Genomic DNA, 272313 nt, shown 5'->3' with positions numbered 1-272313 from the left:
ACCACTCGCGAGGGTCTCATGTGGCACTACATAGAAAGAGCAAGGCGATCAGATTGTTGACATGACCCATGACACACCAGGAGAGTGGGTGAGTTAAGCATCGGCCTACACCACGGATGAAGCTCATCAGTGATAGGAGCTGAATTAGGCCATTCGGCCCATCAAGTCTACTCCGCCATTCAATCATGGCTGATCGATCTCTCTCTCTCTCCTAACCCCATTCTCCTGCCTTCTCCCCATAACCCCTGACACCCGTACCAGTCAAGAATCTATCTATCTCTGCCTTAAAAATATCCTTTGACTTGGCCTCCACAGACGTCTGTGGCAATGAATTCCACAGATTCACCACCCTCGGACTAAAGAAATTCCTCCTCGTCTCCTTCCGAAAGGAACGCCCTTTAATTCTGAGGCTGTGACCTCTGGTCCTAGACTCTCCCACTAGTGGAAACATCCTCTCCACATCCACTCTATCCAGGCCGCTCACTATTTTATTAATGAGGTTCCCCCTCAAGTGATTGTAAACGTGCCAAAGGGTGATCTTAATCTCATACTCTTGGAGATTTTCAAAAGATCGTTGTTTTGGTGTGTGTAGCCCAGGATGTGAGGATATGGTTGGCTGGAAAGCACCATTTTCATAGCTATTTTAGATGTGAGGCCCAACAGTGGTTTGGTGTCTGTGGTTGAGTGGGTAGGAGCTCTGGGAGGCAGCTCTAGAAGACTGGAGCGGCTAGGCTTGTATACACTGGAATTTAGAAGGATGAGAGGGGATCTTATCGAAACGTATAAGATCATTAAGGGGTTGGACACGTTAGAGGCAGGAAACATGTTCCCAATGTTGGGGGAGTCCAGAACCAGGGGCCACAGTTTAAGAATAAGGGGTAGGCCATTTAGAACGGAGATGCGGAAAAACCTTTTTCAGTCAGAAAGTTGTGAATCTGTGGAATTCTCTGCCTCAGAAGGCAGTGGAGGCCAATTCTCTAAATGCATTCAAGAGAGAGCTAGATAGAGCTGTTAAGGATAGCGGAGTCAGTGGGTATGGGGAGAGGGTACTGATTGAGAATGATCAGCCATGATCACATTGAATGGTGGTGCTGGCTCAAAGGGCCGAATGGCCTCCTCCTGCACCTATTGTCTATTGTGGTCAATGCTAATTGAAGCAAAGGCTTTGAGAGCTTCTGTTAGGCTTGCCGTAATCAGTGGGACTATTGAGTGTTGCAGCTTTATGGGACTTTGGTCAGGTCAAATTCGGAGGATTGTGGTCAAAGATACTAGAGGAGCAAGATAGACCACTCGACCTTGAAAGCCGTAGTGCGTCACGACGGGCATTTTAGTAGGCAGAAACTTGCAGAAACATTTAGAAAGAAAAATAACAAAAATCTGGGAATTTGATAGATGAGATATATTCTGTATTTTAATGGTACTGTTCCCCCAAAACGCTGATTACACTGCGAGAGGCAGAGCGAACGGCGGGTTTTGCTGACTAAAATGGCTCCTTTGCGTACTACACTTCAGTATGGGCGATTTCAATGGAGTGGTCCATCTTGCTCCTCTAGTATCTTTGGTTGTGGTCAACTCATTGCAGGGAGGATGTGGAGCGGGTGAAAACCGGTTTATCCCTCGGTGCGGTGGTGCTGGCTCGAAGGGCCGAATGGCCTCCTCCTGCACCTATTTTCCATTTTCTATCATGAGGGGTGTAGATGGGGCAGACAGTCACGGCCTTTTCTTCCCCAGTGTGGAAATGTTGGAGATTTTAGTGAGGGAGAAGTGTGTGTCGCAATGTGGAGGAAGTTTACATGTTCCGAGATTCCCGTGAGTAATCTTACCTGAGGCATCAACGTAATGATCCTGACTCATTACAGCAGCGCTGGAGAAACAGCAAGGAAACGGGCATTGAATTTGCTCCAACCATTTGCCGAGCGATAACACTAATCTCACTGTACATCAAATGCCTTTTCTACCCTCTGTGCGTTTTCTTATCTGCACGTTCTCTGAAACTGTAATGGTATACCTCTGCAACACTATATCCTGAACTCTGGTTCCCTTTGCACGACCTGTTGTAATAGTTTATGGTCTCATTGTGCCCGAGCTGGTGTAATTTGACAGCAGAGCACGCAATAACCATATAACCATATATAATAATAATAATAATAATAAGCATTTATTTTATATAGCGCCTAATCGGGAGCTCAAAGCGCTTTACAAGAACAATCATAACATAAAAACAAACAGACAAACTATCCTAACGGAGAAGCAGCGAATAAACAGCGCCAGCGTCCTCTCACGTCAGGGTCCGGCAGTAGACAACAAAAAGCACAGGACACACAGATACAATTTTTACACAAATTGTAAAAACTACATATAACTAAATATAACAACTACAGCACGGAAACAGGCCCGTTCGGCCCTACCAGTCCACGCCGACCACTCTCTCTGACCTAGTCTCATCTACCTGCTCTCAGACCATAACCCTCTAGTCAAGTCAAGTCAAGTCAAATTTATTTGTCACATACACATACACGATGTGCAGTGAAATGAAAGTGGCAATTCCTGCGGGTTGTGCACAAAAAGAATTACAGTTACAGCATATAAATAAAGTTAATAAGTTACTATTAGTGTCGACAAAAATTTAGTCTCTGGGGTTATAAAAGTTGACAGTCCTGATGGCCTGTGGGAAGAAGCTCCGTCTCATCCTCTCCGTTTTCACAGCATGACAGCGGAGGCGTTTGCCTGATCGTAGCATCTGGAACAGTCCGTTACTGGGGTGGTAGGGGTCCCTCATGATCTTGCTTGCTCTGGATCTGCACCTCCTGATGTATAGGTCCTGCAGGGGGGCGAGTGTAGTTCCCATGGTGCGTTCTGCCGAACACACTACTCTCTGCAGGGCCATCCTGTCCTGGGCAGAGCTGTTCCCAAACCAGACTGTAATGTTGCCGGACAGGATGCTCTCTACAGCCCCAGAGTAGAAGCAATGAAGGATCCTCAGAGACACTGAATTTCCTCAGTTGTCTAAGGTGGTAAAGGCGCTGCTTAGCCTTACCCACCAGTGCGGCAATGTGCGTTGCCCACGTCAGATCCTCTGCGATGCGGACTCCCAAGTATTTAAAACTGCTCACCCTATCCACAATAGACCCATTTATCTCCAGTGGCCCTTCTGAAGTCCACAATCAGCTCCTTTGTTTTAGTGACATTCAAGAGGAGGCTATTGTCCTGACACCAGAGTGCCACTCCAATCCCCTCTTATCCATATACCTATCCAATTTACTCTTAAATAATAAAATCGAGCCAGCCTCCACCACTTCCACCGGAAGCCCATTCCATACAGCCACCACCCTCTGAGTAAAGAAGTTACCCCTCATGTTACCCCTAAACTTTTGTCCCTCAATTCTGAAGCTATGTCCCCTTGTTGGAATCTTCCCCACTCTCAAAGGGAAAAGCCTACCCACGTCAACTCTGTCCGTCCCTCTTAAAATTTTAAAAACCTCTATCAAGTCCCCCCTCAACCTTCTACGCTCCAAAGAATAAAGACCCAACCTGTTCAACCTCTCTCTGTAGCTTAAGTGCTGAAACCCAGGCAACATTCTAGTAAATCTCCTCTGTACCTTCTCCATTTTGTCGACATCCTTCCTATAATTTGGCGACCAGAACTGCACACCATACTCCAGATTCGGCCTCACCAATGCCCTGTACAATTTTAACATTACATCCCAACTTCTATATTCGATGCTCTGATTTATAAAGGCAAGCATACCAAACGCCTTCTTCACCACCCTATCCACATGAGATTCCACCTTCAGGGAACAATGCACAGTTATTCCCAGATCCCTCTGTTCCACTGCATTCCTCAATTCCCTACCATTTACCCTGTACGTCCTATTTTGATTTGTCCTACCAAAATGCAGCACCTCACACTTATCAGCATTAAACTACATCTGCCATCTTTCAGCCCACCCTTCCAAAAGGCCCAAATCTCTCTGTAGACTTTGAAAATCTACCTCACTATCAACTACTCCACCTATCTTAGTATCATCTGCATATTTACTAATCCAATTTGCCACACCATCATCCAGATCATTAATGTAAATGACAAACAACAGTGGACCCAACACAGATCCTTGGGGTACTCGACTAGACACTGGCCTCCAAACTGACATACAATTGTCAACCATTACCCTCTGGTATCTCCCATTCAGCCATTGTTGAATCCATCTTGCAACCTCACTATTAATACCCAACGATTTAACCTTCTTAATCAACCTTCCATGTGGAACCTTGTCAAATGCCTTACAACGTCCATATAGGCAATGTTTTTCCAGTGTATCTCATATCATATATCATATATACAGCCGGAAACAGGCCTTTTCGGCCCTCCAAGTCCGTGCCGCCCAGCGATCCCCGTACATTAACACTATCCTACACCCACTAGGGACAATATATATTTTTTTTTTACATTTACCCAGCCAATTAACCTACATACCTGTACGTCTTTGGAGTGTGGGAGGAAACCGAAGATCTCGGAGAAAACCCACGCAGGTCACGGGGAGAACGTACAATCTCGGTCCAAGCGGCACAATAATACCAATGCTTTCCTGTCAATGTCTTTTCAATGCGGCACGGTGGCGCAGCTGGTAAACATAGAAACATAGAAAATAGGTGCAGGAGTAGGCCATTCGGCCCTTCCAGCCTGCACCGCCATTCAATATGATCATGGCTGATCACCCAACTCAGTATCTCGTACCTGCCTTCTCTCCATACCCCCTGATCCCTTTAGCCATAAGGGCCACATCTAACTCCCTCTTAAATATAGCCAATGAACTGGCCTCAACTACCTTCTGTGGCAGAGAATTCCACAGATTCACCACTCTCTGTGTGAAAAAAAACTTTCTCATCTCGGTCCTAAAAGACTTCCCCCTTATCCTTAAACTGTGACCCCTTGTTCTGGACTTCCCCAACATCGGGAACAATCTTCCTGCATCTAGCCTGTCCAACCCCTTAAGAATTTTGTAAGTTTCTATAAGATCCCCCCTCAGTCTTCTAAATTCCAGCGAGTACAAGCCGAGTCTATCCAGTCTTTCTTAGACAATAAACAATAGACAATAGGTGCAGGGGTAGGCCATTCGGCCCTTCGAGCCAGCACCGCCATTCAATGTGATCATGGCTGATCATTCTCAATCAGTACCCCGTTCCTGCTTTCTCCCCATACCCCCTGACTCCGCTATCCTTAAGAGCTCTATCTAGCTCTTTCTCTTCATATGAAAGTCCTGCCATCCCAGGAATCAATCTGGTGAACCTTCTCTGTACTCCCTCTATGGCAAGAATGTCCTTCCTCAGATTAGGAGACCAAAAGTGGTAGTGCCGCTGCCTCACAGCACCAGAGAACTGGGCCTGACCGTGTGGAGTTTGCACGTTCTACCTGGGACCGCGTGGGTTTCCTCCGGGTGCTCTGGTTTCCCCCCCCCCCCCCTCGTCCCAAAGACGCGCGGGTTTGTAGGGTGAATTGGCCCCGGTAAATTACCTTCAATGTGTCGGCCGTGGTTGAGAAAGTTGGACAGCGTAGAACTGGTGTGAACGGGTGATCAATGGAAGGCATGGATCTCCATGTTTCCAAGCTCCATGTTTCTCCAAACTAAACCCAACACCCCCTTGGATCCTAACACTAATCGACACACTACGGAGCAGTTCAGAGGCCAATTAACCTACTGACTCGTTCGTCTTTGGGATGTGGGAGGAAACCAGAGCACCTGGGGGAAACCCACGTGGTCACAGGAAGAACGTGCAAACTCCATACAGGAGTTTCAATGAGGTCCCCCCTCGGCCTTCTAAACTCCAGCGAGTACAGGCCCAGTGCTGTTGAACCTGGGCCTCTGTAATAGACAATAGACAATAGGTGCAGGAGGAGGCCATTCGGCCCTTCGAGCCAGCACCGCATTCAATGTGATCATGGCTGATCATTCTCAATCAGTACCCCGTTCCTGCCTTCTCCCCATACCCCCTGACTCCGCTACCCTTAAGAGCTCTCTCTTGAATGCTCTCTCTTGAATGCATTCAGAGAATTGGCCTCCACTGCCTTCCACAGATTCACAACTCTCTGACTGAAAAAGTTTTTCCTCGTCTCCGTTCTAAATGGTCTACCCCTTATTCTTAAACTGTGGCCCCTGGTTCTGGACTCCCCCAACATTGGGAACATGTTTCCTGCCTCTAACATGTCCAACCCCTTAATAATCTTATACGTTTCGATAAGATCTCGACAGCTCTGTGCCGCCCTTCAATGTGATCATGGCTGATCATTCTCAATCAGTACCCCGTTCCTGCCTTCTCCCCATACACCCTGACTCCGCTGTCCTTAAGAGCTCTAACTAGCTCTCTCTTGAATGTATTCAGAGAATTGGCCTCCACTGCCCTCGTAAGGAAGGCGTGTAGAAACGTAGAAAATAGGTGCAGGAGGAGGCCATTTGGCCCGTGGTTCATTCATTGTGATCATGGCTGAACGTCCACAATCAGTAACCCGTGCCTGCCTCCTCCCCATACCCTTTGATTCCGCTAGCCCACTAGAGCTCTATCTAACTCTCTTTTAAATTCATCCTGTGAATTGGCCTCCACTGCCCTCTGTGGCAGAGAATTCCACAAATTCACAACTCTCTGGGTGGAAAAGTTTTTTCTCGCCTCAGTTTTAAATGGCCTCCCCTTTTGGCATGTGGTACAAGACCAGGCCTTTCAACCCACAATGCCTGTGCCGAAAATGATGCCAAGACCAACTCTTATCTGTCTGCACACAATCCATATCCATGTGCTTCTAGAAAAGTCTCTTGAATGCCATTCTTGTATCTGACTCCACCATCACCCTTTTAGTTTAGTTTAGTGTAAAGTGCGGAAACAGGGCCTTTGGCCCACTGAGTCCACACCGACCAGCAATCCTGGCACATTAACATTATATACACACACACACACTAGGGACAATTTTACAATTATACCAAGCCAGTTAACCTACAAACCTGTGCGTCCTTGGAGTGTGGGAGGAAACCAGAGGCCCTGGAGAAAACCCACGCGGGTCACGGGGAGAACGTACAAACTCCGTACAGACAAGCACCATTAGTCAGGAACCTTAGTCTCTGGTGCAGCAAGGCAGCAACTTTACCACTGCACCACCATGCCGACCTTGATGTCAGGCATTGAGCGTAAAGCCCCTGTCCCACTCAGGCGATGTTTTAGGCGACTACAGGCGACTAGGCCGTCGCCACACGGTTGCCGGGGTGTCGCCTGTACGGCCGTGAGTCGTCTCCAAAGAGTTGTAGCGTCTTTCTGGTCGCCGCTGGATTTTGAAATGTTTAAACATTTTCGGCGACTGTGGGTTTGACGCCAATGACCGTAGCTTGACGTCTCCTGAAGGGGGCGCTGTCGTAGGTTGTCGCCAGGTGACGTAGGTTGTCCCCGGTGCTGACTTCGGTGAATTCCATTGGCGACGACTCACGTCAACCGGCGACAGGCACCGGCGCCAAAACCGGAGGCCAAAATGACGTGAATTGTCTTCAGTTGTCGCCGACACGGTAGTAGCTTGTCGCGGGTGGACGTGGGTTGACCTCAGTTGTCGTAGGTTGCTGCCTGCGTGGTCGTAGGTTGTCATAGGTGCGGTCGTAGGTGGACGTCCTAAGTCGCGATGACAGGGTCGCCGGTTGTCGGTGGCTTGCCGTAGCTTGACATCGACTAGGTGGTAGGTTGTTGTAGCTTGTCGTAGACATTGTCGTATGGGGGGGTCCAGTCGCCGGTTTTTCGGTGACCTGCCACGTCCATGACAGTCGCCGGCAGTTGCCTAAAAGATCGCCTACGTGGGAAAGGTCAGGAAGTCGTGTTGCAACTTTCTAAGACTTTGGTTGGTCTGCATTTGGAGTATTGCGTGCTGTTTAGATTTAGATTTAGAGATACAGCGTGGAAACAGGCCCTTCTGCCCACCGAGTCCGCGCCGCCCAGCGATCTCCACACACTAACACTATCCTGCACACACTAGGGACAATTTTTACATATTACCCAGTCAATTAACCTACATACCTGCACGTCTTTGGAGTGTGGGAGGAAACCGAAGATCTCAGAGAAAACCCACGCAGGTCACGGGGAGAACGTACAAACTCCGTAATGACGGCGCCCGTAGTCAGGATCGAACCCGAGTCTCCGGCGCTGCATTCGCTGTAAGGCGGCAACTCTACCGCTGCGCCACCGTGCCGCCCCTGTTCTAGTTGCCCCATTGTGGGATGGATGTGCAGGCTTTGGTTGGTGTATTATTGTCAGGTGTACTGAGGTACAGTGAAAAGCTTTTTGTTACATGCCGTCCAGCCAAGGAAAAGACCTTACGTGATTACAATCGAGCCGTCCACAGTGTGCAGATACAGGAGAAAGGGAATATTATTTAGTGCTAGATAAAGTACGATTCTAGAGAGTTGAAAGATCTCCAATGAGGTAGATGGGAGGTCAGGACTGCACCAGCTGGTGAGTGGACCATTCAGTTTGCCTGATCACAGTCTGGAAGACACTGTTCCTGAATTTGGTGATGGTGCAGTAGAGGTTTACCAGGTTGCTGCCTGGATTAGACAAGATGCTGGAGTTACTCAGCGGGACAGGCAGCATCTCTGGAGAGAAGGAATGGGTGACGTTTCAGGTCTTGACCCGAAGTGGTCGAAGGGTCTTGACCCGAAGCGTCACCCATTCCTTCTGTCCAGAGATGTTGCCTGTCCCCGCTGAGCTACTCCAGTATCTTGTGTGAAAAGGAATAGCGTGGACACCCTTCTGCAGACTGGAGAGTCAGGGGAAATGGAAATGAGGGATATAGATGGTGATGTAGGGAGATATAGACCTAATGACTGAATGTAAAGCAATAGCTGCTAGGTGAGAACGAGTTACAGATAATGAGACTCAAACAAGACGAGTTGTTGCCTCAGAAGGCAGTGGAGGCCAATTCTCTGGATGCTTTCAAGAGAGAGTTAGATAGAGCTCTTAATGACAGCGGAGTCAGGGGGTATGGGGAGAAGGCAGGAATGGGGTACTGATTGTGGATGATCAGCCATGATCACATTGAATGACGGTGCTGGCTCGAAGGGCCGAATGGCCTCCTCCTGCACCTATTGTCTATTGGCTTGGAAGCTGGTACGACTTGGAGGGGGGGATGGAGAGAGAGGGAATAGGGGTTACTTGGAGTTAGAGAAATCAATATACATATAGTATTTAGATGGGTACATGAATATTCAAGGAATAGAGGGCAATGGATCGCGTGCAGACAAAGGAATTAGTTTATATAAGAAAATAACTGCAGATGCTGGTACAAATCGAAGGTATTTATTTCACAAAATGCTGGAGTAACTCAGCAGGTCAGGCAGCATCTCAGGAGAGAAGGAATGGGTGACGTTTCGGGTCGAGACCCTTCTTCAGACTGATGTCAGGGGGGGAGGGACAAGGGAAGGATATAGGTGGAGACAGGAAGATAGAGGGAGAACTGGGAAGGGGGAGGGGAAGAGAGGGACAGAGGAACTATCTAAAGTTGGAGAAGTCAATGTTCATACCACTGGGCTGCAAGCTGCCCAAGAGAAATATGAGGTGTTGTTCCTCCAATTTCCGGTGGGCCTCACTATGGCACTGGAGGAGGCCCATGACAGAAAGGTCAGACTGGGAGCGGGAGGGGGAGTTGAAGTGCTCAGCCACCGGGAGATCAGGTTGGTTGAGGCGGACTGAGCGAAGGTGTTGAGCGAAACGATCGCCGAGCCTGCGTTTGGTTTCGCCGATGTAAATAAGTTGACATCTAGAGCAGCGGATGCAATAGCAGATTCAAAATAATTAGTTTAAATCAGCATCATGTTCTGCATGGTTATTTTAGGCCTTACTGTTCTATGTAATAATAAGTGTTATTTCTAAATAACTTTGGGGGTTACGGTTATTGGATTGAAAATGTATTCTGCTGTGTAGTTGGATAGTCCTGGGTCAGGGTAAGATCTGCAATAAGTTCGCTATGTTCAAAGAGCATTTTTGAGAAGCAATTCACAGTAAATGTCAGAACATGGAATGGTTACCATAGAGATGTTAAATTTAGCTCTCGGGGCTTGTAGTCGAGGGAAGTAAAGAAATTATTACATTCGCGCGTGGTTATTGTCCATTGATTCACAATATTGTCTATTGTTATATTTTAAAAACTGTCTCCGTAAGTTTATATTGCTCATTTGTGTCAGCAGTTAAATACTTGCAAACATGCATAGATGGTGAGACTCAAAGTGCTGGAGTAACTCAGCGGGTCAGGCAGCATCTCTGGAGAACATGGATAGGTGAAGTTTCACAGAGTGCTGGAGTAACTCAGCGGGTCAGGCAGCATCTCTGGAGAACATGGATAGGTGAAGTTTCACAGAGTGCTGGAGTAAATCAGCGGGTCAGGCAGCATCTCTGGAGAACATGGATCGGTAACATTTCGGGTCGAGACCCCGTCTTCAGAGATAGATGAGGATTTGTAGACAGGAGGAATAGCAGATGCTGGTTTACGAAAACAAAATGGTGATTTGCCTTGAGTTTGACGCTGAGGGCGAAGTGAATAATGTGTACCAGGGAGGAACTGCAGATGCTGACTTACCCCGAAGATAGACACAAAATGCTGGAGTAACTCAGCGGGGACAGGCAGCATCTCTGGAGAGAAGGAATGGGTGACGTTTCGGGTCGAGAGCCTTCTTCAGACTTCCAACAGAAGGGTCTCGACCCAAAAAAGTCACCCATTCCTTTGATCCAGAGGTGTCTGCCTGTCCCGCTGAGTTACTCCAGCATTTTGTGTCTATCAATAATGTGTACCACACTTTTGATACATGGTGGTACCAGCCAGCTCATATGACTTTCATATGAAGAAAGACTGGATAGACTCGGCTTGTACTCGCTGGAATTTAGAAGATTGAGGGGGGATCTTATAGAAACTTACAAAATTCTTAAGGGGTTGGACAGGCTAGATGCAGGAAGATTGTTCCCAATGTTGGGGAAGTCCAGAACAAGGGGTCACAGTTTAAGGATAAGGGGGAAGTCTTTTAGGACCGAGATGAGAACGTTTTTTTTCACACAGAGAGTGGTGAATCTGTGGAATTCTCTGCCACAGAAGGTAGTTGAGGCCAGTTCATTGGCTATATTCAAGATTCAAGATTCAAGATAGCTTTATTTGTCAACAATAAAACATTAAATTAGGCAGATTACACATTTAAGAGGGAGTTAGATGTGGCCCTTGTGGCTAAAGGGATCAGGGGGTATGGAGAGAAGGCAGGTACAGGATACTGAGCTGGATGATCAGGCATGATCATATTGAATGGCGGTGCAGGCTCGAAGGGCCGAATGGCCTACTCCTGCACCTATTTTCTATGTTTCTATGTATTACATACCCTCCAATAAAGCATGTGTCGTTTGCCAGCTCTACCCTTGATGTGTAAAGGGCAACAACGCGTGGCCTCCACACTAGATGCGCTGTTGCGTTTTGTTTAGAGTTACAGCATGGAAACAGGCCCTTCGGCCCATCGAGTCGGCGCCAACTAGCGATCACCCTTGCACAAGTTCTGGCCTACACACGGGGGGACAATTTTACAGAAGCCAATTAACCTACAAAACCTGAAAATAGACACAAAAAGCAGGAGTAACTCAGACGGTCAGACAGCATCCCTGGAGAAAAGGAATAGGTGACATTTTGACAATAGACAATAGGTGCAGGAGGAGGCCGTTCGGCCCTTCGAGCCAGCACCGCCATTCACCCTGATCATGGCTGATCATTCTCAATCAGTACCCCGTTCCTGCCTTGTCCCCATACCCCCTGACTCCGCTATCATTAAGAGCTCTATCTAACTCTCTTTGGGTCGAGACCCTTCTTCAGAGTGAGAGTCGGGGGGGGGGGGGGAAGGAAACGAGAGATATAGACGGACAGTGATATAGAGAGATGTGGAAGAAATTAGTGAAAGATGTACAGAAAAAAGTAACGATGGTAAAGGGAACGTGGCCATTGTTAGCCGTGGGCTAGGTGAAAACGAGTTACAGAGAATGTGACTCAACAAGACGACTATGAAGCTGGTACGACTAGGGTGGGGGTGGGACTGAGAGAGAGGGGATGCAAGGGCCACTTGAAGTTAGAGAAATCAATGTTCATACCGCAGGGTTTTGGAGTGTGGGAAAAACCGAAGCAAAAAACCCACGCAGTCACGGGGAGAACGTGCAAACTCCGTACAGACAGTACCCGTGGTCAGGTCAGGTCAGGTCGTACTCTTCATCATTCCAGGGATGTGACTCCAGGAACTCCAGGGTTCGACCCGGGTCTCTGTCGCCGTGAGGCAGCAATTCTACCACCTTCAAGTCACCACAGCGCTTTTAGTTTCGACAGCTTGCGTTTGCAAATTACTCGTGGTTTTGGTTGACACGCACGCAGAATGAAAAATCTATCGTCCTACTCCGAAACCAGGCTGGAAAGTCAAGCAAATCACTTCAGATTAACAGACAATAGACAATAGGTGCAGGAGGAGCCATTCGGCCTTTAAGCCAGCACCGCCATTCAATGTGATCGTGGCTGGTCATTCTCAATCAGTACCCCGTTCCTGCCCTCTCCCCATATCCCCTGACTCCGCTATCATTAAGAGCTCTATCTAACTCTCTCTTGAAAGCATCCAGGGAATTGGCCTCCACTGCCTTCTGAGGCAGAGAGTTCCACAGATTCACAACTCTCTGAGTGATAAAGTTTTTCCTCCTCATCTCCGTTTGAAATGGCCGACCCCTTATTCTTAAACTGCGGCCCCTGGTTCGGGACTCCCCCAACATCGGGAACATGTTTCCTGCCTCTTTCGTGTCCAACCCCTTAATAATCATATGTTTCAACACGATCCCCTCTCATCCTTCTACATTCCAGTCGCTCCAGTCTTTCAACATACGACAGTCCCGCCATTCCGGGAATTAACCTCGTTAAGCCTGGGGGGCCAAGCTGGAAATTAGTGAGGGTGGGAACTGGAATTGGCACGCCCAAAAGTTGGAATGGTGGGAGTTGGCCGGTACTCTGCCTCTCGACGCTAAATCTCTATTTGCCAATACCAGCTCCCCGTTCACTTTGCAGGCAAACTTTGACACCACCTACTAGCTGATGGAACTTGCTACTGGCTCAAACTGGCAGTAAACAGCCTACAATTAGAGTCATTAATCTTCCCTGGATACTTTAAAATCAACAATAATACTGACGGGTAACTTTTTCCACACAAAGGGTGGTGGGTGTGTGGAACGAGCTGCCAGAGGAGGTAGTTGAGGCAGGGACTATCGCAACGTTTAAGAAGCAGTTAGACAGGTACATGGATAAATGTAAAATTGTCCAGATTGTGTGTTAATAGTGTGCGGGGGATTGCTGGTCGGTCTGGACTCAGTGGGTCGAAGGGCCCGTTTCCACACTGTATCTCCAAACTAAACTAAGACACGTGACAATAAAACACTCTCGACCCTGTGCCCAACTGGGGTTCTCCTGTTAGATTTTGCTTTTTGCCGTGACTTTCATTCTCATTTCCTCTTTCGGGGCAGCGTTGGGGCAGAAAAGCATTTGACTTTTAGTTCACCTTTAAAAAAAAAAAAATTTTTTATTACCATTTACACCGTTCTCATTGCTGTGTATATATAAATGTATAAGAAAGCAACGAGGAATACATTTGTATGCTTACCAAGCCACCGAAAGTCATTGGAGCAGGTAGATGAATTGGACAGGTTTAGAGGAATATATGGGCCAAATGCGGGCAAATAGGACTAGTTTCGATGGGGCGCCTTGGTTGAGTTGGGCCCTGTTTCTCTGCTGCAAGACCCTAAAGATTATAGAGGGCGAACAAAATCAAGGGATATGGGGAGAAAGCAGGAACGGGGTACTGATTTTGGATGATCAGTCATGACCGTCATAGGTGCAGGCTCGCAGGGCCGAATGGCCTACTATTGCACCCATTTTCTATGTTTCTAGGATGCTGATTCCTTTAGGATTGAAGGGCGTTCCTTGAGAAAGACGAGGAGGAATTTCTTGAGTCAGAGGGTGGTGAATCTGTGGAATTCTCTGCCACAGTGTGCTGTGGGGGCCGTCAGTGGGCATTTTTAAGGCAGAGATGGATAGATTCTTAATTAGTATGGGTGTCAGGGGTTATGGGTAGAAGGCAAGAGAATGGGGTTAAGAGGGAGCGATAGATCGGCCAGAGGTGTTAATCTTGAGAACTAATGAGAAGCTGTCAATAGACAATAGGTGCAGGAGGAGGCCATTCGGCCCTTCGAGCCAGCACCGCCATTCAATGTGATCATGGCTGATCATTCTCAATCAGTACACCGTTCCTGCCTTCTACCCATACCCCCTGACTTCGCTATCCTTAAGAGCTCTATCCAGCTCTCTCTTGAATGCATTCAGAGAATTGGCCTCCACTGCCTTCTGAGGCAGAGAATTCCACAGATTCACAACTCTCTGACTGAAAAGGTTTTTCCTCATCTCAGTTCTACATGGCCTACCCCTTATTCTTAAACTGTGGCCCCTTGTTCTGGACTCCCCCAACATTGGGAACAAGTTTCCTGCCTCTAACGTGTCCAACCCCTTAATAATCTTATACGTTTCGATAAGATCTCCTCTCATCCTTCTAAATTCCAGTGTATACAAGCCTAGTCGCTCCAGTCTTTCAACATATGATGGTCCCGCCATTCCGGGAATTAACCTAGTGAACCTACGCTGCACGCCCTCAATAGCAGCACGTTGGCGGCACGGTGGCGCAGCGGTGAAGTTGCTGCCTTGCAGCGCCAGAGACCCGGGTTCGATCCCGACTACAGGTTCTGCCTGTACAGAGTTTGTACGTTCTCCCCATGACCTGCGTGAGTTTTCTCTGAGATCTTCGGTTTCCTCCCACACTCCAAAGACGTGCAGGTTTGTAAGTTAAGTGCTTGTTTAAAGTGTAAATTGTCCCTGGTGTGTGTACGATAGTGTTAATGTGCGGGGATCGCTGGTCGGCGCGGACCTGGTGGGCTGAAAGGCCTGTTTCCACACTATATCTCTAAACTAAACTAATGGTCAATGCGGACTCGGTGAACCAAAGGGCCTGTTTTCACACTGTACCGTATCTCTAAACTAAACTGAACTCTAAACGATACAAAACTCATTTTGTTCGAGGCAGCATTGATCCCTCATTCTCCTCTGTGCATTTGACACCAGAATTAGTTAAGTTTAGTTTAGAGATACAGCGCGGAAACAGGCCCTTTCGGCCCACCGGGTCCGCGCCGCCCAGCGATCCCCGCACACTAACACTATCCTACACCCACTAGGGACAATTTTTACATTTACCAAGCCAATTAACCTACAGACCTGCACGTCTTTGGAGTGTGGGAGGAAACCGAAGATCTCGGAGAAAACCCACGCAGGTCACACAGGGGAGAACGTACAAACTCCGTACAGGCAGCGCCCGTAGTCGGGATCTTACCCGGGTCTCCGGCGCTGCAAGCGTTGAAAGGCAGCGACTCTACCGCTGCGCCACCGTGCCTTTACTGCGGGCACCTCCAGGCATTTGAAGGACATTGCCAGCACGGTGACCTAATGCCAAGCCTCCTCTCCCAGACCAAATTCCACAGTGCTGAGGCTTTAACGACACATAGCTATGTGGAGCAGACCACATTGTTTGCATGCCTGACCCAGGACAGTTGAAGGCTAGACACAAACAGCTGGAGTAACTCAATAGACAATAGGTGCAGGAGGAGGCCATTCGGCCCTTCGAGCCAGCACCACCATTCAATGTGATCATAGCTGATAATTCTCAATCAGTACCCCGTTCCTGCCTTCTCCCCATACCCCCTGACTCCGCTATCCTTAAGAGCTCTATCTAGCTCTCTCTTGAATGCATTCAGAGAATTGGCCTCCACTGCCTTCTGAGGCAGAGAATTCCACAGATTCACAACTCTCTGACTGAAAGAGTTTTTCCTCATCTCAGTTCTAAATGGCCCACCCCTTATTCTTAAACTGTGTGGCCCCTGGTTCTGGACTCCCCCAACATTGGGAACATGTCTCCTGCCTGTGTCTCAGCGGGCCAGACATCATCTCTGGAGAAAAGGAATAGGTGACGTTTCGGGTCGAGACCCTTCTTCAGCCTGAGAGTCGAGGGACAGGGAAATGAGAGATATAGGCGGCGATGTGGAGAGATTTTGAACACATGATTGAAAGATGTGCAAAAAAGTGACGATGATAAAGGAAACAGGCCATTGGTAGCTGCGGCCTAGGTGAAAACTAGTATAGCTAATGAAACTCAACAAGACAACAGCTGGAGGAACTCGAAGGTAGACACAAAATGCCGGAGTACCTCAGCGGGTCAGGCAGCATCTCGGGAGAGAAGGAACGGGTCGAGACCCTTGAGAACCTTCCCCCCTCCCCCCCCACCCCCCCCCCCTCCAGGGTGGAAATGTCCCACACTGGAGGGCGTAGCTGGAAGGTGAGAGTGGGAAAGTTTCATGGGTGATGTCCTGAGCAAGTCTTTTCTTTTTACAGAGAGAGTGGTTGGGGCCTGGACGTAACCAGGAGTGGTGCTGGACGTAGAGACAACTGTGGTGTGTAAGAGACCTTTGGATAGGAACATGGACTGGAGGGATAGGGAATCACATACAATCATTTTAATTTAGTTTATGGGCCTGTGTTTGGCCCATATCCCTCTAAACCTATCCTATCCACGTGCCTGTCTAAGGTGCTGTTACTACGATTGCTGCTACTATTTATTGACTGTGAACCAAGTCCCACCCCCGACATCAGTCTGAAGAAGGGTCTCGACCCGAAACGTCATCCATTCCTTCTCTCCCGAGATGCTGCCTGACCCGCTGAGTTACTCCAGCAATTTGGGTCTACCTTCGATTTAAACCAGCACCTGCAGTTTTTATCCCAGCTGGAGGAACGCTACAGGCTCAGCAGCATCTGTGGAGAGAAATAGACTTCCCTGTCCACGGACGCTGACTGTCCTGCTGGGTTACTAACACTGCAGTTTGTTTGGTGCGCAGATTTCCAGTATCTGCAGCCTCTTGTGTCTTCTAGAAACATAGAAACATAGAAAATAGGTGCAGGAGTAGGCCATTCGACCCTTCGAGCCTGCACGCACCGCCATTCAATATGATCATGGCTGATCATCCAACTCAGTATCCCGTACCTGCCTTCTCTCCATACCCCCTGATCCCTTTAGCCACAATGGCCACATCTAACTCCCTCTTAAATATAGCCAATAAACTGGCCTCAACTACCTTCTGTGGCAGAGAATTCCGCAGATTCACCACTCTGAAATAGACCAACCGACTGATTGAAAACCACAGCGTGGACACAGGCCTCGGTAGAGTGGATGTGGAGAGGATGTTTCCCCATGGTGGGAGAGTCTAGGACAAGAGGGCACAGCCTCAGAATAAAAGGACGTAGCTTTTAGAACGGCGATGACGAGGAATTTCTTTAGACCAGAGGGTGGTGAATCTGTGGAATTCATTTCCACAGAAGGAGGTGGTGGCCAAGTCAGTCGGTATTTTTGAAGTGGGGATTAATCACTGAAAGTGATTACCTTTCAGTCACTGAAAGGAAGCATGCAGCTGCTGCAGGCAGTGAGGAAAGCTAATGGCATGTTGGCCTTCATGACAAGAGGAGGAGTATAGAAGCAAAGAGGTCCTTCTGCAGTTGTACAGGGCCCTGGTGAGACCGCACCTGGAGCACTGTGTGCAGTTTTGGTCTCTAAAATTTGAGGAAGGACATTTTTTGCTATTGAGGGCGTGCAGCATAGGTTCACAAGGTTAATTCCCGGAATGGCGGGACTGTCGTATGTTGAAGGACTGGAGCGACTAGGCTTGTATACTCAATGTAGAAGGATGAGAGGGGATCTTATTGAAACATATCAGATTATTAAGGGGTTGGACACGTTAGAGGCAGGAAACATGTTCCCAATGTTGGGGGAGTCCAGAACCAGGGGCCACAGTTTAAGAATAAGGGGTAGACCATTTAGAACGGATATGAGGAAAAACTTTTTCAGTCAGAGAGTTGTGAATCTGTGGAATTCTCTGCCTCAGAAGGCAGTGGGGGCCAATTCTCTGAATGCATTCAAGAGAGAGCTAGATAGAGCTCTTAAGGATAGCGGAGTCAGGGGGTATGGGGAGAAGGCAGGAACGGGGTACTGATTGTGGATGATCAGCCATGATCACAGTGAATGGCGGTGCTGGCTCGAAGGGCCAAATGGCCTCCTCCTGCGCCAATTGTCTATGATACTATTAAAATGCAGAATATATCTCATCTATCAATTCACAGATTTTTGTTATGTTTCTTTTTAAATGTTTCTGCAAGTTTCTGCCTGTGGCAATGAATTCTTTAGTCAGATTCGCCCCCCTCTGACTAAAGAAATTCTTCCTCATCTTCTTTCTGAAGGTACGTCCTTTTATTCTGAGGCTGTGCCCTCTGGTCCCAGACTCTCCCACTGGTGGAAACATCCTCTCCACATCCATTCCATCCAGGCCTTTCGCGTGTCAATGCTTTTAAGCCATATTTTTTTAAATAAATTAATTCAAACTATTCCGGATGGTAACGTGAAAATTGCTGGAGAACCTCTTGTGTAATCTCAGTCAAGTCATAGTCCACATATGGGGAAAGACTTTTTCGTCGAGTTGTGAATCTGTGGAATTCTCTGCCACAGAGGGAAGTGGAGGCCAATTCACTGGATGTATTCCAGAGAGAGAGAGAGAGAGTGATGTAGCTCTTAGGGCTAACGGAATCAAGGGATGTGGGGAGAAAACAGGAACAGGGTACTTCATCTTCGTGCGTTTGAGGCAGCAAAAGTTGTGAAGCTGCTTCTGCTTCTGCTGTCTCTGTTTGCCGTCGTTCGCCTGACTGAGGTCAGTTGACTGGGCTCACCACGGGGAGGTCGACAACGTGAGCCCCAACGGGGTACTGATTTTGGATGATCAGCCATGATCGTATTGAATGGCGGTGCTGGCTCGAAGGGCCGAGTGGCCTACTCGTGCGCCGACTTTCTATGTTTCTATGTTTCACAGAGTCATACAGCAAGAAAGCAGGCCCTTTGTCCACCGCGTCCAAGATGCCCCAGCTACCTACCTACCAAGATGCCACATCTACGCTAGTCCCATTTGCCCATGTTTGACCCTAAACCCTATGTACGCATCCAGTTTTGTGATTAATCTGTAAATTGTAAAAAATTACAATTTTAGTTTAGTTTAGTTTAGTTTAGAGGTACAGCGCGGAAAAAGGCCCACTGACCCACCGAGTCCATGGCGACCGACGATCACCCATCCACTCGGCCTACCCTGCACACGGTAGACAATTTACGGAGCGCCAAATGAAACTGCAAGCCCGCACGTCTTTGGAGCGTGGGAGGGAACAGGAGCTTCCCAGAGAAAATCCACGCGGTCACAGGGAGTCAGTGCAAACTCCACACAGACAGCACCCTTGGTCAAGATCGAACCCGGGTCTCTGGCGCTGTGAGGCAGCAACTCTACCGCTGCGCCAACGTGCCAATTAAATAGAACTAACGGGGAAGCTTTCCTGTCGTAAGGAATAGGAGTAGATTTAGGCCATTTGGCCCATCAATGGTGGCTGATATGTCTCTCCCTCCTTACCCCATTCTCCTGCCTTCTCCCCATAACCCCTGACACCCGTACCCAATCATGAATCCATCGATCTTTGCCTTAAATATATCCTCTGACTTGGCCCCCACAGCCTTCTGTGGCAAAGAATTCCACAGATTCACCACCCTCTCTGACTGAAGAGATTTCTCCTCATCTCCCTCCTGAAAGAACGTCCTTGAATTCTGAGGCTGTGACTTCTGGTCCGGGACTCTCCCACTTCTGGGAACGTCATTGTCGGCGACCAGCTTTGTTTTTCCATCGGTGTCCAGTGCTTTTTGACACTTTAGTGGATGTGATCGCAGGTGAAGTGTTGAGTCGCGGTTGTTGCTCTTTGCTCATTGGGATGACTGCTTGCTCCACCACAGGATGGCAGAGAGCGAGCGGAGACCACAGAGGCGGCACACCCGCAAGGAGCTGAAGACCGAGACCAAGCTGGTCATGGAGGCCTTCCTGAGGAGGGTGCAGGATGAGGGGGGCTCTGTCGGCCATGTTGGCCGTTGCTACCACGACGCAAGGAAGTTCAAAGCCAAGTAAGCCTCTTGCTCTCTTTTTTAGTTTTGTTTTAGTTTAGAGATACAGCGTGGAAACAAGGCCCTTTCGGCCCACCGGGTCCGCGCCGCCCAGCCATTAGGGACAATTTTGATATTTACCCAGCCAATTAACCTACAATCCTGCACGTCTGAGCATTTGGATAGCAGTAACGGGACCATTCCGAGTCAGCATGGATTTACGAAGGGGAAATCATGCTTGACAAATCTACTGGAATTTTTTGAGGATGTAACTAGGAAAATTGACAGGGGAGAGTCAGTGGATGTGGTGTACCTCGACTTTCAGAAAGCCTTCGACAAGGTCCCACATAGGAGATTAGTGGGCAAAATTAGGGCACATGGTATTGGGGGTAGGGTACTGACATGGATAGAAAATTGGTTAACAGACAGAAAGCAAAGAGTGGGGATAAATGGGTCCCTTTCGGAATGGCAGGCAGTGACCAGTGGGGTACCGCAAGGTTCGGTGCTGGGACCCCAGCTATTTACAATATACATTAATGACTTAGACGAAGGGATTAAAAGTACCATTAGCAAATTTGCAGATGATACTAAGTTGGGGGGTAGTGTGAATTGTGAGGAAGATGCAATAAGGCTGCAGGGTGACCTGGACAGGTTGTGTGAGTGGGCGGATACATGGCAGATGCAGTTTAATGTAGATAAGTGTGAGGTTATTCACTTTGGAAGTAAGAATAGAAAGGCAGATTATTATCTGAATGGTGTCAAGTTAGGAGGAGGGGGAGTTCAACGAGATCTGGGTGTCCTAGTGCATCAGTCAATGAAAGGAAGCATGCAGGTTCAGCAGGCAGTGAAGAAAGCCAATGGAATGTTGGCCTTCGTAACAAGAGGAGTTGAGTATAGGAGCAAAGAGGTCCTTCTACAGTTGTACCGGGCCCTGGTGAGACCGCACCTGGAGTACTGTGTGCAGTTTTGGTCTCCAAATTTGAGGAAGGATATTCTTGCTATGGAGGGCGTGCAGCGTAGGTTCACTAGATTATTTCCCGGAATGGCGGGACTGTCGTATGTTGAAAGGCTGGAGCGATTGGGCTTGTATACCCTGGAATTTAGAAGGATGAGGGGGGATCTTATTGAAACATATAAGATAATTAGGGGATTGGACACATTAGAGGCAGATAACATGTTCCCAATGTTGGGGGAGTCCAGAACAAGGGGCTACAGTTTGAGAATAAGGGGTAGGCCATTTAGAACGGAGATGAGGAAGAACTTTTTCAGTCAGAGGGTGGTGAAGGTGTGGAATTCTCTGCCTCAGAAGGCAGTGGAGGCCAGTTCGTTGGATGCTTTCAAGAGAGAGCTGGATAGAGCTCTTAAGGATAGCGGAGTGAGGGGGTATGGGGAGAAGGCAGGAACGGGGTACTGATTGATAGTGATCAGCCATGATCGCATTGAATGGCGGTGCTGGCTCGAAGGGCTGAATGGCCTACTCCTGCACCTATTGTCTATTGTCTATTGTCTATTGTCTTTGGAGTGTGGGAGGAAACCGAAGATCTCGGAGAAAACTCACGCAGGTCACGGGGAGAACGTGCAAACTCCGTACAGACAGCTCCTGTAGTCGGGATCGAACCCGGGTCTCCGGCGCTGCATTCGCTGTAAGGCGGCAACTCTACCGCTGCGCCACCGTGACCGCCCCTGGTTTTACATTTTAGTTTTAGTTTAGTTTAGAGATACAGGGTAGAAACAGGAGGTCATGGGTATAGAGGTTGGGAGGTCATGGGTATAGAGGTTGGGAGGTCATGGGTATAGAGGTTGGGAGGTCGTGAGTGCAGAAGTTGGGAGGTCATGGGTATAGAGGTTGGGAGGTCATGAGTGCACAAGTTGGGAGGTCACGTGACCCTTCTGCCGATATCTCCATCCCCTCTCGCCCTCCCCCCCCCCCCCCCCCCACCACACCACAATCAGTCATGACACGCATCCATGTTCTCCACAGATGCTGCCTGATCCCTTGAGATACTCCAGCACTTTGTAACCTTTTTTTTGTAAACCAGCATCCTTGTGTAGTAGTCACCTAACAAAGTCATACAGTGTGGAAACAGGCCCTTCGGCCCAACTTGCCCACACATGTCTCATCTTCACTGGTCCCACCTGCCTGCATTTGGCCCAGATCCCTCTAAACCGGTCCGATCCATGTACCTGTCTAAACCAGATTGCATCTTAAACATTGCAATAGTCCCTGCCTTAACTACCTCCTCTGGCAGTTTGTTCCTTTCACCCACCACCTTTTGTGTGAAAAAGTTACCCCTCAGACTCCTATAAAATCTTTCCCCTTTCACCTTTAACCTATGCCCTCTGGTTCTCACTTCCCCCACTCTGGGCAAGAGACTCTGTGCATCCGCCTGATCTATTCCTCTCATCATTTTACGCACCTCTATATGATCACCCCTCATCCTCTTGCACTGCAGGGAACAGAGCTCCAGCCTGCTCGACCTCCCCTATTGCTCAGACCCCTGAGTCCTGGCAACATCCTTGTAAATCCTCTCTGCACCCTTTCCAACTTAACAACATCTTCCTGATAACATGGTGCCCAGAACTGAGCACAATACTAAACACGGCCTCACCATCGTCTTGTATAACTGCAACATGACCTCCCGACTTTATATTCATGACTTCCCAACTTCTAGTCCCATGACCTCCCAACCTCCATATCCATGACCTCCTGACTTCTATACCCATGACCTCCCAACCTCTATACCCATGACCTCCAAACCTCTATACCCATGACCTCCCAACCTCTATACCCATGACCTCCCAACCTCTATACCCATGACCTCCCAACCTCTATACCTATGACCTCCCAATCTCTATACCCATGACCTCCCAACCTCTATACCCATGACCTCCCAATCTCTATACCCATGACCTCCCAATCTCTATACCCATGACCTCCCAACCTCTATACCCATGACCTCCCAATCTCTACACCCATGACCTCCCAACCTCTATACCCATGACCTCCCAACCTCTACACATGACCTCCCAACTTCTATAACCATGACGTCCTGACTTCTAGACCCATGACCTCCCAACCTCTAAACCATGGCCTCCTGACTTCTATACCCATGACCTCCTGACCTCTATACACATGACCTCAAAAACTTCTATACCCATGACCTCCTGACTTCTAGACCCATGACCTCCCAACCTCTATAACTCATGACCTCCTGACTTATATACCCATGACCTCCCGACTTCTACACATGACCTCCCAACTTCTAGACCCATGACCTCCCAACTTTTATACTCATGACCTCCCAACTTCTACACCCATGACCTCCCAATCTCTATACCCATGACCTCCCAACTTCTACACCCATGACCTCCCAACCTCTATACCCATGACCTCCCAACCTCTATACCCATGACCTCCCAACCTCTATACCCATGACCTCCTGACTTCTACACATGACATCCCAACCTCTATACCCATGACCTCCGGACTTCTAGACCCATGACCTCCCAACTTCTACACTCATGACCTCCCAACCTCTATACCCATGACCTCCCAGCTTCCACACTCTCGACCACCCGACTTCTATACTCTTTATTTCCAATGTTTCTCCAATGTTTTTTCTTTTGGATCAAAAGGACTCCCGACGGCCAGGAAGGCAACATCATAAAACCGAGCAGGCAGATGAAGGGGCCCCACAAAGGGAGCTTGGAGCGAGAAGACGAGAAGAAGCGGAGGAGCTTGAAGCACCCGCAAGGATCCGAGGAGGATGCTGGGTGGGACACGTCGGACGAGGAGATCTGCCAGGCGGAGGAGAAGAAGCATGGCTTCAAAACGGTCATCAAGAAGCTAATTAAGCGGCAGAAAAAGAAGAAGGAAAGCGAAAAGTCCAAGGTTTCTCAGGAGTTCCTTGACAGCGACAAGACTTTGGAAAGAGGCAGCAAATCTATTTCCAAGGCCAATTCTTTGAGGAGACGGAAAAGCACCAAACCCTTCGTCGACTGTATCGTGGGGCCGACGGAGGTGCCCCGCGGTGGCACGGAGGATGTCGGCAAACAGAAGAAGAGCGGACTCCAGAAGATTCGGGATGTTTTTCGGAAAGGGACGAAGAAAGGTGACAACGCTCACTCGGAGATGCCTGCAAGCCCACGGCCCACGACGCTAGCCCTAAATGTACCCCCTCCAGGTCAGCCATGGTTTTCTTTCATTTTATTTGCCGTCAGTGACGGGTCATCCAAAATGGTGGCCCGGAGTGATATCGGCCCGCACGGGCGAAAGGTGGAGCGTTTCTGTCCCTAGAGAGTGTTACAATGCCTAGAACTCTACTCTGCACTCTGCATCTTCCCCTTTGCTCCATCTATTCTGCTTGAGTGTGAAACGATTCTATCAATGTATAGGCCGAGTGGACCTGTTGGGCCCAAACCTCTCCTGCATTGGTGCAGCATCCTCTCCTCTCCCCCCCCCCCCCCCCCCCCCCACCTCCCCTATCCCCCTCCCCCACTCCTCCCCTCCCCCCTACCCTCCTCCCTTCCCCCCTCCCCCCTACCCTCCCTCCCCTCCCCTCCTGCCCCTCCCCCCCCACTCCATTCCCCTCAACCCCCTTTATCCTCTCTCCTCCCCCCTCCCTCCCTCCCTCCCTCCCTCCGAGAGAGATTTAAACTTTAAAATGTGAATAACTTTAAAAAATATAACACCGATTTCAATAAAAATACTTGCATTACCATTAAAGAAACGACGGTGAGTAAGATGGGCCTAACATTGTCGCGCTACCGTGTGCCGATTTGGCTATAGTTTGATCACAAACAAACAAACAAGAGTTTTAGTATATAGATGGTACAAGGTGATAGGCGCAGAATTAGGCCATTCGGCCCATCAAGTCTACTTTGCCATACAGTCATGGCTGATCCATCGCCCCCTCCTAACCCTATTTGGTTTAGTTTAGAGATGCAGCGCGCAAACAGGCCCTTCGGCCCACCGGGTCCACGTCGACCAGCGATCCCCGCACACAAATCCCCTGCACACACTGGGGCCAATTTACACATGCAGCAAGCCAATTAACCTACAAAAATTGTAGGTCTTTGGAGTGTGGGAGGAAACCGAAGATCTCGGAGAAAACCCACGCAGGTCACGGGGAGAACGTACAAACTCCGTACAGTCGGCGCCCGTAGTCGGGATCGAGCCCGAATCTCCGGCGCTGCAAGCTCTGTAAGGCGGCAACTCTACCGCTGCGCCACCGTGACCGCCCCTGCCTTCCTTGGCACTGGAAGGCTCAATGGCTCAGAAGGCTCCTGCCTTCTCCCCATAACCCCTGACACCCGTACGAATCAAGTCGAGTCAAAACCTGTTGTGTATATCGACAACAGAACAAAGACGTTCTCACTTGCTATCTTAACAAGCCCATTAATGCAATAGTGCACAGGTAAGTATATAATAGCTAATCAGCCTGAAGAAGGGTCTCGACCCGAAACGTCACCCATTCCTTCTCTCCAAAGATGCTGTCTGTCCCGCTGAGTTACTCCAGCTTTTTGTGTCTATCATCGGTTTAATATATTCCTTTATTCGTCCCACACCAGTTTAAACCAGCATCTGCAGTTCCTTCCCACACATATAATAGCTAATAATACATGGTTATTAGCAGTAGTGCTTGGTAGCCATAATAGTGCCAAACTGAAATCTGCAGTGCAACCTGAAGAACTGTCCATAGAAGCTCATAGACACTGGAATTTAGAAGGATGAGAGGGGATCTTATCGAAATGTATAAGATTATTAAGGGGTTGGACACGTTAGAGGCAGGAAACATGTTCCCAATGTTGGGGGAGTCCAGAACAAGGGGCCACAGTTTAAGAATAAGGGGTAGGCCATTTAGAACGGAGATGAGGAAAAACTTTTTCAGTCAGAAAGTTGTGAATCTGTGGAATTCTCTGCCTCAGAAGGCAGTGGAGGCCAATTCTCTGAATGCATTCAAGAGAGAGCTAGATAGAGCTCTTAAGGATAGCGGAGTCAGGGAGTATGGGGAGAAGGCAGGAACGGGCTTCTGATTGAGAATGATCAGCCATGATCACATTGAATGGCGGTGCTGGCTCGAAGGGCCGAATGGCCTCCTCCTGCACCTATGGTCTATTGTCTAAATGGTGGAGTAACTCAGGCAGCATCTCTGGAGAGAGGGAATGGGTGACGTTTCTTCATAACAGCTGAGGTCATGGTTGGTGCTGTGCAGTGTTCAGGAGCCTGATGGTTGCTGGGAAGAAGCTGTTCTCGAGCATGGTGGTTATGGTTTTTCAGATTCCGGTGCCACCACGCTGAGAGCGTGGCCTGGGCGGTGTGGGTCTTCACTGAAGCTGAGTAAGGTTTGTGGAAGTAAGGGACCCATTTGACCCCTCACTGGTCTTTTTCCCCTTGTACATCCGTAGAGGTTCTGACCGTTTATTTCCGTTTCGTGCACAGATGCTCCCCGTCGTACGATGCTGCGACTTTGCCACGTGATCGCGTGTATTAAATAAACGCATTTCGACTTACGATATTTTCGGTTTCCAATGGGTTTCTCGGAAACGTAACTCCATCAAAAGTTGAGGAGCGCCTTTAGTTTCATATCCCATTTTGCCCCCCCCCCCCACTCATAATCAATTTGTAATGTTCATATTAGTCATAGGAGCAGAATTAGGCCATTCGGCCCATCGAATCTACTCCGCCATTCAATCATGGCTGATCGGTACGGTACGGTACTGCGGCACGGTAGCGCAGCGGTAGAGTTGCTGCTTTACAGCGAATGCAGCACCGGAGACTCAGGTTCGATCCTGACTACGGGTGCTGCACTGTAAGGAGTTTGTACGTTCTCCCCGTGACCTGCGTGGGTTTTCTCCGAGATCTTCGGTTTCCTCCCACACTCCAAAGACGTACAGGTATGTAGGTTAATTGGCTGGGTAAATGTAAAAATTGTCCCTAGTGGGTGTAGGATAGTGTTAATGTACGGGGATCGCTGGGCGGCACGGACTTGGTGGGCCGAAAAGGCCTGTTTCCGGCTGTATATATATGATATGATATGATCTTTCCCTCTCGACCCCATTCTCCTGCTTTTTGCCCACAACCTTCCCCTCACCCGTACTAATCAAGAACCTGCCAATCTCCACTTTCAAAATACTCAACAAATTGGCTTCCACAGATTCACCACCCTCTGACTAAAGAAATTCCTGCACTTCTCCATTCTATAAGGTACATCCTTTTATTCTGAGGCTGTATCCTCTGGTCTTATTTCCTTTCTAAAGCTACATCCTTTTATTCTGAGGCTGTGCCCTCTTTGTCCGAGACGATGAGAGGGGATCTTATCGAAACGTATAAGTTTATTAAGGGGTTGGACATGTTAGAGGCAGGAAACATGTTCCCAATGTTGGGGGAGTCCAGAACCAGGGGCCACAGTTTAAGAATAAGGGGTAGGCCATTTAGAACAGAGATGAGGAAAAACTTTTGTGGTCAGAGAGTTGTGAATCTGTGGAATTCTCTGCCGCAGAAGGCAGTGGAGGCCAATTCTCTGAATACATTCAAGAGAGAGCTAGATAGAGCTCTTAAGGATAGCGGAGTCAGGGGGTATGGGGAGAAGGCAGGAACGGGGTACTGATTGAGAATGATCAGCCATGATCACATTGAATGGCGGTGCTGGCTCGAAGGGCCGAATGGCCTACTCCTGCACCTATTGTCTATTGTCTATTGACGTCCTCTTCACAGTTTAGTCTTTTTTTGCCATATTCTAAAACACTCCCAAGCCTTGGGCTGGCTGACTTTTCTGCTAACTTGATGAGCTGTTTCCCTCGATTTAATGTGTGGGAAGGAACCGAAGATAGACCAAAAAAAGCTGGACTAACTCAGCGTGGACAGGCAGCATCTCTGGAGGGAAGGAGTGGGTGACGTTTCGGGTCGAGACCCTTCTTCAGACTGGAGAAGGGTCTGAAGAAGGGTCTTGACCAGAAACGTCACCCATTCCTTCCCTCCAGAGATGCTGCCTGTCCACGCTGAGTTAGTCCAGCTTTTTGTGTCTGCCTCCTTAAATTTAATAGTTTCTTTAATTTCTCCTGTGGTCGAGTCTTGATCTACTCATCCTTTTGTGCCTGTGCCTTAAAGGAACGTACATTTGGTGCAAGGCATACATTATTTTTTTAAGTGCAATTCGCTGCCTGTCCGTTGCCTAAACTCGTCCTTCTGATGAAGTTGCTCCCACAACGCTGTGACGCAGTTTGTTTCACAACCGAGACCCAGTGATGATGTAGAAATGACGCCATTTACCACTCAAACCCTACTCCTCCACTGTACCCACCTATCACTCACCAGGCTTGGTCCCACCATCACCTCTTTCCCAGTCTTCTCCTCTCCCCCCCATTACGATCTACGTTTAGGTTTATTGTCACGTGTACAGTGAAAAGCTTTGTTTTGCATGCTATCCAAAGAAATCAGATACCACAATCAATCTGCCAATCAATCAATAGCTATGTTTTATTAGATCGAAAACCCTGATGTCAATTGAGCTCTTTATTACTTCAAATTCTACCGTATCATGGTCGCTCATTCCTCTAGACCGCTTTACAACATGTTCATTAATTAATCCTCTGGCAGATTATTAATTGACTTTATTATTGCCTAGCACTTGAACCAAAGTAGCTTGTTCTTTAGTTGGGAGACATATTGATTTAGAAACCCATACTGATTTTAAATTTCACAGGCACTCCAGGAATTCCATTGGGTCCACTCTCTGTCCATGGTGACCATCAGCCACCCATTCATGCTCATCCTTTATTCTCTTTACCACCACCCAGATTCACCTGCACCTCCTCCAACCTCATCTATTGTATCCGCTGTTCCAGATGTCAACTTCTCCACATCGGCGAGACCAAACGCAGGCTCAGCGATCGTTTCACTCAACACCTTCGCTCAGTCCGCCTTAACCAACCTGATCTCCCGGTGGCTCAGCACTTCAACTCCCCCTCCCACTCCCAGTCTGACCTTTCTGTTCTGGGCCTCCTCCAGTGCCATAGTGAGGCCCAGCGCAAATTGGAGGAACAGCACCTCATATTTCGCTTGGGCAGCTTGCACCCCAGTGGTATGAACATTGACTTCTCTAACTTTAGATAGTTCCTCTGTCCCTCTCTTCCCCTCCCCCTTCCCAGTTCTCCCACTGTCTTCCTGTCCCCAACTACATCCTTTCTTTGTCCCACCCCTTCCCCTGACATCAGTCTGAAGAAGGGTCTCGACCCGAAACGTCACCCATTCCTTCTCTCCTGAGATGCTGCCCGACCCGCTGAGTTACTCCAGCTTTTTGTGATACCCCTGCAGACTGTCACCAATACTCCTGGGACAATTGAAAGTGGCTGATTAACCTACCAACCAGCACATCAGTGGTAAATCTGTGTAAGAATTCCACAGACTTGCCACCTTCTGACTAAAGAAATTCCTCCTCGACTCCTTCTCAAAAGAACGTCCTTTAATGCTGAGGCGACGACCTCTCTATTCTTAGACTCTCCCACTAATGGAAAGATGCTCTCCACATCCATTCTGCGGTTTCTATAATCTGTGTGCGACTAGCACGGTCTGAGCCCACATGCCTGTGTGCTACTGCGAGCTAGATTTCTATTATCTCACATAATTGCGTGCAAGCCGATACACTCAACTTGACTTTCCTGTTCAGATCCCCTCAAACAGGTTCCATCTCGTTGGCACGCTCGGCCAAGTTAAGGTTATTCTGACAACTGTACTGACCAACGATAGCTTTTATTAAAATTCCGCCCTACCTTCATAAATTTCTAGTTTAGTTCCGTTTATTATTGTCACGTGCAGCGTGGTACAGTGCAAAGCTTTTTGTCGCGTGCTCTCCAGTTAGTGAAAAGACTGCGCATGATTACAATCAAGTGGTCCACAGTGTACAGATACGGAATAAAGGGAATAACGTTTAGTGCAAGATATACACTGGGATTTAGAAGGATGAGAGGGATGAGAATTTAGAAGGATCTTATCGAAACGTGTAAGATTATTGAGGGGTTGGACACGTTAGAGGCAGGAAACATGTTCCCAATGTTAGAAGGACGAGAATTTAGAAGGATCTTATCGAAACGTATAAGATTATTGAGGGGTTGGACACGTTAGAGGCGGGAAACATGTTCCCAATGTTGGGGGAGTCCAGAACCAGGGGCCACAGTTTAAGAAGAAGGGGTGGGCCATTTAGAACGGAGATGAGGAAAAACTTTTTCAGTCAGAGAGTTGTGAATCTGTGGAATTTTCTGCCTCAGAAGGCAGTGGAGGCCAATTCTCTGAATACTTTCTAGAGAGAGCTGGATAGAGCTCTTAAGGATAGCGGAGTCAGGGGGTATGGGGAGAAGGCAGGAACGGGGTACTGATTGAGAATGATCAGCCATGATCACATTGAATGGCGGTGCTGGCTCGAAGGGCCGAATGGCCTACTCCTGCGTCTATTGTCTAAAGTCCGATTAAAGATAGTTCGAAGGTCTCCAATGAGGTAGATGGGAGATCAGGGCCGCTCTCTAGTTGGCGAAAGGACGGTTCAGTTGCCTGATAACAGCTGGGAAGAAACTGTCCCTGAATCTGGTGGTGTACATTATCAAACTTCTGAATCTTTTTGCATGAGGGGAGAAAGGGGAGTGTCCAGGGTGAGACTGGTCCCTGATTATGCTGCTGGCCTTGCAGAGGCAGCGTGAAGTGTAGATGGAGTCAACGGAAGGGAGGTTGGTTAGCCTGATGGTCTGGTCTACACCCACAACTCTGCAATTTCTTGCTGTCTTGCGTGGAGCTGTTCCCAAACCAGGCCGGGATGCACCCCGACAAAATGCTTTCTACGCCGCTTCTGTAAAAGTTGGTGAGGATTGTTGAGAACATGCCAAACCTTTTTAGTTTAGTTTAGAGATACAGCGCGGAAACAGGCCCTTTGGCCCACTGAGGGGGCGTACAACGAGATCTGGGTGTCCTAGTGCATCAGTCACTGAAAGGAAGCATGCAGGTACAGCAGGCAGTGAAGAAAGCCAATGGAATGTTGGCCTTCATAACAAGAGGAGTTGAGTATAGGAGCAAAGAGGTCCTTCTGCAGTTGTACAGGGCCCTAGTGAGACCACACCTGGAGTACTGTGTGCAGTTTTGGTCTCCAAATTTGAGGAAGGATATTCTTTCTATTGAGGGCGTGCAGCGTAGGTTTACTAGGTTCATTCCCCGAATGGTGGGACTGTCATATGTTGAAAGACTGGAGCGACTAGGCTTGTATACACTGGAATTTAGAAGGATGAGAGGAGATCTTATCGAAACGTATAAGATTATTAAGGGGTTGGAGACGTCAGAGGCAGGAAACATGTTCCCAATGTTGGGGGAGTCCAGAACAAGGGGCCACAGTTTAAAAATAAGGGGTAGGCCATTTAGAACTGAGATGAGGAAAAACTTTTTCAGTCAGAGAGTTGTGAGGCCCCGACCACTGGAGGAAAAAAAAAGGGAAGAGATTAAACTTTTTTTCGCCTTCCATCGCAGTATGAAATGCGGAGGATTCACTGTGATGTTAAAATATATTTTGCGTGTTCTGTTGCTTTTTATTGTTATGACTGTATGGCAAATGAAGGTCCTCGTATGTTGCAAAACATGCTTGGCTAATAAAGAATGAATGAATAAGTTTATTGGCCAAGTATGTGCACATACAAGGAATGTGCCTTGATGCTCCGCTCGCAAGTAACAACACCAACATACAGTTAACAATTAAGAATAAAGCATAATACATTAAAAATACGACATCACGGTCTAAACACGTGGGTGAAAATAAACCAGAGCAAAAAGGGACTGCAGACTTTGGTTATTGAGTAGAACTACAACTCGTGGGGGAAAAAAGTTGTTTTTATGTCCGGCTGTGGCTGCTTTGGCAGTCCGGAGTCGCCTTCCAGAGGGAAGTGCTTCAAAGAGTTTGTGGCCAGGGTGAGAGGGGTCAGAGATGATCTTGCCCGCTCGCTTCCTGGCCCTTGCAGTGTACAGTTCGTCGATGTGGGGAAGGTTGCAGCCAACAACCTTCTCAGCTGTGCGAACGATCCGTTGCAGCCTCCGGATGTCGTGCTGGGTGGCTGAGCCAAACCAGACCGTGATGGAGAAGGTGAGGGCGGACTCTACGATGGCAGTGTAGAATTGTAAAGTGTAAAGTATGATTATGATGATTATGAAACCCATGATATACTGAGTCAGTACCAACACTCTGTATACCCTCCATAGCCGCAGTCGCCCGTCTAACCCCTCGTACCTTTCCCACGTTGTTTAACTTGAGCCTTAATCTTGCTTTCTCTCTGTTGAATTCAGACATTCAACCTTTAGGATTCTACTCTGAAGTGGCGAAGAAGTTGGACGAGTTGGCACTGGTGTACTGTGCCCACACCGGGAACGATCAGCAGACTCCAGTCATTCCGCAAGCACCGATCCAAGGTAATGATGAGTAAGGTAAGAAAATAACTGCAGATGCTGGTACAAATCGAAGGTATTTATTTCACAAAATGTTGGAGTAACTCAGCGGGTCAGGCAGCATCTCAGGAGAGAAGGAATGGGTGACGTTTCGGGTCGAGACCCTTCTTCAGACTGATGTCAGGGGGGCGGGACAAAGGAAGGATATAGGTGGAGACAGGAAGATAGAGGGAGATCTGGGAAGGGGGAGGGGAAGAGAGGGACAGAGGAACTATCTAAAGTCGGAGAAGTCAATGTTCATACCGCTGGGCTGCAAGCAGCCCAAAGCGAAATATGAGGTGCTGTTCCTCCAATTTCCGGTGGGCCTCACTATGGCACTGGAGGAGGCCCATGACAGAAAGGTCAGACTGGGAGTGGGAGGGGGAGTTGAAGTGCTCAGCCACCGGGAGATCAGGTTGGTTGAGGCGGACTGAGCGCAGGTGTTGAGCGAAACGATCGCCGAGCCTGCGTTTGGTTTCGCCGATGATGATGTGGTACCTGGTGGGAGAAGGTGTGAGCCGGTGGTGCAGGTGGGGAGAGTCAGCGTTGGATGGATGGGAGGAGGGAGGGTGAAGCGTGTAGAGGAGGTGGGAATGGCCAGCAGTCAGAGTGCAGACGTACCCTGAAAGAAAATGAGTGTCTGGAACAGGGAGTGAGATTGTTTAGTTTAGTTTAGAGATACAGCGCGGAAACGGGCCCTTTCGGCCCACCGGGTCCGCGCCGACCAGCGATCCCCGCACATTAACACTATCCTACACCCACTAGGGACAATTTTTACATTTACCAAGCCAATTAACCTACAAACCTGCACGTCTTTGGAGTGTGGGAGGAAACCGAAGATCTCGGTCGAAACCCACGCAGGTCACGGGGAGAACGTACAAACTCCGTACAGACGGCGCCCGTAGTCGGGATCGAAACCGGGTCTCCGGCGCTGCAATCGCTGCTCTACCACTGCGCCACCGCGCCCTGATAGCCAAGAGGATCAGACGGCTGTGGAGGCTGTCATTGGGAATAGACCCAAAATGCTGGAGTAACTCAGTGGGACAGGCAGCATTTCTCGAGGGAAGGAAGCTGCCCAGGCGAAATATGAGGTGCTGTTCCTCCAATTTCCGGTGGGCCTCACTATGGCACTGGAGGAGGCCCATGACAGAAAGGGGCCGTTTGGGGTAGAGACCCTTCTTAGATGGGGCATCTTGGGTCGGCACGGGACGAGTGGGGCCAAAGGGCCTGTTTCCGTGCTGTGTGACTTTATGGTTCACTGCTGGAAGGACTGAAAAGATGGTCTTTGGGGAATTGGGGTTAATTCCAAACGCAAAATCCATCCGGCATTGGAAACACTCGCAAACCGGGAAGCATCTGCGGGCAGTGCAACAGATTTGATGTTTTCGGTTTAGTTTAGAGATACAGCGCAGAAACAGGCCCTGCAGCCCACCGGGTCCGCGCCGCCCAGCGATCCCCGCACACTAACACTATCCTACACACACTGGGGACAATTTTTACATTTGCCCCGCCAATTAACCTACAAACCTGCACGTCTTTGGAGTGTGGGAGGAAACCGAAGGTCTCGGAGAAAACCCACGCAGGTCACGGGGAGAACGTACAAACTCCGTACAGACGGAGTCACATATGCACAGGGTTCCATCCCCAAAGTACATTAGTGTGTCACATGAGCTTCTGGCATTACCGGTGTTAGGAAAGAAACCACTAAATTGCTCTTAAAATTAACTTTACCAAAATAATTCCCCAATGCAGATGCTGGACTCTTGAGCAAAACACAAAGTGCTGGAGTAACTCAGCAGGTCAGGCAGCATCTGTGGATAGATTGGATATGCAATTGGATAGGATGGACAACCTAACAGCAGTCAGGACCCTTCTTCAGACTGTTGTTAGGATTGGTCAACGGTTGATCACCCACTGATCCAAGGCAGGGCCCGTTAAAGGGCACGGTGGCGCAGCGGTAGAGTTGCTGCCTTACAGCGAATGCAGCGCCGGAGACTCAGGTTCGATCCTGACTACGGGCGCCGTCTGTACGGAGTTTGTACGTTCTCCCCGTGACCGAGATCTTCGGTTTCCTCCCACACTCCAAAGACGTGCAGGTTAATTGACTGGGTAAATGTAAAAATTGTCCCTAGTGTGTGTAGGATAGTGTTAATGTGCGGGGATCGCTGGGCGGCGCGGACCCGGTGGGCCGAAGTGCCTGTTTCTGCGCTGTATCTCTAAATCTAAAAATCTAAATTTTTCCTCCGCTGTTTGTTGGATTTCTTTAGGGATCAGCGACCCGCAGTCTATCCGGGAGAAGGAGATTGAGAGGATCGTCATGATGCTGCAGGACCAAGGAGACGAGATCAACGAAAAGGTGAGAGAGGCTGCCGTGAGGATTAAGGTCAACTATGGAGAAGGCCTTGAAGGTTCTAATGCCTTGGTACCTCATCCATAGTCACGAGGCCGATTCAATGATCAGATGTCCATGAAACTCGGCGGTTTACAAAACACAACCCATATAACCTCTGTCTGAAGAAACGGTTCCAACCCTAAACGTCACAATAGGCAATAGGTGCAGGAGGTGGCCATTCGGCCCTTCGAGCCAGCACCGCCATTCAATGTGATCATGGCTGATCATTCTCAATCAGTACCCCGTTCCTGCCTTCTCCCCATACCCCCTGGGGGTATTCTTTTCCTATTCTTTCGCTCCAGAGATGCTGCTCGGCTCCCTGAGTCACTCCAGCATTTTGACTCTTATCTTCCACATGACCTCTCCTCCCGGTATCGGCTCTTTCAGAGAGGAGGGAGACAAGACGGAATGAACCGTAGATGCTGGAATCTTGAGTAAAACACAAAATATCGCAGGGAACTCGGCAGATCGGGCGTGGTGTTTTTTTTTGTGTGGAGGGAATGGATGGATGGGGGACATTTGGAGTAGGGACCCTTCTTCAGAGGCGGTGATGTTTTGGGTCAGGACCCATCAGACTCTTCAGTCCGAAGAAGGATCCCAACCCAAAACATTGCCTATCCGTTCCCTCCACAGGCGCTGCCTGGCCGGCCGAGGAACTCCAGCACCTTGTGCTTTATTCTTTGAAGGAAGAATCCTTCTGCAGTTGTACAGGGCCCTGGTGAGACCGCACCTGGAGTACTGTGTGCAGTTGTACAGGGCCCTGGTGAGACCGCACCTGGAGTACTGTGTGCAGTTGTACAGGGCCCTGGTGAGACCGCACCTGGAGTACTGTGTGCAGTTGTACAGGGCCCTGGTGAGACCGCACCTGGAGTACTGTGTGCAGTTGTACAGGGCCCTGGTGAGGCCGCACCTGGAGTACTGTGTGCAGTTGTACAGGGCCCTTGTGAGACTGCACCTGGAGTACTGTGTGCAGTTTTGCTCTCCAAATTTGAGGAAGGATATTCTTGCTATTGAGGGCGTGCAGCGTAGGTTTACTAGGAATGGCGGGACTGTCGTACGTTGAAAGACTGGAGCGACTAGGCTTGTATACACTGGAATTTAGAAGGATGAGAGGGGATCTTCTCGAAACGTATAAGATTATTAAGGGGTTGGACACGTGAGAGGCAGGAAACATGTTCCCAATGTTGGGGGAGTCCAGATCGAGGGGCCACAGTTTAAGAATAAGCGGTAGGCCATTTAGAACGGAGACGAGGAAAAACTTTTTCAGTCAGAGAGTTGTGAATCTGTGGAATTCTCTGCCTCAGAAGGCAGTGGAGGCCAATTCTCTGAATGCATTCAAGAGAGAGCTAGATAGAGCTCTTAAGGAGAGCGGAGTCAGGGGGTATGGGGAGAAGGCAGGAACGGGGTACTGATTGAGAATGATCAGCCATGATCACATTGAATGGCGGTGCTGGCTCGAAGGGCCAAATGGCCTCCTCCTGCACCTATTGTCTATTGTCTATTGTGCTTTAATTTCTCCCAATTTCCCTTCACCCCTCCCAACATCAAGCTTTCTGTCCGTAGGACCTTCCAGTCCGATTCTAATTGGATTGTCATTGTTAAAGTAATTAATGCTACTCTTTATTTAAATACATGTTAAAGCTGATTGAATTTAACTAGGAAGCACATGAGGTGTATAGGATGTGGTGGTTCTATTGCTGGATAATCACCCAGAGTTCCAGAATACTGAGGAAACTAAAAGAAGTGCAGATGCTGGTTTCTGCAAAAGGCACAAAGTGCTGGAGTAACTCAGAAGGTCAGGCAGCATCTCCGGGGCAATATGGATCGGCAATGTTTCGGTTCATCACCTATCAATGTTCTCCACGAGCCATTCGGTCTGAAGAATGGCTCCAACCCGAAACGTCACCTATTCTTTTTCTCCAGAGATGCTGTCTGGCCCGCTGAGTTACTCTATCATTATGTGTCTCCCTTCATTAATGAAGGATTGGGATATACAATGGTTTGTATTTGTAAAGGGGGAAAAAAAAACTTTTTATAGCGGAGTAAACATAGAAAATAGGTGCAGGAGGAGACCATTCGGTCCTTCGAGCCAGCACCTTGGCCGTATTACCAAATAAAAACATTCTGCAAGCCACTTGTGGAAATACTGGGAAGATAGGACCAAGTCCAGGGTGTGGTGATAACCCATTGTTTTAATTACCAGGCTCATGATTCCCGCATCTGACCTAACAATTTAGAGTTCAAATCCCACCATGGCAATGTGGAATTTTTAAAGAACAAGTAATCCTTAGCAATAATTACTGGATTGTTGGTTATGTATGAGGAGGGAGTTTGTCCTCGGCCGATGTGTGACTCAAGCACACTTCCCAACCTTCCCAAATGTGGCAGAAAGTTTCTGCTTTATTATTTCATTTCCTCCATTCCGATTTTGCCTCTCATTTTTTCCGCAAAACAGTCGGTAATTGCAATTTGTCAATTCGGCCGCTAGAGGTCGCCAGGGGTTCCGCGAGAATCATAGGGAACTTATTCACAAAATGCTGGAGTAACTCAGCAGGTCAGGCAGCATCTCAGGACAGGTGGAATGGGTGACGTTTCGGGCCGAGACCCTTCTTCAGACTGATGTCAGGGGGGCGGGACAAAGGAACGATATAGGTGGAGACAGGAAGATAGAGGGAGAACTGGGAGGGGGGAGTGGAAGAGAGGGACAGAGGAACTATCTAAAGTTGGAGAAGTCAATGTTCATACCGCTGGGGTGCAAGCTCCCCAAGCGAAATATGAGGGGCTGTTCCTCCAATTTCCAGTGGGCCTCACTATGGCACTGGAGGAGGCCCATGACAGAAAGGTCAGACTGGGAGTGGGAGGAGGAGTTGAAGTGCTCAGCCACCGGGAGATCAGGTTGGTTAAGGCGGACTGAGCGAAGGTGTTGAGCGAAACGATCGCCAAACCTGCGATTGATCTCGCCGATGTAGAGAAGTTGACATCTAGAGCAGCGGATGCAATAGATGAGGTTGGAGGAGGTGCAGATGAACCTCTGTCTCACCTGGAAAGACTGTTTGGGTCCTTGGATGGAGTTGAGGAGGGAGGTAAAGGGACATGTGTGCATCTCCTGCGGTTACAGGGGAAAGTGCCCGGGGATGGGGTGGTTTGGGTAGGAAGGGACGAGTGGACCAGGGATTACGGAGGGAATGGTCTCTGCGGAACGCAGAAAGGGGAGGGGATGGGAAGATGTGGCCAGTGGTGGGGTCCCATTGTAGGTGACGGAAATGTTGGCGGATGATTTGTTGGATACGCTGGCTGATGGGGTGGAAGGTGAGAACGAGGGGGATTCTGTCCTTGTTATGAATGGGGGGAGGGGGAGCAAGATGTTTTGCCTGATCGGTGTATCGTCCATTCTTCTAATTATACTTTCTGCGTAGGCTAGCCAGTGGATGGTTCAGTTTAGTTTAAAGAATCAGCGCAGAAACAGGCCCTTCGGCCCATCAAGTCCACACCGAGCAGCGATCCCCACACATTAACACTATCCTACACACACTAGGGACACATACACCAAGCCAATTAACCTGCATACCTGCACGTGTTAGGAGTGTGGGAGGAAAACGAAGATCTCGGAGAAAACCCAGGCAGGTCATGGGGAGAACGTACAAACTCCGTGCAGACAGCACCCGTAGTGGGGATCGAACCAGGGTCTCTGGCGCTGCAAGCGCTGTAAGGCAGCAACTCTGCCGCTGCGCCACCATGGCCGCCCAATGGATGGAGTTGATCAATGAGCCTCCTGTGTGCGATTAAGAAAATAACTGCAGATGCTGGTACAAATCGAAAGTATTCATTCAAAAAATGCTGAAGTAACTCAGCAGGTCAGGCAGCATCTCGGGAGAGAAGGAATGGGTGACATTTCGGGTCGAGACCCTTCTTCAGACTTCCTGTGGCGATTGATAAATGGGGCTTGGTCATATTGAATGGCGGGACACATTAGAGGGGCCGGGCGGCCTCCAGCCCCAATGTTTTTGTGTGTTCTGCTTGCACGATGTGACCTGGATTACGAACGGTGGAGTTTAAGATGGTAGACGGCAAAGTAATGGTGACCGCGGTAAAGAGAGCGATTTTTAAGAGACACTTAGACAGGCGCAAGAGGTGGGGGCGGATGGGAGCGGTAAATGCCATTGCATAGATGGGTAGGAAAGAACTGCAGATGCTGGTTTAAATCGAAGGTAGACACAAAATGCTGGAGTAACTCGGCAGGAGAGGCAGCATCTCAGGAGAGTAGGAATGGGTGACGTTTCGGGTTGAGACCCTTCTTCAGACTCGATTGCATAGATGGGACTAGTTTCAATGGGCACCGTGGACAGCACGGACATCTGGGGCCGAAGGGCCTGTTCCTGTGCTGTGCAGTTCCATATAAGAATACTTCACTGGGTATTTTTAAAGCAGTGGTAGACTGGTTCTTGATTAGTCAGGGTGTCAATGGTTACAGGGAGAAGGCAGGGGGTTGAGATGGGAAAGATAGATCAGCCATGATTGAATAGTGGGGTAGACGGGCTGAATGGCCTAATTCTGCTCCTATGACTTATGAACATGAATACTGGAATGGTTCAGGAACTGAGTCGTTTTCAGCACGGAATTCGTCAAGTCGGGCTGGCCTGCAGCAGAGATGGAATTCAGTGGCCTTTGTTTAGTTTAGATTAGAGATACAGTGCGGAAACAGGCCCCCTTCGGCCCACCGGGTCCGCACCGACCAGCGATCCCCGCACACTAACACTAGGGACAATTTTTACATTTACCAAGCCAATTAACCTACGTAACCTGCACATCTTTGGAGTGTGGGAGGAAACCGAAGATCTCGGAGGAAACCCACGCAGGTCACGGGGAGAACGTACAAACTCCGTACAGGCGGCACCCGTAGTCCGGATCGAACCTGAGTCTCCGGCGCTGCATTCGCTGTAAGGCGGCAACTTTACCGCTGCGCCACCGCGCCATTGCCGCCCCCTTTGTGAATCTGATGTGCGTGTTGATTATCCCAACACAATGTTAGATAGAGCTCTTAAGGATAGCGGAGGTCAGGGGGTACGGGGAGAGGGCAGGAACGGGGTACTGATTGGGAATGATCGGCCGTGATCACATTGAATGGCGGTGAAATAAATACCTTCGACTTGTACCAGCGTCTGCAGTTATTTTCTTACACACTGAATGGCGGTGCTGGCTGGAAGGGCCGAATGGCCTCCTCCTGTCCTACTATTGTCTGTAACGTACTGGAAACTCACTGACGATTCTGTGTTGCAGATGAAGGACGATCCTCTGCTGCAGCGCCACATGTCCTATGATAGCTTCACGCGGCTGGTTGAGGTCTTCACGGCCAACGTGGAAGGACAGATCGCTGACCCCGCCGGCAGCCCCGAGCTGACGAAGATCGTACTGACCATGGAGTTGACCCGCAGGGTGGCCGGCATCTGCAGCCACCCCGTGCAGCAGCTGATGGGCTACAGCATGGACTACATGGACATGTTTGTCCCCTGGCTGCAGAGGCAAGGAGGATGGGTGAGTGCACACGGGAAGCGTCCCGCCTCTAGGGGGATGTTCACAGTCTGGCTTAGTCTCACGTGCACCTCGGCAGTGAAAAGCTTTTGTTGCGTGCTATCCAGCCAGCGGAAAGACAACATGCTTCCAATCAAGACATTCACAGTTGTACAGATATATACATAGAAAATAGGTGCAGGAGTAGGCCATTCGGCCCTTCGAGCCTGTACGCACCGCCATTCAATATGATCATGGCTGATCATCCAACTCAGTATCCTGTACCTGCCTTCTCTCCATACCCCCTGATCCCTTTAGCCACAAGGGCCACATCTAACTCCCTCTTAAATATAGCCAATGAACTGGCCTCAACTACCTTCTGTGACAGAGAATTCCACCGATTCACCACTCTCTGTGTGAAAAAAAACGTTCTCATCTCGGTCCTAAAAGACTTTCCCCTTATCCTTAAACTGTGACCCCTTGTTCGGGAACATCGGGAACAATCTTCCTGCATCTAGCCTGTCCAATCCCTTAAGAATTTTGTAAGTTTCTATAAGATCCCCCCTTAATCTTCTAAATTCCAGCGAGTACAAGCCGGGTCTATCCAGTCTTTCTTCATATGAAAGTCCTGCCATCCCAGGAATCAATCTGGTGAACCTTCTCTGTACTCCCTCTGTACTCCATGATAAGGGAGTAAGGTTTAGTGGGAGGTAAAGCCAGCAAAGTCCAATCAAGGATAGTACGAGGGTCACCAATGAATAAATGAATGAATGAATACGTTTATTGGCCAAGAATGTGCGTATACAAGGAATGTGCCTTGGTGCTCCGCTCACAAATGACAACACAAACATAAAACAGTTAACAATTAGGAATAAAGCGTAACCACATCAAAACAATAAAGGTGCAACAACATTACGGTCTAAACATGTGGGTGAAAATAAACCAGAGCATAAAAGAGACTACAGACTTTGGTTAATGAAGTGGATCGTAGTTCAGGACAACTCTCTGGTTGTGGTGGGATGGTGCAGTTGCCTGATAACTGTTTAATGGCAGATGCAGTTTAATGCGGATGCATGGCAGATGCAGTTTAATGTGGATAAGTGTGAGGTTATCCACTTTGGTGGTAAGAATAGGAAGGCAGATTAGTACCTGAATGGTGTCAAGTTAGGAAAAGGGGACGTACAACGAGATATGGGTGTCCTAGTTCATCAGTCACTGAAAGGAAGCATGCAGGTACAGCAGGCAGTGAAGAAAGCCAATGGAATGTTGGCCTTCATAACAAGAGGAGTTGAGTATAGGAGCAAAGAGGTCCTTCTGCAGTTGTACAGGGCCCTAGTACACCGCACCTGGAGTACTGTGTGCAGTTTTGGTCTCCAAATTTGAGGAAGGATATTCCTGCTATTGAGGACGTGCAGCGTAGGTTTACTAGGTTAATTCCCGGAATGGCGGGACTGTCATATGTTGAAAGACTGGAGCGACTAGGCTCGTATACACTGGAATTTAGAAGGATGAGAGGGGATCTTATCGAAACGTATAAGATTATTAAGGAGTTGGACGCGTTAGAGGCAGGAAACATGTTCCCAATGTTGGGGGAGACCGGAACCAGGGGCCACAGTTTAAGAATAAGGGGTAGGCCATTTAGAATGGAGATGTGAAAAAACCTTTTCAGTCAGAGATTTGTAAATCTGTGGAATTCTCTGCCTCAGAAGGCAGTGGAGGCCAATTCTCTGAATGCATTCAAGAGAGAGCTGGATAGAGCTCTTAAGGATAGCGGAGTCAGGGGGTATGGGGAGAAGGCAGGAACGGGGTACTGATTGAGAATGATCAGCCATGATCACAGAATGGCGGTGCTGGCTCGAAGGGCCAAATGGCCTACTCCTGCACCTATTGTCTATTGTCTATTGACTTAGGAGCCTGAGCTGCAAGGAGAGGTTGGGCAGTCTAGGACTTTACTTTAAACTTTAGAGATACAACATGAAAACAGGGCCTGTGGCCCATTGAGTCCGGGCTGACCAGCGATGCCCACACACCAGCACTATGCTACACACTCGGGACAATTTCTAATTTCCAGAAGCCAATTAAACTACATGTTAACCGCACGTCTTTGGAATGTGGGAGTAAACCAGAGCACCTGGAGAAAACCCAAACATTCACGGGGAGAACGTACAAACTCCACACAGACAGCAGCCGTAGTCAGGATCGAACCTGGGTCTCTGGCGCTGCGAGGCAGCAACTCTACCGCTGCGCCACCGTGCCGCCCTTTATTCCTTGTAGCACAGGAGGATGACGGGTGTTCTTATAGAGGTGTCTAAAATCACGAGGGGAATAGGCAGGGTAGATGCACAAAGTATTTCACCCAGAGTAGGGTAATCTAGAATCAGAAGACATGAGGTCAAGCAGAAGAACCATAAGGAGAAAGATTTAATAGGAACCCGAGGGGTTACTTTTGCACGCAGAGGGTGGTGGGTGTATGGAATGAGCTGTCAGAGAAGATGGTGGAGGCAGGTCCTATAACAACATTTAGAAGACATTCGGATAGGAACACGACTGGAAAGGTTTAATGGACACTAGACCAAGTGGACCCGTTGGGCCCAAACCTCTCCTGCATTAGTGCAGCACCCTGTACTCCCCCAGTCCCCACTCTCGCTGGAGCGATTGGGCTTGTATACACTGGAATTTAGAAGGATGAGGGGGGATCTTATTGAAACATATAAGATAATTAGGGGATTGGACACATTAGAGGCAGGAAACATGTTCCCAATGTTGGGGGAGTCCAGAACAAGGGGCCACAGTTGAAGAATAAGGGGTAGGCCATTTAGAACGGAGATGAGGAAGAACTTTTTCAGTCAGAGAGTGGTGAAGGTGTGGAATTCTCTACCTCAGAAGGCAGTGGAGGCCAGTTCGTTGGATGCTTTCAAGAGAGAGCTGGATAGAGCTCTTAAGGATAACGGAGTGAGGGGGTATGGGGAGAAGGCAGGAACGGGGTACTGATTGAGAGTGATCAGCCATGACGCATTGAATGGCTCGAAGGGCTGAATGGCCTACTCCTGCACCTATTGTCTATTGTCTCCTCAACCCCCCCTCCCCTCTCCCTTCTCCCCCACTCCCTCCTCCCCTCCCCCTCCCCTCCTTTTAAACATTAAAATGTGAATAACTTTAAAAATATAAGACCGCTTTCAATAAAACTACTTGCATTATCACTAAAGTGACGATGGTGAGTAAGGTGGGCCTAAAATTGTCGCGCTATCGTGTACCATTTTGGCTGAAGTTCAGTCACAAACAAGATAACAAACGAGAGTTTTAGTATATAGATGGGCCAAACGCGAGTAGATGCGACTAATGTGGATGGGGCAACTTGGGCAGGATGGGCCGAATGGTCTGTTTCCTTACTGAATGACTCGATGACTGTTTAGATGAGTTTAGAGACACAACATGGAAACAAGACCCTTCGGTCCACAGAATCCACGCTGACCATCGATCACCTGTTCACACTAGTTCGATGTTATCCCACTTTTGCATCCACTCCCTACACACCAGCGGCAATTTACAGAGGCCAAATCAGAAGCAGAACCAGTGATGCTCTGCACAAGACAAGAGCAAAAAATGTTTTGTTTATTGTCACGTGTACCGAGGTGCAGTGAAAGAAAATAACTGCAGATGTTGGTTCAAATCGAAGGTATCACAAAATGCTGGAGTAACTCAGCGGGTCAGGCAGCATCTCAGGAGAGAAGGAATGGGTGACGTTTCGGGTCGAGGCCCTCCTTCAGACTGATGTCAGGGGAGGGGGCGGGACAAAGATAGGATGTAGTGGGAGAGAGGAAGACTAGTGGGAGAACTGGGAAGGGGGAGGGGAAAGGGAGGGACAGAGGAACTATCTGAAATTAGAGAAATCAATGTTCATACCTCTGGGGTGTAAACTGCCCAAGCGAAATATGAGATGCTGTTCCTCTAATTTGCTTTAGGCCTCACTATGGCACTGGAGGAGGCCCATGACAGAAAGGTCAGACTGGGAGTGGGAGGGGGAGTTGAAGTGCTGAGCCACCGGGAGATCAGCTTGGTTAAGGCGGACCGAGCGAAGGTGTGGAGCGAAACGATCACCGAGCCTGTGTTTGGTCTCGCCGATGTAGAGAAGTTGACATCTGGAGCAGCGGATACAATAGATGAGGTTGGAGGAGGTGCAGGTGAACCTCTGCCTCACCTGGAAGGACTGTTTGGGTCCTTGGATGGAGTCGAGGGGGGAGGTAAAGGGACAGGTGTTGCATCTCCTGCGGTTGCAGGGGAAAGTACCTGGGGAAAAGCCTTTGTCGTGTGCTAATCAGTCAGCGGGAAGACAATACATGATTAAAATCTCGACATCCACGGTGTGCATGATAAAGGGAATAACATGAATAATGTTTCTCTGGAGTTGAAGTACGGACAAATCTGAAAGGATATTAAGAAGCAGAATTAAAGTTAGAAAAGCTGCTGTTGAGGTAGAGGCTTAAAAGAGTAGAGCAATTGTAACGCGTGATTGCCGATCCACTTCTGTGACCAGCACACAAAGACTCGCCTGGCTTGAGCGCCATCTTGGATTGTCTTGAGTTTCGTTTTTTTAGTTTAGAGATACAGCGCGGAAACATGCCCTTTGGCCCACCGGGTCCGCGCCGCCCAGCGATCCCCGCACATTAACACTATCCCACACACACTAGGGACAATTTACCTAGCCAATTTACCTACATACCTGTACGTCTTTGGAGTGTGGGAGGAAACCGAAGATCTCGGAGAAAACCCACGCAGGTCACGGGGAGAACGTACAAACTCCGTACAGACGGCGCCCGTAGTCGGGATCGAACCCGGGTCTCCGGAGCTGCATTCGCTGTAAGGCAGCAACTCTACCGCTGCGCCACCGTGCCACGCTGTGTGTGTACATGGGTGTTTGTGTGCAAGTGAGCGTGTGTCTGTGCGTACGTGACAATAGACAATAGGTGCAGGAGGAGGCCATTCGGCCCTTCGAGCCAGCACCACCATTCAATGGGATCATGGCTGATCATTCTCAATCAGTACCTCGTTCCTGCCCTCTCCCCATACCCCCTGACTCCGCTATCCTTAAGAGCTCTATCTAGCTCTCTCTTGAATGCATTCAGAAAACTGGCCTCCACTGCCTTCTGAGGTAGAGAATTCCACAGATTCACAACTCTCTGACTGAAAAGGTTTTTCCTCATCTCTGTTCTAAATGGCCTACCCCTTATTCTTAAACTGTGGCCCCTGGTTCTGGACTCCCCCAACATTGGGAACATGTTTCCTGCCTCTAACGTGTCCAACTCCTTAATGATCTTATATGTTCTGATAAGACATAAGACATTTAACTTTGCCTCTATTTCCCCTAACAGGAGACAGTGCTGCACTCCGACGATATCCAAGAACACCAAATAGACTGACTTCTGTGAAACCCAGGGAATGACGATGAAACTCAGGCGACCGTTTAGGAAGAGGATTATGTCCCCTCTCAGCTATTTGAAAAAAGAACACCAACTACCTTTTTAAAGCTATAAAATGTCGAAGAAACTCAACGAGGTTTCGGCCACCAAACATGCGAACAGGTTAAGGCGACATGAAGGGTAGGTGACACCCTCGTCAAATAAGGCAGGGGCTTCGACCCCGTGTGCGGGTGTCCGCAGATTATCCTGACGACACCTGCATTCAGTGACGCCACTGTGGCGATGGTGAGGTTGCCCTCGTAAGCTGTGGCAATCTATGCTGAAGAGAAAATGTCTCAACCCGAAACGTCACCCATTCCTTCTCTCCGGAGATGCTGCCTGACCCGCTGAGTTACTCCAGCATTTTGTGTCTATAATCCAGAAGATCTGTCAGTCGACACCACCAAAGACGAAGGGTACCTGACTTAAAGGATCTTACTGTCTCACCTAATTTCTGAATGTAAAAACCATGCGGAATGAAAATGTTGCCCGAAAGACTGTTGTACTAATATAGATCAGGTTTGCAATAGGAAAGATGGAGGAGACAAAGGGAAAAATATACCTGATGAACCTTACTCAGAAATCAACCTCGGTCTCAGCTACAGGATAAATACGGGTGTGTTAATGGTTGAAATGAAAAGGGATCTGCAATTTTTAGTTTTCAGTCTTTGATATGACCAAACTGTCTGTTTGTGTGTGTGTGTCTGTCTGTGTGCGTGTGTCTGTCTGGCTGTGTGTGTGTGTCTGTCTGTGTGTCTCTGTGCGTCTGTCTGTGTGTGTCTGGCTGTGTGTCTCTGTGCGTCTGTCTGTGTGTGCGTCTGTCTGTGTGTGCGTCTGTCTCTGTGTGTCTGACTGTGTGTGTGTGTGTCTGTCATTTGTGTGTGTGTGTGTGTCTGTCTGGCTGTGTGTGTGTCTGGCTGAGTGTGTCTGTCTGTGTGGCTGTGTATGTCTGTGTGTGCGTCTGTCTGTGTGTCTGACTGTGTGTGTGTGTGCGTCTGTCGCTGTGTGTGTGGCTGTGTATGTGTGTGTGTGCGTCTGTCTGTATGCGTGTCTGTGTGTGTGTGTATGTGTGTGTGTGTGCGCGTCTGTCTGTGTGTGCGTCTGTCTGTGTGTGCGTCTGGTTCTGTGTGTGTGGCTGTGTATGTGTGTGTGTGTGCGCGCGTCTGTCTGCGTCTGTCTCTGTGTGTCTGGCTGTGTGTGTGTGTGTGTGTAGCTGTACATAAATATGGCTCGTAACTTGAATGAACGTCAAAGGGTAAATCAAGCTGATGAAGTTCAGGAACATGCAGCTGGCATTAACATTTTGTTGTAAAGGGTGTCAGATAAGATTTATTTTAACACATTTTTATAGGCAAATGTCAAGTCACCCAAGGTGCTACCTGGTAGTATAAGAAAATAACTGCAGATGCTGGTACAAATTGATTTATTCACAAAATGCTGGAGTAACTCAGCAGGTCAGGCAGCATCTCGGGAGAGAAGGAATGGGTGACGTTTCGGGTCGAGACCCTTCTTCAGACTGATGTCGGGGGTGGGACTTGGTTCACAGTCAATAAATAGTAGCAGCAATCGTAGTAACAGCACCTTAGACAGGCACGTGGATAGGATAGGTTTAGAGGGATATGGGCCAAACACAGGCCCATAAACTAAATTAAAATGATTGTATGTGATTCCCTATCCCTCCAGTCCATGTTCCTATCCAAAAGTCTCTTAAACACCACAGTTGTCTCGACGTCCAGCACCACTCCTGGTTACGTCCAGGCCCCAACCACTCTCTCTGTAAAAAGAAAAGACTTGCTCAGGACATCACCCATGAATCTTTCCCACTCTCACCTTCCAGCTACGCCCTCCAGTGTGGGACATTTCCACCCTGGAGGGGGGGGGGGGGGGAGGGGGGAAGGTTCTGACTGTCTACCCTATCTACGCCCGTCAAAATTTGATATGCTTTGATCAAGTCTCCCCACAACCTCTGACGTTCCGGAGAAGAACAATCCAAGTCTGCCCAACCTCTCCCTGTAGCGGAAACCTTAAATGTAACGACATTGGGTGAGGAGAGAATTGAGCCATGCACCAATATCATTCGGCTGTCTATTGAGACTTGGGCTAAGGACAGTGTACGTTCTTGGAGCGTGTATCCGTGCGGACTGTATCAATTGATGCACATTGACATTTGGAGATTTTTAAAACTGTCAAAAGATAAAGATGGCCCTGTATAGACTGCTTGACTATTGACCACCACTATAGTGGTCCATTTGTACAATTTGTACACTACCATTTGCACAATTTTCTCTATTTATAAAGCTCCAAATCGGAAAAATACTGTGTGTGGTTTCACCGCAGTGAGCTCTGTGGGGTAATGAATTCTGTATATTTTAGCAGGAAATTGAAATGTTATTTTAATGTATTTTTGTAAAATGTGAAATTCAAGTTTTTTAAAAGGTTTTGTAATGTTATTAAGCATTGGGCATTAAGCTGTGAGGCTTTGGCTGATCTATGTTTCTCCCCTGAAAGGGGGCACCCAATGTTTGCGTGCTTTTCTATTTCAGAACGTTTACAGGAGTGTGTTCTTGGATCATCGGCGTGTTGTATTTTATTGTGTGGACAACTCAATTTGCTTTGCCTCAGTTCGACTTGAAGTCTGTCTGCTTAATTCTTTTTAATTTAAACATTCTAGTTACTCTAGGTCCTTGGCCTAAACATTATCACGTTGGCCTTAAACTACACACTAATCTGGGGCAATGTGTGTGTGTGTGTTTGGGGGGGGGGGGGGGATCCTGGTTCATAAGGTTGCAGCTGGATTCGAAACGTAGAAAATAGGTGCAGGAGTAGACCATTCGGCCCTTCGAGCCAGCATCGCCATTCAATATGATCATGGCTGATCATCCAAATTCAGTACCCCTTTCCGGCTTTCTCCCCACATCCCTTGATTCCGTTAGCCCTAAGAGCTATATCTAACTCTCTCCTGAAAACATCCAGTGAATTGGCCTCCACTGCCTTCTGCGGCAGAGAATTCCAGCAATAATTGCAGCAATAATTGTCCTTGAGGGGGTTAAACTGCAGTGCAAACCTGGGCAAGGCATGTTGTGAAGTCTGACACTGTGATTGTGTAATTCTCTGACTGTGCTAACCTGGAACTAGAGTGTCAATCAATCACTGAAGCATACAAATAATTTTCTACATTTTTCTGGGGAGGGGGGGTGGGGAGGGGAGAGGGATTTTGTATGAATTGTTTGATGTTTTAACTGGTGAGACTTGCGGATGTTTATATGAATGCTCAAGAAATAAAAATCTGTGTTCCTAATAACACATGATGAGATATGTGATTCTTTTTTAACTGGGAAGAATAATATCTGTCAGGGTGCCACGCTGATCTTTCTGTCCTGGGCCTCCTCCATTGTCAGAGTGAGGCCCAGCGCAAATTGGAGGAGCAGCACCTCATATTTCGCTTGAGCGGCTTACACCCCAGTGGCATGAACATTGACTTCTCTAACTTCAAGTAAGCCTTGCATTCCCTCTCTCTCCATCCCTCCCCCTTCTTAATTCTCTGACCAGTCTGACTGTCTCCCGGATTACATTTATCTCTTCTTTGTTGACACCTTCTCCTAGCTAACAATGATCTCTTTTTACATTTTCCTTGAACTACATCTCTTTTGATGTCTCGTTTTCGCACCTTGCCCTTCCTTATCTCTGTGTCTCCGTCTCCCCTGACTTTCAGTCTGAAGAAGGGCCTCGACCCGAAACGTCACCCATTCCTTCTCTCCAGACCCGCTGAGTTACTCCAGCATATTGTTCGCCTGGTAACAGCCGGGAAGAAACCGTCCCTGAATCTGGAGGTGTGCGTTTTCACACTTCTGTACCTCTTGCGTGATGGGAGAGGGGGGGAAGAGGGAATGACCAGGGTGAGACTGGTCCTCAATTATGCTGGTGGCCATGCTGTTTCCTGAACCCATAACCACTGAACCACCGATGGTAATGGTGACAGCAGATAACCCTGTTATCCTAAGCACTGCTAATGGAATCATAGAAATGCAGCAGGGAAACGGGCCTTTCGTTCTGAAGATCATGGGTCCCGACACGAAACGTCACTTCTCCATGTTCTCCAGAGATGCTGCCCGACCCGCTGAGTTACTCCAGCACTTTATGTCTTCGGCCTTTCAACAGGCCAAAGTTAGTTTAACCTGGCATCATGGTTGGCATGGACAGTGTTGGCTGAAGGACCTGTTACTGTGCTGTACTTTCTTTGTTCTAGCCCATTGAGTCTGAGCTGACCATCAACCACCCATTTACACTAATCCCATATTAATCCCTTTTGTTTTATTCTCATTCCCATCCCCATTAACTCCTCTGCATCTACACACTAAGGGGTAATCTCAAGTGGGCCATTGAATTTGCTGCCGTACATCGCCAGAGAACCAGGTTCAATCCGGACTACGGGAGCTGTCTACGGAGTTTGTACGTTCTCCCCGTGAGCACCAGGTTTGCTCCGGTTCCCTCCCACGTTGTGCAGATGTGCAGGTATGTAGGTTAATTGTCCCTAGTGAGTAGGATAGAACTAGTGTACAGGTGATTGCTTGTCGGCGTGGACTCGGAAGAGCCGAAGTGAACTAAACCTGCTAACCCGCACGTCTTTGGAATGTGGGAAGGAATCCAGGTTGCGGAACACACAAGTTCCATCGAAGGTAGACACAAAATGCTGGAGTAACTCAGCGGGTCAGGCAGCATTTCAGGAGAGAAGGAATGGGAAAGGTCACCCAATCCTTCTCTCCCGAGATGCCGTCTGACCTGCTGAGTTACTCCAGGATTTTGTGTCTACCTTTGATTTAAACCAGCATCTGCAGTTTTTTTCCTACACTAATTCCATTGCCCGAGGTGTGGGTTGAACCTAGGTATCTGGCACTGGGGGACATTGAGTCTGCAGGCTGTGCCACTGTGCGGCCCTGCTGTTAGGAATGAAAACATTCAGATCAGGTAGCATGTGGAAACGGGAAATTAATATTTCAGATCTTCCAGCATCCTCCCTCCATCTGCCTTAATATTTTTCCTTCTCTGTTTCCATCTATCACTTACCAATCTGTCTCCAAGACTCTCCATCCACCCATAAGCCCCCATCAGGTTCCACCTCCAAACCCTTCACACTTCATATCATATCATATCATATCATATATATACAGCCGGAAACAGGCCTTTTCGGCCCTCCAAGTCCGTGCCGCCCAGCGATCCCCGTACATTAACACTATCCTACACCCACTAGGGACAATTTTTATATTTACCCCGCCAATTAACCTACATACCTGTACGTCTTTGGAGTGTGGGAGGAAACCGAAGATCTCGGAGAAACCCCACGCAGGTCACGGGGAGAACGTACAAACTCCTTACAGTGCAGCACCCGTAGTCAGGATCGAACCTGAGTCTCCGGCGCTGCATTCGCTGTAAAGCAGCAACTCTACCGCTGCGCTACCGTGCCGCCATATGTCTTCCCTCAAAACACCGATGACAAGCAGGATCACAACCACAACCGTCGCTTCCAAGGATGCTGCTTGACCCACCAAGTTCCTCCAGCAATTTACTTCTTGTTCCATCATCTACAGTTTGATTTTTATATTCCAGTTGAAATACATATCGGTAAGGAAACAAGGAGAAGACTATACACTGCGAAGATCATTGAGGAAAACCGCGAGCTTTTCCATAGGGCTGGGGAGGCTAAAAAGACATGAGTACAACATAGCGCTCCAAGCGAACGTGCAACCTCAGCAAAGCCCACCCCGCACTATCCCCCATAAGATCAGGGATACGGTCAAGGACGAATTAGTGCGCATGGAAAACTTGGGAGTCATAACGCTCGTGCGCGAACCGACAGATTGGGTGACCTTCTAGACGTTTCCTGGTGAAGGATCAGTAATAAAATCTACTTACAAGATGTCGGGCGTATATTCATTGTGCTAGCCACAACAGGGTCTTGCAGAGGAGAGTCTGCTACTGGATAATTTAGTTTAATTTCGTTTATTATCACGTGTACTGAGGTATAGTGAAAAGCTTTTTTGTTGCTTGGTATCCAGTCAGCTGAAAGGCCATACACGATCACAATCGAGTCGTCCAGTGTACAGATACGGGATAAAGGGAATAAAGTTTAGTACAAGGTTAAGTCCGATTAACGGTAGTCCAAACGACGCCAGTGAGGTAGATAGTAGCTCAAGACTGTTCTCAATTGTTTCTCTCTAGGATGTTATCTATCCTCCAAAAAAGCGCAGATGAAATCTCAGATTCAATTAAAAGTCAGCAGCAAGAACCAGACTTGAGCTAACGTCTGTGATGGTGAACTATGGAACTGGGACTTAAAGCAATGACTAATGTAGGAATCCGAGTCTGGGATGCAACACAGCGAATCATAGCAGAAATGATAAAGCCAAGAGATGGGGATCGATACTTGAATGACTGGCTCGAAGGTATCACAAAATGCTGGAGTAACTCAGCAGATCAGGCAGCATCTAGGAGAGAAGGAATGGGTGATGTTTCGGGTCGAGACCCTTCTTCAGACTGACAACTTGAATGACTGGCAGTCGATCAAGTAGTACACAAGGTGTCGAGTTCGACTTCGCATTCGCGGTCAGTTGGATGACAATAATCAAGATCTGCAAAGTCCTTTAAGAGCTCAGCCTGCAGGTAGCATCTGTGGAAGGAAATGAACTTGATGTTTCAGATATTCCGCAAACCATCACACAAACCAACCTCCCTTCCATCGACTCCATCTACACTTCACACTGCCTCAGCAAGGTAACCGGCATAATCACAGACCAGTCTCACCCCGGTCACCCCCTCTTCTCCCCTCTCCCATCAGGCAAGAGGTACATGCACACTTCCAGATACAGGAAGTTTCTTCCCAGCTTTTATCTGGCAACTGAACCATCCTATCAACAACCAGAGAGCAGTTGTGAGCTACTATCTACCTCATTGGAGATCAGTTAATTTTAATTAAAATCATTGAAAACGTTAGCGACGCAGTGGTGCTGGTTTCCGACCAGCATGGTGACGGACACACCACACATCTCTGTCTTCCATCAATGTCTTCAGCATCGTCGTGTTTGGTCGTCCCATGTTCTTCCATGGTTGGGTTCCCACAGCACAACCTCTCAAGACTATATTTAATCGAACGTTACTGGACTTTATCTTGCACTAAACGATATTCCCTTTATCCTGTATCTGCACGCTGTATACGACTCAATTGTAATCATGTATAGTCTCTCTGCTGACTGGATAGCAGGCAAAAAAAAGCTTTTCACTGTACCTCGGTACACGTGACAATAAACTAAACTATTCTACCCATCCGAAGAAGGATCGCGACCCGTAACATTGCCTATCCATGTCCTCCTGAGATACTGCCTGACCCGCTGAGCTACTCCAGCACTTTGTGTCTTCTACTCTATCCATAGAGCTGGATAGAGTTCTTAAGGATAGTGGAGTGAGGGGGTATGGGGAGAAGGCAGGAACGGGGTACTGATTGAGAATGATCAGCCATGATCACATTGAATGGCGGTGCTGGCTCGAAGGGCCGAATGGCCTCCTCCTGCACCTATTGTCTATTGTCTATTTCCCCTCCCCCCTCAGGTGCTGCCCAGCCTGCTGAGTTCTTCCAGCACTTCCAGTTTTCAGTCAAGGTGAGTGTTATGAATCAAATGAGAATGACACATTTTGAAACCCATCTTTGTCGATATCCATTTCTGACGAGTGCAGTGTATGGGGGTTTTATGCATTGCATCCAGTAGTGAAGACAGGACGATTGAGGTGAAGCTGTCTCCAGCCCCACCCCCCACCCTTCCACGTGCAGAGGTACAGGATCCTCCGACCGACCCCACGTGTGGACGCGAACTGCTTCCTGCCGGCCGCCACCGGCCAATCACATCGCGCCTGGGGAGCGGAGCCCCACTACGTCCTCGCCTCCCTTTGGTTGATAGACAGCGCAAACGTCCAATCAACGTCTCCCGCACAGAGAGAAATGCCCCCACCGTTGGCCGAACCAATGGACGGAGATTGACGTGCGGATAAACCAATCGTTGCTCTCGACGCCGCGGCGGACGGGGGTGGTGCTCGGGACGTACGCCTGACGGGCACCTAGTTTGTCCAATGACATCGGAGCCGACTGGACGGGTGACCAATCGGGAATGAGTAGGGGGCGGAACCACGTGGCCCTCCGGGTATAAAAGGCGGGGCGAACATGACGGCACTTCTTTCACAAGATGGCCGAGTGCATGGAGGTGGGTGCTGAAGGGGAGGAGAGTCGCATGAGGGGCACCGGAGGTGGAAATGGCGCCGCTGTTTCTTCACCGAATAAAAGTGCGGCGCCGGGGCCTACTTTGGTGAAGGTGCGGGCGGGAAGGGAGGCAGGAGGGCGGGCGGTGGGAGGGGAGGGGCGGCGGCCGCGGCCGCTCAATGGGTCGTTCGAGGCGGGACGGCGCGGCGGCAAAATGGCGGCTGCGTGCGGCCCGGCCCCTGGTTACCGCGCTCGGGGGAGGCGGCAGCGGGCTCGGTCCGCGACCCGGGAAGGTGCAGGGAGCTCAATGAAAGAACCTTTCTTATTTATTTTCCAATTTATTTAGCCTGGAAGGCTCTCGCACCCCTCCCGCGGGGCTTTGAGGGCTGGGAGGACCAGAGAGCGAACCAGGGGGCTTTGAGGGCTGGGAGGACCAGGGGGCTTTGAGGGCTGGGAGGACCAGGGGGCTTTGAGGGCTGGGAGGACCAGGGGGTTTTGAGTGCTGGGAGGACCAGGGTGCGAGGGCTGGGAGGACCAGGGGGTTTTGATGGCTGGGAGGACCAAGGGGCTTTGAGGGCTGGGAGAACCAAGGGGCGAGGGCTGGGAGGACCAGGGGGGCTTTGAGGGCTGGGAGGACCAGGGGGGCGAGGCCTGGGAGGACCAGAGGGGCGAGGCCTGGGAGGACCTGAGGCGCTCCCGGTCCCCTCCCACATTGTGTCCCCCTTCCCACTCCACCTTTAATGGATCAGCAACCATCACCATCCCTTCCCAATCTACCGAACTAGCACCCCTTCTCCACTTTTTTTTTCCAGTGAAGGTCGCCTCAGTCTCTCTCCCCTCCACATAATTCCTTTCCCTCAATCAACGCCCCCCCCCCCTCTCTCCATCTTGCTCCTTTCTCCATGCCCAGCCCACGACGCTTGAGCAAGCTGAGCCAGCCCACCTGCCCTCAAGCTGATGTTCAGACCCTCTTCCCATGCACAGACAAATGCTCCAGCCCTCTGGAACACAACCCATTCACAGTTTAATCTTCTGAATTGCAAAAGTTTTATTTTATGTAATCTTTTTATACTCAAGTATAATTCCAGTTGATATATACTCCGTTCTTTCGCTCCCACTCAGATCTGATATGATGCCTGGGAATGTGTAGATTACATCTGTATAGTCCTTTGTGATATGATGCCTGGGAATGTGTAGATTACATTTGTTGTCTAAAAATGCATCCTTTTAGTTTGGCTGCAATGTAGCTACTATCCCATTGCACTTTGTTTCTCTATATGAAGGTCATCATTCTGTTTGCCATATTGACTATTTCTGTACCTGTTAATGACACTTCTGTTCTATGTGCTTGCACTCCCAAGTCTCTTTGTGCCTCTATTTATAGCTTTTTTATCATTTAGAAAGTGTGTTGTGATTGTTTCTTGGTCCAATTTGGATGCCAGTATTGAAAGACATTTGCCAGCTTTGCCTACCCATTAATATAATAGTATCTCATGTTTTCATCTATATTAAAGCTTTGTTTCACAGTTATGTAGTGTTATAAAAGGACCTTCGGCCTAAAGTCTACGCCAACCATCAACCAACCATTTGCATTAGATAGACAAAATGCTGGAGTAACTGGAGAGAAGGAATGGGTCATGTTTCGGGTCATGCCCAAAACATCACCCATTCCTTCTCTCCAGAGATGCTGCCTGTCCCGCTGAGTTACTCCAGTATTTTGTGTCTATCTTTGGTTTAAACCATCGTCTGCAGTTCTTTCCTAACCATTTGCATTAATCCTTCATTAACACATTTTATTTTCCTCGCATTCCGAATAGTTCTGCTCAAACTCTACTCACCTAAGCATTATGGGCAGTTTACATTATCCATTTAGCCTGACAATCCACAAGTCTTGGGCTGCGGGACACCCACGTCCCCATGAGTGCGCACAAATGTCTAACAGAAGAACTGGTTAGAAACAAATCCTTGTCACTTGATCTGTGAGGAAGCAGCATTCCTAACTGCCACTGTGCTGCTTCAAGTTGTTATCAGCAAATACATCATCTGAATTGTTAATAGATATGTTTCTATATAAATAATTTCAAACACAATATTTGCAGCTTACACCCCAATGGTATGAATATTGACTTCTATAATTTTAAGTAACCCTTGTTTTCCCTTTCTCCATCCCTCCCCTTCCCATTTCTCCAACCAGCCTGACTGTCTCCGATTACATTTTATGTTTGCTTTGTTGTTTATTACTTTCTCCCAGCTAACAATGATTTATTCTATCTTTTTACTTGATCTCCATCCCCTTTGTCTCGTTTTCACACCTTACACTTCATTATCTCTATCCAGAGATGCTGCCTGTCCCGCTGAGTTACTCCAGCATTTTGTGTCGATCATTGATTCCTGCAAGATGCCACTGGTCAAATCTAGCCAACTCAGTACTTTCTCATCCCTTTTGTGTTGCTGAGTGAATTTTACAGCCAGGTCTTTGAGCTCTTCTGAGTTTTAAGTTTAGCTAAATTATTTTTGAGGAACCTTAAGTGCCTTCTGATAGTGTGCATAAATAGCATCCTTTAGAATTTTTTTGCGTATTACCTGCTCTTTACAAACCCCATACTGCCCCCTGATCAGATGAAGGTTTTGAATAGATTGGGTAATATGTCCCAAATTAACAATCTAATTAGAACATAATCCCCACAAGAAATTTAGGCTAAATGTCGTAACATTCTCTACTTTATCTCATTTCCTTTAAACAATAGGCAGAATTGAATAATATTTCAGTCTAGGAGCAGTACAAATCAAGAGAACATCCAAAAATTATGGCAGGGTTATCTACAAAATGTTCCCACTTGCCCTCTTTAAAACCACAAGTAAGTAAATAGCTGGTACTGGATATTTTGCTCATTATTGCTTTTTTTCTTTCATTATTACTTTACTCAGTTTTGTTGAGTCCTTTTCCCAGATCCAGAATTACCTGGTGATGTACATAGCAATTATTACTCCTCTAATACAAAGGCTAACACAAGTAACACTTCAGTGACATGGCTATGTATCTCATGTTATTCCCAGTTACTTTCTTTAATTTTATTAAAACCGCCTTATTAAATTTGGATTTTATTTTGAGGCATTTAATTTTTTTTGCTGTTCTAGATGTTTATGTTGTCCTTGTATCAGAATTGAATTTTAACAGCTTGAATTTGTTTATGTCACTGTGTATTTCTGTTTGCATCCTGGCAGTTAAAACAAAAATGAAACACTGACCATGTAATCGTTCTTACTGGAGCTTAAATAAAGAAAGTTTGGAAAGTATCTGAGTTAGTACATTTGGCAGTTGAAGTGTCGGCTGTTGGGATTGGAGCAATTTTGGAGTCAACTTAGTAGGCTTGCATAGAGTCATACAACATGGAAACAGGCCCAGCTCATCCATGCTGACCAAGATCCCCCATCTAAATTAGTCCCCTTTGCCTGTGCTTGACCTACATCTCTATACTTTTCCTATCCAGGTACTGACATAACATTGGCAAAAGTGTAAAAAATTGGACTGCTGTAGATCCTGAATGGAGAGGTACTTGTAATGGAATGTAATGAGGGGTATGGAGAGAAGACCCCTTGAAGGGATTTGAAGATGAGGAAGATATTAAAGTCAAGTCATGTTCTTTTCTGTTGTCATTTGGAAATGTGAAGATTTTTCATGGGAAATATAAGATTATGGTTAATCCTTTCTCAACATGCCCAATATCAATGCAACAATTTGCCTTCAGGTTACCTCACTCCCTAGTGCCCCAGATGGAAGTACACCAGTCAAGGCTGAGGCCGAGGACATGACCTCCAAGGATTATTACTTCGATTCCTATGCGCACTTTGGAATTCATGAGGTGAGTAGCAAAACTTGGTTAGAGTTGCTATTCCATTTAAATAACCAACCCAATAGTAATGTCAACTGCATGTCTTTACCTAACATTCTTCACTGCTCAAAATGTTGTGGGTTCTTTGCTTATAGAAACCCATGCTGATTCTGCTGCTTAGTACTGAAGGCCTGCTACACTTTGGGGTATTTTGCTGATGAGGTGTTCAGCAGGGACCTATCTATTTTAGAAGGTTCCCAGAGGGGTTGGGTTATTTGATGTACTGGCTAGTATGAGCAATGGGAGCTTGCTTTGTGCACATTGACTCCTGTGTTTGTCTCTAAAAAGTTCTTCATTGTTTGAAAAGTTGTTCATTGACCTTAAAGTACTTTGGGGATATTATAGTAGTCTGAAAGTATTGATACAAGTGTGTCTTTGTGAAATAATTACTTTGCTAGTCTTGATGTTTGCTAGAATACCTTTTTGTAGCAGACAACCATTGTGGACCAGAAATCTTGAAAGGTGGTTTTCTGAAAGGAGAAAAATCAAACAGACTGGGCTTGTGCCTTCCAGTGTTCAGAAGCAATGAAGTGGTGTCATTGAAATGTACAATATTTGTATTAGGATCTATAGGAGATGTGGGGATTATGTTTTACCTGCTTAGAGTATCCAGAGTAGCAAGGGTCAGAATATAGAAACATAGACATAGAAAATAGGTGCAGGAGTAGGCCATTTGGCCCTTCGAGCCTGCACCGCCAAGCCTGCACCGCCATTCAATATGATCATGGCTGATCATTCAGCTAAGTAACCTGTACCTGCCTTCTCTCCATACCCTCTGATCCCTTTAGCCACAAGGGCCACATCTAACTCCCTCTTAAATATAGCCAATGAACTGGCCTCAACTACCTTCTGTGGCAGAGAATTCCACAGACTCACCACTCTCTGTGAAGAAATGTTTTCTCATCTCGGTCCTAAAAGACTTCCCCCTTATCCTTAAGCTGTGACCCCTGGTTCTGGACTCCCCCAACATCGGGAACAATCTTCCCTCATCTAGCGCCTCCAACCCCTTAAGAAATGTCAAAATGAAGTTGGCCATTCAGAAGAGACAAACATAAATTTCTTCACCCATTGAGTAGTGTGTCTTTGGAATGTCCTTCCCAAGACGGCTGTGGATGCTCAGTGCTGATTAAATTTGATAAGATCTATTGATTATTGAATATCCAGTGAAGGAGGGAAGTGGTGCTGGGGTAAAACATCAGCTCTGGTCCCATTGAATGACCTATTTATTTCTTGCATTCTTAGTGTACGCTAGAGGGTAAATTTAGAGTCCATCTCATTAATTTTGGCATTTGCAGCTGGCAGCGACAAAGAAGCCTGCATTCATTTTGAGAAAGGGCCTAAACCCAGTCCCTGGCACGGTAAGCCTTTGACTCTTTCAATGGTTATCTCCTTACAGGAAATGCTGAAGGATGAGGTTCGCACTTTGACCTACAGAAACTCCATGTACCACAACAAGCACCTCTTCAAAGATAAGATAGTCCTGGATGTGGGAAGTGGAACGGGCATCCTGTGCATGTTTGCGGCAAAGGCTGGTGCTAAGAAGGTTATTGGGGTAAGGATCACACCTAATCTATAAATGGAGCTAGTCTCATTTGAAAGCAGTCCTGGCTGTCTTTTACATGTGACATTAAACTAAGGGTGTGTGCATTCAAAGTCCTGCAGGAGTTTTAATTGTCTGTTTCAAAAATTATTGTACCTCAATTGTTTTGAACCTTTTTAAATAGATGGCATGCAAATGTTGTATTTTTATCTGGTAAACTTTGAAGCAGGGGTGGCTGTGTGCCAACTGCCATGTGAACCCTATTTATACTGTAGCTTATCATAGTTGGTAGTTCTCAAGCAGCAACAATGCCTCCCAGGGTTTGTAGGAACAGGTCACCTCCTTGACAGACCAAAAATGGTGATGCAAAAATTATCTAGTCTTAATGCCTCAATATTTTGGTTAGCTTTGTCTATCTATTTTCCACTGTTCTTTGAAGGGTTAGACTTCATGGTGCGTGCCATGATGGCAGTGCTTCTGAATAATCTTCATCATGATGAATAGGTATTTGAGACGCATTTTTGAATTCTTGCATTTGAACATCTTTTCATTCTAGACTTCATTTTAATTGATGTTAGCTGTCTGTTTGATAAAAGTAAACTCGTATGATTATTCTTCCTGTAAAATGTTTTTTTTAAATGGCAGATTGAGTGCTCCAATATCTCGGAATATGCTGAGAAGATCATCAAAGCAAACAACCTGAACCATGGTAAGGGTCCACAATACAGGGACTTCCCGGGTTATGGGTGACCCGCCATCTGGAAATCCAACTTTACTCAAATTCTCCCATATATTTTAAAGCACTTTTCAAGATAGTAATAAAATGTTTTGTGTTCATAACGATACAGTATATATTCCCTCAGTATTATTATGGCTGGTGTTAGTTTTAGGTTTGATGAAATAAATGTAAGAGTTGTGTCAAATGTGTCTGGAACAATGCGATATGGGTAGCTACAGTGATTTGTGGAGAAATCAGTTTATGGACAGTTCTCGGGAATGAAGCCCTTTCTGTTACCTGGAGACTTGCCTGTATTATGTTTTGTGTGCATTTTTAAAAATGTAGACAAAATAAATTATTTGCATAATTTGTAATTGCCAATTTGCTTGCATTCAGTTTGCAACAGCTTGGTGTCTGGCCAAGACCTGGCTTGCTGATTGTGGCTGTGGGTTTATAGCCTGGTTTGTCGGTTCTCAAATTGTGCTATGGGTGGGATCATTAATAATTGATTGGAGCAGGGCAGGTTTCCCTCCCAGCTGCTGCTGCCCCGCTGAACTAACTCGACTTCATACAAAAAACACTTTAGGTGTGCTGCTGCTGTTCATATTGTTCATAGTGCTTTATAAAGTGAATGGGGCATTTCCAAGCAGAAAATGGAGGGGTGAGGAGCTGGTGGAGGGGGGGGAAGGAAATATGTTTTCAGGGGACGTTTAATTGTACTGGTAAGCATAATGTATAAATTTGGATGAGTTTTGAAAGATCAAAATCTGGTGCTTTGTAATATTAGGAGGGTAGATGTCAAGAGAAGATGTTTGAGTAGAGGAAAATCTATTTTAATTGTTTCAAATGTACAATTTTGTGCTTAGGATCTTTGGGTGATCAGTACTGAGACAGTGGAGAATGTGGACTAAATGGGTCTTGTGGTCTGCGTTACAAAAACGCCAAGTAAAACTTCTAACCTGCAAGTCCTTGGCTTTCTTGTGTGTGTCCAGGTTTGGAAGGGTCAGGTTTGTCCTATTTCCTTGAGCAGTTTCTCAAGATTCACCTGTTGAGATGAGTATTCAGATACATGTGGAGTTCAGTGTGGTTCGGTTAAGTCTATTTAAAGGGGAAAGTTAACAGAGCCTGAGGTTGCAGCATCCTTCCCAAATAAGAAACAGCCAGTGAGCTGAGGGTAGCTGCATTCAAATCAAGAGCCTCCAATCCATAGCCTGAGTTTGGTCTCTAGGCTTAACTGGAATGGAATTACCCAGCCATTTTCATTTCTAGGTGGCTATAGTAACAGGGATGTGTGATTGTCCCAACACTGTTCACCATCTTCATTGCAACAATCCACATCATCAAGGACGACCTATCCCAGGGATCGAAATCGTCCACGGAACAGATGGCAGACTTTTCAATCTTGCCCGTCTCAAGTCCAAAATGAAGACATCTACGAGCTCCCTCATCGAGTTCCAAAACGCAGATGACAACTGTGTTGCAGCTCTCTCAGAAAATCATCTGCAGCAGATCCTGACTGCCTTCAACAGTGCATACACGAAACTTGGACTTACCATCAACTCCATGAAGACTCGGGTTATCTACCAATCGTCATCAACTGAGACAAATCGGAAAGAACCGTCAATTCAACTTGGTGAAACGACCCTGGAAAATGTGGATCACTTTCTGTACCTGGGAAGTCACCTCTCTTCCAATGTCGACCTTGATGATGAGATCCAACATCATCTTAAGTGTGCTGGAACAGCTTTTGGACGTCTTCAAACGAGAGTCTTTCATAATCGTGACATCCGAACAGACACCAAAATGTTAGTGTACAAAGCAGTGGTGGTTCCAACACTCCTGTGTGCATCAGAAACCTGGACAACATTGATGCCATCTGAAAACACATGAAAAGTTCCATCAACGATGTCTTCGAAGCATCTTAAATATCAGCTGGGAAGACAAAAGAACCAATGTCAGCGTGCTGAATGAAGCGAAAACATCAAGCATCGAAGCCTTCGTCATCCAGAACCAACTAAGATGGAGCGGTCATGTTGTTCGGGTGGAAGACGAGCGTCTACCAAAGCAAACCTACTTCCAGCTTAAAGAAGGCAAACGTAAAAGAGGCGGACAAAAGAAGAGATTCGAAGACGCCTTAAAAGCCAGCGTGAAGAAATGTGAAATCCACATCGAAAATTGGGAAACCAATGTCAAGGACAGGAAACTCTGACGAACCATCATCCAAAAAGGACAGCGACCTTCAAAGCCAACACTTGTGCAGAATTAGAAGAAAAGAGAAGTAAACAGAAAGAGAGGCAGCAACAGCCAAAGCCCGCGATCTGACATCTGGAATTACCTGCCCCGAATGCCAAAGAACTTTCAAAGCCAGGATTGGACTCAAGCCACCTGAGAGTTCAAGAAAATAACAGAACGTAGTCCTTCATCCTCGACCTCGAGGGATAGCCACGACGAGTATTGTCATGAAACGCAGCCTTCTGCCAAAAATGTGGTGTAATAGTAGAAGCATCACGTCCATACTAGATCTGAGCTGACTTTTTGTTGTTTTTTATTCTCCACCTGTCATAGTATAGCTGTCTGTCCTTTGTACACGTTGTTCTGCTACAATGTGTTTCCATACCACAAATTAGATTTAACACGAGTGATAGATTGTGGAGCACTATTTGGATCAGGCGGGCCACCTTGGGTATAATGCATTTCAATTGTGATCTGGAGAGCTACTTAAGTTATTTTGGAAATTACAAGCAGAAAAAAAAGCTGTCTATTAATGGGTGCTTTCACGGGTTGAGTTCCCCTCGGTTTTTTGTCATGCTATGTGCAATCTTTCTGTTTCATGTTTTTGGAGGATACACAGGCTCCTCGGCTTCTGTCCGATGGGGTTCCATTCCGAGAAACCCATCGGAAGCTAAAAGTATTGTAAGTCGAGATGTATTGTAACACACGCGATGGTGTGGCCGGAAGCGAGCGGCGGCTCGCAAAGCCGAACAGCCGCAGGTCGAAACATCGTAAGCCTGGGAGCACCTGTAATTTAGGGGGGAGACCTTGCAGCATGTGAATGTCTTTGTTGCTCTTTCCTGTTTCAGTTATCACAATAATCAAGGGCAAGGTAGAGGAAGTGGACTTGCCTGTGGAGAAGGTGGACATCATTATCAGCGAGTGGATGGGCTACTGCCTCTTTTACGAGTCAATGCTGAACACTGTTATCTACGCACGGGACAAGTGGCTGGTACGTATTGAGGCAATTGGAAAGAGTTTTGTGATAATTAAATCTGGGTGCTGGGAGTCCACTCGCCTCTTTAACATGGAAGCAGCCAATGTGAAGTGCATGTGTCAATCATAACTAGATTTTGCCCAATTTCCCTCATCCTCTGTTTTAGAGATGACGATCTGTTCCCTTCCACTTTCATAAATCAGAGAATGGTGCAGCACAGGACAGGGCGTTTTGATATTCAAATCCTAGATTGTCCCCGGAAATATCAGCTCCGTCATTCCATTCCCTGGTTTCCCCATGGTACTAATACTTTTGTCTCAAGTATTGTTAGGATTGCCTTGGATAGTGAAAGCCATGGTTGCATCTGCCTTTACCCCTCTTGTGTTGAAGTTGTTGGTCATTTGCATTTTAACCAACAAGGTCTCTGATGATGCTATATGAGCCACGGTTTTAGTTTGGACTTGCACCTGAATGTCCAACATGTACTGTCTCCATCCCAGATATGGTGCATGTGAGGCTGGATTTTTGCTACATTTATTTTTCACTGATTGAAATCTTTTTTTTTTTTTTTTTTTTAGCGACCAGATGGGCTGATTTTCCCTGACCGAGCTGCTTTGTACGTCACAGCCATTGAGGACCGACAATACAAGGATTATAAAATCCATTGTAAGTTTGCAAAGTGGCGGGTAGTTTGTGTTGTCAGAGTTGTGCCAGTGAAGTATTGTTGGTGTGCATCTGCTGTTGTAATATAAGGCACAGCTAATTTGTGCTTCGCTAACTCCTGCAAACAGCAGTGAGGAATTGGGGTTTTGGTTAACTTGTGCACGCATGATTCACGTACTTTATTCAAAATCCTATTTCACCCATTTTCCTGTCCTGGGCTCTGGTGGATGTCACCATCACTGATGGTGCCCAAGTAAAACCCAGCTGTTGTCGGGGTTGTTTGACAGGCAGAAACCTTTCCAATTCATAAATTCAAGGCATTTAATTTTAGCGTGATAAATTATGGGGGGGAAAAGTGCTGGAGTGGTGCTGCTTATTTCAAGTACTTGAACCCACTCCTTGTGACAGTCATACAACGTGGAAACATGCCCTTCGGCCCAACTTGCCCACGCCGACCAACATGCTCCATCTATACTGGTTCCACCTGCCTGCTTTTGGCCCACATTGCTCTACACCTACCCATATCTGTGTACCTGTCTAAATGTTTCTTCAACATTGCGATACTGACTCCACCACCTCTTCCAGCACTCGTTGCATTTATACACTGCCCTTTGTGTAAAAAAAAAAGGGGGGGGAAGCCCTCTGGTTCCTATCAAATCTTTTCCCCTCACCTTAAATCTATGTCCTTTATTCCCCAACTCTGGGCAAGAGACTTTGTGCATTTACCAGATCTATTCCCCTCGTTATTTTGTACACCTCATCCACCTGCACTCCAAGCAATAGTCCTAGCCTCGTCAACCTCTCCCTTATACCTCCGGCCTTAGTCCTGGCCACATCCTCATCAATCTTCTCCGTGCCCTTTCCAGCTTTTGTTAAGGGCAAGGCAAATTTGGAAGGGTATAATCTGCTAGTTTTGGTGTAACCTGCCTGCTCGTGTCCTCCCTGCAGGGTGGGAGAATGTCTACGGTTTTGATATGTCCTGCATCAAGGATGTGGCCATCAAGGAACCACTGGTGGATGTGGTGGATCCCAAGCAGCTGGTGACCAATGCCTGTCTCATCAAGGTCAGTGCGTGTGTTTTGTTCCATTTGGAAACGGTCCTGGGGAAGGGGAAGGGGAATTTCAATGGATTAACGTGTCGTGTGAAAGGCTTGACAGGAATGGTTGTGCTACTGTTGTATGGCAATCTGCCAGCAATCAGACAGCTCTCACCCTGGTGCGAATGATTGCTGAAATGATACATAATATAAATAGGCCCTTCGGACCACCAAGTCCTCACCCGTTCACACTAGTTATCCCACTTTCTCATCCATTCCCATCACACTACGGCTGATTTACAGAGGGGGTTAACCTACAAATCTGCACGTCTTTGTGATGTGGGAGGAAAATGGAGCATTCGGGTGAAGCCCACGCAGTCGCAGGGAGAATGCAGACTCCACACAGACAGCACCTGAGGTGAGGATTTAACCCGGGTCTCGTGCTGTGAAACAGTAGCTGTGCCCTGGGTTATACGAGTCGGTGGGGAGAGGAGTGGTTGCTGGGCGTGTTGAAGAGTTCATTTCTACTGAATTCTCTTTCCATTCAGGAGGTGGATATTTACACGGTGAAAGTCGACGACCTATCCTTCACGTCGCCCTTCTGCCTCCAAGTCACACGCAATGACTACATCCACGCATTAGTGGCATACTTCAACATAGAGTTCACCCGCTGCCACAAGAGGACCGGGTTCTCTACAGGTACTGACTGAAGGGGACTTGGGCATTTCAGGATGGGTGACATTACCCTCCTGTTCGGAGGTTTATAAACTGTTTCCCTGCAGTGCGTTAGTGCAGAATATTTGTGCCGATGGTATAAATGGTGTGTTTAATTGCAGCCCCTGATGCCCCTTACACTCACTGGAAGCAGACAGTTTTCTACATGGAAGACTATTTGACAGTCAAGCGAGGCGAGGAGATCTTTGGGACCGTTGGCATGAAACCCAACGCCAAGAACAATGTAAGTATGAAGTCACAAACAGGCTCCGTGTCCTGTAGTCGGAGTGTAAAGGATGTTGTATGGTCTGGAACTGGGTCTGCATTGAGGAGTGATGTTGTCCAGGGACCACTACCATTAATGCAAGTGAGCACTGGGTACAAGCAAGCCAATGTGTTATTTGTAGAGAGCGCTGGGCAGGTTTCTCAACCTGACAAAAAATTTAGTAACAGGGAGCTGCAGATGCTGGTTTATATCAAAGAAAGGCACATTGCTGTAGAAACTCGGGGTCAGGCAGCATCCCTGGAAAACGTGGATAGTCAACATATCAACGCATAGATGGGTTTTGGCATGAAACATCGCCTGTCCGTGTTGTTCAGAGATGCTGCCTGACCCGCTGAGTTACTCTGGCACTTGTAGGAGTACGTGTTAGTCGACCCTCTGCCCACTTGCCACACGTTCCCTGGTGTAGTTTAGAGAGACATCATTGAAACGGGCCCTTTGGCTCGATGTGTCTGTGCCGACCATCGGTTACCCAATTTCACATCCTACACGCGAGAGACAATTTGCAGAATCCTATTAACATACGTCTTTGGAATGTGGGAAGAAACCGGAGCACCCAGAGAAAACCCACGAGGTCACTGAGAAGGTGCGAACTCTGTACAGACAGCACCCGCAGTCGAAATCAAACCCGCTGCACCTCTGTACCAAGTGGTACTTGATTCCCTATGTATCTGAAAAGTGTTGGGAAGAAACCTAAAGTTGAACAGTCTTCTGAATGAAGACATTACTAAATGGCTCCCTTTCCCAGAGACTGGCTGTTGGTACACTCCATTTGGAGATTTAGTACAACTGTCTCTGCTCAGTCAAGCTGTTAAATGACCCGAAACATCACCTACCCATGTACTCCAGATATGCTGCCTGATCCGTTGAGTTACTCAGCACTTTTCCTCTTTTTTTGCTTTTAAGCAATTTAATTTCAACAAGGTGGGGGAAATTACTAAAACGTGCAACAATTTTCCCAACAGAGAGATCTCGACTTCACCGTGGATATTGAATTCAAGGGGCAGCTGTGTGACATGTCCAGTTCCATCGACTACAAGATGCGTTAGATTGGCCTCCGCCCACCACTCCTGACATACGCACTGTCCACATCGCACCATTTGCAGGCTGGATTGCGACTACTGTAGTGTCCGATATGTAGATAATCTTGTTTTCAAAGGAAGCTGTCATTTGGTTGTGCGACTGAATGTTTTTCTCTGAGTCAGTTGACATCCATCAGCATGGTAACTGTGCTGTGGGGTGGTGGGAGAGAGAGGGCGCCTAGAATTATAGTTGCCACTTGAGTTACTATGGAACCATTCTTACGCTGCTTTACTGTTTTTGTTTGCTTTTCAAACAGAAACATTTTAATGCAAATTCCTGATTCTGATTTTGGGGGGGGGGGGGGCAGTGGTTAAGATTAGGTCTAGGTTATCCCATGGTCTCAGCTGTGATTTGTTTTTTGTTGGGGTGGGGGGGATTAAATGGTATTTTAGATTGCTGCAAATTCTCCAATTTGACAAATCGTCAGTCAAATTGATTTTGACGTGTCTTTGCAAGTGGATCTAAATTCCCATATACTCTTTTAGTAACTTGTTTGGGACCTTGTTACCGTTTGAGGAATGTTTGTCATCTCTGGCGGAGTGCATCTTAAAATGCAGTCATGTTAAAATGGATGTTACTGCAGAAGCTGTCTAGAGAGACAGGAAGGCAAGGCAGAGTCGAGGTGTAAACTGAGATTTCAAACCTTATTTGGGCAAATGCAGTTGGCTTGAAAAACCTGTTCTTGGTGTTTGCTAGTCATTTTCTAAATGTGTTTCCAGTGTTGGAAACCAGAGGCAGAGCTACAAATTCTGTTGTGCCTTTTCTCTCTAGTTTTTGTAAGAGTGGTAACATCTTGTGTTTGAAAAAAATTGACTTGCTACGAGGGTTGCACTTGGTCATTAACATGGGCATCATGTCCTGAGATTTATGATTGAGCAGCTGCTGATTTCCTAGTCCGTCTGATTAGTTGCCTCCGTCCCCATTGAAAAGTAGCTCAGCGTAACTAAATTTATTTTTAAAGTCTTGAAATAGAATGAATTTTTCCAATGACTCTCCCATCCATTTAACATTCTGAAGGTCCTCCACCTTTTTATGACCAAAACTTTAGATTTTGGTGTTTCCCAAGGAATTGCCTCGACCGTACGTACAGCAGCAGTTTGGTGACTCGAGTCTATTGCGACTTGTCCATGCACCTACTGCTCATTTATCCTCTGCACAAAGCTTTGTGTAAATTCCTTCCTTGCACATCAGCCCTCCAGGTCTGAATGTGCGGTGTAGGTTGACGACAGACTCGGTGTCTTGCAAATCGCAAGAGTTAAGTGTTACTGTGAAACATGCCACAGCCAAGCTAAAAGGCTTCATCTTCATAACGACTGTAGCAACTTGCTTTAATTGGGGTTTGTGGTTATAGTAAATTGGGTCACCTGTTCTGAGGCTTGGGAAGAGGGAAGAATATTTTGAAGCTGCTTTGAGTTAGGATGTTACGTTTTAAATATTTCCTGTTAGTGGTGACCTTGGCTACTTGTAAAAAAAAATCCACTAGCAGTAAACATGTTTAAAAACCAGAATGGAAATGGTTATACTTCCCTCCTTCCTCCCAGCACCCCAGAGAAGAAAAAAAATCGGCTCACTTTATCCCCACAGCTAAAGCTTACATGTGTTCGGCAGGTAACGGTTGTAGCAGGTGGGAGTTTAATTAAAAAGTAAACATTGACATGACTCCAGCACACATTGACAATTGTAACCTGCGTAATTAAAAAATATATATTTCATTAAAACATTATGCCCCAATGATTCCTTCTGAAACCAGGATCTCACTGCTATAGATTGGCAGCAGGGTTGTAGGAGAAGGCATTTGAGTCGGGGGGGGGGGGTTGTGCACAGAGGTCTCAATATGGTTTGTTCTCTCTCACCGGTAGAAGGAATGTGCCGTTCTCCACACCCTTGGCTTTAAAGAAAATAACGTTTCACCATAAATAGTCGATGCGGCATTTGGGTAGAGAACTGGGTTTTGTTATTTTGGCACTTGAGACAAGTATTTAGCTAAAAACACTAATGTTTCTCTCCAGCCCTGCCCCCCCCCCCCCCCCCCCCACCTTTCCAATTGGCCTCTACTGTTTCAACAGCCAGTCTTGAATGTGGTTGTCAACCATGATGGATCACTCCTTGCCCAACCCTCCACTTAATGCATGCACACTAAAATCCTTTACCTTTCCAGCAGGTGCTTTGAGAGTGTGGCCAATGTTGACAAACACTCCAACTTGTGGTGACAAGTATCCAGTTTTGCTTACCTGCATCTCCTGTCCAGCAGAGGCAACTCTCAACCAGAGCCCTGCTGATTTATACCGTTCACCCTGTTACGTCAAGTGGCTCAAGTTAAATGATCATCCATCCCCCTCCCACACTGATGGTCATCCATCCCCCTCCCACACTGATGGTCATCCATCCCCCTCCCACACTGATGATCATCCATCCCCCTCCCACACTGCTTTCTTTCACTGATGAGAAGATGCCTGTGACCAATTGTGCAGGAGAGGATGGGATTGGGGGGGGGGGGGCTGAGGTGATGATATTAATTGACACTGGATGACCACATTTTTCAGTGCAAGCCTGACCCGTTAAGCCTGCTCAGCAGGTCTGAATGTGAAACCAGACTCAGAATCTTGAGTGCTGCCTTGCTGTAGGTTTTCTTGATGTGTGGATATTGTGTTTTGGATTTGGACAACATGATATCCAAAGGCTGTGACCAAGCTTTGAATTGCCTGCCAGAAATGCTGCTCAGACACAGTGCTAACCAACCAAGGCATTGTTCATGGAGTTAATCTGCAGTGGGATGCTGGCAGCTTTAGTGACCAGTGTTAACTGAGCCAAGACCAGAGTTGTTTGTGGGGTACTGTGATAACTCTATGAATTGCCTGTGATTCCTTCTGAGAATAGGATTAACAGGATAGATTGGAATTGGGGTTGTAGTATCAGGTGGTATACGAGTTTGGCCTGGGACCAGAGCAATGGGTTGTGCACTGAATACAATATGGTTAGGGTTCCTTTTTAACTGGGAAAAGGAATGTTGTTCTCAACTCCCTTAGCTTTAAAGGGGCAGTTGCATTTCCAAAGCTATGTTGCAGTCATGACATGTACCTGAAATCTTTTTAAGTATTAGTGCATTGGGACTGTCATGTTGGTCTTTTAAAACCCCCAAAGTACTGACTGGCAAACATTGTGGCTGTGTAGTAAATTATGTTTTTGTTTTTTTTATATATGGTGACATTCATTGAGAATAAAAATTTGACTTTACCTCCTCTGAGTCTTTCTTCCTTTGTTATCATGAGACAAGTGGTGAAGCTGCTCCCTGGGTTGCGAGCCCTGTCTATGCCTTAGAGATACAGCTTGGAAACAGGCCATTCGGCCCACTGAGTCCATGTTGACCATCGGTTGCTTGTTCGTACTACAGCTGCTCCTCGACTTACGATGGGGTTACGTTCTGAGAAACCCATCGCAAACTGAAAATATCGTACGCCGAAATGGGTTTAATACACCTGATCACGAGCCGGAAGCGAGTTGCGGCTCATTGCAGTTGCCCAACGTTGGCACTATCGTAAAGTCAAAATATAAGCCGAACCATCGTAAGTCGGGGAGTACCTGTAATTATAGACAATAGGTACAGGACCACGCTGCCATTTTCCTGCTGCCGGAGTACAAACAACGGATAGTACGGGAAGCGACAGTGATGAGGGAAATAAAGCGGTGGGCTGACCATTCAGAGGCCATGCTGCAAGATGCACTGAGCGAAGTCAACTGGAACATGTTCCAAGCAAGTTCCAGAGACGTAAATGAGTTTGCGGAAGCGGTTACGGACTTCATTGCCACAATAGCCGATACCATCATCCCCACGGTAAGGGTCAGTATCTTCCCTAACCAAAAACCCTGGGTGGACAGATCTATTCGCGTGGCCTTGAATGCTCGCACCGCTGCTTACAACTCCGGCCTGGCATCCGGCAACATGGACCACTACAAGTGAGAGTCCTACCAACTGCGAAGGGCAGTGAAGGATGCAAAAAGGAGGTACCGGGACAAGATGGAGTCACAGATGGAGCAGCAGGACACCAGGCGCCTTTGGCAGGGGCTACGGACTATAACTAGCTACAGGTCCAGCATCCCCTCAACCGGAAGTGCCGGCTCCTCCTTAGCTGATGACCTGAACTCTATGCACGGTTTGAGACGGGTAACACCACCAGCTCGCCGTCTAAAAACAGCACCGAAGGGGCGCTGGCTAGTGAGGCTGGAGGGGGATCCACCCCCGGGGATGTGCACACATTCTCGGTGTCCGAGCATGAGGTGAGGTGGGCTCTGACGCGTGTGAACACGAGGAAAGCTGGAGGCCCAGATGGTATATCTGGGCAAGTACTAAAGTCTTGTGCTACTCAGCTTGCTCCAGTGCTCACCACAATATTCAACCTCTCCTTGGCAAAGTCTGTGGTCCCTGCATGCTTCAAAAGATCCATCATTGTACCGGTGCCAAAGAATGCCTCTCCAGCGTGTTTAAATGACTACCGACCGGTGGCCCTCACCTCGGTTGTCATGAAATGCTTTGAGAGGCTAGTCAAGAAGCACATCTGCGCCCTCCTTCCTCGCAACATGGACCCACTACAGTTCGCATACCGTCCGAACAGGTCCACGGATGATGCGGTCTCCCAGGTTCTACACACCGCTCTCTCTCATCTGGACAGCCAGGGGGGCTATGTGAGGATGCTGTTCATTGACTTTAGTTCAGCATTCAACACAATAGTCCCCAGCAGACTGGTTGAGAAGCTGATGGAACTGGGGCTTAGCACCCCTCTGTGTGCCTGGGTCCTGGACTTTCTCACTGCCAGGCCCCAAGTGGTCAGGATGGGGGAACACACATCTAGCTCCCTCACCCTGAACATAGGATCCCCCCAGGGCTGCGTCCTTAGCCCCCTACTGTACTCCCTGTACACACATGACTGTGGGGCCAGGTTCAGCTCAAACTCCATCATCAAGTTTGCTGATGACACTGGTGGTGGGCCGGATCTCTAACAACGATGAGAAGGCCTACCGGGAGGAGGTGGCTGATCTGGCACTCTGGTGTCAGGACAATAGCCTCCTCTTGAATGTCACTAAAACAAAGGAGCTGATTGTGGACTTCAGAAGGGCTAAACATCCAAGGACATACACGCCACTGGAGATAAATGGGTCTATTGTGGATAGGGTGAGCAGTTTTAAATACTTGGGAGTCCGCATCACAGAGGATCTGACGTGGGCAACGCACATTGCCGCACTGGTGGGTAAGGCTAAGCAGCGCCTTTACCACCTTAGACAATTGAGGAAATTCAGAGTGTCTCTGAGGATCCTTCAGTGCTTCTACTCTGGGGCTGTAGAGAGCATCCTGTCCGGTAACATTACAGTCTGGTTTGGGAACAGCTCTGCCCAGGACAGGATGGCCCTGCAGAGAGTAGTGCGTTCGGCAGAACACACCATGGGAACTACATTCGCCCCCCTGCAGGACCTATACATCAGGAGGTGCAGATCCAGAGCAAGCAAGATCATGAGGGACCCCTGCCACCCCAGTAACGGACTGTTCCAGCTGCTACGATCAGGCAAAGGCCTCCGCTGTCATGCTGTGAAAACGGAGAGGATGAGACGGAGCTTCTTCCCACAGGCCATCAGGACTGTCAACTTTTATAACCCCAGACTAAATTTTTGTCGACACTAATAGTAACTTATTAACTTTATTTATATGCTGTAACTAATTCTTTTTGTGCACAACCCGCAGGCATTGCCACTTTCATTTCACTGCACATTGTGTATGTGTATGTGACAAATAAATTTGACTTGACTTGACTTGACTTGAGGAGTACCTGGTCATGGCTCAATCAGTACCCCGTTCCTGCCTTCTCCCCATACCCCCTGACTCCGCTATCCTTAAGAGCTCTATCTAGCTCGCTCTTGAATGCATTCAGATAATTGGCCTCCACTGCCTTCTGAGGCAGTGAATTCCACAGATTTACAACTCTGACTGAAAAAGGTTTTCCTCATCTCCGTTCTAAATGGCCTACCCCTTGCTCTTAAACTGTGGCCCCTGGCTCTGGACTTCCCCCAACATTGGGAACATGTTTCCTGCCTCTAACGTGTCCAACCCTTTAATAATCTTATGTTTCGGTAAGATCCCCTTTCATCCAGTTCTGCTTTATCCCATTTTCTCATCCATTTCCTACATACTCGGGGCAATTTACAGAGGCCAATGAACCTGCCAGCCCATGTGTCTTGGATGTGGGAGGAAACCCATGTGATCAAGGGCAATGTGCAAACTCCCCATGGGCCTGAAGCTGGGTCTCGGGCATTGAGGCAGCAGCTCTACAAGCTGCACCACTGCTGCCCAAACATCTGTCTTGGATACGTCGAAACATAACAAGTGTTTGGGAGGCTGGTGAGATGGCAGGGAGAAGATTTGCCTGCAGATAAATAAAGAATAAATAAATACCATAATCCCCTTTTTGTACTGGCAAACCGATCCACAGCAACAACTGGCATGAAATGGACAGGGAACTGTCTCAAGAAGCTGATCTATTTACTCACTGTCAGTGGTTGTTAACTAGACTCAATTCTATACATTGAGGGTAAGACACAGGAGTAAACCCTGTATAAAGAGCGCTGATGAACATAGAAAATAGGTGCAGGAGTAGGCCATTCGGCCCTTCGAGCCTGCACCGCCATTCAATATGATCATGGCTGATCATCCAACTCAGTATCCTGTACCTGCCTTCTCTCCATACCCCCTGATCCCTTTAGCCACAAGGGCCACATCTAACTCCCTCTTAAATATAGCCAATGAACTGGCCTCAACTACCTTCTGTGGCAGAGAATTCCACAGATTCACCACTCTGTGGAAAGAAAACTTTCTCATCTCGGTCCTAAAAGACTTCCCTCTTATCCTTAAACTGTGACCCCTTGTTCTGGACTTCCCCAACATCGGGAACAATCTTCCTGCATATAGCCTGTCCAACCCCTTAAGAATTTTGTACGTTTCTATAAGATCCCCCCTCAATCTTCTAAATTCCAGCGAGTACAAGCCGAGTCTATCCAGTCTTTCTTCATATGAAAGTCCAGCCATCCCAGGAATCAATCTGGTGAACCTTCTCTGTACTCCCTCTATGGCAAGAATGTCTCCTCAGATTAGGAGACTAAAACTGTACGCAATACTCCAGGTGTGGTCTCACCAATGCCCTGTACAACTGCAGCAGAACCTCCCTGCTCCTATACTCAAATCCCCTCGCTATGAATGCCAACATACCATTCACTTTCTTCACTGCCTGCTGCACCTGCATGCCTACTTTCAATAACTGGTGTACCACGACACCCAGGTCTCGTTGCATCTCCCCTTCTCCTAATCGGCCACCATTCAGGTAATAGTCTGCTTTCCTGTTCTTGCCACCAAAGTGGATAACCTCACATTTATCCACGTTATACTGCATCTGCCATGCATTTGCCCACTCACCTAACCTATCCAAGTGCAGTCTCCTAGCATCCTCCTCACAGCTAACACTGCCCCCCAGCTTCGTGTCATCCGCAAACATGGAGATGTTGCATTCAATTCCCTCGTCCAAATCATTAATATATATTGTAAATAGCTGGGGTCCCAGCACTGAGCCTTGCGGTACCCCACTAGTCACTGCCTGCCATTCTGAAAAGGACCCGTTTATTCCTACTCTTTGCTTCCTGTCTGCCAGCCAGTTCTCTATCCACATCAATACTGAACCCACAATACCGTGTGCTTTAAGTTTGCATACTAATCTCTTATGTGGGACCTTGTCGAAAGCCTTCTGGAAGTCCAGATATAACACATCCACTGATTCTCCCTTATCCACTCTACTAGTTACATCCTCGAAAAATTCTATAAGATTCGTCAGACATGAATTACCTTTCATAAATCCATGCTGACTTTGTCCAATGATTTCACCACTTTCCAAATGTGCTGCTATCCCATCTTTAATAACTGACTCTAGCATTTTCCCCACTACCGATGTTAGACTAACTGGTCTGTAATTCCCTGTTTTCTCTCTCCCTCCCTTTTTGAAAAGTGGGGTTACATTAGCTACCCTCTAATCCTCAGGAACTACTCCAGAATCTAAAGAGTTTTGAAAAATTATCACTAATGCATCCACTATTTCTGGGGCTACCTCCTTAAGCACTCTGGGATGCAGCCTGGGGATTTATCGGCCTTTAATCCATTCAATTTACCTAACACCACTTCCCGACTAACCTGGATTTCACTCAGTTCCTCCATCTCATTTGACCCTCGGTCCCCTGCTATTTCCGGCAGATTATTTATGTCTTCCTTAGTGAAGACAGAACCAAAGTAGTTATTCAATTGGTCTGCCATGTCCTTGATCCCCATGATCAATTCACCTGTTTCTGACTGCAAGGGACCTACATTTGTTTTAACTAATCTTTTTCTCTTCACATATCTATAAAAGCTTTTGCAGTCAGTTTTTATGTTCCCTGCCAGTTTTCTTTCATAATGTATTTTCCCTTTCCTAATTAAGCCCTTTGTCCTCCTCTGCTGGACTCTGAATTTCTCCCAGTCCTCTGGTAGGCTGCTTTTTCTTGCTAATTTGTACGCTTCATCTTTTGTTTTGATACTATCCCTAATCTCCCTTGTTAGCCACGGATGCACTACCTTCCCTGATTTATTCTTTTGCCAAACTGGGATGAACAATTGTTGTAGTTCATCCATGCGGTCTTTAAACGCCTTCCATTGCATATCCACCGTCAACCCTTTAAGAATTAATTGCCAGTCTATCTTGGCCAATTCACGTCTCATGCCCTCAAAGTTACCTTTCTTTAAGTTCAGAACCGTTGTTTCTGAATTAACTAAGTCACTCTCCATCCTAATGAAGAACTCAACCATATTATGGTCACTCTTGCCCAAGGGGCCACGCACATCAAGACTGCTAACTAACCCTTCCTCGTTACTCAATACCCAGTCTAGAATAGCCTGCTCTCTCGTTGGTTCCTCTACATGTTGGTTTAGAAAACTCGTATACATTCCAAGAAATCCTCTTCCTCAGCACCTCTGCCAATTTGATTCACCCAATCTATATGTAGATTGAAGTCACCCATTATAACTGTTTTACCTTTGTTGCACGCATTTCTAATTTCCTGTTTGATGCCATCCCCAACTCTACTACTACTGTTAGGTGGCCTGTACACAACTCCCACTAGCGTTTTCTGCCCCTTAGTGTTTCTCGCAGCTCTACCCGTATCGATTCCACATCCTCCAAGCTAATGTCCTTCCTTTCTATTGTGTTAATCTCCTCTCTAACCAGAACTGGCCTCTTCACACAGAGAGTGGTGAGTCTGTGGAATTCTCTGCCACAGAAGGTAGTTGAGGCCAGTTCATTGGCTATATTTAAGAGGGAGTTAGATGTGGCCCTTTTTGCTAAAAGGATCAGGGGGTATGGAGAGAAGGCAGGTACAGGCTACTGAGCTGGATGATCAGCCATGATCATATTGAATGGCGGTGCAGGCTCGAAGGGCCGAATGGCCTACTCCTGCACCTATTTTCTATGTTTCTAACGCTACCCCACCTCCTTTTCCTTTCTGTCTATCCCTCCTGAATATTGAATATCCCTGGATGTTCAGCTCCCAGTCTTGGTCACCCCGGAGCCATGTCTCCGTAATCCCAACAATATCATATTCATTAATAACTATCTCCACATTTAATTCATCCACCTTATTCCAAATGCTCCTTGCATTGAGACACAAAGCCTTCAGGCTTGTTTTTACAACACTCTTACCCCTTATACAATTATGTTGAAAAGCGGCCCTTTTTGATTTTTGCCCTGGATTTGTCTGCCTGACACTTTTACTTTTCACCTTGCTACCTATTGCTTCCACCCTCATTTTGCACCCCTCTGTCTCTCTGCTCATGCTCCCATCCCCCTGCCACATTAGTTTAAATCCTCCCTGACAGCACTAGCAAACACTCCCCCTAGGACATTGGTTGATGACAGATCTTCCTGTGCATACTTGCTCTCCCATCACGGCAGTTTCTGTGATCCCCACCCACACTATTTTTGTTCATTTCTTACTTACAAACAGTTTGGGTTATGAACATTTCTCAGGAACAGAAGCCAGTCGTAACCTGGGGACTGACTCCCTGTAAAGTTAACTCTCCACAGATTCACCCGAATATTCCCAGCACTTCATTCCTGATGAACCTGTCATAGCAATGGTCTACACCAATCATCTGATCACAGTTCTCCCCACTCAAATAGGAAATTGGAGTCAGTGGACTGCTTTTGTATCATGTTTACGATGTTTTATTGGCAAATGTAGATGGTGGAAAATTAAAATAGCCACAGAACATAAAAAGTGGCATAGCATAGCTAGTAGAACCACTACCTTAACTGCTTCAAAAACCTAGGTTCAATCCTGTTCATTGGTGTTGACTGTAGGGGTTTCCTCTGGATGCCATGGTTTCCTCCTGTGTCTTGCCTTCAATGCAGATACAGCAGGCAGTTAAGAAAGCTAATGGCAGGTTGGCCTTCATAATAAGAGGATTTGAGTATAGGTTTAAAGAGGTCCTTCTGCAGCTGTACATGGCCATGGTGAGACCACATCTGGAGTATTGTGTGCAGTTTTGGTCTCCTAATTTGAGGAAGGATGTCCTTGTTATTGAGGCAGTGCAGCGTAGGTTCACGAGGTTAATCCCTTGGATGGCGGGACTGTCATATGAGGAAAGATTGGAAAGACTGGGCTTGTATTCACTGGAATTTAGAAGGATGAGAGGGGATCTTATAGAAACGTATAAAATTATAAAAAGGACTGGACAAGCTAGATGCAGGAAAAATGTTCCCAATGTTGGAGTCCAGAACCAGGGGCCACAGTCTAAGAAGAAAGGGGAGGCCATTTAAAACTGAGATGAGAAAAAACCTTTTCACCCAGAGGGTTGTGAATTTATGGAATTCTCTGCCACAGAAGGCATTGGAGGTCGATTCACTGGATGAATTTAAAAGAGTTAGATGGAGCTCTAGAGGCTAGTGGAATCAAGGTTTATGGGGAGAAGGCAGGCAGGGGTTACTGATCGTGGATGATCAGCCATGATCACAATAAATGGCGGTGCTGGCTCGAAGGGCCAAAAGGCCTGCACCTATTTTCTGTTTCTATGTAATGTATAGAATTGAGTATAGTTGACAACCACTTACACTGAACAAATAGATAAACAACTTTCTTGAAGATAGGCAAAAAGCTGGACAGGCAGCATCTCTGGCGAGAAGGAATGGGTGACGTTTTGGGTCGAGACCCTTCTTCAGAGTAGTTGGGGATAAGGGAAACGAGAGATATAGACGATGATGTAGAGACCCAAAACGTCGCCCATTCCTCGCCAGAGATGCTGCCTGTCCCGCTGAATTATTCCAGCTTTTTGTGTCTACGGTTTAAACCAGCATCTGCAGTTCCTTCCCACACATAATAACTTTCTTGAGACATGTCCTGTCCCATTTCATGCCAGTTGCTTTGGATCAGTTTGCTAATATGTTTATTGCGGTGCATAAAAAGGGATTTGTCAGTGGCTGAGCATTTATTCTTTTTGGCTGAAGATAACTTGATACACAAGGGATGGTCCTGTAGCTCAGCATCACTGCCTTTGTGTTTTTGATATTTTTAAGGTGGAGATTGACAGATTCTTGATTAGGTGTTTGGGTGTCAGGGGTTGTGGGGAGAAGGCATGAGGATGGGGTTGAGAGGGAGAGATGGATCAGCCATGATTGAATGGTTGAGTAGACTTGATGGGCCGAATTCTGTTCCTATGAACTTCGGAGAGGAAAGGTATGAATTAAAGTGCCTTGAGTGTAAAATTTGGACCAACATTCCACTACTGGAGTTGCCAAGGAACACATGGCCCCTCTCCTGGCTCAGTCTGTGCCTAGTTGGTGCTTGTCTGTGTGCTGGACTTGAAAGGACTGCTGGATCTGGTTTCTGTCTCCTGAATATTAGCCTGTTCAACTGTGATTAAATCGTGACCTTGTCTAAAAGAACTTTTAAACATTCCAGCTACAATTCCAATCGACTGTGGAGGAATTAGCACCCAAATTCATCCCAGAGAAATGATTATTCATCGTTTGGTGGTGGCTGGTATCTGAACTTACCAGGAATTATCAGGCTTTTGTAATTTTTTCTTGTGATTAAAATTTAAGGGAGGGAACCGATATTCCTGAAACTAGGTAGTAATGTTATATTACTCTGAATAATGCGTGGAATAGTAACACATTCTTCAGCGTATAATCGGGCGGCACGGTAGCGCAGCGGTAGAGTTGCTGCTTTACAGCGAATGCAGCGCCGGAGACTCAGGTTCGATCCTGACTACGGGTGCTGCACTGTAAGGAGTTTGTGCGTTCTCCCCGTGACCTGCGTGGGTTTTCTCCGAGATCTTCGGTTTCCTCCCACACTCCAAAGACGTACAGGTATGTAGGTTGACTGGGTAAATTTAAAAATTGTCCCTAGTGTGTGTAGGATAGTGTTAATGTGCGGGGATCACTGGGCGGTGCGGACTTGGTGGGCCGAAAAGGCCTGTTTCCGCGCTGTATCTGAAATATGAAAAATATATAAAATATGAAATATGAAATAGCATTACTTAGTTTCAGGAATAGCAGGGTTACCAACCCTAAATTTTAGGTAGCAACTAGACGGGCGTGGACCCCTTGGGTCCAAATCCCTCCTGCGGGCCCGGCAAACCTCTCCTGCGGGCCCGGCAACCCTCCCCAACCGACGATCCATGGACCCCCTCTGCCACGGGAGGAAGGTCAGACGTGCGCCGGTCCTCCCGGCGAAGGGGGGAGCGCATCCATTAAAGTTTCAGCTCGTCGGCTCAGCAGCTCCCCCCCCCCCTCATTGGCCGCCACTCTCGTGGGTCCTGCCCTCGGCGGCCATCATGCCCCCCCCATCCCATTGGCTGCCACTCCCGTCACTCGGGCGGGTCCCATTGTGACGTCGAATGCTGCTGATGGTCAGTGGAAATGGAAAACTGATTTTTTTTACTTAAAAGGGTGATTTTTAAAGTTTAAAAAGAGAAAAACTTAAAAAATATAACAAACATTTGAACCTCAAGACAATGGTGAGTAAGTTGGGCCTAAAATTGTCACGCTATCGTATACCATTTTGGCTGCATTTCCAGAACAAATATATTCACAAACACGCAAACCCACATACAAGATGAGTTTTAGTAATATATACTAGACCAAGTGCATTGGTCTCAAACCACTCCTGCATTGGTCTCTCTTCCCCTTCCCTTCACCCCTCCCTCCCTCCCCCCCCCCCCCCCCCCACACCTTCACCCATTCCTCCCCCTAAACCACACGACTCCCTCCCCGACCCCTTCACCCCATTCCCACCCTCTCCCCCCACCCCTCTCCCTCCCTCCCTACCCCCCTCCTCCACTCCCCTCTCGGCCCAACCATGGACCTGTTGCTGGGAAGGGAGTGCCCCTGGGGATGAGAGCTTTAGTAATAGAAAGATGTTATTTTTACTCTGAATAATGACCGGAACAGTGACACATTGTTCAGAGTATAATAACATTACTACCTAGTTTCAGGAAGAGCAGGGTTACCAACCCTAAATTTTAGGTAGCAACTAGACGGGCGTGGACCCCTTGGGTCCAAATCCCTCCTGCGGGCCCGGCAAAATTTACTCTTCAATTTTAAATTACAAATCAAAATTAGTGGAGTAAAAAACTGCAGTGAGGACATTTACACGTCAAATGAAATGTATACATAGTGAAATATCAAATCTCATTTCTAGACATCAAAGAGTGGAGAGAAAGTTACCATGTCAGGTTGGTACTGAAGCACTATTTACCCATATTATTCACATTCCTCGAATGCTGCTGAACCCAGGTATTTACAGCACTTTGTTTTGGTGTAATTGAAAGCGGCAACCTCTTCATTAGCAAAGTCCTACACAGTAATTAACTTTGACACAAAACTGGCTTTGCCACTAAGGCAAAGAAAGGCTGCTGTGCAGGATAATGCCCAGGCACTCATGCTGTGAAGGTACAGGACAGGGCATGCACTGGCTTTAGATATTTAGATTTAGAGATACAGCGCAGAAACAGGCCCTTCGGCCCACCGGGTCCGCGCCGCCCAGCGATCCCCGCACATTAACACTATCCTACACCCACTAGGGACAATTTTTTTTTTTTTAACATTTGCCCAGCCAATTAACCTACAAACCTGTACGTCTTTGGAGTGTGGGAGGAAACCGAAGATCTCGGAGAAAACCCACGCAGGTCACGGGGAGAACGCACAAACTCCGTACAGTACAGCACCCGTACGAACCTGAGTCTCCGGCGCTGCATTCGCTGTAAGGCAGCAACTCTACCGCTGCGCCACCGACCAAGGAGGCTTGGTCCTCCTTGTCATTTCTTCAGTGTCGGCTCAAAGTCACCTTCAGAGCAGATAAACTACAGAATTGAGAATGGTCACAGACCTCTCCTATCACTGGATGTATTCTGATGTAACACTTAGTAACTGGAGTGAGAATTACTTCAAAAGTGCAGGTGGGTGGGATCCTGAACGGCTGACATTTATGGTTCAGTACACCAAATAAGATTATGACAAAATGATTACTTTCCAGTCCACTAATCACCGTAAGGGAATAAAGATCTCTTTAAAAAGAAAAGGGATCGCCTTTTACCAGCAAAGTAGTCAAATATGAAAAGTTGAAAACAATGAAAAGATTTTCTATATCAATCAGTGGAGTAAAGCTATGGAACAGAATGAATGCGGAATTAAAACAATGTTCAAACATCATCCAGTTTAAAAACAAATATAAACACATGATTTTTTCTAGGTAGTGAGGAGGGGGATTAAGTCACCAGGGGTCTACATATAATAACACATCATTATTTAAATAAGTATATCTATATGAACATATAAGGGTGTAGGAGTATTTTTATATTAATATCTGACTTATTATACGGGTGGGTGACTATATTTGTATTTATATTTTGTATATAAATGGTCGGGTATATATATGTATATATATGATTGGCCTAATGTATGTATATATATCAGATGTAGTTAATATAGACATTATTGTGTAAATAGGTATATTCATATGATTGTAGGGGTGAGTGAGTATATATGTAGTTATATATGTATTTTAGGTATTAGTTATAGTTAATACTTGATAAATATTGATTAGGGAATGGGGGTAGGATTAAATAAGTTCACACTTCTTCCTACTCCTTTTCACACATGTAAAGACGTTAAGTAATGGATGAAATTCTTTGTATTTCTTCTGTTTTTTGTTTATTTTGTTTTTTAATTGATGTCTTTTAACATGTACGAAATGAAATGAATGAATGAAAATAAACTTCTCATTCATATGCACTGATAATATAAAATCCCCATTTTTATTTAAGATACAGCAATGCAAATTGTCTTCTTCCAGATCATGTTCTTCAGATCTTTGTGTAGAGTTCTGCTGTCACACCAGCGAGGTTAGACCAATACTTTGCCATTATCATGATCCAAAAGTCAAGGATCGATCATTTCTCCAGGGGAGCGTAGTTCAGGAGTTTCTCAATCAGGTCCACGTGGGAGAGGAGCATCCGACGACAGCAATACCTCTTCAGGCCCAGCGCGTCCAGTGCATCACTAGAAACATGTAACCCACCGTGAATCACAGGGCGATTCAATCTCATTATGGAACAAATCAAGACCCATGAGAGACACGGGTCACTCTCCCTCAACTGCAGAAAGGTTGGAGCAATTCAACCTTCCACCCACGGGGCAGTCTAAAGTTGTGCAGGAAGGAACGGCAGATGCTGGTTTAAACCGGATAACTAAACGCTGGAGCAACTCAGCGGCTCAGGCAGCATCTCTGGAGATAAGGAACAGGTGATGTTTCAGGTCTCGACCCGAAACGTCGCCTAATCCTTTTCTCCAGAGATGCGAATGGTATTCATAGCGAGGGGATTTGAGTATAGGAGCAGGGAGGTTCTGCTGCAGTTGTACAGGGCATTGGTGAGACCACACCTGGAGTATTGCGTACAGATTTGGTCTCCTAATCTGAGGAAAGACATTCTTGTCATAGAGGGAGTACAGAGACCAGATTGATTCCTGGGATGGCAGGACTTTCATATGAAGAAAGACTGGATAGACTCGGCTTGTACTTGCTGAAATTTAGAAGATTGAGGGGGATCTTATAGAAACTTACAAAATTCTTAAGGGGTTGGACAGGCTAGATGCGGGAAGATTATGGGGGCTAGATGCGGGAAAATTCTTCAGGGGTTGGACAGGCTAGATGCGGGAAGATTGTTCCCGATGTTGGGGAAGTCCAGAACAAGGGGTCACAGTTTAAGGATAAGGGGGAAGTCTTTTAAGACAGAGATGAGAAAGTTTTTTTTCACACAGAGAGTGGTGAATCTGTGGAATTCTCTGCCACAGAAAGTAGTTGAGGCCAGTTCATTGGCTATATTTAAGAGGGAGTTAGATGTGGCCCTTGTGGCTAAAGGGATCAGGGGGTATGGAGAGAAGGCAGGTACAGGATACTGAGTTGGATGATCAGCCATGATCATATTGAATGGCGGTGCAGGCTCGAAGGGCCGAATGGCCTACTCCTGCACCTATTTTCTATGTTTCTATGCTGTCTCACTCGCTGAATTACTCCACCCTCGGGCAGTCTTAAAGTATTGCTTTTCTCGACCCAGTGATCTTGATTTTAAACCCAGGGTGCTGCATGTGGAGTACTTTGTTCAAAGAGGGCCTGCTAGTTCCTCAAGCTTGTTAACTAAAAATGCAGGTGGGAGTTTGTGTGTGTGTGTTGGAGGGGCGGGGGTTATAGGGCACGAGGAAGGAGGAGAAAGATGCAGCCAAGGGAAGTATAGAAGTGGGAACAGGCAGACAAGTGACAGTTAAAAAAGAGAGAAGTTGTACTAGAAGTGATGGTGTGGAAGGTGGTATTATCAGAATAAATTTAACAGAGAAACGTACATTAGAATAATATCTTAATCAGCATCAGAGCATACAAAACCCTAAAGGGTAGGCTTCTGTGTAGACCCTAACACTTAGGTACTGTTAATCTAAACTCCCTTCCTGCCCATTCTCCATCATTTAGTAAGGACATTTATCTCCATCTTCAATATGAAGGATTCATATTCAGGGTAGCACAGCGGTTGAGTTGCTGCCTTACAGCACCAGATACCCTGGTTCGGTCCTGACTACAGGTGCTGCTTGTAGAGTTTGTACATTCTCCCTGTGAACTTGTGGGGATTCTCCAGGTGCTCCAGTTTCCTTCCATATTCCAAAGATGTGCAGGATTGTAGGTTAAAATTGGTTTCTGTAAATTATTCCTCATGTGCAGGATAGAATAGTGATCGACGTGGACTCAGTGGGCCGAAGGGCCTGTTTATGCGCTGTAGCTAAACTAAACTAACGTACGGCTAAACTAGTGTGATCGTTGGTCGACGCAGACCTGGTAGGCCGAAGGGCATTTCCACTCTGCATGTCCAAACTAGACTCAAATCACAGATTATTGAGCTGTTCGTGATTAAGAAATTCTTTACCTACGTGGAAACAGAATATTGCAGCATAGGGACAGGCCCTTCAGCCCACATCTGTGCTAACCATTGTGGCAACTTAAACTGCACATGGTTCCTATCCCTCTAAAGGCAACAGGATAGAAATGGACGGCAAAGTCAGTTCAGCTCAACCATTGACACAGGCACTGTCTGAAGGGCTTTGGTGGCGCAGCCAGCGGTGGAGTCGGGATCGATCCCGACCACGGGCGCTGTCTGTACGGAGTTTGTACGTTCTCACTGTGACCGCGTGGGTGGGTTTTCTCCGGGTGCTCCGGTTTCCCCCCACACTCCACAGACGCGCAGGTTTGCAGGTTAACTGGCTTCTAGTGTGTGTAAACTGTCCCGAGTGTGTGTCGGGTGGTGTTAGTGAGTGTGCGGGGATCGCTGGGCGGCCGGACGAAGGGCCTGGCTGTGTCCGCGCTGTATCTCTAAACTACAATGGGCCGCAGGCAGGCGGGTGGGACTCGTGTAGGTGGGTCAGCATGGGCGGGGTGGGCCGAAGGGCCTGTGTCCGCGCTGTATCTCTAAACTACAATGGGCCGCAGGCAGGCGGGTGGGACTCGTGTAGGTGGGTCAGCATGGGCGGGGTGGGCCGAAGGGCCTGTGTCCGCGCTGTATCTCTAAACTACAATGGGCCGCAGGCAGGCGGGTGGGACTCGTGTAGGTGGGTCAGCATGGGCGGGGTGGGCCGAAGGGCCTGTGTCCGCGCTGTATCTCTAAACTACAATGGGCCGCAGGCAGGCGGGTGGGACTCGTGTAGGTGGGTCAGCATGGGCAGGGTGGGGCAGCATGGGCGGGGTGGGTCAGCAGGGGAAGGGTGGGCCGAAAGGCCTGTGTCCGCGCTGTAAACTGAAGTGCCGCAGGCGGGCGGGACTCGTGTAGGTGGGTCAGCATGGGCCAGGTGGGTCAGCATGGGCAGAGTGGGCCGAAGGGCCTGTGCTGTGTGACTCTCTGACCCCCGCGGAGTGCGGGCCCTTCCCAACCGCCCAGCGGCGCGGAGACCCGGGCCCGGCGCACTCACCCCTCGGTGTACTCGGCCTGCAGCAGGCCCAGGTAGGCCTCCCACTTGTTGCCGACCACTTTGCCGCAGGTGAAGCAGCGCACGGGGATGATCATCCTGCGCCGCTGCGATGGCCGCCCGTCCACCGCAACCACTGCGCCTGCGCTGCCGGGACCGGAAAGCCTGCAGATCGACAGCGCGCATGCGCCGCATGACTGCTACTGCGCAGGCGCTGAGGGGACGCTCCGTGCGCCGCACTGCGCATTTGCAGTCGGCAGTAGCTGCGTTGTTGCTAATGCGCATGCGTCGTGTGCGTGTGTGTTTGTGCTGCGCATGTGCAATAGGCAGCAGCTGCGTTGTTGCTAATGCGCATGCGTCAAGTGTGCTTGTGTGTGTGTGTGTGTGTGTGTGTGCAGCACTACGCATGTGCCGTGATGGACCCCAGCTCCGTGTGCCGCACTGCGCATGCGCCATGATGGACCAGCTCCGTGTGCCGCACTGCGCATGTGCCCCAGCTCTGTGTGCCACACTGCGCATGTGCTACTTCGACTCCCGGTGCAGTGACGCAGCGGTAGCACCAGAGGGCGCCTCTGCGCCACTAAACATTGTCCATCAGAGGTGGACACTGCAGATGCTGGTTGACAAAGTGCTGACTGAACGTGCTGAAGGGTTCAGATGCTCTCCACAAGGCATTTTACCATGGGGTGCATCACAGCATGGTTTGGGTACACCTCCATCCAAGACCACAAGAAATTGTCGCAGCCCAAACCTTCCAAGGCACCAAGGCAAATTCCTTGTATGTACACATACTTGGCTAATAAAATTTATTTAATTCAATTCAATTCATTGAGCATGAAAGAACTGCAGATGCTGGTTTAAACTGAAGATAGACACAAAATGCTGGAGTAACTCAGCAGGGCAGGCAGCATTTCTGGAGAGAAATCAATATTTATGGAGGGACACGATCTCATATTTCGCTTGGGCAGCTTACAACCTAGGGGTATGATTATTGATTTCTCTAACTTCAAGTAACCCCAGCATCCCCTCTCTCTCCATCCTTCCCACACCCAAGTCACACCAGCTTCTCGTTCTCACCTAGCAAACAGCTAACAATGGCCTGTTTCCTTTATCATTGTACTTTTTTGCATATCTTTCATTCATTTGTTCTATACCTCTCCGCATCACCCTCTATATCTCCCGTTTCCCTTTCCCCTGACTCTCAGGCTGAAAAAGGGTCTCGACCTGAAATGTCACCCATTCCTTCTCTCCAGAAATGCTGCCTGTCCCGCTGAGTTCCTCCAGCATTTTGTGTCTGTCTCCCTTCCATTTACTCCATCCACACTTCACACTGCCTCAGCATAATCAAGGACAAGGCCAGCAGCATAATCAAGGACGAGTCGCACCCTGGGCACTCCCTCTTCTCTCCCTCTCCCATCGGGCAAGAGGTACAGAAGCTTGAAAATGCACACCTCCAGATTCAGGGACAGTTTCTTCACAGCTGTTATCAGGCAACTGAACAGTCCTCTCATCAGCTGGAGTGTGGGCCTAACTTCCTATCTACCTCATTGGAGACCTTTGAACTACCTTTAATCGGAATTTATCTTGCACTAAATGTTGTAACCAACTAGGGGGTTACCAACTTTCTCACTCCCAAATAAGGGACAAAAGGTGACGTCACTGCCCCGTGCCCCACGTGACCTCACCCAGCCAGCGGCCACGTGCTCCCACTCCACCCATGGCGGCCGCCCGGGCCGGGAGGCGGGTTGTTACCCAACCTCCGTTAGGTGGCGCCCGAGCCTCCGGGTCTGCACTGTCCGAGGCTACAGTGTCCAGGCCTACAGCGCCCCCCCGGGCCTAATACGGGACAAGGGCGCTCCCGAAGGGGACAAACCAATTTAGCCCAATATACGGGATGTCCCGGCTAATACGGGACAGTTGGCAACCCTATACCCAAACCACTCATTCCTGGAATAATTCTTGTAAACCTCCCCTGGACCCTCTCCAGAGCCAGCACATCCTTCCTCAGATATGGAGCCCAAATTTGCTCACAGTACTTCAAATGCGGCCTGAGCAGCGCCTTATAGAGCCTCAGCATTACATTTCTGTTTTTATATTCCAGTCCTCTTGATATAAATGCTAGCATTGAATTTGCCTTCTTTACTACCGATTCGACTTGCAAATTAAAATTTTGGGAGTCCTGCACCAGCACTCCCAAGACCCTCCGATTTCTGGATTCTCTCTCGATTTAGAAAATAATCTACGTCTTTATTCTTATTACCAAAATGACTCCGCACTTTGCTAGACTGAATTTCATTTGCCACTTTTCTGCCCACTCTCCTCACCTGTCCAAGTCCTCCTGCAGAGTCCTTGCTTCCTTTACACTGCCTGCCCCTCCACCTATCTTAGCATCATCTGCAAACTGGGCCACAAAGCCTTCAATTCCCTAATCCAAATCATTAATATACAACATGAAGGGAAGCGGCCTCAGCACTGACCCCTGCGGAACTCGACTGGTCACTGGCCACCCGAAAAAGCACCTTTTATTGCAACTCTTTGTCTTCTGCCATTCAGCCAACCCGTTATCCATGCTAGTATCTTCCCTTCAATACCATGGGCTCTCATCTTCCCTAGCAGCCAGACGTGCAACACCTTATTGAAGGCCTTCTGAAAATCTAGGTCTTCTTCTTCTGTCGTATGTCTTTTAGACCTGCAGCTCCGTTGAGGCGAGCCAGGCCAACGTGTCATCGTCCAGGTCAATCAGACCTCGTTCACCATTCGGTGGCCGGTATTTGGGGCAACTCCTCCCCCACGGAAGGAAGAATAAATTAATATGGGGAATGGAATGAGGAATGAGCATGGGAGGGGAACTAGGGAATTGAAGATAGATTGGGGAATTTGGAAAAGGAAGAAAAGGATTTCGCGAGGAAGGGGTAATTGGCAGGAAATTAGAGAATGGGGAAGGAATAGAGTTAAATAAATTGGTGTCGATAACGACAGATGGAGAGGAGGGGATATGGAAATGGTCGGGGGCGCTCTGATTAACGTTGTGTTGGATCAGCGGGGGTGGAAGAGTCTGAAACCATGAATCCACGGATTGAAAAATGAGCCAAAGGAAAGGGGGGGTTGGAATGGATAAGCTCAATGATGGTCACTGCACCATCTCCCTGGACCAGTGCCTCCCCCTGCCGGCCACAAGGTGCTACTGCACCATCTCCCTGGACCAGTGCCTCCCCCTGCCGGCCACAAGGTGCTGCTGCACCAACTCCCTGGACCAGTGCCTCCCCCTGCCGGCCACAAGGTGCTACTGCACCATCTCCCTGGACCAGTACCTCCCCCTGCCGGCCACAAGATGCTACTGCACCATCATTCGCGGACCAATACCTCCCTCTGTCGGCCGTAGGCTGTCATTGCATTCTCTCCCTGGACTAGTGGCTCCCCTGCCGGCTACAAGTTGCCACTGCACCCTCACAAGGTGCTACTGCACCCTCTCCTTGGACCAGTACCTCCCCCTGCAGGGTGTCACAAGTCCCACTGATGTTGGTCCTCAAATCCCTCCAAGTCCTTGTCCTCCTCCATTCTTCATCCCTGCGGCTCTCTTTGCTTCTCTCATTCTGCCATCTTACTTATTTGCCATTAACCTTGGCCCGTCACTGACAGCCTTGGAACAAATCATGAAACATTTTATATGGAACCACTTTCGTTGAACTATGTTAACAGAATCAAGTGCCATAGAGTGAGAGTGGATGAACCCAGTGTTGGAATAGTTCAGAGTTAATATTCGATGAATGGCAGAGCAGATTAAGGGCCAGATAATCCACCGCTGCTCCCGATCCTTTATGAATCCCATGGTAAATGTCTGCACATTTGCTTTTTGATTCTGCATTAAAAATCTATTTTATTATTTCATAGTTATGCTAACATCTGTATTTAATCTGAATAATTCCTGATGTTTGAAAGAAGGAATTACAAATGGTGGTTTACAAAATGAGGCAAAATGCTGAAGTAACTCATGTTTGTGGTCAGGACCCATCTTCAGGTGAGGACCCATCTTCAGGTAAGATGTAAGAGAGATGGGGCAGGACAAAGCCCAGCAGGGAATAGGTTGAAGATAGACACAAAAAGCCGGAGTAAATCAGCGGATCAGACAGCAACTCTAGAGAAAAGGAATAGGTGTATACCTTTTCTGCAGAGATGCTGTTTGACCCACTGAGTTACTCCAGCTTTTTGTGCCTATCTTTGGTTTAAACCAGCATCTGCAGTTCCACTCGTCCCTTCCTACCCAAACCACCCCAACCCCGGGCACTTTCCCCTGTAACCGCACGAGATGCAACACCTGTCCCTTTACCTCCCCCCTCAACTCCATCCAAGGACCCAAACAGTCTTTCCAGGTGAGACAAAGGTTCACCTGCACCTCCTCCAACCTCATCTATTGCATCCGCTGCTCTAGATGCCAACTTATTTACATCGGCGATCGCTTCGCTGAACACCTGCGCTCGGTCCGCATTAACAAAACTGATCTCCCGGTGGCCGAGCACTTTAACTCCCCCTCCCATTCCCAGTCTGACCATTCTGTCATGGGCCTCCTCCAGTGCCATAGTGAGGCCCACCGGAAATTGGAGGAACATCACCTCATATTTCGCCTGGGCAGTTTGCAGTCTGGTGGTATGAACGTCGACTTCTCCAACTTTAGATAGCTCCTCTGTCCCTCCCTTCACCTCCTCCTTCCCAGATCTCCCTCTATCTTCCTGTCTCCACCTATATCCTTCCTTTGTCCCGCACCCCTGACATCAGTCTGAAAAAGGGTCTCGACCCGAAACGTCACCCATTCCTTCTCTCCCGAGATGCTGCCTGACATGCTAAGTTACTCCAGCATTTTGTGAATAAATCGATCTGCAGTTCCTTCCTACACAGAGAATAGGTCGATAGAGGTGAGGCGGTTATCTTGATAGGTAGATGGTTGGACAAAAGCCAGAGATGAAAAGACAATGTGAGACAAAAGGATTGAAGAGTTGCAAAAGAGTTGTAATTGAATTGAATAAATTTTATTAGCCAAGTATGTGTACATACCTGGAATTCCCTTGGTGCAAATGCTGCCTGACTCGCTGTTACTCCAGCTCTGTGTCTTTTTTCATGTACGTCAGTATCAGTACTTCTTAGTTTTTAGATGTTTTAGAGAGAAGTTTTACGTTCATATTTGTCAAATCACTTGGTCAATCAGTTCAGTTTAGTTTGTCATGTGTACCGAGGTACAGTGAAAAGCTTCCGTTACGTGCACCACTGCGAAAGGATTCCAGTGACCCATGCCATACTTTACGGCATGGAAACAGGCCCTTCAGCCCGCTGAGCCTATGCTGAACGTCGATCACTTGTTCACACTAATTCTATGTTATCCCTTTTTCACTATCTACTCCATACACGCTGGGGGCAATTTACAGAAGCCTATCTACAGCCCTGTGCAACTTTGCTTTGTGATGTGGGAGGAAATTGGTGTACCCAGAGGAAACTATTCAGTTATATTGCTATTGAGGGAGTGCAGCGTAGGTTCACCAGGTTAATTCCCGGGATGGCGGGACTGACATATGATGAAAGAATGGGTCGACTGGGCTTGTATTCACTGGAATTTAGAAGGATGAGAGGGGATCCTATAGAAACATATAAAATTCTTAAAGAATTGGACAGGTTAGATGCAGGAAAAATGTTCCCGATGTTAGGGGAGTCCAGAACGTGGGGTCAGTTTAAGAATAAGGGGTTGGCCATTTAGGACTGAGATGAGGAAAAACTTCTTCACCCAGAGAGTTGTGAATCTGTGGAATTCTCTGCCACAGAAGGCAACGGAAGCCAATTCGATTGGATGTTTTCAAGAGAGAGTTAGATTTAGCTCTTAGGGCTAAAGGAAATAAGGGATATGGGGAAAAATCAGGATGGGGGAACTGATTTTAGATGATCAGCCATGATCATATTGAATGGCAGTGCTGGCTCGAAAGGCCGAATGGCCTACTCCTGCACCTATTTTTCTATGTTTTCTAAACGCAAGCAGTCACAGGGAGAACGTGCAAACACCACACGCACAGCACCCAAGATTGGGATTGAATCTGGGTGTTCCACTGCGCGGACCCATGGATGTTGCACTAAATTCCAATGATTTCCCAGTTTAATTCACTCTTACATTTTTTTTAGTTTAGTCTAGAGAAACAGCACGGAAACAGGCCCATCGGCCCACCGGATCCGCGCTGACCAGTGATTCCCGCACACTAACACTATCCTACACCCACTAGGGACAATTTTTACATTTACAACAAGCCAATTAACTCACATACCTGTACGTCTTTGGAGTGTGGGAGGAAACCCAAGATCTCTGAGAAACCCACTTAGGTCACGGGGAGAACGTACAAACAGCACCCGTAGACGTGTTACTAGTGTAGGGCAGTGGACAGTGGTGGTGGAGATAGATCAATAATCGTTTTACTCTGCAATGGCAACAAATCCCAATCTACTTCAGTGTGCAATCAACCGTGTCTCTGTGGCAAAAACCCAAAGGTCAAGATGACCTTTGGTTTCTCTTTCCACAGATGCTACCCAATATGCTGAGTGCTTCCAGCATTTTCCGTTTCTGGTAAAAATTACAAGCCACACCATGGTAAAGCTGTAATGCCAAAAGGAATAAATTGAATTGCAGACATTTACCAGAAGAACGACAAATTGGGGAAAAAAGCTATACAGGTTCATCAGCTCTCAGGCACAGAATTGTCCACTGGCAAACTATTCACATTCCAGTGTGTAGAAAGGAACTGCAGATGCTTGTTAATACCAAAGATAGACACAAAGTGCTGGAGTAAGTCAACGGGTCAGGCAGCATCTCTGGAGACAAAGGATGGGTGACGTTTCTTCAGACTGAAAGTAAAGGGGAGGTAGGAAAAGGCCACAATAAATCAGGGCCAGCAGCAGATGGCAAAGTAAGGGTGGAGCCCTAAAGGCCCATTGTTGGCTGGGGAAGAGGGGGTAATAAAGGGATGCCAAACATTTTAACTCCCCTTCTCAGTGACCTTTCTGTCCTGGACCTCCTCCACTGTCAGAGTGAGGCCACACTAGGATTGCCAACTGTCCCGGAAAAAGCCGAGACATCCCATATTTTGGGCTAAATTGGTTTGTCCCGTACGGGACTGCCCTTGTCCCATATTAGGCCCGTGGGGCGCTGTAGGCCTGGACACTGCAGGTCTGGACACTGTAGGTCCGGAGGCCCGGGCGCCGCCTAACAGAGGTTGCATAGCAACCCACCTCCCAGCCGAGGCGGCCGCCATTGGTGGAGCGGGAGCACGTGGCCACTGGCTGGGTGAGGTCATGGGTGCCCGGGGTGGTGACGTCACCTTGTCCCTTATTTGGGAGTGAGATAGTTGGCAACCCTCATATTTCACACGCAAACCTCATATTTCACTTGTGCAGACACCCCATCAGTAAGCACGTAGATTTCCCTAATTTAAAGTAACCCCTGCATTCCCCTGGTTGTCCTATTAGTTCCACTGTTCACAACCTTGTAAGCTTTGGAAAGCCAAATTATTTATTTGATCAGAAGGATCGAGGCTGACACACCCAACTCCTGAAAACAGCTGACCTCCAGTTGTTTGTATCTTCCAGCTGTGAGAATGAAGTTTATGGTGACTGTAGACATTCATGTTTCTAATGTAAGCAAACACTGAGCCGAGATGAAATCTCCAGCACCATAATACTTGACATGACAATAAGCTCCCGTCTTAGCAAAGGGAATGAGCTTGTGCCCTGTTGTGGATTTTTAGCAGACACTCCGTTTTCAGACCACACACGATTGTTAGCTTGTGTTGCTGGTCCTGGCTGCTGTCCAATACTGCTCCTAATTCCAATTACCGTACAGTAGAGAGCACAATGACTGCTTGCATCACGGCCTGGTTCGGCAACTTGAATGCCCAGGAGCGAAGAAGACTGCAAAGAGTTGTGAACACTGCCCAGTCCATCACTGGTTCCGACCACCCCACCATCGAAAGGATCTACGGGAGTCACTGCCTCAAAAAGGCAGCCAGCATCATCGGAGACCCACACCACCCCTGCCATCAGGAAGAAGGTACAGCAGCCTGAAAAGTGTTACGTCTAGGGTCAGGTTCAGGTATGTAGGTTAATTGGCTGGGTAAATGTAAAAATTGTCCCTAGTGGGTGTAGGATAATGTTAATGTACGGGGATCACTGGGCGGCACGGACTTGGAGGGCCGAAAAGGCCTGTTTCCGGCTGTAGATATATGATATGATATGATATGATATGAACAGCTTCTTCCGCACATCCATTAGGCTATTAAACATTACAACCGGGTGGTGCCGTACGACGGCAGCCTCGCCAAGTCTGTCGCGTCGTTTTCTTCATTTGTTGTTTTTAGTCTGTTGTTAAATGTATGTTTTAGTGTATCTTTAGTTTTGTATTATGTGGTGGAAACTTTTTTTAAAATCTTTCCTCGATGGAGATGCTACTTTTCCCGTATCTTATCTCCGTCCGCACTGTGGCCTAACATCGTGGAGCTAGCGATCCCTTTGTCAGGGATCGACTTCGGGAGCTCCAACTGCAGGAGCTTCGACCGCCCCGATCGTGGGAGCTTCGATCGCCCTGACTGCGGATGGTTCGACTGCCCCGACCGTGGGAGAAAAGGACGGAAGATACTGACTTTATTTCCGTCCATCACAGTGTGCTGTGGCGGATGCTTATGTTAATTTTTATGTAGTTGTGTGTTTTGTTGTTTTTTTGGTATGACTGTATGGCAAATCAAATTCTTTGTGTTTTTACATACTTGGCTAATAAATTAATTACAATTACAAACCTCAAATAAGCTAATATTTGCACTATTTGTTTGTTTTGTGTACATGTATATATCTGCATATATATACACAACTTTTTGTTCGTTTATATTGTTTAGTGTACTATGTTTATGAAAGCCTATGCTATCCCTCTCTCTCTCCATCCCTTCCCCCTTTACAGTTCTCCTACCAGTCTTACTGTCACCGACACTATTTTATCTCTGTCCAACCCCACTACTGACATCAGTCTGAAGGGTCTCAACCCGAAACGTCACCCATTCCTTCTCTCCAGAGATGCTGCCTGTCCCGCAAAGCTGAGTTACTCCAGCTTTTTGTCTATCTTCGATTTCAACCAGCATCTGTGGTACTTTCCTACACATCATGTTTACATATTCTGTTGTGCTGCTGCAAGTAAGAATTTCATTGTTCTATCATGAACATATATATATATATATATATGACAATAAAACTCTCTTGAATTGTTTGATGATGCACCATGAATCAAGCTTAGGTATTTAATTCTTGGCAGTGATTCAATGATTGTCAAAAGGAGAATTTATCTGCTTGAAAGAGTAACTATTCCTCAGTGCATCTCGCTCAAGTCCCTGAAGAATACAACAGATACTTTTATCAACTGAAGATAGAAGTCTTTGGAAGAATTAGCATGCCAGCCTGCTGTTGTGTGGGTAAACCAAAGGCACAAAGTCTCTTATTTAGGCAACCACCTCATTATAGATGTACAGACAGATGCTACATCCAGCATTTTAGGCAGACAGACCATTGATGCTATTGAAATGCCAAAAGTGAGTACCTTGACTTGATCTTCTCCCACTAAACACAGGCAGATTGAACTAGTGTAGAAGGGGCATGTTGGTCAGCTGAAGGGACTGTTGGGCTGAAGGGCCCGTTCCCATGCTGTACGATTCTAAAAAAGACACATCCACTCAAGGAGAGGCCTAGGTAGGGTAGACAGTCAGAACCTTTTTCCTCCCAGGATGGAAATAACTACAACATGGTAGGCGGAAAGTTTAATGTAGATGTGCGGGGCAAGTTTTTTTTAAAAACTACGTAGAGACTGGTGGGGGCCAGGCTGGGGGTGGTGGCAGATACAATAGTGGTGTTTAAGAGGGTTTTAGATATGCACATGGAAGTGCAGGGGATAGAGATATGGATCAGGTGCAGGCAGATTAGATCAGTTTAACTAGGTATCATGAAGGGCCTGTTCCTGTACTGTTCTAAGTTCCATATTCTAAGTCTCTGATGACCTTGCTCCTCTCAGTCATCACCAATGCAACATGCAAGCTTTCACTAGCACAGGGCACGGACTGGAAGTGAGAGAATTCAACTTTGTTCCAGTAGAGAACGTCTGAGCAAGTTATTTAATATCTCAAAAACCACAGTATGAAGTTGGCACTTAAAATGGGAGGGATCGATGAGATGAAAGTGGGAAACAAGTCCAATGACAGCACCTGCCAATTTGTTTGCAGGCGAGCTACTTGAACGCTGCAGGCAAGGCGAGTTCTGTGGAAAACCAGAGGTCAGCTGAAGGCAAAAGTGAAGATGGTTGCAAGGGGTATGAGCACAAAAGCCTGGTGCCCAGACCATGGATGCTATGGAATCACCAGGCCTCCTCATTACACTCATTCAAGGTTGTTCAGTGCTATGTCCCACATGGGTAAGGCACACTGCAACAGGGTGCAATGCCTGAAACAAGTTACTGCTTACAAGGACAGTAGTTAGTTTACCTTGGATATAGGGGACCAAGGGCATAGAACTGTAAAATCAGATGAGATGGTGAAATGGTATCAAGGAGGATGATGAGGACTGTATATTTAAGGTCACCCTGCGGGAATTAACTCAAGCATGCATTTTGATTGTGCAATCTGTCATTGGCCTTGAAAATCCAAGATACCCCATCACTTTCTGTTGAGATGGAGCTCAATGGTGTTGGGGATATCTAGAGGGGAGGTACTCTACGTTTTGGGGAAGGTGAGCTGCTGGTTTGCAAGTGCAGAGAATTGTCCAGTTCTCCATCAGTGTTGGCAGCAATTATGGATACTGGATTGAGGAACCTTGTTTTTGAAAGAATAATGGCACTGAACAGCAAAGAAATCCAGAAGACACAAAATGCTAGAGTAACTCAGCAGGTCAGGCAGCATTTCTGGATAGAAGGAATGGGTGACTTTTTGGGTCTAGACCCTTCTTCAGACTAAGAGTCTGGGGAAAGGGAGGCAGAGATATAGAAGTGTAAAGTGTGAAAACGAGACATCAAAGGGGACGCTGATCAAGGAAAATGTAGAATAGACCATTGTTAGCTCGGGGAAAGTGACAACGAAGCATTCAAAGATAAAATTTAATCAGGAGGACAGTCAGACTGGTCGGAGAACTAGGATGGGGAGGGATGGAGAGAGAGGGAAAGCAAGGGAGCCAGTTACGTTTCAGAGTGCCTTGGCCCCATCCAAGCCTCTATTTCCAGTTGGAATTCAGTCCTCGGAGCACAATATACCAGCACACTCCATGCGCACATGAACTCATTATCCAAGGAGCCAAAATATAAAACCCAAGAAAGCTGGCAGAGAAAGGTCAAGCTGCACAAAGCTGTAATCACGCCTGTACAAAGTGCACAAAACGGCAACAAACATCCAAAAATCCGCAAAAAAAAATTTCATAAAGTTTATTTGTAACACGTTTATGGTAACATTTGCAAACGACTGTTACAATTCCATTTAGCGGCACTGGTGCGAAACATGCTTAAGGCACTTTTATAAAAATATATGTGTATGTGTTGTAAATCCAAATAGTTTCTATAGCAAGAAATATGGAGCAGATTCTCATGTGAAACATAAAATGTTGCAGCAGATAGGATGGCAAAACACTTTTCGTCTCTCTCTCTTTCTCTCAACCCAGTGTGTTAGGAATGTACAAAGTCAAAAACAAATCTCAAACTAAGGTCCCAAAGTGAATGAAGGAGCATTTGAAGGATCCCCTAAAACACGCAGTGCACGAGGCACCCCTCACCAGATAGAATGAATTTAAAACTGTGCAGTTTAAGCATCAGCCTCTTCCAGTTTTTCCAAAATGCATTTTCTTTTTAAATTGGAGCCGGGAGCTCAATAAAAGATCATGATTGGTCAGAGTGATTGGCTAAATTTATATATATATATAAAATGAGAATCCATTAATGATTTTTTTTTCTTGATTATATTTTCCTGTTTAAATATATATTTGGTCCGTAAATGAATCACAGGAATGAAGTCATTTTACAATTCCAGTATAACTACTATCAAAAACTGTTCCCAATAGTTATGAAGCAATATTCATAAGATTTTAAAAAATGAATATATATATCCATGCATTTCCTTTCAAGTCTTCTTGGATGTCACTGCACAAGCAAAACAGTATTGGAACTAGCCAGGCTTAGCTTGCATCATTTGCAGTGCTCGATGCGGCTGCTAGCAATACTAGTGCTGAACACACATGCCTCCCAAGGGATCTGAACGGAAGTGGCTGTACCAGGCAAAGACACTTCTCAAATAAGTGGTGTAGGCGGGAGCTGCTGGGCAGAGAAGTGTGCCAGCAGCACCACGGTCGGTGGCAGCAGCGCACTTGTACAGCAGTGGGAATTCCCATGAAGGAAATGAGCAGGTCTCCAAAGCCAGGTCACAGCCTACTACTTAAAAACAATCATCGACAACAACGAGAGGAAAAAACAAAAAAATGGAGCATTGCCTCGACCCCTCCAATAAAAACAAAACAGACCGTTTCCCGAAGAGAGATTCCCAAAAAAAAAAAATTTAAAAATTGTCACAAGTTTTATTGGAGATGGAAAAATGCACACTGACTTAGCTTCAGAGAGTATGAATAAAGACAGACTGAATAGACAGACTTCCAGTTAGAAGTTACATTTTCTGTTGATTCCTGAGGCATTTTATATTGTTATGAAAAATGAAACCTTCACATTTCTGTCCTTGAATCCACTGAAATCTCTCAGGCAGTGATCAGATGTCTTGCTGCTACTTGGGGTGACTCCAGATTCCAGGCAGCAAGACTTCAAGTATAAAATGAAGCATTTCCATTTTATTGTGTAAAGGACTGCCATTAACATAGCCAAGTTATGGCTTCATCAAGAATCATGTTTACAATATCCATTGATATATGTTGGCTAGTGAATCACCTAACATTGTGTGAGAGTAACCATATGGTTTAATAGGATTGTCAGAGTTTTGTTGCTATGCCTAGACTCTAGCTTTTGTCTAACAAAATGTTACATTCCTGAACCAGAACACTAAATAGGTAACCCAAAGTAAGCCAAATTAAACCAAAAAACAATGAAAGCTAATGGAAAAGATTGCTCCACCAGTTCAACTCCAGGCCAGCTCAGCTCAACAGCTGAGAAATGCAGAAAAAATTATCTACACATGGGTTAAATCAGAACCTCTCTTCTCTGGGTTGCACTGCGGAATATATAAGCCTTGTTCTTCTAGGTATGCAGGTCTATACTATGAGCTCAAAATTATTCAGAAAGAATTTACACAAAGCTGAGGGGAAAGGAGAGAGTGTGCCCTGATGTTCTCAGCTGCATCATTAAATACACAGTTATGCATTTTGGAAGATAATTGGCCCGATCACAGCTCTTATGCTGCACACACAGCTTGCTTTTGGCAAATTACTCTGCAGCTTTGGTATCTCCAGCATCACCCCGACTTTCAGCGTCGTCATCCGAGATTTCATCCAGCTTTCGGCCTGTGCGGCGCACAATGAACGGCGCGTCCCCACGCCTACAACACACAGATTAAACATTTCTCAACACGTCATTCCGAGCTTTTCCAGAGTGGGCGGGTGAGAGATGGATCTTTCATCAAACAATTGGTTATTCCCTCTCTAGAAGGTGGAGTGAAGAGCATCCAACAAGCATCCCCACAGATTACAAATGGCATTTCATGGCTGCTCATGGCATTTATAAATGGGAAAAGAAGCTTAGGATAATTAAAACTAGAAGTATTTATCTCACACCGTGGACTAGTCAAAAGTTAATTCCAAAAGGCAATATTTGAATTAACTAACTTCAGTCTTCAATTAATTCTAATTTACATTTCTTGCAGGTTATTAATTATGGGACTAAAAACTTGAAGATTTGGTTAATGTCAAGTTAGACGTAATCCCTTAGTCTCTAAATTCATATCATAGGAGCAGAATGAGGCCATTCGACCTCTCCAGTCCACTCTGCCATTCAATCATGGCCGATCTATCTTTCCCTCTCAACTCCATTCTCCTGCCTACTCCCCAATTGTCCAATTAGATCACAAGTGATTTGTACCCAAACCTCATTTATTCACTTTTGCTCCTCATTCTTTGATACCCAAATCTCACCAGATTTGAAAAGATCCAGCATTGCCTTTGAGGTAATTTTGAATTCTTGCTTGCTGATTTTATTTCTGCATGGTCCAACTCTAATTTAAGACTACCCTTTATTTTGGATTCTCTCTTTTCCCCAATCTCTTCATTTTAACCATGTTGATCAGATCAGCCCCTACCGAGGGCTCATAAACCAAATTTATGGAAACAGCACACAAAATACGGGAATAATTCAGTCCATTCAAACTGTAAATCTTGCTGGTTTTACGATAGACATCTTCAAATCCAATCTTCCACATTTAGGAATGCTTCAATTTATCAAATATCTCGACAGCTAATGAAATTTAAAAACCTTTTACTCTGAAAACCATGACACTCAATTCTCCTCTTAATAACCGTGTTGAATGAACACTTGAAAGATGGTTTAAAAGTGAATCATGTCACTATAATGAAGATTTTATCTCTCCCACTGTGAAACATGGTGCAGATGCTGCACTTTCCCCAATGTTGGTCACAAATAACCCCTCACTGAATGAAAAATTGAAAACTGAAGTTCGTTTTAAGAGACTGTAATTGAAGGTAAACAAATCTCCAGGGCCTGATCATATATATCTGAGGACATTGTGGGAAACCAGAGAGGAAATTGCGGGAGCCCTGGTTGAAATTTACGAGTCGTCTTTAAATACAGGAGAGACTGGAGGGTGGCAAATGTCGTGCCTTTATTCAAGAAGGCTGCAGGGAAAATGCTGGGAACAATATGCCAGTGAGTTTAACATCTGTAGTTGGAAACCTACTAGAGGGTATTCTGAGTGATAAGATATACCAGCATTTAGACAGACAAGGGCTGATTAGGGATAGTCAGCATGGTTTTGTACGTGGGAGGTCGTGTCTCACAAATCTGATTGAGTTTTTTGACATGACCAAAAAGGCCGTTGAGGGTAGAGCTATAGATGTTGCATATATGGACATCAGTGAAGCATTCAACAAGGGTGATGGTGGATTGTTGCTTCTTGGACTGGAGCCCTGAGACTAGTGGTGTGTCTCAGGGCTTGGTGCTGGGCCCGTTGCCGTTTGTCATCTATATCAATGATTTGGATGAGAACATACATGGCAAGATTAGCAAGTTTGCAGATGATTCAAAAGTGGGTGGTTTTGCAGAAAGCGAAGATGCTTGTGCAAAATTGCAGCAGGATCTTGATCAATTGGCCAAGTGGGCTGAGGAATGGTTGATGGAATTTAATGCAGAAAATATGAGGTGTTGCATTTTGGGAAGTCTAACATGGGTAGAACCTACACAGTGAATGGTAGGGCTCTGGGGAGTGTTGTGGAGCAGAGGGGTCTATGAGTGCAGGTGCATAGCTCCCTGAAGGTGGAGTCACAGGTGGTCAAAAAGGCTTTTGGCACATTGGCCTTCATTAGCCTGAGTATAGAAGTTGGGAGGTCATGTTGCAGTTGTGTAAGACACTGCTGAGGCCACATTTAGAGTATTGTGTTCAGTTCTGGGCACCGTGTTATAGGAAAGATGTTGTCAAGCTGGAAATGGTACAGAGAAGATTTACGAGGTTGTTGCCAGGACTAGAGGGTCTGAGCTATAGGCTGGGACTCTATTCCTTGGAGCGCAGGAGGATGAGGGGTGATCTTATAGAGGTATCTAAGATCATGAGAGGAATAGATCGGGTAGATGCACACTCTCTTGCCCAGAGTAGATGAATCGAGGACCAGAGGACATATGTTCAAGGTGAAGGGAAAAGACTTAATAGGAATCTGTGGGGTAACTTTTTCACACAAAGGGTGATGGATGTATGGAATAAGCTGCCCGAGGTGGTAGTTGAGGCAGGGACTATCCCAACATTTAAGAAGCAGTTAGACAGGTACATGGATAGCACTGGTTGGAGGGATAGGGACCAAATGCTGCCAGGTGGGTCTAGTGTAACTGGGACATGTTGTCCGATGTGGGCAAGTTGGGCCGAAGGATTTGTTTCCACATCCTATGACTCTGACTCTAAATGAATGACTTAGAAGCTAAATCAATTTCAAGTGTATTCATGCTTTTCCTTTTCAGTCGAGAGTTCACAGTCCAGTGGGACATGTTCCCATTTGTGCTTCATGTAATGTTGTTTCATAAATCTAGCAGCTTTTAACATTTCACCCATTCCCCCGTGTCTCTTGATTCAAGGCATCTCGTTGCATTTTGTTTAAAGTTTAGTTTAGAAATACAGCATGGAAACAGCCCCTTCGGCCCACCGATTTCATGCCAACCATCGATCACCCGTCCACTAGTTCTGCGTTATCTCACTTTTGCATCCTGTACACGAGGGACAATTTACAGGAGCCAATTAACCTAAAAACCTGCACGTCTTTGGAATGTGGGAAGAAACCAGGACACCCGGAGAAAACCTATGTGGTCACAGGGAGAATGTACAAACTCCGCACAGGCAGCACCCTTAGTCAGGATCACACCCAGGGTCTCTGGCGCTGAGACAGCGCGGTGGCGCAGCAGTAGAGTTGTTGCCTTACAGCGCTGGAGACCCGGGTTCGATCCTGACTATGGGTGCTGTCTGTACGGAGTTTGTACGTTCTCCTCGTGACCTGCGTGGGTTTACTCCAAGATCTTTGGTTTCCTCCCACACTCCAAAGACGTACAGGTTTTGCAGGTTAATTGGTTTGGCATATGTGGAAAATTGTCCCTCGTGTGTATAGGATAGTGCGGGGATCGCTGGTCGGTGTGGACTCGGTGTGCCGACGAGCCTGTTTCACGCTGTATCTCAAAATTAAACTAAGCTCTACCGCTGCGGCACTATTTGTTTGAGAACTGCTTAAGTTAAATACACTTTTACTTTTGTTGCTTTCTAAATGAACATTTTGTATTGGGTTTTACTGCTTGGGTAGAAGATCCAATATACACACCATGCCTCTCTTTTCCCTTCTACATGTTAAGGTAACGATGTATGAGAGATGCTATAAATGTTAGGAGAACAAACAAACATACCCTAATGTTCTATGGGCTCAACAATAGGTTGTTCCAGGACTAGTGCTCTTACCTCAGCTTGTTCTTGAGCGTGCTAACCTCGCGGGTCATTGCATCTGCAGTTTCAGTAGTATCTTCCAGCTCCCTCTGCAGCTTTCTGCGTGACGCATTGGCACGCTGGGCTTCCTCTTCAGCTTCCTCCAGTTGTCGCTTCAATTGCTTCACACGGGAATTGGCTTTCTCAACCTAGAAGATAAAGGTGAGCAAATAACTTGCAATGTCCATACTCAACTAGCAGCAGCATTCACTTGGCCCGCTTTGTTTGAGAAACAACTAAAACACACTTTGAGGAGGCAAAGTCATGCTTTTACAATTCCCGTTATCGTTTCCAGAGAGGTGGTCACCAATGTCCCCATCTTCAACCTGCATTCAAGTGGCTTCTTCCTTCTGTTTTACTCATGCCGACTCAACCAAGCTGCGCATGACAGAAACCTACGGCCCCAATGACCTTTTGACAATACAGACAGTCCAAAGCCCTTGCCCCCCATTTTTAAACTCCTCTTGACGATCAGACAAAGGTAGAAGCAATTGGGAAAAACAGAATCATGGTAAAATACGTGACCCCCGCCCGCGTTACTTTGAGGTTGTTTAGATCTATTATTGTGGCATGTACCGAGGAACAATGGGAAGCTCTGTTTTGCTTGTTATGCAAACAGATCAAATATACCGCACAGATAATTATTTCAAACTCAAGCACAATAGATAAAGCAAAGGGAAGATACAGAGTGCAGAATATAGTTCTCAGCATTGTAATGCATCAGTTCATCAGACAAAGCCCAATGTCCTCAGTGGGATAGAGGTGAATCAACAGTATCATGCTTATGGAAGGGACCCTTCAGAAACCTGACAACGGAGCTGCATTCATGGAAAATGGCCCTCATCGCGAACCTTTATAACATGAAGCCGTGTCATCTGTTCATGCGTCAAAAAGTGCGATTGAAAAAACATTGAGCTCTGGTGCAATCAGACTGAGGCAGGCAGGCTAGGAACACAATGATGCAGCAAACCAGCAGTTCTCTAGAGAACCGTGACTAGCTGCCAAAGCAATCCATTCCATCTCATTTGTCTATGCCACACACCTAACCATATTCCCCGCTAACAACTGCCAGGAACAGAGCTAGTCTGTTTGCAACCTTAACGTGGTCAGTCCGTAATGGGCACATAAACAGTTTCCTCACTTGGTATACTTCTCCAATTTGCCTACACCTCGGTTCATCTGCTGCGGAAACCCATATCCAGGCTGTTACCACTAGACTTGGGAAGTGGTATGGCCCCATAGCAGAAGCGTCCACGTCGAGGGGCTGGAAACTGGAAGTGTCCTGAGCTAATTCTTCTACCACCATCATCTATTGCAACAAGTGATGGCTCCCACTGATTGTCGCTGGAAGCTTGCGCCCTTTTCAGGACGGACGATGACAGTGATGTCAACATTTGAAACATGGACGATGGACACGAAAGAAGAAGAAGAAGGGAAGTGGTACAATCACTAACAATTTAAAGTTAGTTTTGGAATCACAATCTTGGAGGGAGGAGGTTGGGCAGAACTGGGTGCTGGTCATCTTAGACAGAGGTTTTAAAGGTGAACAAAACATATGAGCGAATGAGGAAGAATAAAACAAATTAAATTAATAGATGTTTAATAGATAATAAAATCTTCAACTGACCTGGTCTTTGAATTGATCAGCATTGCGCCTCTCATCCTCTATTTGCAGCAATCCCTCCTTCAGCTTCTTTTCTGAACGACGCACCAGTTTACTGGCAGCTTGCCGATCCCTGGTTAGACAAAACATTCAAAGTTAGTTTACAAGTTTGTGCTCATTTCCCCCTCCCCCCCCCAACCAAGATGCTCACCCTTACTCAAAAATAACAGGTGCCCACAACTCTTGCATTCACCCACACGATTATTCATGCAAACCCTGATCTGAAGGGTCTCGACCTGAAAAGTCACCTGTTCCTTTGTCTCCTCCAAAGATGCTGTCTGACCCGCCGAGTTACTCCAGCTTTTTGTGTCTATCTTCGGTTTAACCCAGCATCTGCAGCGCCTTCCTACACACTGGTAATGTGAATAGTCAATTGACTTTTGGAGCGTAACAGGCAAACCTAATCCATTTCTACCCAGGTAGGGATCTTGCTCAAATTCCCCAGGAGTTACTGAAGAACATTAGACTGCAGGACCCATTCCTCTAAACCCGTGCCTTCTACAACAGGATAACCTGGGATGTAACTGGCCTGAGGCTCCATGGCTGATATGGTCGTCACCACTTCCCCGTAAGAATTTCTTGGATTCCAAAATTTTGTCTCAGTCTTGTTCTATGCTACTGAATATATTCAATGACTCCCAACAATCAAGGGTGCATTGCTAGTTGATATTCTCCTTCTCAATCTCAGTAGAAATGGCCTAATTCCAACATATGTTAACTAATAGGTAATAAATGAATGATATTAAATGAGACAAGGCATTTTTGTCAGTGATTTCTGCCTCCACCATCTTTTCAGGGAGAGCCTCAAACCCCTACTATTTTCCTCAGTGAAAATATTTTCTCATCTCCAATCTAATTTAGGCACCTCCATTTTTTTTGCATTTTAAGCCTCACCTTGGCCTCAGAAACCAGAATAGCCTATCTGGTCTTTTCTCATGAAAACTATTTTCCAATCCTGCCAACTTCCTTTGTATACTTCAGTCCAATCACATTCTCCCCGTGACCCTAACTGTACACAGCAATCAAGCTGTGCCCAATATTGTATACAGCCCTAGCATTATAGAAACACAGAAAAATAGGTGCAGGAGTAGGCCATTCAACCCTTTGAGCCAGCACTGCCATTCAATATGATCATGGCTGATCATCTAAAATCAGTACCCCGTTCCTGTTTTTTCCCCATATCCCTTGATTCCTGTAACCCTAAGAACTAAATCTAACTCTTTCCCAGCCTTTACATTCTACCCCTTGAACAATAAAGAAAAGCAAATGAAATGCATTTCTAGTTCCCTATAGGCCTGTCTTTTAATGGATTTGGGGAGCATTATAGACTTTGACGTTTCTTTTACCCCCACGCCATTCAATATCTTGTCTGTTATTCGTTTATTCCCGTACCTTAATGCACCTAATAAACGTATTACCTCACACTTCTCTGGATTCAATTTTATTTGCCACTTTTTTTGCTTAACTGACCACATCTTAAAGCTTTCCACTCTACTCTCGACTACACGACCAATTTTTGTATGATCTGTAAGTGTAATCTTTCCTACATTTGTCTAAATTAATAAATTACAAAACAGCAAGGGACCATGGGACCCCATTGATTACGAGCCTCCAAGTTACTAAAGTACCTATCACTCATTAACCTTTGCTTTCTGCCACTACGTCAAGTTTAACATTTCCCTTTGATTTTACGGGCTGTTTTTCTGATCAGCATATGTAGGACCTTGTCAAAAGGCCTTTTAAGATCCTCATAGATCCCCCATGGCCCTCCCTTGCTGGCTCCCCCCAAAAATTAAATCACTGGTAAGATATGTTCCCCATAATAAGTCTGCCTAACTATCCCCGATTAATCCATGCCTTTATAAATGAAGGTAGAATGATTTCAATTATTATATTTCCATCGTCGTTAAACCTAGTAACTACAAACTGGTAGTTTGTCACAAGTTGATCTTTTTCTTCCCTTTGAACAGAAGTACAACATTAGTTGTACAGATTAAACAGCACTTCTGTAGAGCATATGAAATAGTGGCCAGTCCCTACAATTCCCTTCTTTACTTCCTTTGACAACCTGGGATTCAGTTTATCCAGGCGGGGTGATTTATCCACTTTCAAAAATACTTAATCATTTATTAATTTATCCCACTCAATATTTCCAACGTCGTCATCTTCCTCTTTATTGTGAAGACAGCTGTACAGTTTTCATTAGGAATTTTAGCTCTCACTTAGATTCCTTTGGTGATCCCTAATAGCTCTACCCTTCCCACAGTTATATTCTTGCTCATTATGGATTATCAAACATCTCTGAATTTTCAGAGAGACGGAATGGGTGACGTTTCGGGTCGAGACCCTTCTTCAGACTGAGAGTCAGGGGAGAGGGAAACGAATTATGAAAGAGTACAAAGAACCTGTCTTTGAATTTTTCAAAGAACATCTTTGAATTTTCTATTAATTGATCACAATTTTGCATACCATCCGTCTCCTTATCCTCCTAATTTCCCATCCCAAATGTTCTGTCCACATCTAGCCTTTCTGTAAATGCCTCGTTTTATTTTGTCTTTTCTTACTCTAATGCACAACATCATAGAGGATCTGGGTTGGCTAGACGTGCTTCCTTTTATCTTGAACCACAGAATCTCCTTTCTAAAAATCATTTTCATTGCACGAATACATATACCTTCAAGTTGTGGTTTGCAGGCGATTTTTGTTCAAAAGTGGGCAGGCTCAAAATGCTTTACCATGAGAACCTTCGCCCATTTTCATAACTCTGCTAATTAAACACTGCTATATTAAAATGCAACATTTCCTCAACACGCCTTGTAGACTGAAGGAGCCCCCCATCTAGAGTTGGGACAGATTATCGGTTTATTTGCTTTGAATATTTAGATTAAGTTTTTAAAATATATTGATCTGGCACTTGCTTCCTAAAACACGCTTTAGTTCAATTTTGTTTGTACCGTGTTTCTGCATCAAGTTGCTCCTCTAGCTGAGCCACCTTTGCTTCCAGTGCTGCAAGGCTGGCTTTGTACTTGGATCTGACAACATTTTCCATCTCCTGCAACTTGGTTTTCAGCTCCTTGTTCTGACGATCAAATTGTTGGCGAGCATTTTCTGCCTTCTGAGCATTGCTGCGTTCAGCAGAAAGATCTGCATTTATTTGATCAACCTGTTTAACAAAATCAATAGAAGAGCTAAATATCTTCAGCACAGAGTCCAACTCCAGGTTTTTTTTCAAGCTTACGCAGCAAAATTCCATTGGCTAACATTACCTACACAATTCTCACAAACCATTATTTGTACAAATATATATCCATTTAAGTTCTACGGTACCAGAGCTTAGGTTTAGGAAAGCACTTCAGCTAATTCTCTACAGATATTCTATAGTATTTAAAAATGGCAAACACATGGATTGCAGTAGTTTTAAAAGCAGAGTTTTGCAATGTCTGTAGAAACTGTGCAATCCATGCACATCCACAAGTCAAGCTCTACTCATGATTATTTTTTTAGATTAGTCAAAAATAACATTGAAGTTCAGGCATTCTAGGAACTAGCTGGGAAGTTAAGAAATGCGCACTGTAAAATGGGTTTAATGCCACAAGGTCAATTTGAGAAGAAAGTTTGGAGAGGCACAGTGCCATAGCCAATACCATTGTTGCCTAACAGGTCCAATGATACAGGTTCAATCTTGGCTTCTAGCGCTGTTGTGTGTAGTTTGTCCCCCCTGTAAGGGCACAGTTTCATCCAGTTTCCTCCCATACCTCAGACACATGGGTTGATGCATTTACTGGCCACAACAGGTTACCCTTAGAGTGTAGTTTGAGTGTAGAATCGGACGAGCTGGGGACTATGAGAATATGGGAAATGTAGGATTACTATCGGATAATGTAAATGGGTGCTTGACAGATGATGAGTACTTGGTGGACTGGAGAGCCGTATGAATCGACAACCTGGGCTCTATTATTAAAAACATAACGTGCTGATATTTAGTCATCCTATACTTAAATAAATATGTATACTAAAATGATGCCAAACATTCCTTCACCCATTCCCATAGTCTACAGTTGAACAAACCAAAATGACTAATTTGCTCTGGGAAGCAAATGAAATGTACTGTAATCTTCCACTGTATGCCTAGTGAAACCACACACAATGTAATTCGCATCACCAGAATAATGAGGGATGTACCTGTAGATTGGCTTTCTTGAGTCTATCATTGGCCATTTCGGCATTTGTTTGCTCCTCTTCGACTTCTTCTTCCAGCTGAGCAATCCTGCCCTCAAGGCGCCTCTTCTCATCAAGAGCCAAAGACCTATGTAAAAAAAATAAAGACATCGGCTTAAAATAAGTCCAAAAGCAACAGTTACCATGTTCTACCAAGTGCAACCACTGCAACAAATGCCACGGCCTGTTCAGAAAATGTCTACTGACCCTATCCCAAGCTGATAACCTCTCTCACAAATTGGCCCCCGCAAGTGCATGTGACAGCATTGCTCTTCCATCATCCACAATACCAATCCTAGCTACCTGTGTATCTCTTTTTAATGAATATCTCTTTCCCACTGCTGGAAGCTTCACATTCAACATTTTGTAGAGTGCAGCTCTAAAAAGTTTTAAGCAACTCTTAAGAGACTCAACAATATCCAGGTCAAAGCAGCCATGTGACAAGTGATGTAGCATGACTGAAGCTCTTATTGATGTAAAGGACCCTTTTAGTTTAGTTTAGAGGTACTGCTTGGAAATAGGCCCTTCGGCCCACCAAGTCCGCACCGACCAGTGATCCCCGCACTTACACTGTCCTACACACAGTAGGAACAATGTTACATTTATACCAAGCCTATTAACCTACAAACCTGTACGTCTTGAGTGTGGGAGGAAACTGAAGATCTCAGAGTAATTGCACGCAGATGATGGGAAGAACGTACAAACTCTGTACAGACAGATTGAGAATGATCAACCATGATCACATTGAATGGCGGTGCTGGCTCGAAGGGCCGAATGGCCTCCTCCTGCATCTATTGTCTATTGACAGCACCCTTAGGCAGGATCAAACCCGGGTTTCTGGCGCTGTAAGACAGTAGCTACACCACCGTACCGCCCTACCAAAACACCTACCAAATTCAGACCTCAACCGCCAAGGATAGAGGCAACAAGTGCATGGGAATACTACCACCTCAAGTACTTCTCCAAGTCACAGACCATCTTAATGTGTAAATATGATTGACAACCCATGAAAATTATTAAGCTAGTTGCGCAACAGCACTGAGCAGGTGCCTTGTAGCAATTTATTAATATTTTTAATTAGGGACACGAATAAAGGCTGGCTTTGCCAATGATACCCATGGAAGAATAATGCTGAAAGAACAAAGCTCCACTTAAGAGAAGCACGTACTTTCCAGAACAGTTGGTTGCAATCTCTTCAGCTAGTTCATCTCTTTCCTGCTGCATTTGCCGTTTTGCACGCTCGGCTGCAGCAAATTCCTAGATGAATAAAATGAAAAATTATTCTTCCGATATTAGATAATGTTACGTAACTGTTCATGTTACTTGCAATTAATGTGTTGAAATAAAACGGCATCCAAATAAAGCTGAAACCTGTACGTTAAAGGTATATCTCTACATGCTTCACTGTGGAACATGTTTTTCCGGTTCTTCAATTCCAGAGAGCACTGTACGTTTTCATTTAAGTTAAGGTATGCTTGGACTGTGCCCAGTTAATATATACACCAGAAAAGACTTTTACAAAGGGAAGGCGCAAATTATTTGCATGAATAAATGATTCATGCAGAACGCAAAGTTACACAATCATCTGTTTATGTGAACAATCAAGTTACGTGTTCAAAAGGTTTTATGCATATTTAAATGTTTTTGCTAAAACTCCACGAAGCAGCATTTTAATTTTTAAACTATGACCTTCACTATATCTTGTATAAATATGACCTTGGTCCTACATTGTACCTGGGTAGGCTTAGACCTTCATCACTCGAATCACTGATTTTAATCTGTTAGATGTCTGACCTGCCCTATTTCAGCCTACCTGTGGCAAAACAACCATCCATATCGTTATCTCTAGATTCAATGTATACATTAGCAGCCTTTCTTATTCAACAATCTGTTAATGTACAGTTAGCCAACCCCATAGTTGGCTTCAACACATCACCCATGCTTGCTAATCAAGATTAACTTTTGATATTATAATTTTTTTTAAACCTATTGCCGTTTAGAAAGATGATGAGGGGGACCTCATTGAATATCAAAAGGCCTGGATAGAGTGGATGTGGAGAGGATGTTTCCAAAGTGATAGAGTCTAGGACTAGAGGTCATAGCCTTAGAGTTACAGGACGTTCCTTTAGGAAGGAGATGAGGAGGAATTTCTTTAGTCAGAGGGTGGTGAATCTGTGGAATTCTTTGCCACAGAAGCTATGGAGGCCAAGTCAATGGATATTTTTTAAGGCAGAGAATGATAGATTCTTGATTAGTACGGACGTTAGGGGTTATGGGGAGAAGGCAGGAGAATGGGGTTAGGAGAGTGATGGATCAGCCATGATTGAATCGCGGAGTAAACTTGATGGGCCGAATTACCTAATTCTGCTCCTATCACTTTTGAGCAGTTTTGCAGCCCCTTGTCCACCTGCTTGCAAACCTCATCTGTACTCTCCCAAATTTAGCCTCCTTTGCGTCCCTGAATTTAACCATACCATTGGTAGCCTTGCATTCAGCTACTGGAGTCCCAATGCTCAGGATTTTTCCCCAAATCCATCCACCCTCTTTAAGATGCTCCTTAAATTGTGTTTGAGCACCGGAAGTGGCAGCGCCTAACGGCTGCGGCTCGCTAGCAGTCTGTTCGTATTTTTTCCTTTTTTTTTTGTTGTGTGTCGGTGTTGGGATGGTTTTTGTATTTTTTTTGGTTGTGTATGTGTGGGGGGTGGTGGTGTGGGTGGGGGGTGGTGGTGTGGGTGGGTGGGGAAACTTTTCTCTTCCTAACATCGCCCGGTGCGGCTCGGCCGCTGGACTTTACATCGCCCGGTGCGGCTTGGCCGCTGGACTTTACATCGCCCGGTGCGGCTTGGCCGCTGGACTTAACAGTGCCCGGTGCGGCTCGGCCGCGGGACTTTTCATCGCCCGGTGCAGCTCGGCCGCCGGACTTTTCATCGCTGGTGCGGCTCGGCCGCGGGACTTAACATCGCCCGGTGCGGCTCGGCCACGGGACTTAGCTGCGCAAGGCTTGGTCGCGGGGCCTTTCATCGCCCGGCTCGGCCGCGGGGCCTTTCATCGCCCGGCTCGGCCGCGAGACGTTTCAGCACCCGGTGCGATTCGGCCACGGGGACTTCCACCCCCTTGCGGGGACTGTGCGGGTCGGTCGGGGACGAGCCGTCTGTCCGTGGGCGTGGGGAAGAGAGTGGAAGTTTTGTTGCCTCCATCACAGTGAGGGGGTGTTTGGCGTCACTGTGATGGACGTTTGTGTTGGGGTTATGTGTCTTGTGTTCTTTTTTTGTATGACTGCTATGTAGTTTCGTTCGGTACCTCGGTACCGAATGACAAATAAAGCTCTGTTATACTGTTATAATGTATGTTAATCCATTTTAATGTTTCAACATTAAACTGAGTTGAGTTTCAGGAGATAATACTGATGTGAAACAGCTTGGGATTTTTGCTACACAAATGTTGCTTTACAAATATAAAATCGCTGTAAACTTCCAAATTAGAAACTACACTTTCACATCATTCTACCCAAGGGTAGAGAAAATACCAACATGCCTCCAAAATACCAGAATAAACTTTGTTTAGCACAGCGGCCATTGAGCAATTATCCTGGTGTAGTTACTTAGACAAATTTACCTAGGTGCTACTCAAATATTGTTTTTGCATGTGCTTAAACAAGTTGGTGCTCACACAAACCTTATTATGCATACCAAAATGAAGTCATTGCATTTCTGCACAAGCTAGGAGATCTTTCTTGCATTTGGTGTGGAAAGGACATCAACTAGAATATACAAGTTTAATTGATGGCAAATGGCAGTTAATTATTATATACCACAACAGGTGGAAATTGGCTTGTAAACAGGAATGTACAGCTAAGTGTACGGTCATGCACTTTGGTAGAAGGAATAAAGCCGTAGACCATTTTCTAAAAGGGGAGAGGATTCAGGAATCGCGAGGTGTAACGGGACTTGGAAATGCTGGTACAGATTGCCAATAGGTTAATTTGCAGATTAGGTAGGTAGTAAGGAAGGCAAATGCAATGTCAGCTTTCATTTCAAGAGCACTAGAATATAAAAACAAGGCTTGAAAAGGCACTGGTCAGACCACATTTGGAACATTGTGAGGAGTCCTGAGCCCAATATCTGAGGAAGGATCTGCTGGCATGGAATGGGTCCAGAGGAGGGTTACTAGAATGACCCTGGGGATGATTGGATTAACGTTTGATGGCTCTGGGCCTATACTCACTGGAGTTTTGAAGGATGAAGGGTGATCTCATTGAAACTTGCCAAATAATGAAAGGCCTAGATAGATAGAATGGATGTGGAGAGTATGTTTCCAAAAGTGGAGACAATAGACAATAGACAATAGACAATAGGTGCAGGAGTAGGCCATTCAGCCCTTCGAGCCAGCACCGCCATTCAATGCGATCATGGCTGATCACTCTCAATCAGTACCCCGTTCCTGCCTTCTCCCCATACCCCCTCACTCCGCTATCCTTAAGAGCTCTATCCAGCTCTCTCTTGAAAGCATCCAACGAACTGGCCTCCACTGCCTTCTGAGGCAGAGAATTCCACACCTTCACCACCCTCTGACTGAAAAAGTTCTTCCTCATCTCCGTTCTAAATGGCCTACCCCTTATTCTCAAACTGTGGCCCCTTGTTCTGGACTCCCCCAACATTGGGAACATGTTATCTGCCTCTAATGTGTCCAATCCCCTAATTATCTTATATTTTTCAATAAGATCCCCCCTCATCCTTCTAAATTCCAGTGTATACAAGCCCAATCGTTCCAGCCTTTCAACATACGACAGTCCCGCCATTCCGGGAATTAACCTAGTGAACCTACTCTGCACGCCCTCCATAGCAAGAATATCCTTCCTCAAATTTGGAGACCAAAACTGCACACAGTACTCCAGGTGCGGTCTCACCAGGGCCCGGTACAACTGTAGAAGGACCTCTTTGCTCCTATACTCAACTCCTCTTGTTACGAAGGCCAACATTCCATTGGCTTTCTTCACTGCCTGCTGAACCTGCATGCTTCTTTTCATTGACTGATGCACTAGGACACCCAGATCTCGTTGAACTCCCCCTCCTCCTAACTTGACACCATTCAGATAATAATCTGCCTTTCTATTCTTACTTCCAAAGTGAATAACCTCACACTTATCTACATTAAACTGCATCTGCCATGTATCCGCCCACTCACACAACCTGTCCAAGTCACCCTGCAGCCTTATTGCATCTTCCTCACAATTCACACTACCCCCCAACTTAGTATCATCTGCAAATTTGCTAATGGTACTTTTAATCCCTTCGTCTAAGTCATTAATGTATATCGTAAATAGCTGGGGTCCCAGCACCGAACCTTGCGGTACCCCACTGGTCACTGCCTGCCATTCCGAAAGGGACCCATTTATCCCCACTCTTTGCTTTCTGTCTGTCAACCAATTTTCTATCCATGTCAGTACCCTACCCCCAATACCATGTGCCCTAATTTTGCCCACTAATCTCCTATGTGGGACCTTGTCGAAGGCTTTCTGAAAGTCGAGGTACACCACATCCACTGACTCTCCCTTGTCAATTTTCCTAGTTACATCCTCAAAAAATTCCAGTAGATTTGTCAAGCATGATTTCCCCTTCGTAAATCCATGCTGACTCGGAATGATCCCGTTACTGCTATCCAAATGCTCAGCAATTTCGTCTTTTATAATTGACTCCAGCATCTTCCCCACCACTGATGTCAGACTAACTGGTCTATAATTACCCGTTTTCTCTCTCCCTCCTTTCTTAAAAAGTGGGATAACATTTGCTATTCTCCAATCCACAGGAACTGATCCTGAATCTATAGAACATTGAAAAATGATCTCCAATGCTTCCACTATTTCTAGAGCCACCTCCTTAAGTACTCTGGGATGCAGACCATCAGGCCCTGGGGATTTATCAGCCTTCAGTCCCATCAGTCTACCCAAAACCATTTCCTGCCTAATGTGGATTTCCTTCAGTTCCTCCATCACCCTAGGTTCTCCGGCCCCTAGAACATTTGGGAGATTGTGTGTATCTTCCTCAGTGAAGACAGATCCAAAGTAACGGTTTAACTCGTCTGCCATTTCTTTGTTCCCCATAATAAATTCCCCTGCTTCTGTCTTCAAGGGACCCACATTTGCCTTGACTATTTTTTTCCTCTTCACGTACCTAAAAAAACTTTTGCTATCCTCCTTTATATTATTGGCTAGTTTACCCTCGTACCTCATCTTTTCTCCCCGTATTGCCTTTTTAGTTAACTTTTGTTGCTCTTTAAAAGAGTCCCAATCCTCTGTCTTCCCACTCTTCTTTGCTATGTTATACTTCCTCTCCTTAATTTTTATGCTGTCCCTGACTTCCCTTGTCAGCCACAGGTGTCTCTTACTCCCCTTAGAGTCTTTCCACCTCTTTGGAATAAATTGATCCTGCAACCTCTGCATTATTCCCAGGAATACCTGCCATTGCTGTTCTACCGTCTTCCCTGCTATGGCCTCCTTCCAATCAATTTTGGCCAGCTCCTGCCTCATGCCTCTGTAATCCCCTTTGCTATACCGTAATGCCGACACTTCCGATTTTCCCTTCTGCCTTTCCATTTGCAGAGTAAAACTTATCATGTTGTGATCACTGCCTCCTAATGGCTCTTTTACCTCTAGTCCCCTTATCAGATCAGGATCATTACACAACACTAAATCCAGAATTGCCTTCTCCCTGGTAGGCTCCAGTACAAGCTGTTCTAAGAATCCATCTCGAAGGCACTCGACAAACTCTCTTTCCTGGGGTCCATTTCCAACCTGATTTTCCCAGTCTACCTGCATGTTGAAATCTCCCATAACCACCGTAGCATTACATTTTTGACACGCCAATTTTATCTCCTGATTCAACTTGCACCCTATGTCGAGGCTACTGTTTGGGGGCCTATAGATAACTCCCATTAGGGTCTTTTTACCCTTACAATTTCTCATTTCTATCCATATTGATTCAACATCTCCTGATTCTATGTCACCCCTTGCAAGGGAATGAATATCATTCCTTACCATCAGAGCAACCCCACCCCCTCTGCCCACCTGTCTGTCTTTTCTATACGTTGTGTATCCCTGAATATTCAGTTCCCAGCCCTGGTCCTCTTGTAGCCATGTCTCAGTGATCCCTACAACATCATACTTGCCCATGACTAACTGAGCCTCAAGCTCATCCACTTTATTTTTTATACTACGCGCATTTAAGTACAACACTTTAACTTCTGTATTTACCTCCCCTCTCACATCGTTCACAATTGGCCCTGCCCTTAATTTCTTTTCCGCTCTAGAACTTCTGTTCCCATTCTTCCGAGTCTTTTGCAATATCTCCTGTATTCCCTTTTACCTCATCTTCATATTCACAATTTGTTAACCCCTCCGCCCCCACTACTTAGTTTAAAGCCACAGGTGTCGCACTAGGGCACAGCTTCAGAATAAAGGTATGTACCTTTAGAATGGAAATGAGGATGACTTTCAGCCAGAGTGTGGTGAATCTGTGCTATTCATTGCCACAGAAGAGTGCGGAGGCCCAGTCATTAGGTATTTTAAAAGGGGAGATTGATAAGTTCTTGATTAATGGGGACGTCAAAGGATACAGGGAGAAGGCAGGAGAATTCCAGCAATCAGCAGTAGCAGCAATCAGCAGTAGCAGCAGCAGCAATCAGCAGTAGCAGCAGCAATCAGAAGTAGCAGCAGCAGCAATCAACAGTAGCAGCAGCAGCAGCAGCAGCAGCAAGCAGCAGTAGCAAGCAGCACCTAGCTGTGTTGCTTGGGAAGTAGTGTGTGGGGATTGTGTGGGGATTGTGTGGGGATAGTAAGGAGTAAGACCTGTGTGATCTCCCGGACTAGTTTCGATCGCCTAGCTTGGGGTCGGAGAGGAATTTCCCGGATTTTTCCCCAAATTGGCCTGGGTTTTTTATCCGGTTTTTCGCCTCTCCCAGGAGATCACTCAGTTCTTTTGGGTGGGCGGTTGGAGCGGTTGGAGTAGCGGCCGGGCGGTAGGTTTAGTAACCGAGCGCGGGGCTTTGTTTGGAGAGTATGACTGCCAGGGCAGTTTTTTGTTCTGGGTGTCAGATGTGGGGAATCTGGGAGTCTGATAGTCTTCCAGACATCCACATCTGCGCCAGGTGTGACGAGATGGGGCTCCTAAGGGACCGTATTAGGAACCTGGAGCGGCAGATTGATGACCTCCGTCTGATCAGGGAGAGTGAGGAGGTTATAGATAGGAGTTACAGGGAGGTGGTCACTCCTAGACCACGGGAGGTAGACAAGTGGGTCACTGTTAGGGGGGGCAAGGAACAGAGGCAGGGACTAGGGAGTACCCCGGTGGCTGTACCCCTTGGAAATAAGTACTCCTGTTTAAGTACTGTTGGGGGGGGGACAGCCTACCTGGGGGCAACGACGGTGCCCGGGCCTCTGGCAAGGAGTCCGGCCCTGTTGCTCAGAAGGGTAGGGAAAGGAAGAGGAGAGCAATAGTAATAGGGGACTCTATAGTGAGGGGGTCAGATAGGCGTTTCTGTGGACGCAGTCGGGAGACCCGGATGGTGGTTTGCCTCCCTGGTGCCGGTGTCCGGGATGTGTCTGAGCGTGTCCAGGATATCCTGAAAGGGGAGGGAGAGGAGCCAGAGGTCGTGGTACATATAGGTACCAACAATATAGGTAGGATAAGGGAAGAGGTCCTGAAAGGAGAATTCAGGGGGCTAGGAAGAGAGTTTTAAAAAAAAGGACTTCCAAAGTAATAATCTCAGGCTTACTGCCTGTGCCACACGATAGTGAGAATAGGAATGGAGTGAGGTGGAGGATAAATACGTGGCTGAGGAACTGGTGCAGGGAGCAGGGTTTCAAGTTTCTGGATCATTGGGACCTCTTCTGGGGGAAGTATGACCTGTACAAAAAGGACGGGTTGCATCTGAACCCGAGGGGAACCAATATCCTGGCGGGGAGATTTGCTAAAATAACTGCGGAGACTTTAAACTAGTACGGTTGGGGGGAGGGACTCAAACACAGATAGCTAATAGGCAGTGTGTGAGGCAGGAGGCAGAAAAGGGAAACACTCAGACCCAATATGTAGGAGAGAAAGAAGGGAAAAGAAATAAACTGAGAATAAGAAATGATGGGTCCCTTAAATGTGTATATTTTAATGCTAGGAGCATTGTAAGAAAGGTGGATGAGCTTAGAGCCTGGATTGACATCTGGAAGTATGATGTTGTGGCGATCAGTGAAACATGGTTGCAGGAGGGTTGCGATTGGCAATTAAATATTCCAGGATTTCATTGTTTCAGATGTGATAGAATCGGAGGGGCAAGAGGTGGGGGTGTTGCATTGCTTGTCAGGGAGGATATCACAGCAGTGCTTTGGCAGGACAGACTAGAAGGCTCGATTAAGGAGGCTGTTTGGGTGGAACTCAGAAATGAGAAAGGTTTAGCAACACTTATAGTGGTGTATTATAGACCGCCAAATAGGGAACGAGAATTGGAAGAGCAAATATGTAAGGAGATAGCAGATATTAGTAGTAAGCACAGAGTGGTGATTGTGGGTGATTTCAATTTTCCGTATATAGACTGGGAATCACATTCTGTTAAAGGGCTGGATGGTTTGGAGTTTGTAAAATGTGTGCAGGATAGTTTTTTGCAGCAATACGTAGAGGTGCCTACCAGAGAAGGGGCAGTGTTGGACCTCCTGTTAGGAAATGAGATGGGTCAGGTGACGGAGGTATGTGTTGAGGAGCACTTTGGGTCTAGTGATCATAATGCCATTAGTTTCAATATCATTATGGAGAAGGTCAAATCTGGACCAAGGGTTGAGATTTTGGATTGGAGAAAGGCTAATTTTGAGGAGATGAGAAAGGATTTAAAAGGAGTGAAATGGAAATTGTTGTTTTATGAAAAGGATATAATAGAGAAATGGAGGATATTTAAAGGTGAAATTTTGAGAGTACAGAGTCTTTATGTCCCTGTTCGGTGGAAAGGAAAGAATAATAATTTGAAAGAGCCATGGTTTTCCAGGGAAATTGGACACTTGGTTCGGAAAAAGAGGGAGATATACAATAAATATAAGCGGCAGGGAGTAAATGAGGTTCTTGAGGAATATAAAGAATGTAAAAGGAATCTTAAAAAGGAAATTAGAAAAGCGAAAAAAAGATATGAGGCTGCTTTGGCAAGTAATGTAAAAGTAAACCCCAAGGGGTTCTACAGATATGTCAATAGCAAAAGGATAGTGAGGGATAAAATTGGTCCATTAGAGAGTCAGAGTGGACAGCTATGTGCTGAGCCGGAAGAAATGGGGGAGATATTAAACAATTTCTTTTCTTCGGTATTTACCGAGGAGAAGGATATTGAATTATGTGAGGTAAGCGAAACAAGTAGAGTAGTGATGGAAATTAGGAGGATTAAAGAAGAGGAGGTACGGACACTTTTGAAGAATATAAAAGTGGATAAGTCTCCAGGTCCTGATAGGATATTCCCTAGGACATTGAGGGAAGTTAGTGCAGAAATAGCAGGGGCTATGACGGAAATATTTCAAACGTCATTAGAAACAGGGATGGTGCCGGAAGATTGGCGCATTGCGCATGTTGTGCCTTTGTTTAAAAAAGGTTCTAAAAGTAAACCTAGCAATTATAGACCTATTAGTTTGACGTCTGTGGTGGGAAAATTAATGGAAAAGATACTTAGGGACAATATATATAATTATTTGGATAATCAAGGCCTGATTAGAAACAGTCAACATGGATTTGTGCCTGGAAGGTCATGTTTGACTAATCTTCTTGAATTTTTTGAAGAGGTTACCAGGGAAATTGATACGGGCAAGGCTGTGGATGTTGTCTATATGGACTTCAGTAAGGCATTTGACAAGGTTCCACATGGAAGGTTGATTAAGAAGGTTAAATCGTTGGGTATTAATAGTGAGGTTGCAAGATGGATTCAACAATGGCTGAATGGGAGATACCAGAGGGTAACGGTTGACAATTGTATGTCAGGTTGGAGGCCAGTGTCTAGTGGAGTGCCCCAAGGATCTGTGTTGGGTCCACTGTTGTTTGTCATTTACATTAATGATCTGGATGATGGTGTGGCAAATTGGATTAGTAAATATGCAGATGATACTAAGATAGGTGGAGTAGTTGATAGTGAGGTAGATTTTCAAAGTCTACAGAGAGACTTGGGCCTTTTGGAAGGGTGGGCTGAAAGATGGCAGATGGAGTTTAATGCTGATAAGTGTGAGGTGCTGCATTTTGGTAGGACAAATCAAAATAGGACGTACAGGGTAAATGGTAGGGAATTGAGGAATGCAGTGGAACAGAGGGATCTGTGAATAACTGTGCATTGTTCCCTGAAGGTGGAATCTCATGTGGATAGGGTGGTGAAGAAGGCGTTTGGTATGCTTGCCTTTATAAATCAGAGCATCGAGTATAGAAGTTGGGATGTAATGTTAAAATTGTACAGGGCATTGGTGAGGCCAAATCTGGAGTATGGTGTGCAGTTCTGGTCGCCAAATTATAGGAAGGATGTCGACAAAATGGAGAGGGTACAGAGGAGATTTACTAGAATGTTGCCTGGGTTTCAGCACTTAGGCTACAGAGAGAGGTTGAACAGGTTGGGTCTTTATTCTTTGGAGCGTAGAAGGTTGAGGGGGGACTTGATAGAGGTTTTTAAAATTTTGAGAGGGACGGACAGAGTTGACGTGGGTAGACTTTTCCCTTTGAGAGTGGGGAAGATTCCAACAAGGGGACATAGCTTCAGAATTGAGGGACAAAGGTTTAGGGGTAACATGAGGAGGAACTTCTTTACTCAGAGGGTTGTGGCTGTATGGAATGGGCTTCCGGTGGAAGTGGTGGAGGCTGGCTCGATTTTATTATTTAAGAGTAAATTGGATAGGTATATGGATAGGAGGGGATTGGAGGGTTATGGTCTGAGTGCAGGTAGATGAGACTAGGTCAGGGAGAATGGTCGGCGTGGACTGGTAGGGCCGGACAGGCCTGTTTCCATGCTGTAGTTGTTATATGTTATATGTTAATGGGGTCGAGGGGGAAAAATTAATCAGGCCTGATCAAATGGCAGAGTAGACTTGATCGGCTGAATGGTTTAATTCTGCTCCTATGTCTTATAATTTAAATCACCCAGTTGCTCGCATGTTTGAGATCAACATCAGTGAGGAACAAAGTTGGTTAAGAACAGTCTTCTGTTCCAATATCTGCTCATGGAATTCCTCAGTTATTCATTCCCCCGCTTATTTGGTGCCATACCTCCTGAAAATTAATCATTTCAGCCTCGAATTGCTTCAGTCTTTTCTCAGTTTCTTTGGACTGGGTCAGGATTTCCTCTCGAGAGCTACGAGCTTCGTCCAATTCACGCTGGTAGTCTTTCAGCTGAGCCTGTACATGGCAAAGACAATAAAAAGAAATGTTAAAGATTTCACGTGCGAGACAGGCACCTAACGCCGCACTGGATGTGACAGGTTAGATTGAGTGATACTGTATTTAACCCCAGCATTCACATCGTACAATGCTCTATGTAATTTAGTTGACAACTGAGCAACATCTTTTGACAAACAAGTCATCTGTCATCTGGGCACCACAAAAAGAAGGAAGAAAAATCTAAATATCCAGTCTTTCATCTGAGCAGGTCTAACGCACGATGAACAGCAGTGGAGTTGTTGCCTTAAAGCGCCAGAGACCCAGTTTAGATCCTGACTATGGGTGCTGTCTGTATGGAGTTTGCATGTTCTCCCCATGATCACATGGGTTTTCCCCAGGTGCTCCGGTTTTCTCCCACACTTCAAAGACATGCAGGTTTGAAGGTCAACTTGGCTTCAGTAAAACTTGTAAATTGTCCCTAGTGTTCAGGACAGTGCTAGTGTACAGGGTGATCGCTGGTCAGCACAGACTCAGTGGGCTAAACCTAAATGAAGCTCTTGCAGTCGCAAGTGTTTCTAAAAGCAGAAATAAATAGAATATATCCATTTCAGAGTAGTTACATTTCCCAGCTGTTACAATAAATGAACTGAAGGAATGGGCTAACTTTCTGTAGTGATTGGGACATCTAAAACATTCTAGATAGATTAAACATACGCCTTAAAATAATCATTGTTACCTTTGGAGCTCACCAGCACTAATAAATGGCAGGGTGTCAAGAGCAACAATAATTTGCCAATAAAAGGATTCCAAATTAGAGCTTTCTAGGCATCATTATCTTTAAATATAGGCCCCCATATTTTAATTAGTAGTTCAATTAACAAACATTACCAAGACATTAATTTCTTTCCATTAAGCAGAAACACAGCTGGGTTTTGCTTGGTTGAAGTAAAACTTGATGAGTGGCACAATATATAATCACTGCAGACTATGTCCAAGTGTTTAAAAGGCATTCAGTACCAGGTTTGTGTACAGTCATTTTTAATAAAAGTAGCTGGATTTTGAACTGAAGCCGATTCAAGTATCATATGCTTGGTCACTGAATCAGGGATATCAGTTTCCAATTTAATACTGTAGCATGTAATTATTCATTCTAAACTTACAAATACATTTTAAATGTGATTTATTCAGCTAGCAAAAAGATGATTGTCAGGCATAGTTATATTTTAATCTATTTACTAAAACTCTTGTTTGTTTGTTTGTTTGTTCCTGAACTACAGCCAAAATGGTACACGATAGCGCGACAACTTTAGGCCCACCTTACTAACCAGCGCCCCTTTGGTGCGAATGGAAGTTTCATTGAAGTCGGTGTTATATTTTTTAAGTTATTCACATTTTAAAGTTTAAATCTATCTCCTAGGCAAGGAGGGGGGAGGAAGGAGGGAGGCTAAGGGGGGGGTTGAGGGGGATGGAGTGGGGGGGAAGGGAAGGGGGGAGCGGAGGGGGGGGGAGGATAAGGGGGGGTTGAGGGGGATGGAGTGGAGGGGAAGGGGGGGTCGAGGAGGATGGTGTGGGGGGGGGGATGGAGTGGGGGGGATGGAGTGGGGGGCAGGGGGGTGCTGTACCAATGCAGGAGAGGTTTGGGCCAAACGGGTCCACTTGGTCTAGTAGCACCTAACAATGATGTTTCATATATGTCTGCACATCTATGTGATTTTTACACTTATTATTAGAAAATTGTGTAAAACTGGGTGTGGTTCCATCTTAAATGGGAAACTGATATTCATTGTTATATCTGTTAGGCAGATGAACTTTCTTCAAGTGATCCATAAACATCAGTGATCTGGCTTCAGGGACTTGCTTTGAGGGTTTTATCCTTTCCCCATAATGGTTGTTAGTGCTTACCTGCAGTTTGCGAAGCTGCTTTATGGCTTCATCACGGCCCTTGTTTGAAGCTTCAATTTGTCCCTCCAAATCCTTGAAATCCATCTCCAACTTTTTCTTGGCAGTAAAAGCCATTGACCGCTGCTTCCGCTCATCTTCCAGCTCTGCCTCCATTTCACGCACCTGGAACGTGGGAGCAGAAGATTACAAAAGTTACTATTTGGATTGGATAAAATGTCACCACCAAACCCAAATGAGTTTTTTCAACCCACTAAAGGTTTCTCAAAATGGGGAAAAGGCCAGTTAGCCTAAAATGCGGGTCCCTTTTCCATAAACCTCAACTATTCAACACAACTCAGTCACTTTTCTTTGCAGAAGATCAAATTGTGTTGCTGTTTCAAATGCCTTCCTCATAAACATAAACGATACCTAATTTTTCTTCAACCATCCCGATTTTTAGTGGGAGTTCTATATTTTGATTATTCATTATAGTATAGCCTGGACAGCTTTATGGATGTTCATAAACTTGTAAACCAAATCTCCTCTGCCCATTCCTTCCACCATAGCAAAACAATTCAACATCTCCATCCTTTGCCGATAACGTGGCGACATAGTGACGTAGTGGTCGAGTTTATGCCTTACAGCGCCAGAGGCACGGGTTCGATCCAGACTATGGGTACTGTCTGTACATTTTCCCTGTTACCGCGTGGGTTTTCTCCGGGTGCTCTGGTTTCCTCCCACACTCCAAAGATGTATAGGTTTGTTGGTTAATTGGCTTCGGTAAACAGATTGCAAATTGTCCCCAGTGTAGGATAGTGCAAGTGTATGGGGGTGATCACTGGTCGGCGCAGATTTGGTAGGCCGAAGGGCGTGTTTCCCCGCTGTATCTCTAAAGCCTAAGCTTATATTCACAATCAAATTCATTGCCACTTGAAATCAGCACACCCTTATAAACTTGTAAAGCCATACTTGCCTGTTTAATTAGTTGTCTCCTCTTTTCTTCACTCAAGTCATCCTTGCCCAGCAGGTCCCTATCAAATTGAGCTTTCATGGCTTGCAGATTCACTTCCAGACGCAGCTTAGCATCTTCAGTGGCCTGGAGCTCATCCTCCAGCTCTTCCAGCTGAGTCTTCATCTCTTCCACCTGCTGCTCCAAAGCACGTTTACCCTTCTCCAACTCATGTACCTGCAGGCAAATAAATAGAATATAAACTAGAGCCAATCTGTAACACTGGCATCTTTCAAGCATATTGAAAAATCTTTTGCACTGCAGAGAACAATACCTATTGAACGAGCTGCCGGGGGAAGTAGTGGATGCAGGTATTGCCCAGAGTAGAGGAAATCGAGAACCAAAGGACATAGGTTTAAGGTGAGGGGAGAAAGATTTAATCGGAACCAGAAAGGCAACTTTTTTTTTTACACAAGGGGTAACGGGTATATGGAATGAGCTGTCTGCGGAGGTAGTTGAGGCACGTATTATCACAACGTTTAAGAAACATTTGGACAGGTACATGGATAAGATAGGTTTAGAGGGACATGGGCCAAACGCAGGCAGGTGGGTCGGCGTGGGCAAGATGGGCCCACGGTCCTGTTCCCACGCTGTATGTCTATGAATCTAAGACCCGAAAAAAGCTAATTTGTGATCAATATCCCAGCAAAGATTGAAGAAAACTACAATTTTCCAAAAAATTATCTAGCAGAAAATTTAAACACATTTTTGTACAAAATAATCACTATATTCAAAATATTGACAAGAACACTGTAGGTTGGCAAGTGAAGTAGCACAAATTCACATGGAAACGAGCAGTTGGAATTAATTTTTGCACTAAAACAAATGGATCCTGATTGCAGAATCAGAAGGGTTGGTGACTGGCTGGCAATGCACAGTCTTGGGAGGATGATCAAGCTTTGACAAAATGAACAGCCTAAATGAATGACACGTTGATCTGCAGCCACAAAAACAGTAGAGAAGTGAAAAGGACAGTTGCAACCCACAGCAGGGGCGGTCTACTTACACTCTTTCCCACGTCGTCCTTGGAGCTGACAAGGTCTTCCATCTCTGCACGCAACAGCTTACTCATTTTATCCATCTCGACCTTCTGATCCATCGCCTCCTCCAGGGAACGGGTGAGCGACAGTGTCTTGGTCTCCTTCTCGCGTGCCTCAGCCTGTGCACGATCCCGATCCTCAGAGTTCTTTAAGGAGACGTTCTTTTCCTCAGCCAACAGCTGAAATTTAAATAAATGACCTATTTAACACAGGTTTCGCTGAAGCTCTTTCACAGAATAATTGCAGTGCTCAGACTATTCAGATAACACCTTAGTGAATATTCTTGGGTTAACCCAAATATGACACATTTCACATTGCCAGGCAAACAATTTACCAGTTCTCAGCCATTTATACACCGAAGACTGCCAGACACTGTTATGCTGCTTTCAATTTCTATGTTCCATCTTCTTTTCTGACCAATTCATATGGCAAATCCTCCATTCAATGTTATGTTTTTGTTGTATAACACAAAAGGGCACAATGCAAGATCAGATCTGCATGTTTTGGTATGTTATAAATAATGTAAAAAATTGGCTTGGATTTCCAAGGTTGCAAAACCAAAAATATTCCTATTTATTCAATTGAAACTGAACCATTCTATCAACAACCAGAGAGCGATCCTGATCTATTTATTTACCTCACTAGTGACCCTCGGACTATCTTTAATCAAACTTTATTGGACTATCTTGCACTGAACCTTATTTCCTTTATCATGTATCTGTACACTGTGGATGGCTCGATTGTAATCATGTGTGGTCTTTCCACTGACTGGTTAACACGCAACAAAACGTTTTTCACTGTACCTTGCAATAAACTAAACTAATATTGGACTGAATCACTCCCAATGTTTGGAATGATCTTAATATATGAGCTTATTATTTTTGAAATCTCCATTTTCTTTTTCATCACTTTATGTTTGTTTTTACAAAGAGCAAACAGAAGCTGGATGGTTTAAAAATTAATTGATGTGCTTGGAGTCTCTCACTCACCTGATCAAATTTCTTCTGTTTCTTTTCAAGATTGGAAACAATCTGCCTTTGGTGATCCAGGCCCACAATCACATCATCCAGCTCCTGCTGCAAACGGTTCTTGGTCTTTTCCAATTTATCATAGGCTGATGTTTTCTCCTCGTAGCGTTGAGTTAGAAGCTCCACGTCTTTCTGTACCTTCTTCTTGCCCTCCTCTACAATCTCCAGTGACGCACAGCCATCATCCTGCCGCTTCTTTGATTCCGCCAACTGGAAATGCATCATTCAAAAGTCAATGAAAAGTCGCCTTCAATTACATAGTCTGCATCACGGATTGCATTATTTGACACCAATTTAACAATAGTTTAGTGTATTGATAATTATAAACACATTGAATGATAAATGCATGCAGTTACATTGAGTGAGTTCAGAAAACACTTTTTGTGAAAGGGTAAAAATCTTAAATGCAGAATTAGATATAGCTCTTTCTGCCCAAATCCTTGCAGCCCGTTAATAAGCACATGTAAAATTGCCTGCCCCGTGTGCGTGTGCATTCGTGTGCGTGTGGCGTGGCGATTTAGTTAATTGCTTGAACTGAGACTTAAGAGGGTAGATCTTTGACTTTACTTCTATCCATGGAGCGTGATTTTGCCAAACGACAGAATTATCAATTGAGCACAATGTGGTCTTTGCTGGTAAGGCCAGCATTATTGCCCGTCTCTAAACACCCACATGAATGTTGTGGTGAGCCACCTTCTTGAACCACTCCAGCTCTTCTCATGAAGAAACTCCCTCAGTCCTGTTGTGTCAATAATCAGGAAGGAATGGCAATATATCAATATATTTCCAAGACAAGGTGGTGTGCTATTTGGAGGGGACACCAAGATGGGGTGCCAGCCAAGTGTGCTGCTTCTTCCTGGACGGTGTTATCACTGAGGTCTCACACATCAGCATCCTGTGTTACATGTGAACCTCTGTCTCACCTGGAAGAACTGCGGGGGTCTCTAGATAGATGTAACCAAGGAGTTGTGGAGGGACTGAAGATGTAATATTCGTCCCTGTACCTCCTCCCTCAAATTTATCCAGGACCTCCGCAGTCCTTCCAGGTGAGACAAACACTTACATACACCTCTTCTAAGCTCTCTACTGCATTCAGTGCTCCCAACATGGCCTCCTTTACATCGGCAAGACCAAACGCAGACTAGGCACGTTTCGATGATCATTTGCACTCGGTCTGCCATGGCCTGCTGGATCGCCTGGTAGCTAACCATTATAACTCCCCTTCCTATTCTGACCTCTCAGTCTCAGGCCATTGCTAGAGTTGAGGCCACACGCAAACATGAGGAACAACATCTCATATTCTGATGCGTAGCTTACCACCCAACGACGAGAACATTGAATTCTCGAATTTTAGATAAATAATTCACAATGCTTTTTAATCCCCTTGTGCCGCACCTGGATTTGCACTAATTTCTCCCTTTCCAACCCCCCACCCCACCCTTCAACATACATTCCTACCTGCCACATTTCATGCCTCTTCTATCCTTATCTTATACTTTGTCTTGTCTTTGTCCAAACATCTGCCAATGAAACCTCCCTCTCACCTGTATCTGCCTAACACTTGCCAGGCTTTGTCCCGCCCCCTCCTCTCTTCCAGCTTTCTCCCACCATACTACAATCAGTCTGAAGAAGTGTCCAAACTGAAGATTGAAATGAAGGAACCGTACAATGTTCACAATTGCAATGATGATTTGTGGAATTTAAACTTGTAGAAAAGTTGGTATATGGGCAACAACCTTAAGGCAGCCGATACAGCAGGGGAGTTGAGGAGCTGTCATTGTAAGATTTTCATAATAAAAGAGCACCAGGAAATTGTTTTACCTGTGTCTGGAGGACAGATAATTGTTTCTCTAAATTCCTCTTTGCTTCCTCCTCCTCTTCCAATTGTTCATGAATCCGATTATACTCATTTTCAGTGTGTCTCAGTTTGGTACCAAATGATAACTTCTGGCGAGTCTCTTCTTGGAGGAGTTCCTGTACAAGGGTTAAGAAGATAGAAGTACAACATAAGTGATGTGGGACAAAATTAATTTGTGTTCCTGGGTATACTGGTTTCTGAAACACTCCAGTATTCAAACCATAAAATCAAACATCAATTGGGTTTTACGATGTGCCATTACAAACCTGTCGTCTTCTTGCTTTGAGGCAGCAGAAGTTGTGAAGCTGCTTCTGCTGTCTCTGTTTGTTGTCGTTCGCCTGACTGAGGTCAGTTGACGGGGCTCACCACGGGGAGGTCGACAACGTGAGCCTGTAAATCAGGCTATCCGAATACTAGTTTTTTTTTACAATAAATTTTCAGCTTGACTTCGTTTTGCTATTTGAGCCACCATTATACTTTCCCTCTTCAAATGAATCGCATTCCAAATGATTTTCCCCATCCTGCACCACTGTATTTCTGTCAACTTCAAATAGCATTAATCTCTTGCCCCTCACATTCACATCTAACATTTAACTGACTAAACAGGAGGAATTAAACTGTTTAGGTTAGCAAGCTGTTACTCAAAGGGTGCCATGCAGATCAATAGACAATAGGTGCAGGACTAGGCCATTCGGCCCTTCGAGCCAGCACTGCCATTCACCGTCATCATGGCTGATCATCCACAATCAGTGCCCCGTTCCTGCCTTCTCCCCATATCCCTTGACTCCACTATCATTCAGAGCTCTATGTAACTCTTTTTTGAAAGCATCCAGGGAATTGGCCTCCACTGCCTTCTGAGGCAGAGAGTTCCACACCTTCACAACTCTGAGTGAAAACGTTGTTCCTCATCTCCGTTCTAAATGGCCTACCCCATATTCTTAAACCGTTGCCCCTGGTTCGGGACTCCCCCAACATCGGGAACATGTTTCCTGCCTCTAGAGTGTCCAATCCCTTAATAATCTTATGTTTCAATAAGATCCCCTCTCATCCGTCTAAATTCCAGAGTTTCAATTGAACTATGATTTGAGCCTTGTTAAAACTAGATTAAAGATATGGATGATAGGGTGAAGTGCAGCATCCAATTTTGAAGCCTAGTGTTGTACTAAATGGGAAAGTGAGCTGTGAAGATTGTGCAGAGGGACCTAGGCAAGTGAACTGCAAGAACATTGTTAACAATAAAAAATAAAACAAGTCTTGTTGATGAAGAATTATAAAAACATTGGCCAAAGATTCTGAATAGAATATGAAATTTAGAAAATTGACATAAGTGAAAGCAAACAGGATTGCAAACTGAATGCTGATCTTTAATGCTAACACTTCTAATAATTTTAGTGAAACAGATCAGAGGGCAAATCCGGTTCCTTTGATCGCCTGCAATTCGTACTAACTATACCAATCTAAGTAATTTTCTGATATTCCTTAATTCCCTTAATATTCTTCGGATAGAGGAAAGTGAGGGATATAGGGTTAGCACAGAAGAGGTACTGAGTAATAGAATAGCCATAACCTTACTGAGTGGCCAGCTACTGGTTCTATTTAACACATCCTTTAGATATTTTATGACGTATCAGAGGTGCCTTTCCGATAATTAAAAATCAGCTTAGAAACAGTGTAAAAAATCATTCAACAAGATTTTTATTAGCATCTTATTACTTAGAAAATAATTTAAAAATAACTTCAAGTTTCATATTGCTGAAAAGATTGTCAAAAAAAGTAAGTGGCTGGGTTGAGAACGTCACCGAGACTGACATTCATTGTTCATAGGAGCAGAATTAGGCCATTCAGCCTAAGAAGTTTATTCCACCATTCAATCATGGCTGATCTATCTTTCCCTCAACCTCATTCTACTGCTTTCTTCCCATACCCTTTGGCACCCTTACTAATCAAGATTCTGTTCATCTCAGTTTTAAAAATACCCGCTGTCGATTCCTAACCAGCCCTTGAAATGACTGGCTTGATCAGCCTTCTTCGAGGGTGGTTAAATGTCAACCATATTAGTGGATCTGAAGTCACTGACAAGCAACGACCGCAAACCTGGTGTGTGTTCGTGATAATCCAGTTGTTTTTAAATCACTTTGCAAAAAGTGTCTGACAATTACGGGGGATTTGAAAATTGTCAGCATCGCTAAAAAGTACTCCAGTAACAACCATCAAGCAAATACACATCTAAATGACTGCAACAGGGACAAATGAATAATAATAGCCATAATAATAAATAATAGTAGCTACAATGCTAAGCAAACATATGCATTCCAATTGATCATTGATCAAGTAGCTTAAGTAATGGAACCACTAGTTTAAAATTAGATATGTCAAGATTCCTAATTTTGGGAAAAGGGACTTTACAAAACCAGATCCATTCTTTCTTTTGCATACCTGAGTGTCCTGTAGGTGAGATTCCACTGTACTGTAGTCTTTGGTCAGTTTAATGACCTTGCTCTCCGCTTGGTTCATGAGGGTAGTAACGTTGTCCAATTCACCCTACAAAAAAAAACACATTTCAGTTACCAGGCTTGAAGTGCTCCACGGCAGGAAGTGCAAGTTATGAATGGGCAGCATATGCCACCCCACCAAATAAATACTTTTTGCTGACTTCCAGACAAGCAATGTCTTCCAAACTCAAATGTCTTCATTTCTCTAAGTACAAGAGCATCATTGACAACTTGCTGCAATTGAGGCTGAAAGCATCATCCAATTTTGAAACCTAGTGACTATCTTAAAATTTTTGAGAGTCCTTTAAAATTATGGCACTCAGTACTAGTAAACCAAGTTCAATTTACTTAACAAGGATTAACCACAATACTTGAACAATAAACTAGCAACTACTCTGTTACAGCGCCCTGACCACCGAGTTGAATCTGCACACTTGGCTACAATAATTCTATACATCTCAATAATTAAGAGCAACGTCTAGTTTGTGTTTTTACCTGAAGCTTGCCAGCTTTCTCAAAAAGCTCGGTTCGAGATCGATCTCCATCTGTATTTTTAACCTGCATCTCCTGCAAAATGGACTCCAGCTTTTTGCGTTTGTGCTCAGAATCGGCCTTGGTCTGCATCAGACTCTTCATCTCAACACTCAGTTCATTGCGTTCACCCTCCAGGACTTGTTTGGTCTTCTCTAATCCAGATTTGAACTGTGGGAAGAAAAGTAGGTTTGTTAGAACCCAGTCCGTGGCAATACAAAATGAAATCCATTTCCTCCATGATTGCACAAGTGTTAATAGACTCAGTGTTCAAGTGTTCAGCAATGAGATTATCTACAAGTCAATCGAATAGCAAAGGAAATTTAATGCTCTGCATGGCAAACCCTTTATCATTTTACTGTTCATCTATCCGATAGCTCAAAGGAATACTGTGTAGTTGTGGTCGCCATACAAAATGGAAATATAAACCTCTTAATATTTCTCCAGTTCTGCTAAGGATGTTGTCATAACTTGAATTTACATTCACAGGGAAATATGCAAGTCTTGAACTTGGGGGAAAAAAGACAATAGACCATGAGATACCTTTCACAATTATGAATATGTTAAAAATGGTAGATGCGGTGGGAATGCTTCCACTTCAAGTACAAAAGTAGTTGTCATGAAAAAGATAGTCTATAAAGGAGGAATTTTCTTAGCAGTTAGAAAGTGGAATTATTTGTCTGAGAAAGTAGCCCAGGTATTTCAAGAAATATGGGAAAGGGAGAAAAAAAAGATATGCTGACTGACAGGATAAATAGTATGCAAGGAAATTTAATTACTCCAGCACATTCAAGCCATTAAAATAGTCCCAAATATATTGGTGTTTCCTGTTATTAGTGGATATTTAATGTTTGACTACTTACAAGGTAATAAGTGTACAATGCTTGGTAACTGGAAAAGGAGTGGGTACTGTTGGCGGAATATTTTTTAAATCACAGCTCGAATAAAACTCCGTGCCACATGCAAAAATACGTATTTCCCCACAAAACACCGTCAAATTTTGATTCAAGACGGTGTCAGCATGGAGGTAACGGAAGCAATGTGCAGTTGTATTTGTTTTCGTAAATCGTTCTATCACTGCATGTGCATTAGCTTCACTCGATGCCAACAGAAACCAACGTACCCGCTTTGTCTGCTCGAGTTGCTCAGACAGATCCTCCACTATCTGGGAGTGTTTCAGTCTAATTTCTTGGATTTGCACTTCATGGGTTTTCCCTTCATCTTCCAGAACTCTCTTCATCTGGCTCACCTCGTGCTCACGCTTTGCTCTTTAGAGATTTTAAAAGAGTGAGGGCAGAACAGAAGGTTAACATTCTAACTCACAGAAGTAGTCACAAACTAATATTTATCTAGATGATGGTACTAATTAAATTTAGTGTATTTTCAGTACTCAAAACATCAAAAAGGTTACTATTTATAACGATTTTTAGCCTGGATGTCTATTACGTCAGAAGATCATTAAGCCTAACTGTTGAACTTTGGCACATCACCAAGGCTGACAATTTAGTGTAATGCCACGGAAGAACCACATTGTTGGTGGTGCCACCTTTCAAATAACAGGCTCAGACCACCTGTCGAACAAAACAAAAAAGATCCCTAGGTACCATTCGAAGGGAAGGCGAGCTCACCAGATATTTTGATCAGTGTTTTGCCCTCAACTGACTTGAGATAAATTAATGTATATGATGGAAAATTAGTTGCTGGGTTCTTCACCTATTACACTAATTTCATTCAAAATGGTCAGCTGGGAAAGACAAATATCCTAAGGATTCAAAAAGCAATGCAAAAATGCTAGTTCTCTTTCTTTTAATTAATTTTAATGACAGTCAACAGAATTAAGCAGTCCAAAAAAATCCAAGTTATAAGCTTTGCATTGCCTGTTTACAATCCGTAGCGCCGAAAAAATAGCACCTGACAGCTATCTTCCTGAAATCATTGCTCGCTAAGTTTGATGTGGAATACCCAAGGATATTAATGCAATTGTCACCAACCATGCAGTGTTCATTACTCTTCCTTTCCCCCCCCCCCCCAATTTTTTTTTTATCATTACAACGATCTGAAACACAACCGGACAATAGGGACAGAGGCACCATTGGACCTCTACGTTGTATCATGCAGTAAATGGTCTATCCTTTATCCTTGAATTGAATCTTTTATCTCTGCGCTGTGGAATCCTTGATTTTATTCATGTATAGTCTTTTACTTGACTGGATAGCACGCAAACAAAAAGCTTTTCACTGTGCTGCGGTACATGTGACATTAATAAACTAAACTAAAATTTCCAGAGGGAATCCAAGTAACAATATCAGCAGATGCTACAAGTTCAATGTGCATGATCTGATCTGCAACAAGCCAAGCAAATATAGTCATTTCCTTTCCAGAATTACCTGAGTTCCTGCTGGGCAGCTGTGGAATCAAGGGTATCTTCCAGTTCTGTTTTCAAAGCTTCCAGCTCCTCACCCAGGTCTCTCTTCTGTTTATCAGCCTTGATCCTGGATGTCTTCTCAGATTCAAGATCCTCTTGCAGCTCACCAATATGAGATTCCAGCTCACGGATTTTCTTTATGGCTACATTCTTGTATGAAGCTTCCTCTTCCATTCTATAGGACACAAAGAACCAGTTCAAAATAAGGAGGTTTGGGGGCAGGGGAGGAGAATCACTTTAGTTGCTTGTTGGGCTGATTGGCACCAATGACAAATTATTTTGCCTTGGCTCAATAATTATCCAGGAAGGAGAGTTGAAACAAAAAATAATTATCAGATCGAGAACCAGAGGACAGTTTTAAGGTGAAGGAGGAAAGATTTAATAGGAATCCAAACAGTAACATTTTCACACAAAGGGTGGTGGGGGTATGAAACGAGCTGCCAGAGGAGTTAGTTGGAGCAGGGACAATTGCAGCGTTTAAGAAACAATTGGGCAGGTACATGGATAGGACAGGTTTTGAGGGATATGTGCCAAATGCAGGCAGGTGGGACTAATGTAGATAGGACATGTTGGTCAGTGTGGGCAGGTTAGGCCGAAGGGGCACACTGTATGTCTATGATGCTATCTTAAATCTAAAACAGTGTCTCCAGTGGATAAAAGGCCAATGCAAGATAGTAAAGGAATAAAGGTTAATTTCTGTTACATGCTTACTACAATTTTTACCTGGCCAGTGCAGCTTGAAGTTCCTCCTCTTTCTTGGCCAACTGTGCTTTTAGCTCTGCAATCTGTTGTTGGAGCTCAGCAATTTGGTCATGTAAATCAGATGAATCTCCCTCCAATTTACGACGGTTCTTCTCCAGTTCCTGCCTCTGTTTCTCCTCCCTCCTCAGTCGGTCTGTCAGGAAACAAGTAGTACTGTAATGCAGAAAAGTTGATATGCCCAGAAAACCCGCTGGAGCCCGAAATCATGTTCGGGATAGAAAAGGTAAGAAAATAACTGCAGATGCTGGTACAAATCGAAGGTATTTATTTCACAAAATGCTGGAGTAACTCAGCAGGTCAGGCAGCATCTCAGGAGAGAAGGAATGGGTGACATTTCAGGTCGAGACCCTTCTTCAGACTGATGTCAGGGAGGGCGGGACAAAGGAAGGATATAGGTGGAGACCGGAAGATAGAGGGAGAACTGGGAAGGGGAGGGGAAGAGAGAGACGGAGGAACTATCTAAAGTTGGAGAAGTCAATGTTCATACCGCTGGGCTGCAAGCTGCCCAAGCAAAATATGAGGGGCTGTTCCTCCAATTTCCGGTGGGCCTCACTATGGCACTGGAGGAGGCCCATGACAGAAAGGTCAGACTGGGAGCGGGAGGGAGAGTTGAAGTGCTCAGCCACCGGGAGATCAGGTTGGTTAAGGCAGACTGAGCGAAGGTGTTGAGCAAAACGATCACCGAGCCTGCGTTTGGTTTCGCCGATGTAAAGAAGTTGACATCTAGAGCAGCAGATACAATAGATGAGATTGGAGGAAGTGCAGGTGAACCTCTGTCTCACCTGGAAAGACTGTTTGGGTCCTTGGTGGAGTTGAGGGGGGAGGTAAAGGGACAGGTGTTGCATCTCCTGCGGTTGCAGGGGAAAGTGCCCGGGGATGGGGTGGTTTGGGTAGGAAGGGACGAATGGACCAGGGAATTACGGAGGGAACGGTCTCTGCGGAACGCAGAAAGGGGAGGGGATGGGAAGATGTGGCCAGTAGTGGGGTCCCGTTGTAGGTGACGGGATAGAAAAGGTCATTGGATACAAGCAATTTAAATGTTTTTCCAATGGACCAAAGAACCACCGGAAGGAAAAAAAACAATAATCTCGTCAACAATAGTTTTTTAAAAAATCTTCAACCTTTCCCTTTCAAAAAATGGAGAACATTTTTTATAGACGGTTCTATTTTCAGAATGCAAATATACACGTTTCTCCATATTGAAGAAACAACTGAAATTACTGCAACTATGGGACTTCAACGCTCAGATTTTATGCTTATAAGCTCGAAATTGGTTACAAAACCAGGCAGTTAACTCCAGTCCAGGATAATTTGGTTAACTGTATCCTACCTTAGTCTGGTTCCAAAACAAACATCTGCCAGCACAGAACCAAATTTGTCACTGCTCCTATTCTTTGGCTTTTATGGCCAAGTATATATTCATTAACAATAATCAAAATGCTGCCTCGACCCAAAATGTGGACAATTCCTCCCCCGAACTGCATTACAAGATGCTGCTAGACCTGCTCATTTCCTTGAGCATTGTTTTTTGCTTCAAACTCTAGCATTTGCAGTCTCTTAGAGTCTGAGTCATACATCACAGAAAGAGAGCCTTTGACCCAGCTTTCCCATGTTGACCGAGATGCCGCATATACACTAGTCCTACCGCCCATATTTAGCTCTTGTGCCTCTAAACCTTTAATATCCATGTACTTGTCCAAATGCCTTTTACATGTTGACCAAACTGAACATTCTTTAAGAAGCATCTCAGAAATAAAATTGTAGTTGTGACTTAATGTTCAAGCACTGAAATCAATTTATGGGCACTCATGGGAACGACGATCTGTAATTCATGCTTCACTATAGTTAGAAACTGCATGAGTAGAGGAACCCTGGATATAACTTTCAAATTGGTAAGCCAAGTTGAGAGAGGCGATGGTAAAGTTTACGAAATTCATTAACATGAGAATACAAAAGCAGGGGTTTAGCAGGATTAGTCCATCCAATTTTGGTCACCTTACTCTAGGATGGATATTAGGGTGAGTCAAGTATGTTAAAAAAAATATTTATGGGAGCAACTCTAGGGTTGAAGAATTTGAACTGTGAACAAGGAAGATTGTTCTCCATCCAGCGAAGATTGAGAGGAGATTTTGCATTTTGTGTACAATTTTGTCGTTTGGGTGCAAAAATATTCTTCCCGTCAACCGATAGCTCAAGGATTGGGGAATAAAGGAAAAAATTAAAGGGGTGGGCGTAAGAAACCTGATTTTTTTTTAAAATGCAGACAGTAGTGTTGGTGTGGAATGTACTGCTCCATGGTATTGGAAATAATGAATCAGGATTTCAAAAAAGAAAAGCATTTGAGTAAAATAAAATATTTTGCAGGGTTTTAGGAAATAAAACAGGGACAGGCGACCAAATAGATCGGTCAACAAACCAGCATGAACCTACTGCCCCCTGTTCCTTATCATGGCAATTTGTTTGATTCAAGGGAAGTGTGCATATTCTAGATTGGGGAAGGACACATTTCAATCTCACAGTGGAGGTTTAAGAATTTGTATTCCATTCTTTAAAAAACCCAGTTAAGGAGATTAAGACCATTAGATTGTCATAAAACACATTAATGTTTTATTGAGAAGAAACTTTAGTCCTTATTTAGTATGGTGTAAAAGTGATTTGATAGACCTTCCAAAATGGTAAAGCAAATCATTATAGTCACAAACATTTAAATCAAGTTCACCTTCAAGATCTGAAATCATTGTTTCATGTTTCGCCTTGAGTTTGGCCAGGCTTTTTGACTTCTCTTCTTCTTCAGCAAGATTCGTAGTGAACTCTCCTATCCTCTCTTCCATAAGTTTCTTTTCCTGCATTTTGTCATATGATACAAACACAGTGAGATAAAGAAATGTATTACTCTAGTGTGTGAAAGATTTCTTTTAAAATTAAGCTATTCTGTATGACAAAATAAAACGGTGTACAGGGCTATGTTAACCTTTGATAGTTTAGTGTTCTGATCATCCATCACCAAGATACCATCATCCATTTTCTTCAGCTTTGCTTCAGCAGTCACTTTTTCCAGTTGGAGTTTTTGTCTAGCTGCTTCTTCCTCTTCCAGTTGTTCCTCCAGCTCCTAGAAGTGCCATAGAATCAACATGATCATTACTGTCTCATTCTTTAACTGTACAAATTATCGTTCCCCTATCCTGAACTTGTGGATATTCAAGTAGTTCATCCACACATGATCAAAGACAATAAAACTAATTGCTGGACAAGTTGGATGACCATACAACCCATTCAGTGGTTTATCCTTTCAAAAGTATCAATGCAAAAATATCCGAATAGCTTTCACATCCAGGAAAACAAAGGCACAATTTCTACTTCCCAAATGCTTTGTGGGAATATGTGACCCTTGAATTTTGATGTTTAAAATGTGAACATTTCAACTAACAGTTTCTATTAACTTTTAAGCAGGGTACGAAGTGATAAAGCTACCAGAATATTCAGAACAGGGCTATCCTAAATGCCACATTTAAAATGCCTGTTTAAGAAATCTACTTGCATAAAGATTTTGAGAATTGACATTAGGACACTTGATAAATTATTCTTGAACTTTATGGGTCAAGTCATTTTTCTCAATACAGAATAAAGTACAGCACAATACAATACAGAAATCTTTCCTATCAACCTTGCCACCCTCATGTTTGAGACTTGGAGTTCAACTATTTTCTTTGTACCTAATGTTATGCAGTACCCCTTCAGTTCAATAATCACAACCAATTCCTGGAATAGCTTTGTCAAGACCTTCCAGAAACCAGGAGCCACAGTCTAAGAATAAAGGGGAGGTCATTTAAAACTGAGGTGGGAAAAAACCTTTTTCACCCAGAGTTGTAAATTTGTGGAATTCTCTGCCACAGAAGGCAGTGGAGACAAATTCACTGGATGAATTTAAAAGAGAGTTAAATAGAGCTCTAGGGGCTAGTGGAATCAAGGGATATGGGGAGAAGGCAGGCACAGGTTACTGATTGTGGATGATCAGCCATGTTCAGAATTAATGGCGGTGCTGGCTCGAAGGGCCAAACGGCCTCCTCCTATTTTTCTATGTTTCTATGTTTGGTCTCTCTCAAGAGGTAACATGGCTTCTAGGTTTGGTGTATGGAAGGGAGCAAATATCACATCCATTAAAGAAAGGCGGGATAGAATATCAGATCTTACCCCATCAGGTTTTTGTGTCAATTGATGCTTCTGACTGAATTAGGTGTCATCTTGTATAACTAGCCTCTGGTTTGGGGGTAATTGAATGCACTACAACAAGTGTGCATGATGCTTGAAGAGCTTGCTTTAACCAAATAATGCAATTCAGTTTCCATTGAAAGCAAAAAGTTATCCCCAGTTTTGTTAGATATAGGCAGAGCAAGATAGCATTTCTCACACCAAGGTTAAACTGATCTTACACAGATGACCTAAGTTTTCTTCAACTCAACTGCCACTTTTTGGAGATCAAAAGATCTCAACATTTCATCGCAAAATCTTTCAGTATGCGAGGTACTTTGCATTTGATATACTGTTGTTGTAACCCATAGCACGCAACTTTAAATGCACTTTACCTGGATATTTTGATGCATTTTTTTCTTATCTGCAAGCAGATGTTGGCAGCGCTCTTCCTCCTCCTCTACCCGTGCCTCGAGGTCATGTAGGATCTCCTCTAGCTCCTGCTTCTTAGCTGAAAGTCGTGACCGCATCTCCTCTGCCTCCGCACAGAGTTCAGTCTCAGCCTGCAGCTGCTCCTGCAGAGCAGACTTCTCAACCACTAACTGCAAGGCAATAAGGTTTGTCAGCATTAACAGGAAAATTAAAACAAACTCAAACCATCACCTCCATTTAGAGGAAGCCCATTCTTCAATCAAACTAATCCCAGGAACCTACTCTTCAAGTACTACTGGTATGCATCCGGCTACACATGGGACATTGACACTCTTGCCCAATGCTGCACCACCAAGTATGCCCATCACTCGTCCTCATTTCAGCCAATCTGATCGCCTGTCGGTGCTATCCCTGCCGCCTTACAGACAGATTAAAGTGCGAGGTGCCAATGAAAAGATCAATACAGCTAAAGTCCGAGGAAGCTAGGTGTCTACTTCAGGACTACCTCGAGTCGGTGGATGGAACATATTCAAGATCACTTCATCCAGCCTGAATGAGTGCACCTCGGTCATCACCAACAAAATGCATTGGTGACTGCGTTCCGAGAAAGACAGTTAGGGTCTATCCTAACCAGATAGCTTGGATGAACAGGGTTATTCATTTGTCTGCTAAAGTCCAGATCCAAGGCTTTCAAGAGAACAATCCCACATTTATAAGGACAATCACGAACTCCGCAGGGATACTAGGGATGCCGAGAGAGAATCCCACAATTCTTACCTGGGTTTGTTGCTCCTCCAGTTCAGTTAGCCTCTGCTCTGTTTGTAATTGCCTCTCCTTGGTTTTGTGCAACTCATCCTCTTTGGCAACCATTTCCTCTTCCTGTCGACTCACCTGTAGCAAAGGTTTCACCTGTGGACATAAATAGTGCCGTTAGATAAAACACTGCTCAGCAATATGCAAAGAATATCAAAGAAGGGTCCCAACCCGAAACGTTGCCCATCGCTTTTCGTCAGAGATGCTGCCTGACTCACTCCAGCACCCAGTGTTTATCTTTGGTATAAAACAGCATCTGCAGTTCCTTGTTTCTGCAAAGAATATTATATCTCCATGCATGAAGCCATGGAAGTTTGATTTGAGGGTTTTGTGGGGGATGGAAGTCAGAGCATTAAGCCATCGAGTTCAGTTGTAGCAGTGTAGCGATTTTCAAAGATCCTTACAACATATTTGGTCAAATAATATTTTCTAGATAGAACTTTTTTTAGATTAAAGAACGAATGAAGTGGTAGAAAATGTTATCTAAAAACTAAGGGATAAAATTATAATAAGGTCAATTCTACTCATACTTTTCTGTGAAAATAGAAACATGAAACTTCATCAAAGTTGGAAGTACAAGACAGGCAATATACTTACTCCTACTGTAGATTTAGGTGAATTCCTAGGTAATAATCATAAAAGCAGCACACATAGCCACAAGGGCTTTCTGAAAGAGACATTTAATCCCTTCCCCTTCCCCTCCCCCCCCCCCGGCAAATTCAATTAAATTCAGATCATAATCTTGTATATTCCTCATCCTCAAGCACCTGTGCAAAAGTTATTTCCACTGCCTTTTCAGATAGAACAATTCTGAACCCAACAACTCTGAATATATTTTTCATGACCCTGCTAGATTATTTGTCAAATATGTCAGATGAGCACTCGTAATTAACTACAACTCAGAAGTTTTCTCCACGTGCTGTATAAAATTGTTCATTTTCAGAACCTCAATTATTGCTTTACATTATTTATTTCAAAGATAACACTCCTAAATATTTCAACAATAGAGTCATCAGAATGGAAAGAGGCCTTTCGGCCCAACGTCCATGCCGACCAGGATGCCACACCTAATTGTGTAGGAAGGAACTGCAGATGCTGGTTTAAACCGAAGATAGATACAAAAAACTCAGCAGGACTGGCAGCATCGCTGGAGAGAAAGAATGGGTGACGTTTCGGGTCGAGACCCTTCTTCTGAGCAGTCTGAACAAGGGTCTCAACTCCAAACATCACCCATTCCTTCTCTCCAGAGATGCTGCCTGTCCAGCTGAGTTACTCCAGCTTTTTGTGTCACATCTAGTCAAGTCAAGTCAAGTCAATTTTATTTGTCACATACACATACACGATGTGCAGTGAAATGAAAGTGGCAATGCCTGCGGGTTGTGCACAAAAAAGAATTACAGTTACAGCATATAAATAAAGTTAATAAGTTACTATTAGTGTCGACAAAAATTTAGTCTCTGGGGTTATAAAAGTTGACAGTCCTGATGGCCTGTGGGAAGAAGCTCCGTCTCATCCTCTCCGTTTTCGCAGCGTGACTGCGGAGGCGTTTGCCTGATCGTAGCATCTGGAACAGTCCGTTACTGGGGTGGCAGGGGTCCCTCATGATCTTGCTTGCTCTGGATCTGCACCTCCTGATGTATAGGTCCTGCAGGGGGACGAGTGTATTTCCCATGGTGCGTTCTGCCGAACGCACTACTCTCTGCAGGGCCATCCTGTCCTGGGCAGAGCTGTTCCCAAACCAGACTGTAATGTTGCCGGACAGGATGCTCTCTACAGCCCCAGAGTAGAAGCAATGAAGGATCCTCAGAGACACTCTGAATTTCCTCAGTTGTCTAAGGTGGTAAAGGCGCTGCTTAGCCTTACCCACCAGTGCGGCAATGTGCGTTGCCCACGTCAGATCCTCTGTGATGCGGACTCCCAAGTATTTAAAACTGCTCACCCTATCCACAATAGACCCATTTATCTCCAGTGGCGTGTACGTCCTTGGATGTTTAGCCCTTCTGAAGTCCACAATCAGCTCCTTTGTTTTAGTGACATTCAAGAGGAGGCTATTGTCCTGACACCAGAGTGCCAGATCAGTCACCTCCTCCCGGTAGGCCTTCTCATCGTTGTTGGAGATCCGGCCCACCACCACAGTGTCATCAGCAAACTTGATGATGGAGTTTGAGCTGAACCTGGCCCCACAGTCATGTGTGTACAGGGAGTACAGTAGGGGGCTAAGGACGCAGCCCTGGGGGGATCCTATGTTCAGGGTGAGGGAGCTAGATGTGTGTTCCCCCATCCTGACCACTTGGGGCCTGGCAGTGAGAAAGTCCAGGACCCAGGCACACAGAGGGGTGCTAAGCCCCAGTTCCAGCAGCTTCTCAACCAGTCTGCTGGGGACTATTGTGTTGAATGCTGAACTAAAGTCAATGAACAGCATCCTCACATAGCCCCCCTGGCTGTCCAGATGAGAGAGAGCGGTGTGTAGAACCTGGGAGACCGCATCATCTAATTGATTAATTCCCAGGTCAAGGGTTAGCTATGGAGTAGAATCAATGCCAAATTTCTCATAATCAAGTCCAACATCCATAAAAATATCCACATCCTCCTTAAAGCATGATCTCTAGAAAAAGTCATATCTCTAGCTGAAATACAATCATCAATTTATACTATTGATATACCCAATTAACTAACATTTCATTAACAAAAATACATTCAGCATGCCTTTTTTATGACTTGTAGATAGGAATGCCAGTATCTCAGTACCCAACCTCATTTATCAACATCATGCCATTTTTAAATGGCCTTTTCAAAATCAGACCTTCCCAAATACATCTCTTTACATTGTCTTGCAATAAACCCAATCTGTCCATTGTATATTATTCAGAGCAGTGGCAACTGGTCACTGGCATGAGTGGAGCTTTTGGGATTTGAGAGGGTTCTGATTTAGGGATCTTAGCATGAAGGTTGTGTGGAGACAAGGGAGAATCCCATCGCCCTCCCACCACCAATGTTTCCAGAGGTTGAATTTAGGAATAGAAGAGCTAATACATTTGTGTTAATACATTTGCATGGTAGAAGGCCACTGTTTTTTTTGTCATCCGTGGAAAACTGATGACACTATCTGTCTGGGTTTAAAACAATTGGTTGATTTTTATTTGGAAATAAGAGTACCCAAATATAGAAATTTTATAAATTACCCTTCACTTTGATATCACTAAAGTAAAACAAATTGCAACTTCTCGTATGGGGCATCATACTTGCCTTTGTAAACAGTCTCCACCACTGCCAATTGCGTAGTTTCAGGTAAGCAGCACAGTTCCTTTGAATTACCTTCATGGCATTCAGCTGCTGTTGACGTCTGGCAAAGGCCCTGTAATTAGTAGCACAACAACAGTTCCATTAGAAGTGGCTCCACACAAGCTTGTACTTTTTAAAATTAGCTGCATGTATCACACAAATACCAAAGTGCAGAATAGGAATGGATTTTAAGTTACAATTTAAGATTGCAAACAAAATATCAGGTCAAATATTTGGCACAAGTCGAACTTGGTTTGACAAAGGATCACATTTCTTGGACAATCCTACAAGCATGAATGTAGAAAAGGAATCAGTTGTCAGAAGTTCCGGAATGCTATTTTGCTAACTCATGTTAACAGCATGCTCTACTCTACACTAAGCTTCAATTGCCAATTGAAGTGAAAACACAAAGTGCTGGAGTAGCTCAGTGGGTCAGGCAGCATCTCTGGAGAACATGGATCGGTAATGTTTCGGGTTGGGACCCTTCTTCAGACTCACAAAATGCTGGAGTAAATCAGCGGCACAACGCTGACGTTACTCCAGCACTGTCTTTTTGTAATCCAGCACCTGCAGTTCCTTGCAACACCGATTAATTTCACCAATTTATTGATAACCAATGTAAACAGAAGGACAAATTAAATTGTCAATGCTTATAACTCTAGAAGCACTTGGCAAATGATTGCCTGGCACCCTTTTGGTTTGTACAGGGAATCCAAACCAGAATAGAACCATAGTTTGTAACAGCAGTATTTCAGGTATTAAAGTAAATGTGAAGCTTGAATGTGGATGTTACATCAAATTCAAATAGATTTAGTACTAAGGGGGTGTATATATGATTTTACAACAATTTTCCATTAGATAACTTGCAATGCAAAAAATCATTGAATTTCTTTTTTCCTTGAGGATGTAAAAAGAATAAGGCTAGATTAAATGACTATGTCAATTGGAATTGTGGAAAAACTATTGGATCTCGATGGATCAACATGGGATTAATAGAGCGGACCATTGCTTGGGCAATCTGCACCAGTACAAGCCTCCAGCAAGACTGCAAAGTAACCATAATGGAGTTCCAAGAACACTTCACTTTCAAATTAGCAGACATTGATAAAAAGGTGGCTAATTTTCTTGCATTACAAAAGTCAAATTTACTCTGGTCATGCAAAGTGGCTAGATTTCAAATTTTCTTTAAAATGTAACATGCTTTTAATGAGGTTTGGAGAGGAATAGCCGAGCTCCCTTGCCTACCGTAATTAAATTAAGGAAACATTCAAAAATTAGGTTCTTACTTTCTTGCCAGATAACCTCTGCATAAGGCTTGGAATTCAATGATAACATCGGTGATCTTCAAGTCTCTCTCTTCCTCGAGGTGAGCCAACACACCAGCACGGAAGAACACCTTACTTTGTCCAATTCTGTACAAGTTAGAATCCAATTCTAAAGCTTTGATCTGCAGAAAAAAGTTTCAGGAAACAGTTATTAAAGAAGATTAGTCTCGCCTGATGTATATATAAAGTGATAGGGTTATCAGATCTAGGCACAATGAGAGTTACCATCTAATATAGAAAGCTACAAAGTATTATTCTACTTTTGCTGGTTTGCTGGTTCTTGCCTCTGGCAGCCTGCCAGTGATGCCCAAGGCAATGTGAATGTCAGGAGGATGAAAAGGCAGTTAGTCAGTTGGGCAATGTCATGTAATTTTGTTGGGGAACCCAATTGGAAAATTTGAAACAATACTGTTAATGTATTGCAGTCTTAATAAAAAATAAATTTGTAAGGCTATTGCAGCAGAGAGGGTGCTATTCTTGACAAGGGAACTGGTTTGTCATTATCTCGATAATTTTCTCATCTATGCACTCCTAGCACAACCTACACCTCCTCCCACCAAAGCAAGAAGCAAATGGCAATTGCCCTTCAAGCTTTCATCAGTCCGGTTACACTATTCTCAGCGGCTTTGTACATAGGCCAAATGACCAATCACTAAACTTGTTACATCAAGAATTAGTTCACATATTTCCATTTCTTACCAAGTAAGTATCATGCATTTGATCAAACAAAACATTTACAATCTAAGCTAGAAATGGTTGCTAAATCTAGAAACAGCTTTAAAACTACATACCATGAGTACACAAGCCTGCTTTCCATCCATGAAGCCTTTGGGAATGGAATTGGGAGTAAGGATTTCATATCTGTAATAGAATTATATGAAACAAAATTGACATGCAATTAATAAAGAGCAGTCAATAAAGAGCAGGCAACTGAAGGAAGTTGGTTAAATGAGAAAGGTTTTTGAAATATTGTGGAAGACATTTCTAGATTAGCACATATAATTAAACTAGGTTTATAGCTCTAATTATGCAACTCACAACCTTGCTGGCAAATTTCAACTGGGAGTCTACTTGCTTTAATTACGCATCTTCACATCCAACACCAAATGCAGTCTAGTTCGGGTATTATATTTCAAATAAAGAAGCATAAAAATGGTTTGCACTGAATAGAATCATTCAAGATAGTTGATGCAATGTGGGCAACAGTTACAATGCAGCACTTACTGCCCATCATTCGTTACCATAAATGACAGATTGGTGCTACATGCTGCCCAGATGAAGTACAGTAATGACGGAAGTCAATAGAACCAGTTAGGCCTTAAATGTTAAACCATAATTTTCAAAGCTTTTATTAATGTTACAAATTAAAGTCAGTTTACTCGCTGCAAATGTTTAGCTTGACATGCTGGGCGATCAGCATGTACTTCAGGGAAGTGAACGCCACATTCCTGTGCAAAGGATTAACAAATTCACTACTGAAGAAATCAATAACGTTACCTTTGGCGGAATTCCTGGAAAACAATTCTGTTGGGAAATCCCTGTCTGCAAATACGAATGCCCTCGAGGACACCATTACATCGCAGCTGCTCCAAAACAAGGTGAGCTTCCAGTTTTCCAGACTGTCAAATAAGGGAATTATTCATTTATTGTACTCCTGACAAAATCTTAAAAAGCAGGTTTTGTAGAATCGTGATAATGGACATTGGCCTCTCAATACCGATAAAAGGTTATTGTGCACATTGCAATATCCAGAAATAACCTTCCCCAGGGTTAGCCGTTTACCATCAGAACCATTGAACATATCCAATAGTTGCTGAATGGACAAGAACTTCAAGATCTGAGGTGGAGATATCACCAACAAATTGTCTTGGACCAAACACATTGACACTACGGCCAAGAAAGCTCACCAAAGCCTCTACTTCCTCAGAAAACCTAGCAAGTTCAGCACATCAACAACTCTCACCAACCTCTAAGGATGCATCACATGAAGCATTTCACAGAGGTGTATCACAGCTTGGTTTGACAACAGCTCTGCCGAAGACAGAAGGAAATTTCAGAGGGTGGTGGATGTAGCCCAGTTCATCACACTGAGCAGTCTTCCCTCCATCAACATTTTACACTACCATGGAAAAGCAGCCAACATAAAGACCATATTTTTTCAGGTCATTCTCTCTTTTCTATCCCATCTGGCAGAAGATAAGCCTGAAAAGCATTAAAAAAGCTTCCAAATTCAGGAATAGCCTCTTCCTTATCAGACTGCGGATGGTTCTGCCATATGCTAGGGTAAAGTCCCAATCTTCCAAACTACCTCATTGCAGACCTTGCATTTTTTCTTCAAAATCTGTATTTTCTCCATAACTATAATGCTGTAACACTATATTCTGCACTCTCGTATTTTTACTTTGCATACCTGTTGTACTTGTGTATGGCTTGATTCTATTCATGTATCGTGTGTTTTGACTGGATAGTATACAAACACAGCTCTTCACTGTATATTATATATATGACAATAAACCAATACGTACTGGCAAAGGAGTATAGCACTCACCTTCTTCTCATGGTTAGGAATGATGCAGCGAACAAAATTAGGGTTGGTATTCCTTAGTGTGGCCATCAGTTTGGAAAGCTGCTCCTTGTAAAGTTGGCTGACTGTACGGAACATGCCCCTTTTGGTCTTGAATGCACCAGGTAATGTTGCATGGGACAGGTCTACAACTTGATCCAATCCAACAATGCGGTCCACTACAAAAGGAATTGATGCAAGGTGGTTAACTACGATACAGGTACGAAAAAAACTAAAGAGTGTCAGTAAGTCGATTAAAGTAGTTGAGACTCCGCAAAGAATTTCAGCAAGCAGCATTAAAATACAAAAGACACCAGGATTTTGATTAACCTACACAGGTGATATTTCAAAGCCTTTGGATTTTTTTTGAATAAAATTAAATGAAGACAGAAACAAACTCAAAAGTATATCAAGGTGTTTTACAGCCAATTAAGTACATTTGAACTGTAGTTACTGTGGTAATATAGGAGATGCACCAGCCAACTTACACAAAACTCAAATGAACAGTACTGTGATAATGATCAATTATATTTTGCTAATTAAAAAGTAATAAAGTTGATTGAGGAATGAATTTCCAAAGTAGATTAAGACACTCCCTTTCTTCAAAATAATTCATGAAAACACATCTAAGGCAGCAGACAGGGTCTTGATTGAATAATTTACCTAAAGGAAGTATGAAACAATTGAGTACATATTTTTAAAATATATCCAAATCAGCAATCTTTACATTTTTTTTCCTATGGGGACTTTCTCCCTACTCCATGAGGTAGTAAAAGTACCATTTAATTAAAAGTAGCAACAGGAACTCATGATGGATATTTTGGCACAGAAATTTATATCCCAAAAAAGAAAGGACAACTTCAGATATTTATCTTGGTATTATGATGAATAGTTATGCAGGATCGGACACATACATTCTGTTTAGAGTTTTGGGGCAGTTTATTATATTATTCATAAAAACAGATTTTATTGATTAAAGAGCGAAAGGTAAATTTTAAAATGGGCAAATACGGCAATGCACATCAGCGAATAAATTGTTCACTACAAATGTTAAAATAGAAAATATACAGTGCCATATTACCACTGAAGATTAAAATGTTACTTTATTTCAGTTCATCAATTTCATGTACGAACATTAATCAGCAGGTGCAATTTTTAATGAAAAATAAATTTTGGAATGGAATGTGTTAAGTCAAATTGAATCATTAATGGCAATACAAATTAGGAATGTAAACAGTTCATTAATCAAATGTGTTATTTAACTTATCTTAGAATAGAGGGGGACAAAAAAAAAATCAGCAGTGAAGAATTACTTGGAAAAAGATGGCCACTAATGGATAGATAATTTGTCTTCAACTAAAGCCAAATTAATGTTCGTACATGAAATAATAAACCTTTAGGCCAGACTGGAAATTAGAGTTTTTACTTTAGCTCTGTACAAAATGACTGGAGAGTCTCAACTTTGATCCCAATGACCAAGCTCCAAGCACAATCCTGGTCATATCATTTTCCTGTTGTATTACATGTTTAATGGAATTTTGTAATGCAATTATGTTTGGATAGTTATGCTGCAGCTGGTTATGCTGCAGACTGCATGTTCGATGCAGTAAGCAATACCCAAAATATGCCCATTCATAAACACTCATATCCATCCAAAATACGTCCATATTTTGGCCAAATATTCATCATGCAAACTGTGAGACAAACAAGGCAGAAATCCTATCCATGCATTTTGTTACAATCATCTGTTGCAATCAAATTTGTGTGGCAGATCAAATACAGATCTTACTTTAAGCTGACTGAAGTCTGTGTTTCTTTGCAAGCAAGACCAAGTGAGGCAGTTTACTCTGCAAATATATCATGCACATTTACAGAGTACTACTAACTGCTCAGAACAAGGTAAGATGAAATGAGAGTAGACACAAAATGCTGGAGTAACTCAGCAGGACAGGCAGCATCTCTAGAGAGAAGGAATGTCTGAAGGGTCTCGACACAAAACGTCACCCATTTCTTCTCTCTAGAGATGCTCTGTCCCACTGAGTCACTCCAGCATTTTGTGTCTACCTTCGATTTAAACCAGCATCTGCAGTTCTTTCCTACAAGATGAAATGAGAGTTTACTTTAAATAGAAGACAGCACCAATTTCAAATAGTGAGCATTAAACCATCAAATGGCTAACTGAGTAAATGAAAATTCTTTGCAACAGGCAAAAGCATTTCTACTGATAATGCTGCTACTACATCCATGAAAAAGGTGCAATTAAAATCATTAGTTTTATCGCCCTGAAGGATAAACAAATGACACTTCAGCTTCAAACTACAGCTGTAATTTCTATGCAGTGCTGGATAAACTCTAGACTGAACATGAACATTAAACAATTTAACTTTGTAATCGCAGATTCGTTTGATAAACAAACTATGGTCCACCCAAGGAATCCTATCAGTGCAGCTACTGTAATGGCAAAAATAAACATTACTGCATGAAATTACAAAGGATAAAAGAGATATGCAATTGTTCCTTTTATCTCACAGCTATTCTTTAAATTGATTTTTGCTACTAACAGACATAGCTGCACTAAAAGCAAATCTCACCCACTATAATCAAACTAATCTGCTCTCCTGAGATGCTGCCTGACCGGCTGAGTTACTCCAGCATTTTGTGATACCTAATCTGCTCTGTAATATGTATCATAATTTTTTTTAAATCCTTGTTACTCTCGTTAACTGCAGTTTCATCAGTTATCTGCGTCTTATTTACTAATTTTCTTTTATATTTTCTACGTAAATTATATTGTTTAATCTTTAAGCGGTTTTAACTGTATAACATTCATAACCGCTCACAATAATGTTTATTTACCCTTTAAAAATTTTTATTTGAAAAAACATTAGATGTCCTCAATCTCCTCTCTTAGAAAATGTCCATTCCATGCCCACCTCCCACAAAGTCCGCTTCCTGCACAAACCTTTCATCCATTAGACTTTCCTTGCTTATAGATTCTTATGTGCAGAGGCCTTTGGCCTATCATGCGTGTACTTGATTATTGACACTGGGCCTTTGAAACGTTATCTCCTAAAGATGGCTGGAACGTCAGAGTCCAATAGATCAGTAAAAGAAATGTCCTTGCCTCCCTTTAAAATCATTGACAAAAAGTTAGGATTTCTGGTTACTTAACTACTTCATTTAAAACTTTGGGACATATTTTTCTGTAAACCAAAACCTAAACTAAAATCTACTACAGGTAGCAGCCTGGTAAGCAACCTCTTTACTCTTTATATTGTTCACCAGGTGTGATAGCCAGATTTATTCATTATTTTCCAATAACATCCTAATCAATTAAAGTTTTAGTACAATGTCTACTTTTAAGTTTTATTCTTATGATTATAAATCTAAATAAGTCATATGTATACTTTTAACTTACCTTTTCAATATGGCATGCTGTTTTGAGGATATTTATAAGGACACCAAAGTCTTACTGCTCATTAATGCTTTGAAGTATAATTTATCATTATTGCAATCAAGGGAATGGATAACATTTAGTTTACAAAAAGTGGTCCAAGGCGAAAAAAAGATAGAAGAGGAGATCTAAACCACAAGACAATAAACTTCTGAGAGGAACTGATAACACTACTACTTCTCAGCTATACAAATAATAATTAACCACCAAGAACCTTTGCCGATCATGTCATCATTACAATACACCAACAACCATTATCTAGGTTATGGGAACTTTCATTACAAAGTTCAATTGGTTTGTTGCCTACAAAAATCTGAAGAAATAATAGAAGAGAACAGCTCAGTAACAGATCCCCTCGGCCCATGATATCTGTGCCCAACATCAAGCCAATTTGGAGTAATACCCAAGATGGACACAAAAAGCTGGAGTAACTCAACGGGTCAGGCAGCATCTCTGTAGAAAAGGAATAGGTGTAATAATACCTTCTGCCTGCATGTGATCCATCTCTCTATTCCCTGCACATGTTCTATTAGATCATAGTCTCCTGACAAAGCTTGGAATGTTGGATTTCTGCTCAACTTTAAATCAATAGCATTCACAGAATATCAGTTTAATCTTTTGTGGTTTGAGATGGGTGACTTAAAAGAAAACATTTCTTAAGTTTCTAAATGTTTTCTATTTTCCACACATAGCATTTGTCTGCATTGCAGCTGCCAAACCTAGTCAGTTTAACTTAATGACAAAATACTTCAGCTGTAATTTTTATGATTCAAATAAGATTTGTTTTCATCCTCTCCCTTGTTACTGCCTGATAGACATTTTAAACATTCGGCCCTTCGAGCCAGCACCGCCATTCTTTGTGATCATGGCTGATCGTCCCCAATCAATACCCCGTGCCTGCCTTCTCCCCATATCATCATCATCATCATCATCAAATCTATACAGTCGGAAACAGGCCTTTTCGGCCCTCCAAGTCCGTGCCGCCCAGTGATCCCCGTACATTAACACTATCCTACACCCACTAGGGACAATTTTTACATTTACCCAGCCAATTAACCTACATACCTGTACGTCTTTGGAGTGTGGGAGGAAACCGAAGATCTCGGAGAAAACCCACGCAGGTCACGGGGAGAACGTACAAACTCCTTACAGTGCAGCACCCGTAGTCAGGATCGAACCTGAGTCTCCGGCGCTGCATTCGCTGTAAAGCAACAACTCTACCGCTGCGCTACCGTGCCGCCCTTGATTCCACTAGCCCCTAGAGCTCTATCTAACTCTCTCTTAAATCCATCCAGTGATTTGGCTTCCACTGCCCTCTGTGTGAAACTCTCTGGGTGAAAAAGTTTTTTCTCACTTCAGTTTTAAATGGCCTCCCCTTTATTCTAAGACGGTGGCCCCTGGTTCTGGACTCGCCCAACATTGGGAACATTTTTCCTGCATCAAGCTTGACCAGTCCTTTTATAATTTTATATGTTTCTATAAGATCCCCTCTCATCCTTCAGAAGTATTGCAGGTAAAAAAGATAGTTTTAAAATGTTAGTATTAATTATATGAATCAGAAACATGGCATGCTCTTGGAAACCCAGTTCATGCATCGATCTCCAAGAGGAAACATAACTGACAAGTAAATTCTACATTCTTAATGATCAATTGAAATCTTCATTTCATAAAAATAACTGTGGAAGACACTAGAGTGTGTTTAAGGTGATCTGTCAATGAAGGGAAAGCGTTTAATGCAGGAAAGTTGTACCAAGGTCAACCATGATCCCACTGAATGCCAAAAGAGGAAGGAGGGGACAAATGCCTGTTCCTGATATTTCACTGCTTTAGTTCACAATCAAGGGTGCAAGTATAGCAGAAAGATAGAAAGCTCCATTTTTTTTAAACAAGCAGGGTCTAGAAATTTCAGAAGCAGATGACTGGTGCTTTTCTTGGACTGTTTGCATGATCTGCCAGTCCATTCTAGACAAGCCACTTAATGCCATTCCTCCGCCCTTCTTAGCATAGGAGCGGCACATCGCATGATAATGTGGAGAGGAGTAAAACTAAAGACAAATGTGGAAAGCCAGAATATAAACTATAATCATAGCCCTTAATTGCCTTGGAGAATCTGCCAGGACAAGGAACACTGCAGTGTGCATATCTTAATTTAGGTCCAACAAAAATTCAATAGTTATATTTATGAAATAATTTCATTATTGAATGCAGAAAAAAAAATCCTCGTACTAGATTAGATCAATATTGAAAATTAATTTAATTTCTACTTTTTCCACACAAGTGCATTTTGCTTACGTTGGTGGAACAGATTTCACCACTGCAACACAAGATGAGGCACTGTTGAAATAGATGTTGCATTAACCTATAGCAAAAGGGAAAATAGAAAGAAAAAAAAAAGCAGGAATGGAGAATGATGCACAGTCAAAGCAGGCACAAGAAGCAACCAGATCATAGTCTTCTCTCATGTCACCTGGATCTATATGTAGAACAGGAAAGCTTGCATAGAAATAGGCTCGCTGAAAGCTTTTTATCTCTGCAACAAACCGAGACATCAAGTTAAAAATAAAAATTCAGCCCTCAAAGAAATTAATAACCAATGAGAACTGCAAGATACACATCTAGTCTCTTTACTAGATACTTGTAAATCCTTCCTGAACCAATGCCAGAATTGTCAACAAAACTTGTACCTTATCCACAAAGGTCTAAAACAAAACTCAAGTTAACTGGGCATGTAAAATTTGGAAAAATGAGAATAAAAAGGCAACGTTTCAATATAAATCAAGGTTAAATCAGTTCCGATCTTCAGTGAATTAGATTATAGATTATAATAAAGCAATAGATTAACAAAAATCATACTGATCCAAATTCCCGGGTGTGAACATCTCAGATTACCTGCACTGAGCACAGCACATAGGTGAAACAATGAAGTTGATGTGACAGCTCCTCTTATTTATTAACGAGAATCTGTCTGTAACCGAATATTCTAAGCAACTTCTACAGGTGACTTGAACTGTTTTGACTGGTTGTACCACAGCATGTTGCAGCAATTCCAACACACAGGAATGCAAAAAGTTGAAAAGTGGTCGTCTCAGCCGAGTCCATCGTGAGCACAACCCTTTCCTTCATTGGAACAAGACGATGCCTCAAGAAGATGGCATCTATCGTAGAGGAAGCCTGCCAGCCAGGCTCTGCCCTGCTCTCATTGCTAGGTCATTGCTAGGTTCAAAAGCCTGAAATCCCACACCAACAGGTTCTACAACATCAGGTTCTTGAATTGACCTGGACAACCCTAAACCTACCTCAAAAACAGAATACTGAATTACCTCTTGCACAATCATAGACTTGTTTTAGACAATAGACAATAGGTGCAGGAGTAGGCCATTCAGCCCTTCGAGCCAGCACCGCCATTCAATGCGATCATGGCTGATCACTCTCAATCAGTACCCCGTTCCTGCCTAATTGTGTTGTGCACTAGATTTTTTTTGCAGACTTTTTCTTTTCACTGTCTGGTAGAATTTTTAGTATAATCTATATATAATTTATGTATAATTTGCTTTTGTGTGTTGGCTGAGTATGTGCGGCAATCCAGCTGCAAGCAAAATTTTATTGTTCCTGTACCTCACAGTACTTGTACATTTGACAATAAACATGTAGTTAACATTAAATGATTGATTTACTAATTACAACATTGGTTGCATCTTCAGGCGTAATGCTCAGCAGACCAAGGATTTCCTGAGAGGGAAGTGAGATATCAAAAAATATTTTCTTTTTTAAAAAACACTCAAGAAATAGTATAATCCAGGGCTGTGAACAGATTATAGTTCTTTGTTTCTCAGAAGATAATCAGTGAGCTGGCAGTATAAATCTAACAATTGTCGTGGAAAACAATAATAGACCTTGAAATACCATCTTGCCAGGAGTTATGTTTTTCTATTAGTATTAATTTGAATTAAAATTAGAGGATAATTTTCAAAATATATCACTTAAAAACTAGCAAACCAGAGAAACCAAGTTAGAGAGAGACTATATAGCCTGCATTATGATGCTCCGCAATGACCCATCTTGCATTCTGATATCCTACCCTACGTAGCTGAACGTTTTCCCCTACCTTCTAAGATTATCTGGAATATTTGATGCAGATTGCTTACCAAACACTCCCCAGGAATAGATTGCCTAAAGTAATTTTCATTTTCCTCATCTGTGCAAGTGAAACCCATGCTAGGCAGAGGACAGAATTAGTTTGCTCATTGGAATGAGAACACAAGTTAACGTCTTCAAGCTCTAGTATGATACTTCTGCATTCAGGAGCTTACCCCCCTGCTAGCACCCTGCAAACCTAGTTATCTTCAGTATACTAAGAGAATTTCAAAATCTTGTGAATAGAAACACTGAAATACACAAGTGCTTGATAGTGCCATCAAGCTGAGCCTATGAAACGTGAGAAGCAGCTGTGTGCCTTGGAAAACAAATTACTGAAGTTACAAAGAGATCAAAAGCCTTGATTTAATTTTTTTAACGTACCATCTCTCCAAAGATCAGCTATAAATTTATCGGAAGACTGGTGCAACAATGTAGCAATGTTATCATTTAGTGGATCCATATTCTTCATTAGCCATTCATTTGCTTTGTAATCCACCTGCATTGCAAACAGAAGATACCTGGTCTAAATATACATTTGTAATATTGAGACAGACTGACTGTTAACTAATACTAGACAAAGTGGACCCGTTGGGCCCAAACCTCTCCTGCATTGGTGCAGCACCCTGTCCTCCCCCCCTCCCCTCTCCCTTCTCCCCCACTCACCCCCCTTCCTTCTCTTAAACTTTAAAATGTGAATAACTTTAAAAATATAACACCGATTTTAATAAAACTACTTGCATTATCTCTAAAGTGACAATGGTGAGTAAGGTGGGCCTAAAATTGTCACACTATTGTGTACCGTTTTGGCTGAAGTTCAGTCACAAACAAGATAACGAACGAGAGTTTTAGTATATAGATTTGTTATTTAAAACTACAGAGTCCTAATCACATGTCTGGTGTTCAGATTGCAAGTTCATTCATTTTATACAAGAGCACAATAAGCACAGCCAATTAGTTCCGCAAAATTGTGACTGAATGACAGGATTTCCTTACGCAATCGTAACACCGATAGATTAACCTAATTTGGTATCTTTGCTCAATTTACCTTTCCAGCATAATGCATAATGCAGAAATCAGCCTTGTCTTTTAGCTGTTTTGGTTTCTGGAACTTGGGGTGGGTTCCCTGCTCCTGCACTACTTTCTCCACAAACGTTTTATCAGTGGCTTTGGGGAACCAGCACTCTTCGTCAAGCAGAGCGAGGATGCCAGGAGGACTAGCCTGTAAAATAAAATTGGAGGAAAAGTAAAACCAATGCATTTCAATCAATACTTCAGGAAAGCGCGCAAGGCAAAGTATAAAGGAAAGGATGACTCACAGATTTTTCAATGAGGTCAATGCAAGGCTGCAAGTCAAGGCCAAAATCAATGAAGTTCCATTCAATTCCTTCTCGCTGGTACTCCTCTTGCTCCAGGATGAACATTGTGTGATTAAAGAGCTGTTGCAGCTTTTCATTTGTGTAGTTGATGCACAATTGTTCAAAAGAGTTCAACTGCAAAAAAGTGCAAAAGAACATTACTAAGAAGGGAGAAAGACAAAGATGGCACTACACACCAACCAATAGAAATGTTCACCTTAAGTAAATGATCACTTTTAATGCAGCCAAGATCAGCGAAATATTGTCATTAACAAAACTAGGTCTTGCTGGGTATGTATTTCTGGCTGGAGTTTCAACTCCAACCAGAACTGCTGGTTTCAGCCATTGAGACGACATCTTCATACAGAAGTATGGAACTTACCAAGACAGATTGTTTTACAATCTGCCACTACATTGTGCCACTGGACTCCATGGGGAGTCCATCAGCAGAGCTTATATTTGCTGGGATTTCCCATTGGAAGAAACTGTCATAGGCAGTGAATTATAGTGTGAACAATGAAAGTAGTACACACATAAAAATCACCTTGTTCTGCAATAAAATAGACAATAGACAATAGGTGCAGGAGTCGGCCATTCAGCCCTTCGAGCCAGCACCGCAATTCAATGCGATCATGGCTGATCACTCTCAATCAGTACCCCGTTCCTGCCTTCTCCCCATACCCCCTCACTCCGCTATCCTTAAGAGCTCTATCCAGCTCTCTCTTGAAAGCATCCAACGAACTGGCCTCCACTGCCTTCTGAGGCAGAGAATTCCACACCTTCACCACTCTCTGACTGAAAATGTTACTTCACCACAGTTGGGAGAGGATTTATCTCTTCGTTTATTGAGTATTATTTGGAGAAAATGCCATAGGCTTGCTCTAAGTTCCAGAGCTTTCCAATTAAGCATTTTGAAAGCTTAATTTGAAATCCAATATCAAATGTTACGGTACTAACAAAATGAAGCACATCCCAAAACTGTAAATAACCCAACTTTACCGTTTTAACGGGCTTCAGTGAAGATTTTTTTAAATCTATGTTACCGTAACCAATTGGGTCATCTTAGAACTGTGCCCAAGAAACTCTAGTGAGCTTGACATTTATGCAGCTCGTTTGTGTATATTTGTTCACCGCTTTCCCACCCCAGACACAGAAAGACTAAGATAGGAGGTCACACAATTTATATTGAAGGGAAAATGTCTTATTTCAGTTGCAAGGGACTGAACATTACAAAATACCCAAGTAGCATTCGGCAAGATGTAGATACAAGACTGCTGCATAGAGATATTACATCACTGAGTCTTTATGAGCAAATTTATAACTTGGGCCAAATGGTTTAGTCCTGCGCTGTATTGCTCTAATGCACTCCTAACCATGAAATTTCCTGAATTTGCCAAGATTTAAATGTGGAAAGCCAAAATACCTCAAAGATCTCAAAGCCAGCAATATCCAAAATGCCCACAAAGGAAGCACCCTGTCTCTTGGTCCTGTCCAGGGCCTTGTTGATACGCATAACAAGCCAGCGGAAGAGACGTTCATAAGTGGCTTTGGCTAAAGCCTCAACAGCAAAATCAGCCTGCACACAGAAAAAGAAATCCAGTCAGTTACTTATGTTTAAACACAACGGAACCAATAGTTATTAGGTTAGTGCAGGAATGTGACACCGAGGTAAATCAACCTTTTCTTTGTCATCTTCTCCTGGTAAACAATGATCTAATCTTAATTTTCCTTGATCAGCATCCCCTTTGATGTCTCGTTCTCACACCTTACTCTTCCTTTTCTCTGTCTCCCTCTCAATCTGAAGAAGGGTCTCGATCTGAAACGTCACCCATTCCTTCTATCCAGAGATGCTGCCTGAGTTACTCCAGCATTTTGTGTCTATCTTCGGTGTAAACCAGCATCTTCAGATCCTTCCTATACTTTTCTTACCGGGTGGTATAGCAGAGACAATAAACTAAATGCCTTTTCCTACATTATTCCATATTATCTTATGCTTTTAGTCAGAGCATATGCTCTTTTACGCTCATTCTTGTAAAATAAATTGTTTTACTGGCAAAATCTACAGGGCAGCACAGTGGCATAGCGGTAGATCTGCTGCCTCATAGCTCGAGAGACCCGGGTTCGATCCTGACTGCAGACTGTGCGGAGTTTGTATGTTTTCCTTGTGACTGCATAGGTATTCTCCAGGTGCTCTGGTTTCCTCCCACATTCCAAAGACACACTGGTTTGTGGGTTAACTGGCGAAAGTAGGGTAACATAGGACTAGTGTAGGGATGATGAATGGTCGGTGTGGACTCGGTGGGCTGAAGATCCTGTGTTTGCGCTGTGTTGAAAGCGCCTTACAACTTATCTAGCTTCTACTACTCATTCCCTCCGAAAAATCTATCAGTGAAGATGTGAAAATTCCATCATGTTATTTTCACCAGGTGAATTTTTGATGCTTCATTGGCGTTTGTGCTGAGTTTCTGCTATCAAAATTCTACATAAGAGTTATATTTATGTTGCTCCAGAAGCACAGCTATTCCAACTGCATTCATTCTATTCAGGCAAAACATAAGGCTATGAACAATGATAATCACGGTACAATAACTTAACTGGATGTGTAATCAGAGCATAGTGAATAAAATTGTTTAAACAGCTTTGAAACAATCTATTTTTAGCAGTCTTCACCTTCACTCTGATCTAGCTTTGAAAAATATACTCACAGGGAAAAATGTAAATACTCACTTGCTCTTTGGTCTGAGCTTTCTGCACATAATCCCTCCCAACTTTGATGCGGGGCGTGAGGATTGCCCTGCTGAAGTCAGTCACATTGATTCCCAGAAGATGGCAGACTTTCTGGGCAGCTGTGAAGGAAACATATCCAATTTAAACACCACTTTGCCAAGAATCAAATAATGCTTATTGGGACTAGAAATTAAGTTTCAGTTCTAATATGTGGTGCTATCAAGATCACCTGTGTAATACAGCCCAACTTCATCACATCCAAGATCACTACCAGGTAGGATTATTCCAAGACATTCCTGAATAACTTTTTTCCTAATCTCCATAAATTGAAGGTTATCCGATCATTAATGTCCACATTCTAACTTGGACGAAGTCCCATTTCTCCCATTGATCTTATTGTTTGGCGATCTATTTAGGCTCTTGGTTAAACAATTCACCCATTCCATTTTCATCAGGTCTGTGTCTTCCTACAATTCTGGTCACTTGCACATCACAAATTTCACCACTCCAACATTGCTAGTTGTATCTTGATGCACTAACACGCTGTGCTTCAAATTTCTCTAAAACTTCTATCTCATAACTTCTCCTGTTCCTCCTTCAAGACTTAGTTTCATTGTCTAAGCTTGTGTTCATCGAATCCGATATCTCTATGCCTTGGCAATCTTTTATTTGATTACATTCGTAACATCTTGGGCAGCAAGCACAGGGTTGCTGGAACTAGTCAGGGCAAGGACAGTTTAGGATGAGATGAAGCCGATGCATAGACGTTGAGGCAAGACAAAATCAAGAATTTATGGTACAATGAGGAGCTACTTGGTCCCTCACAGCTATGGTGGATTTACTCTAGACTCTAAACTTTGTGTACCTCAATTAGATATTCCCTCCTATATTCCAAAGAAAACAAACTTGTTTTGCTAATCTTTCTTGAAAAAGTCTGCCAATGATTTAATCATCTTTGCACCTATTTTTTTGCCATCAAAATTTAAAAGGGTGAAAAGTAGAGAGCTAACATAGCTACCAAACATTGCTACGATTATATATTGAAATAGGAAAATGCATTTGGTTTATTGGTTTGGCTTCTGGCCAATTGAAAATCTAAATTCTTTAAGTGGTAGAGACTATACGGCTTACAAGAGTACATATTTCAAGCCAGCAAATACTTTCAAAATTGAAATACAGTCCTTGCTACTAGAACATCGTGATCAAGTTGGTCATAGAATTATATAGCACAGAAACCGGCTCTTTGGCCCAAATCATCCATGAGCTCATCCCATTCACCTGCATTTGCCCCATAATCTTTTCTATATTTGTATCTGTCCAAATGTCTTTTCAACATTTTAATTGAAACAGTGAAGAAGAATTCGGTATCAACAAGTTTCTTTATTATGGAATCTACTTTGTTTGTTTAGTCCGCACAAGATTCACTGCATTGCTGATCTACTCACCTGTGTTATCAGGCATGGAAGCTTGATCAGTATTGCGTTCCTTTTTGAACATTATGTTCCCAAATTGAAGTACCGCAGAAACTACCTTTAGCATAGCTGAGAAACAAATGAAAAAGGAAAATCATTAAACCGTGGCATTTATTAATTGAGGGAATTATCTTTATTTAGATATCATCTAGTGATCACTGGATTAGAGAAAAACATGGCCTCATGTTGTTCTCATGAGAGTCAGGCCTTTCTGCAATTTGTAGGCCATAGTATTCTCACACTGTAAGAAAATAACTGCAGATGCTGGTACAAACCGAAGGTATTTATTCACAAAATGCTGGAGTAACTCAGCAGGTCAGGCAGCATCGCAGGAGAGAAGGAATGGGTGACGTTTCGGGTCGAGACCCTTCTTCAGACTGATGTCGGGGGACGGGACAAAGGAAGGACATACGTCACGTAATCAGCGTCATCAGAGCAATTAAAGATCGGCAAAAATTTTGATTGTTACCAGAGATGCGCATATTGGCCAGAATTCGCTCCAGAAACCTTTTTTTTCCACTAACCACAAACCCAATGGAAAGAATGTCTTTGGTTACTCAATGCAAGGCGTGCATTAAAATTTCATCATTATGAATCAAGTCAATACACTTTATAGTACATCATTTAATGCACTTTATAGTACATAATTTCTTCCTACTTATTAATGCATACCTAACAGTTCATCACCAGATATTCCCATAATTTTAAATGCCTCCATCGTCTCCTGGAACAATTCTCTATCTTGCTGTCCAGGAATGGTAATGTGACCACTAGACATAAATTTGTAGTTATTGTAACCCTCCAATAACAGATCAGCTGCAACCAAAAAGATGTCACACATTAGTCTTAAAAATTAAAATCTTAATTATACAGCACTTTCACAATCAAGATTACTCATGATCCTTCACAGTCAGTACAGATGAAGATTCTCGGTCTGACATTTCAGACAGAGCATGAGAATTGCTTCACTCAGAGGGTGGTGAACCTGCATAATTCAAGTGGCCAAGTCACATATATTAGAGGTAGAAATTTTCTACACAAAGATGTCACGGCATATGGGTGGAAGATGGAATATGATGTGATGGAGTATCAGCCTGGAACATATTAAATGGTGGAACAGGCACAAAGGACCTAATAGTCCAATCCACCCTCTATTTTCTATGCTTCAATGATGTATAATCACTGTTGTAATGCTGTGAAATCAACCTACTATACGGTTAGGTTGAAATATCAATGCAAACCAGTCAAATTCATAGCTAACACCATGTAAAGGAGGAAGCAGTTCATCCAGCCTGGGATGAGTGTTCCCAACACTCATTAGATCCTTAAAAACAGACCAAATAAATTACTATGCCAGCATAAATATTTACCAAAGAATAGTAATCAACAAAGCAAATTGAGTATAGGCCCTCCACCAATTTACTGGCACCCTTTCTGGATTATCTCTTTTTCTGAGAGGAGTCAAACAGAACCCGAACTGTCCGCCTAAGTGCCGAGATATTGGCCCGCAAAGACAGAACAGATCTGCTGGCTCCAGCTGGGCCACAGATCTAGAGCCACAGCCGCAAGGAGCAATTTTGATCCGCCATTCGGCCACGGGAGTCCCGATGAGGTTGAAATTAGCCGCCTCACCTGGCCTGGGTGAACACTTTTTCCAGGGGGGAGGGGGGTATCTACACTATACAGTTAATAGCAATAGTAAACAGTTAATTAGTAACATACTTCAGAAAGAGTCACGCTTAAAATACACGTTGCTCTGGTGGAATTACAACACCAAAAATCTTATAATTACTTTGAAAAGGAAACAATTGAGAAAAGATTATGGCATACACATGCAGCAACAAGCCACATACGAAAAGATCTGGAACACTACTTCAAATCTACTACCCCAGTAGACTACGGATGCAAATTTTAAATAGTACAAGAAATTCAAATTGGATACCAGGTAACTACCTTTTCGCACAATTATCAATACTTGGAATGTTCAAGGTACTGGAGGCAAAAAAGGCATGACATTATGGCTCATGCCATGATGCAATTTCTACTTGTTTGCTTGAGGATCACGATACAACTTTCTCATCAGTAAAACTGTTTAGTATACAAACTTACTCTTCAAGTGTTCTCCAGCCCCGGAAAGAAGATAGTAAAAAATATGGAAGGTACGTTCATCTTTGGCTTGACGTATGGCACGAGATTTTTCCAAAAGATCTGAAAGTTGGTAGTTAAAGGAACTGCACCATGAAATTTAAAGGTCTATACAATAACATCACAATTTGGTTGCTCACTGAAAATACCTATTGGGTTAACCTGAAAACCACAACAGGATGGTTTCATTGGAATAGACATTCAGATTTAATTACTTAACTTGCACAAATAGTACTGCTCCCCAGAGTAATCAAGTTTCAAAACAAGGTAAGCAGTTTACTCTCCTTGAACTGGAGTTATACAACAGTGCCCTCCAGGGTGCTACTCTATAAATATTGTTCCGATATACCTTAATAACTCAGACTGGAGATAAAGGCAACAATTTTTGAAATTTGCAGATGGCACTACACTTGTACGTGTAACAAATGGTGCAGATAATAGATTCCAAGAGGAAGGCAGTGGCAGAGGTTACATTTAAGAAAAGGAGGCACACATTTTCATAGAAGTAAGACAATTGAGTATTAAATGATACAATCTGAGGGAGTGCAAGAATAGGGTGCATCCATGCACAATTCCTTAAAGGTGACAAGGGAAGGCTGGCAAATTTGTTAATAGGGCATGTGGGATGATGAATGTTATAAATAGAGACACAGTACAACATCTAGAAAGTTAACCTAACTGTATACGATGCTCTATTCATTGCTAGTAAGCTTGTTTCAAAATCTCAACACCACAACATAGACAGGGATAAGGTATTCACTGGTTCACAAGTTATAGGAGTAGCATTAGGCCATTCGACCCATCGACTCTACTCCATCATTCAATCATGGTTGATCTCTGCCTCCTAATCCAATTTTCCTGCCTTTTCGCCATAACCCGTGACATCCGTTCTAATCAAGAATTTTTCTTATCTCTGCCATAAAAATATCCACTGATTTGGCCTCCACAGCCCTCTGTGGCAATGTGTTCTACAGATTAACTGCCCTCTGACTAAAGAAGTTGCACCTCACCTCCTTTCTAAAAGAGCGCCCTTTAATTCTGAGGCTATGACCTCTAATCCCAAACTCCCCCACCAGTGGAAACATCCTTTCCATATCCACTCTATCTATGCCTTTCATTCTTCTGTAAGTTTCAATGAGGTCCCCCCCTAAACCTTCTGAACTCCAGCGTGTAGAGGCCCAGTGCTGTCAAACGCTCATCATATGCTAACCCATTCATTCCTGGAATAATTCTTGTAAATCTCCTCTGGACCCTCTCCAGAGCCAGCACATCTTCCTCAGACATGGGGCCCAGGTTTCTCACAGTACTCCAAATGCAGCCTGACCAGCACCTTATAGACCCTCCGCATTACATCTCCGTTTTTTGTATTCCAGTCCTCTTGATATAAGTGCTAGCAATGAATTTGCCTTCCTTACTGCCGATTCGACTTGCAAATTAACTTTTTGGGAGTCCTGCACAACCACTCCCAAGTCACTTTGCCCCTCTGATTTCTGGATTATCTCACCATTTCGAAAATAATTTATGCCTTATTACAAAATTGAATTTATGTAGTGGGTACAGAAGGGAATCACTGGAATGGTTTCAAAATTACAATTACAAAAGGCAGTGAGGCTGGGGCCATTCCTTTCTATCAGATCTCCTCTTGATCTTTACTGATATAAGATTTCAGTAGAATAAATAAAGGAATTATTTCAAAATGTAGAAGGGTAGATAATCAGAAAGTGCAAATTTAAATTGTAAATATAAGGAATGGGTAGTTAGGATTTTGACAGCACCACCTCATGGGGCAATAAATACAGGTTTAATAGCAAATTCTAAACAAACTGGTTAAATATTTACAGAAAAGACTAGTGATAAAGGGAATTTCTTAGAATTGTGATTAACTGAATCTTCAAAGTTGGTTGAACTCCAAATGGGGCAAAGAGCCACTTGTGTTTTGTTATTTATCATTCCATGAATGTGTATATTATTTCATAGCGATTCGCAAACCAAAACTAAAAGCAGGCTCTAACTCTCAGTATTTGAGGGCCCAATGGGGCCTGGCTTTTTCGCCGATTTTAATGGCTTCAAAATATTCTTTATTTGCTACATCCCACATACCAATGTAACATTGATAATAATACACTGCAAAATAAAAACATGATTCATGACTCAAATTTTCCATTTGGCTACTCAACACTGAAAAATTAAAATCTGTAATTATTTGATTTCCAGATACACAAAAATCAATTTCCTCCTTTCGCTCTGAAGTATGTTGGAATTCCTAATTACAATCCTTCCTTTGTATTTATTTCCATTCAATATAATTAAAATTCTTCCATCAGTTTCACAGTCACAGTTTCTCTGATCAGAGATGTCAGCTTTCCTCCCAAATTCTTCCTTCTGCTTCTCCAAAATTCATTTTCTCCAGAGATCACTGAATACATTCCAGAATGATTCTATTTTTTTTGAGTCAGATAATTTCTTGCAAATTATTTCCCCAAGAAAATATAATCAGATAAAAATCTGCTTTAACTTTCAAAGTAACGGTTCCTCCCCTTTCATTCTGTGTTATTAAAGTGTAATAAATTTAAACCCCAAGGCACAGATTCCGCATAAACATTTCAAAGTCCAAGGGCCCCAAAACAGAACTTGTTGCGTAAAAATGGCGGCGCGACCAGACACAGCGGTTTTGTGCTCTCCATATCGATACTACTCATGCAGGGCGGATCGCTCATGGAACCGCACGGAACTACTCAACATCGGTCACAGCTGTGAACAACGGGTTTTTAAAAACCATCAGCAACATCCCGACAGAGCTGGTCAGAGCACCAGCAGCTCCTGGGATCACCACACCGGCAGGAAGGAGATGGAGGCAGCACCGGGAGAGAAAGCAAAAAAGTGGACGGCGCGCGGAGGTACAGGCCAGGCTACGAAGGGCTCCATAAAGACCATCCTTATCGAGCATTTTCCTCGCAAATGTCCGGTCACTCACCAACAAATTGGACGAGGTAAGGCTATGGCTGAACACAAAAAGACCACTGAAAGACTGCTGCGCGCTGAGCTTCACGGAGACGTGGCTCAACATGCTGGTTCCCGACGGGGATGTGGAGCTAACGAACCCGGTCACTACATCGTGCAGACAGAACAAAGGACGCCGGTAAGAGCAGGGGCGGGGTTCTCTGTGTCTTCATCAATAATGACTGGTGCACCAACCACACTGCAATAGAGAGGTACTGTTCCACAGATCTGGAACACCTACTGCTTAAATGTCGGCCGTTTTATCTGCCTCGGGAATTCTCCGTCGTTATCATAATAGCTGTATACATTCCACCACAAGCTAATGCTGATCTAGCGTTAGCACAGCTGCACTCAGTAAACAGCAGGATGCTCACCCCAACGGCCCCCTCATTGTTGCAAGGCACTTTAACCAGGTCGACCTACAAGCTGTGCTCCACAAATTCCACCAGCATGTGCAGTGCCCCACCAGGGGCTCTAACACGCTGGACAAAGTATACACTAACGTCAAGGACTCATACAAAGCTCTGCCCTGGAACAATCTGACCACCTTTCACTGTTCCTGATTCCAGCATACACACCTCTCATCCACAAGACCAAACCTACAATAAAGACAGTCAAAATATGGCCTGAGGAAACCACCTTACAATTTCAGGACTTTGAATGCACCCACTGCAACGGTCCATCTCTGGCAACGGTCCTGAAGTGCCTGAAGTCAGCCACCATAGTGCCGGTACCGAAAAAAGCAAACATCAGCAATCAGAACGACTACCGCCCGGTTGCCCTCACACCGATAGTTATGAAGTGCTTTGAAAGGTTGGTCCTTTCCCACATCAAAGCCTCACTAGACCCACATCAGTTCGCATACGGAGCAAATAGATCCACAGAGGACGCCATCTCTCTGGCTCTTCATACCGTCCTGACTCACCTGGAGAGACAGGGCACATACGTGAGGATGCTATTTATAGACTATAGTTCTGCCTTCAATACTGTCATCCCCACCAAGCTCACCTCCAAACTCCACCAGCTAGGCGTCAGCTCGTTAATATGCAACTGGATCCTGAATTTCCTGACGGAACGCCCTCAGGCAGTGAAAATGGGCCTCCACCTGTCCTCCACTACCACTCTGAGTACTGGAACACCACAGGGTTGTGTATTGAGCCCCATCCTCTACTCCCTCTTCACCAATGACTGTGTTCCTGCATTCGCCAACTCCATCGTCAAATTTGCGGATGACACAACGGTGATCGGGCTGATCTCCAACGGCAATGAATCAGCCTAGAGTGGAGGTGCAGAACCTGGCGAGCTGGTGCTCAGAGAACAACCTGTCCCTAAACACAACTAAGACCAAGGAGCTAACTAACCAACTTTAGAAGATCACAGAATGTGGAATACGCTCCAGTCTTCATCAACGGGGACAGAGTAGTGAGAGTGTCCAGCTCCAGGTTTCTGGGCACACACATTTCAGAGGACCTCACATGGTCCACTAACGCTGCTGCGCTAGTCAAGAAAGCACAGCAACGGCTGTTTTTCTTGAGAATGCTGAAAAAGGTCGGTCTGCCCCAACAGTTACTGATGACCTTATACCACTGCACCACAGAGAGCATACTGACATACGGCATCGATGTGTGGTATCTCAGCTGCACGGCAGCAGACATGAGAGCTCTTCAGCGGGCCGTCTGCAGAGCGCAGAGGATCATTGGGATACAGCTAACAGCCCTAGAGGACATCTACAACGCACACTGCCTCAGGAAAGCCACCTGCATCTACAAGGACTCCAAACACCCAAGCCACAGTCTGTTTGAACTACTTCCATCTGGCAGACGTTACAAGGCCTTCTACGCCCGCATCAAAAGGGGCGTGGCTGTGTTCTGCAGCTGCGGCTCACCGGCAGTCTCTCTGTCTTTTTTTTTTTTTTTTTGTCTGTCATCGTTTAATTGTACGTTTTGTTCTATTTTTAACTCTGTATATGTGGGGGGGTGGTGGGGGGGGTTGGGGGAAATCTTTTTTCAAATCTCCTCCTCAACGGAGATGCGACCTTTACCGTGTCGTATCTCCGTTCGCGCTACGGCCTAACATCGTGGAGTCGGCGGCCTCCAGCTGGGATCGACCTTGAAGACTCCGGTCGCAGGGCCTGGACTTACCATCTCGGAGGCTTCGGCCGTGGGCCCTGCAGACCGCAACATCTGGAGTTCGCAGGTCCCTGGCTGGCGACCGGCTTTCGGGAGCTCCAGCCGTAGCAGCTTCAACCGCCCCGAAGTGCGAGGTTTGATCAACCCGCTCGCAGGCCCTTCATCGCCCTGCGTGGCTCGGCCGCAGCACTTTCCATCGCCCGGTGGGGGCTCAAGACTTTCATCGGCCTGCTTGGCTCGGCCCTGGACTTTCCATCGCCCGGTGGGGGCTCAGGACCTTCATCGGCCTGCTCGGCTCGGCCCTGGGACTTACCATCGCCCGGTGGGGGCTCAGGACCTTCATCGGCCTGCTCGGCTCGGCCCTGGGACTTTCCATCACCCAGTGGGGGCTTCAAAAAGTTGGGAGCCTCGATCACCTCGTGGCACCACGGGAGAAGAAATCAGGAGGAGATAAGACTTTGCCTTCCATCACAGTGAGGGTGTGCCTAGAGCAATCACTGTGATGGCTGTTTGTGTAAAAAATTGTGTAAAAATTGTATCTGTGTGTCCTGTGCTTTTTGTTCTCTACTGCCGGACCCTGACGTGAGAGGACGCTGGCGTTGTTTATTCGCCGCTTCTCCGTTAGGATAGTTTGTCTGTTTGTTTTTATGTTTGATTGTTTATGTAAAGCGCTTTGAGCACCTGATAAGGCGCTATATAAAATAAATGCTTATTATTATTATTATTATCTCCCGACTAAGAAACAGCTTTATTCCTAGAGGTATAGCTGCTCTGAATCGGACCTGCTGAGAGCCCATGATCTGTCTCTGCCCCCAGGGTCATCTGGCACAACTGACTCTGCATTAAACTTTTTTTTTTTGCACTTTACCTTATTTCCCCCCCCCCCCCCCCCACCCCATCCCCCCACCCCCACCCACCCCTTCGTTGTTTCTGGTTTTGCTGTGATTTATTTATTTATTTTATAGCATCGATGTGGAAGTGGCATTCTTAATCTCATTGTACTTGCACAACGACAATAAAGATATTGTATTGTATTGGAGCTACACTAGGTAACACATTAAATGGCTGCATTCCAATATTGCAGTAATTCTGCATTTCAGCTTTTCATAGATGTAAAGGATACAAGTTTCAATATTGGCTCCAACAATGTAGCCATTTACATCAAAGTTGATTCGAATAAATTTACCCTGTAAAATGAAGAGTACATGTTAAATACTTGAAAGTACACTGCAGAGGAATACAGACCTTACGATTTAAAGGTTGGTTGCTTTGGCTACTTTTTCCATTATATTTTGTTTATCAAACATATTTGTAGCCAAAGGTACTTTAGCAAAAGCCACAGATCTAAGAAACTAGTAACAAAAAAAAGTATCTTAGAAACTTTTGAGTCTATGCCCGTGCTGTTGTTTACTAGCCTTGGGCGTGATAATAATTATTACTCACAAATCGAGAAGAGTTGTCGTTTTTCACAGTTTTTGCATTACCAAAGGCTTCGAGGATAGGGTTCGCTTGGAGTAGTTGCTTCTCAAGCTCTCCCTGTAATAACAGCATTACATAGATTAGTTTGGAAACATCTGCTTTCCAAATAGAACCAGAGAATTGCAGACTGAAGCATCGCTTACAGATATGCAACAACTTTGATGCAACATGAAAGACTTTAGAAGCAACAGTTGACTGCTATGAGGGTACAAAAATGCACTTGTGGTCACTGAAAGGGCATGCAAACATTTAACTGGAACAAGCAGACACAGGATCTAAGAAAATTTTGAATTTTGGCCATTAATAATCAGACTTGAAGTTAGGTTTCAAAACTAGGCAGACCTAGTGCTGTGGCAGTGTCATTGGAACTTGTTTTTGCAGGGGGCGAGGAGAGGGAGGGTTAGAAGGGCTGACACGAGAGATGCAATTCCAAATAAGCACTGAATAACTTCCTGACTAGCAGTCATAAAAGGATTCCCTCTCTGAGCAGCATTGAATCACTTTTTGTAAATCTCCGTGAAATTCAATGTTGAGGCAGGAAGGTGCTACCTTGAAGCACTTGACAGGCATGTATACCAAGATTTAATCTAGGCTAACAATGTGATTTCTACTTTCATTATATATGCAGTTGACTGGTTTAGAAACTCATGACAAATCAACACCATTATTTCTAGTAGGCCATTAGTAACATCAAGGTCCAAAGTTCTCTGCAATTTGTTGAAAGAGTGGTAAGATTTTCATCTCACCACTATCCCTTCAGCAAGTCATGCACAAATATGGCGTACATCTTTTTGTGTCTATTCCCTCTTAATACAACACTTAAATTTACACACAAATCAGAGCTTCTTTAAGCACACAATTTAGTAGCTGTTCATAGACCAACATTGAAAATAGGTGCAGGAGGAGGCCATTCGGCCCTTCGAGCCAGCACCGCCATTCATTGTGATCATGGCTGATCATCCCCAATCAATACCCCGTGCCTGCCTTCGCCCCATATCCCTTGATTCCACTAGCCCCTAGAGCTCTATCTAACTCTCTCTTAAATCCATCCAGTGATTTGGCTTCCACTGCCCTCTGTGGCAGAGAATTCCACAAATTCACAACTCTCTGGGTGAAAAAGTGTTTTCTCACCTCATTTTTACCTGCTCAAAAGGAGTTTACATTTTTAAAAGTACTTTAAAAAAAAGTACTTAAAAACATGATTGATAACAACATTAATTTGGGGAGTTTTTCAACTCATGTCCACACAAATTTCATTTGGGTCAAGAATGCTGATCTTAAATTACCTGGAAGATACACTTCAGAGCATCCAGGTTTGTGGCTGATGACACCAACTACACAAATGGTCTGACATGCCCAAAATGCAAACTTGGAAAAACAACTCTAGTGAAGATTTATCACCTGCCCACAGATAATGAAGGTTGTTTTATAAACATTCACTTGTCTTTGATCCAAGGAGAGAAATCATTTCAGTGAGAGTCTTTGCAAAAATCACAACACAGCCCAAGATTCAGATATTTGGCTTCACTCAATTTCTATAAAATGTCCATTGAAGGAATTAGGATCAATTTCGTAGAATGGATGTGAAAAAGAATGCAGTATACAGGATGTGGAAAAAGTATCACAGGAAGAAACAAATTCAGCCCCCTAATTTGAGGCATGCCACACATATTTTTAAAATGTAATGGACAACAAACTGAGACACCAATTATTAATTCCACCATTTATAACATTGTTAGAATATGTCAGTAGCTTTCTTTAGCATTAGTGCTACATTAGGCAGGTAAGAAGCAAGACATGGAAACTGTTCAATCTAGTAGAGCGGTAAAGCAATCCAATAAAATCACTTTAATTTATTTTAGAATGAACCAAATTTGGACAATGGAAAATTTGACTTTTTGTAATAATAATGCCTTATTGTCAATTTGAAGTTGTGTTGCATTTACTTAATGGATTTCGAAATGAAATAATTTATTCCACAAACAATGGTGCTTTATCAATTGATGGTTAGTACACTATTGCAGCTCTACAATGCAATGGTGAGACTTTAATTTTACACAGAATTACGTACATAATTATTACAGCACAATTAACAACATCACAAAGTTGCATTCTGAACAGTCATTTCACATCTGTGCCTCAAGATTAGTGTTCACTATATGGACTCATCCTGATAAATGGCAATCAAGATTATATATTCTGGACAAATTACTTTTTAGAGGTAAAGCTAAAATCCTATTAGAGGATTTAAAAATATTTCCTGTGACATGTTAGAGGGGGTGGAATCCAGTGAAGCACATAATAGAAGCTTATAAATGCAGGCGTAGGTTTTGTGCTACATATTGTTGTCGATTAAATGGAACACTGACAAGAGGCTAACTGCGAATAAAAAGTTTGATTAAGGGAACAACTGAAAGGTAGCTAGTCAAAATCAAAATAAATTTGACCTTAAGTTTGAGTTTTATAACAGTTTGACTGAATTCATAGATTTTTAACTGCCCATTTAATAACAAACTTGTGATGTGAAGAATTTGCACTTGAAGGGACATTTTTACTTTAAAAAATGTGTAACATCTCTTTCCTGGTCAGAGGAACAAACTAGACAGCGGTTGCAAAGACTAAGACAATATAGTGGAGGGGAAGCAACTTTTGCCGTAAAAATATTCTCCAATAAACTTATTTTTAAGCAGATAATAAAACCACACAAATAAAAATAGCTAAAGTCGCATTAGATGGGGAAGAAGTGATTTCCTACATGAACACTTTGATTTTCTCTCTTTTTAATATTTTTTTCATGTTGAGGTGTGTAAAAGTAAGGTTTCGAAAAACCTTCACTATTAACATTTCATTTTGTACCACAGAGCCCCCAATCACTTCCCGGAATGAATGACACAAGATTCCTTCAGGATGGGAAACATCCCAATTGAGTTATTAAACATTGTTCTATGCAAACACCTCCAATTTTAACAGAACCTTCAAGAAACACTTACACCACCTTTACACCCAAAGCATGCAACATAAATAATATACAGATCTGAGCTGTAATTTGCTTCCAAATCCATCCAAAGTAGACAACAGTCCAGGAAAAATGACCAGAATTTCTGAAATTTGGTGTTTATCATTGTGGTGACTGCCAGGACAATCATGTTCCTGATATTAAGTAGGACCAATATTTGAAATTAGACTATGCAAATCATAAATGGTATTTTCTGGTCTGGATGCGATCAAATTATTGCATATCGATTCCAGCCACAATTTTGCTGCAATGAATGTTTACAGATATGACCACTGCATTTGCTTAGTTCCATTTCTTTAGTGGAAAGTACTATTAAGCAAACACTAAACTACATCTGTATCATATCTCCAAGTCCAGGAGTTTGTTCAATCAGGGGGAAGTTGCAAATCAAGAGTTTTTATTGCCCAAAAGTCAATTTCCTAAATCAATTGAGCAACTTCCCCAAACAGCCAACAGATCTGTATATAAATGCATAAAAAGTGCAGAATATGCAAATCAAATTATAATAACCCACTCACGTATGCTAACACCGTAGACTGCTGCAAATGTTGAAGGGGGAAAGTGTTATCAACTGCATGCAAAAATATGCAAGAAACTTTCAAGAATTTACTTTGTTAAAGGGATTTAACAACCTAATATGCGGTTATGAAATGTTAAACTATAATTTGATCAGTCATAATTTCAATGATAAAATTTTACAGGAACAGATTGATCACAATGTTTGGTATTGTATATTTTGAAATCAATTTCATATAGATTAATAAAACTATTACAATGACCAAATTAAAAATGACTAAGCATTCACCTGCATACATTAAAAGACACTTACTTGTTCCTTTCTAGACTTGTGTGAAGAGGCAACATGGGCCAAATACTGAATCACTTTCTTGGTATTCTCCGTCTTACCGGCACCAGATTCTCCTCTGAAAATAAAACCATTTATTTAAACAATTCCAGGTTTCATGCACAGGTTAAAAGCCGTGGAACAGAATTAAAGGACTTTTAGCAATAACATAAACAATTACCTTCAATTAAAATCATTTTGGGGAACTGCCTTTTACCTTTGAGAAATGTACAAATGTTGTACAAAGAATAATTGATTGATCTTAAAACATAATTATAGAGCATTTAGATTACCTCAACCCCAGCGTCATAACCACGTCCGCTTGAAAATAAATTTAAATTGTACCATGCATGGAGAATATCTGGTCAAGATACCAACGGGCAGCAAAGTGGCGCTGTATGTCGTGCAGCTACCTCACATCTCCAGAAACAGAGGTTTGATTCCGATATTGGGTGCTGCGTGGAGTTTGCCAATTCACCTTGTAATTGCACAAGTTAACTCCCCTACTGAAATCTTCCATCGCATCCTGAAGAGCGCATGTTAGTTGGCTACCTAAAATTACCCCTTGTAATTACCCCTTTCGGGATTTTCTCTGCCCGGCAGGGGCTTCAATGACGGGAACCCTAATGACGGGAACCCCGACCGCCCCGACGTGCAGCGGCAGCGTCTTCGCCTGCCCCGAATCGCGGGGCTTGGGTCGGCCCGCTGTGGACCTTTCACCATCCGGCACGGCCTGGAACGTGGCAACTTCAACAGCCTGACCGCGGGAGAAGACGGCAGGGGAAGAGAAAAGACATTCTGGCCTTCCATCACAGTGAGGAGGTAACTGGAGGAGACTCACTGTGATGGATGTTTCTTTTTTTGTTTTGTGTTGGTTTGTTGCTGTGTGTAATTGCTTATTTTATTGCTCTTATTGTTGGACTGTGGGTGACGAAATCTCGTCCAAAAGACTTGTTTTTTTTGGATGACAATAAAGGTGATTCTGATTCTGATGAGGACGATAGAAGAATCAGGGTGGGGTGGATGTGTTTGCATGATAGAATAGGTTAATGAGAAATAAGTGGGGGGAAGGGAACACTATCACAGACAGCTTAGAAAGTAGCCATTCAGACCATTGTCTACGTCTAATTACAACCATGTCACAAGTATATGACGGGAACCCCGGGCGGCACGGTAGCGCAGCGGTAGAGTTGCTGCTTTACAGCGAATGCAGCGCCGGAGACTCAGGTTCGATCCTGACTACGGGTGCTGCACTGTAAGGAGTTTGTACGTTCTCCCCGTGACCTGCGTGGGTTTTCTCCGAGATCTTCGGTTTCCTCCCACACTCCAAAGACGTACAGGTATGTAGGTTAATTGGCTGGGTAAATGTAAAAATTGTCCCTAGTGGGTGTAGGATAGTGTTAATGTACGTGGATCGCTGGGCGGCACGGACTTGGAGGGCCGAAAAGGCCTGTTTCCGGCTGTGTATATATATGATATGATATATCGGAAACAAATTCACATTTTATTAGAAAAATAGAACACCTGATTATTTCTAGGCTTAAAGTAACTACAGTGAGGCTCTCCTTTACTCACAAAATTGACTTATCATGAAAGAATCATTGTTGGGGTGTTGGCATCAGATGTGATCCGTCAGAAAACAATAGCTCCCATAAAGGTAGAAGATCCAAATCAAACAAGACAAACATTGCCTACTTGTGTGAGGTGGATGGAACTAACTTGTGGCAATTCTTGTTCTAGGAGTGTCAGTCGGAGAGGTGACTAGTATTTCCAACAGCTCTAACTTTCCTGTCAAAAGAACATATTCAACACATTCTCTGCAAGAATATTTTATCTTGTAGCAATCATAACCGCATCTTAAAACTCAATGATTTATTTGGTTGCAAAGATAACCGGGTGTGATGGTATGACATAAAATATCCATAACATATATGAGCCACCTTTTAAAAGTTACCTGCTGTTTAAGAAAGCACAAAGGTAATGTAGTTACTTTGAAATATGGCTTTCAGATAATGAATTATTGGAGATGTACATATTGTACATGTATATTGCCTTTATTTTCAAAGGAAATTGAAGCTCAATTTAATTTCCTACAACATGAAAATTAAACAAAACAAGCTAATTAAACCACTATTTTTTTTAATTCAGGAAAATGGCACTCACGTGCATAGGATTGACTGGTCCTCACGATCTGAAATGAAGCAAATTAAATATTAATTATTGATACAATCAGCTTCCATTCTTTACCTGGTGCTCTCAATGTGTCCCAACTCATGGTTAGTATTATTAAATTCACCCTGCAATCTTAAAAATAATTATCCAAAGTTGGTGCACTTAGCTGCGAACACTCATCTCAAATATGTTGCAGATGAAGTTCAAAAATAATTTTGTTTTTCATTTTTAAAGAAAATCAACCTCTATTCAACATAATCATTTTGAAATATGCAAATCGAGACAAATAAAATTAAAAGAATCTAAAACTCGATTTGCGCCAATGGTAGCAGGATAAGTAAACGTACCAATTTTTTTAACAAGCTTACGTTACATCACAAGAATGCATGAGGATATCAAAATGCAAACAACCTTTGTCACCTCAGATGACTAAATACATGATTCACTTCCCTGAAATAATTCCAGGTACACAAGTTAAAACACCCTTTTTGGTGATACAGATATGAAGCAATGCATCGATGGGTTGCATACGTCATTCGCAACACGTACAGGTCAAAGTACAAATAATGTGGCCAATGGAGGTAGCAGCAGGGGGGAAGGCAAGGCAAGGTGTTATTTTTATTCTGTACACTACTATATGCAACCTTGGACTGTATGGTGCATGAAACGGACTTAGCGGATCAAAAATAAAAGATACCTCATCCCCAATTCTATGTTCTCTTCTTATGATACTGTTCTGAAAAAGTAATAAATCTTTCTTGAGAGAATATTGTAACTTGCACTGAATCAACTATTGTCTCAGAAGATCCATCACCAAGTTGCCTGCTATTTTGTTGATTATTTATTGGTGGGTGGCATTAATTTTGTCTGCTAAACCTGGGGATGAACATAGTCACGTCAGAATCAAAGATATAAACATATCCTTTCATCCCCACATATCTTAAATTCAAAAGGCGTAACAGAACTGTTTAATCCGATTGAGACGTTTCGTGAAACTATAGGGCTGCCACAACTAGCTTCAGGAAATTAATATTTAATTTTACTGTTTTAGAGACTCAAAGTCCACTTCTTTGTTTAACTTAAATGGGAGAAACAGCAATGATGTCACTCCTATACTCAGCTGCAGAGTTACCTGAAGAAATACGGATAGCGAATCAGGGACACATGACTCATTCAGATCCAAGTACATTGCCTATTTGAACACCAAATGGTCACTGGAATTACAGTTTTCATTTAGAAGCTACACTCAAGAGTAAAATGTTAATGATTCAGAAATTTCCTTTTACTCGTCACCAAAATAAATACAAACTACAACAAACCTTGAGTTTATACTGCCACAGACAACCAGAATCATTTCTGAGGGTATCTCAAGTGAATACGGAAGTCCAGAATGGAGACACTGTTATTGTGCCCATTCTCCAACAGTAAACACCCCACTGAGCCCATTAAACATTAATTTTGCTCATCTACAGTAACAAGATGTGGAGAAAGTGATTAAAGCCACACACAGTTGAGAGGTGAGGTGAGAAAATATTTATTCGTCTAAAGGGCAGTTCTTCGGAGATTTTTACTGAACAGGGCTGTGGAGGTTCAGTCACAGAGTATGTTTGGGGAAAGAGATCAATGGATATTAAAGGAATAAAGAATTATAAAAATACAGGATAGTGGTGCTACAGTAAAAGATTATCTTATTAAATGGCAGAATAGGCTCGAGGAGCTGAAAAGCTTTTTCCTGCTACTGTGTCCTTATCACTTGACTATCAGAAGCAAACGCATGTAGGCAAAGCAAGATGAACATATGGCTGAAATAATTTGGGAGAAAGAGGTTCTATTTCATGATATACAAGTACCACGACAAGACAGTACTACATTGAGACAGACTGTTCAACTAGAACAAGACTGTTCGACTAGAAATGAAGTCTAAACAAGGACATCAGCAAACACAAGATAAATTATCTAGTAAATGGGAGGAAGGGGCGAGGATAAGAGGGTGCTGGTAATAGTACTAAAATATTCAAAAGTATGAATTTGAGAGATAAAAATATGCTCATGCTTTGGTTGTTGTAGATGAAGGGACAATCAAAAGATATTAAACAATTGAATTAGGAGAGAAAATAAGAAATATTTGAATTAAAATATTTGAATAAATTCAAAGATATGGGTTAAGATACAAGGCCAAAATATGCATTACTGCTGCAAATATCTGAAAAAAACCTGAGACATAAAAATCAAGATAAATGAACCGCATGACCATTTCTGAGACATCTGCAACAGTCAGATGTTAGATCGGAATGTAATAGATTACAAGGTCCGTGGGATAGATTTGGCAAATGATACTGGGGAGGGGGGAGAGCATTGATTAAGGATATAAAAGGAGGTGAGATGTAGGCAATGCCATGGTAGATATAGGCAGAAGTTTCCATCAAAGGAACAAATTTCAGTCTATTGCAAGTCATGCAAGAGCCTCTTGTTCACAGCTGTAAAATGGCACAGCTGAACAAATGGAAAAAGCAATGATTTTAAGATATTAACTTTCATACTAAATGGTACTTTATTGTCACATGTACAGAGGTACAGTGAAATCCATTTTTGTATACAGTTCAGTACAAGAATCACTGCACATTAGCACTTAGATACCTCTTAGATAAGCATCTCAGATACAGTACAAGTGTATAGTATTGCGCACAACAGAAAATAAATAGTTCTTTTAGTTGCACTCACAAAAGTTTTAAACAAATACACAAGCTAGAATCAACAAGCTAGGCAGACCAATATTGAATTCAGCCCACAATCCTTCTATTCCTTTCCAATCCAAGTACCCATCAGGGGGCCCTTTGAACATTGTAATTGTATCTGCCTCCACCACCATCACTAACAGCTCATTCCAGATATTCGCCACCCTCAGAAAAATGTACCCTTCTAAGATCTCCTTTAAAATTTGCCCTCTCACTGCAAACCTGTGTCCCCTAGCTCTGGACTCTTCTGCTTTGGGAAAAAAGATTCTGATTCTCTACCCTATTAAGGCCCGTCATAATTTTGCCAATCTCTCGAAGTTTCCCCTCAGCTAAAAGATCGTGAGAACAAACCCAAGTGACCCAAACTCCCCTAATAACTACAGCCATCCATCCCTGACTATACATTGCTGAATCTCTTATGCATTCTCTATTGCTAGTAGATCCTTTCTGCAATGTGGCAATCAGAGCTGCATACAATATTCCAAGTGCAGTCTAACCAATATATTTTTTACAACTGCAGCACGAGAAAGGTATAGGAGACTATAGGGAAAAGCATGGGGTGGTACACGGTGCAGCTGGGAGAGCTGCTGCCTCACAGCATCAGAGATCTGGATTGAATCCTGACCTCAGATGCTGTCTGTATGGAGTATCAACATTCTCACTCGAGACCACGTGGGCATCCTCTGGGTGTTCTGGTTTTCTCCTACATCCCAGAGCTGCTGTTTTGTAGGTTAATTGACCTGTACATTCTCCTCCGTGCATAGGGAGAAAGAGATAACATTGAACTAATGTGAAGAGGCAATTAATGGGTGGCATGTATTTGTGTGAGCCGAAGGATCCGTTCCCATGCTGTATCTCTAAACTAAACTACTTCCTAATTAATTAAAGGTGGCCAATCAACAAAACAGAACACTAACATCTCAAAATAAAGAAATGCCACAAGGTTTTCAGCTGTTACTTGTAAACACTTCGGAACACAAGATCATTGTAAACAGTTCATAAAGAATGAGGCAAAATGGGTGAAATAATTCAATGTGTAATTAATTGTCTGAACAGTGGTGGAAGGCAACTTTTGATGGGGAATTTGATTTGTCTTTGAAGGGGAAAGCTACAGGATATGGTGGAAAGACTGGAAGGAGTACTTGTTCTATCATAGAGCTGACTCATTATGCAATCACTGCTCAGCATATTTTTTGCTTAAAGATCAGTTCAATTAGTTTGCACATTGTAGGAATAGCAGCTTTTGTTAAAACTTCATGCAAACATCGCGACAACCTACCAGTTAATAAATTTCAGTTATGCTTGTGCTATTAGTAAAACAGATTATGAAAACCGGGTCACAGTTTGAGCCCATCACTGTTTCCTATGAATGAATAGATTATAGTGCAAAAAAGAAAAAAAACAATTCAATTTATTGCCAAGTGTAATTATGTGTGCCTGGATATTAAATAAGAATGAAAGGAATTAAAGACACACAAGAATACACAAACAAAAACAGAAGCAGGAATAGGCAATTAGAAACAAGGAACTGCAGATGCTCGTTTATATTTTTTTTAAAGACAAAAGTGCAATAGAAGAGTCCCAACCCAAAACGTCACCTATTCATATTATCCAGAGATGTGAGTTACTCCAGTATTTTATGTCTGCTATTCAAGTTTTTCATCAATCCAAGCATTATTCCATGCATTAACCCTTTCTGTGCCAGTACCACATAGCCCGCAATTGCCCAATCTTGCAAAGATTTATCTATCACCTCCAGTAATCTAGCCAACAAAGCCTCCAAAGACAGCAAATTACAGTTCACAAACCTCTAAGAAATTCCTATGCATGTCAGCTTTAGGGAACTGCCCCCTTGTAAGTATGCTTCACCATTCAAGACTCTAATGGAAACGTCTTAATATTTATCACCCCAGTGATAGAGAAGAATCAAGTTACATCGAAATATAGGATAGTCCAGAATTTATCCCGATATTCCAGTCCCTTTGGATCTTGTCGTTCAATAAGATTTTTTAAATTATGTATTATATTATAAATTATAGCACATTATTATTCTTTGAAATTTCAATAAATGCAGGTCAAAAACGTTTACGATGGATACAGAATGCTCTCAGGAAGCAGCCTGGTAAATCTTTGCTGGACTGCAGGCAATACCCTTGACCATTAAATTCTGGACTATCGTGTATTTCAATGAAACTTCATTTGTCTGATTGATGGTGAATTCGATAATGTGTAATGTCAATAAATTTGACCAAGTAAATCATCCTGTTATAAAAAGCCTCTATCTATTTGGATTAGAATATCAAACCAGTATAAATGTTCCCACTTATTTAAACAGTCCTGTGTTTGGTGTTGTAACCAACACTAAACACAGGCAAAGATCTCTTTACTGGTTATTCAAGGCTCACAATTAAGCTGGGATGTACAAATCCAAGCACTCAAACTTTTTCACAAAAGGTCGAGAATCATTGGACCTGCATTCTGTGGACCTGTAACCCCCCGGTTCTGACACGTTTTGAATCTGCAATATACACCAGTACTAATTAACTATTTCTAATTGAAATCTAACAAAGATCTATAATAAGCTAATACCTAGAGTAATCTGTAGCTCATTAACCTTACCAGAGCAACTTTTATGATCTCAGCTTGCATTTCTGACTTACTGAAACTTTGGGTCACTGCACCCTCCAACTTCCTTTTCCCACAAATGTTCCACCAAACTTGAAAACAATTCTCCGGCTCTGAGGAATTTAATCATGGGGGAATTTCTATGCTCCAGTATTTTACATTCTCCGGCACTGGTTTCAACTCAAGTATTCTGCACTTGAAATTCTCAACCTGTAGCAGCTTTGCCCAGTTTTAGCTTTTAATAGTGACAAATCTGCCCGTCAGAAGTCAAACTAAATATAATCAGCTAAATAAAAGTAGCTGCGTGTTCAAACAGCTTGAACCAATTATGCAATATGTGCACCAAAATAAGCCTGGCACAGGATCTTAAATGTTTGTGAAAAATGACTAGAGATAAAGAGAGACCCACCTAATTTAGTCCAGTCTTCTTCATCTAAGTCATTTAAAAGAAAATTCAAACTATTTTTAATATAAACTAAACAACGTTAATATAATTGCAAGAAAGTACATTCTTGGAATTGTCTGCGTATAAAAATGTACAAATAATCAGTATTTTTGCCAGAGGTTTGGTTAGTCATTTTAAGATTATACTTTAACTTAAATTCCCAAATGTTTTCCACTGTGATGTATCAGAAGTTGAAGATAATTCTCATAAAAACAGACAATCTAGACTGTAAGATTTGGAGAAAAAAAAATCAATTTGAAAGCATGGGAGTTCTAATTAACATCCATGATTAAACACCAATGTCCAATGGACTTTTTGCCTACAAATACACCATTGAACAATCTTTTTCTCCAAGTTTCTTCTGTCATTAAATGGTTATTTTGCCGCACTATTAATGTTATTAATTTTCTTGACACACAAAGGTGCAGAAGAAAATCAGACCGTATGGTCCATGGATTCATTAGGCTATTCCTGTGATGAGGTCTGCCCTGTTATGCGTGGCTAAAATATGAGATCTGGCTTCCCATCTTCGTATTTTCTTGTTAAGCAAGTGATTTGAGATGGTAATGAAGATGGCACATGGTAAACATTTTACATACTTTTCAACTGAAGTATCAAAGAGGTTCGAAAATTTTGGGGAAATATTCTCCTCCTATCTTTTTGTTGTTCCCACCAGCTTCACTCTCATCTCAATCACAGCCTCCATATTCTAATTTATTTCCAACAGTGAGGAATAAATCTGTGGTAACTTTGTTTTCTCTACAATGAAGTGATTGGTGGTCTTTTGGTCATAATGGCATAAAGGTCATTATTGTAATGGAACTGGGCTTGGGGATAACTGATCAGCCACGACCTTATTGAAAAGTGGAATAAGCTCAAGGAGCCAAAATGCAGATTATCTAGTTTCACTACCTTTAGGCCGTTATGACCAAAAGACCACCAATCACTTCCTTGTAGAGAAAACAATGTTACCCCAGGTTTATTCCTCACTGTTGGAAATAAATTAGAATATGGAGGCTGTGATTAGGATGAGATTGAAGATGGTGGGAACAACAAAAATATAGAATATTCCCCCAACACTTTCAAACATCCTTAATACTTCCGTTGAAAAATATGTAAAATGTTTACAATAGACAATAGACAATAGACAATAGGTGCAGGAGTAGGCCATTCAGCCCTTCGAGCCAGCACCGCCATTCAATGCGATCATGGCTGATCACTATCAATCAGTACCCCGTTCCTGCCTTCTCCCCATACCCCCTCACTCCGCTATCCTTAAGAGCTCTATCCAGCTCTCTCTTGAAAGCATCCAACGAACTGGCCTCCACTGCCTTCTGAGGCAGAGAATTCCACACCTTCACCACCCTCTGACTGAAAAAGTTCTTCCTCATCTCCGTTCTAAATGGCCTACCCCTTATTCTCAAACTGTGGCCCCTTGTTCTGGACTCCCCCAACATTGGGAACATGTTATCTGCCTCTAATGTGCCATCTTCATTCCCATCTCAAATCACTTGCTTAACAAGAAAACAAGAAGATGGGAAGCCAGACCTCATATTTTTAGCCATGCATAACAGGGCAGACCTCATCACAGGAATAGCCTAATGAATAGCCTAGTACCAAGTGATTGTATTGCCTATTCAACATGGAACAAGTAATCAGTGCACATATATTGAATGTAATTGAAAAGAAGACCATCTTATTTTCATGCTATCATCTGCAGGCTTAGTTGCCTCATCCAGGGGAAGAGGACCACAAAAACAAACACCACACCCAATTCAAAACTAAGATCTATTTTTGTTGGGTTTTTATTTTAGTAATGGAACTGGTAACTGTCCTTTAGACTTGTCACAACACAGGCTGTACAGGAACCATGTACCAAGAGCTAAGAGCTTTGTCAAAAGAACATTCAAGTTTTTGGTATAATCTTTCACTTGACAGTTTTACAACACATTTCATAATTTCCCTTTCACTGATCTGTCCATGTCATTCCTTCCTCATATATCAACTTGGAACTTACAAAACAAAGTACTTTATTCTTGCATCAAACCAACAATGTTTTGCAATAACATTTGTCAAACTGCTAATTCCTCATTTATTTGCTGAACAGCAATTGGCGGAAAGCAAATATCTCAATATAACAAAGGACAAAAAGGAGTGGATTTTAGGAATTCTATTATATACATTTACTAATCTTTAAAATTTAGCAAAAAAAAAAACAAAGGACATTTAAATAACATCTTTCATAGTTACAGGATGTCCCAAAGAAACACAATTATATTTTTGCAGAGTCTATTGGAACATGAAAGAAGCTCCATTTAACACACAAAAGCACCAGAAACACCAATATAGCCAAAGACCCGTTTATAATTTTGAAGTTCGGAATAAATATTGTCCTGGACAATATTTCTTATCATTTCTTCAAATACATGACATCTTTTAAGCACACCTTTCAAGGCAGGTTGTACCTTTATACAACGTTAACCTAAAAGTTGACATCTCATCTGTACCTTACCAAAGTTTCAGTCTTGATTATATGCCTTTATCTTCCAACTTAGAAGCCAGTACATCAACACTGAACCGTGATTGCCATTCATAAATTAATTAAAAAGTCTCTGAAATATTCATGCAAACTTTCCAAAGTTCATTCAGCAGAAATTATTTAACTGATATTGCTGCAAAAGGGCACTTGCTCAATCTCTTGTTTCTGCAGAAGTGAAATTACAGTATTCAACATCAGGTAATTTTACAATAAACGGGATGCAGGTTAATTCTGTGCTCGACTGTGAATTGGAGAGTCAGTTATTCAGAACTTTATAGCCAGTATTTCACAATCAATTCCCCCTCCCCAACAAAATAAAATATACTCTACGTTGAATCTGTACTAGTTCAATAAACCAGGTAATTTGACATTTATGTTGAGCACGACAAGTGGAAAGCAACCGGCCCCGATGGAGTCACCAGCTGCATCCTCAGGACCTGCGTAGAGCAACCATACTTGACAAAGCATGGCAAGGGGGTCCAAGACAACAGATTGTCTTGGAACCGCTTGCTTGTGGATCAGCTACATTCGTTGCATTCTTGATGCGTCGGTCAGGTTTTTCCTTATATGGCAAAACTTGTCAGTGTGCTCATACGTCCTGGATAATACCTTGTTAAAAACCTAGCTTGTCTGAACAAGCTGCGACATTACTTCCACTGCAACATGAAACTGCTGGAATGTTAAAACCACCAAATTCAGCATAAATGATTAACTTGTGCTTCTGCAAGCCCAGCACAAGCTGCAATATCCTACATGCCTCCAATAAAATTCAATCATTCATCTAAAAATAATTCTTTGGCTTTGCCCCCTCTTCCATGGTCTTCACCATTTTTCATGTCAATGCACAGGCAACTTTCACCAATATCACTCCCTCCCAAATCCAACTGAAATTTGTGTCAGAAATAGAGCACAACATTGATGAAAAATGTCTCAACAATCTTATGAATAAAGTAATTGTTCAAAAGATCACTTGAAAGTAAATGTTACATGCTTCTATAGAAGACAGAAAAGTTTTTCTTAATACTGCCAAGAATCTACAATTATTTCTTCAGATCTTTCTGCCCCACAAGTTATATAAATACTAGATCTATGTTAAATTCACTGGACCAGTAATTATCCATTACTTCTAAATGCGTTTCAATCATAAGGCTGTTGCTCGAAATACCTGCCTTATTGTCCATCGCTAATCAACCAAAAAGTTGTTGCAAGTTCACCTTGAACACCGAAAACAATGTAACGAAAATGCCACACATGGCCATTAGATAGGAAATTCCAGACTTTTACGCCTGCAAAGAAGCAATAGTTGGAAGATCTAGTTTGAAGGCAATATGGTCTATAACTTGGGATGGGAATTTGAAGATGGTGGTATTTCCCAAGCCTGCTATCTTTGTCCAGTTAGATGGCTTAGAGGTTAGAGATTTGTCCAGGATTGTTTCTTAAGGCAGGACCAATTTCTGCATCCATTCCATTTCATTCACATTCTTAATGCAACTTGTAAGCAATAGAAAGACTTGAGCCATTTGCCCAGCTTCTAATCCATACTTGAAGTCTTACATGATTGATCAGGCTAATGGTCAATTGTGTCCCTAAATGTATTAATGACAATTTGATTATGGTTTTGCCAACGGATGCTAAAGAGAGAAAGTTAGACTCTCAAATGTTGGAGATGGCCATTGCCTGCCACATCATGACAAATTCTATATTCGATATTGTTCGAATCCTGCAGCATTCTGTCATAGACTTCATTATCTAAGAGAGAAAAAAAAACAGTGCAACCTGCAAACATTATCTTTTGCTTTTTCCCCTGCCAATACCTCTCAAAACTCCCATCCAAACTTCAACCCCACCATATGCATCCCATGATTGTAACAAAGTAAACTATTCCACCTCATCTCAACTATATTCACAAAACTCCTTCTTTAACTGTTCAGTCAAACACAAATAATCACATGTAATGGAAATGATCTACTTCTACATTATTAATCCTCGGGAATACCAATGATCCCATTTCTTATCCATGTGCTGCCTCTCAGCAATTTATTTCCAGCAACAGTCATTTGTGCTGACAATTCCCAGCTCTACCTCGCCTCTGGATTAGCAAGGATTTCCTCCACTATTGAACAGATTGACTGATGCTCACCACTTTATTCTCTTAATCACAGACTCAATTTTCTAGTCCAACTCCCGAGCAAATGCCCAAGGCTATACCAGAATTTGCACCTGCCTGGTACAATTTCCAACCTGGACCACACTCTGTGCCCACCATCTAATCATCCCTCTGCATCCTTTGTAGTCACATTTCATAAAATATGTTTAGACAATTGTTTCTTCTCTGAAATAAATTCCATTGGAAATGGCAAACATCAACTCCATCACCCACCAAACTGGTATGGTTAGGTACATTTCTGATAAAGTCAAATGGAGAATCATTCAGGAACAAAGTACAAGGAATTTCAGGATTGTGACCCCATGACAGAGAAGAAAAAAAGTGCCTTTGAATGGTAGGAATTCAAAGGGGATGTAGAAGTAACTGCATTCCCCTGGGTATTATGGTTTTATCCTTATGGCTCAGAGGCTGTAGGTTTGGGGGGTTGCTATTTAAACCCTTGGATACCTGTGCATCATTAGCACAAGAGCTAGAATTCTGTTGAAACCCTAAGCCCATGCAGTATCAAATACTTTCAGCAGTTTCTTGATATCACATGGACTGAATCAAAGTGACTGAAGATTAGAATGCAAGATTAGATCCTTGGGGAACCAAGGACTAATAAATCATACATTCTATACTTTGGCAGAAGAAAGCTGTGAACTCTTCAGCCTTAACTTTGAGTAATCATATCAGCCTTCTTCACCACACAATGCAAGTATTCTTGAAGACACATCCTCTCACAAATGGTTAAATTGTCCAAAACCTTCATGGTGATAACAGGTGTGAAAAACTCTGCTTTGAGGTGCTGGTAGGTCTAAAGCATGCTGCTTTAGAACGTGGCAACTACAACAGCCTGACCGCGGGAGAAGACGGCAGGGGAAGAGAAAAGACATTCTGGCCTTCCATCATAGTGAGGAGGGGACTGGAGGAGACTCACTGTGATGGATGTTTCTTTTTTTGTGTTTTGTGTTGGTTGGGGTTGTGTAATTTGCTTATTTTATTGTTCTTATTGTTGGACTGTCGGTGACGAAGTCTTGTCCAAAAGACTTGTTTTTTGGATGACAAATAAAGGTAATTCTGATTCTGAATTCTGATTCTGCAGTAAGCAGAGGAAAAGATTTAAGAATGTTCTCAAAGTCTACTAAAAAAAACGCCCAACACTCCATTGAGTATCGCCTGTGGAACATCATTAAAGACTAGACCGAGTGGGCCCGTTGGGCCCGTCCTCGTAGGGTTTCCATTGTAACCGGGAGGGGAGGAAAGGGGGAGGGTTAGGGGAGGGAAGGGGGAGGGAGGAGGGGAGGGAGGGGAGGGGGGAGGGGGGAAGGGGGGAGGGAGAGGGGAGGGAGGGGGGTAGGGGGGAGGGAGGGGGGAGAGGGGGGGATGGGAGGGGGGAGGGGGGAAGGGAGGAGGGAAGGGGGGAGGGAGAGGGGAGGGAGGTGGGTAGGGGGGAGGGAGGGAGGGGGACCTCCCCTTTTCCCAGTACCCCTCTTTCCCCGTTGGGCCCGTCCTCGTAGGGTTTCCATTGTAACCGGGAGGACGGGAGGGCGGGAAGGGGGAGGGAGGGAGGAGGGAGGTGTGGAGGGAGGAGGGGAGGGGAGGGAGGGGGGAGGGGAGGGAGGGGGGTAGGGGGGAGGGGGAGGGAGAGGGGAGGGGGGAGGGGAGCGGGAAGGGGGGAGGGAGGGGGACCTCCCCTTTTCCCAGTACTCCTCTTTCCCCGTTGGGCCCGTCCTCGTAGGGTTTCCATTGTAACCGGGAGGGGGGAGGGAGGGAGGAGGGAGGTGTGGAGGGAGGAGGGGAGGGTGAGGGAGGGGAGGGGGAGGGGGGAAGAGGGGTAGGGGGGAGGGGAGGGAGGAGGGGAGGGAGGGGGAACTCCCCTTTTCCCAGTACCCCTCTTTCACCGTTGGGCCCGTCCCCGTAGGGTTTCCATTGTAACCGGGAGGGGGGGAGGGAGGGTGGAAGGAGGGGGAGAGGGGTGGAAGGGTGGAGGGAGGGGGGGAGGGAGTGGGGGAGGGTCGGATGGAGGGAAGGAGGGAGGGGTGAGTTAGGGGCTGAGTGGTGATGGAGGTTGGGATTGAGGGGGGAGAGAGTCGGGATGGAGGTGGGAAGGAGGGGGGAGGAAGAGGTTGAGGGGGAAGTGGGACCTCCCCTTTTCCCAGTACCCCTCTTTCCCCCACCACCAAGCCCCCACCGCAACGACCCCTGTTGTCCCCCTACCCAGTCCCCATTCTCAGACCCCCCCCCCATTCTCTTGGAATAAAAAAAAATACTTTTTTTAAAAAAGTGCTTTTTAATTGCTTGTTTTGAAACATTCGCGGTTAAGTGCTTTTTAAAAAAACATTCGCGGTTAAGTGCTGGTTTTGAAACATTCGCGGCTACTTAGTGCTTCTGTCAGTTGCTTTTCGAGGGAGGGAGTAGGGAGGTGTGGAGGGGGGAGGGGAGGGGGAGGGGAGGGGGAGGGGAGGGGGGAAGGGAGGAGGGAGAGGGGAGGGAAGGGGGTAGGGGGGAGGGGTAGGGAGGGGGGAGGGGGGAAGGGGAGGGAGGGGGGAAGGGGAGGGGGAGGGAGGGGGGGAGGGAGAAGGGAGGGAGGGGGGAGGGAGGGGAACCTCCCATTTTCCCAGTACCCCTCTTTCACCATTGGGCCCGTCCTCGTAGGGTTTCCATTGTAACCGGGAGGAGGGGAGGGAGGGAAGGGGGAGGGAGGGAGGGAGGAGGGAGGTGTGGAGGGAGGAGGGGAGGGGGAGGGGAGGGGGGGAGGGGGGAAGGGGGGAGGAGGGAGGGAGAGGGGAGGGAGGGGGGGAGGTAAGGGGGAGAGGGGGGAAGGGGGAGGGAGGGGGATCTCCCCTTTTCCCAGTACCCCTCTTTCCCCGTTGGGCCCGTCCTCGTAGGGTTTCCATTGTAACCGTGAGGAGGGGAGGGAGGGAAGGGGGAGGGAGGGAGGAGGGAGGGGTGGAGGGAGGAGGGGAGGGGAGGGAGGGGGAGGGGAGGGAGGGGGGAGGGGGAGGGAGGGGAAGGGGGGAGGGGAGGGGGAAGGGGGTAGTGAGGGGGACCTCCCCTTTTCCCAGTACCCCTCTTTCCCCGTTGGGCCCGTCCTCGTAGGGTTTCAATTGTAACCGGGAGGGGGGAGAGAGGGTGGAAGGAGGGGGGAGGGGGAGAGGGATGGAAGGGTGGAGGGAGGGGGAGGGATTGGGGGAGGGAGGGATGGAGGGAAGGAGGGAGGGGGGAGTTAGGGGGGAGGGAGTTGGGGAGGAGGGGGGGAGGGAGTGGGGATGGAGGTGGGAAGGAGGGGGGATGAAGGGGTTGAGGGGGGAAGGGGGACCTCCCCTTTTCCCAGTACCCCTCTTTCCCCGTTGGGCCCGTCCCCGTAGGGTTTCCATTGTAACCGGGAGGGGGGAGGGAGGGTGGAAGGAGGGGGGAGGGGGAGAGGGATGGAATGGTGGAGGGAGGGGGGAGGGAGTGGGGGAGGGTGGGATGGAGGGAAGGAGGGAGCGGGGGAGTTAGGGGCTGAGTGGTGATGGAGGTTGGGATTGAGGGGGGAGGGAGGGGGGAGGGAGTGGGGATTGAGGTGGGAAGGAGGGGGGAGGAAGGGGTTGAGGGGGGAAGTGGGACCTCCCCTTTTCCCAGTACCCCTCTTTCCCCGTTGGGCCCGTCCCCGTATAGTTTCCATTGTAACCGGGAGGGGGGGAGGGAGGGTGGAAGGAGGGGGGAGGGGGAGAGGGATGGAATGGTGGAGGGAGGGGGGAGGGAGTGGGGGAGGGTGGGATGGAGGGAAGGAGGGAGGGGGGGAGTTAGGGGCTGAGTGGTGATGGAGGTTGGGATTGAGGGGGGAGGGAGGGGGGGAGGGAGTGGGGATGGAGGTGGGAAGGAGTGGGGAGGAAGGGGTTGAGGGGAGAAGGGGGGGGGAGGGAGGGAATAGGGGCCCCATGCTGATCTGTGTATGTTAAGTGACTTGCACAACTTTAAAAAACTGGCAGTTGCCTTTCGCAACAATGTTGCAACAATCTCACACAAGCATTGTGACGTCACAAGCTGAAGATGTAAATTTAAAACCGAGCTGATCTCTGATTGGTGCACGGGTGCCATTGTGACATCACGCGCTGAAGCCCCTTCAAGAAAAGGGTTAGAAATGAAAATTTAAACTTTAATATCTCTCTAGCTTTAAAAAGGTAACTTCAATTTGAACGAAAGTACTTACAATAGTTGCCCACGTTAATGGTGAATATGGCGGTACAAAAATCGTAGCGCTTTGGTGTACCTTCAGGGAGGAGTAGGGTTTGTAAGTTATGGACAGAAATTCTTCGGAATCTTCCGTACATACACATATACATACATACATACGGAATGTTGGACCGCAGAGTTTTAGTAGTATATAGACTAGAAAAGAGGGCCCGTTGGGCCCGTCCCCACACCCCCCATTCTCTCCTCCCCCAGCCCCACTCTTACTCTCCAAGTGTGCCCGTTGGGGAGGGCCCGTTGGGCCCGTCCCCACACCCCCCATTCTCTCCTTCCCCAGCCCCACTCTTACTCTCCAAGTGTGCCCGTTTTTTTTTTTTTCCTAATCAGATGTTTTTGTTTTTTTTCCTAATCAGATGTGCAGTACTTTGGTCAACGTGGGTTGTTTTTAAATGTGCTATACAAATAAAATTGACTTGACTTGACTTGCAATAACAAAAAAGACTTCTTGGAAGCTTTTCGAAACAATGTAGCCGTCACAAGCTGAAAACTAAATCCTTGCTGAAAACTAAATCCTTTTCTGGAAACTTTTGGAAACAAATGTAGCCCCTTGAAGAAAAGGGTTAGAAATGAAAAATTTAAACTTTAATATCTCTCTAGCTTTAAAAAGGTAGCTTCAATTTGAACGAAAGTACTTACAATAGTTGCCCAGGTTAATGGTGAATACGGCGGTACAAAAATCGTAGCGCTTTGGTGTACCGTCTAGGAGGAGTAGGGTTTGTAAGTAATCTTCCGTACATACACATATACATACATACATACGGAATGTTGGACCGCAGAGTTTTAGTATTATACTAGAAAAGAGGGCCCGTTGGGCCCGTCCCCACACCCCCCATTCTCACTCCCCCAGCCCCACTCTTACTCTCCAAGTGTGCCCGTTGGGCCCGGAAAAGAGGGCCCGTTGGGCCCGTCCCCACACCCCCCATTCTCTCCTCCCCCAGCCCCACTCTTACTCTCCAAGTGTGCCCGTTGGGCCCGTCCTCCTGATCTGTGTATGTCAAGTGACCTCCCTAATCAGATGTTTGTTTGTTTTTTCCTAATCAGATGTGCAGTACTTTGGTCAACGTGGGTTGTTTTTAAATGTGCTATACAAATAAAACTGACTTGACTTGACTTGACTTGCAATAACAAAAAAGACTTCTTGGAAGCTTTTCGAAACAATGTAGCCGTCACAAGCTGAAAACTAAATCCTTGCTGAAAACTAAATCCTTTTCTGGAAACTTTTGGAAACAAATGTAGCCCCTTGAAGAAAAGGGTTAGAAATGAAAAATTTAAACTTTAATATCTCTCTAGCTTTAAAAAGGTAGCTTCAATTTGAACGAAAGTACTTACAATAGTTGCCCAGGTTAATGGTGAATACGGCGGTACAAAAATCGTAGCGCTTTGGTGTACCGTCTAGGAGGAGTAGGGTTTGTAAGTAATCTTCCGTACATACACATATACATACATACATACGGAATGTTGGACCGCAGAGTTTTAGTATTATACTAGAAAAGAGGGCCCGTTGGGCCCGTCCCCACACCCCCCATTCTCACTCCCCCAGCCCCACTCTTACTCTCCAAGTGTGCCCGTTGGGCCCGGAAAAGAGGGCCCGTTGGGCCCGTCCCCACACCCCCCATTCTCTCCTCCCCCAGCCCCACTCTTACTCTCCAAGTGTGCCCGTTGGGGAGGGCCCGTTGGGCCCGTCCCCACACCCCCCATTCTCTCCTCCCCCAGCCCCACTCTTACTCTGTCCTCCTGATCTGTGTATGTCAAGTGACCACTATAGCCTTCTTTTTTTTTTTTTTTTTCCTAATCAGATGTTTTGGGTTTTTTTCCTAATCAGATGTGCAGTACTTTGGTCAACGTGGGTTGTTTTTAAATGTGCTATACAAATAAAAGTGACTTGACTTGACTTGACTTGACTTGCAATAACAAAAAAGACTTCTTGGAAGCTTTTCGAAACAATGTAGCCGCCGTCACAAGCTGAAAACTAAATCCTTGCTGAAAACTAAATCCTTTTCTGTAAACTTTTGGAAACAAATGTAGCCCCTTGAAGAAAAGGGTTAGAAATGAAAATTTAAACTTTAATATCTCTCTAGCTTTAAAAAGGTAGCTTCAATTTGAACGAAAGTACTTACAATAGTTGCCCAGGTTAATGGTGAATACGGCGGTACAAAAATCGTAGCGCTTTGGTGTACCGTCTAGGAGGAGTAGGGTTTGTAAGTAATCTTCCGTACATACACATATACATACATACATACGGAATGTTGGACCGCAGAGTTTTAGTATTATACTAGAAAAGAGGGCCCGTTGGGCCCGTCCCCACACCCCCCATTCTCTCCTCCCCCAGCCCCACCCTTACTCTCCAAGTGTGCCCGTTGGGGAGGGCCCGTTGGGCCCGTCCCCACACCCCCCATTCTCTCCTCCCCCAGCCCCACTCTTACTCTCCAAGATGTTTTGGTTTTTTTTCCTAATCAGATGTGCAGTACTTTGGTCAACGTGGGTTGTTTTTAAATGTGCTATACAAATAAAAGTGACTTGACTTGACTTGACTTGACTTGCAATAACAAAAAAGACTTCTTGGAAGCTTTTCGAAACAATGTAGCCGTCACAAGCTGAAAACTAAATCCTTGCTGAAAACTAAATGCTTTTCTGTAAACTTTTTGAAACAAATGTAGCCCCTTGAAGAAAAGGGTTAGAAATGAAAATTTAAACTAATCCTTGCTGAAAACTAAATCCTTTTCTGTAAACTTTTGGAAACAAATGTAGCCCCTTGAAGAAAAGGGTTAGAAATGAAAATTTAAACTTTAATATCTCTCTAGCTTTAAAAAGGTAGCTTCAATTTGAACGAAAGTACTTACAATAGTTGCCCAGGTTAATGGTGAATACGGCGGTACAAAAATCGTAGCGCTTTGGTGTACCGTCTAGGAGGAGTAGGGTTTGTAAGTAATCTTCCGTACATACACATATACATACATACATACGGAATGTTGGACCGCAGAGTTTTAGTATTATACTAGACCGAGTGGGCCCGTTGGGCCCGTCCTCGTAGGGTTTCCATTGTAACCGGGAGGGGAGGAAAGGGGGAGGGTTGGGGGAGGGAAGGGGGAGGGAGGAGGGGAGGGGAGGGGGGGAGGGGAGGGGGGAGGGAGAGGGGAGGGAGGGGGTAGGGGGGAGGGAGGGGGAGAGGGGGGGATGGGAGGGGGAGGGGAGGGGGGAAGGGAGGAGGGAAAGGGGGGAGGGAGAGGGGAGGGAGGTGGGTAGGGGGGAGGGAGGGGGACCTCCCCTTTTCCCAGTACCCCTCTTTCCCCGTTGGGCCCGTCCTCGTAGGGTTTCCATTGTAACCGGGAGGAGGGGAGGGCGGGAAGGGGGAGGGAGGGAGGAGGGAGGTGTGGAGGGAGGAGGGGAGGGGAGGGAGGGGGGAGGGGAGGGAGGGGGGTAGGGGGGAGGGGAAGGGGGGAGGGAGGGGGACCTCCCCTTTTCCCAGTACTCCTCTTTCCCCGTTGGGCCGGTCCTCGTAGGGTTTCAATTGTAACCGGGAGGGGGGGAGGGAGGGTGGAAGGAGGGGGGAGAGGGATGGAAGGGTGGAGGGAGGGGGGGAGGGATTGGGGAGGGAGGGAAGGAGGGAGGGGGGAGTTAGGGGGGAGGGGGGAGGGAGTTGGGGAGGGAGGGGGAGGAGGGGGGGAGGGAGTGGGGATGGAGGTGGGAAGGAGGGGGGATGAAGGGGTTGAGGGGGGAAGGGGGACCTCCCCTTTTCCCAGTACCCCTCTTTCCCCGTTGGGCCCGTCCTCATAGGGTTTCCATTGTAACCGGGAGGGGGGAGGGAGGGAGGTGTGGAGGGAGGAGGGGAGGGGGAGGGAGGGGGGAGGGGAGGGGGGAAGGGGAGGGGGGAAGGGGGGAGGGAGTAGGGGGGAGGGGAGGGAGGGGGATCTCCCCTTTTCCCAGTACCCCTCTTTCCCCGTTGGGCCCGTCCCCGTAGGGTTTCCATTGTAACCGGGAAACACTTGCCCCGGTGGCCCACGAGCATAGGGGCCCAATGCTGATCTGTGTATGTTAAGTGACTTGCAATTAAAAAAAATACTTTAAAAAAAGATAAGTGCTTTTTAAGTGCTTGTTTTGAAACATTCGCGGTCACATAGTGCTTCTCACTGCGATCTGTTAGTGGTGCTTTTCGAAACAATGTAGCACCCATCTCAAACAAGCATTGGGAGGATGGGAGGGAGGGAAGGGGAGGGAGGGAGGAGAGAGGTGTGGAGGGATGGGGGAAGGGGAGGGGGGAACGGGGGGAAGGGGGAGGGAGAGGAGAGGGAGGGGGGATGGGATGGGGGAAGGGGGGAGGGAGGGGGACCTCCCCTTTTCCCAGTACCCCTCTTTCCCCGTTGGGCCCGTCCTCGTAGGGTTTCCATTGTAACCGGGAGGAGGGGAGGGAGGGAGGAGGGAGGTGTGGAGGGAGGAGGGGAGGGGGAAGGGGGAGGGAGAGGGTTAGGGGGGAGGGGGAGGGGAGGGGAGGGAGGGGGACCTCCCCTTTTCCCAGTACCCCTCTTTCCCCGTTGGGCCCGTCCCCGTAGGGTTTCCTTTGTAACCAGAAGGGGGGAGGGAGGGTGGAAGGAGGGGGGAGGGGGAGAGGGATGGAAGGGTGGAGGGAGGGGGGGAGGGATGGAGGGAAGGAGGGAGGGGGGGAGTTAGGGGAGGAGGGGTGAGGGAGGTGGGGAGGGAGTTGGGGAGGAGGGGTGGAGGGAGTGGGGATGGAGGTGGGAAGGAGTGGGGAGGAAGGGGTTGAGGGGGGAAGGGGGGGGAGGGAGGGAATAGGGGCCCCATGCTGATCTGTGTATGTTAAGTGACTTGCACAACTTTAAAAAACTGGCAGTTGCCTTTCGCAACAATGTTGCAACAATCTCACACAAGCATTGTGACGTCACAAGCTGAAGATGTAAATTTAAAACCGAGCTGATCTCTCATTGGTGCACGGGTGCCATTGTGACATCACGCGCTGAAGCCCCTTCAAGAAAAGGGTTAGAAATGAAAATTAAACTTTAATATCTCTCTAGCTTTAAAAAGGCAGCTTCAATTTGAACGAAAGTACTTACAATAGTTGCCCATGTTAATGGTGAATATGGCGGTACAAAAATCGTAGCGCTTTGGTGTACCGTCAGGGAGGAGTAGGGTTTGTAAGTTATGGACAGAAACTCTTCGGAATCTTTGCGTACATACACATATACATACGGAATGTTGGACCGCAGAGTTTTAGTAGTATACTAGACCGAGTGGGCCCGTTGGGCCCGTCCTCGTAGGGTTTCCATTGTAACCGGGAGGGGAGGAAAGGGGGAGGGTTGGGGGAGGGAAGGGGGAGGGAGGAGGGAGGGGAGGGGGGGAGGGGGGAGGGAGAGGGGAGGGAGGGGGGTAGGGGGGAGGGAGGGGGGAATGGGAGGGGGAGGGGGGAAGGGAGGAGGGAAGGGGGGGAGGGAGAGGGGAGGGGGGAGGGAGGGAGGGGGACCTCCCCTTTTCCCAGTACCCCTCTTTCCCCGTTGGGCCCGTCCTCGTAGGGTTTCCATTGTAACCGGGAGGGGAGGGCGGGAAGGGGGAGGGAGGGAGGAGGGAGGTGTGGAGGGAGGAGGGGAGGGGAGGGAGGGGGGAGGGGAGGGAGGGGGGTAGGGGGGAGGGGGAGGGAGAGGGGAGGGGGGAGGGGAGGGGGAAGGGGGGAGGGAGGGGACCTCCCCTTTTCCCAGTACTCCTCTTTCCCCGTTGGGCCCGTCCTCGTAGGGTTTCAATTGTAACCGGGAGGGGGGAGGGAGGGTGGAAGGAGGGGGGAGAGGGATGGAAGGGTGGAGGGAGGGGGGGAGGGATTGGGGAGGGAGGGAAGGAGGGAGGGGGGAGTTAGGGGGGAGGGGGGAGGGAGTTGGGGAGGGAGGGGGAGGAGGGGGGGAGGGAGTGGGGATGGAGGTGGGAAGGAGGGGGGATGAAGGGGTTGAGGGGGAAGGGGGACCTCCCCTTTTCCCAGTACCCCTCTTTCCCCGTTGGGCCTGTCCTCATAGGGTTTCCATTGTAACCGGGAGGGGGGGGGGAGGGAGGAGGGAGGTGTGAAGGGAGGAGGGGAGGGGGAGGGAGGGGGGAGGGGAGGGGGAAGGGGAGGGGGGAAGGGGGTAGGGGGAGGGGAGGGAGGGGGATCTCCCCTTTTCCCAGTACCCCTCTTTCCCCGTTGGGCTCGTCCCCGTAGGGTTTCCATTGTAACCGGGAGGGGGGGAGGGAGGGTGGAAGGAGGTGGGAGGGGGAGAGGGATGGAAGGGTGGAGGGAGGGGGCAGGGAGTGGGGGAGGGTGGGATGGAGGGAAGGAGGGAGGGGGGGAGTTAGGGGCTGTGTGATGATGGAGGTTGGGATTGAGGGGGGAGGGAGGGGGGGAGCGAGTGGGGATGGAGGTGGGAAGGAGGGGGGAGGAAGGGGTTGAGGGGGGAAGTGGAACCTCCCCTTTTCCCAGTACCCCTCTTTCCCCCACCACCAAGCCCCCTCCGCAACGACCCCTGTTGTCCCCCTCCCCAGTCCCCATTCTCAGACCCCCCCCCATTCTCTCTCTCCCCCAGACACACTCTCAGTGCTTTTTTCGAAACACTTGCCCCGGTGGCCCACGAGCATAGGGGCCCAATGCTGATTTCTGTATGTTAAGTGACTTGCAATAAAAAAAAATACTTTAAAAAAAGATAAGTGCTTTTTAAGTGCTTGTTTTGAAACATTCGCGGTCACATAGTGCTTCTCACTGCGATCTGTTAGTGGTGCTTTTCGAAACAATGTAGCACCCATCTCAAACAAGCATTGGGAGGATGGGAGGGAGGGAAGGGGAGGGAGGGAGGAGAGAGGTGTGGAGGGAGGGGGGAAGGGGAGGGGGGAACGGGGGAAGGGGGAGGGAGAGGGGAGGGAGGGGGGATGGGATGGGGGAAGGGGGAGGGAGGGGGACCTCCCCTTTTCCCAGTACCCCTCTTTCCCCGTTGGGCCCGTCCTCGTAGGGTTTCCATTGTAACCGGGAGGAGGGGAGGGAGGGAGGAGGGAGGTGTGGAGGGAGGAGGGGAGGGGGGGAGGGGAGGGGGGAAGGGGGAGGGAGAGGGTTAGGGGGGAGGGGGAGGGGGGAAGGGGAGGGAGGGGGACCTCCCCTTTTCCCAGTACCCCTCTTTCCCCGTTGGGCCCGTCCCCGTAGGGTTTCCTTTGTAACCAGAAGGGGGGGAGGGAGGGTGGAAGGAGGGGGGAGGGGGAGAGGGATGGAAGGGTGGAGGGAGGGGGGGGAGGATGGAGGGAAGGAGGGAGGGGGGGGAGTTAGGGGAGGAGGGGTGAGGGAGGTGGGGAGGGAGTTGGGGAGGAGGGGGGAGGGAGTGGGGATGGAGGTGGGAAGGAGTGGGGAGGAAGGGGTTGAGGGGGGAAGGGGGGGAGGGAGGGAATAGGGGCCCCATGCTGACCTGTGTATGTTAAGTGACTTGCACAACTTTAAAAAACTGGCAGTTGCTTTTCGCAACAATGTTGCAACAATCTCACACAAGCATTGTGACGTCACAAGCTGAAGATGTAAATTTAAAACCGAGCTGATCTCTCATTGGTGCACGGGTGCCATTGTGACATCACGCGCTGAAGCCCCTTCAAGAAAAGGGTTAGAAATGAAAATTTAAACTTTAATATCTCTCTAGCTTTAAAAAGGTAGCTTCAATTTGAACGAAAGTACTTACAATAGTTGCCCACGTTAATGGTGAATATGGCGGTACAAAAATCGTAGCGCTTTGGTGTAACTTCAGGGAGGAGTAGGGTTTGTAAGTTATGGACAGAAATTCTTCGGAATCTTCCGTACATACACATATACATACATACATACGGAATGTTGGACCGCAGAGTTTTAGTAGTATATAGATAGATAGACTAGAAAAGAGGGCCCGTTGGGCCCGTCCCCACACCCCCCATTCTCACTCCCCCAGCCCCACTCTTACTCTCCAAGTGTGCCCGTTGGGCCCGGAAAAGAGGGCCCGTTGGGCCCGTCCCCACACCCCCCATTCTCTCCTCCCCCAGCCCCACTCTTACTCTCCAAGTGTGCCCGTTGGGGAGGGCCCGTTGGGCCCGTCCCCACACCCCCCATTCTCTCCTCCCCCAGCCCCACTCTTACTCTGTCCTCCTGATCTGTGTATGTCAAGTGACCACTATAGCCTTCTTTTTTTTTTTTTTTTCCTAATCAGATGTTTTGGGTTTTTTTCCTAATCAGATGTGCAGTACTTTGGTCAACGTGGGTTGTTTTTAAATGTGCTATACAAATAAAAGTGACTTGACTTGACTTGACTTGACTTGCAATAACAAAAAAGACTTCTTGGAAGCTTTTCGAAACAATGTAGCCGCCGTCACAAGCTGAAAACTAAATCCTTGCTGAAAACTAAATCCTTTTCTGTAAACTTTTGGAAACAAATGTAGCCCCTTGAAGAAAAGGGTTAGAAATGAAAATTTAAACTTTAATATCTCTCTAGCTTTAAAAAGGTAGCTTCAATTTGAACGAAAGTACTTACAATAGTTGCCCAGGTTAATGGTGAATACGGCGGTACAAAAATCGTAGCGCTTTGGTGTACCGTCTAGGAGGAGTAGGGTTTGTAAGTAATCTTCCGTACATACACATATACATACATACATACGGAATGTTGGACCGCAGAGTTTTAGTATTATATATAGAAGATAGATAGATAGATATAGATAGATGGAGAAGCAATTAGATTTTTAGATTTTAAATTTAGAGATACAGCGCGGAAACAGGCCCTTCGGCCCACCAAATCCGCACCGCCCAGCGATCCCTGCACATTAACACTATCCTACACACACTAGGGACAATTTTTACATTTACCCAGTCAATTAACCTACAAACCTGTATGTCTTTGGAGTGTGGGAGGAAACCGAAGATCTCGGAGAAAACCCACGCAGGTCACGGGGAGAACGTACAAACTCCGTACAGACGGCACCCGTAGTCAGGATCGAACCCGAGTCTCCGGCGCTGCATTCGCTGTAAGGCAGCAACTCTACCGCTGTGCCACCGATTACATTGACAACTTCAAGTTCATATGTCACAAGCAGATTGAAACCCAGCATAAAAGGCTGAAATAGTACACCATCTTCTAAACTATCCAAGTTCTGTCAAACATCCCCCGAGAAGACAAGTACTTATCTACATAAAAAATTAAATGTCGCCATAACTACTCGAATTGTCATGGCATAGATGAAAATGGTAGGGTAAATGGTAAATGAGATTAGTACTTGATGAACAGAGCAGAAGGGAATGCCAGAAGCCCACTTCTATGCTGGAGGACTCTAATATGAGGTTGTCCTTTTTCCAGGCATGTGAGTGAGGTTAAAAAAAAAGGAAAAGAGCCGAGCGCTTGCGCGAGGCATATAACGGGGGTCAAAAAATTTGACTTTTTTAAATTTACACACAAAACTACTGGTTTCAAGCCTCTTTTAGTGCATTTCAAAGTAAAAACAGACATTACAAAATAATGTGAATATGTCACTGTATACTAATAACATTTTGAAGTAAATTCGCACATTAATTGATAATCAGCCCAAAAAGGTGGTAATTGGCTTTATTTTAACCCTGTCTTAATTAATTTAGTTATATAATCTTGCACTTAAATTTAATATTTACTCATTACAGTTCCACCACTGATTTTCTGGCACTCTTGGTTCCAGAGCTTTGCTGGTTTATCCAGCTGGCCAAGGAAGTTGGCTATGGGGATAGATGTGCTGGCTCCAGCTGGGCTGGAGTTCCAGAGCCCCGGCCACAGGTTGCAAATTCAACCCACCGATCGGCCGTGGAAGTCCCGATGAGGTTGAGATTGACTGCCTTGCCCAGCCTAGGTGCCACATTTTCAGGTAAACTTCCAGGGCGCCGGGGGACTTCTCGTGGAATCCCCAGCGACCTCTAGCGGATTCCTAGCGTTCATTACAAGTCTATACATCGGGGGTTTTTCCTTTCTTTTTTTTCCGATCCGATTTCTCCGTTTATTTGGTAAAGTGAAAAACGCAGAAATCGTGCAAAAGGCGCGGAAAATGGATTTTAAAAACGCGGAAATCCGCTAAAAATTCACATGCCTGTTTATCATAGGAGCTCATCCCTTAAAATTGCAATTGGTAGGGACTCAGCAAGGAAAAAAATCCCGTTAATGGTAGAACAGTTTTTTTTAAATTCAAAGTGAATTATAACTAATGGGTTGGGTTAAGTGTGGACAAATATATTACTCACAGCAAGCACAAAACTTTTATCATTAAATCATACTTCAGTCACACCTATTCATCAATAGAATAAACATTTACGTATTAACCACATGGTCATTATACATTTGAATATTAGCTGCTTTTTCATTATCTATTCTCTTGCTTCCTAGTTGGTCTATTAAAAAGGCAAAGGCTCCACCACACCCAAAATCCTGAATACAACCCGATGAGGTCATCCCTATCCACCAGTGTTTTTGGTTAGCACATATTGGAGATGCTGAAATAAGGAATAGTATATGTTACAAAAAGATCAATAGGCCAGAGGGCATCCGTGGTAAAAACAGAATATAATTTTCACACACGGAACCTGCAACCCACGATTTCCATTTAAAGGCTTGCATCTGAAACTTCACTGCGATCTAACCCACTTTTCACGTTTTTAGCTTCTTGTTTTAAAACTAAAAGTATTAAAAGTGACAAATTACTGAAGCAAAATTCACCACAGAATCTCACAATATATAATTCTGTGATTCATTTTAATTCCTGGGAGCAGATAGCAGTTTTTGTTACATTACTCAATTGCATTCCAGAGGACAACTAAAACTAATCTCCCTTTTAAAATGTTATCTACACCATGCCCCTGCTATACCTACATTGTTCTACATTCTCTCAAGTTTTATCTCTTTTGAAAAGCACTACCAAATCTGTTTCTACCACTTTGAGATATTGTTTTTGCATTCTAATAACCAAACATTTTAAAAAATATATATTTTATAAATTATGTTAAAATCAATATCCTAGTTAGTAACACTCCTGACAAATAAAACCATTACATCACACTGCACAATCAAAACTCCCTGTATTGTTGCACATTTCCATTTGATCTTTGGTTCCTAATAAGAACATATTAAAACAGCATTAATTTTAGGAGGCAACACATCAGTCACATATTAGCTCCTGAAAACCTCCAGGAAAAACCCATATCTTGCAACATGCTTCTGTACGCAGTATCCAAAATGGTTTAGATGTGGGGTGGCAACTCATGCCGCTTTTCCCCCTTTGTACATCTTCAACAACCTCCTCAGCAATGCAGCATGAGATAGAGCAAGTTGATCCAAGTCACTTCCCTCAGGTTTTCAATAATTCAGTAGAAAATTGATTGCAGATGATCAGCCATGATCACAATGAAAGGCTCAAAGGGCCAAATGGCCTCCTCCTGCATCTATTTTCTATGTTTCTATAACGTGACTTGATGCTTCAATGGACTGACTAAGAAAACAAATTAGATAGTTTTGCCACATATTCATCCATAAAACATGAAAGATGTGTGAATAAGCTAACTTCATTTCCAATTCCTGCTTATTATCCAGAAATTCTTGCTGGAAATTTGCACGTGTAGGAATTGATGGGCAAGATAAGACAAAGATAATTTCTGCAAGATGAGGGTCTAAAATGTCTTTCCTTACTCCAAGTAACCTGCAAATGCAAATGATGATGTTCATGCGAGAATTAGGAAGATTGGGATAAGGTACCTGATGACGGGCTCTGGAACACATATGAGCAAGCAGTCCCCAGTGCCATGGGGGAAATATTTAACCAAAAAAATTTACCCAGAAACAATAGTACTAAGATTGCAGAAACAGAAAAAATTCTGCATGGCCAACAAACAAAGAATTTATGGCATTTAAAAAACAGCATTTATGCTAGACGTAACAAGCCAGTGAAACATTGGCTACTTAAAAATCTCCAGGCAAAACCCTCACCTTGCAACATGCTTCTGTATGCAGTATCCGTGATGGCATAGATGTGGGGTGGCAACTCATGGCGTTTTTTCCCCTTGTACATCTCAACAATCTCCTCAGTGTAGATAGGTAGATTCTTGTAAGGATTAATTACCACGCAGAAAAGACCTGAGTAAGTCTAAAAAAAATAGAATGTTATACAAGTTTGCAAAAGAAGATATAGCATTTTAATCCAGATTGCATATATGAGCAAAAACAAATCAAGTAATTACAGCAAGATTAATAGCTAGAAAAATGACTTGAGGTGGGTTCAACTGATGGCAAATATTCTATGCTGATTACCACTCAGTGATCACTGATGCAAATTCACGAACGATTTACAAAAGCAGGATTGAGGACAGTTATAGCTTTGCAATAACTCAAGGATTCAAACTTAAAAGGTATGGTGAAAACACAAAGATATTTAAATTGATTTGACTTTGAATTTACTTTTCCGTGTACAAAGTAAAATTGCAATCTGGAAAATGAAAGCAAAATAGAACATGAGCGGCACAGTGGCGCAGCTGGTAAAGATGCTGTCTAAAAGGTTAAATCCTGACCTCGGGTGCTGTCTGTGTGGCGTTTGCACATTCTCCCTGTGGGGTTCCTCCCACATCCCAAAAAATCATGCGAGTTTATAGGCTAATTGGCATCCGTAAAATTGCCCCTTGAGTGTAGGGAGTGGATGTGAAAGTGGGGTAACAGAGAATAATGGGAGATTGATGGTTGGTGTGGACCCGATGGCAATGGGCCCATTGCCATGCTGAAATGCAGGATGGCACAGTGGTGCGGCTAGTAGAGCTGCTGCTTTATTGCGCCAGAAACCCGGGCTTGACCTTGACCTCTGGTGTTACCTGTGCGGAGCTTGCACATTCTCCCCATGACCATGTGGATTGCTCTGGGTGTACCAGTTTCCATTGACATTCCAAAGACGTGGGGGTTTGTAGGTTAACCTCTGTAAATTGCCCCTAGCGTGTAGGGAGTGGATGCCAAAGTAGGATAACATAGAACTAACGCGAACAGGTAATGAATGGTCAGCTTGGACCTGGCAGGCCTTTTTCCATGCTCTTTTTCTTAAAAACCTAAACCGAAATAATTTTTTAACCCAAAACATCAACTGTTTCTCTTTCCACAGATGCTGCCAGCGCTGTTGTTTCCAAAACAGAAGATGGTGAAAACAGCATGTCAAGCAATAACTGTGGAAAGACGAACAGTTAATGTTTCAGGTTAAAAATCAGTTTTTGTTCTTTTTTTACTTTCATTTTTGCAAACTAAAATGTTACTAAAAAATGTAGTATAGGTTACATTGTATAGTCAAATTAATACAAGATGATTATAACATATGATAGTAGAGACAAAATCGGCCCAATTGCACTGGGCTGGAATTGACCACCATTCCCCATTGTCTTGCCTTGAAGAAACTTGATGCAAGATCTTTGCCCATACATATCAAGTATTTGCTTGAAGCTGCAATATGTATCATTATAGACCTGAAACATTAACTTTCATTCTTCACCGATGCTACCCAACTTGTGTTTATTCCCCGCATTTTCTATTTTTAATTTCAAGTTAAAGTAAAACGCCACTCATCTAACATCCGACTGTTCAGAAATCCTGATGGCTGGCATCTGGCTCAGTCATTAGTCCAAAACATGAGTGCATGCGGGAGCCAGGTTTCGAAGTGCAGGACGGGCCAAGGTCTGGACAACAAGCCAAGTTTGCTGCTGAGGCAGGGGTTGGGATCCACAATGCCCGGGGTTGGGGTCTATGGCCAGAACTAGTATCAAAAATGCTTGCATGATCCTTGGGATCACTGGAAAATGTATTATAAATCTGTGTAACATGTGAAATAAAAGCAAAATAAAGTGCTTTGGATATTAACAGGAATAACATCCACTCATACGGAAAATCTGTAAGTTCAGCACCAAAGCCCGAGAGGTCGGATTAACAGTTTAGTGCATCAGCATCTCCAAATTTTTGCTTTGATAACTTTGAATAGATTTGGGGGGGAAGTTATGGCTGTGCTTAAGATTCTACCACAAAACAAGGGAAAAATAAACAGTCGTGTTCCTCTACTGTGCAAATATGCTTCCAGGATTCTTGTTCAACTTCAAGTTTCTTCTTGTTGGCGTAAATTCCTGCAGTCAGTTCATTTACAACAGCTCATTCTCAGATCAAGACTCAACACGTGCTTAAATGCTTCCATGACTGTGGTAAACATTTGTATCATGGTGCAATAGTCCTGGAATCAAAATACACATATTCAGGTAGCTAATATCAAAGACCCACAACACCCTGGCCACACTCTCATCTTACTGCTACTGCCAGGAAGGTATAGAATCCTAAGAATCGTGACCTTCAGCTCAAGAACAGCTTCGTTCCATCAGACTCTTGAACTACACAACCCTAGCCACAGCTGCAAGTCAGCAACAAACTATTATGGACTTTGTATAGGATGTAATACTTATTATGATTTGGTTACCTTGTATTACTGATAATTTATTGTATGATTGGCTATTGGTACATTTATATATTGTGTCATATGTTAATGAGCCTGCAAAAGCTGCAACAAATAAGAATTTCATTGTTAACAATTAAACACTCTTGGCACATCGCCTTGACATTCATGAATAAATTTCAAAATGACAGTTTTATCACAAAACTAACACCTTCAATTCAAGACAAGCTGCTTTTCAGAAGAACATATCACTGGATCTTGAAACAAAGAATGGGCCATTTGGTTCTTCATGCTTCTCACCATTCAAGATTATGACTGACTTCTTACTACACCTTCCTGCACTAAACCAAAGATTATGACTGACTTCTTACTACCCTTTCCTGCACTAAACCAAACCTCAATTCATAATGTCCAAAAGTCTATTGAACTCGCTTTTGAATGTACTAATTGTCATTGTAACCACTTCATGTTTAATACAAGGCAAAAGAACAAAAAGGCCCCTCACCTCCAAATTCACACTCTTAACACTCACCAAGCCTCATTGATGTACAACTGTAATTTTTTTTAATTGCCATTAGGAATGTTTTTGACTATAATCGAAGAACCTCCCATTTCAGAGGAACCAGAGATTTAATCAACTGAATTTGCTAGATTGCAATGTACCAATGAATTCCAAAAAAATAATTAAGGATGCACGCTTGCCAAATTTAATCCATAACTATTTTTGGGGGAAATGTACACAGCATTTTAATTTCCTTGCCCTCCTGTTATTGGAAATTATTACCCTGCCCTATTGCCAAGTGAAAATACAGAAAGCTCCACAAAGATAAGTATATTCTTAATTATCCAGATTTTCCCTCTTCCTGCAGATAATTATTCTTCCTTGGGTAGTGTTCCACTTAATACCACCAGCCTTAAATTGTCTAATTAATAGTTTCTATAAGTAAGTTTGGACAGGTGCATTTTCCCACCACTGTCTGCTGGATCTTGATAGGTAGAAAACAGTTTTGTTTCCGTCCCCCAACCTCCTCACCACCCTTCAAATTGCTCCAGTTTCACTCTTTAAAAAGTGACAGAGTAGTCTACACCTTCAAAGGACAATATTAGATTGAACCTATTTTCAGCTACTGAAATGAACCCAAATACTCAAAGAATGATATAGATGGGAAATCCTCCTCTATCTTAAGACACTCATGGAATCCACATGGCTGACAAGATGAGTGTTTACTCTTCCATGGATAGAGAAGGAGGCACATGGGGCAAGTGAGCTCAGAACCCAGCGTTCATTTCAAGACCCCAACATAGTTGCTGGTGTTACTAGAATCTAATGTAACTCGAGGCTTCCTTACAGAACACTGTATTGAAGAATATATAGACCTACAACGTTCTCCCCGTGACCTGCGTGAGTTTTCTCCGAGAACTTCGGTTTCCTCCCACACTCCAAAGACGTACAGGTATGTAGGTTAATTGGCTGGGTAAATGTAAAAATTGTCCCTAGTGGGTGTAGGATAGTGTTAATGTACGGGGATCACTGGGCGGCACGGACTTGGTGGGCCGAGAAGGCCTGTTTCCGGCTGTATATATGATATGATATGTCATAGAACATTGACATCTTATGGCATTTATAATTTATAAAGCACCTCACCAGTAATTTCTAAGAGGAAACATATGTAACAAAACAAAAATATTTATACTCCTGATTCCTGATCAGTAAGAGTATAAATAATAGTGAAAAGGAGGCTGCCTTCCCTCCCTTTCGCAATTAGGTACTAATTGTATCATCTGATAAAATGTGTAATGTGACACAGCACATGATCATTCATGATAGGGGGCATAGATGGGGAGAGTCTTTATTCTCCCCTATTAAGGATTCAGTGACCCACAGAGCGAAAATACACCTGTCTGGATTTACATGTGAAAATTGTTAATCCAACAAGATAGTGCTGTCAATGACAGTAAATAACACCCAAACCAAAAAAAAACTCTCACAGAAACATTAGCAAAATATATGGATAATTAAGAATGAAAAAAGGTGAAGGTGGATAAAGAACGTCTGCTAATGTAGGGATCTACCAGAGAATACAACCGATAACTAAATAATCATCCAGTTCAGAAATTATATGGAGATACAGTCAAATAGTACAGAAACAGGGCTTCCTGCCCACTTTCAAGCACCCATTTACATCGATCCTACACTAATCCCATTTTATTTCCTCGACTCTTCCACAGTTTAAGGGGGAAGTCTTTTAGGACCGAGATGAGAAAGTTTTTTTTCACACAGAGAGTGGTGAATCTGTGGAATTCTCTGCCACAGAAGGTAGTTGAGGCCAGTTCATTGCCTATATTTAAGAGGGAGTTAGATGTGGCCCTTGTGGCTAAAGGGATCAGGGGGTATGGCGCGAAGGCAGGTACGGGATACTGAGTTGGATGATCAGCCATGATCATATTGAATGGCGGTGCAGGCTCGAAGGGCCGAATGGCCTACTCCTGCACCTATTTTCTATGTTTCTATCAACTCCCCATATATTTTACCACTTGCCTGAATATAGTGACAAATTAGCCTACCAACCCACACATCTTTCAGATGTTGGATTAAACCAGAGCACCAGAGGAGATCAATGTGGTCATAGGGAAAACATGGAAACTCCATATTGACAGCCCTGGTAGTCAGGTTTGAACGCACATCAATGAAGGTGTGAGGCAGCAACTCTATTAGCTGTACAACAGCATAGCAAAAAATAAAAACCACACACACAAAAGTGCTAAAGATCATAATGATGATAGCTCAGTTGACAATTTTAAAAGCAGGCTTTTTTGCCAGTCCGGGAACTAAAGAAGATTGTTTGAGTAGGTATAGACACAAAGTACAATTTTACTGAATGGCAGAATGATTAAAGTGTTGAAAGATCTGCTCCTTTGCACGATGTTGTAAACATCGCTTTTCAAATATACCCAAGAGATTAAATGTGTGACCAAATGGGACTCATAATCCAGGGATATATGACAGGGACAATTAAATATACGCTGCTAACACATAGCTACTATTCGTTCATATGTAAAATAGTAATGTTTCCAGTTTTTAAGCTTTCACATGGCAGAGAACTCAAAGATACAATGTCAAGAGTTCTTAATCCAGATCTAGTGTAAGAGTATTTTATACTAGGGGCTTTTTAAGCTTCTAAAAACAAACGACCCATTCCTTTAAAATTATGAAGAGATTAATTCTACCCAGGTGCTCACCTTGTTTTCATCAGATAGACAGACAACCATATGACTCATCCATTCGTTTATGAAAGCTCTTTGAGTTAGCTGCTAGAAAGTACTTGCTTTTAAGAGTCAATCTCGTCTGTACATCGTGCAAAGGAGCAGACCTTTCAGTGCTTAAATTTGTTCTGCCATTTAGTAAAATTCCCCGCATGTGTGACATGTGTGGATTTGATGTGACCTTACAATAGGCAGCTTAAGAAATTACTGACAGTGAATGAAATCTTGCATTCTGCAAGGAAGATGATTTAAATGGAAACTAGAGAAGTAAATCAGTATGGAATAACTTAAAGGACTGTCCCACTTAGGCGATTTTAAGACGACTGCCGGCGACTAGGCTGTCGCCGACAGTTTGCCGGGGTGTCGTGGGCATGATCGTGAGGAGTCTTTCAAAAATCGTAGTGGATCTCGGCACGTCGCTGAGAAATCATCCGGTTTGAAATTTCTCGGCAACAGCTGGCCTGTCGGCAGGTATCGTTGCTTATTGCGGGCGCTGTCACATGCTGACCCCAGGTTTGATAGGTTCTCTTACATGCATTTAGAAGCACATATTAAAATAAGTAAAGTCATTTCAAAATACCATTAAATGCTTATGTTTAACCAATTTATTTACCATCAGGACATTTGACAGGTAGATTGGAGGCGACAGTTTGAAGGTCAGGTAAGCGTGGGAATTATCACGATGTTTATGGCCATCAGCAATCACATTTAAAGTAGGCTCCCAACCCAGAATAAGATATGCATCTACCATACATTTTTAAAGAATGCCCACACCTTTCACAAAAATCCACTTAACCACTTACATTTTTTTTTTTATCCAGCTATTAGTAAACTGGAAGTAAATCCAGTTTATGCCTTGGTACAGTGAAGCTTGGTTTTCAAGTAACCCGGGCAAGATGGTTTTATTTCAAAACTCTCAAGTACTTACTGACTTGTCAGTGATTTCAGCGAAAATTAGGACGCCGGAGAAGCATTGACAGCGTGGGAATTTTCACGATGTTTCCGAAGACGGTGTAATCTCGACCTGACTCGGCATTGTCGTGGTCATTGTCATCGGGTAAAAGAAAATTTCGCCAATCTGCTGCGACTTTGACAGTCGCCAAAAAAATCGCCTAAGTGGGACAGGCCCTTTAGATTGTCTTCAGCAATTAGAAGTTTGTTTAATTTTAGGAGGAAAATAAAACTTCCTTTAAAAAAAATTGCCTTTGCAAATAGAGAAACGAAAAATTAGTTTGCTCATATACACATATCCCCTTGTGCAAAAGAAACAGTTGTGGATCAATGGATTTTTATTCTCCATTTTGAATATTCAAAGCAGATTTAATATTTAGATTTTAAAATAATATATTCAGTCAATCACAACAAATAGCAAAAAAGAGTATTCATAATAACATTTAAAAAAGCTTACGTAGATGAGTCCTGAGTAGTAACGCTCTTTCAAATTATGGAGTACAGAAGCTTCATTCAGGCAAGTCAGCTCTGCCATATCTTCCACTTTGGAAAACTTGGGTGGGTTCATCTTCTGGATGTCATCCTTGTTGAGTTTAACTTTCTTGCCATTCTCCACCAACTCAACAACTGCCTCTTCACCAATCTCCTCCTTGAGGCTGGCAGCCTCAAAGCCATTACGCTCTGAGGGCACCCACACCAGTTTTTTTGCTGCCCAGTCAGCTTGTGTCAGTGGATTATTGATGAGATTTTTGTCCACATAGAGATACCGATCTGCATCCCGTTGAGACATTTTGCCTTCTTTTGAAGACCTGCAATTAAAAACAAAGACGAAGGTAACTATTGAGATTCAGAACAGTCAAAGCTTCATGAAAAAGCTGATAAAGAAAATGCCTTGCTCCAAATTGATTCATATTTAGCTATGCACACTGTCAGTAAACTGCAAAACAAAGTTATGCTAGATATTTCCAACACTGCGATTCTCACCTCACACATGCATAAATGAAAACTGGTTTACTTCACCGCACTTTAGGAATTACAATTTTCATCATTACATCACAAATAATAGCAGTCCATCAAATAACAGGATAAAATTAGAATAAAATATAATTCTCAAAATTAACAAAAGTATGAAAACAAAAGGCTACTTATCTGTTAGTCATAAACTATGATTAGATTTTAGTTTTTAAAGCAGATGCTTTGAAGTGTCTCTGAAACTCCCACCCTTTCAACCCCAAAGAAAGACAACTTGAAAATCACCCCTTGTATCATGTCTCATCCAAAATATAGTCTGTGAACAGCAGCATTCATGATACGATCTAGATTATATGCTTTACAATCTAGATTACATGTTTAAAAATAGGCTTTAACACCTAACAGGAGTAACAACACTTGAGCCAATTGAAAATGTCTGGTGCATTATTCTCATGCAGAAGTCGACATTCATTCAACTCCGTAACAATGCAAGAAATTCAAGCTTCGATGGATTTCAGTGCTTTTGTGACCTTGGCAGAGCAAAAAATGTTGGTTTCTTCGGGGAAAAATCTGTTCATATGGTGTACATGAAAATTAAGTATTTGGAGACCTTTGTGAGTGCTTGTTGAAAGTGCACATACCGATCAACTTTGTTATAAAAGAGCTACTGTTTTTCCAAATCAAAGTAACTTAAAATGAAGACCAGAATAGTCAAAAGGACAGCAACAAAAATCCAACTTAATCTGGCTAGAGTAATATAAAATCGGAATTTAGATTATATTTAACTATCATACTAATTCTTCAGTCTATAGATGTAAAAACGTGTTTTACTGTTAAGCTTGGTCTGCATTGTTTTAAAAAGTACATGCATGGTGGCATGCAAATTTGAAGATTTTGTGCAAATCTAAGTTTTAATGTTGAACTTGGAAACAAAAGTAAAATGGATTGTTGATTTTTAAATAGGAAAATTAAAATCTTTGTCATCTAAACTGCACCATTATTTACAAAATTCTAATCTTATACTGTAACTGACATAAATATCACAAAATTTGTAAGAAAGGAAAATTATGTTTCCTCGTGCTAATAACAAGCTAATGAATCACAAGTGCTTCTGATAAATTTAATATTTCAAAGAAAACACCAAAATGGACTTCCTATCATTTATGTTCAATGTTTTTCAACCTTTTGAAAGCTTGATTCGTTCAAATATAGTTCCAAAAACGATAGCTTTTATATTTCAACCAACTGGACATTTTTCTTTTCATAAGCAAAACGAGTGTACTATTTGCTTATGTACAAACCCAATCTTTCTCCTGCCCAATTCACAGACTTCCAACAGTTACTGCACAGCTGAAAGATGGGAAATACTGTCAATATTGGAAATGTTAAATGAATTCTTGCACTTCCCCACTATTTCAGTTTAATTAACTCAATGCAAAGCAGGAAAGAAGTGTAAAAACTCCTTGAACTATAACTAATCAGCTATACACACACCCTCCAGAATATAAGGGGCACACAAGATAAACAGAAGCCACTCAATTGTGTTTTAAATTTGGAGTGTTTTAAATTTGATAACGGAGCAATCAAAATGAGGATTAACTGCATTTTTGGCAGGGATTGCAAACACAATTTCATCCTTGCCTAAATCGGTAGCAGAGTGGCACAGCTGGTAGAGGTGCTGCCCGATAGCGTCAGAGACCTGGGTTCAATCTGACCTCAGGTGTTGTCTGTGTGGAGTTTTCACATCCTCCCCGTGATCGTATGGGTTTCCTCCGGGTACTATAGATCCCAAATCCTGACGATGCGCTGCTCTTTAGGTAATTGGCATATGTAAATTGGCCCTAGTGTGCAGGGAATGGATGTGAAAGTGGGATAACGACTGTGAATGCTGTGGAGTCAGTGGGCCGAAGGGCCCGTTTCCATGATGTATCTCTAAACTAAACTAAATGAAACACAGTGTAATTCAGAGTAATGCACCAAACCTGAGAGTTCCCTCAATCTGGTCGAAATTAAACTTTGGCATAACCTAGATTTTGAATCCACTTTCTTGCACAATTGTTCATTTGTGAGGTGATTCTGTGAAGGTACTTAACAGTGTCCTTTCATAAAATAGAATATTTTATAGGTATCTATGGGAGAAGTGACAAAGTCGATCGCTGGAAAATAGATCTCAGCAATAACTCCCAGACTCTTATTTTAGGATTACACATGAACAATAGGTTTTGGACAAGGAACAAAGGGCTGGAGATAGAGCAATCACATTTGTTAGCGCTGAGGAATTGGAGCACCAAAAAGTCTGGTCCACAAACATCAGGATGGAAAACGTGACCTTTGAAAGTGGCTCAGTAGCTCTTGTAATTGCTTGATGTGGTTCGAGTATAACCCTTCAATGATTCATCTCACTGTTTATATTTTTATCCCCCCAACCCCCAATCATTCTTGACACCCTCCAGAAATGTCAGGTGCACTACAATGACACTGTGATCACGGAAAAGGTACATTGCGTGATATACAGTGCCCTCCGTAATGCTTGGGACAAAGGCCCATAATTTATTTATTTGCTTCTGTACTCTACAATTTGAGATTTGCCATAGAAAAAAACATATGTGGTTAAAGTGCACATTGCCAGATTTTATTAAAGGGTATTTTTATACATTTGTTTCACCATGTAGAAATACAGCTGTGTTTACACATAGTCTCCCCATTTCAGGGCGCCAGAATGTTTAGGACACATGGCTTCACAGGTGTTTGTAATTGCTCAGGTGTGTTTAATTGCCTCCTTCATGCAGGTATAAGAGAGCTCATAGCACCTAGTCTTTTCTCCAGTCTATCCATCACCTTTGGAAACTTTTATTGCTGTTTATCAACACGAGAACCAAAGTTGTGCCAATGAAAGTCAAATAAATCATTATGACACTGAGAAACAAGAATTAAACTGTTAGAGACATCAGCCAAAACTTAGGCTTACCAAAATCAACTGTTTGGAACATCATTAAGAAGAAAGAGAGCACTGGCGAGCTTACTAATCGCAAAGGGACTGACAGGCCAAGGAAGACCCCCATAGTTGATGACAGAAGAATTATCTCCATGATTAAGAAAAAAACCCAAACACCTGTCCGACAGATCAGAAACACTCTTCGGGAGACACATGTGGATTTGTCGATGACCACTGTCCGCAGAAGACTTCATGAACAGAAATACAGAGGCTACACTGCAAGGTGCAAACCACTGGTTAGCCACAAAAATAGGATGGCCAAGTTACAGTTTGCCAAGAAGTACTTAAAAGAGCAACCACAGTTCTGGAAAAAGGTCTTGTGGACAGATGAGATGAAGATTAACTTATATCAGAGTGATGGCAAGAGCAAAGTATGGAGGAGAGAAGGAACTGCCCAAGGTCCAAAGCATACCACCTCATCTGTGAAACACAGTGGTGGGGGTGTTATGGCCTGGGCATGTAAGGCTGCTGAAGGTACTGGCTCACTTATCTTCATTGATAATACAACTGCTGATGGTAGTAGCATAATGAATTCTGAAGTGTATAGACACATCCTATCTGCTCAAGTTCAAACAAATGCCTCAAAACTCATTGGCCGGCGGTTCATTCTACAGCAAGACAATGATCCCAAACATACTGCTAAAGCACCAAAGGAGTTTTTCAAAGCTAAAAAAATGGTCAAATTTTGAATGGCCAAGTCAATCCGATCGGAACCCAATTGAGCATACCTTTTATATGCTGAAAAGAAAACTGAAAGGGACAAGCCCCCAAAACAAGCATAAACTAAAGATGGCTGCAATATAGGCCTGGCAGAGCATCACCAGAGAAGACACCCAGCAAATGGTGATGTCCATGAATCGCAGACTTCAAGCAGTCATTGCATGCAAAGGATATGCAACAAAATACTAAACATGACTACTTTCATTTACATGACATTGCTGTGTCCCAAACATTATGGTGCACTGAAATGGAGGGACTATGTGTAAACACTGCTGTAACTTCTACATGGTGAAACCAAAATGTATAAAAATGGCCTTTATTAAAATCTGACAATGTGCACTTTAACCACGTGTGATTTTTTCTATTACAAATCTCAAATTGTGCAGTACAGAGGCAAATAAATAAATGATGAGTCTTTGTCCCAAACATTATGGAGGGCACTGGATTCAGATGAGTTGGTCTAAAATGGAGGAGTTATAATTATTTTGCCATAGGTGCTGACAAAAACAAGGCCAACTTTGTTAAAGTAACTTTTAAACTGCAGCAAGGTACTAACGCATCCGAAGGAACTGCAGATGCTAGTTTAAATCGACGATAGACACAAAATGCTGGAGTAACTCAGCAGGTCAGGCAGCATGTCTGGAGAGAAGGAATGGGTGACATTTAGGTGAATCACCCATTCCTTCTCTCCAGAGATGCTGCATGAGCTGCTGAGTTACTCCAGCATTTTGTGTCTATGCAAGGTACTGACAGACTGGTTAAGTCAGTGCATAAATGCCACGTGGAACACAATCCAAAGAAATGATGCAAGGATGTTTGGGAAGACAAACCAGACAAGAAAATGTGACGAGTGTGAAACAGAGGCATCTTGGAGTACATGTCCCCGAATCCCCGATGGCAGCTTGTTAATAAGGTATATGAGATAAAGGCAGTTCTGTTATAAAGTGCATTTCCATAGCACAAATTGGACTTAATGCGAGTGATGAATAGGAAACGCTATGAGCATTACGCGGGCCAAAATGGTTATAATGCAAATTCAAAAGGAAACTGGACACCACTTAAGTTACTTTGGAAATTGCCAGGCAGAAAAATAGATATTTTGGATTAGAGGGGAAACAAAAACTATTCCATGTAGTGACCCACAGTAATCAGATGCCACTTTCTCTTACTATTGTCTACTACTTTAACTGCAGGTGGCCATTGAAGTAGACAATCAATTGCTTCTGTTGACACATATTCTATAAAACAATGCCACATACACCCTTTAGTATTTTTTTGCTAGTACTAACAAAAATACACTTATTGCTATTGAAAAGACTTGTTTTAAATTCCTGTGGGAACAATAACCTTGTTATTACAAGTCTGAAACCCTCTAGCCCCTAACCCTTTCCCCCATTAATATCTATAACATAATGATTCCTAGGATTCCTGGGAATGCTACTATCGTAGTATAGAACTACCTGCATTGGCTTCCTCAAGTTACCCCAACACCTCCCCCCCCCAGACCAAACAAATGAGGCACAGATTAACTGGTGTCATGCTGGAAGTATGTACAGTTTGGTTACCGCACTGTAGCAAGGAAGTGACAACCTTAGAGTGGGTGTAGATTTATGAGGATGTTGCCAATCCTCGAGAGGCAGTGGAGCCAAAACCACCTCATATCAAAAAAGGACCCGGATGATATGATCATTTGAAGAGTTTGAACCTGCAGGATTACAGCCCAAAAAACTGGAAAGTGGGATCAACCCGAATATAAAGACAATTTTGGCCAAACATGAACATGCAGGTAAAAAAAAGCAGCCGACTGGGATTTCCACCAATTCAAAGTCAAACTAAGTACATTTTAATTCTATCACTCCTCATTCTTCAAACTAATGTTCATAAGCTCAGTCTGCTTGATCTCTCCTCGTGCATCAAACCAGCATCCCAGGGATTAAATGTCTAGTAAACCTTTGCTGCACTCACTTGTTCACAAGCATACCCTTCCTCAGGTTGAAAGACCATTACAGAAATATTTCAAGTGCAGACTTACCAAGTTCCTAAATAATTGCCGTAAGAGTAAGCTATCTGTACTCTATATTTTTAAATTGATCACCATTTTAAAAACTCACATCTTCCTCACTTTTTCCATAAGTGTACAATTTCACATGATATTCCAAATGCTACGTCCTTGCCCGTTCACTGACCCTGCCTGTACAAGTCTTCTCTAGGTTACGGCAGGGTTTCATTCCAGAGAACTGTTCCTAAACTAAAATGTTGGCACGTCATTAATGCAGCTACAACCCGAGTTCCCACTCAACAGAAGATGCCTGCAGTTAGTGTGCAGGAAAGAACTGCAGATGCTGGTTTAAACCGAAGAGACAAAATGCTGGAGTAACTCAGCAGCAGAGGCAGCAACTCTGAAGAGAATGAATGGGTGATGTTTCGGGTCAAGACCATTCTTCAGACTGAGAGTCAGATACAGAATAAAGGAAGTGTAAGGTGTGAGAACGAGACATCAAAGGGGGTGGAGATCAAGGAAAATGTATAGACTGACATCTATTATAAACCTACTAACTCCCACAGACTAACTTCTTCCTACCCTGCCACCTGCAAAGACTCTACCCCTACTTCCAATTCCTCCATCTACGCTGCATCTGCCCCTGAAGATGAGGTGTTCCATACCAGGGCATCTGAGATGTCCTCATTCTTTAGAGAACAGGGGTTCCCCTCTTCCATCATAGATGAGGCTTGCACTAGGGTCTCCTCGATATCCTGCAACTCCACTCTTGCTCCCCCTCCTCCCAGTCGCAACAGGGACAGTCCCCCGAGTCCTCATCTTTCACCCCATCAGCTGTCGCATATAGCACATAATCCTCCAATATCTTTGCCATCTCCAACGAGATCCCACCACTAGCAACATCTTCCCATCTCCACCCTTTTCCTCTTTCCACAGAGATCGTTGCCACCACAACTCTCTGCTTAACTCGTCCCTTTCCACCCAAACCATCCCCCCCTAGGTACTTTCCCCTGCAACACCTATCCCTATACCTCCTCCTTCGACTCAGTACAAGGACCCCAACAGTCTTTTCAGGAGAGACAGAGGTATCCTTCCACCTCCTCCAAACTCATCTACTGTATCCGCTGTTCCAGGTGTGGACTCCTATATATCTGAAAGACCAGGCTCGGCGATCGTTTTGCTGAACACCTCCGCTCAGACCGCCTAAACCTACCTGATCTCCCGCATGCTAAACACTAACTCCTCCTCCCATTCCCACACTGTCATGGGCCTCCTCCATTGCCAGAGTGAATTGGCACCTCATTTCGCTTGGGCAGCTTACACCCCAGTGGTATGAATGTTGATTTCTCTAACTTCAAGTAACCCTTGCTTTCCCTCCCTCTCCATCGCTCCCCCTTCCCAGTTCTCCAACCAGTCTCACTGTCCCCGATTACATTTTATCTGTTTGCTTTGTTGTTACCTTCTCCTAGCTAACAATGATCTATTCTACATTTTTGTTAATCTCCACCCCCATTGGTGTCACGTTCTCAAACCTTACACTTCTTTATCTCTGTTTCTCCCCCTCCCCTGACTTTCAGTCTGAAGGGTCTCGACCTGAAACATCACCCACTCCTGCTATCCCGCTGAGTTACTTCAGCATTTTGTATCTATATCTGCAGTTTGGTTAGGAATAGATAGTATAGAAGCATTTGAATCTCATTTTGCCATTGTCAATATTAAAGCTGATATCAACAAATTTAGCCACAAGTCAGGCATGCCTAACGACTAACTGATATTCCCATGCAGCCTCTGTATCTTCCTCAAAGCCTCATAACCACCTACTTTATCATTAGCAAACTTGATCCCTTCATCCAGATCAATAGTATAGATTGTGAACAGTGGGGCCTTAGCATTGATCGGTGCCAAAAACAATTGGTCTATTCAAATCAAGGAAAATTATCTAATTGTTCTATTTTCAGTTTATTAATCAAACATCAATCCAGTGTTGTGCATTGTTGTTTAATAACCTCGTGATGTGCCTTAGAAACGTTACAAAGATCCAAATATGCCAGCTCAACTGGTTCATTTTCACTTATTGTCCAAGTTACAACCTCAAGAAATTCCAACAGATGTCAAACTATTTCCCATTCATAAATCCATTTGACTCTGCCCGATTCTTTTATTATTTTTCAACAAAACTCATTATACTTTAATAATGATTTCAGCATTTTTCCTACATCTGATGTAAGGGTAACTGATCTGTCTTCTTTTCTCTCCTTGCTACCTTCCATTGTGGAATTTATTCTAGAATCTATGGAATTTTGAAATATAACAATCAGCACAGCCATTATTTCCACCATCATTTCCTTCAAAACCCCTTGGATACAGATTGTGGGGATATATCACCTTCCAATAAACACAAATGCTTATTTTCTTGAGCTCATTTTGCTCCAGACCTGTAGCCCTCCACAATTTCCAAAAGATTGTCCACATCTTCTCCCATGACAGGCACATTTATATAGCTTCTCTTCCTACCACTTATTTATTTCCCCAATATAATTTATTTTGTCTCAGTCCACATCAGCTTTAGGTATCCTTTTTTCTATAGATCTAAGTGTTTTTATGTTTCCACAATGCCTATTTGATTTTCTGTTTACTTTATTGTTGGATTGGCCCAGTGCGTTCTGACATTTTTCCCAATCCTACTCTGTACTATTTCTTTGAAAGTCAGTCTTTGCCTGTTGAGTCATATGGTCATACTTATAATGCTTCCCAACTAATCACAGACAATGAATACTTCTTGCTTTCAGTTGCTTTAACTAGATTTAAGATGAACTAAATCACTTTCAATCTTTATATAAAAAGTCTGTCACATTATGATCACTGATCCCTGAAGGCCCAAGAGCTACAGATCTTCAACTAACCTTTTTGCTTTGTACAGATCTAAAATAACCAGGTCCTTTACTAACTTATTCTCATACTGATTTAGAAATCATCTCATGTACTTTGCAATTTATCCTCCTCACTGCTGCTGCTAATTTAATTTGCTCAGTCGACATGCAAATAAAAAAATACCTGATCACTGTATTATCTTTATTACAATTTTCTGACTGATACTATTATGTGATATCGTCTTAAAAAGGGAAAGTACGAGAGTAGTCAGCAGTCAGGCAGCATTTCTGGAAAACATGGATAGACGACTTTTGACGTCAAGACCCTTCTTCAGACTGGTTGTAGTGATGTGCAGGGTGGGACAGAGCCTGGTGAGTGATAAGTGGATACAGGCAAAGGTGATTGGCAGAAGGGTGAACAAAGGCCAGAGTTGGAAAGAAGCCAAGGCTATGGATGCAGAGAGAAGGCGCACCAAATGTGAAGCAAGGTGAAGGATGTAGGTTCTGCCCCCACCTCTCTTCCAGCTTTCTAGCCCCTACTATATTCTACGGAATCTCTCCCCTTTCACTAGCCACTGCTTCTTCCTTCGCTTTGTCCGCTCGACCGCCTTCTCCCTTCACTCTGTCCACTCAGCTTCTCCACCCCATATCACCTCGTCCACCTTCTCACCCTGAGATACTCACACACTGACATACTCCACCTCGGAAGCAGCAGCAGGTAGAAGGGACGGCCCCCCACATTAACGAAGCATGTCCTGTTGGTAGCGGCAGCCTGAAGAAAGTGCACCCAATTGGAGTCGACAATTTGAGCCGCAACAACCACGTCAACCTGTGAAGAAAGGCTCGCTGGTGCAGGCAAGTGGTATTGGCACCTAGTTGTAAGGTGAAACGACAAAAGGTGTTGGAGTAACTCAGCAGACTGAAGGGTCCCGACGCCAACCATCCACGTTCTCCAGAGACGCTGCATGGTCCACTGAGTTAATCCAGCACTTTGTGTCCTTGTGTATTAACCATCATCTGAAGTTCTTTGCTTCAACTATATACAATAATACCATACTCAGTTATAACGGACAATTGGCAATAATGGACATCATTCTAACGAGTGTAAGAAAATAACTGCAGATGCTGGTACAAATCAAAGGTATTTATTCACAAAATGCTGGAATAATTCAGCAGGTCAAGCAGCATCTCAGGAGAGAAGGAATGGGTGACGTTTCGCGTCGAACCCCTTCAGACGGTTTATTCTAATATTCTAATATAAAATCATTCTAACGAGGGTTTACTACATTCCTATTTCTATCCAACCAAGACAAATGCTTGTTTCTGATCATCCACTGAAGCTGCTAATTGGTTTTGGTACTGTACTTATCCAGTTATGCATGATCCCACAATCTGCTGACTTTGCCTTGCATACAGTGGGTGATTCTAAAAGGTTAGGTGCATCCATTCTTCAGTCTATGAAGCCATGACTCAATTTCCTCACTTACAGTTAACCACAAACAATCCATTCCCTGGCTCCGAGATATAGCGAATTGAAGATCAAGAGACTATGAACATGATCTGGTACTAGCTATGCAGAAGTTATCAGCTACTTATCGAAGCCCATATCTGGTCGTTATAAGGTATATGTTACATGGTATATGAACAGGAAAGGTTTAGAGGGATATGGGCCAAACGTAGGCAGGTGGGACTAGTGTAGATGGGGTTTTACCCGCATAGGCAAGTTAGACCGAAGTGACTGTTTCCATGCTGCATAATTAAGAGTTATAAATGGAATTGGAATAATCAGCAAATGCCCCAATCACGATTCAAAATAATGGAATGACCAACAATGAACTGGCTAATGATTGAAACATGCTTCAATAAGGAACTTCTATTGTGATATCCAGCAGCTTTGAAAACCATTTCTGAATATTGATTTCTCTAACTTCAAGTAATCCTGGTATTCTCTCTCTCTCCCCCACCCAAGTCGCACCAGCTTCTCATTTTCAACCAACAAACAATTACCTGTTTTCTTTGTCATTGTTACTTTTTTTTATGCATATCTTTCATTCATTGTTCTTTATCTCTCTACATCATCACTTTATCTCTCGCTTCCCTTTCTCCTGATTAGTCTGAAGAAGGGTCTCGACCCGAACATCTACTATTCCTTCTCCCCAGAGATGCTGCCTGTCCCGTTGAGTTACTTCAGCTTTTTGTGTCTATCTTCGGTTTAAACCAGCATCTACAGCTCCTTCCTACACCTAACCTTTCTGACAACTGCAATCATCCTATGTGCAGAGGCTGTGTGTGGGAGGCGCATTCCCAATCTCGTTGTACCCCTCCCTGTACAATGACAATAAAGATATATTGTATTGTATTGTAACTTTAGTTTTTTTGTTGGTATCCTCCAAGTCCCACTCATTCATCTCATTTTTACAAGAATGTCTCAAAGTGATTATCCAGGAAAAATTCAGAATTCAAGCTTTTGAGATGAATGTATTTTAATTAATCTCATATTTATGCCATTGAACAACAATAAATCATTAGCTTGCTTCTCATCCTTCAATTCCTCTGATAATTACTTAAAGCTTCCCCAACTTCCTTTGCAAATATCTTAATCACTTCACATAATATCAAATTACACAATCCCATGATATAAACTCTTTCCTGCAATCCATACTACTGTTACTAGCATTCAACTTTTGTATTTATTGTCTCTAATTTTGGGAATAGCCACAAACGGAAACTTGCCCTCAACTGCTTGCCCCCCTTTCACTGCACCTTGCCAATTTATCTGTGGTTAAATTCTCACATAGTTATTTTGTCTTTTTCCTGATTTCATTTTCCCTATTTTCCTCCATTCCATATTTAGTCCCCCTTACATAATCTGTTTTTACCTTAAATGTCACTTCCAACCCCCCACCCCCACTCCACTGTCATTTCTAATTTGTGCAGCCACTCATTCCTCTCTATTCATGCAGTATACCTAGCTTCCAATCCTGATCATTATACCGCCATACTCTAAGCACTCTTTAGTAAATCTAGATCATCTCCAGTACTCATCCGAAGTTCATCTCCTATATTTCAGATTGCTAAAAAATATCTTTATTGCATTTTATTAAAACGTTTAGAAATTTCAATTGTACAAATTTGTTTCCTTGCAATTGATTACACTTAATCCTTTGATTTGATCCTTCGTCAAACATATAATTGAAAATACCTTTACATTCACCACCTAAAACAACCTAACAACGTTAAAATTTATCAAGAGCCCTAGATATTATTTTCCTTAGGATCCTAGACTACTCCAATGCGACCCCTCATGTTCCAGAATTAGTGTTATGATCAAATGAAATGGAACCCATCCTTTATTTCGTCTGCACTTTCATCCTAATCTATTGTTACAAAATAGCTCAGGCAGTTCTGAGACCAGAGATGTCTTTATTTCTAGGCCCTGATACACCTTTTGCAGATGACCCTCTTAATACTGTCCATGAAATTGCATCTATGGAAATGGGATTCACATCACTCAGCCAAACCACCAAAATGCTACCAGGAACCAATAAAAGCCTGACCAACACAATTCTTGTTTTTTTGCATGTGGCGAGAAGAGGAATCCATTTGCATCATTGTTCTTTCTAAAACCAATGTTGCCATTTTATGCAGAGACTCAATATTTTGTATTGCTGCTGAAAGTCATGAGCCTGTCTAATAACATAACTTAATATAGATTATATAGGAATAAAACAATTCCATCCAGTCCTTTTCACTTTTTCACTATGAAATAAAGCCGTGGGTTACTGTACAGAAAATGAAATCAATGACAGAAACAAGTCAAAACACTGGTCTAAATTCCTGAGCACCCTGCCACACCTTATTCCCCGAGGAACTGAAAAGTAACACAAAACACTGAATAAGGGTTATATACTACATGCATATCAATTGTTGACTTTTGCCTCTCATACAAAATACAGGTATTTCCTTCACAAATATTTGATTACCAATATTCTTTCCCGATACACAATGAGAAAAATCAAGAGAAAGATGGACCAGGTAGGGAAGTGAAATTGAGAGACAGGATTAACCACAACAAACTGAATAGTATGGTAGGCTCGCCTATTCGGCTTCTACTTCACTAAAGTGGCGTGCTGATTACATTAACAATATCTCACAAGGCCAATGCAAAGTGCCCCAAAAAGAATCACAGGGTCATTTATATAAAAATTTAACACAGAACTCAGACAGTTGAGTGGTACATTTAACGGCAGAGGTGGGGCGAGACTTGGGCACGGAATCCCAGAGCTCAGGTCCAGGCACAACCATCAATAATGGAATGATAAAAAACAAGACAAACAAGAGGCTGGATTCCAAACACACCAAAGGCACCCAGAGTTACAGAGTTAAAGGTTAAAAAGATAAGGGGCTGGGGGGGGTTAAAGATACAGTGGAATTTGAAAACAGATTAGATTAAAATTGTAGCATAGCCAATCAGGAGCCTTTATCCTTTAGCAAGGCCAAGCGAGATAGCAAAAGATGATGCGAATTAGAATATAGTAGCAACATTTTGGAAAGCTTTTATAATTCAATGCATTCTTTTAACATTTGAAAGAATGAGACAACTGAACCTCAGTGTTTCATTACTGTACTATCAGCGATTGAACCATTAAAGTATCAGGCAGGATGTTTAGAAAGTCAAGCTCTCTGATGTCCTTAGGTTCCGTTGAAAAAATACATGCCTCACCAACAGACAGGTACAAGTTGTTACCAGAATTTAAAGCAGTAACATTTACAAATTCCAGAAAAAATATAACGAGCCAGCTCACAGAAAGCCTTTGTAAGTTATCAGTACACTTTCCCATGAATCACTCTCTTTGCCTGACTGCACGATCTTCTACTCAAACCGGGTGGGGCTATATTGCGTGCAGTAAAATCCATACGAATCTTCAGAGGGCAAAGCACAGCAAACAGCTAGCGTGCAGTTTTAACAAGTTAAAGTAAAGAATCTGCCTGTTCAACTCTTGAAAACAATATACAATTTACACTTTATCATTGTCACGAAACCATATCACAATTTAGGGAAACAAAACAGCAGTAAACTGTTTACTGAAAAGAGATATCAATAATAGATGTAAAGGAAGTCATTACCCATATTCAAAAACGTTTTAACACTTTAGCTATTTTCCTCATCTATTCACTGTCACAAAGTTCTGCCACAAATTACTTTGCTGCACCATTTTTAACTTTGCTCAAGTTTAAGAGGCTTAACTGACATCTGTAAAGTACTGAATACTTTCTTTTAAATGATGGGTGGGGCACAGAAAGTTTGGGTGGGGGAGGTTATTAAGTTGGCAGAATGAGGATATTTCAATTCCTTCAAGTATATTGAACAAAAGGTAATTGTGCGAATTAAAAGACAAAAACAGATTTAGTCCAGCTCTGAACATCCGATAGGAGCTTTTTATTGTGTAGGGAAGAACTCCAGATGCTGGTTTAAATCGAAGGGAGACACAAAATGTTGGAGTAACTTAGCGGGACAGGCAGCATCTCTGGAGAGAAGGAATGGGTGACGTTTCGAGTCGGAAGGAGGGTCTCGACCAGAAACGTCACCCATTTCTTCTCTCCAGAGATGCTGCCCGTCCCACTGTGCGTTACTCCAGCATTTTTTGTGTCTACCTAGGAGCTATTTATTAATGGGTTTTTATTACAATAAGAAAAATGCAGACTGGCAATTGAACAGCTCTCCACATGCCAAGGATGCAATCAAACTTGAAAACTGCAGTCTTAGAAATAAATACTGAGGGAAGGAGAATTTGGACTCACGATGAAATCACATTTCAGTGTAAAAAAAAAAAGGACAGGAAGCTCATGCAGCCGGAAAGACGGAAGCCAAGCCCAGATCTGCGAGCTACAACAGTGAAGGTAATTTCCATGCTACCTGTCGTGTCGTCTGATTTTCACAAGTTAATAACCAACAGATATGAATCTCAAGGACACTTAACATGCGACCTGAAAACCCAAAATAAAACCGATTGGCTGGCAGGTTTTAAAATGTAATTCTACTCAGCCATGGTGGTGGTGTCGTCTAAACTTCCGCTTTTAAGTGAGATACAAATGAAAAGTTGCCTTTGGCGAGCGGGTTGTGACCGACTCTTTTCCTGCTTTCACTCCCCTTCACTCCATAATCTTAAACTTAAAAGATTTTATTTTTGCCCTCTTACCTCTGCGCTGCGGTTCTTCAGGTGATCTTTTTCGAACGCCCTTCTCTTCTCTCCCTGGCTTCGGTTCAGGATTAGGTGGTGGTGAGGAAACTGCGGATTTTTTTTTTTTTTGAGGAGGATAATTTGTCTCTTAATGGTGTTTTCTTTTTTTTTAAACCCCCACACAAAAAATAATAATTTGAAAGGTTTCGGCTGCTGCTTGGACGGTGCCGTTCAAACCGCCTGCCTCGCGCTAGCTCAGGCTGTGCACACTGGGGCTCGCGCGTCGGCTCGGCTCGGAGCCCCGCCCTGCTCGCGGCGGCGGACAACACCGCCAACCGCGCGCCAATCCCGCCAGTGGGGAGGCAGGCACCGGCTGAGTGAGGGCTCCGACGACGAATGGTGCGAGTTGTCCTCGGGCGGCTGGGCGTGGCTGCGATCTGTCGGTAGGTAGGTCGGTCGGCCTTTCGGCCTTTCCTTCCCCTTCCTCCCCCCCCCCAAAGTCGACGAATTATGTGGCGGGCGATCGAGCGGTTGCCAGTCGTCCTCGACCCTCTGAGTGAGTGAGGGCTCCAACGACGATGACGAATGGTGTGGGGCGGCTTGGCTTCCTCGCCGTCCCAAAGGCAAAGCGGCCCCGGTGCCGCAGTCTTCATCTGGCGCAGGGTTTGAGCGACAGCTTGTCGTGCCAATGCTGGCGGGCCGGAAAAGATTGCGGGAAACGAAGCTGTCTGCCCTGTTCCTTTTCGCCAGAGATGCTGCCTGACCCTACTCCCAGCTTTTCGTGCCCATCTACACTTTCTGACATGCCATCAGTCTGAAGAAGGGTCTCGGCCCGAAACGTCACCCATTCCTTCTCTCCTGAGATGCTGCCTGACCTGCTGAGTTACTCCAGCATTTTGTGAATAAATACCTTCGATTTGTACCAGCATCTGCAGTTATTTTCTTATTCTCACTTGCCTCGATCGTTATAAGATTCACCTTGATGTGGAAAGAGTAAGAAAATAACTGCAGCTGCTGGTACAAATTGAAGGTAGACACAAAATGCTGGAGTAACTCAGCAGGTCAGGCAGCATCTCAGGAGAGAAGGAATGGGTAACGTTTTGGGTCGAGACCCTTCTTCTGAAGGATTATAATTTCCCTATAACCCTTTATTTGAAGCTTGTACTCTATTTATTTAACCTTAATATCTTATTTGTGATATCGTATTTATTATCTTCTGAAGAAGGGTCTCGACCTGAAACGTTACCCATTCCTTCTCTCCTGAGATGCTGCCTGACCTGCTGAGTTACTCCAGCATTTTGTGAATAAATATTTTGATGTGGAAAAGTGAGGGTAAAATATTGACCTTTCAAGACCAGCTAGCTATATTTTTTCAATGTGTAGGAAGGAACTGCAGATGCCGGTTTAAAACGAAGATAGACACAAAATGTCAGCTGAGTTAATTACTCCAGCTTTTTGTGTCTGTTATATTGTTCCCCATGTTGTGTGAAGGAACACAAGCGTAATGCTGTATAGTTCGGCATGGACAAGGTGAGCCGAAGGGCATATTTCTCTGTAGAAACAAGGAACAAAAAAGAGACAAAGTTATGGAGTAACAACGGGTCAGAAGGCTGGGATTTCTCCAGGGGTGCTGCCTGACCTGCTGAGTTACTCGAGCACTTTGTGTCATTTTTGGCCCGTTTCTCTGTGTATGACTTTGTGACAATGAAGTGGAAGTTTGCTGATGATGGTATGTTAGAAGCAAAACAAAAAATGCGGCTAAAGGATGAGGTAACCTCCATTAAAAATATTCCAAGATGCCAACACTGGGCACCAAGCCACAATACAAAAAGCACCAGGTCACATAATGTGTAGGAAGGAACTGCAGATGCTGGTTTATGCCAATGACAGACAAAATGTTGGAGTAACTCAGCGGGTCAGGCAGCATCTCTGGAGAAAAGGAATAGGTGACATTTCGGGTCGGAACACCTCCAGTTTGAAGAAGGGTTCCAACCTGAAACGTCACCTATTTTCTCCAGAGATGCTGCCTGACCCGCTGAGTTACTCCAGAATATTATGTTTATCACATAATAGTGGGCACCAAGCCACATTCTTTGCAGATGATTTTGAGAGGCAGAGTAGTCTTGGTAAAGCATTCCCAAACTTTGGGATGTAGCAGCCAGAAGCATATGATGATAGGGTGAATACATTTCTCTAAATATACAACATGTCCATGATAGACAAAAAAATCTAATTAATCCAAAAACAAAACAATGCAGAGGCTACAAATCTGATATAAAAACATCTAATGACAAAAATATTCCATGAATCAGGAGAGAGTATAAAGGTTGATAACCTATCAGCATTAAGCACGATTATGTGTTTAAAAACATTTTCTGTTTTTATCTTAACCTATTCATAGCTTGGTCAGCTAACTGTTGATCCAGGTATACTTTGAATGAGTGCTTCTGCCTCTTTTTTCTCTCAATTTCCCTATAATCCTTCAATTGAAGCTTGTACTCTATTTATTTAACCTTAATATCTTATTTGTTCTGCTTACGTCAGGTTTTGATTAAGGGAGCTCATTGACTGAGTAAAAGTGATTTTTTTCAAGGACATCTTCCAAAAAATACTCGGGGGCGTTTCCCCTAAACAAATCCATGATGACTTTCCTTGATTGATCTACCAATGTTGGGCAGACTGGCCTGTAATTAGTCAATTTAACCCATTTTAAACAATGGTACCACATTAGCACTCCAGCACAATACCTGCTTTTGTCGCGGAGGCCACAAGATTTCTACAGTACAGATGCACATTCCAATCTCACAGCAGTGACATTAAACAAGCATTGCATGCTGATCGACATCACTGCTGCATGCCTGTGCAGAGGCCCATCACATGGACTGACACCAGGAATTCAATTTCATATTGCGCAAAAGTGCAGATTTTTAGCTTAAAATCATTAGTCCATTAAAATGCACAGAACAATTCTATTCCGGGCCTTTGACTCTCAGCCAAGCAGCCTTCAGATGGGTACACCAGCAACAGAATCAACCGAAGATTGTGATTAACCAAACAACCAATGGAACACAATGACAGCAGATGTTGATGTTTATGTACTCTGGTGTACTTTTTGTGACATAATGAGTAAACCTATCCAAGTGTATGCTATCAAACACAATGATGTAAAGTCCATTCCTTTCATTGCTTTTGAATAACTAACATATTTCAAGCAGTTAATAAACAATCTGTGATAAATGTCATCATGGAAAAATGTTTGGAATGTTGTTTAACCAATAATCAGAAAATGTTAAATGGTCATCTATTATTTTACCCATTGGTATTCTAACACTGGAACAACAGTGCATTTGGGTGAAGAAAAAAAATCAATTAAAATCAGGATTCCTGATTGATATCTAGTACCATCCTTTCAAGAAAAGGTAGAATTTAAATCAGATGAAGCGATATAAAGCTCCATACATTATTACCAAATTACTACTTAAATATGGCGGCAGCCTGCAGTCAGCTTAAGATTGGACATCTATGGGTTGCTGTGGGCCATCAATAACAGCAGAATTGTATTTTAAATGATACATTACTAAATATTGTATGGAAGCAGAAGGATCTTGGAGAGCATATCCACAAAGCTTTAAAAGGTAGCAAAACATCGGAATGAAGTGTTTAAGATAAGTGTATGGAATACTTGTCTGTATTGACTACGGTACAGAATGCAAGATAATGGAGGTCACAGGAAAACTAAATAAATCATGAAAACTTATATGGACAGATTCGATAGGGGCATTTGAGGCTTTTAGATAGGCACATGGATATGTAGAGAATCTAGGGATATGGGTCACATGCAGGCTGAGATTAGTTTAACTTGGCATGATGTTCAGCATGGACATTGTGGGCTGAAGTGCATGTTGCTCTGCTGTACTATGTTCTAATGTGGCCTAAGAGCAAATTGCAGACCCTTCCATAGATAAACAGATGGGGGCTGACAGGATAGCGGATGGGATGTCTGTGAGGTGATGCACTGCTTCCACTGTTTATGTAGCACCCTGGCCCTCAGTTCCATTTACAAATGCTCCGTGTCCACTTGTAGGCCAGGTATTCCCAGGAGTCAATGGAGATGTTCCAATTCTTCAAGGAGGCTTGGAATATTTTCTTCTTTCTGCCTGGTAATCCCTTCCCATAGATAAACACAAAGTGCTGGAGTAACTCAGGCAGCATCTCTGGAGAAAAGGGATGGATAACGTTTCAGGTTGGAACCCTTCTATTTCGACAATCTTTTGCCATGACAGAGCTCGGAATAGAGTTTCTGTTTCAGAAGTCTGGCATTCAGCATGTGAATAACGTGACTTGTCGAAAGTAGCCAATTAACCTAAATACTCAGAACGTTGCCCTAGGAGTGGATACTGTTGTTTGTTCACTTGTACTTTCAATGAATTTGGAGAATTTTGTGTTGACAATGGTGGTAGTATTTTCCCAGTGCCACAAAGTGTCTGCTGTAGCTTGTCTAGGTCTCAGAAACATACAGGGTGATAGAGATTATCAGTAGATGCCCAGTAGACCAGGTCTTGAAATCTGGATTTTTAAATGTCCTTTTCCTCAATTGACAAGAGACTGTGCCAGTGCATTGAAGGCAATGCTGAATTACATCATTAATGTCCACCTTCACCAAGAGGTGACTCTAAAGATATGGGAAGCTGTCATACGTATTCTAGCATTTCACTGTGAACCAGTAAAAATGTAGGAATGTTCAAATGATTGTAATGCTTAGTTGTAAAACTACAGTGTGGTACTGAGCATTCTGAGAGATATCAAAGTTGGCTTTTCTTTCTTGTTTTCCAACCAATTTTCTCTTCTCTGATGATGAATGGGTGGTTTGATGTGGTATTTTGGTGTAATGTGGTATCTGGAGAGGCCGGAACCATACTACAAATACAGGACTAAATCCAGAGAATAAAAGTTTGAAAAAAATAATCCCCTCCGGGAATCACAAGAATAAGGATCATGACAACTGAAAGAATTACATTCTGTGGCATTATTAAGCATCTGTTTCATCCAGAGAGAATTTGAGGGATCAGTTTCATCGAGGTAAGGAAATGACAGATCAATTTCATCTACTGCCTGGTCCTAGGCTCTGGATATTCTTCCACTAACATCTGTGGAAGGAGAAAATCAACTTTGCACATTGAATGATCTTTCATCATTAGTCTATGATGAGCGATCAATGACCCAAAACATGAATGCTGTGTGTTTCTCTATCTCCATTGATACTGCCTGACCTGCTGAGAATTTTCAGCAGTTCTGCTTTATTTCGGATACCTGGCATCTGCAATATTTTGCTTTTGCAATAAAACCTACTTCTTTAAGTAAGCTCTTGGTCAACACTTTCAACGGATGTTTATATAGCCAGTGTCATATCTTGTATAATAATGCTTCAATTAAATACTTTGGCTTGATTTGCCTTCCAAAATGCTATGTAAATGCACATTGGATTGTTGATGAATAGTTCATAAGTGATAGGAGCAGAATTAGACCTTTCGACCCCGCAATTCTACTCCGCCATTCAATTATGGCTGATCTATCTTTCCCTCTCAACTCTATTCTCCTGCCTTTTTACCATTACCCTTGACACCTGTACTAATCAACAATCTATCCATCTCTGCCTTAAAAAATATTCATTGGCGGCCTCCACAGCCTTCTGTGGCAATGAATTCCACAGATTCACCACCCTCTGACTAAAGAAATTGGCCTCCTCATCTCCTTCTTAAAGGAACGACCTTTAATTCTGAGACTATGACCTCTGATCCTAGATTCTCCCACTAGTGGAAACATCCTCTCCACATCCACTCTATCCAAGCCTTTCACTATTTGGTAAGTTTCAATGAGGTACCCCTTCATCCATCTAAACTCCAGTGAGTAGAGGCCTAGTGCCGTCAAACGCTCATCATATGTTAACCCACTCATTCTGGAATTATTCTCATAAACCTATGAACCCTCTCCAGCACCGGCACATCCTTCCTCAGATATGTTCCTCAAAATTGCTCACAATATTCCAAATACGGTCTGACCTGTGCTTTATAGTCCCTCAGCATCACATCGCTGTTAGTGTAAGAAAGGGTAAGTTAGTGTAAGAAAGAGCAGAAAGGGTCTCAGATTTGATCCCTTGATTGAGGTCATGTTAACCAATTTTAGCACAATGGCACAGAGGTAGTGTTGCAGTCTTACTGTGCCAGAGACCGGGGTTCGATCCTGGCTACATGTGTTGTCTGTGCTGAGTTTGTACATTCTCCCTGTAACCACGTGGGTTTTCTCTGGGTGCTCCAGTTTCCTCCCACATTCCAAAGACATGCAGGTTTGTAGGTTAATTGACTTCTGTAATATGGACACTGGTGTGTAGGTTCAACCATTTCTACTTTGGCACCGTCAATGCAAACTGGGGTATGTTTCCTGAAGTAGATCACTATCTCCTTTGTCTCGCTGACAAAGCTGTCTTGCCTTTGTGTGTTAGGTGAATGATGTTAGAGTTCATCCATGTGTGCTTAAGAGTGTATGTCTATCCAAATAGACATGGCATAGAAGCATATGTTCATAATGTGGAACTAGTGTAGATAGACAAAATGGCTAGAGTGAACATGATGAGCTGAATGAATCATTTCCGTGCTGTACAGCCTCATAACTATGATTGGCATATGTGCCTGTTCTGTGCATAGAGAGCCCTATTTCCAGTTCTCTTGGACCTTCTTGCCACGTGACAAAGACCTCACTCTATCAAGATTACAAGGTAGTTGTTGTGCAACAGCCATCCAACACTAAAATAATTTGATTGCAGACATTTTCCACTAATTAAAAATGGAGGCAAGTAAGACCCTTGAGGCTGAGAGACTTTGAAAAATAAGTTATTTCAGTTAGAATATGCAGCTTTATTGGAAGAAGAGGCAAGAAAAGTAACAAAAATAAACACTGGTTATTGATAGACACAGTGTTATAACCATATCAAATAGGAAGTTATATTTTAATTTCTACTCACTAGATCCCAAAAGGATTTGTCCTGATTGGGGGAAGGGAATTGAGTGGTGTGGTTTGTTAGGGCATTGCTGTTTCAAGCTTCGGGAATGCATTCCAGACAGTTGGAAGACCCAAAATGCCTGTGTATTTCTGTTCAGTGATATGATGTTTAAACATTCCTGGTCCTGCCCCCACTCCCAGTGGATTGAAAACCACATCACAAAACAGTCCGCCCCCACAATTCCCAACTCATTTTTTTCTGAAATTGTCGGTATGTAATGTTAAATAGAGCCAACTTGTTTCTCCATTTAACATTTGAAAAGATGCCTATTATTGATAGCATATCCCTTTCACGGGGAGACACTAAAAGCTCGTTTATTGTCTGTATTACTGAAACATACAGTGCAGAGGTTTCTATGGTGTGACTCACATGCCTTTGGCAAGTTTGAATATCTCAGCAAAGTATGGCAGCAAAAATTCCCACAACTAACCTCAATGCCTTTAAACAAATGAAGGTAAAATCAGGTTGGATTCCTCGCCTTCTATCCCTTAATCACTATCTCATGAAGTTTCCCAGACAGTGGCTAAATATGAACTTTCATCAGCAGGGTAGGACTTAATTGAGAAGTTTACTGTCGTTAAATAACTTTGCAACACGCCCAGTTCAAAACATACAAACTCGAACTTGAAATATGGGTGCTTAGAAATATTCTGTGTAGCCATGTCTAACATGAGTCAGCATGTACAAGAGAGAGGAAGGAAAAAAGGTTAAGAGATATGAATGTACAGTAATGTGGCAACCGTTATTATCAACTTCCATCGCATAGATTCAAGATTCTTGCCAAATATCATAAATTGAGCAGCCTCTTCAGAAAACACATTTACATGCATGCAATACCATCAATTATTAGTCTAAATGAACAGGAGTACCAACACTACCTACCTGTCAGCAAAACTCTCACTAAAATGCTACGTGATCTTGATTGTAATTTAGCACAATTTTGCATTGAGATGGTAAATTATAAATGATTCAAACATGTAGCTAATCATCTGCAAACTGTTTTTGTGGCTTGGTTTACAGGAAGAAAACATTTCAGCCACAGCTGTCAGTTATTCAAATTATCACATTCCATTTCCAAATTACTATTTTTTTAAAAATTTCTTTGATGTAGTAACTTACTGCTTAAAATTACCCAATCTCTAACATTTAAATGTCAACTGGGACTCGGTTAGTAGAAGTTTTAATTCAGAGTCAGGAAGTTGAGGGTTCAAGCCTCAATCCAGAAATTTGAACACAAAAATTTAAATTGCAACTCCAATCCAACACTGAAAGAGTGCCGCACTGTCAGAGAAACTACTTTTCAAATGAGATGGTAAACCAAGACACTGGCTTCTTTCTCAACTAGATGTTAACATTTCCAGACCAGAAAAACTGCATTGTTTAACACCATGTTTTTAAGCGCCAGATTAATCAATGTGCACAGCCTGCGACAATAGATCCAGGTTCTTCCTTTGTGTGATACACTCATACATGGAGGACTCCAGGCACGCTCATAGTTATCTTAAGTGTGCAACATGCGCCTGCATGTCTCTTTTATAACTTTCAAATGTGGATTTGTGGCCTGCAATATTCAAGGGCCATTAAGGCCAAATCACAATGCATGTGATGCATGCTTCTGCATACAATAAAGGGGCCTTGCTGAGCAGGTCCCACGATGGCACTGGGATTACATCTCAGAATGGTCCCATTCAGGGTAAGTACTCTCCTGGTTCTTCTTTGAGCTCCCCAAACCTCAGAGTCCTCAAGCTCACAATACTTGAGTATCCCTTGAAACCATCCCCTGCTGATCATGGCATGATCAAAGTCATTTAGGAGAACGCCTCATCACCAGAACTCACCAACATGCACCAAGACCTCACTGGCTGCCACTGAGAGTGGCGCTCCGCATCAGACCATCCTGCATATAGCAGCCATCTTGAGGGCAGAGCGTGCACAATGTATCTGACACGGTAATATCTATATGACAGTGGCAATGGTGCTTTGTAAATAGAATGTATTGATGAGATGACACCATGAATGTAAAGAAAATCCTGTATTGTTTATATAGTATTTCCTGTACTTGTTTTGTGAATAAAGTTTATTTTTGAAAGAAAATAAAAATCATGGTAAACCTATCCATGCCACCCATACTCCTCCATTGTTGATTACCTAATCCTCCTTTCCTGACACCAATCTTAATCCCATTGATTTTTGGCAGCATGACCTCCTCTGCTCATCCCCAAACCCTTACCCTTCCCCAACTCCTGGACTTCTCTCACACTTGACTTCTTTGAACCTGTCCTCAGCTTTTCCAATCTAGAATTTACCAGATTATCTTGTGCGCACGAACAAAATGTCTTGAAAATGTAAAACTAATTTTGTTGCCTACACTTTGATCGACTGAATTTTCCAGCGGTATGCCACTCAGACAAAATAATCTTTATCGTATCATAAACTTACAGAGTGATTTATCTTTAGAAAAGATGAACAGTTTCATGCACCCTGGGCACTACTTGGAGAAGACGGTGTCCAGGCCAATATAGTGGGAGCTGGGAGAATGTTTTCCACATTTCCCACATTACAATGGTAATTAGACTTCAAAAAGTACAGTCACTCATTGAGTTATGGAAAAGGATATTTCCTGGGAAATGTTTCATAAGCCAAAACTTTAGAGATGATAAAGGCTGGGCAAAATGCATTATGGAATTCCTGGGCATGGAATGTGGCATGCTATTATGCATGTTATAAAATAGCTCCATATAGCAAAGACACATAATACAAATGATCCATGGCATTAGATGGTAAATTCATTAATTAAATTCATTAATTACTGTTTTTTCCCGAAAACATTTTGGGGACTTTCTGAAAGGGATGGTAAAAGCACCAAATAATCGCACAATCGTTTTTTATTTACTAATTTCCACATGGATAATACATTTTCAATGGAGGAAAGTGAGCCCCTTGCTCGACTCAGATAACACAGAAACACTTCTGCAGTCAGAATCACAAGATGACACCAGAATGTGTGATTGATGAAACAGGCGTTGATGAGTGCTGTTTGTGATTGTGTCGATTTGCTAGGCCCCGGAATGATCTTCAGATATGCATGCCAAGGAACCTGAATCTGTTTACACTCGTCATTGTAGTTCCATTGATGAAGACAGGTTTGTGAATCCCCAGCTTTTCCTTCCTGAAATCCACAATCAGTTTCTTGGCCTTGTAAGATTGTTGTTCTGCCACCATTCAATCAGATTTTCAATCTCCCTCCTGTACTCTGACTCATTGTTACCCAGTATTCATCTAACAACAGTATTATGGTTGGCGTTGGGTTGTGTCTGGCTCCACAGTCATGGCTATGGAGTATGTCGAGCAAAGGACTGAGCACACAGCCTTGAGGTGTTCCTATTAAACCCAAGAACACTTTTGAACACAAGAACACAAACAACAAAGTGCTGGAGGAAGTCAGTTGGTCATGCAACTTGTGTGAAGGGAAATAGACATCAACCGCCTCGGATTGGGATTCCTCTTCAAATCGATCAAACCATAAGATAGACACAAAAAGCTGGAGTAACTCAGCGGGATAGGTAGCATCTCTGGAGAAGGAATGGGTGACGTTTCGGGTTGTGACCCTTCTTCAGACTGGTTACGGATAAGGGAAACGAGAGATATGTGAGGTGGAGAGATAAAGAACAATGAATAAAAGATGTGCAAAAAAGTAACAATGATAAAGGAAACAGGCCACTGTGAGCTGTTTGCAGCATGAAATATGCATATGCATAACCTTTGATTCTTCTCAGTCATTTATCTACTTACCAAAAGCATCTTTACTTATATTAAGTAGTGGTCTCAGTGGTTTGGAAAATGAAGACAATATTAACTCGTGGCGAGAAAGCAAGTTAACACCACCAAAGTCGGAAAGACATAGCGATACAGCTCAGGAACAAGAGCTTTGGCCCACCACAACCTAACAAAGAGATTTGTCTGCAGAAAAGCAGAACAATTTCTAGACACCCTGAGCACTATTTTTAAAAGCTGAGATCCCACTATCTAGTGTAAGAAAATAACTGCAGATGCTGGTACAAATCAAAGGTATTTATTCACAAAATGCTGGAGTAACTCAGCAGGTCAGGCAGCATCTCAGGAGAGAAGGAATGGGTGACGTTTCAGGTCGAGACCCTTCTTCAGACTGATGTCAGGGGGCGGGACAAAGGAAGGATATAAGTGGAGACAGGAAGATAGAGGGAGAACTGGGAAGGGGAGGGGAAGAGACGAACAGAGGATTGACCTATCTAGGTCAATAATGTGGGAGCTGGTGGTGTCTAAATTGCTTTCCTCATTTTTCTTTGCCTTCCATCACAGTGAGGGTGTGCCTGGAGCAATCACTGTGATGGCTGTTTGTGTTAAAAAATTGTAATTGTGTGTCTTGTGTTCTTTATTGTCTACTGCCGGACCCTGACGTACAGGTATGTAGGTTAATTGGCTGGGTAAATGTAAAAATTGTCCCTAGTGGGTGTAGGATAGTGTTAATGTACGGGGATCGCTGGGCGGCACGGACTTGGAGGGCCGAAAAGGCCTGTTTCCGGCTGTATATATATGATATGATAGGACGCTGGCGCTATTTGTTCGCCGCTTTTCCGTCAGGACAGTTCGTTTGTTTTTATGTCTTGACTGTTTTTGTAAAGCGTCTTTGAGCATTTGGAAAAGCGCTATATAAAATAAATGTTTATTATTATTATTATTATTATATTATGATTGTGATTACACTTCAAAAGTCCACACTGACCATCATACCTACTTATCCTACAACTAATCTCATTTTATTCTCCACACATTCCCCTCAAACTCACCCCAGATTCTACCACTAACCTACACATTAGGGACAATTAACAATTGCCAATTAGCCTACCAGCTTGCATGTTTACATTGTGTGAAGAAACCAGAAACCCTGAGGAAATCTATACCGTCACTGGGAAAATGTACAAGTTCCACACAGACAGCACCCAAGGTCAAAACTGAATTTGAGCCATTAGAGCTTCACTAGCTACACTCGAGTTATCGTCAGAGGGCCAGCAAATGTAAATTGTCCTGATTTGAATGTTAGCTGCTCAGCCAGTTCAAATACTACTTCAGTTGCAGGATGGTGGGTCGAGAAATAGTCACTGACACCAAGGGTAGGTGGCAAAACAAATTGTGGGCTGAAATGCCACAAGGGTCTTGCAGCACAAGGGGTTGGGGAGAGGGGATGGGAGGGGTGAAGGAATTGAATGGGAGACCAGATTAATATTCCATGAGCAGATGTAATTTCTTATTCCTCCAAACTCACTCAGGAAAGGTCGCTCATACATTCAAATAGCTTCAGATAGCTTTCATTGTTGCAGGATCAACAAAGGCAGTCGTGCAAGTAGATGCTGCATTGGTGTCCTGGATCACCAAATACCTGACTGGGCGACCACAGTATATCAGGCTACAGAACTATGTCTCGGACATGGTAGTGAGCAACACAGGGGACAGTCCTCTTTCCCATCCTGTTCACCATCTACACCTTGGACTTCAGATACAACTCGGACTCCTGCCACCTGCAGAAGTTTTCAGATGACTCTGCAATTGTGGGCTGCATCAGTGAAGGAAGGGAAGTTGAATACAGAGGTGTAGTCAACGACTTTGTTGAATGATGTCAGCTGAATCACCTGCAGCTCAATGCCGACAAGACCAAGGAGTTAGTGATGGACTTTAGGAGGAGCGGAACACTCCTGTCTCTATCAAGAGTGTGGATGTGCAGTTTACCAAGGAGTACAAGTACCTTGGAGTTTACCTAGATGGTAAACTGGACTGGTCCAGGAACGCTGAGGCCCTGTAAGAAGGGAAGAGCCAGCTGTACTTTTTGAGAAGGCTGCTGTAAGATGCAGTGGTGGCTAGTCCCATCTTCTTCACTGTTGTGTAGCAGGGCGAAGACCATGGATGCCAACAGAATTAACAAACTCATCAAGAAGCTGGCTCCATCCTGGAGGTGGAGTTGGATTCACTGTTCCTCAAACTATGAAACATCTTGGACAGTACAGCTCACCCCCTCCATGACACATTGGTCAACCTGAGGAGCACCTTCAGCAACAGACTGGTTCCACCAAGATGCAACACAGAACGCCACAGGAGATCCTTTTTCTTTGTGGCTATCAAACTGTACAACTGCCCCTTCTGCCGTGGAGTAGACTGACTCCTCCCCCCCTCTCCCCTCTCCCCCCCCCCCCACCTCTACAATGTTTGTACATCCCCAATCCTGAACTTTCCACATCACTTTAATTTCATGTTTCATGTATCTTATTGTGTTTTATGACTGTTGGCAGACCCATTTCCTTCCTGGGATAAAAAAAGTTCCATCGTATCGTATCGTTGTTCAGGAAATACTTGGGGGTTCTCATGTATATTGTGGGAGCATATTACATTTATGAATGGGGTTTCACTTACACCCAGGATCAACATAATTAAAATGAGGAAATGGTGGATATAGAGTAGTAAAAATAGATAATTGTTTTTGTTGCTTTCCTGTAAGTTAGCAGGAGCACTAAGGACAAGGCAAAAGCACTCATGATTATCTTCATCCAGAAATGTTAAGTGGAAGATCCAACTCCCTTTCCTCCTGAGATTTCCATCATCAAAGAAGCCAGTCTTCAGCCAATTTGATTCACACTACTTGATAGTACGAAATGGCTGAGCAAAGACTTGTGGAAAGAGAAAATCGTGGTTGTAGTACTGAAGATCGATGCTCCAGAATCAACTACAGGTATCAGCTATCAGCTACCCATGGACGTCTCTGGCCAGGACCTGCCCCGAAAGTAGTGGATAACCCTCAATCGTTTGAGGACAGGCGTCGGACACTATGGAGTAGCGATGAAGAGGTGGGGTCTCGTGGACAGTGCCTGCTGCGAGTGTGGGGACCCAACACAGACAGTGGAGCACATAGTCACCAGTTGCCCCAAATACCGGCCACCGAATGGTCAATGAGGTCTGATTGACCTGGACGATGACACGTTGGCCTGGCTCGCCTCAACGGAGCTGCAGGTCTAAAAGACATACGTCAGAAGAAGAAGAAGCTTATAGGTATGTCCTTATCCATACAGGGGCGAAACAGATAACTGAATTCCAGAGGTTACAAGAGTATTAGAACGAGCATGGCATGTAGTAACCCTCTTGAAATTGAAGTAAATGGATATCAAAGGGAAATAACTCTAATTGTTGAAGTCATATTTTATACAAACAAAGACGAATGTTATTGTTGACAGTCAATAAACAATAGGTGCAGGAGGAGGCCATTCAGCCCTTCGAGCCAGCACCGCCATTCAATGTGATCAGCCTTGCCCCTAGACATCACCGTCAGGAGCAACTCATGGTCTTTGACATAATCACATTCAATTCCTTCATCAATTAATTTTGTTCCATCATAATTGGGGATATTTGTTGATGATTGCATTAATTAATGTTAGTTTCCAGCAAATGAAACATTTTATGCCCACATGAACCAAGGCCCAGAAAACATGCAACATTCATGGTGACATTCACACAACAAAATGTCTGAAGAAGGGTCTCGACCCAAAACGTCACCCATTCCTTCTCTCCTGAGGTGGTGCCTGACCTGCTGAGTTACTCCAGCATTTTGTGACCAAAATGCAGTGATCATCTCCAACAAGTGGGAGTCTAACCAATTACACGATATTCAATCACATTACCTATTATCAAGGCATCAACATCCTAAATATCACCTCAACCATGATTACAAGAGCAGTTCAATTGATGGGTTGCCTCCTAACCCTCTAAAACTTCCCACCATCTATAATGCACATATCATGAACAAGATGGTTACCTTTACTTACCTTGATGCTTGAGCTCCAACTCAAGAATAGTCAATATTCACTATCCAGAAAATTATAGGCTGCCTGACTGGCACCTATCACAACCCTAAACATTTATTCCCCCCACTGTGATTGCAGCGTATATCATCTACCAAACTGACTGTAATTATTCACCCAGGTTACCCAGATATCACCTGCAGAACCCATCATCAAGATGACAAGATGTGTAGGAAAGAACTGCAGATGCTGGTTTACACCGAAGATACACACAAAATGCTGGAGTAACTCGGCGGGACAGACAACATCTCTGGAGAGAATTAATGGTTGACATTTCGGGTCAAGACCCTGCTGCTTTAATTTCCCCTGTGTCTATGGACTTGAAATAAGCTATCCTGACCCTACTGCCAAGGACATCCAGGAAATCAAATCTGAGACCTTCTCATCTGTTACACATTGGCATCACCAAGTAACATGCCATTATCATTATTGAGCCAACAGAATAATACTCTGTTGTTGGCACTCCTTGCTCTTCTTTCCTTTTAGAACTGACCATGGCAATATTTTAGAGGGTTTGAAGATTGGTAAAAGGAGGAACGATCTTCCTCCTTTTTAGTATTGTGTGCTGTAAGTTTCCTGTGTATTACAACAATGACAGCATATTGCTCCACCAATTCATTGTAGGCCACTAAATCTGATGAATTTGAAACTAAAATGATAAAAGAAATGACTCCGATCCACCCCCATCAACTTCCACATGAACAAACAATCTGTAATATACATTTAATGTGTTCTTTTAAAAATATTCTGAAGGAAGATGTGAAAAGTTGGGTCCCGTTTCTATTTAGTACACATTTCTAATCAGCTGATATTCCTCAACAAAATGCTTATGCATTCAATAGGATTGAGAAAAAAGTTGTCATTAGAGTTTATGGCAATGCATGTTCTAACCCAACTTGTTATAAATGTTGGGTCTGACCACAGTTATGTGTTCAGGAGGATGTGGTTTGCACAAAGCGAAGCTCTGCATAAAATGCTACAGGCAATTGCGTCATAGATCTCATTCTTTCTAAATTTTAGCCTAATAGACACCATTCCAAAGCACTCTTTCCATTTTTTCTTTTAAGATATTGTATTGTTTTTTTTGCCAGCACTTGACATAAATGTCTCACAATACCAAATGGAACTTGCTGGTTTTACTCTGAAGAATGATCGGCGTAAAGGGGAGCATATTTTTTCATGTTTCTCTCACCACCTTTCACATGAAGGTTTAACTACTTTCTGAGATACAGACTGCATTGGTACCAAAGCCTGCTCTAATGGTGACTAGTCTCCACACATACGGATTCCCAGGCAGCCAGAAACCTCAAGAGTGTTTAATTGTCATATGTACCATCAACAGAACAATGAAGTTGTCACTTGCTGTTGTTTAACGGGCCTGTAAATGCAATACACACAAATAATATAGATAATCAAAATACAATGAATAAACAACTGTGATACTAGACAACCATAAGAGTGCAGAAACTATAGCTGGTAGTGCAAACGGTGAAACAGCCCAAAGAAGATCTTAATTGCTGAGCTTAGTATTGTGTAGTGCTTCAGAACTTGCTGTACGAAAGCTTGTTTTGGAGGTGTTGGAGCAGTGATGCAACGCCACTAACTTCATACCAGCAGAAAAGGTCCTATCATTAAGAGAATGCACACAATTGATCGCTTCATTCCAAACAATATGATATATAATGAACAAAACCTAGTGCACCTTTTTAGAGCTTCACATGTGAGATGAGGGAATTTCTTAATCAGAGGCCTTACACAACATGATTGTGGTAATCTGTCACGAAATAGAGATCCTTTTGTTGCCTTGCTACATCTCAGACTGAACATTTCCAATTCCCTCCTTTGCCATATGGGTGGCCACCAGAAATAAGAATTTTGGTTAATTGAAATGAAATAAAAAGTGAGCCCCAACCCATCCAGTGTTCACAGACATGCAAGCATTCCTAGACAGTTCCTGGTATGTATCATCAAACAATAATTAGGACTCTGAACCTTAAATAGTTTATTTCCCACTTATTACAGGAGCACTAAAACTGTACAATTCTTTTGTTAATCTCACTCAGTGCAAATAGGAAATTAGGTGTATTATGGCGAGTCCGAGACTTGTAGTTGTAGATGAAGTTTATTGCAACCGCAATACACGAATACAGAATCAAAACAACAAGTCGCAGGACAACCAATATAAACTTACTGTCTTCCTTGAAGACTCAGACGAACTAACTAAATCGGGCGCCAAACGCACCCATGACATCGCTGACCAATCAGCGATGTCCTTCCCTGGACCAATCCCCATGGTCGCGTTCCCACGTGACCTCGCTGGCCAATCCGAGGGTTCGATGACCTAGACCATTCTCCATGGTCGCTACATGACCCCCCCCAGAACCCGAGGTGCGGAACCTAGCTGGGAGCCTGATTTCGCGACCATAACGAGTACGGAGAGGGACAGCCTGAACCACAGGAGCCGGAGGTTCCGGACTTGGTGGGACAGCCGGAACGGGAGGTTCTGGAGGAACTACCGGAACGGGGGGTCCTGGAGGAACTGCCGGAACGGGGGGTCCTGGAGGAACTGCCGGAACGGGGGGTCCTAGGGGGACTGCCGAAACTGGGGGTCCCGGAGGAACTGTCGGAATGGGGGTTTGTGGACTGGGCGGAACTAACGGAGGTCGGCCTCTTCTAGGGGTTTGACCGACCAGGACTGGTTGATCCGGGTCCAAATGGGCAGGTTTGAGCCGGGACACCGAGACGAGCTCACTCTTGCCGCCCATGTCTAAGGTGAAAGTAGCCGTTCCCTTACGTAAAACCCGAAACGGCCCTTGATAGACCCTCTGCAACGGGGCGCGATGGGCATCTTTACGCAAAAAAACGAACTCACAGTCCTTCAGGGAAGACGGTTCATGTACCATGGGACACCCATGACGTGAAGTCGGCACTGGAGCCAGGGAGCCCACCCGTTCCCGGAGAGCTGCTAACGCTGCTGGGACTGTAGGGAGCAGTGCTGAAGTGTCCGGAAACAGATCTCCAGGTACTCGAAGGGTCGAGCCATATACCAGCTCTGCGGACGACGCACCGAGATCTGGCTTTGGAGCCGTCCGGATGCCCAAAAGAACCCAAGGGAGTTGGTCTACCCAGTCCGGGCCTTCAAGCCTTGCACTGAGGGACGCCTTAAGTTGGCGGTGGAACCTCTCCACGAGACCATTTGCCTGGGGGTGATATGCAGTTGTGGGTTGTAATTTGGACCCGTACAGTTCCGCCAGCGCGGCCCAGAGGGACGAAGTGAACTGTGGTCCTCTGTCAGTTGTAATAACTGCCGCGACCCCGAAACGGGCTACCCAATGAAGGGCCAAAGTCCTAGCACAAGACGCTGACGAGATGTCAGACAATGGGAAAGCCTCTGGCCACCGGGTGAACCGATCCACCACCGTGAGGAGGTGGGTGTAGCCCTGGGAGGAAGGCAAAGGCCCGACCAAATCCACGTGGATGTGAAAAAAACGAAAAGCCGGGACTTCGAAATCCTGTACGGGGGGCTGGACATGGCGCTGGACTTTAGCGGTCTGACAGGGAACGCAGGAACGTGCCCAACCCGCTACCTGTTTCCGTAGGCCATGCCAGACAAACCGAGCTGCTACCAAAGCAGAGGTGGAGGGGATGGACGGGTGCGCCAGCCCATGAATGGCATCGAAAACCCGGCGCTGAAGGGAGGGCGGTACTACCGGCCTGGGGCGAGGAAGAGAAACATCGCACCAGACTTTCGTGCCCTCCGAACCACAAGCTACCTGGGCCAACTTCAATCCCGAAGTGGTGGACTGGTACATCGAAACGGTATCCGCCAGGAGCTGTGCCTCCGCAAGCTCCTGGGGATCCACTTCGCAGTCCACCGCCGAAATAGGGGGAAAAGCAGGTCTAGACAGGGCGTCAGCAACGGCATTCAGCTTACCCGCGATATGACGGACATCTGTGGTAAATTCTGAGATAGCAGTGAGGTGCCGCTGCTGGCGGGCCGACCATGGGTCAGACAATTTCAAAAAAGCGAATGTTAATGGCTTGTGGTCCGTAAATGCCACAAATGGGCGGCCCTCGAGGAAATACCTGAAATGACGGACAGCTAAATGGAGAGCTAGAAGCTCTCGGTCAAATGCGCTATATTTCAGCTCGGCCGAATTTAGTTGCCGGCTGAAAAACGCTAAAGGCTGCCAACGGCCACCAACCTGCTGCTCCAGAACTCCACCCACCGCCACGTCAGAGGCGTCGACCGTCAGGGCCGTGGGGGCTGAGGGGCTCGGATGGACCAACATGGTGGCGTCTGCCAAGGCTGCCTTAGCTGCCGTAAAAGCCGACTCTGCGGCCGGGGACCACAACAATTCTACTGGATTACCTGCAAGGCATTGGAAAAGCGGGCGCAGGACTCGCGCCGCTGCCGGAACGAATCTATGGTAGAAATTAACCATGCCAACGAACTCCTGCAGCCCTTTTACTGTGGTGGGCCTGGGGAAAGCCCGAATAGCCTCCACCTTCTCTGGCAAAGGGGCAGCGCCGGCAGGGGTAATTCTGTGCCCTAGAAAATCGAGAGCAGGGAGGCCGAATTGACATTTGGAGGGTTGAATAATGAGCCCGTGGTCTTGGAGCCGCTGGAACACGGTCCGCAAATGGGCCTGGTGTTCTTGCACTGAGGGGCTAGCTACCAGGATGTCGTCTAAATAAATAAACACAAAGGGTAAACCCCTGCCCACGCGGTCCATCAGTCGCTGGAAAGCCTGTGCCGCGTTCTTTAAACCGAAAGGCATACGCAACCATTCAAACAACCCGAACGGAGTAATAGTTGCAGTTTTTTGTATGTCCTCCGGTCGCACCGGAATCTGGTGGTATCCTCGCACCAAATCGATTTTGGAAAACACTACCGCTCCTTCCAGTCCAGATGAAAAGTCCTGTAGGTGCGGTATGGGGTAGCGATCAGCCGTGGTGACAGCATTGAGACGCCGATAATCGCCACATGGTCTCCACCCCCCAGATGCCTTGGAGACCATGTGTAATGGCGAGGCCCACGGGCTGTCAGACTGACGAACAATTCCCATTTCCTCCATCTTCCTGAACTCCGCCCGTGCCACCACCAGTTTGTCTGGCGGTAGTCTCCTGGCCCGAGCGAAAACGGGAGGGCCTTCGGTGCGGATGTGATGGACCACACCGTGCTTAGCTGAAGGCGCGTCGAAACGTTGGACGAGCAGCTCTGGGAACTCTGCCAGAATCGCAGCATACGAGTCGGGGGCCGCGACGACGGCCTGGACAGTAGGGCTGGGCGAGGAGGCGATTGCCGGAGCGACGTGCTCGTCTTCAGCAGCGGGTCGGAGGTCGTTACCGCGGACATCAGGAACCAGTGAAAAAGCCCAGAGAAAATCTGCGCCCAGGATCGCTTGTTTGACGTCGGCTATGATGAATGGCCATTCGTACGTGCGTAGGCCTAACGCAAGGGACATCTTCCGTGTGCCGAAAGTGCGAATTGGGCTGCCATTAACCGCGATGAGGGTGGGACCTGTCTTACCCGATCTGGTTTCGAGGTCGGTCGGCGGCACTATGCTGACAATGGCTCCGGTGTCCACCAAAAATTCTGTGTCCGTGAATCGATCATGGACATAGAGGCGCCGGTTCTGGCCAATCGTAACTGCCCCTATGTACGATCGGCCGAGGCATTTCCCGCGAAGGTACAAGGCAAGCGGCAGTTGCGGGATTCGTTACCCCATCTTAGGTGATAATAGCACCAGCCGCGCTTGTGCGGATCTTTTTGGCGGGCTTTCGGAGAATTGGCGGGAGACGTGGCGCCATCTTGTCGTCGCTGTGGCGTGGTCACCGATGTCGAGACTTTGTTGATGGAATCCCCTGCCTTGTTTTTTCCTGCTATGAGCGCGTCCGCTTTCGCTGCATATGCTTCGGGGTCCTTAAAAGAACAATCCGTAAGCAGCAATCGGACATCCTCGGGGAGTTTTTCGCGGAATGCCTGCTCAAACATCGGGCAATCCGTATGCTCACCGGCTAGCACCATCATTTCGGCCATGAGGACGGAAGGCAGTTTGTCTCCAAGCTCCGGTAGGTGCAGAAGTTTTGCCGCACCACCATGCTTTTTTAACCCGAAGGTCCGCAGTAATACCTTCTTCATGGTTTCATACTTGTCTTCCGCAGGTGAATTTATTATGAACCGCATCACGCGCTTGGTTGTGTCCGGCGATAGTGCGCTGACGAGGTAGAAATACTTCGTGGAATCATCCGACACCTTCTTTATATGGAATTGGGCCTCGGCGTGGATAAACCAAGCTTGCGGTGCGTACGTCCAAAATAACGGAAGATGAACGTCCGCCGCGCTTGACTCCGGTGTGCCCTGCTCAGTCATCGTCAACGAGGCGTCGGGTTTTTCTCAGTCGGTGATCGTCCAGATCACGTTCGGGGTCACCAATATGGCGAGTCCGAGACTTGTAGTTGTAGATGAAGTTTATTGCAACCGCAATACACGAATACAGAATCAAAACAACAAGTCGCAGGACAACCAATATAAACTTACTGTCTTCCTTGAAGACTCAGACGAACTAACTAAATCGGGCGCCAAACGCACCCATGACATCGCTGACCAATCAGCGATGTCCTTCCCTGGACCAATCCCGATGGTCGCGTTCCCACGTGACCTCGCTGGCCAATCCGAGGGTTCGACGACCTAGACCATTCTCCATGGTCGCTACAGTATGATATTCTTGGCCTGGTTGACTCACTGAGCACTCAGGTTACTACTATTCGTTGGGGTTCTGCCCTTTATTTTTCTTGATTCTTCTGAAGGTAGTGACTGTTGTTGTCTATGACTGAATGATTCTATGGGAGTAAACAGCTAACTTACATATCCAGCTTAGCTCCTTTCTTTGCACCTGGGTACATAGACTGGCACATTTGTTGGCACATTTGTTGGCACATTTGCCTCTCCAATACTAGACCCAGACGAGGCTGGAAAACAAAGAACTGTAAAACTCCGATAATCCAACACCCTTGCAGCTTTGGTTGTGCCGGATGAGTCAAAGTTTTAGATTATTGGATGTTATTTCAATTAATACTCAAACACACTTTCATTTCACTTTTTTTTTAAAATGCAGTATAATAAATAAACCCGGTGAGGTTGATGGGAGTGGGAAATGGGAGTGGGAGCACTACGAACTCTGGCTCCACTGGAAACCCGACACATTCCTGACTTCTGGTGCCGTGAAACCCAACCCGGCTCCATTTGCATACTCGACCTGCACTCTGGACCCTTGACTCTGACAATCCAGTCCTCTTACACTCTGGATCCTAGCTCAAATTTTGCACTAATATATGAGCCTGGCTATTAGAATTTCTGAACAATTGGATGCTGTATTATGGGTGTTGTAGTTAATATAAATAAATCAGGGACAAAACCACACATGATGATTTATTCCACTGTGTCCAGGTGAGGAACAGTAAACAGCACCAGATCTCTCTGATCTGAGTATCAATGTTCGGAATTAGAGAAATGATTTGTGATAGTAATTATTACAGGGTGTTCGTTTATTGTTGATATAACCATATGGGTGGGATGGTCAGATGAATGCAAAATTGAGTTCCCTTGTTTGATTGTTTGGACTAAAAAAGCCAATAAAGTTTCTATTAAGTTCCCACATAATTCAGTGAATTCCAAAGTGCATCCAAGATGCTTCTGGCCAGAGCAATGTGTCCTTTAACCTCTTGCATTCTTCCCCTCTCATATGGACAAATTCTTGGCTGAATAAACAGCTGTAGCGAAGAACGAAGGAGACTTAGTGTAGCTTAGAAGATATTTTGATGTGAAGTGAAAACCACAATGGAAATGTGTAGGAAGAAATTGCAGTTGCTGGTTTACACCAAAGATAGACACAAAATGCTGGAGTAACTCAGCAGGTCATGCAGCATCTCTGGAGAAAAGGAATAGGTGACATTTCAGGTTGAGACCCTTCTTCAGACTGAGCGTCGGGAGAGGGAAACTAGAGATATGAAAAGGTTGGGGAACAAATCAGAACCTGCACTGATGACCGAGGATAGGTCATCCTTTCCTCCTTTTCTGTGTGGCTCTGATTTGTTCTGTACTTTTTCATACCTCTAGTTTCCCTCTCCCCGACTCTCAGTCTGAAGAAGGATTTTGACCTGAAAGGACACCTATTCCTTTCCAGAAATGCTGCCTGACCCACTGAGTTACTCCAGCATTTTGTGCCTAACCACAATGGACATGATGTATATTGAGTTATTAAAAGGAAAATGCATGATGTTAACGTCAAGTTGCTTTTGAGTGTTTAAACCTAAAAGACCGTAGAAAAGCTTGGACGTAATGAGGAATGATCGGCATTAAGTTTAATAGGTAGAAATGCCATGGACTGTGCAGTGGGCACTAGTGGTGGTGAAATTGGTTCATCTGGGAAAAGCACATGTGGACAGTCCAATTTAAACTTGCAGTAGAAGATTGACAACAGGACATTAAATGTTTAGTAGTATAAGAAAATAACTGCAGATGCTGGTACAAATCGATTTATTCACAAAATGCTGGAGTAACTCAGCAGGTCAGGCAGCATCTCGGGAGAGAAGGAATGGGTGACGTTTCGGGTCGAGACCCTTCTTCAGACTGATGTTAGGGGGGCGGGACAAAGGAAGGATATAGGTGGAGACAGGAAGATAGAGGGAGATCTGGGAAGGAGGAGGGGAAGGGAAGGACAGAGGAGCTATCTGAAGTTAGAGAAGTCGACGTTCATACCACCGGGCTGCAAACTGCCCAGGCGAAATATGAGGTGCTGCTCCTCCAATTTCCGGCGGGCCTCACTATGGCACTGGAGGAGGCCCATGACAGAGAGGTCAGACTGGGAATGGGAGGGGGAGTTAAAGTGCTAAGCCACCGGGAGATCAGTTTTGTTAATGCGGACCGAGCGCAGGTGTTCAGCGAAGCGATCGCCGAGCCTGCGCTTGGTTTCGCCGATATAAATAAGTTGACATCTAGAGCAGAGGATGCAATAGATGAGGTTGGAGGAGGTGCAGGTGAACCTCTGTCTCACCTGGAAAGACTGTTTGGGTCCTTTGATGGAGTTGTGGGGGGAGGTAAAGGGACAGGTGTTGCATCTCGTGCGGTTGCAGGGGAAAGTGCCCGGGGTTGGGGTGGTTTGGGTAGGAAGGGACGAGTGGACCAGGGAGTTACGGAGGGAACGGTCTCTGCGGAACGCAGAGAGGGGAGGGGATGGGAAGATATGGCCAGTGGTGGGGTCCCGTTGTAGGTGACGGAAATGTTGGTGGATGATATGTTGGATCCACTGGCTGGTGGGGTGGAAGGTGAGGACGAGGGGGATCCTGTCCTTGTTGCGAGTGGGGGGAGGGGGAGCAAGAGCGGAGCGGCGGGATGTAGAAGAGACCCTAGTGAGAGCCTCATCTATAATGGAGGAGGGGAAGCCCCGTTTTCTGAAGAACGAGGACATCTCGGAAGCCCTAGTGTGAAACACCTCATCCCGGGCGCAGATGCGGCGTAGACGGAGGAATTGGGAGTAGGGGATAGACTTTTTGCAGGGGACCGGGTGGGAAGAAGTGTAGTCCAGATAGCTGTGCGAGTCGGTGGGTTTGTAGTAAATGTCCGTCACTAGTCTGTCTCCTGTGATGGAGATGGTGAGGTCCAGAAACGGGAGGGAGATGTCAGAGATAGTCCAGGTATATTTAAGGGCAGGATGGAAATTGAAGGTGAAGTGTATGAAGTCAGTGAGTTCTGCATGGGTGCAAGAGATAGCACCAATGCAGTCGTCGATGTAGCGGAGGTAGAGTTCGGGGATGGGGCCAGTGTACGTCTGGAACAGGGATTGTTCGACGTACCCGACAAAGAGGCAGGCATAGCTAGGGCCCATGCGAGTGCCCATAGCTACGCCTCTGGTTTGGAGGAAGTGGGAGGAGTCAAAGGAGAAGTTGTTGAGGGTAAGAACCAGCTCTGCTAGGCGGAGGAGAGTGTTGGTCGATGGGGATTGGGCGGAGGAGAGTGTTGGTCGATGGGGATTGGGCGGAGGAGAGTGTTGGTCGATGGGGATTGGGCGGAGGAGAGTGTTGGTCGATGGGGATTGGGCGGAGGAGAGTGTTGGTCGATGGGGATTGGGCGGAGGAGAGTGTTGGTCGATGGGGATTTAGTGTTCAGTTTAGAGATACAGTGGGGAAACAGGCCCTTCGGCCCACCGAGTCCATGCTAACCACCGATCCCCGCACACTAACACTATCTAACACGCACTACGGACAATTTTCAATTTTACCAAGCCAATTAACCTACAAACCTGTACGTCTTTGGAGTGTTGGAGGAAACTGGAGCTCCCGGAGAAAACCCACGCAGGTCATGGGAAGAATGTAGTCGGGATCGAACCCGGGTCTCTGGTGCTGTAAGGCAGCAATTCTGCTGCTGCGCCACCGTGCCACCTTGGCAAATGTAAACCATGGCAGCAACACCAATATTCCATGAATGAAAAGAAACAGCAGGTAATAAGCCTTTGAAACTGATAGGAATCAGTTCTAACCAATCCTAAAGCACATTTCATCCAGTGTTCAGTGGGGTTTATGGAATGGAAATACTAAATCTCCCTACTCCACATTTTAATATGCAAGAAGAATGAAAAAGTCCATTGAAAATGACTTTTTCAATGACAAGAATGAAAAGTTAATGAGAATGTAAATGAGGTAGTAAAGCAAAGGAATATAGGAGAACAAAATCATAAATTATTAGAAACGCAGAAGCAGGTTATTAAACGTTAAGACTGGAAGCTATGATTAAGTCGCATTGACAACCAAGTACACAACCCTTGTCTCTGGATTATTAGGAAAGTTACAGAATCATTGGCGAAGGTGTAATAGAGAGTCAGTAGAATGTAGAAATAATAACTCTCAGGAATGGCTGGACAGACTGGGGCTTTCTTCTCAAAAAAGATAAGGATGATAGAGATCTTCATGGTAATGAAAGGATTTAGTAAGATAAATACAGAGCAAGGATGCACAAAATCCATTTCACTTGATATTTCTTTTTAGCCCATCCTATTTGTAGAGCTAGGGCAAGTGGTCCTAGTAGCCAAAATACTGAAACAAGGAACTTCAGATACTGGTTTACAAAAAAAGGACACAAAGTGCTGGAATAATTAGGCAGGTTAGGCAGCATCTCTGGAGAACATGGATATCATGTTATCTGGAGAACCACCTAACCATGTTCTTCAGAGATGCTGCCTGGTCCGTTGAGTTACTCCAGCACTTTGTGTCCGAGTAGCCTACTTCTGCTCCACAGAGGTAAACTGTAATTCTTTATTTAGTTAACTCTGGTAACAGCCCTGTAGATAATTGGTCACTACCTCTTCAGTTAATGTATTTCTGAGACATATTAAGAAAATTTACCTGTAATCAATACAGAAGACCCTGGAAACAGTGAGCAAATCGGGCAACATCAGTAAAGAGGGAAACAGTTCCTCTGACGTTTTATCAGTGCTTCTCTCTCTCCACAAATGTTGTTCAACATTAAGAGTATTTCTGGGATTTTCTGCTTTTAGTTCAGATTTCTACCATCCATAATATTTTGATTTGATTAAATCAGGACTATTTTGACAGGAGCTAGGCATATCGAGAAATCACATCCACAGGATATCAGATAAGCAGAAATTCCACAATACCTTTTTATTTTATCAGCAGTTTGATTTGGAAACTGTTAACAGTAATGGTGGCTTCCCTGAAGTGAGGTGATCAAGTGGATAAAAATTATCATTAAACTCCATAGGTGAGAGGTTGGGAGCTAGAGTATCCTTTCTTCCAGGATCTTCAAGCAATTTTCCTTTTCATAATGCTGCAACAAAACTGAAATCATTCACATTAACTTACAAGCATTTCCTTGTTTTATAACAAACTTGTAAAAGTGTTCCATTGCATAATAATAACATTCCAACAGTAAGAAAGAAAAGTAAACTGCTTAATGGAAATTTATAGCTTGGTAGAAGATGGAGAAAATCCAGATTTTTTTGCACACTTATAACTATGAATGCATGGAACAGATTTCAATCATAGGAAGTTATTCCGAGCTCAAAGGAATTTAATAAATACAAATAAAAAGCTAACAAACAACATGTAGAGGAGTTAAAGAGAGAAACCTGGAGGAAATTAAAAAAATAATGCAAACGTACATTTCGAAAAGGGATGTTTATTTTGTATAATAGCAATAATTTAAAAATCTATGATGAGCTGTTGGTAGGAGCAATGACCTGGAATGTTACTACATCTCCGGGAATTGTAAGGTTTTAAAAACAATTTCAAGAAAATGATTCTGTCAAACACATGAAGACGCAAGTAAAGGCATTTCAAATAAGAAAATTATTGCTAATTCTTTCCTTTAGGTAGTAATATGAATATAAATTCATCCATGGGGAAAGTTTAGAAATGTAGAAATTGGTATGTGACCAAAAATATTGTGTGGTTAAAGTAGAGCATTTCATGAGCAAAGCACTCAGAAATATTTTGGTTTGTTAATCCCCTCCCAACAAAAAAATGTGCAACACTGATATTGAGAAAATGTTTGTATGGAGAACCCAAATATGGAAGTTACAAATATAAATCGAGGAGAGTATTCAGGAGATACTTCTTAGAAGCAAGAATTATTGAGGTAAATAGCTCAGATGTGTTTAAGGGAAGCTAGATAAACTCACAAGAGAGAAAGATATATGGATAGATGTAGTGTTCGAGTTAGTTGTGAACAGAGAGAAGGAGGGTTTGTCACGGAACAATGGGTGAATGGTCTGATTCCCTGCTGCCAATGCACACAAACTTTGTGTTAAATAGTCATTTCCTATTAAGGCTCACACAGATGTAGTAGCAGGAAATCAGGCTCTTTCGCATCAACCAGGATTATCCTAGATTGATCCCACACATTTATTAACTTAACTTGCAAATGTTGTGTTTCGGGATTAAAATCGACCCAGGTTCTTGTTTTAGGTCACTTTCTATCAAGGCACCAGGGTTTGATCTTGATTATGGATGCAGTCTGCACGGAGTTTGTTAGTTTTCCCTGTGAACACGTGGGTTTGCTCCGGTTTCCTCCCATACTCCAAAGACGTACAGGTTTGTAGGTTAATTGACTTCGGTGCCAATTGTAAATTGTCCCTAATGTGCATGATAGTGCTAATGTAAGGGGTGAGTGCTAGTTGGTGCAGACTCGGTGGGCCGAAGGGCCTGTTTCTGCACTGTATCCTTAGATGTAATTAAACTAAGTACTGCTGGAAAGAGAGGATAAATAGAGACCAAGGGAAGACGCATTGGTTCAGCTGTGACCAGAGACTGATCCAGTCTAGACCCAAAACATCACCCATTCCTTCTATCCAGAGATGCTGCCTGTATCGCTGATTACTCCAGCATTTTGTGTCTATTTTCGGTGTAAATCAGCATCTGTACTTTTGTCCTACACAATATTCACTATCACTACAATCACGGTTCCGGACCCAAAACATTAATAATTTCTCTTTCCACAGGTGCTGACTAATCTGTGGAGTATTTCCAGCATTTACTATTTTTATTTCAGATTTCTGGCATCTGCAGTTTAAAAAAGAAATTCACTCATGGTCAAAATTCATTTGGAAAAGGATGACCGATAATTGTGCAGAGATGAGAGAAGTAAATTAATAGGAATAATGTATACTAGCCAGACAACAGAAAAGTTAGGAAGTATGTCTCAATAAAATTAAGGATGACAGAAAACACGAATAGAACAACAAAAGAAAAATAAAATACAAACCCCCCCCATCTAATGCATGACATTCTCAGAAGGGCATGTGAAAATTCTCATCAGATTCCAGGAGTTCAGCAGCTAATTCCTAGCCTTCGGCCTCACGAACACTAAATTTCTTTGTGTTTTTCCTTAATCTCTTGACAGTTAACAAGACATTGACAAAATCCAGAAACATTGTGTAAAGAGCTGATTTTAGCCATTTATGTAGTTGTTCCAGGAATTCTGTTGACCTAGTGTTGGAGTGACCCCATGGAAATTCCAAGCAACAATCTCTGTGATCTACTGTATGAATTCTGCTATGAGCTGTTGATTTACTCTCACTAATATTTCCTGCTTTTCTCCTCTTCCAACAAATGTGCCTCTCCAAGTGTCACGTCTATGCTGGGACTGACCTGCACTCACAACATTGTTTCTCAGTACTGAGTAGAAGTGAAGATTAGAGGTCATCAAAATGGGTGCTGCTCCGTGAATATCCAGAACTGTCAGGCTGATCCTATGTAATTCAACACAAACCCAGGGACTGATTATGAGAGTTGAGTTTGTAACAACACAATCACAGGAACCAGAAGTATGCTGTACAGAAGATTCAAGTTTCTGCTGAATTGACATACATCAGTGCAGCACAGTAGAGTAATAATCAAAGTAAGATCCTGCGGATGCTGCAAATGCGAACTAAAAATAGAAAATGCTGAAGGGGAAATACAAAGTTAATGTTTCATCTAGACTGGGTTTGCACTAGTCTGTATAGCAAAGTGTGTTAACCCATTATCTTTAACATTGAGAAAAAATTGCCAGGGTGAATTGAGTTACGTGGTCAGTGCCTTGATTGAAGAGATACCTCTTGAAAAGACTTACAAAAGGTCAAATTAAAAAAACTGTGGATTTAAGAAAGGAGTTGCAATATACAAATCCAAGTGGGCAAAAGACTTTGCTACTGGAGGTCGGGGAGCAAAAAGATGTGTATGAGCCCAGAGTTAGAGAATGCGAGGAAGCTGAAAGGAATTTAGGTCCTTAAGGTAAATGAGGAAAGACCATGCAGGGATTGATACATAGAACAGAGAAAAGTACAGAACAAGAACAGGCCCTTCGGCCCACTGTAGATGGAAAATACTAGTTCTGCCTAATCTTCCACAGAAGAAATTAAGTTGATGGTAAAATTAATGTGTTCAACTTACTGGTGCCTCAGTTGTAAAGGTTCCTGTCTTATGTGAGACAGGTAGTCTGATGATCATGAGGTTGAGTGAATGGATGGGACATGAAGAAACTTGCAAGTTGAGCCCTCATCTATAAAAGATGTTCTTGGCAAATGGTATGTAGAGCGGAGGAGTAAGGGCCAAAAATGAAATCTTGGAACGCCCCAAAGACGACTGAGCGCTAACAGGTCAACAACTCTTGGATCACAGCAGGAAATGATCTGCGGCTTGGCAGTAGATAGTGTTAGGGTCAGATGTACACGTGCTTTGCAGCTGAATAGCCAGGCAGTACTGATAACTTAAATTGTCATATAAAGTATTGAAGGGAAGCCAGTAGCTTTGCAATCACATTCCTACCATCTAAACAAAGATGGGAAGAGAATCAAATGGGGAACTATTCCCAACTCGGGAAAATAATTGGTAAGATTTATGCAAATATTTTTTTTAATCTGCTTGTTCTCCTGTTACCGTCAGGCAGACGATACAGGAGTATGGCTGCGCATACCAGCAGACTTAAGAACAGTTTCTACCATCAGGCTTCTGAACACATAAACACATTTCACATCATAGTATAAGAAAATAGCTGCAGATGCTGGTACAAATCGAAGGTATTTATTCACAAAATGCTGGAGTAACTCAGCAGGTCAGGCAGCATCTCAGGAGAGAAGAAATGGGTGACGTTTCGGGTCAAGACCCTTCTTCAGACATCAATGTTGATTATTTTAATATTGTCTTTTTATCTTACGAATGTCTTTTTTATCTTATTTATCCTTGGAATATTACTGCTGAGGTGACCCATTGTCTTGTCAAATACATTTCATTGTACTGTTGACCCGGTACATATGATAAATAAAATTAAAATTAAAAAATTAATTTAAATTGTTTTCGTATATTACTACACTCATCACAAATATATTGAATCAATGACATTATTTCCCAGGTCTCGACCTAACATTTCAATACACAATGAATATGCAAGATATTCTGTGTGATGTAAATATTGTTGACCTAACAAGCTTATGCACATTAATTGTGCGCCATAGAACAAAGTTATGCTGGTTTACACAGTGAGCAAGCACCATTTCTGAAACGAAATGTTGCTCTTTCACCTTGCAATATTAACAATTTCCATTCAAGACAACGCAATTCATGGTTTTACATCCATTAGTTGGAGTCCTTGAACACTTTAGCTGGGAGGGTAGAAAACAGACCTTTTAGTAAACGGAGCTCTACATAAACCAATAAATCGTTAGCCTTGTTGATATTAGCTGTCAGTACAGTTCATATTAATCACCTGTCACCGTTGCACATTTTCTGTAGATAATGTTTATTTGTGCATAGTTCTAGAGTGAGTGTGCTTCCTTCAGTGAGCTGTCAATAAATTATAGTTAAACTCCTCACCATTAACCCAGGAGGAAAATAGGGTTTTACATCCTTTATTAAGTGGGAAATACCAAAACCTCTCTTCACATCTCTTCTTTCAAAGTAGGAAGGGAAGTTGGGAGGGAGGAGCTCACAGACTCGCATCATGATATCATGCTGTCATGTAGGGAGTAATAAATTATCCTTGATTGCAATCATTAAATGGGTGTCAGATAATATACCACCCTTTGCAGTTCCCTCTAGATATATGGTTGCATTGAGCTTAGACAATGGACAATAGACAATAGACAATAGGTAGGAAAATAACTGCAGATGCTGATACAAATCAAAGGTATCACAAAATGCTGGAGTAACTCAGCAGGTCAGCCAGCATCTCAGGAGAGAAGGAATGGCTGATGTTTCAGGTCGAGACCCTTCTTCAGACTGAAGAATTGTCACTCTATAGACAATAGGTGCAGGAGTAGGCCATTCGGCCCTTCGAGCCAGCCCTGCCATTCACTGTGATCATGGCTGATCATCCACAATCAGTATCCCGTCCCTGCCTTCTCCCCATATCCCTTGACTCCGCTATCTTTAAGAACTCTATCTAACTCTCTCTTGAAAGAGAATCAGCCTCCACTGCCTTCTGAGGCAGAGAATTCCACAGATTCACAACTAATTCTCTGGGTGAAAAAGTTTTTCCTCATCTCCGTTCTAAATGGCCTACCCCTTATTCTTAAACTGTGGCCCCTGGTTCTGGACTCCACCAACATCCGGAACATGTTTCCTGCCTCTAGCGTGTCCAATCCCTTAATAATCTTATATATTTCAATAAGATCCCCTCTCATCCTTCTAAATTCCAGTGTATACAAGCCCCCTCGCTCCATTCTTTCAACATATGACAGTCCCACCATCCCGGGAATTAACCTCGTGAACCTACATTGCACGCCCTCAATAGCAAGAATGTCTCTCCCTAAATTTGGAGACCAAAACTGCACACAATACTCCAGGTGTGGTCTCACCAGCACCAGCTTCTGTACAACTGCAGAAGGAACTCTGCTCCTATACTCAACTCCTCCTGTTATGAAGGCCAACATGCCATTTGCTTTCTTCACGGCCTGCTTTACCTGCATGCTCTGGGTGTCCTAGTGCATCAGTCACTGAAAGGAAGCATGCAGGTACAGCAGGCAGTGAAGAAAGCCAATGGAATGTTGGCCTTATAATTGACTCCAGCAACTTCCCCACCACTGATGTCAGGCTAACTGGTCTATAATTCCCTGTTTTCTCTCTCCCTCCTTTCTTAAAAAGTGGGATAACATTAGCTACCCTCCAATCCACAGGAACTGATCCTGATCTTTCGAACATTGGAAAATGATCACCAATGCATCCACGATTTCTAGAGCCACCTCCTTGAGTACCCTGGGATGTAGATCATCAGGCCCTGGGGATTTATTAGCCTTCAGTCCCATCAGTCTACTCAACACCATTTCCTGCCTAACGTGAATTTCCTCTGGCCACTAGTACATCTGGGAGATTGTTTGTGTCTTCCTTAGTGAAGACAGATCCAAAGTACCTGTTCAACTAGTCTGCCATTTCCTTGTTCCCCATAATAAATTCACCTGTTTCTGTCTTCAAGGGACCCAGCTTTATCTTAATTTTTTCCTCTTCATATACCTAAAGAAGCTTTTACTATCCTCCTTTATATTCTTGGCTCACCTACTTTCATACCTCATCTTTTCTTCCCATATTGCCTTTTTAGTTATCTTCTGTTGCTCTTTAAAAGTTTCCCAATCTTCTGGCTTTCTGCTCATCTTTGCTAGGTTATACATCTTCTCTTTTATTTTTATGCTGTCCTTGACTTCCCTTGTCAGCCACGGTCGCCTCTTACTCGCCTTAGAATCTTTCTTCCTCTTTGGAATGAACTGATCCTGCACCTTCTGTATTATTCCCAGAAATACCTGCCATTGTTGTTCCACCGTCTTCCCTGCTAGGGTCTCTTTCCAGTCTCTTTGGCCAGCTCCTCCCTCATACCTCCATTGTCCCCTTTGCTTAACTGGAATACTGACACTTCTGATTTTCACTTCTCCCTCTCAAATTGTAGATTAGTATAGCTTTGGTCACCAGATTTGAACTTAGCATACCCTTTGTGAGTAGCATAAAGGAAGGTTTGTAATATAGACAGTTGTGGTGTTATTCAACTTTCAAATATGCACCAAAACTCCTGTGGAGTAGTTCTGCAACACGCAACCATGCTCCACAGACTGGTTCCAGGGGCCACATCAAGGCTGAGGCTCATGCTGAAGGAGGTAATGAAACTTGCTGCTATCAATGGAAAGAACCGCTCAGGAAAAGCCAACATTTAAGTCATCACACAACGTTTAAGAAACATTTAGACAGGTGCATGGATAGGATAGGTTTAGAGAGATATATGCCAAACGCAGGCAGGTGGGAGTAGTGCAGATGGGACATGTTGGTTGCTGTGGGCAAGTTGGGTCGATGGGTCTGTTTCCATACTGTATGACTCTTTTATTGGCCATTGCAGACCCCATTTGAATGAAAGTAAAACCCCTGCAGCATCTCTTTAGATTTTAGATTTAGATTTAGAGATACAGCGCAGAAACAGGCCCTTTGGCCCACCGGGTCCGCGCCGCCCAACGATCCCCGCACACTAACACTATCCTACACCCACTAGGGACAATTTTTTACATTTGCCCATCCAATTAACCTATATACCTGTACGTCTTTGACGTGTGGGAGGAAACCGAAGATCTCGGAGAAAACCCACGCAGGTCATGGGGAGAACGTACAAACTCCATACAGACGGCGCCCATAGTCAGGATCGAACCTGAGTCTCCGGCGCAGAATTCGCTGTAAAGCAGCAACTCTACCGCTGCGCCACCGTGATATCTTTATCACAAAGATATAAGGCAATCAACTGTGCAAATCAACAGCAATAAAGGAAATAACATCCACAGAGCAAGCACATTCAATGTTATAACATTGGACACTTAAAAGATCATTTGGAATTTGATCTCAATTTATTGTTGCATTAATCCAGTCTCATTGGGCAAAAGTTATCTATTTTTTAAGGTCAATATGTTGAGTCAAGTGGCAGCATTCTTTCCTCTGATTCAGGCACTCAGAGAGCTCAGAATCTGGTCACAAAAATAATTTTCTTCCACATACATACCTTGAGCAAACCAATTTGAGAATGTTTATTAATGTACTTTGGTTCCTCAAAGTGCAAAGGCTCATGGATTTTAAATGGTGTCATTTCACCACAGATCCTTTACAGTAGTTACCAAACTTTGTGCATCAAAAAACGTACTCCCAGATTTTGGAATGTGCAGTATGGAGCCGTTCACCCGTGGACGTTTTTTGCACTGAACGACCAAAAAATTTCAGGCAAGCCACATCATACCTTTTATCGTGTTACTGGTTCTCCAGTAACCGTTGCTGCTTGTCTCAATGAAAGTCTCAGGGAACAGTCCGTTGAGCACAGAGTCCTGTGTTACATCTATATTCATGGGTAGCATGTGTGGGATTGAGACTCTGGTTTAGAGTGAAAGACCTGATGAGGCTTTCAGCTTTGGTGCTGGTCTAAAAGTTCTGGTGACGAATCATTCTGCAAAATGACATTGACACTGCGTGAAGAATCATATGACAGGATCCAGCATTTTTCTTTCCCCCAACAGTTTTTTTTAGGTTATTCTAGACAAACCGATGCCTGAGTGACTTCTGCATAAACCTTATTAATAAGGGACAAATTACAGTGTGGTCCAGTTGAAAAGAATATTATGAGGTTTTAACTAGATTCATTTGTCACAACACAAGAGACAGATAGAACTTTGGCACCTGATAGACAATAGACAATAGGTGCAGGAGTAGGACATTCGGCCCTTCGAGCCAGCACCGCCATTCAATGTGATCATGGCTGATCATTCTCAATCAGTACCCCGTTCCTGCCTTCTCCCCATACCCCCAGACTCCACTATCCTTAAGAGCTCTATCTAGCTCTCTCTTGAATGCATTGGCCAGAGAATTGGCCTCCACTGCCTTCTGAGGCAGAGAATTCCACAGATTTTTTGCAGCAATACGTAGAGGTGCCTACCAGAGAAGGGGCAGTGTTGGACCTCCTGTTAGGAAATGAGATGGGTCAGGTGACGGAGGTATGTGTTGAGGAGCACTTTGGGTCTAGTGATCACAATGCCATTAGTTTCAATATCATTATGGAGAAGGTCAAATCTGGACCAAGGGTTGAGATTTTGGATTGGAGAAAGGCTAATTTTGAGGAGATGAGAAAAGATTTAAAAGGAGTGAAATGGAACTTTTTGTTTTATGAAAAGGATATAATAGAGAAATGGAGGATATTTAAAGGTGAAATTTTGAGAGTACAGAGTCTTTATGTCCCTGTTCGGTGGAAAGGAAAGAATAATAATTTGAAAGAGCCGTGGTTTTCCAGGGAAATTGGACACGGTTCGGAAAAAGAGGGAGATATACAATAAATATAAGCGGCAGGGAGTAAATGAGGTTCTTGAGGAATATAAAGAATGTAAAAGGAATCTTAAGAAGGAAATTAGAAAAGCGAAAAAAAGATATGAGGCTGCTTTGGCAAGTAATGTAAAAGTAAACCCCAAGGGGTTCTACAGATATGTCAATAGTAAAAGGATAGTGAGGGATAAAATTGGTCCATTAGAGAGTCAGAGTGGACAGCTATGTGCTGAGCCGGAAGAAATGGGGGAGATATTAAACAATTTCTTTTCTTCGGTATTCACCGAGGAGAAGGATATTGAATTATGTGAGGTAAGCGAAACAAGTAGAGTAGTGATGGAAATTATGAGGATTAAAGAAGAGGAGGTACGGACACTTTTGAAAAATATAAAAGTGGATAAGTCTCCAGGTCCTGATAGGATATTCCCTAGGACATTGAGGGAAGTTAGTGCAGAAATAGCAGGGGCTATGACGGAAATATTTCAAACATCATTAGAAACGGGGATGGTGCCGGAAGATTGGCGCATTGCGCATGTTGTGCCTTTGTTTAAAAAAGGTTCTAAAAGTAAACCTAGCAATTATAGACCTGTTAGTTTGACGTCTGTGGTGGGAAAATTAATGGAAAAGATACTTAGGGACAATATATATAATTATTTGGATAAACAAGGCCTGATTAGAAACAGTCAACATGGATTTGTGCCTGGAAGGTCATGTTTGACTAATCTTCTTGAATTTTTTGAAGAGGTTACCAGGGAAATTAATAAGGGCAAGGCTGTGGATGTTGTCTATCATATCATATCATATCATATATCTACAGCCGGAAACAGGCCTTTTCGGCCCTCCAAGTCCGTGCCGCCCAGTGATCCCCGTACATTAACACTATCCTACACCCACTAGGGACAATTTTTTTTTTTTTTTTACATTTACCCAACCAATTAACCTACATACCTGTACGTCTTTGGAGTGTGGGAGGAAACCGAAGATCTCGGAGAAAACCCACGCAGGTCACGGGGAGAACGTACAAACTCCTTACAGTGCAGCACCCGTAGTCAGGATCGAACCTGTGTCTCCGGCGCTGCATTCGCTGTAAAGCAGCAACTCTACCGCTGCGCTACCGTGCCGCCCTATATGGACTTCAGTAAGGCATTTGACAAGGTTCCACATGGAAGGTTGATTAAGAAGGTTAAATCGTTGGGTATTAATAGTGAGGTTGCAAGATGGATTCAACAATGGCTGAATGGGAGATACCAGAGGGTAATGGTTGACAATTGTATGTCAGGTTGGAGGCCAGTGTCTAGTGGAGTACCCCAAGGATCTGTGTTGGGTCCACTGTTGTTTGTCATTTACATTAATGATCTGGATGATGGTGTGGCAAATTGGATTAGTAAATATGCAGATGATACTAAGATAGGTGGTGTAGTTAATAATGAAGTAGAGTTTCAAAGTCTACAGAGAGACTTGGGCCTTTTGGAAGGGTGGGCTGAAAGATGGCAGATGGAGTTTAATGCTGATAAGTGTGAGGTGCTGCATTTTGGTAGGACAAATCAAAATAGGACGTGCAGGGTAAATGGTAGGGAATTGAGGAATGGAACAGAGGGATCTGGGAATAACTGTGCATTGTTCCCTGAAGGTGGAATCTCATGTGGATAGGGTGGTGAAGAAGGCGTTTGGTATGCTTGTCTTTATAAATCAGAGCATCGAGTATAGAAGTTGGGATGTAATGTTAAAATTGTACAGGGCATTGGTGAGGCCGAATCTGGAGTATGGTGTGCAGTTCTGGTCGCCAAATTATAGGAAGGATGTCGACAAAATGGAGAGGGTACAGAGGAGATTTACTAGAATGTTGCCTGGGTTTCAGCACTTAGGCTACAGAGAGAGGTTGAACAGGTTGGGTCTTTATTCTTTGGAGCGTAGAAGGTTGAGGGGGGACTTGATAGAGGTTTTTAAAATTTTGAGAGGGACGGACAGAGTTGACGTGGGTAAGCTTTTCCCTTTGAGAGTGGGGAAGATTCCAACAAGGGGACATAGCTTCAGAATTGAGGGACAAAAGTTTAGGGGTAACATGAGGGGTAACTTCTTTACTCAGAGGGTGGTGGCTGTATGGAATGGGCTTCCGGTGGAAGTGGTGGAGGCTGGCTCGATTTTATTATTTAAGAGTAAATTGGATAGGTATATGGATAAGAGGGGATTAGAGGGTTATGGTCTGAGTGCAGGTAGATGAGACTAGGTCAGGGAGAATGGTCGGCGTGGACTGGTAGGGCCGGACAGGCCTGTTTCCATGCTGTAGTTGTTATATGGTTATATGGTTATATGATTCACAACTGATAATACGTGGTGTTTTCTTTCATGCCCAAAGACTTTCCACAAGTTAGTGCAATCAGATACAAAGGTGACCATCTTGAACCACATTGGGTATATTTATCCTAGCCTTCAAAGATTTGATTTTTTTTAAATCTCAGAAATGGAAAAGGGCTTAGGTGGCCACACAAGCTTTGGTGTTATTTGAAAGTCCAGAACACAACCACTGTCTAAATTACAAACCTTCTTCTCTGAGACTTCCAAAATATATGCTGTAAAATTTCAACTCTGGTCGCCAAAGCTATGCTAAATTCTATGGAACGAAATTTCAAGAGGGAACTACTAAGGATGGTTGATATTCTGACACCCATTTAATGATAGCAAATTAAAGATAAATTATGGACCACATTTATTGTGACACCAAGTACACCTTACACCTGATGTTGTGCTTTCCAACAATCAAGAGAGCGCACTGTTGACACAACTCCAGTTTCTCCTTCATTTCAGCTGCACTCACCAACCAGTTCTTACTGCATGCCACAGCTCTTCTGAACCATATTCATGCATCTTTAAATAATCAAAAGATTGGTTGGACCTGTTGCCAGAGAAAATGACTTTGCTTCTGCTGCAATTGCCTCTGGTCCTATAGGCGAGCATGAATTAGTTGCAGATGCTCATTAATCTGCAAACCGGATAGAGGGATTTGGATCACATGCAGGCAGGGAAGATTAGTTTAACCTGGCTCACGTTCGGCAGGGACATTGGGGGCCGAAAGGCCTGTTCTCGTGCTGTACTGCTCTAAGAGTCTGACCTATCCGGACCTACGGGTGACTGACCTGAATGCCTCATATAGACAACAGTTCCTCAGAGTGCAGTAGCTCATGGACATCTAGAATTGTTGCACTCCATCCTGCTAGACACCCCAAACCCAATTTTGGAGAGCACGTGGGCAATATTATGTGAAGAGCTTTCTCCTCGTCCAAGCTGACTAGGCAATTCCAGGAGTTTTACGTGCCGTGAAGTAAAGGACATGTCTTATCAGCTCATCAAGAATTAACATGGGTCCAGACTCTCCTGCCTGTTATAATCTAAAACCTCTGTGGTAGAGGATAGGAGGCTTTAGGGAGTTGCAGTGTCTGCGGTCTTTAAATTGTTTAGTCCAGCACTATAGATCCTTCACAGGTTAGGTTGCGAGGATTTGACTAAGCTGTTGTCTTCTTCAAGGTGGCTGATAACAGAGCTTGCTCCACAATTCCTTTGGAAGAGGAAACTTGAGTATATCTTACCCTGCTCCATGAAGCATTCTCTGATTTGGACAATGACCTTGGAGGATTCCAAGGTAAAGAGTGAGGCCTTCTGGCTATTTACTTCTTGGAGTTTTTCCTCTACATCTACCCGCTGTGGACCTCAGTAAGTGTTTTCCTGGATTTGGTACATTTTGTACTGGCTCTCTCTTCCTTCCTGAACATGTGAGAATGAAGAACCCCTTGTTATTTACTCTGATTGCTTCCCATAAGTGCACCAGGGGATCAAAGAAGTGGTTCATAATACTCCGAACTGCGTAATCAATGTTAAATTCACCAATTATTTATCTTCCTGGGATCTGTTTCAGATTTTGCTCACAATTCCTGTGGCCTGCCTTCTGACCTACCACAATACTCTGAGTACCTTGCACCTTATAATTTAAGCTGAGGGAGTGTCCCATCCACCTTTACCTCATTGATTGTGAAGTAACATTTCTTCACACAGAGAGTGATGAGTCTGTGGAATTCTCTGCCACAGAAGGTAGTTGAGGCCAGTTCATTGGCTATATTTAAGAGGGAGTTAGATGTGGCCCTTTTTGCTAAAGGGATCAGGGGGTATGGAGAGAAGGCAGGTACAGGTTACTGAGCTGGATGATCAGCCATGATCATATTGAATGGCGGTGCAGGCTCGAAGGGCCGAATGGCCTACTCCTGCACCTATTTTCTATGTTTTCTATGTTTACTTTGGAACATTTTTACCAGGATCTTAACAGCGCTATAAAATCCAAAATAATTTTATTTCAGATTTCCTGAATCTGCAGTTTGTTTTTGCGTTTTGCTTAGCATAGAAATCCTAGTCTTGTTTTAAGTGTTTTATTGAAGGGCTTGAGGTTTAATCATTGATGACACTCCCACACAGCAACACTGCTAAACTTAATGACTAACAGCACCAGACCAACCCATTTCAGCCTCCTGTCCTAAAAAGGGAAAAATGAACCTAAATGAAAGGACTGTGAAGGTGATACTGCAGCCAATGACAGGGCAGAACTGAGAACTCAGAACCTATGGTTCCAGCTGTGTGTGAACAAGAATGTGAGGAATGCAGTCAGTGTGTCAGTTTGTTTTCAGCAGTCTGGCAGAGTCCTGCTAATAAGTTGTGTCAGAGGTTAGCTACGTTGATCTCTGAAATAGTTGTCGAAAGGAACAGAAACGTTGGTGCAATAGGAAACCACAGTCCCTCCCACCACAGCACCTACTCTTCAGTCTTTCGACCATAAATGGAAGAAAACAGATTCAGCATGTGGGAAGGAACTGCAGATGCTGCTTTAAACCGAAGATAGACACAAAATGCTAGATTAACTCAGCAGGACAGGCAGAATCTCTGGAGAGAAGGAATGGGTGACTGCCTTTCCCGTTGAGTTACTCCAGAATTTAGTGTCTAAAACAGATTCAGGGCTTGTTGATGAGAAAGGGAAAGAGAATTGAATCATAGTAAAGAGACAAATTTGCAAAGAAAGTCGCAATTTTTTTTGGACATGTAACGGTCAAAAAAAGCCCAAACACATTAGGAAAGAGGAATGAACTAACTTCTGTAATTAAAAAATAACCTTTAATGAACTTTTTATAGCCATTTCCCCACCCTAATCCCAAGTTCCCTCTCACATGGTTTACGGTTCTAGTATCTTGCCTAAATAGACACTCGTTACTCAGCTAGTGACTGGGAACAGGCTGTAAGACTGCAGGGGGATCTCAGCTGTGTCAACCAACCACATGAGTTTGCGCAGTAGAGCTGGAGATGTCTGGTGCTGATATCATTACTGTCACCCCCTACGACTTAAACAAAAACAGAATATGCTGGTGACAACCAAGAGGTCAGGCAGCATCTGTCGAAAGAGGAACAATCAATGTTTCAGTTCTGTGCCCTTTGTCAAAATTGATTTGATGATTTTCATTCCCTTCCTCTTATGCTGAGGGTCCTTAGAGGGTTAAATTTTTTTGCACTCTGGTTAGAGTTGCTTGACCAGGAGTGAGAAAAATGGCTGATTTTCTTGTTCAGATAAACGGTCCCATCTTTAGCACTGCAGTAATTAATTCAGTACAGAGCAAGAATCAGACATGGGGGTTCTTCATGTGTCGGAAAATAACTGCAGATGCTGGTTCAAATCGAAGGTAGACACGCTGAGTTACTCCAGCATCCTACCCAAACCACCCCATCCCCGGGCACTTTCCCCTGCAACCGCAGGAGATCCAACACCTGTCCCTTTACATCCCCCCCTCAACTCCATCCAAGGACCCAAACAGTCTTTCCAGGTGAGACAGAGGTTCACCTGCACCTCCTCCAACCTCATCTATTGCATCCGCTGCTCTAGATGTCAACTTCTTTACATCGGCGAAACCAAACGCAGGCTCGGCGATCGTTTCGCTCAACACCTTCGCTCAATCCGCCTTAACCAACCTGATCTCCCGGTGGCTGAGCCACTCCACTTCAACTCCCCCTCCCGCTCCCAGTCTGACCTTTCTGTCATGGGCCTCCTCCAGTGCCATAGTGAGGCCCACCGGAAATTGGAGGAACAGCACCTCATATTTCGCCTGGGCAGCTTGCAGCCCAGCGGTATGAACATTGACTTCTCCAACTTTAGATAGTTCCTCTGTCCCTCTCTTCCCCTCCCCCTTCCCAGTTCTCCCTCTATCTTCCTGTCTCCACCTATATCCTTCCTTTGTCCCGCCCCCCTGACATCAGTCTGAAGAAGGGTCTCGACCCGAAACGTCACCCATTCCTTCTCTCCTGAGATGCTGCCTGACCTGCTGAGTTACTCCAGCATTTTGTGAATAAATGGGGGTTCTTCATGATCACTGGAATTTAGAAGGATGAGGGGGGATCTTATTGAAACATATAAGATAATTAGGGGATTGGACACATTAGAGGCAGGAAACATGTTCCCAATGTTGGGGGAGTCCAGAACAAGGGGCCACAGTTTAAGAATAAGGGGTAGGCCATTTAGAACGGAGATGAGGAAGAACTTTTTCAGTCAGAGAGTGGTGAAGGTGTGGAATTCTCTGCCTCAGAAGGCAGTGGAGGCCAGTTCGTTGGATGCTTTCAAGAGAGAGCTGGATAGAGCTCTTAAGGATAGCGGAGTGAGGGGGTACGGGGAGAAGGCAGGAACGGGGTACTGATTGAGAGTGATCAGCCATGATCGCATTGAATGGCGTGGCTGGCTCGAAGGGCTGAATGGCCTACTCCTGCACCTATTGTCTATTGTCTATTGTATACAGCAACAGCAGTGGGACGAAGCACCAGTAATTGCCTGGTTAGGTTTATTGAGAGAAAAATAAAGGCCAAATCAACCCTGCATCTTAATTTATTCACAAAATGCTGGAGTAACTCAGCAGGTCAGGCAGCATCTCGAGAGAGAAGGAATGGGTGACATTTCGGGTCAAGACCCTTCTTCAGACTGAAGAAGGGTCTCGACCCGAAACGTCACCCATTCCTTCTCTCCCGAGATGCTGCCTGACCTGCTGAGTTACTCCAGCATTTTGTGAATAAATCGATTTGTACCAGAATCTGCAGTTATTTTCTTATACAAACCTGCATCTTGACTGGTGTATTGAACTCAGCAGGTATGTCTCAGTGCAAGTGACAAAGAAGCACAATCTAATTATTGCTTTAGACGATTAGCCCGGAAAGGGACTTGGTTTAACATAGAGATTAGTAAGTTACTAACTGAGCTAAACTACTATATTGGTTTTAAAACATAACATCTTTAAACCAGGAAGCACATTGTTTCAATCCGTCGTCTCTTTGGATTAGCTGAACAATGATTTTATTAAATGTTGCCGTTAATTCCATCATTTAAAGGTTAAGTGCATGGTTGCCAGCCGTGATGACATATTCAACTGCAAACCGCACTTTATGCCATACAAATTGCCTCCTCCAAAGTATCCACAACAATTTCCTCAGTCTTTGAAATCCCACATTTTACAACTCACCCAGAATTCCTTCTTTCCCGAAATTCACTCACCAATCATTCCCACCCAATCCATTGATTTCAACATCTTTGTCTTATTTTACAAATGCCCCATGATTTTAACCCAAACCATCTTCACAATTTCCTCCAAAACGGTGCTTCTTTCTCCTTTGCTCCACCATTAGTTGTTATAACACTCACCCATAACAGAGTGGGGTCTGGAAATCTTCAAGTAACCCTTGCACCTCGCTACATTTAGTTTAGCTTAGTTTATTGCAGTGAAAAACGTTTTTGTTGCGTGCTATCCAGTCAGTGGAAAGACTCTACATGATTACGATCAAGCCATCTACAGTGTATAGATACAGGATAAAGGATAACGTTTGGTACGAGATAAAGTCCAGTAAAGTCTGTTTAAAGATAGTCCGAGAGCCTCCAATGTGATAGCGAGTGTGTCAGGACCACTGTCTAGTTTGTAATAGGATGGTGCAGTTGCCTGATAACAGTTGGAAAAAAACTATCCCTGAATCTGGAGGTGTGTGTTTTCATACTTCTGTAACTCTTGCCTGATGGGAGAGGGGAGAGGAGGTTCTACATTTCTACAAAATAACCCTTGGTGATGTAACCTCCAGTGACATTCCCAGATTTTTCCCCCCCAATTTATAGTTGGTGAGTGAATAACCCCGTCCATATAAAGCATTTTGGGATGGTTTAATAATATTTCACTGAAGATGTTTTATCTGGCAAACTATTAACCTCAATTGGAATTGCAATAGGGAATCTGCAATTGAACTTTATGCTTTTAGCTGACCGTAAAAAAAAATCAAATAGGTAGTTTTACTCATTGTACAGGCTTAGATAATTGTGTGAGGGGATGGCAAACTACATTATTTGTGAAGCCCTCCCTGTGAACATCCTGTTAATACTCATTCTGAAAAACAAAGAGAATCGAAATTCGGAAACCCAGCATTTATCACCCTGCTCCGAACATGAGATAATTAGTGAATACAGGAAGTGTTCAAGTACCTAAGACATTAAAACTGTTCGTGAGAGCAAACTATTCATTTCATTTGTTCCCACAGTCTGGTTTAACCTTTTGGTTATTACTTCCAAAAATGTTGATAAGCTAGCGATTGTCTGCATATCCATCAAATTGATCACACAAACCCACAAGCTGACTTGGTTCTTGTTGCGCAGAAATGTGATCCACTGAACACACCTACTGTGGAAGTCTGCATTTCTGACCACACCTTGAATTGACCACAGCAATGGGGAAAGTAGAATATGTTGTTCCTGCATAGCCACTTTTCTGTTGATGGTATGAGGCAAGAACAAGCACACTCCACACTTCCTGTATGAGCTCACCTTCAGCAGTGAATGTGGTGAATGTTATTACCAAATTCCCATACAATGAAGCTCCCCACGCCCATACCACCGTGCCTCCTTCCTCACCAAAGGTCACTGTAATCAATTGCAGCATTCAGGGTAATCAGCACTGAACAGAAATTTAACCTGCATAAAAATTCAGATTCATGACTCTCTGCTCTACCTTAGCCGCACTGTAAATAAATGACCAGATGATGCCAATTACTGGGTGTATCAGGGCAGGTACAAATATTTAATTAGATTGTTAGGGATCTGGGGAGTCTATCTTGTAGATTTATTGTCACAGTAAATACTCAAGCACAAAAATAATCTTTGCAAAACATCAACTCATTAAACAGTCTTTAATATGCAATGCCACTTGCTTTCTGTTATAATCATAGTCTGTGTTAATATATGTGCTAAAATGTAATAAAAGAACTGCAGATGCTGGTTTATACTAAAAAATAGACAAAATGCTGGAGTAACTCAGCAGGTCAGGCAGAATCTCTGGACAGACTGGATAGTTGACGTTTTGGGTCAGGACCCTAAAGAAGGGTCTCGACCCGAAACGTCACCTATCCATTTTCTCCAGAGATGCTGCATGACCTGCTGAGTTACTTAAACATATGTGCTTTGAGTTATGTGAGGTTATTCACTTTGGAAGTAAGAATAGAAAGGCAGATTATTATCTGAATGGTGTCAAGTTAGGAGGAGGGGGAGTTCAACGAGATCTGGGTGTCCTAGTGCATCAGTCAATGAAAGGAAGCATGCAGGTACAGCAGGCAGTGAAGAAAGCCAATGGAATGTTGGCCTTCGTAACAAGAGGAGTTGAGTATAGGAGCAAAGAGGTCCTTCTACAGTTGTACCGGGCCCTGGTGAGACCGCACCTGGAGTACTGTGTGCAGTTTTGGTCTCCAAATTTGAGGAAGGATATTCTTGCTATGGAGGGCGTGCAGCGTAGGTTCACTAGGTTAATTCCCGGAATGGCGGGACTGTCGTATGTTGAAAGGCTGGAGCGATTGGGCTTGTATACACTGGAATTTAGAAGGATGAGGGGGGATCTTATTGAAATATATAAGATAATTAGGGGATTGGACACATTAGAGGCAGGAAACATGTTCCCAATGTTGGGGGAGTCCAGAACAAGGGGCCACAGTTTAAGAATAAGGGGTAGGCCATTTAGAACGGAGATGAGGAAGAACTTTTTCAGTCAGAGAGTGGTGAAGATGTGGAATTCTCTGCCTCAGAAGGCAGTGGAGGCCAGTTCGTTGGATGCTTTCAAGAGAGAGCTGGATAGAGCTCTTAAGGATAGCGGAGTGAGGGGGTATGGGGAGAAGGCAGGAACGGGGTACTGATTGAGAGTGATCAGCCATGATCGCATTGAATGGCGGTGCTGGCTCGAAGGGCTGAATGGCCTACTCCTGCACCTATTGTCTATTGAGTTATGAGTTCCCTGCATATCCTATTCTGACACTTGGCAGCTCTCTAAGGTAGTTCCCTAAGGTAATTAATAGCCAACAAAATTATCCCAAATCACATTTTTATTTATGAGAGTTCACCTATTATGCATCACTAACAATGCCAATCAGTCATTCACTTAGTCTGATGAAGGGTCTCGACCCGAAACGTCACCTATTCCTTTTCTCCAGAGATGCTGTCCGACCTGCTGAGTTACTCCAACTTTTTGGTTCTATCTTAGGCCATTGGCTTTTCTTCCTCTAGTCCAGGAAACAGCACAAATCAAGGTAAGTATATCAAAGTCAAAGTCAAAGTCAACTTTATTGTCAATTTTCAGTTAGTTTACACAGACAGAAAGTCGAAATACCGTTTCCCACAATCCCGAGGAATAAAGTGCATTAAATTAAGTTAAAATTAAAAAGGCACAGCAAACAACAATCAATATAAAATATAGTCACTTCAATGAAAAAAAGATGAAGATGAATATATTACAATAAAATTAAAAAAAATGAACAGTAGTGCAAAGCCTGTCCATAGCAGCGTTAAAAAAAGTGTCTGGTGCTGGATGTGCGTGTGTGTGGGGTGTTAAAGTCCAGGTCCAATGGGGGCAGGGGAGAGAGGAGGAAGGGAGGGGAGAGAGTTCAGCATCCTGACAGCCTGGTGGAAAAAACTGTTCTTTAGTCGGGTGGTGCTCGACCTCAGGCTGCGAAACCTTCTCCCTGAAGGCAGGAGGGTGAAGAGGCTGTTGGAGGGGTGGGAGGGGTCACCCACAATGCTCAATGCTTTGCGGGTGAGGCGGGTGGTGTAAAGGACCAGGAGTGTTGGGAGTGAGGCGCCAGTGATCCTCTCAGCAGTGTTCACTATGCGCTGCAGGGTCTTGCGGCTGGAGGCTGTGCAGCTTCCGAACCACACAGTGATGCAGCTGCTGAGGATGCTCTCAATAGCGCCTCGGTAAAAAGTGTACATGATAGGTGTGAGGGCTCCCGCTCTCTTCAGTTTGCGGAGGAAGTAGAGGCGCTGCTGGGCTTTCTTGGCGATGGACGTGGTGTTGTTGCTCCAGGAGAGATCCTCGGTGATGTTCACCCCCAGGAATTTGGTGCTGCTCACCTGCTCCACAGCAGCACCATTGATGGTCAGTGGGTGGGGGTGTGCGTTCTCCTGAAGTCGACAACAATCTCCTTTGTTTTCTCCACATTCAGGAAGAGATTGTTGTCTGTGCACCACGCGGCCAGCTGGTTCACCTCCTTCCTGTAGTGGGTCTCGTCGTTGTTGCTGATGAGACCCACCACGGTTGTGTCGTCCGCAAACTTGACGAAGTGGTTGGAGCTGTGGGTGGGTGTGCAGTCGTGGGTCAGCAAGGTGAAGAGCAGGGGGCTTAGCACACATCCTTGTGGGGCCCCCGTACTCAGCGTGATGGTGTCCGATGTGTTGCTGCCGACCCGTACAGACTGGGGTCTGGCAGTGAGGAAGTCCAGCAGCCAGTTGCAGAGAAGGGGGCTGAGGCCCAGATTTGTTAGTTTACAAACCAGCTGCTGGGGGATGATGGTGTTGAATGCTGAGCTAAAGTCTATGAACAGCATCCTAACATATGAGTTTTTAGTGTCCAAGTGGGTGAGGGCTGGGTGTAGAGCAGAGGAGATGGCATCCTCAGTGGACCGCTTAGCTCGATATGCAAACTGAAACGGGTCCAGGGAGGGGGGGAGGTTGGATCTGATCTGCTTCATGACCAGCCTCTCGAAGCACTTCATGATGGTTGAAGTCAGCGCTACAGGGCGGTAGTCGTTGAAGCAGGATGGAGAAGACTTCTTGGGCACAGGTATGATGGTGGTTTCTTTGAAGCACGAGGGAACAACAGCCTGGCTCAGGGAGATGTTGAAGATGTCTGTGAGGACATCTGTGAGCTCAGCTGCGCAGTCTTTTAGCACACGACCAGGAATGTTGTCAGGTCCAGAAGCTTTTCGGGTGTTAATCCTTAACAGTGTGCTCCTCACACTGCCTGGAGACAGACAAATAGCCTGGTCGTTGGGGGGGGAGTTGTTTTCTGCGCAGGTGTGTTGCTCTGTGCTTCAAAACGTGCGAAGAAGCCGTTGAGGTCGTTCAGGAGAGAGGTGTCACTGTCACAGGTCTGTGGTAAGGGTTTGTAGTCCGTGATAGTCCTAATACCCTTCCACAGGCTCCGTGTGTCTCTGCTGTCACTGAAGTGGGCTGTGATGCGCCGGGTGTAGTGTTGTTTGGCT

General features: G+C 44.3%; 4 protein-coding genes across 7 annotated transcripts; 2 read left to right on the top strand and 2 right to left on the bottom strand.

Annotated features, from left to right (window-relative positions):
• Positions 1 to 19971: 19971 nt before the first annotated feature.
• On the top strand, positions 19972 to 47126 carry bcl2l12 (BCL2 like 12). Its single transcript, XM_078430552.1, has 6 exons — positions 19972 to 20135; positions 23751 to 24298; positions 32428 to 32550; positions 34833 to 34921; positions 40235 to 40489; positions 45835 to 47126. The coding sequence occupies exons 1-6, from the start codon at positions 19972 to 19974 to the stop codon at positions 45880 to 45882; spliced, it is 1227 nt and encodes a 408-aa protein (XP_078286678.1). The 3' UTR covers positions 45883 to 47126.
• A 6994-nt stretch (positions 47127 to 54120) lies between these two features.
• prmt1 (protein arginine methyltransferase 1) lies at positions 54121 to 70536 on the top strand. 3 transcript variants are annotated; one of them, XM_078430750.1, is made up of 10 exons: positions 54121 to 54167; positions 57913 to 58026; positions 59453 to 59608; positions 60242 to 60305; positions 63395 to 63537; positions 64101 to 64188; positions 65134 to 65249; positions 65771 to 65921; positions 66059 to 66180; positions 67185 to 70536. In XM_078430750.1, exons 1-10 carry the CDS (start codon positions 54150 to 54152, stop codon positions 67266 to 67268), a joined length of 1056 nt encoding a protein of 351 aa, XP_078286876.1. In that variant the 5' UTR covers positions 54121 to 54149; the 3' UTR covers positions 67269 to 70536. The 3 variants fall into 3 exon arrangements, with proteins under 3 accessions (XP_078286876.1, XP_078286874.1, XP_078286875.1); XM_078430748.1 differs by having other exon boundaries at positions 54156 to 54275; XM_078430749.1 differs by lacking the exon at positions 54121 to 54167 and adding an exon at positions 56903 to 57021.
• Positions 70537 to 82653: 12117 nt separating this feature from the next.
• Positions 82654 to 86019, bottom strand: polr2l (RNA polymerase II, I and III subunit L). Its single transcript, XM_078430582.1, has 2 exons — positions 85863 to 86019; positions 82654 to 82916 (listed from the first exon to the last, which is right to left on the bottom strand). Exons 1-2 carry the CDS (start codon positions 85955 to 85957, stop codon positions 82808 to 82810), a joined length of 204 nt encoding a protein of 67 aa, XP_078286708.1. The 5' UTR covers positions 85958 to 86019; the 3' UTR covers positions 82654 to 82807.
• Positions 86020 to 97322: 11303 nt separating this feature from the next.
• myh9b (myosin, heavy chain 9b, non-muscle) lies at positions 97323 to 224352 on the bottom strand. Of its 2 annotated transcripts, XM_078430425.1 has the most exons (42): positions 224011 to 224352; positions 208712 to 209063; positions 201564 to 201720; positions 174869 to 174896; positions 172691 to 172784; positions 172380 to 172400; positions 168810 to 168902; positions 168490 to 168553; positions 162202 to 162300; positions 160765 to 160908; positions 160066 to 160161; positions 158621 to 158739; positions 157317 to 157469; positions 155855 to 156028; positions 155584 to 155757; positions 154920 to 155034; positions 146933 to 147126; positions 145882 to 146003; positions 145176 to 145245; positions 144346 to 144506; positions 143024 to 143132; positions 139742 to 139873; positions 138928 to 139134; positions 137316 to 137453; positions 137064 to 137187; positions 134306 to 134477; positions 133545 to 133757; positions 132281 to 132425; positions 131122 to 131328; positions 130571 to 130675; positions 128098 to 128250; positions 126238 to 126486; positions 125215 to 125427; positions 124173 to 124385; positions 123221 to 123382; positions 121208 to 121336; positions 110122 to 110210; positions 108918 to 109041; positions 107690 to 107898; positions 104700 to 104808; positions 103049 to 103221; positions 97323 to 99430 (listed from the first exon to the last, which is right to left on the bottom strand). In XM_078430425.1, the coding sequence occupies exons 2-42, from the start codon at positions 209042 to 209044 to the stop codon at positions 99319 to 99321; spliced, it is 5898 nt and encodes a 1965-aa protein (XP_078286551.1). In that variant the 5' UTR covers positions 209045 to 209063; positions 224011 to 224352; the 3' UTR covers positions 97323 to 99318. The 2 variants fall into 2 exon arrangements, with proteins under 2 accessions (XP_078286551.1, XP_078286552.1); XM_078430426.1 differs by lacking the exon at positions 172380 to 172400.
• Between the last annotated feature and the right edge of the window lie 47961 nt (positions 224353 to 272313).

The sequence above is a fragment of the Rhinoraja longicauda genome, chromosome 40 (assembly GCF_053455715.1).
Source record: "Rhinoraja longicauda isolate Sanriku21f chromosome 40, sRhiLon1.1, whole genome shotgun sequence".
NCBI lineage: Eukaryota > Metazoa > Chordata > Chondrichthyes > Rajiformes > Arhynchobatidae > Rhinoraja > Rhinoraja longicauda.
The sequence above is the reverse complement of the archived record's forward strand: the minus strand, read 5'-3'. Positions and strand labels throughout refer to the sequence as shown.

Excerpts from the sequence above, each read along its gene's own strand:
- polr2l (XM_078430582.1), bottom strand. The coding sequence starts at position 85,957 with ATGATCATCCCCGTGCGCTGCTTCACCTGCGGCAAAGTGGTCGGCAAC. Across the intron at positions 82,917-85,862 it reads CAGGCCGAGTACACCGAGGG|TGATGCACTGGACGCGCTGG; the intron begins GTGAGTGCGCCG and ends ACATGTTTCTAG.
- prmt1 (XM_078430748.1), top strand. The coding sequence starts at position 54,162 with ATGGAGGTGGGTGCTGAAGGGGAGGAGAGTCGCATGAGGGGCACCGGA. Across the intron at positions 58,027-59,452 it reads CGCACTTTGGAATTCATGAG|GAAATGCTGAAGGATGAGGT; the intron begins GTGAGTAGCAAA and ends ATCTCCTTACAG. Across the intron at positions 60,306-63,394 it reads AGCAAACAACCTGAACCATG|TTATCACAATAATCAAGGGC; the intron begins GTAAGGGTCCAC and ends TTCCTGTTTCAG.
- myh9b (XM_078430425.1), bottom strand. The coding sequence starts at position 209,044 with ATGTCTCAACGGGATGCAGATCGGTATCTCTATGTGGACAAAAATCTC. Across the intron at positions 201,721-208,711 it reads ACTACTCAGGACTCATCTAC|ACTTACTCAGGTCTTTTCTG; the intron begins GTAAGCTTTTTT and ends TATTTTTTTTAG. Across the intron at positions 146,004-146,932 it reads TTCCTAACCATGAGAAGAAG|TCTGGAAAACTGGAAGCTCA; the intron begins GTGAGTGCTATA and ends CTTATTTGACAG.
- bcl2l12 (XM_078430552.1), top strand. The coding sequence starts at position 19,972 with ATGGCAGAGAGCGAGCGGAGACCACAGAGGCGGCACACCCGCAAGGAG. Across the intron at positions 34,922-40,234 it reads GAGACGAGATCAACGAAAAG|ATGAAGGACGATCCTCTGCT; the intron begins GTGAGAGAGGCT and ends TCTGTGTTGCAG. Across the intron at positions 40,490-45,834 it reads TGCAGAGGCAAGGAGGATGG|GAGACAGTGCTGCACTCCGA; the intron begins GTGAGTGCACAC and ends TTCCCCTAACAG.